The 262,734-nt window shown below is 43.8% G+C and overlaps 13 protein-coding genes and 1 long non-coding RNA gene across 25 annotated transcripts; 3 read left to right on the top strand and 11 right to left on the bottom strand.

Moving 5' to 3' along the window:
* The first annotated feature begins 19,308 nt into the window (after positions 1-19,308).
* Positions 19,309-20,674, top strand: LOC114769746 (uncharacterized). Its single transcript, XR_003743250.1, has 4 exons — positions 19,309-19,445; positions 19,628-19,903; positions 19,983-20,065; positions 20,396-20,674. It is a non-coding gene; the product is annotated as an uncharacterized LOC114769746 (long non-coding RNA).
* Positions 20,675-30,690: 10,016 nt separating this feature from the next.
* Positions 30,691-37,874, bottom strand: ppp5c (protein phosphatase 5, catalytic subunit). The gene is made up of 13 exons (XM_028961938.1): positions 37,765-37,874; positions 35,860-36,101; positions 35,016-35,163; positions 34,748-34,869; positions 34,515-34,580; positions 34,328-34,426; positions 34,067-34,172; positions 33,838-33,980; positions 33,639-33,726; positions 33,385-33,425; positions 33,075-33,253; positions 31,930-32,011; positions 30,691-31,778 (listed from the first exon to the last, which is right to left on the bottom strand). The coding sequence occupies exons 1-13, from the start codon at positions 37,829-37,831 to the stop codon at positions 31,716-31,718; spliced, it is 1,446 nt and encodes a 481-aa protein (XP_028817771.1). The 5' UTR covers positions 37,832-37,874; the 3' UTR covers positions 30,691-31,715.
* An 18,671-nt stretch (positions 37,875-56,545) lies between these two features.
* Positions 56,546-68,804, bottom strand: tgfb1a (transforming growth factor, beta 1a). The gene is made up of 7 exons (XM_028962639.1): positions 67,265-68,804; positions 60,360-60,620; positions 60,036-60,113; positions 59,417-59,573; positions 59,039-59,189; positions 58,070-58,180; positions 56,546-57,892 (listed from the first exon to the last, which is right to left on the bottom strand). Exons 1-7 carry the CDS (start codon positions 67,590-67,592, stop codon positions 57,845-57,847), a joined length of 1,134 nt encoding a protein of 377 aa, XP_028818472.1. The 5' UTR covers positions 67,593-68,804; the 3' UTR covers positions 56,546-57,844.
* Positions 68,805-70,808: 2,004 nt separating this feature from the next.
* On the top strand, positions 70,809-77,132 carry LOC114769717 (cyclin-dependent kinase-like 1). Of its 2 annotated transcripts, none has more exons than XM_028962984.1 (9): positions 70,809-70,976; positions 71,069-71,190; positions 73,915-73,987; positions 74,631-74,721; positions 75,046-75,246; positions 75,395-75,477; positions 75,572-75,628; positions 75,726-75,878; positions 76,395-77,132. In XM_028962984.1, exons 1-9 carry the CDS (start codon positions 70,809-70,811, stop codon positions 76,494-76,496), a joined length of 1,050 nt encoding a protein of 349 aa, XP_028818817.1. In that variant the 3' UTR covers positions 76,497-77,132. The 2 variants fall into 2 exon arrangements, with proteins under 2 accessions (XP_028818817.1, XP_028818819.1); XM_028962986.1 differs by having other exon boundaries at positions 70,848-70,976; positions 71,072-71,190.
* Positions 77,118-89,276, bottom strand: LOC114769613 (uncharacterized). The gene is made up of 19 exons (XM_028962801.1): positions 88,989-89,276; positions 88,445-88,607; positions 88,198-88,347; positions 87,950-88,110; positions 87,247-87,423; positions 86,996-87,137; positions 86,702-86,889; positions 86,400-86,541; positions 84,268-84,434; positions 83,700-83,704; positions 83,296-83,500; positions 81,908-82,070; positions 81,658-81,807; positions 81,162-81,322; positions 79,715-79,891; positions 79,261-79,402; positions 78,865-79,052; positions 77,954-78,095; positions 77,118-77,788 (listed from the first exon to the last, which is right to left on the bottom strand). Exons 1-19 carry the CDS (start codon positions 89,160-89,162, stop codon positions 77,607-77,609), a joined length of 2,979 nt encoding a protein of 992 aa, XP_028818634.1. The 5' UTR covers positions 89,163-89,276; the 3' UTR covers positions 77,118-77,606.
* An 843-nt stretch (positions 89,277-90,119) lies between these two features.
* On the bottom strand, positions 90,120-97,086 carry LOC114769711 (cytochrome P450 2B4-like). 3 transcript variants are annotated; one of them, XM_028962977.1, is made up of 9 exons: positions 96,827-97,086; positions 94,826-94,988; positions 94,562-94,711; positions 94,325-94,485; positions 93,849-94,025; positions 93,624-93,765; positions 93,331-93,518; positions 92,894-93,035; positions 90,120-90,723 (listed from the first exon to the last, which is right to left on the bottom strand). In XM_028962977.1, the coding sequence occupies exons 1-9, from the start codon at positions 96,998-97,000 to the stop codon at positions 90,542-90,544; spliced, it is 1,479 nt and encodes a 492-aa protein (XP_028818810.1). In that variant the 5' UTR covers positions 97,001-97,086; the 3' UTR covers positions 90,120-90,541. The 3 variants fall into 3 exon arrangements, with proteins under 3 accessions (XP_028818810.1, XP_028818812.1, XP_028818811.1); XM_028962979.1 differs by having other exon boundaries at positions 93,693-93,765; XM_028962978.1 differs by having other exon boundaries at positions 94,325-94,482.
* LOC114769713 (cytochrome P450 2G1-like) lies at positions 90,120-106,407 on the bottom strand. The gene is made up of 10 exons (XM_028962981.1): positions 106,236-106,407; positions 102,963-103,125; positions 102,702-102,851; positions 102,465-102,625; positions 101,989-102,165; positions 101,764-101,905; positions 101,456-101,643; positions 101,018-101,159; positions 98,778-99,053; positions 90,120-90,447 (listed from the first exon to the last, which is right to left on the bottom strand). Exons 1-9 carry the CDS (start codon positions 106,401-106,403, stop codon positions 98,872-98,874), a joined length of 1,473 nt encoding a protein of 490 aa, XP_028818814.1. The 5' UTR covers positions 106,404-106,407; the 3' UTR covers positions 90,120-90,447; positions 98,778-98,871.
* Positions 106,408-109,406: 2,999 nt separating this feature from the next.
* LOC114769715 (cytochrome P450 2F3-like) lies at positions 109,407-115,753 on the bottom strand. The gene is made up of 9 exons (XM_028962982.1): positions 115,586-115,753; positions 113,547-113,709; positions 113,308-113,457; positions 113,063-113,223; positions 112,758-112,934; positions 111,915-112,056; positions 111,642-111,829; positions 110,145-110,286; positions 109,407-109,588 (listed from the first exon to the last, which is right to left on the bottom strand). The coding sequence occupies exons 1-9, from the start codon at positions 115,751-115,753 to the stop codon at positions 109,407-109,409; spliced, it is 1,473 nt and encodes a 490-aa protein (XP_028818815.1).
* A 2,732-nt stretch (positions 115,754-118,485) lies between these two features.
* Positions 118,486-125,945, bottom strand: LOC114769716 (cytochrome P450 2G1-like). The gene is made up of 9 exons (XM_028962983.1): positions 125,778-125,945; positions 125,363-125,525; positions 124,834-124,983; positions 124,585-124,745; positions 123,970-124,146; positions 123,720-123,861; positions 123,448-123,635; positions 122,463-122,604; positions 118,486-118,667 (listed from the first exon to the last, which is right to left on the bottom strand). The coding sequence occupies exons 1-9, from the start codon at positions 125,943-125,945 to the stop codon at positions 118,486-118,488; spliced, it is 1,473 nt and encodes a 490-aa protein (XP_028818816.1).
* Positions 125,946-129,101: 3,156 nt separating this feature from the next.
* LOC114769712 (cytochrome P450 2G1-like) lies at positions 129,102-136,851 on the bottom strand. Its single transcript, XM_028962980.1, has 9 exons — positions 136,613-136,851; positions 136,183-136,345; positions 135,646-135,795; positions 135,399-135,559; positions 134,987-135,163; positions 130,966-131,107; positions 130,653-130,840; positions 130,293-130,434; positions 129,102-129,496 (listed from the first exon to the last, which is right to left on the bottom strand). Exons 1-9 carry the CDS (start codon positions 136,778-136,780, stop codon positions 129,315-129,317), a joined length of 1,473 nt encoding a protein of 490 aa, XP_028818813.1. The 5' UTR covers positions 136,781-136,851; the 3' UTR covers positions 129,102-129,314.
* Positions 136,852-138,525: 1,674 nt separating this feature from the next.
* LOC114769612 (cytochrome P450 2G1-like) lies at positions 138,526-142,931 on the bottom strand. The gene is made up of 9 exons (XM_028962799.1): positions 142,764-142,931; positions 142,359-142,521; positions 142,094-142,243; positions 141,862-142,022; positions 141,149-141,325; positions 140,890-141,028; positions 140,594-140,781; positions 140,014-140,155; positions 138,526-138,707 (listed from the first exon to the last, which is right to left on the bottom strand). The coding sequence occupies exons 1-9, from the start codon at positions 142,929-142,931 to the stop codon at positions 138,526-138,528; spliced, it is 1,470 nt and encodes a 489-aa protein (XP_028818632.1).
* Positions 142,932-144,158: 1,227 nt separating this feature from the next.
* Positions 144,159-154,106, bottom strand: LOC114769718 (uncharacterized). Of its 2 annotated transcripts, XM_028962988.1 has the most exons (6): positions 154,093-154,106; positions 150,172-150,273; positions 148,634-148,892; positions 148,030-148,063; positions 145,210-145,384; positions 144,159-145,139 (listed from the first exon to the last, which is right to left on the bottom strand). In XM_028962988.1, the coding sequence occupies exons 2-6, from the start codon at positions 150,212-150,214 to the stop codon at positions 144,784-144,786; spliced, it is 867 nt and encodes a 288-aa protein (XP_028818821.1). In that variant the 5' UTR covers positions 150,215-150,273; positions 154,093-154,106; the 3' UTR covers positions 144,159-144,783. The 2 variants fall into 2 exon arrangements, with proteins under 2 accessions (XP_028818821.1, XP_028818820.1); XM_028962987.1 differs by lacking the exon at positions 154,093-154,106 and having other exon boundaries at positions 150,172-150,305.
* A 674-nt stretch (positions 154,107-154,780) lies between these two features.
* On the top strand, positions 154,781-181,897 carry axl (AXL receptor tyrosine kinase). The gene is made up of 20 exons (XM_028962989.1): positions 154,781-155,268; positions 157,717-157,924; positions 159,190-159,290; positions 159,418-159,600; positions 163,610-163,690; positions 163,768-163,883; positions 166,270-166,465; positions 172,279-172,418; positions 172,645-172,789; positions 172,922-172,939; positions 173,724-173,853; positions 174,481-174,572; positions 176,195-176,290; positions 176,413-176,490; positions 176,708-176,800; positions 177,190-177,311; positions 178,292-178,401; positions 178,526-178,685; positions 178,860-178,996; positions 179,248-181,897. Exons 1-20 carry the CDS (start codon positions 155,184-155,186, stop codon positions 179,699-179,701), a joined length of 2,745 nt encoding a protein of 914 aa, XP_028818822.1. The 5' UTR covers positions 154,781-155,183; the 3' UTR covers positions 179,702-181,897.
* Positions 181,898-185,211: 3,314 nt separating this feature from the next.
* LOC114768960 (muscleblind-like protein 1) lies at positions 185,212-262,422 on the bottom strand. 8 transcript variants are annotated; one of them, XM_028961534.1, is made up of 11 exons: positions 262,070-262,422; positions 236,650-237,505; positions 199,684-199,854; positions 196,586-196,795; positions 193,708-193,947; positions 192,794-192,847; positions 191,706-191,856; positions 190,525-190,560; positions 189,895-189,986; positions 189,143-189,214; positions 185,212-188,917 (listed from the first exon to the last, which is right to left on the bottom strand). In XM_028961534.1, the coding sequence occupies exons 2-10, from the start codon at positions 236,821-236,823 to the stop codon at positions 189,158-189,160; spliced, it is 1,185 nt and encodes a 394-aa protein (XP_028817367.1). In that variant the 5' UTR covers positions 236,824-237,505; positions 262,070-262,422; the 3' UTR covers positions 185,212-188,917; positions 189,143-189,157. The 8 variants fall into 8 exon arrangements, with proteins under 8 accessions (XP_028817367.1, XP_028817365.1, XP_028817366.1 ...); XM_028961532.1 differs by lacking the exon at positions 262,070-262,422 and adding an exon at positions 248,474-248,807; XM_028961533.1 differs by lacking the exon at positions 262,070-262,422 and adding an exon at positions 247,736-247,834.
* Between the last annotated feature and the right edge of the window lie 312 nt (positions 262,423-262,734).

Here is a 262,734-nt window from a genome sequence, read left to right as displayed (position 1 = left end):
GAAAACGTCTGTTAGCGATTAGGGACCTCTGCTCTGTTCATGGAACCTACAGCCTAACAAAGGTAGAAACATTGCCAGAAACTTCTTCAGTGGCTTTGAGGAATGAGTCACCCTGAGCTTGTTTGATGTGCTCAGAACAACTGGAAAAAAAAAAAAAAAAAAAACTGGCAACAGAGAAACAGGGCGCTAGGACGGGTTCTATTCTGCAGAAATATGCAGCAGAATATATGCAGCTTAATACCTTCCTCTTAAGAGAATACCTAGACTAACTAGTAACTTTCTTATAGTCTGACTTATGCGAGTAAAAACTACCGCAGAGTGAATCAAATTATTGTAATCATGGTTTGAGTCCTAGTGAACCAGAATGGATCTCTTCATTGATGGTGACATAAAAGCATGTTGTAAGCCACTCAGGATAAGGGCGTCTGCCAAATGCCGTAAATGTAAATGTAAGGGACACACACACATGAATACAACATGAATAAAGAGATTTAAAAAACAGTTAGTTGAAACTAACAAATTTTTTTGTTGCCGAGTTAATAGTTCTGTCATTTTGTCTCGAGTAGGAGCACATAGGGATGGTTACCAGTTCTCACCACCCTACTTCCTCATTTTCAATGGTTTTTACCAGCTCCAATCTACACATTGCGCCCACAAAGCTGAAGCTGAGCGTTTTTTCTGGCCCAAAATCATCGACATACGGATATGTTTTTAGAAACACACAATACTTGCAGCAGTATCTGACGACACATTACTAAAAGATTTACACCGCTGGTCTTAGCGCATCTGACAACTGACCCCTTATTAATTTACGTCTGTGTTGCCAACGTAAAATGCCGTTTTCTCTCCTTCATGATCTGTTTTTTTCATGTAATGTTGGCCAATGTTGTTGACTTTGGTGGTGAGGAAACTGCTGCCTGCCAGAGATGTGAACGCTTCTGAGTAAAACCTCAACTCGCAGGAAATCGCACACCTTTTCTGTCCTCGCTCAAAGTGTTATGTCCCCCCCCCAAAAAAAAAAAAATCAGCACATCTGACAGTGAATACGCGCTCGTCATAATGGTGGCCGACATAATGGTGCGCCGCTGTTTGAATGGTGAGGGTCAAGGCCAAGTGCCACTTGGGAGGCCACGCCTCCAACGCCATCTAGTGTTCTGTTTCAATAACAGCAGCCGGGCTTGGATCATTTACGTTCACGGCATTTATCAGACGCCTTTATCCAGAGCGACTTACAATCAGTAGTTACAGGGACAGTCCCCCTGGAGACACTCAGTGTCCCTGAGCAAGTGTCTTGTGCCACCCTACCTCCCTAGTCACCCCAGACTACTACCTAGAATCATAGTCTTTCTGGAGACCCAGAGACATTTACATACCTACCAGGGAACATGCATATAAGCTGTCTATAAGTTCGTCCCAAAGCAGTCCTAACTAAATATTGTTCTCTTTTACAAAGAACATTCCAGTCTGGTGCTTCGATGATATGTTTCATACATTTTTAGCTTTCACAATCCTATTACACATGCTTTTAGAACCTCCCATCTATAGCTCATCTTATATAATGATCTGATATTTAGATTAATTAAAGTGTCTCTAATGTGATATATAACATAATAATGTATATATTATACAGTGCATTTGTTGTATATATTTTACAGAATAAACATACAGTATTTTATGTAATATATAAATATATATAAATAAATAATATATGAACCGATGGTTACAGGCTAAGCACAACAACAAAGGTCTTTTTCACTCCAAAAAAGCTCGACAATATGAAGTCACTAATTTGTAGAATGGTAGGTGTCAGATATGAAGTGAGAATAATAATTACGCATCATGGGTATTTACAATGGATGGACATTGATGAGATGGGACCTCACTGTCTCAGTGTATGAATGTCATGCATTCACTTAATTAAAATAAATAAATCAATAAAAGCCATGGACAAATGTAGTGAAAGCTTCAATTCCTGTGTATCTTTGACCAGCCAGAAGGTGGCACTGTCTCCCCAGCTCAGAGTGCAGATGTTTGTTTATGGAAGGAAACTATTAAAGTGGTCCTCAGACACAGGGGTTGGGGGTGAGGGGGGGGGGTGAGAAAGTGGAGGATGTCAAGAGTTTCCGTTCTTTTCCCATTCCCCCTCCCCCAGCTCTGTTCTCTGCGTCTCATTGTATGTTGCTCCACAGGGAGTGATACAGTTCTGTATTATATCCAATCAAGGTCAATAGAAAAACTACAATAAGCATAAATATTTATGCAGTGAAAAACATTTTTGTGTGTCATTGTATGTTGGTTTTGTTGAACGTGACAACCTTTCGGTAAAATGGGCTCCGGTGGTTGTTACACAAGCTCTCATCTGAGTCTGAAAGGGGACAAATTATGGTTATAAGCCTTAAGGTCAGTGGTAACTATGTAACTATCTAACTCCGTCCAGACACACATCATGGCCCCCTTGAGCAAGTTACTGTCCCCACACATTGCTCCCTGCTGACCTTTAATGACTCTGTGGACTCTCGGGATTTGAACCCGAGTACACTTCCATACCCGCTAGGCAGCCAGTGGCAGTGTCTTCATTCTCTATTAAAAACACGCTGGACTTCTGTCCCTGTATCTCTCCTTGCTGTGTTCATGCTGTAACCCCCACCTCTTCATGTAGAGGTATGTACTTTGTCATTCTCTCCTGGAGTTTTCCAACTGGGATTGGGATCGATCCCTAAATATGCCTGGAGGACGCTTCACGCAAGGACAGGATTTACAAGGATTAAAATGTTACAGTGGAAAGGACACGTGCTGACTTCTTGCTGTGAGCAAGTCTCTTCTATTCCTGCACGTGTCACTAATTAGGTGCGCGAGTCCGTCAACCAGGAAAACAAGCCAGTCAAAGTACAAGAAGAGTTCAACTATTTATCTCAACAGAAGAGCCCTTGAGTTTATTTAGTAGTTTGGAAAACCTGAAGCAGCTTAAAGTGTCATTCCAGGCATGGAGGTGTTGCCACCCTGTTGACGTATTGGCACGAACGTAAGACGTTTTGGTTTTTTCTTTTCTCAAAGTACTTCTGGTGTCTAACTACAACATTGCAACAAGTCTTTTAATTCGTCTTGAAATACAATGATGACAATAGGGTAAATTCCCATCCTCTATGCTCTCTAGGCATGGTGCTCCCTGACAGAGTTTTCATTTCAGGCACGGTTTCATTAGGCTCATGTGATTTGTTATCCAGTTCACTGTCTATATGGAAGGCTAAAAGCATAGAAGGTTGCAATGAAAACATCGTGTCAGGATGGGCTCCCTGTTCTAGACATACTAATAGAGGGGAGGCTGTAACCTTGCATCCCTGCGTAGGTTCGATCATTGAATGTTAAATTGAAACAAATTATGCAATATTCTCATTTGAAATATGCTGTCTCTACTAAAACGTTTGTAGCAAGCTCAGTTCAAATATGAAAGATGCATAATGAAATTTGGGAAGATTTGTAAATAATATTTTTTCCTCAGTTGAATGAAATGGGTCAGACTAAAAGAAACACTATAAGACAGTATCTTTGATGCCATTTGGCACACTTTGGAGATATTGGAGGTCCACTTTGGCTTTGCTCAGGATGGGATCCAAAATGACCACAGCATGGCCCAGTTGGGCACTGCTCAGCTTGGCACTGGCTGGCCTGCAGCAGCCAAAAATGCCAACATGTCAAAAAGAATATATTAACACAACTTTTTGCTGCAACAAACCAGAACTTGGTATACTGTTAAAGGCATTAGTTGCAGATACAACAGACCCTGCAGCGCTAAATCCACATGTGCTACGAGAATCTCCTTCCAGAGCCTCTCTACCGAGAGTTCAGGAATGAGGTTTGGAGACCCTCTATAGCCAGATAAACCAAACACAACACAGCAGAAAAGTAACACAATCACCAGAGAGCTGTCATAAAGCCTCAACTCAGACAGAAACCCGTCCCGAAAAGCCGAAGTTCAGGCAACGCTCACGCTCCTGCAGACACACAGCCCTGGAGGGATGACACGGCGGCTCTGAACGCTTTTCCTTATGGCTCCGCTTGCCTTCTTAACTTCCTTTCAATCTCGCTCTCCCCTGCGCACGGGTCTCCTTTTCGCTGCCATTCTTTCTGCAGAGTCAGATTAATCTCTGGCCAAAAGACTGACCATTCGCTGCCAGAACAGGTCTACGGGCCAGCACGCACCTCGCCATGTTCAATAAGACTTTATTTAAAGTCCGCGGGCCACCACAACGTGTTAACGTAGTCAGCTGAACTGTGCTAATGCTTGTGTTGCTGCTTTCCCCCTGCTGTGTAACAGGTGCCATATCGTTTTTGGAGACATTTTATGTAAAATATGCCGAATCGACGGATCAATCTTAAAATGTTTTACAGCTGGACAGAGCGATGATGATGATGTCATGGAAGAGGAATGGAAGGAGAGAAACAAAAAGAACCAAACACCACCGTTCAGTATCCAGGCTGTAAAATAGACCATGAACGTTAATAACACATTAATGCGTGTACTGGACGTTTTGGGCTTTCAGCAACTGAAATGTCTTCGCTTATACGAGCAGAATGTAGGATTATGGAGCAACTTTTTTTCCCTTCCCTGCTGTGTAGGATCAGACCATATGCCATCAAAAACTGAGGACAAATTATGATACAAACTAATGTAATTTAATTAATCCCACCACATGGCAAGCGCAGTGTCGTGATGGGCCCCTCATTATGTTCATTTGTCTTGATCATGCTTGTGGAAATCACACCGGCTAGGTTGAAAGTTGAGATTACTTTTGATTCAGAACCTACCCATGACAGTAGTCCAGTGCAGAGGTGACCTAGCGGGTAAGGAAGCAGACTCGTAATTGGAAGGTTGCTGGTTCAAATCCACTGAGATCCCACTGAGCAAAGCACGGTCCCCACACACTGCTTCCCGGGCAGCCTGTCATGGCTGCCCACTGCTCACATTTCATCGTGTGCAACCATGTGCTGTGCTGCAGTGTTTCACTAATCACTTCACTTTTACTTTCAAATTTCATCCGTATTGCATTTGTTCCTGAGTGTGTGCAGTCCTCAAGGTTTGCCTATAACACCTCACTCACTAGCCATATCCACCTATTCCAAAGCAGCTTCCTGGTATATATATAAGGGATTGTGCAGTGTCCCATAGAGATGGGTACATAGTACAGCATGCGTAATGACAGTAGCCATGCACAACCATGCTCGTGGACACCGATGATGCTACTAGCAGATGGTGTGTGTGTGTGTGTGTGTGTGTGTGTGTTTGGCAGTGCTTGTGCGCTGTGATGCACTTGTCCCGGTTAAATCCCCACAGCATCATTCCGGTACCCTGGTCCGGCTGGTGCTCCACATGGATGGCATTGACCCTGCTGGTATGTCTTTTAGTACATCTGTGACACGTAAAACAGTGTGAAAACAGTGTGCATTGTATAATTAGACAGTTGTAATGCAAAAATGGACAATAGCGAATTGAACAAATAAAAAAAAAACACAATGTTGCACACACACCTAGGATAATGTTTCATTGTTATTCCTCTGCTTCAACACACATATCATGTCATGTTTTATACAATGGCCATGTTCACTCGTACAGGGTGTTAGCCATCATCTCAAACCGACATCAGCATCACCACTGGCAGTGTCAGGAAAGCTGCTGGTACCTAACTGTGTCAATGGAATTTAATAGACAACATGTAATGGCAATATGTATTCAGAATACAAAAACTGAGTATTCAATATTCAGTCTGCATTATGCCATTATGGAGTATATATATATATATATAAAAAGAGAGAGTACTTTTAGAATGTGAATGATGATTTCTGGTTTTATTCATGCCAAATCTGTCAAATTTACCACCCCAAAGTATTCTCACTTGCTCACTTTCAATAACCACTTAATCCACAGTAGGGTGCCAGAGCTCCCTGGCACAGTGCGTGGATCGACCCTGGGTGGACTGCCAGTCCACCACACACCCAGAAAAACTGCAAAATATTCAATAAAAACTAATGATAGGACAGAATTGATTTGTAAATTATGTTTTTTTTTATCTAAAATAATTCTGAATTCAGTTACTCACTGGCTTGCACAACGAGGCAGGCCAAGTATTCTGAATACATTACAGTAACTTGCAATTCCTGAATATATTTTGACCACCACTGACCACATAACCCAGCCTCTGAACGCATGTGTCAGTGCATTGTGCCAGCGTGTCGTGTCCGAGCCTGTGACAGTGGCATACTCAGCCCTCCTACTGCGGAATGAAGGACTGAAGGAACTCAGTGAGGAAGAGGGACTCGCCGGGATATTAATACTCTCCCCTACCCCTACCCCCCCGCACACCCACTTCAGATTCCCCAACTCCACTAAAGCGCGGGCATTAGCGCAAAGTTCTGGGCCCGAAGTTGGGTGCCATTGGCACTGTGCATTTTAGTCTTTTGGGGGCCATATATAATAGAGGGAAGAGAAGAGGGACTTTTCTCTCATTTCTTCACTAAAAGCTTACAGTTGAGTCTTTCAAATGCGCAGCTGAATAGGACTTCATGCTTTGACCCACTAGCTCATGCTTTGTGTGTGTGTGTGTGTGTGTGTGTGTGTGTGTGTGTGTGTGTGTGTGTGTGTGTGTGTGTGTGTGTGTGTGAAAATAGTTTATCTGCCACTCTGCCCTTCACATGGTTTCCAGACTAAACGGCAGTCTAAACAGTCTAAGGAGCTCAACCCACACAAACACACGCATGCACGCTGACACAATAACACAAAGAGACACACACACGCTTCAGTTTTGCCGAAGGCTCGAAAGAGATCAGAGCGCATAGCTACGCGACAGTCGAGCGTCCACAAACAGTAAAGGACGCTCCGAGACAGAGAGGCTTGCAGCGCCTTACCGCTCGAACATTCTACTTAACTAGATATCACAGATGATCAAGTTCCTTTCAAGTGTGCAGCGAAGCACAGAGAAATGCCCTGGCGGGAAGGGCGAAGCGGGCGGGGAGCAGGGCGGGGCGCTGGACACAAACACAAACAAAGGGTTACTGTAACAAACAAAAGGCGCAAACATGATGAGGGCAGACATTCAGATTTCAAACACTAACACTGGGCTACACGCATGAACACACACACACACACACACCAAAAGCACTGACATCATGACCACGTGCAGCACCAGGCCCCTCTCTGAGATCACACAGCGTTCAAACACTGCACCGATTCAGCAGGGCACGGGCCCCGCGTATCCCCCATCCTCCGCTCGCGAGTCCCTTTTAGCGCTGTAACGTTTATTTTTTCAGACCTCCTACAATTTGTGTTCTTAACACCGCTGACACAGCGGCCCCTGGCCCCTGGAGGGAAAGAAACGCGGCTCGATGTTTATTGTAGGCTTTGTTAGAACGGGACGACACGGAGGGGCCCGCAATGGAGTCCATCCATTACCCAGTATGCACCAGGGTCATGTGCCACTTTGTAAAGTGAAGGTGACAGTGATTTTAAAGAGCTTGAGATTTATTGCCAGTTGCTGGATGAAGAGAAAGAAATAATGAGCTAGAGACAGGTAAAACCTGGTAAGGTAAAAGGTAAAACCAACCTTAACCAACCTGAACTCTTAAACAAAAGAAGATTAAAAATGATGGACGAGGCCACAAGACAGTCGTCACTGAGTTGCTGGTGACATGGTGCTGCAGAAGTAGAAGTTCAATTCTCAGTTTCCAGTCTCAGTTCCAAACTTCAGCTATGTTGCTTCAGCTATGACCTTGAAGGTTTTAGAAGATATGTGGTTCAGTGGACCTCCACCAGATGGTCCAATGGTAGGGCCGGGCGATGTGGCAAAAAAAAATTGATCCCGATATTTTGTGGATCACACCAGAGAAAATAAACAGTTTATTAACGTATAAAATCATTTTCAGCAGTTATCAGTTATCATAACTGTTAGTCCTTGAGAAGTTAAAAAAAGTAGGGAAAACTTTTGTTATGCGCTGGGTCACATTATCTGTGATGTTCCTGGGGTTGCATGTTTCAGCATCAGACACTCTCCCTCGGGTGACCCAGCAAAGGTTGATCAGGCTCTGCCAGACCTCATGAACCGTAGCCATCTGGAAGCTCTCCTAGCAGCTTCCATGGTTGCCTCGGTCACTTTTCTTTTGGCCAGACCAACAGTGCCTGGTATTTGACCCATTTACGCTCATTTGCCTCTTCTATGTGGTCCTCCCAGGAGACAGTTGGCTCAATGAGGAAGACCTGCATCACATGAGAGTCTCTGGCCTCAAGGTGGTTGCCACAATGTGGTCTGGGAACCTGAACTGCCTCGCCAAGTCAACATGTAGTACAGAAATAAGCAATACTCTGTCCTTGGAGAACAACTGTTTCTTGTTTTGTGCATGGTTGGAATTACTTGAACCTGTATCTGGGTCCTATTTAAGTTCAACACTGTGCCCAGTAACAACCCACTGCCACGCGGCATCACGGTGCTTCAGGAGCAGACTGTAAAAAGCAGCTTTAGCTGGAAAGAATTGGAAAAAACAGCAGCAGACACTGATAACAGTGACCAAAAGGTCATGAGGACAGAGACACAGAGGGCAGGCAGATGTCACAATGCAGCTGACATCTCTGTGCCTTACATCACCGGCACAATGCTTCTATAAAGATGAGCGGCCCTGTCCAATCAAAAATCTGTCTTTTTTCCAGGGATTTTAGCACAGTGCACCACTAAAATGAAACCAGCGGTCCCTTACAGTGAGGGGGGTACAAGTTAAAAAAAGGTCAGATTCCCACCATTTACAATGCAAAAGCAACTGGCTTGCAGGATCCAACACACGTTCCAGTTTCCCCAGTAACAGAACCAATCGGATTCCATTCTGTTATGTTCCAAAAAAGAGACAGTATTGTATCCAGAGCCTAGAATCTAGGCTAATCAGAAACAGACACTGCAGTGAACGTACCACCAAAAAAACTGCAGGCATGAATGCATTCATTCTAAACAGTCAGAAATTAACAGGAGTGAATGGCCCCGAAATGTCTCAGGAAATCTTAAAACTGCGATTTTTGCCAATGCAGGCCAGTATAGTAATCTTATACAGTACAGGCCAAAAGTTTGGACACACCTTCTCATTCAACGTGTTTTCTTTATTTTCATGACCATTTGCGTTGGTAGATTCTCACTGAAGGCATCAAAACTATGAATGAACACATGTGGAGTTAACAAAAAGTGGAGACCTGGTCTCCACAGTCACCGGACCTGAACCCAATCCAGATGGTAGAGTGAAGGCAAAGGGGCCAACAAGTGCTAAACACCTCTGGGAACTCCTTCAAGACTGTTGGAAAAGCATTTCAGGTGACGACCTCTTGAAGCTCATTGAGAGAATGCCAAGAGTGTGCAAAGCAGTAATCAGAGCAAAGAAACTAGAATATAAAACATGTTTTCAGTTATTTCACCTTTTTTTGTTAAGTACAAAACTCCACATGTGTTCATTCATAGTTTTGATGCCTTCAGTGAGAATCTACCAACGTAAATGGTCATGAAAATAAAGAAAACACATTGAATGAGAAGGTGTGTCCAAACTTTTGGCCCATACTGTACATTGGACAAGGTGTGTGTCGTCATTCATTTAGTGCACCAAAGCAATTTTTTTCATTATTATCATATATTTCATTATCAAAAATAACCTTGAAATAATCCTTTTGAGGCTATATCATGAGCCGTCACAGTCTGATGATCTGAAACATGATCTGGAAGGGGGAAAAAAAGGCAGATGGTTTTCTATGAATTTTCCACAAAGTACTTGCGTGCGGGTGAGTGGCTGTATCATTCATTACGGGGTTATATGGATTCCTCGAGAGCTCTGATGTCTTCACTAATGGTCCAGTTTTAGCCAAAGGTGCCAGTGAACCTGGCAAAGGTCTGAAGCTGAGTTAAGTGCAACTTGAACACCAGCAAGGAGGGAGGGGTTGTGGCAGGGGCGTGCGGGATTGTCCCCGCCGCTGGCTTTCTTGTCTGATGGCTTCAAATCCCCGTATGCTGGTCCTGTAATTACATAACACTGTTTGGGTTCCCTCCTGTCTTACATAAGAGGACATCTTTTCTACCAGATCCTCCGGGGACCTGTGGCTGCTGCCCCACTTCCAGCTGCCGTTATTCATCTTTCAGTCCGTGTGGTTTTCATGTCTGTTTGTGGGACGAGGCTAATTCTCATTTCTGGTGTGTCTGTGATAGTCATGGTGCTCCCAGTGTCTTTCTCCTGACTTGATATGCTGTTTCGTCATTTTCCCTTTCTTGCACTGAGCCCACTTTATGTACAGTACAGTTTTTTATGAAATGTGTTTCAGAATAAACACATCTGGACTTTATTTTATGACTCTGAACATATTGTGACATGACAATTGTGTGTTAAATTTATTTGCGCAGTGTGATTCCTGTGGTATAATGTGTGCGTCTGCAATGTGATTGATGTGAAAATACAATTCTAAAGCATGTGTGCATTTGCTGATTTTGAAAGTCACGCTTTCCAGTAAGATTCTGAATAAATACGTAACATGCAGCAACAAAACATAATGTGAGCTGCTCTGGAACTGCTATATTGTAATATGCCTGGTAGATTTGTTCATTGTTGTGGTTATGAGTTGCCTACATGATTAAATATCATTATTTAGTCTTGAGTTGACCACAGAAAACAACAACGGTGTAGCTATGGAATGCTGGACCCACTGTCTTCACACAATCATTCACAGTATCACATCTACACACCCTTCTTCATAGCTCTCACAAACACACAAACACAAACGTGAGGCTTGACACGATCTACCAGTGGCATCCTCTGGGCATCGGTGCTGGACTATGGCTCTTTAGAAAGGAGGGATGGGGGAGAACTGAGGAGAACCCATCTCATCTGCCAGTCTAGTATGAAGCATGGAGCGATGGAGGCAGACAGTCCTGACTTCATGTCTGACCCAGTTATGACTCCGTTCTCACAAACACACACGCAAACACACCCTAACTGGATGCATGTGATGACCAGCTCGGCCATTGTGACAGGCCTTGTCAGATAAACATCAGCAGGGCTTCCAGAAATGAGATGCCATCCTTCTTATCAGCCTACAAAGTACAACTTTCAACTCAACGAACCATTTAAAAAAAAAATCTGCTTTTTTAAAGCAGTATACTTTCATGTAAAATGACAAAAAAAAAAGGATGACAGGGAAACATCTGCACCGTGGATTGTTTAGAAGATGAACTTTGGTTCAATTGAGGGGGAAAATGGAAGGAATTAAAAGTATGTGAGTTGCCTCCCTTGCTAATGTTATGTTTATGGGACAAAACAATTATCAGAGACTTTCCTGTTTCCTTTATTCTGTTACCACGCAACATCTGACAAGCTGGGCAGGCAGAAGCGCCTCGGCGACTTTACCAAGGCCCATCACCGCCGGTCTCATGGGTTCTTCCCAGCATTACTACCAAACAAAAAAAAGTCTAAAGGTTCATTTGTAAAGTTCAGGGGTGAATTTTAAGCACCTCAACTGTAACCACGGCGTGTGCAAGAGGGCATGATGTCAGGGCATGAGGTAGTGAGGGCAGAAGGGTGCACAACAATGGGTCTACATGTGCCGCAGGGTGTGCCGAAAAACGGTCAGATAATTTTTTTTTTTTTTTTAATAAATAGAATAAAGAAAATCAAGTAAATATAATTAATATATTCAGCAATTGGAATGATATAATATTGGGGGAGTTTTAATTGCTGGTGGGGTGTTGAAATAAATCTCATAGTCGATGCATCATGATGCAGAATTGGATGCAGCACAGAACATAATATGTGGAGTTTTATTAGACTCTGTTCTGACTTTCTGGCAGCGGCATAAAAATTCTAGTTAAAAGCCGGCTGCCTGATCTGAGTACAGCGGCACCCTGGCAGAACTTCGTTCTCATCATCCTGTGAACACCATTTTTTTTCTGAACGTCTGATTTTTGCAGGGGGGGGGGTGTCATGACCCTGGTATCCCCTGTGCAAATTAGGCGCCTGAAAGTGCAGTTTCAAAAAACACAAGCTGCTGGGGGAGGTGTGATGCCATCTGCAATGTGCTACTTAAAAAAGCCTTGCAGCTTGGCAGTCATGTCGTTGTTCGGTTAACACATTATCCCAACGAGCACATGCACCCCGTATATATACACTTCTTACAACTGTCATTTGTACCATAATGACTATTAAACAAAAGCCTTCACCACTGATTTCAGTTCACATCATGGTTGACCACAGACAATATGATTATTATAATTTGGGCCACGACAACAACTGTTAAAAAAAATGTTAAATAATAATAATGAAATTTACGTGCCCACTGGACAGGGCACACTATACACTATAGGTTCACATGGATGCTACAAACTTGATTAGAAAACCAAGAAACAAGACATTAATGAATACAGACATTAATGACGTAACTTCTGAAATACTGTCGGAAATGCGTAGTTAAACCAACATTATTTTGGTACGTTATTTCCTGGACAAGTCTTCTACGGACACATGCACTGCCACATGTGCTCTGTGTATCACAGCAGCCAACCACTGTCAGAAGTATGGGAATGACTGGCTTCTCTGAAACTGAAAGCCTTTTTATGTGGCAGTTTTGCCGAGTGACTGCCGGCACAGATCAGACGTGAGAAAAGGGATGAGAGACGGGGGCTGTGAGCAGCCACTCGGGTTCCATTACCACTGGCCTACCTGAGTCAGAAGCTGCTTCCGACTGTGTCACGCAATCTGGTCTGGCTGTTTCGAAAAACTGGGGCACAGACTGACAGGCAGTGGTGGTGTATCCACCCAGCAGTCATATCTCTCAGCACAGTTTTACTTCACGTACTGTAGATCGCACTACGGTGAGTCTCCTCAACGGGAGTGACAGTTGCCCTCCTTTCTGACCCTTATAAATCCTTCAGACTGATACGCGCGCACACACAGAGGACACTGGTGCTGTCATACCATCAAGGTCTCCAAAACTGCTCTGAGACAGGAACAGTTTACACACATGAATACGCAATTCATTATTATTATTAATAACATTAATAATAATAATAATAATAATAATAATAATAATACAGGGAGAGACGGCACATGGCGACTGTGTCAGTGGGCTGCCGGCATTTCATCATGCAAAAGGACAAGTGCAGTGAAGTGGACTGAATGGAGTGGAGCAGACATTAACCTACCAGCATAAACACCCCCACTGCCTCAACCGAGCGGCGAGTAAAAGCCACCAGCCGCGAGGCAAAAAAGGCTGATGCATTACATTGCTACCAAAAGCCTAGGCATTATCAGAACACAATTCATATCCACATATATATTATATTATATATTATGTGGTATTAAAATTAATAGTACATAGTTAAGACACTGCCTCGTTCCACATTATGACTACACAACCTATACTAAAGATAGCCTGATTAAAGCCTTCATAATGCATATCTGTTTATGTACATGCATACCATGCATGATCTGTCAATGGCCCGACGGCAAATGTACACACCAATATTTTAATAAAACGGGTTGCAATTTTTCCACAATTTTCACTTTTGCACACTGCAGCAGAATGAGATTTGCAGTGGCTCCTCTACTAAATAACAGGGTGGGATTTGTGTTCTTTGTCTCCCTCTGCCTCCCCTCACCCCCAAACAGCGGCCATAATTACACTATGGAAGTGCAGTGGGAATTCCCTGCGCTCAGCATTCCCGATCTGACTGGCTAACGACAATAACCTAAAGATCAGAGTTATGTGCTTTCCTCTCACTCTGGTCATGGACAATTTGTCATGTTGCCCAAGATGAACTGTAATGTTCCCTCATGTTTAACTACAGGGACTCAAAAGCTCCATCACTTAAAACATATTTTCTGAACTATTATTCACAAAAAAAAGCATCAGCACCGGTCGGCATGCCAATCTGATATTCTGATATTTGAACATAAAACAATATGCATCTCGGAACTACACTGATGTGTGAATTTGTATTTATAAGTTTCAGAAGAACTGGAATACCCCCGATCATACCACCAATAAGAGGAATGGAAGAAAGTGAAGGAAATAAACAAAGCGAGAGCTTTCATCAAGCCAGGCACATCCCCCCATTAACCCACAACAAAAATCTAAATATATCCCCCAAACAGTGACCTTTGACCTTCCCCCCTGCACACTGGGGGCCCCTGACAGATGTGCACAGAGGCCCACCGAATGCAGGCAAAACTGTTATATTTATATATATAAATATAAATCAAATAATAACGCATGAATAAAATATATGTGGATAAAAACCAGCCTTATGAATAGAATTTATATGGAAATATATATTGTTCGTGTGCTTAATGCACATTTTGATGTACTTTGAGCTCCAGCTCTTTGCAGGAGAATCTGACGGAACCCCAGTCTGACAACCTTTCAGGACAGGTCGGTCAGGGGGGCAGCGGGCATGCGACTGTGGGAGCCCACACTCCCACACTGGCAGCATTCGGCGCCCGAGCACAGTGGGCCCTCACACTGGCAGCCACGGCGGCATTCCTGCGAGTCCATGATACAGTGGGACCCTCTAATGCGCTGCTGCGCTGAAACCAGAATGGAACGGAGCGAAGAACATCGCGCTCTCCGGCGCCGAGGACTCCGCTAACGTTGAAAGAAGAGGAGGGGGGGCCGATGTCGCTGTGCTTCATTCATGAGAGAGAATGGTGAAGGGGCGGGGCGCGAGGCAGAATCACTACGCTGCTGTGCTGGTGCCCTTACTGAAGGCGCCGTCGCAGCATCACGGCCAGCATCACTTCCTCGCCTTAAGACAGACTCCTTCAGTCTCCGTTCAATCGGCGCATTCACACTCTCCGCTACGGTCGGCCTGTGTCGGTTCGCCACTGGACAATTTACAGATAAAAAAAACGCACCAATCATGGGTGGAACTGCTGGCCGGTCCTGGTGGCAGCTTAACGAACAAGTCGGCCACCTCCTTAGCTTATCTTCAACAAAGAAAACGCTTCATGCCTTGTTCCCATGAATAATAATCCAGGCCTCATTGAGAAAGAAACTCTCAGGGGAGTTCCATAAAGTTTCACGGAGACATAAAATGTGTCTGCCTGGAGAACATTTGGAATCTGTTAGCTTCCCCTTCTTCCAAAAGAGTGAAATTGGCCCAGAAAGAAACCCCAGAGCAACGTCTACGGGTCAGTCAAAGGTCCATGTGCATGAATCTGCCACACAAGCCTAGCAGGGCAGCAACTCAGCATTAAAATGAATCTGAAGTTCATCTAGAGGTTTCTATCTGGCAGTTGGCTTATCACCATTCTAGGTTCAGTATGGAAGGGTGTTTGGATACTTTGGCACACAGGACCTCATGTTCTGCTCAGTAACCTCATCTTATTGAAGGATTTTTGGGGCATGTCACAATACGAAAGTTGTTAGAAAATACCCACGTTTGTCAAAAGGGAAAACCCAAAGTAAATGAGTGGAGAGACTCAATTGCATGATTCTAAAGACTTGGGGGGACATACCTACCTGAAGTTCACATAACGGTCTTTTAAATAATGATCCATGACCTGAATGGATAAAATGTTATAATATAGTAATAAACTATGTCCTACAGAACATGGCTCCACTCCCTCTGGCATCAGGGACCAAGTTATAAAGCTATTTAATAACTATTTAATTTACAGCTTACTCCCCTTCCTTGTCTTGATGACTTTATCTTTAGAAAATTGACGTTAAAAGGACTTTAAATATTTGAAATTAAGTGTCTACCTGTCCTGTTGTATTTTCTGACTCAATCAAACATTCGTTATTCGTTTTGTGTGCCAAATTTCACTATACACTACTGAACAAAATCTTGAGGTGTTTGCGAAAAGCCTTCGCGCTGGTGGATCATAACTGGGTTGTAAGTAGAGTTAAAAAAAAAGCTCAGGGTAGGTGAATCCTCAAGATTCTTTTAAGAACTTTAAAACGGCTATCTTACTGCGTCCAGCTCTGTGCAAGCCCTTTCCTGTGCGGCTCAACAACCCTGAACCCAAAGTTCAAAGACAGACAGCCGTTTTGCTTTTGCCATCAGGAGGTCGTGAGAGCATGAATGCTTAACCGGAAATGACATGGAAGCCACATTTTTGAGCAGGTTCTGCGTGTTAAAGAATTGCACTTTGAACAGTCCACCAAAGATAAAATGCAAGTACTTAAGATTCTGATTTAGTTCCAGAGTACAGTACAGGCCAAAGGTTTGGACACACCTTCTCATTCAATGTGTTCTCTTTATTGTCATGACCATTTACATGGTAGATTCTCACTGAAGGCATCAAAACTATGAATGAACACATGTGGAGTTATGTGCTTAACAAAAAGTGGAGACCTGGTCTCCACAGTCACCGGACCTGAACCCAATCCAGATGGTTTGGGGTGAGCTGGACCAACAAGTGCTAAACACCTCTGGGAACTCCTTCAAGACTGTTGGAAAAGCATTTCAGGTGACGACCTCTTGAAGCTCATCGAGAGAATGCCAAGAGTGTGTAAAGCAGTAATCAGAGCAAAGAAACTAGAATATAAAACATGTTTTCAGTTATTTCACCTTTTTTTGTTAAGTACATAACTCCACATGTGTTCATTCATAGTTTTGATGCCTTCAGTGAGAATCTACCAACGTAAATGGTCATGAAAATAAAGAAAACACATTGAATGAGAAGGTGTGTCCAAACTTTTGGCCTGTACTGTAAATACGATGAACCCAACACTGATGAAACATTTTCCAGGATGATGCTGCTGCAATACAGCAGGGTCACTCAATGGATAATGACAATGATTTATGATCTGACCTTCAGTTACCAGGTCTGTGGGGCATCTCTAGGGGCATCTCACTTCCCAGCCCAACCAGGCTTCCCTGGCAGACTTGCTGCTGCACAAGCCACTTTCTACATGCCTGTACATACTTTCCACCAAAAACAGGGTTTGGAGGCATGATGCAGGAATTCTGCCTCCCACCACAAACAGGACGTGATTATCTGCAGCGGACAATCCAGCATAGAGCAACATTTGGCCTCTGAAGAAGACCTGAAATAAACACTCGTGCAGAATATCATACTCTGCAAGGAATTCACTCCAAAAAAAAAAAAAAAAACGTAGATATGGACAGCAAATGATGGACTGCGCAAAGAAACACAAGCATAATCCGATGCCCAGAGATGTCCAAAAGGTGCCATGTGACCATCAGCCTGCCTGGACAGCACCACCACGTCTCCAGGCCTGTACAGTACAGGCGGATCTCCAGCCCACCCCACCAGACCAGGACGGAGTGGGGTTACTAAAGCAGTGCAGACCGGGGAAAGAGGGAGAGGAGGAAGTGGGAACAGAACCAGACCATCGGCGGAGGGTCTGCGGGCCCATAGGAGGCGATTTCGGCACCTCTGGCTCGGATGAACCAATCAAACCATACCACCCATTACTAATCATGTTCAGAATGTGCGGGCTTCACTTTTAGGGGAATTTGCCTCGAATTTCTCTCTCTCATGCCATGTCTCACACACACACATCTGATTTGGCCCAGCAGGGACAGCGCTGCTTAACGTGACCTCCCTTGGGAGCAGAGGGCAGGTCTCTGTTCTGTCTGCCTCAGCGCTGGGTGCACTGGGGCGTCCTCATACTGAACCCAGAAATGACCACTAAGTAGCAGGGTGGCAGACTACGCATCTCCCTCAACGACTGTAGGTCACGTCGGCGGCAGGCTACGGTTACCGGGTGGGTGCCCTCAGGTCCCCGCCCCCGATTTAAAAAAAAAAAGGAAGCATGACAGTCAGAAGTGACGACCATTCTGCCGCCCCTTCACGGGGCGATAACCGTTCCCAGAATAGGCCTGCAAAGAGCCACCGCCGGACGTCGAGACAGGCAACGCACACAAATCCCATGCTGCCCGGGAGGGAACCACGCCCACCTCCCGAGGCGTGCATAAAAGGATTAACCGGATAACGACTGTATCGTTCACTAATTCATGTCATGTCAAGGAGGGAAGGTTTTTTCTTTAAATCCTCGCTTTAAGCCGATCCGAGGTGTTTGGTGGCGCCAACAGGGAACAAATGAAGGATTCTGTTGAACGCCGCAGACTTGCGCTTCCCTCGCGCTTGAACGTTTCGCTATGACTGTGGACCTTGCAGGGTCACTTTTTAACAAGAACCCTCTCCTGTTTCCCACTGCTCAGCCACGTTCTTCCTACTGGTTCAGAATCAGAATCGTGCAAGCACATACAAGGAACTTGGTTCCGGTGGATGGTGTCTCTCAAGTAGAGAGGAGAAGAAAAACAACAATGTGCAAGGATGCGTGTAAGTGTTATTTGTACAAGTTGTAGAATATGTTTGTACTGTTATAAATATATATATATACTGAATACAAATATATGTATGAATGTACATAGGTCTATAAGTGTGAATAGGTGAACAATGTGCAGTACAATAAATAGACAAAAACATCTAAATCTTATAAACAGAGTGTACATAAGAGTGAACATAAAGTGCAGAAGGTTGGTGATGAAGGAACCGAGACTTCGAAAAGGTGTCTTCGAACAGCTCAGGTTTCCCCGAACGGAACGATTGAAATGGTTTCATTCTGACTTGGGGAAATTTGTCTGCTCTGTCCTGCCTGAACTTCTTCAGCGTCCTGAGCTACGGTAGCTCTCCTGTCATGCTGGACAACACAGGCCAGGGGCAGTGGGGCAGTGGTGGCCTAGCGGTTAAGGAAGCAGCCCCGTAATCAGAAGGTTGCTGGTTCGAATCCCGATCCCCACACGCTGCTCCCCGGGCGCCTGTCATGACACTCAGGGTGATGGGTTAAATGCAGAGGACAGATTTAGCAGATCCTGACCACAGGGACGTTCAGGGAGAGATTGCAGCTTCTGTTCCACGGCCAGGCGCCACCCCACGTCCCGCCATTCACCTGCAACAATGTAGCGCCTCCCGCGCCACGCGCCTTCCACGCTGCGTCCGCGCCACGCGTGAACAGGGGGGGGTCTTCGCGTAATAAAGCGTATTGCGGTGGGCTGGACGACGAGGGTACAAATTGTGATAAACCCTCCCCAGACTGTCTGGTTTTATCATTAAAGGTTTTTTTTTTTTTTTTTTTTACTACAGGTTGCCTACGTCACACAGCACCCCCCCCCCCCCCTCCACAAATTAAATCTAAAATAACCCTTTATTTCCCAACCTTTGCGAGCCACGGCGCGAAGGAAATGGCCCTAGACACGTTCTCTCAGGCCAGATGTGGCAGCAACATCTGCACGTTGAAGCGGAATAAAAAGCGCACCGTTACCGCCGAGTGGCGCACCGCGCTGGACGCGCTCTGCCGGATCTCGGCCGCGCTCCCCGGCTTCAGCAGGTTCTTGGTGAATCTCCGGGTCGATTCCGCTGCCATGGCTTCGTCGGCGCCCTCGGACAGACGTCTGCGAACGCCCCCTTTCAAGGTGGGGGCGCATTAAAGAAGAAAAAAGAATAAAAAGAAATTAAATACGCGCTCTGCGCCTTCTGCTCGGTGCGCTCCGGTCCGCAGAGGAAGCGGAACTAATGTCTCTCTCTCTCTCTCTCTCTCTCTCTCTCTCTCTCTCTATCCCCCCCCCCTCTCTCTCTCTCTCATCCTGCTGTGCAGGACCGTCGCCACCGACCACCGGCGGCCAGAAGGGCAGAACGGCGCCTAGATAACCGGGGTGTGGGGCAGGAACGAAAGTAAAAACCCCAGAGAGACCAGCACCCACTCGCACCATTCGTTTGTCGACAGTAAAATAACGAGCCCAGCATCTCCGGGTTCGAGCTGCCGTGCTCTCGCCGACATGAAAGCAGATCGTCGGTCAGTACATCCACTGCCAAGGAGGTGAAGATCCCGCTATTTCATCGGGTGCTTCATACAATGAATAGTGAAGAACAGGTAAGATGAAAGCAAAACGTGTGCAAATGTGGCATCAGAAAAATGGGGATTGTCTTAATTACCCCTCATCAAAATTCAGATGGAGTAGATGCCGAAAAAAATCTGTCCGATGGCGCCCCCTGTCGTCCATAGGACTGTAGTCATGGGTCGTGAGTATTGCTGGTCAGTTATAGAACCTATTTACATCTACGCCTTAACCATTTACATTTACAGCATTATCTTATCCAGAGCAACATACAATTAGTAGTTACAGGAACAGTCCCCCCTGGAGACACTCAGGGTTAAGTGTCTTGCTCAGGGACACAATGGTTGTAAGTGGGGTTTGAACCCAGGTCTTCTGGTTCATAGGCGAGTGTGTTACCCACTACCAAACGTCACCATCCAGAGTGTCAGTTAGTACTATTATTACAGGGACAGTCCCCAGGGTTAAGTGTTTTCCTAGAGGGACACAATGGTAGTAAGTGGGGATGCCCGCTCTGGTTCTGTTTATAGTGATGGACTCTGTGCTGAAGGTGACCAGGACTCCGCTGGAACCCTTTGAAGGATCACTGGCCTGTTGGTGGTTCACAGCAGGCCTGGAATCTGAAGCTCTCCAATTGCTTCAGCCCTAATGAAGCTGGTGCTGAAGGGATCAGCACTTCTTGATGTCTTGGTGTTGTTGGATTGACCCTTTGCTGTTTTTTGCAGTTTTGTGTAAGTGTTACTTCTGAACATTTACATTTATAGCATTTATCAGACTCCCTTATCCAGAGCACCTTGCACTCAGTAGTTACAGGGACAGTCCCCCTGGAGACACTTAGGGTTAAGTGTCTTGCTCAGGGACACAATGGTAGTAAGTGAGATTTGAACCCGGGTCTTCTGGTTCATAGGCGAGTTTGTTTGTATTAGGCCAATTCATGAAAATGAGTGTATTTTCTCTGTATTTGGTCTTTTTTCAGGCTAGAATCCAGTGGTATTGTACATGTGTTGGATGACTGGATGATTGATCAGTTTCAGTCTTTGTCTTTATAATTATTGAGTTTATCCTAGAAGATGAGTGTATGTGGGATGAAGCTGTTACGGAACTTTGATCAGCTTAAGTGGACAGCTACCTCTGGTAAGAGAAACCACACACACAAAATGATTTTTCTATTAGTGAAGCAAGCTGACATCCTAGATCTGAATGAATGATATATTTTTATTAAATACTTTGTTCTTTACATATTTGAATGTATTTGAATGTACAGAGTATCAATGTGCAAATTACTGCTGTAATAGAAAAGTAATGAGTAAAGATATATTTTGAACATATGAAGTAGAGTATCTTTATCAGTCCGGAGTGGAAATTCATAGCAATAACACAATAATCATAATAATAAAATATGAGCAGTCAGTATCCATTACATGAACTTGCAAACGAGCACAGCGCTATACAGAGCCAGTGAATTTACAATCCTGAACACTCCCAAAATGGCACATGCTGCTCCATGGAGCCTCTCAGCGCACCCAACGCCACTGTAATGATCAGTAATGACAGTAGTGGCAACTCACTTCGACAGTGGTTTCAACTTGTATATGTACTACAGGTGGGAAGAAAAAAAATCGATAATAATATCGCAATATTTTACTTGGGGATTTTGTATCAATACAGGGAACACCAAATCAATAATCTCTTATTTTTTTAATCCACCGGATGGACTTGCAGGTGGTGGACATTTTCTTTCTTTAAGACCAGCGTGCATGATGGTAAACTTAAAAAAAAACAGGAGTCCACGTTTAAATAAGGGCTAATTACACAAGACAAGCCGGTTAGACTGTGAGGAGTTCCATCCTGTCACGATCCGGTCCGAAAAGGGGTTACTCCGGTCCAGAGTTTCATTGTTGTCATGTGAAATGTTCCCTAATCGTTCTCACCTGTGTTAATTGTATAAAGCTGCCCTGTTCGTTTCTGTTCGCTGTCAGGTCTTTAACGTTGGTGAACACGGAAGATAATTTCAACGTCTCGGATGTCTCCCCTGTCCTGTGATTCACCAGTAAACCCCTGTTTCGTGATGTCAGGTGAAAGCGTCCTTCATTCCTTGTCACTCTTTGTCCTCCTCTCCGTGCACCCGCCGCGTCATGCCCGCATGGACGTGACACATCCGTGCCATAGGGGCCTTTGGAAGAGCCGAGTGTTAGAATCCACAACCCGGAAGTGAGAGGATGCTTACTGTTGAGCGCACACTACAGGGAAGGCAGTGCTTGAGTTGAGGGGGGGAAATAAAACCAGTCAAAATCATGCCCCTTTTAAAACAAACACACCAACGTTGCATCACTTGTGCTATTTTATCAATGCATGCATAGGTCTATTGAGTAAGATACAGTGAGCAAGAGGGCATGCACAAGTAACTTTTAAACATTTACCTCAATAAGTGGCACAGCAGTTGACGGCTGGGCCTGCCCGTGGCATAGGCAGTATAGGCCAATGCTAAGGGGCCATCCATCCAGGTGGCGCCACAAAGGAAGAAAAAAAAAAGTATTTCTTAAAATCTTAATGTATCTTAATATAAAAAACACATGAATTTACCTGCATAACAAAGCCTATTAAGTAGTAGTAATAAAAATAATGATATGTAACTTTCCTATGAGGCTCTGAGTGAAGTACCATGCCCACACTCTACTTCCCGGGCGCATGTCATGGCTTCCCACTGGTGATGGTTAAAAGCAGAGGACACATCTCATGGCGTCACCGTGCTGCAGTTTTTCACAGTGATAACCATTTAGCTCATATTTGGATGTAAACTCAATTGGACTAAATCATCATTAAAGCATTTAAACAGATCACCTATACCACTGCCTTCTAATATTCCAATAGTACGGGAATTTTGTTTCCTTTAGTATTAATATGAAAGTGAAAGTGAAGTAATTGTCATTGTGATGGACAGCACACGGTGCACACCTCGAAATGTGTCCTTGGTGAGCGGTGGGCAGCCATGACAGGCGCCTGGGGAGCAGTGTGTGGGGACGGGGCTTTGCTCAGTGGCACCTCAGTGGCACCTTGGCGGCTTCGGATTACGTGTCCCTTTCCTTACCCACAAGGCCTCCACTGCCCCAAAGATTGCTCACATATCTTCATGGAATTTTCAAGTAATATATATGACAGAATTGAGAAGGTTCTAGATTTGTCATGTTCTGGAGATTTCTTGGCTCGACCAAGACTGGAGGATGACAGGGTCATTTATAAGGTCCTGCAAAATGAGACACACAAGGTTTGCAAATAAAAGAGCGGATGAAAACCATCAACACATTACTCAGGACAAGATAATGGTGCCACCTAGTGGGCCCTATGGCCATGTACACCTACAGCTAGAACTCGCTCTGCCAAACTGTGAGATCTACTTTTGGTAATTTGTCCTCTCTATACGTGGTTTAACACTAATCACTCAACTTCCTGGAGACTAATTGAGGAGAATCTTGCACAACTGCACAGACTTGGAAGACCTGCCGTATTTAAAATGTCACTTAAACAAGCTAAATCACATCTGGGTCCTATAATTTCAAATTTGATCAGAACCTGCCATAATGTAATGAAATGTAGATCTGAAATGGCATAAGCACTCACTGATAATTAATATTTTTTCTGTCTTGATTGGTACTCTACCTTGTTCTTTTGCTGGCTGTGGGCATTGGTTGGGGTGGATGAAGTTCCCTTTTTCATTCCGGTTTCTGTACTGTATCGTCAATTGTTGTCGTTGTCTCCTTTTCGCCTTCTCCCTTTCAGGGCTGCCACAGCAGATCAGCCAGTCTGGTTTGGCAAGAGCTTTATGCCGGAAACGTTTTTAACCGGGCCTGGGACTGGCACCATGAAATGCCCCTTCAGTGGGTGGGTTACTTCAGTTGTAAAAAGTTCCCTGGGTGCTGGGCAATAAGGTCACACAGCCCAGTGCCAAGCTTGTGGCATCATATTCAAAAATTGCAATTGCTGCTAGAAGTGCAGCGACAAAGTCTTGAGCAAAGGCTGTGAATACTTACATATACACGTGATTTCTCAGTTTTATAATTTGTAATAAATTTGCCAAAACCTCAAGCAAACTTATTTCACATTGTTATGTGTAGAATTCTGAATTTTGGAATAAGGATGTAACATAACAAAATGTGTAAAAAGTGATGCTCTGTGAACACTTTACATACATGTACTGTACATAATGCATATAATTGGTAAAATGAATGTAAAATGATATTCTAAAAGCCCAGAGAGGGGCAGGGAGGGAGGACGTCTAAGAACAGGACTGGGAACCCCTTGTCCAGGGTCACTGCTGGTTGTCTCCTGTTGTGAATGAGGGTCCAGTTCCATGAGACACCCGTGACTTTATAATCATTCTGATGTTGAGCATCTGCAGCATCTGCTTTTATGTGACAATTATTCTGCCAGCTATGGGCCGCTGTGTAACCATTATTCCTCATTAATCAATATCAATCAGTGTTTCACTAGATTTTATTCAGTGGAATTGTTCACCTTTCACATCCTTAGCCCTTTGATTCGATGAATTGAAACGCTGCTACATCTAACTGGCAACCTTCTACTACGGGTCTGTTTCCTTACTAGGCCACCACTGCCCCATAATTACTGTGCATGGGGTGAACGGGAGCAGAGGGGCTCATCAATAAAACATTTTGGGTGGTAGTAGCCTAGTGGGTAACACACTCGCCTATGAACCAGAAGACCCGGGTTCGAATCCCCCTTACTACCATTGTGTCCCTGAGCAAGACACTTAACCCTAAGTTGCTTCAGGGGGACTGTCCCTGTAACTACTGGTTGTAAGTCGCTCTGGATAAGGGCGTCTGATAAATGCTGTAAATGTAAATGTAAATGTACATTTTAAGATATAAATCCAAACACCATACAGGGGAATGTGTAAGTAACCCAGACACCACCCCAATAACTACAGCAGTCTCTGGTAATGAATTATCATAATGAGTTCAACATGTCACACATAAATCTCCAGTGACAGTGACGACACAAATCTGTGATCCCATCATGGCGTTCAGGCAGCAAAAAAAAAAAAAAAAAACGAATTAAGTATATCCCAAAACCCTTATTGTGTTATTGTGTCACACAATATGTTCATACCCCACTGTCTGGGAACCGTGATTTTCAAATCATACTGTGTGTCTGGGCTTCGCCTGGGCCACCGAAGGACACTGAGCTGGACATGAATCACTGAGCGTGATTGGTCTCGTCTCTCAACGTGCAATGGAACGCCATCGGCTCCAGGGGGTGACCATCCCACCAGTACATCGCAGCATTTTCCAGACACACACACACAAAGACAAACAATACAGATAGCTGTAGAACGCGGCCCCATTGTTGGGGTGATAGTGTTTCTCTTCCACACAGACTGGTTCATGCATGATTCAGACCGACTGGGACATCAGAGAGGAGTCCAGTTGCATTCCGCACCTACTGAGCTGTTTAAAACAAAGCTCCTCTTGGATTTACATGTCAACACCAGTTGCAAATATCAGGACCATGAGAGCAAAACATCTAAAACATCTCATGACTCGTGCAGGAATGTCCATTGGATGCTGTCAGTACGAATTTAACGCTGTCGTTGCTTGTGCATTTTGACTTCATTTTGCTTCCAACTACAATCACGAGACATAACACACACACACGTTATATAAAAATGCTCACAAAGTCTCAAGTCGGAATCACCATGTAAGTTCAGTGCTGGCTACTCATAGGTCAACGTCATTCCTGTCATCCGTAGTGACATTTCAGGGGCACGTTGGCACCAGTCTAGCCCTTTTAATGCACTGGAGGTATGGATCATACAAACCAGCCTGTCCAGTATCCTGTACCGGCTACTTTTACAGTAATGTTAACAGGTTTTCGTTTTTTTCTTCTTGTTCACATGGGTGACCAAGCTTTACATTTACATTACATTTACATTACATTTACGGCATTTATGAGACGCCCTTATCCAGAGCGACTTACAATCAGTAGTTACAGGGACAGTCTCCCTGGAGCAACTTAGGGTTAAGTGTCTTGCTCAGGGACACAATGATAGTAAGTGGGATTCGAACCCGGGTCTTCTGGTTCATAGGCGAGTGTTTTACCCTCTAGGCTACTGCCACCTTTAAGTGTGTGTAACATACCAGCAGCGATGATGATATTAATTGCATACATTAAAGGTCGATGTCCTGTTCATGGATTAAGCCACGTATAATTTGAACCCAAGTATAATAAAAATATAATATACTGACTTAACCGAATGTACTTTTAATGTATTCATTTAAAGTATTGTGTAAAATACGAACAGACGAAGGCTTCTATGTGAATAGTATAGTACTTTTTTAAAAGGGTTAATATAGTCCGTACTTTCTGCACGTTGCCAGCAGCTCCTTTTGAAACTCGAGATTTATTGCTGCTTTACGTTGACCGACGTGTTAAATATTTAATGCGCAGCGGCGGCTGCTCGATATGAACGATGCTTGTCGGCAATGAAACACGTTTTAATTTAATTTTGCTCTCGTTGTCGTTCATTCTAAAAAAAAACAAAAAAAAACAAAACAAGCAACGACGACGTGGACTGTTATTCGGACGTTGATTTGACGTTCTGTGGAGGTTCGCCCGGCCGTAAGGCAACACCGGCCGCCGTGGATGAATAAAACATCGATCACCCGAAACCCCTCAGCTGTATAAGTGGCGAAAGGCGACATAATCTCCCCAGGACAAGGTCCCGCGCCGAGATTTTCGCGAGACAACAACACAGCGGAGCACCGCGGCGGCCGGACGCGACGTGCGCGTTGTTTCGAACCCACGATGCCCGGCGGCGCCGGCGCGACCGAAGCGGAGGACCCGGGGAAGGCGTCGGGCCCGGGAGCGCAGGAGGTGCCGGAGGAGAGCGCGGCGCACGGCGGCTTGAGGCGCAACGCTTCTGCGCCCTCGCTGGACGCCAACTTTAAAGGTCACTTTTCTTGTTTTGCGAACAATACCAACCGATCGGTATTATTGACGTTGGCGCTTTACGGTGTTCTTTTACACGAAGTTTCACGCGAAGGAGCGATGTTAATTAAAGTAAAAAGAGAGAGTGAAACATTTTTATTCCCTTTCTTGCGTGTTTCGACGCTCGCGCGCTTGTTGACCGACGGGACCGTTCTGCGCATGCGCGCGCTTGTGCGCCAGAACAACGTGGCGTTCGTGTTGTACGGTGATGAAATATTTGACTGTCCTCGAACCGCAGTTCTAACCGCACCTCGGACCGTGTGTGTGTGTGTGTGTGTGTGTGTGTGTGTGTGTGTGTGTGTGTGTGTGTGTGTGTGCATGTGCACGATCTCGCCATGTTGGCATGTCCTGTACTTGGGTATGTTGGCGAGTCTTAATCCTCCGTAGGTCTGTGCCGTCGCATTGATAAAATGTTAATCGTTTGGTCACATATAGATTTTTTTTATTTATTTACAGGACGCCCTCATCCACAGCGCCTCACAATCAGTAGTTACAGGGACAGTCCCTCCCTGGAGACACTCAGGGTTAAGTGTCTTGCTCAGGGACACAGTGGTAGTAGGTGGGGTTTGAACCCGGGTCTTCTGGTTCATAGGCGAGTGTGTTACTGTGTGTATTGATTAGGAGGATGACAACTTTGAGGCTGTGAATAATAATGTCTCAGCAAATGTCAGCATTGCACACGCCTAACGGGAAATGAGGCAGAATGGCTCTTTATTTAATAGAACTGCTGGATGCTTTATTTGCGTGTTTTTTATGTTCTATTAACTTTGCAGAGAACATAATCATGACTGTACGAAGATATTCAGTCGCCTCGAACATGCTCAAGGTTGACCGCAAGGGTGACAGTGCACACAAGACACGGAAGCCCGAGGAGAAGTCCAGGGAGATCCAGAGCAAATGGGGCAAAGCGCACGAAGCCCTGTACGGGCGCTCAGCGACGCCGTCGGGCGGCCCCACGCGAGATGAGCACAGCAGCGCCGGCGGCAGGGAGAAGCTGACCAACAGGCGCTCTCTGCAAGACTATGTCCATAAAAACAGGTCAGATGTTCTCATAACGCAGCCAGTCAACATCCAGAAACACGGAGGCAGCCTGTGCAGTCTGTGCATGAACTGGGTTTGTTTATATCGTGTCTTGTTTCAAGGAGGTGCTGATTGATATAAAAAATTTAAGTAAGGTCACTGCACCCTATTGGTGTTGTGTATGTACAGTACAGGCCAAACGTTTGGACACACCTTCTCATTCAATGTGTTTTCTTTATTTTCATGACCATTTACGTTGGTAGATTCTCACTGAGGGCATCAAAACTATGAATGAACACGTGTGGAGTTATGTACTTAACAAAAAAAGGTGAAATAACTGAAAACATGTTTAATATTCTAGTTTCTTTGCTCTGATTAATGCTTTGCACACTCTTGGCATTCTCTCGATGAGCTTTAAGAGGTGGTCACCTGAAATGGTTCTCCAACAGTCTTGAAGGAGTTCCCAGAGGTGTTTAGCACTTGTTGGTCCAGCTCACCCCAAACCATCTGGATTGGGTTCAGGTCCGGTGACTGTGGAGGTCAGGTCTCCACTTTTTGTTAAGTACATAACTCCACATGTGTTCATTCATAGTTTTGATGCCTTCAGTGAGAATCTACCAATGGAAATGGTCCTAAAACTAAAGAAAACACATTGAAGGAGAAAGTGTGTCCAAACGTTTGGCCTGTACTGTACATAAATAGGGTCTTCTGTAATCACAATGACCATGTACTTGGGCACCCATGTCACTGTCATTTCTTGGAATTCTGAAACTAAAACATGGGTCTAGAACTGAAGAAAATGTTCATTGTACTAACAGGGCCAAGGTCAAAACCGTGACGTTCCTTCTCCCTGTGGATGACATTTATACCAGCCGACCAGTGCTGGCCAACACGAATCTGATCAGAACCGACTCGTCGGGCGAATGAAGTCCGGACACGCCAGATGAAGGAGGAAAGGGGTAGGAACGTGGACGAACGGAGGATCAGACTGATGGAGAGCTGACCCGACCCCACCAAAAAAAACATTGTCCATCTAGTTATAGTGAGTCTGCTGCAGCCCCAATGCTTTTCAGGTCAACTTCAGCGTGGACCCGTGTTATTCCAGCGCCTGACCTCGGTGCAGAGACTCAAGTTACAGATTCGGTTTCCGGCGTCCGTATCCGGGTGAAGGAACACAACGCGGTGCACCAACCCCGAACCACGAGGCGACATTTGGGCCTCCAGCGCGGATCGGGTGTCCCGTGGACTAACCCTTGTGTCAAATCATGACGAGTCCCCGAGGACCACGCGGGTGGCAGCGCAAATGCACTCTGGTTTCAGTGTCAGGTGATGCGCCATTGTCAGCTCCAAATCAGGGTTGTTAACCTACCTTTGTTCTTCAGAATGGTGACTTGGAGACACACTACGCATAAATTATGGATAGATTTGGACAGATCAAAACCACTCTTGTAATATTGAAAATAAATGTTGATACGCAAACATTTAACCATTTAAGATGATTTGTTGTGTAACATTATGCAGTCTTTAGTGTTAATGGCCCGTATCCTGACAGATATTGGATATTAGTGTAATGTTGTATGCTTAAATGCTGAGTTTCTAGACCTGAAAAGCACTGTTTTGGGGTTTTCATTTCAGTAGAACAGCATATCGGTATTAATTTAAATGTTAAATAATTTCATGTAATGTAAATCCTGTAAATTCTTTCAATTAAAAGAATCTGGATCCTTTTCAATTGATAGTTGAGACATTTTATTGCTTTTTGAACATTAAACCCTTTATAAAATGGATATATAATGGATGTAATTTGGATTAAAAATAAATAGATATTAAAGCAGAAAAAAAGAAAACTGCCATGTTTTATATTCAAATACCAGAGTATTTTTTTCGATTTTACAGTTTAAATGCATCTGTGATCAGTCAGTATACCATCTCACGCATCAGCCTGGGATGGGGAGGGATAATACTATATCATCTCCTATGCATGCCAAGGGCTACATGCAGAGGGCACCTTTCATTGTGTGCACCGTGTGCTGTGCTTTACGGTGAATCACATTCACTCAACTTTTATGTCCATGTCCATGAGAGTAAAGGTTGCATGAGGCAATAGCTGCACAAGTTGTCCAGCGTTTCCCGGATTCAAGATCTTTATGTGACTACGTGAATGCAGTTCCTGGATGACATTGATACGGTTGGCCGTCCTCCAGGATCCCCAGCCCTTAATCCAGTTGAGAAACTCTGATGGAAGTCTGGAAGGAGATCCCCCATCCGTCTCATCAATAAACGTTGCTCTAGGCACATTATTAGTTGCTGTGGTGAAATTCGCAGCCAGATTTAGTGTAACATTGAATCCAGTCACTCTGTGGGCTTTTTTGATTTCCATTAATCAGTTTTCACATAGAATATTTTGTTCCAGTGTGTGATTCAAGTCTTCAATTTAAATCAGCATACAATCACATCATCAGCAAATTGTAATTTTAACAAATGTTTCATATGAACTCATCCTTCTTCTGTATTCTTTTTAACAGTAATTCAGTAATTTTTGTTTCAAGTTGAGCTTGGGTAGTGTTTTCATTGGAAAAAAATTATACCGATACAATTTATAATTCTCTCATCCGGTCTCTTTCTCAAACATTTACATACACACATTTTTTCCACATTAAAAGCAAACGTTTAAATTTCTTTTACAATTATGCTTAATTTTATTTAGGTAATGTTAACAATCTATGAGATATGTACCGCCTTACAACATTTATAAAGGTTAAAAAAAAAAAAAAAAAAAAGCAATGAAACACAATTAAAAATCACTGAACTAGATTTTTTTATTCAATAAATTCCCACCCACCCAAACATGTACACATGATTTTCTTTTTAATGTTACAGTATATATACATACATGTTTGTGTATTTAACATGATCTAAAACAGGGGCATGGGGAATGGCTGCTGTGCGTGTTTCAGAGGAAGAAATAGGACGTCTGCTTCTGAATTCTGTCTTCAGATCCACATACAGGCGAGAACACTACTAGACGAAACGTATGGCAGCACTACTGCATTTTGGAGAAGAACGTCGAGTAGGTGATAAATGCGTGTGTGTGTGTGTGTGTGTGTGTGTGTGTGTGTGTGTGGGAGGAGATTCACAAATGGATAAGAAACATGAGTTATGGTAATACTGACCTTCCCACAACAGGCGCTTCAGAAAAACAACAGTGCAAAAAATTTGATACAAAACAAGGGCAATTACAGGGTTTCGTAAAACTGCAGTAAAAATGAACAGACCTCATCAGTAGCTAATTAAAAGTGTGCACTGAACTGAGGCCTCCATTCAAAACACTGGAGCATACTTTTTTTTTTTTTTTTTTTTTAATTCTGATTAAGACACAGAATCCTGGTAGTTATATTCCCAAAGCAGAATTCCCTGGAGATATGCTGAACTGGGGGGACTTCAAGTGCTTTATAACAAAAAGATTGGGCTTCTTGATATTACTGTTAATCTTTGGTACAATTCAACTCCAGAATGCTTTTCACAAACCAGTATATAAAAACCTAGACACTCCAATTGAATCCTATTACTTTACGTTCCTTACTCTGGACCGAGACATAAAATAAATTTGAATTTTCATAATTTGCTAATAAATCAATATGGAATCGGGTCAAATTGTGTACACTGCACACACCGCACACCCATACGTGTGAGAAAGAAACCAGGAATGCATTTGAGACTATTTGAGTGGTTTGGTTGGACTGATGTAGCCTAGAGTGATCACGGAGGAACATGTCCCCAGCTGCTGACAAGACACACAGAGACAGACAGACAGACAAATGGCTTCTACATCATCCCCAGCTGCAACAGAGAGTTGGCATATGCCATGGGCTTGACATTCGGATGAGGCTGTGGGATTAAAAAAAAAAAAAAAAAAAAGACGTGACTGAGAATTCGGCAAACATTTCTGAAATTCCCTAAGATATTGTAACATAGGACGGTGAATTAATCTGCGGGAGAAAAAACACAAAACAACGAGGTGTCCAAGTGAAGTACTGACCACAGCAGTGAACTGGTGAAACTCTGGTTTGAGGTCTGATCCCCTGAGGTGGATGTAGGCTCCTTTGTTACCCATCTGGTCACTAGAGGGCAGCATAAACACACAAATTAACAGGGAATTCAAAAACTCACTCCCACCCAAACCTGGACTGGCTCCAAAACCTCTGCTGCGAGGTCCTCTTTCTTACAGCAGAGATATTGCTCTCATACATCTGCATATAACACAGATCATTTCACAACTGTATTAACATATATAAAAACCACACAAACATGTTGTATAAAGGTTTTGAACTTCAGAAGCTTTTCAGCCAGTTAATTAAGAAAATTAAAATGTGTAAATAAAAGTATTCTCTGTACACATCTATAGGTAGCACAGCTCATTTGTTGCAACCAAAATCCTTAACTTAATTTCAATTAACTTAATCTTACACGTCTAGCTTTAACAGATCATAAATCAAGCTGAAGTGCAAAAAAGGTGAGGGTGTTCACATAGTAATCCACAGAGGCTACCAAAATACCATTTGCCCCCCCACTTAAAACAAGACACGATATTTCATGATCAGCAGAAAAACGCTTTATGGGAGTTACTATTTTATGGCCTATGTGAACCGGCTACGTTTGAAATTCCTTTTTATGAGACTGCTAGAGAAAGAACCCCCCCGGCTGCAAGCTCTGCAAATGCAAATTTCGTTTTTTTTTAATCGTTTGGGGTAAAATATACACACACAGGAGACTTCAAGCGCTGTAACGGGAGTAGTCCCATTGTTGGGCTATATCTCGTTATTGTTCTGCCATGATCATGTTTTGCGTGTGTCAGTGCAGGTTGCGGTTCATTGTCAAACCGGTTCATCGCTGCAACCCTAGTAGTCTGAATGCTTAATGATCTGGTGACAAGTCAGGAAGCTGTACATGAATTTAGTCTGAAAAGTTGTGTAATCTGAATTTACACTTTCTACTTTTCTGGTCACCGTATTATAGGTGGCATCATGACTTACTAATAAACTGCATGAAATAAATTCATTTAAAACACACATACCCTAGACCTAAAAATCGGTGGATCTGTACAGCTGAAAAGGAAGAACGTATTAAACGAATAATAAAGTAGCACCCTGAAACAGACAGAGACGGTAGGTGGAGCTGACGTACCAGTAGTTGGGTGCTGAGAACACGGTGATGCACTTCCCTGAGTGAGTGACCTCGTAGCCCTCGGCTTTGACCTCATGGCTGCGCACGATGTACTGCAGCTTGTTCTGCTTCAAGAAGTGCTCCGTGACGTCCGGTCCAAACTGGCAGCTCACGCCTCGCTTACTGATCGACCGGCCGTTCTGAACGGAGGAGAGAAAGCCGTGAGGCCACACTCCCATCGCTCTATACATACTTGCTCTAACTCAACGAGGTAATAAAGACTAATGATGTTAAATCTGGGTCACTGTTCTGGTAAAGAAAAGATGAGTACCTGAGGCTGGGGGTCTGACCACAGAAGGTCACACATTGGACCTAGAACACATACGAGAGACATGAGAAGCAACGTGGGCACCAGATGTACTTCTGAGACATCAGGTTGTGGACAGAAACTGGCTCAGCCATACAAACACACTCCTCACTGGCACTGTGCTTTATGCCACAACAGAAAACACAAACCTAGAGACAAGACAAGTTCCACTGGCAGCAAAAGATGGTTCTACGGTGTACCAAGAACCCAGCCCATACCAGAATCAGGTGGTTGTCGATTCCTGTCAATCTTTCGGAGGTCATCTAAGGTCACCCCATCCTCGCTGAAGAGCCCTCCATGCATCACCTGAGTGACAGAAGACCATTCTATTGGATTTACTATGGTATACACCTTCATCCTTCAGGCGTGTGGGTGGGTGGGTATGCATTCTCGCGTGTAAACCAGGCATCTCCTCACCAGCACTTTACTGTTGATGCACTGTGCCAGGGGCAGCCACTGGAAGACCTCACTGAACAGCTGGAACATCTGGGCCGTGTACTTGGCCTTCACCTCGCCCTCGAAGCCATACATTTGGTTCATGTTGTCGGTCTCATGGTTACCTGGTTGGCGGAGCAGGTCAACACCCATTTCTATGAAGAACACCTGAAGGGTCACCGCACCTTGGTGTGTGTCAGGCAGCACTCACCTCTCAGCAGATGGAAGTGGTCTGGAAAAAGCAGCTTGAAGCCAAAAAGTGTGAGGATGACTTCCACAGAGAATGAGCCGCGATCCACAAAATCGCCATTAAATAACTGCGGACTCATGTCAAGGGATACTTCTTACCACAGAATTTAAACGTTTTACCCAAAGATACATGATATGACAGGCCTGTGGCATCAGGCAGCTCCTTTTCACCTCTGATCCCATAGAATGACCCCGAAATGCAAAGATGCGAAGAAAAGGATACATAAGGATTGGTCTCCGATGGCAACCCATTCAGCTCAAAGATATTTAGGAGGTCGTAGTACTGCCCGTGTGTATCACCACATATAGTTATTTTCTCTGTCTGCGGCAGAAGACGCGAGAGATCCGCCATTATTAACATTACACTGCATTTCGCTTTATTAAAAAGGTAGATGTCGAGAATGGCTTACCTCTTTTAGGCAAATTTCAACAAGACTAGGGAGTTTAGACAAGATGTCTTTCACTTGGATCAGTATCTGGGGAAAAAAATAATAATAATAACCGATCTTCAACAAAGAACCGACCTTCTACAGCCAAAATAGCCTGGAGAGGCTTCAATATTTCAGAATGTTGAAAAGGCTGAAGCATTCAATCATGGGTTAAACTTACCAACCATCTTAAATAAATATGATTCCAGTCATACCTGGTAGGCACACTTCCTATGCAATTTCTTTTGATCCTTAAACCACTGCATCAAGTCTTTCATGAATTTTACTGTGACTTTCCCGTCTTCCAGTTTAGGGCCTGTGTACTCGTCCTCGATAGCTGGTTTAGGGGAGAGAAATCACATGCAGTATCAGACATCACAGGCCGCAAAGCCTGAAGAGTAGGTATGCGAGGGGATTGCCATCTTCCCAGCATGCACAGTCACTGCAATGTCATAATAACACCAACTTAAGACCAGAACTTACTCATATTTTCTATGTCTAAGGAGTCCACCACCGATCTCTTGAGCTCGTCGCTGGCAATTGCTCGCTCAAAGGCCTTCTGCTTCACAATCTTATTACATTCCTGGTACTTCATCTTGGCATCCTTGTCATTTGGTCGTACCCTCACCACCTGTGGGGTTTTAAGGGTCATCATGCAGAGCCCAGTCATTTAAACAAGCAATGAGCATGTACAATGCAACCCCATATATTTACCCAGCAGGTATCAGAACCCAGATCCTTTAACGTAATTAACAGATGTCGTGGAGAAAGAGGAGATACAAAGCTGCCAATGTTGTGATTAGTCGGACCCTGAAAATAACCTGGTGCAGATGACCAGCAGGACACTGTGGAGACACTAACATCAAAAATAATGAGCCGCCCTTTCACTTTCATCCCCGCTGAGTCCCTCAGCACGATCCTGTCCTTCAAGCTGCCGCTTGAGCGTGTGCGTGCGGCTGTTTATTCTGGGCCGCTACGGGAGAAAGTGACGCGGACAATGGAGACTAAATTGGCAGCGGAATGCTTAGCACTCGACACCCACAGAGTGGATCCCAGTGGCATTAGCACCAGCCACTGCTGCCCGCTCTCCGCTCCACCAGTGACGCTCAATACATACCTCACATTTACGGCATTTACCAGACGCCCTTATCCAGAGCGACTGACAGTCAGTAGTTACAGGGACAGTCCCCCCCTGGAGACACTTAGGGTTAAGTGTCTTGCTCAGGGACACAATGGTAGTAAGTGGGGTTTGAACCTGGGTGTGTTACCCACTAGGCCACTACCTCCCTACCTGATGCTGAAAAGGAGAAGAACAATGCACGCTCACCGTCTCGTAGTCCTTGAGCGCGGCTTTGAACTTGCCCAGGGCCATGTTGGACGTTGCTCGCCGGTAATAACCTTTGATGTAGTTCTTGTCGATTTCCAGGGCACGTGTGGCGTCCGCCAGTGCGTAGCCATAGCATTCGGTGCGCAGGTACGCCAGGCTGCGGTTGCTGTAGTAGATGGCATTGCTCGAGTTGAGCTCCAGCGCCTCTGTGTAATACTTGATCGCGTTCTCATAATCCTTTTCTGCAATGCAGACACACACACACACACACAGAATGGTTCAAGAAATTGTGCGCCCATTTGCATCTTTTAGTCACAACTGCACAAACATATATATATATATATATTTTTATATATAGTATTCAAAAGTTTAGGCTAATTTGAAAATTTTTTTTTTTTTTTTATTCTGAAAGGAAACATCACAGACTCCAGTGAAGTGCAAATGACTCTGTGTGGCTGGAAATATCTGTTATTGATGGAATATGTGCAAACATGTAGGGAGGAACTTCATCAGCAACAATCGTTGACCCAAGGCTGTCACTTTAAAAGCTCCACTGATTGTTTAAAAGCCTGTTTCAATCATTTTGGGAGCGCTGAAAAAAAAAAAAAGGAATCCACACTAGTATCTAGTTGCATTAGATGTGGGTTCAATTACACAAGGTTCTTACACATTTTTGCAAAAATGTGCATTTCGTTCTGAACATTCTGACGTTTCTTCTATTTTAAAAAGAATAAAAATTAACAGAAAATTGTTAAACTACATTTCCAACAAGCCCAAAAAGCTTAATTTCCTCCGAGTTTGTGTAAGCCCAGGTTCCAAGTTAGAGTAAAGTGAGCCCCGTCAGGTTCCATCATAGACCATCAGCTGGAATTTGGCAAAGATACTACACTCCTGCACTAGTTTCTTACAGGAACCGTGTTCTTCATGTTATACATTCAAGTGTGTCAAATTCTACAACTTTTCCAGGTAACCTCAAACATTTCTAAAAAATAATTCTAAAAGACCCTAAACTAAATGGGCAGTGGTGGCATTGTGGTTAAGGTTGCCGGTTCGAATCCCGACCCGCCAAGGTGCCACTGAGCAAAGCACCGTCCCCACACTGCTCCCCGGGGCCAAGGGTGATGGTTAAAAGCAGGGGACACGAGTCGTTGTGTCACCGTGTGCTGTGCATCATAAATGACAAATCACTTCACTTCCACTTCTCTTTTTTTCACTTTTGAGAACGTAGTGTATCTGAAAAATTAAAACCTGCTCCGGGTTTAAACAGGTGTTTTGACGCGAGGTCCCACGTGACACCCCGGAACCGCAGGACCATCATCATCATCATCACCTTCACAGATTAAACTGTACAGATAATCCCCGGCGGCCGCGGGAAGGCCGAGCCCGGCCGGCAGCTGCTGGACTTCGGCGTCTCATTCAGCGCGACATCAATAATAGACGAAACGTTCGCGTGTTTGGAGGCGAAACCCTGCAGCGTGCGGACAGCTGCGCACAAGCTAGTACTAAAAAAAGAGAGAATTCCGTCACAAATACAAGTACAGGAGGCTAATAAAGATGCACGAAGTAACGATTCCCGTGTTAGGCCACGAACAGGCTCAGTCGCCACGAGGCAGGACGTCTGTCGCCGGGACGCCGCCGTGACCGAGCACGCACGGAACGTCCTCTCACGCCTCGATCGCCGGCTTCTCGGAGACCCGGCGGCCAGCTTCGTGGCTCGGCCGGATGGTGGGGTGTCGGGACAGCGGGGTGCGCGAAACACGCGCTCTCTCCACTGCGGCTTCAGCACCCGGTCCGTTCGTGCCCGAACACTTCCGGGCCGGGCAGCTGAAGTCGCCCTCGCCTGCTTTAACCGCGCGGTGGGCTACGACCCCACTCGACGACGCGACTCGTGTACGCCGATGTCACCTTTGAAGTGAGTATTGGCCTTCTCCTTGAGTTTCTCGGCATTGGCAATCCGTTCCTCTTCCGCCATCTTGGCGCTGCCGTATTCCACCTGCTGCGCGCAGTCGCAAAACCAGCCGTCGCAAAAAAAAAAAAAAAGAAAAACGCGTCGTCGCTTTCTGGGGAGGCGCGAATCGAAATCATATGGCTGCTGTACGGCGAATTCATGCGATTGGTGGTATAAAACTCCGACAATTTGTCGTTTAATCGGGATGGTAGTAACATAGTGGGTAAGACACTCGCCTATGAACCAGATGACCCAGGTTCAAACCCCACTTACTACCATTGTGTCCCTGAGCAAGACACTTAACCCTAAATTGCTCCAGGGGGGGACTGTCCCTGTAACTACTGATTATAAGTCGCGTCTGATATATGCTGTAAATGTAAATCCTACTCACTAAAGGCCGCAGATGCACTACACGGGCTGACATTAGTTATGAAGGATTTGTAAAGCCACAGACACAAATGCGACTTAACGCTCGACTTAAAACTATGAGCCAAAGCGTGACATTAACAAGCCTGTTGGACGTTTCATTTATTACCGATGAAGCGTTTGTTTCGTAAAATCAACTGCTGGGGGCGCTCCAGTTCCACCTCACACTGTCCAGTCTGGAGCCCAGGCCAAGAAGACGCTGTAGAAGTAGGCTAGTAAAATACAATGTGCCTTCTGGTCCGCCACTTATATCATTATCAGTTATATGCAACGATTTGCATTTTTTTATGCAAGGTAGAAAATAAAGAAGAAGAAAAGTAAAGCTCCCATCCGCCACCCCACACGACTTTTTCTCGCAATCTCATCCAAACACCCAGTTGATTGCTCAGGCCCAGCTTCCTTCCTGCCCGCCTGGCGCGTGTTTCCTGTTGGCGTGCTCGGCGCGCGGACTCGTGAGACCAACGCGGACCCAGGTGTCTCCATAACCCCTCACCAAGCACGCCATCTGACACACACGTTTCAACACAAAGCGTAAAGAATCCTTTCGCGAGACCCGGCCGTCGTGGGGGGTGCATAAAAGGGGTGTTCGGAAGGATCTGTTCCAGTGAAATACGGCCTGCCGCTAAGAACCCGTGGACTTGTCCTGCTAAAGGAATGCGTTTGTAGTTTCTTCCATTTGACCAAGTCCTCTGACACGTCTCTTACTCCTTTAATATTCGTGCCATAACCATGTTTACGCCCGACGCGCCTGACAGCATGAGGAAGCGGCCGGTTTCAGACAGAGGACATTTCTCCCCCCTGTCTGGACCCCTGACTCACGGGAGACGTCCCACCGCTGCTGGGGGTGAGTCACTACCAGCTCCTGGTAGCGCCACAGGAAGTGATGCGTGTGATGTGGGAACTTTCACTCGCTTGTCCCTTGCGACATCTGAACATTAATCAATTACTCTGGGGAGCCATCGGCGTCGGGAGGTCAATGCAGGTAACCTCATGGTGGGAAAAGGCCCAGGGGAGGGAGAGTCGACGTGACCCGAGGTCTACGAGACAGTGGGGGGGGGGGGGTGGAAGAGCGGGACGAAGCACATACTGGATTTTTTTTTTTTTTTTGTCCCTCCTGGGTGTTAAAGGCCTGAATCCGGGACTCGGGGGGTCCTGAGAAAGTTTAAACAAACCCACGGAGAGGATTATAGATATAAGCAACCGGAGAACTGGATGGACGAAGGTCAAGGGAAAGTGAGTGGCATTCCACATCCGTGAGCCAGCGAGTGATTATAATGACTCTTCGCAGAGGGCAGTTCCCCCGTCCCCCCTGTGCGTGCGTGTGTGAGAATGAAAGCGTATGTGCACAACAGTGTGGGGGGTGTGCTGTCAGGGGGGGTCCGCAGTGGATCACCCTCCCTCCAAACTTTTCCTTTCTGGACCCTCTGCACCCCGCTGGACCCCACGAGCAACACGCACCGAGTAGCGTCCGAGGCGGCCTGGCTTTTTCCAAAACACGCTGACTGTGTCCCTTTAATAAGGCGCTGGCTGCAGGGCCTCTGCTGGAGGTCCAGCAGGGGAAGCGGGACATTTATTACAACCACATGCTTTCGGAGAGAGGAAGGGGACGGGGGACGGGGGGTTGGAATGGCACTTCAAAGGAATGTAAAGATAAGTCACCGTTTAAGTAAACACACCTCAGTCTGCCCAAGGCCACGCCCTCCTAATGCTTTCGTGCCCCACATTTTTCTCACATGGATTTTTTTTCTGCATTATTTGCGTGAGCGTGTGTGTGTGTGTGTGTGTGTGCGTGTGTGTTTGCGCCCTCGTACAGTGATCGCTCGTATGACTCATATGCATGAATGGCCATGTCTGTGCGTGCGCCATTGGGGCGGCTCTCCCGAAAAAAAGGAAAAATCCTATATGTTGCCAGAGCGGAATGTCATGCAGATCAGAGCCCCGTGGGTGTAAGCGGGCCACTTTTTCACCAGGGTTCACCGGGGTTGTTTGTGGGCTCCGGGGAAGCGGTTGGGTGGGGTGGAAATTTCATGTAGTGGAAAAAAGAAACTGAACGCATACCTGGTGCGAAAACATTACTCCTACCTTTCCACATTATACCCCCTCCCATGACACAACGTGACGTCCCTCTCCTCCTCCGCCAAGGCAGCGCGAGCGTTTATATTGCGCAGGCCTTCTGTTTACATTTCTCGTAGGTCTGTTTGAAACCGAGCACGAGCTATTTACCGCCGGTGGCAGTCCTGAAATCCCCCAGAACACACAGAGTCTCCACACAGAGGTCCCAGTGATGGTGGCTCGTGCCACTCGAGATGACTGTGGTGTCATTTGTTCTCCTCCAGGCGACAAATTCTATTAATTCACTTTTAAAATGTTTCATGTAATAAAAAGTGTTAAGATAAAGCTCTCCCAGTTCTCCATTTTCTGGTACTTCCGCACTGTCCTCTAAAGCCGGGCACTTGGCATTGTGGGAAATGGCATTGTGAGTATTGCGTGTCTGCTGTGTATAGTATGGCGTGATATGGAACAAATCAGCAGTGGACTGAAGAGGGACTTGTTTAATAAGGTTTAATAACACAGGAAAAGTGCAGTTTCAGGAGTATTGGTACTCTGTGCAATGGAAACTTGCCTCGAGGTAAAGCTGGAGTAAAGCTGGAGTAAAGCTGGAGTAAAGCTGGAGTAAAGCTCCACCAGCAGGTGTCTTCACATATGACTCACAGGGTGAGGGTGATATGGTGCAGTGCTCAGCTTTTTCTGGATTTTACGTTCCCACGCGAGGCATTATAGAACCCACTAGGCCGAGTAAATGTCATTAGGCCTTTACACCGAGAGTCCCTGATGATCAGTTTGATGGTATTTATTCACTTGAGGCACCTAAAAAAACAGGCTCTACTGGTGATGTGCTATAATTAAAAATCTGATTGAGGGTCTCCTTAAGTTCTAGTCATCTGGAGATAAGTTGTAGGTTTGAAACTCACGCCAACCGTCCTCTCTATGCATGTGTACTGCATTTTATTTACATTTACAGCATTTATGTGACGCCTTTATCCAGAGCGACTTACAATGAGTAGTTACAGGGACAGTCCCCCTGGAGCAACTTAGGGTTAAGTGTCTTGCTCAGGGACACAATGGTAGTACTGGCTGTGCTACATGATTTTCCAGGAAGTTCCTGGTACTGGACGGAGTAATTATAGCAGTTAGGTGCCTTTTGAGAATGGGCTGACCCTACAAACCCCACAGCCTCATTTGAACAGACTAAAGTTGTGTAATTGGCATAAATAAAGGCAAAGATTTTCCAAGCATTTTTGTAAGCAGAATGCACATTTATTTCCTAGCATTCGTTCAGACTGGGCACCATGGAGGTTATCATCCCATCATCCTATCATCCTTGTGGCTGTTGTTCGTGTGACACATCTTGTGTTCCCCTTCTAGCTTGAACCTCTTTCATTCTGAACCGGTAACTAGTCCCCCTTCACTTCTCTCATTCTCTCACTCTCTCTTTTTTTTTTGTTCATGAACTCTCCACTCAGTCCTCCCCTGTCTGCCCGCTCTGTTCTTTTGAACAGATGACTGTTTGATGTGTGTTGGGCAGAAGAACAAGGAATCGGACACACACCCCAAACAGGAAATGAGAAATTCAAGGAAATAGACCCAAGTCTGAGTGTCTGAGTGCATGTGCAAAATATGAGGATGTACACAGGGACAAGACATTAGTTTTACAGAAAAAGGGTCATGGCATAACGTCATAAAAAATAAACCCAGTGAGTGACCTCCCTGAACGCTGACATCAGCCACTGACTTGGGGCTATTACCGCCGAGTGACCACATCCACGGAGCAGGGCCCACCCATTCGCCGCGCACCTTCTGTCAGACGGAGTGTCACGCCGTCTCCAAATATATCCCCATCTGCCCCGAGCTGCGGCCGCGCTGGAGGCCCTCGGCCCCCCAAGCATGACCTCTCGGCCTTTCATTCCGTGCCACTGGGCAGTTCCCGTTCCCTGTGCCCGCTCCGACGTCCGCGCCGGGCCCGGCGCTCCAGATACGCGTCACCCTGACGGCGGCGGCCGGCGGTTTCTGTCACGTTGCCTGTAAACAAATGGCGGTTACCAGCGAGGCAGGAAGGCGCATCTGTCAGCCATTTCATCTGCGTGTGTGGCTGTTGTTTTTATGCTACTTTGCAGTGGCCCTGGCACGTGTGGTGGCTAATTTGTTTTTACACAGTGAGCCTTTTTTTCCCTCATGCGTTTATGAGCGGTGGTGGTGGTGGTGGTGGTGCTTAGCTCCTCACATGGTCTACCTAGGCCACAGCAAAGGCCCACATCATAAGTGAATCAGGGTGTGTGTGTAGGGTGACGTTTTAATGACCGCGTTTGCTGGAAAGGTACAGTACAGGTCAAAAGTTTGGACACACCTTCTCATTTTTCTCTTTTCTTTATATCATGACCATTTACATTGGTAGATTTTCACTGAATGTATCAAAACTATGAATGAACACACGTGGAGTTATGTACTTAACAAAAAGTGGAGACCTGGTCTCCACAGTCACCGGACCTGAACCCAATCCAGATGGTTTGAGGTGAGCTGGACCGCAGAGTGAAGGCAAAGGAGACAACAAGTGCTAAACACCTCTGGGAACTCCTTCAAGACTGTTGGAGAACCATTTCAGGTGACGACCTCTTGAAGCTCATCGAGAGAATGCCAAGAGTGTGCAAAGCAGTAATCAGAGCAAAGAAACTAGAATATAAAACATGTTTTTAGTTATTTCACCTTTTTTTGTTAAGTACATAACTCCACATGTGTTCATTCATAGTTTTGATGCCTTCAGTGAGAATCTACCAACGTAAATGGTCAAAGACAACACGTTGAATGAGAAGGTGTGTCCAAACTTTTGGCCTGTACTGTATATGTGGTTCACTGAGGCGTTGCACACTGAAGAAGAGCCCCGGTGTAAACCATCATGTTATTCTGGGACCTGAAGGGACAGCAACAAGCAGACAGAAAGTCAGGAGGTCACAGTGCAGACAGGGTGATCACAATGACCTTATTTAGTAAAGTTAAGTGATTGTCACATGTGATACACAGCAGCACAGCACACGATGCACACAGTGAAATTTGTCCTCTGCATTTAACCCATCACCCTGAGTGAGCAGTGGGCAGCCATGACAGGCGCCCGGGGAGCAGTGTGTGGGGACGGTGCTTTGCTCAGTGGCACCTCAGTGGCACCTTGGCAGATCTGGATTCGAACCGGCAACCTTCTGATTGCGGAGCCGCTTCTTTAACCGCTAGGCCACCACTGCCCCACTGCAGCACTGAACGCCTCCGATTTTCATTCTTCAAATATGCAGCAAATAAAAAAATACACAGAGATTATAGAAACAGTAATGCTTGGTGGAAATTATACAGACACAAATATACACCGACCTGCTCCATTCTGCAAATAAACAGTTTCTCATGCAGACAGCCAGGCAGGATGTTGTGTTGGAATTTAGTTTCCTCATCCTGAACCTCACGGCTCTTCCCGTTCAGAAAGCAGTAATCCAGCCATAGGTTACTGGCCTACATTTAGATCAGTTTCCTGAGGCAGTGTGACATCACTTCCTGTCCATCCGGTGGCCAGGGGAGAGAGCGACTTTCCGTAAATCTAGCTTGAATCGTGCTCTCAGGTACCCCTGCACAAATATTAGCATTAGCAGATGACATGTAGAAGTGTCTGGATAATTGATGAAGCGTTTGTTCTGCATTAGCGGCCCTTTGGCTGGAGAATGGCCAGCCAAGTCAAAAACCTGCCATGTTTCTGCTTAATGTCTTCCACTTCAACCTGAACCTTCTCTTAGTTTTGCCATGTGCATCTGGGCTATGAACGGATGCTTGATCCCAATATTAAAAATAGAAGAAAAAAAAAAAAGTTTGTCAAGCAGCTGTCATGTATTGCAGGCTATTACTTCTTCTTTTAATAGCTCTTAATATTATAACAACCTCTCCAAGAGGCCAATCCTGTATTCCTGCTGTCCAAGTTCGCTAATGTGTCTAATAACTCTAGCTTGCCTGTGAAATACAAATGAAATAGAAAGGGCTATTTTTCCTTAACATTTCCAATATATTTCCAATATATTTTTTACACAACAAAGTGTGTAGAATATGTATGGCTACAGATACATAACAGGGAAAAAAGAAAGTAGTCTGTAAAATATGTTGTTTTTAGTAGAAACTAATCACATTCAAATGTTTTTCTGGTAAAAATAACAGAAAAAAACATCCAAAAATGTTACAATAATGCTAAATAGCTCAACAACTGTATGTGCATCTTTAAATAATGTAATAATAATAAAACAAACACAACAGTCAACAGGATGAAAAATGAAGGCCCAGTTCAGAACAGGATTTGTCATCTTGTTCTCATTCTCAGACCTTTCCTCATGAGATTTGGTTGAGCTGATCATTTTATCAGCTTGTATCTTAATATAACATATATATATATATTTTTTTTTTTTTCACAGTTTTGTAGCTTTAGCTTTAGATTTGTAGCTTTAGATTTTTATAACATCCATTTTGGCTAAACGTCCAAACTGATTGTATCCAGAAGGACTGTTGTAAAACTCACCAAGATGGTTCCATGCTGAAACTATGAAGGTTGTTAAAGGCCACAAAACGTAACTGGATTAAACTGCAGACGTCTAAACCAATTTGCCCGGAAAGATTGTTGGGATGCCAGGGAATGAGGTTATTGTTATGCTGTGCTGGATGGACGGATCAGCCTGTTCTGATGCCATTCCAGAGTGGTGAATTCTGGGTAACAAAGGGACTCCAGGGCTAAACTGTGCTGTTGGAGCTAAAAAAGAACTCTGAGATCTGGGTTCATTTAAGATCTTGCCTTTTAACGGGTGTGGACGTATTTGGAGTTTTGGGGCATAAATGGGATGCTTAGCAGTGTTTCATAAACACATAACTTCACCCGCCTGTGTCTTCATTACAGGAAGTCGGCTTCCAGATGACTCAGCCTTAAGTGACCTCTCCATCCCTTTCTTCCTTCCTTCTCACTCCCTCCCTCCGTTCCATGCCACTTTTAATTAGAGCCGCCACTTACTTGTTTTTTCTCCTTCTCAACAGTCTTGTCTCTGTCACTCTCTCCCTCTCACTGTTTTAAAACACACGCACCTCTCATTTGGTGATTACTCATACTTTTCTCCTCCATCCAGCCCTCCCCCAAACTCTCTCTCTCTCTCTCTCGTTCTCGTTCTCGCCTATAATTCTGTAACTCCAGATGACAGCTCTCCCCCAAGCCTGCTCTGTGTATGAAACAGCTGCGACACAGATGTGCAACCAGGGCATCTCATACCTGCTCAGGTGTGTGCGCAACATTTCCGTATCCATGGAAACCCCAGAGTTCCAATAGCAGCACGTCGTAAACAGAAGGACTGGGAACGAGCTGGAATGCGCTTCTCCCTGGGGAATTCTGGGTGTGCTGATGCTTGATGTGGAGAGGGGATAGAAAAGGGAGAGAAAGAGAGACTGGCTGGTAAGGGACCATTCCGACCTCAGATCCCTCCTATGTTAGCAATGGGAGCCGTGAGCCATTGTAGTAAACCAGCTTCTGCACGTCCACTCTATTGACATTTTTTTTTGGATGTTGGCACAGACAATGAGACCCATGAACAGATATAACGTCCTGACATCAGACTGACCCAAAAGTTATTTAGCACAGGTTGGCTTAGATGAAAAATATCAATCAAACCTGCCAGTCACTGCCCCTTTTTGTAGCAGTGGAATCCTGTCATTTGAACACTCCCATGCCCTGATTTGATTAAACATTTTCCTGTTAGATCCCTGCTGGGGACACATCACAACCACTCAGTTCAACTGAAGTTGCTGCTGCCAGAGCCCATCCCAGGATACTGGGCATAGGGCGGGGCCCAAACAGGGCACGCACACACACACACACACACACACACACACTCATACCTACACTGAATTCAGAGTTGCCAACTCTCCATTGTGTGTGTGATGGGAAAGCCGAGAACTGGGTGAAAACTCGCCCAACACCGGGAAAGCATGTAAACTCTACACACAAAATGATTCGATCTCACAACATTGGAGGTGTGAGGCCATGATGCTAACCGCTGCATGACTACAAAATATGTTGGACAATAAAATATAAAGTGGGGCAAGAAAGTTTTTGGCAGCCAAGAATTGTACAAGTTGTACCACTTAAAAAGATGTCTGTATTTCATCATTGGTACTCTTCAACTGTGATAAATAAGTAGTGATTAGATTTTTCTTAAAATCATTCAGGTTGACTGATATCAGAATTCTCTGGTAGGACTTAGAGCCAGCCTGGCACCTAAACACCACCCACAGGGATGCCACTACGTTACAGAGTGGGATTTGAAACTTTTCACAGAAACTTTTTCTGACCTGAAAACCTGAACTGTATTTGACCTTGAATTGCATTGGGCTTGAACTTTAACATTTACTCAGCCATCTACCTGATATTCTAAGAATTGCACCACACATTGGACATTGAATGCTGAATTTGGAATACTATAATATGACCTTGTATCATGTATGCATGTATAAAATGCAATGGTGATGCACTGAATGGTTATGAATTGGTGAATATGTATATGATTGCATTATTTCATGTGTATTACACAGTGTTGGTAGTGTTGTGTAGGTCTGAAAAAACAAGCGAGAGGTCCTCACTGATATATATTGTGTATTGTTGTATACCAATTTAAGTATACACACACACACACACACACACACAGAGCGCCTTCTACTGTACATGTGTTTCACACTAATCCTTTCATACATCAAGCCCTTCCACGATTGCAGATGTTCCCTTCATTCACTGTGACACATCCTGTTACAACAGCAACTCCATAAACCCAGGGATTATAGTCTTCTGTGTCAGACCTGTCAATGGGAACTCCCGTTTCAGGAACCTACTCTTATCCAAAACTTGACTTACCCAGTGGTCTTCCTACTTCTGGCAAGGCATTAAGACAAATCGCTGAATGTGCTCAAGGAGGATGGGAACAACTTTCTGAATTACTGCAAGCAGGATAAAGACTTTGCCAAAGATTATGAAACGTCATAGATTCCATCTGGAATCCAAGCTCGAAGGCTCAACACTCAAGAGCAACTTGCCCATCTCAGGACGGCCATGTCTGAGAATAAAGAGAAGGTGGAAACAGACCTGAACTCCATGATGAAAGCTTTGAGGACCATGTTCACAGAAGAGATGGAACAAAATAGAATCAAGGAGTTTTATTTTAGAGCAGCCACAGGTTGAACTACTACATGACCTTGCACAGTCACTGCCTGTTGCTGACATAAAGAAAACCAGTAACCTCTAGGATTAAAATGGGTATGGTGGAGATGCAGAGGACCATTGATCAATTATGCCAGACTCCTCTTAAAAAGGTTGCCTCATCTAAAGGGGGTAACCTCTAGTTTACGGGTTAAAGTTAACCTTTGCTACGTACAGATCCAAATTTTTATTTATCTAAATGCCGAATTTTTATTGCCCTTCATCCTTTGTTTAGGAATGGACGGTCCTGAATGGCACAGTTCGGAACTGGTGGGAAATTACCAGTACAAATGGATCCACCTTTGAAGAATTGAAAACATCCTTCCAGTCTGTTTCTGATGATTATCTGGACGAACTAGCAGAGCAAGTCAGACCTATAAGACAACAATAGAATTAATCAATGAGAGATTTTGCATATTTTTAAAGAGTGTTGTACAAAAGCTTTTGTAACTTTGATTTTGAAGAACATTAAACCGTACCTTGCCAGCCACCTTCACCTTCACCTTCGGGTGAATGGAACGGATGAACTTGGCTGACTGAGGCATTAATTGGAAAGGGGCCATGAACAACAACGTATGTGCACAGACTTTTTAAAAAGTCCTCCTGTAGCAAAGATTCCACAGGAATGGCCTTCTCTTCTTTGCTGGCATTGTAAAGGGTCTCATAACCCAACAACACCGTATGTATGTTACCACCCCTACATTCATCATACAGAAGCCATATACAATGTCCCCTGTAAACAAGACCATTGTGGATGATCAGATTCAGGAGATGCTGTCTGCTGGAATCATTGAGCCATTACATATCAACTGGTCCTCTCCTGTGGTTCTGGTTCCAAAGAATGATTGTGATCATAGATTCTGTATCTACTACCGGAAGCTGAATGCTGTTTTCATAACCCCATCAGGCCTTTATCAGAAGATCATTGCACCAGCAACTTTCCGTTGTGTGCACCATGTCCTGTGCTGTGTTTCACAATGACTTCACTTTCACCTACAGAAGACCACAAGGAGAACAACACAATTATACACTGTAATTTTAGCATGGTGTTTAACAATTTATGCCCAAAATATTTATGCCCAAAAGTTCAATAAATGTTTAACATTTTATTTCCTGATTCACAATGGATAATATAGAGCACCAAAGGGTACATGGTACAGCTGTGGTAGAGAGAGAAGAATCACAGGCAATTCCATATCCTTCACAGAGAAAGTAGACTTTCCCCTCTTCGTGTAAGCATACGCCACATTATAAGCATTACAAGCAAAGCTCGGAATCTTCCACTGCCAGTTTGTGATGCCCAGGGCCTGCTGGGCTGGACCAACAGGCACTACTGAGTGATCAGTACCCGTTTAAAGAGCGCATGCAGCAGCCAGGAGCTGCAATACCAGACGACTTCCCCTCTTTATCCTCTCTCTACCCCCCGACAGACGTCCCTCACTCTAAAAGAGGTACCCCTGACAGTTTTGTGTTTCCGAATTTGTTATTGAGCTGTTTTGTTTATTTTATTTGAACTACTTTATTTCCTGTATGTTTTTGTTCTGTTACAGTTGTGTTAATTCATTATTATTTTTGACACTGAAGAGGAGTCACAGGCTGATCCCCCCCCCCCCCTTCATTATATTGAGCTGATGGATGTCAGACTTCTCTGGTAGGACTTAGAGCCTACCTGGCACCCGAACACTACCCGCAGGGAAGCCAACCTCGCCTATGAACCAAAACAACTGAACAGTTCAAACCACACTTACAGCCATTGTGTCCCGAGCATGACCTATAACCCTGAGTAGCTTCAGGAACTTGCTAAGGAATAGACCATCAGCTGAATACGAGATAATGTAATACATAAGCAATGCTACATTTTTTTAACTCATTTTCATTTTTATGCCCTAGATATGAACAAAGAACTGCTGTTTTCTCAAGCACTGAACTGCACCCAGTTTATTTATAACCATGAGTGACCATCTGGAGTGCTGATTTATTCTTTCCCTCTGTCATAGGCTGTCAAATCAAGCCCTTCCATGTGAAATGAGCGCACTGTGTGCGTTGGCAAGGGAAGGTCCCCACACATCTTCTCAGAAATACTTCCTCCTTGTGCAAATTTGGATCGACTGGTTTGGTTCCACTGGCCCGATGGGTGAGGCCACATCTCTGTTGACTGGGCCTGGTGTCCGCATGTGCACCAGGTGAATCCGGTGGAAAGACTCGGAGCAACAGACTGAGGCCAAGCCCTGGCAGTCATGGGTTCCAGGGGCAGAAAGAGAGAAGGAAGATGAGAGTTGGGGGGTGGGGTTAGAGTGTCTGCCGAGGGGAATTTCCTGAACCCTGTGACTCCCCCGCAGTGCAATGTCCCTCGGAACTGTGGGGGTGGGCTATTTGTGAACGCTGGATGCATTTAACATAGTCATTTGTTTTCATGTACATGTGGCTGTTTGATGATCATGTCATGTGTGGAGTGAGGGATACTAGAATGATAGATAATAGAAGACGGGAGAAAAAAACTGAAATAAGAGGAAGGGAGGGAAGCAGGATAAGAGAGAGAACAAGAATGCTATTACACAGATATAATTGCCCATCATCTTTTTTTTTTAGAAAGTCTATCTCACTGAGTTCCTGTGCGTGAGTCAGGATATAGTGTGTTTTGGAACACACACACACACACACATACACACACACACACACCATAGGCCAGACACATGCTGTGACTCACAAAAGAACTGTAAATTGCCCCGAACACGCAGCAAACACCGCGCAAGAATAACAGCACTCCGACTTACACACCCCACACACAGGCCCTGGACTTTCTCACAGACCGCACTGACTGAATCTCCAGGAATCCGCACGCTGATCATACAAAGAGGGACAGATTTCACATCCCACAACATACAGCAAAGGCAGGACGTGTCGAGAGGACATTTGTCTTGCAGCACATAGCACTGCTGATCTCTTTGATGTGAGTGGGATGGTTTATGTTGTCATTACTTTGCTCTTTGACATCTGTGATAACAATTACTGAAAGAGAAGTGTGATTGGGAATATGAATTTTTATTTTTATTTTTTTGGAGAAATCTTGAGTCATTTGTAAATACTTTCGTGATATAAAATATCAACTGAAGAGAAAACCTGTGTGTGGTCTGTGATGCCTTTTCTTTTCATTCGCTCATTCCGCCACTATCATCCCGTATAATGGATCTTTGTGTGAAGGTGTTGAATAATGAGGTGCTTTCTTCAAAGGGAAGTTCTGCGGGAAGACAAGAGAAATGAGAGACACCGAGACATGGCTGAATTCCGTGATAGGCATCAGGTGCAGGCATGAAGACAGAGAGAGAGAGAGAGAACGAGAGAGAGAGAGAAACAGACAACGAGAGAAAGGCCTTTAGAACATCAGCTAACAAAAAAAAGACTTCAGCGCCGTGGCTAAGTTGGCTCAAGTCTAGTAAACAGGAGGTCCTGGGTTTGAATCGCGACAGTGCCTGCCTTCTTGTGACTTTTCCTTCAAAAATGCTGAGCTTTCGTTGAATATGAAATAAAGGACCCAAAAAGGGACAATGGCCAAAACAAATTTGAATCTGCATCATTGGTTAAGTATGTGAGTTAATCAGCATAGTAATGTGAATAAAAATGTGATATGAAAGTGCAGTGTATAATCTTTTTTTTTTACTTACACAGCACACACATTATAAAGTCAACACAAAAACACATAAAGTGCAACAATATCCGTGTGCCATTTTTGGAAAGGTGTGCCACACCTGAAACCAAACGTCAGCATCAGGATTTCAGTATGACAGTTCAAAGGCTTTAAACTTAAATGTCCAACAGGGTCTAAAACAAGGTGAGTCAGAGTGATTTGATGACAGGTCATTCCAACATTACTATTAATATGTCTTGTTTCGCATAGCATAACAAGATTGGATATTTAACCACAGGGTGAAAAAAAGGAATACAAAATACAATAAATATCTCCCTATGTTGGTTGACCTGTCTTGCAGTCTGTCTCCTGAAAGTGTTGTCAGAGGTTCCGCATATCCAGAACCGCCCCGGCAAACGTTCAGTACTTGTGGTCAGGTGGGCGTAATATTCCTCACACATTCAGACCATGCAGTGGCTCATTTGCACCCCTCCCTGCCTGCAGCAGGATTACATTATCATTTATTTAAGAGTGAAACATCGGCTGAATCCATCATCAACACACTCGCCTGTGAAGCAGAAGAGCATAAAGTCACAGGTTTAAATCCCACTTACTACCATCGTGTCCCTGAGTAAGACACTTAACCCCGAGTGTCTCCAGGGGGACTGTCCCTGTAACTACTGATTGTAAGTCCCTCTGGATAAGGGCGTCTGATAAATACCATAAATTCCAAATGTTGCACATTTGCAGAAACTTTTACCTCCGAAACATGAGTGTGCATCGATTCATGTTGTGAAAAGTGAGGACATACTGTGAGTCAATCCAGTATCCAAAAATAGCCATTTTGGGGTAAATTGCCTATTGGGGTTGTTTGTGCGGCGGAGAAGGATTATGAAATTGTAATTATCTTCTGGTGTAACACACATGCTAAAAGTCCCTGGAGGAACGTTGTCCCATTTCACTGTGTACGCCATACAGGACAATATAATCCTGCTTGATTTACTGGTCTGCATTTTTGGGGGGGAAAAGTAATTATTGTACCCCTTGATGACATCCATTTTGGGAATGATGCGGGGACTTTTGTGAGGTGTGATTTAAATAGGTTCAGATGTCCTGGACAGCAGTTAGCATGTGTATCTTTTAAAGCTGTATATGACAGTCACAACAGGTGTGTATCCTCGTGCGTGTGTGTGTGAGATGTGTGCATGTGTGTGATCAGCAGGGCAGGCCATGTTATTAAGGTCACTGCACTGTCTAATTGACATGAGTTATACGAGCTCCACTTAAAAGCTGCACTTTTAATGAGTAGCTGCTGCAGCAGATGTAATTGTGGATGTTGTACTCGTCCAGATCAGAGGGATTACAAACGCTTTTCCACGGAAAGAGGCGCGCTGACCCACCGCACGCTAGCTTTTGGGTTTCCTTTTATGAGAACATCTGATTGACCTTGCAGAGAAGTGTCAGTCCAGTAGGAAAGTGAAATCATGTTGGTTGCTCAAGCACTCTGTGTACTTGCTTATTCAAGCAAATTCTGATTGGTTCTTGATTCTTCTGTTAAATTACCACACATAAAATGTCAGGGTAAATCCAGTTGCTTTTCTCTTTCTAATGGTGGCGTGACTTTGTCACACAGGGCCATGAAGGTCTTGATTTTTTTCCTCCCTAAATAATAACATCATTCACTTAAAAACACATGTGGTGTCCATTTGCAATATTTATAATTTTATGATGATCTGAAACATTTAAATGAGAGATGGGGCAAACACTTTTTCACACCACAATATCTGCTGATTGGGTTTGGTAGCATATGTGTGACCATGTTTGTGATGTCCACTGACAGCTTGTTCAATGGCGGATTATGGGGGGAAAGAGGATGGAAATGGAGGTGAAAAAGCTGAGTTTGGACCTTGTGCAACACATGTACGTGTGAAGTATTGACTGAAAACATCCAGAATGTTGTTCTGGTCGGGTATGTGAGAGCTGCTAGTCTACACTATGGGGGTCCTCCAAATTTAGTGAAAGTGATTGTCATTGTGATATACAGCACAGCACACGGTGACAACGAAATGTGTCCTCTGCTTTGAACCATCACCCTGAGTGAGCAGTGGGCAGCCATGACAGGCGCCCGGGGAGCAGTGTGTGGGTACGGTGTTTTGCTCAGTTGCACCTCGGTGGCACCTTGGTGGATCGGGATTTGAACCTTCTGATTAGGGGGTCACTTCCTTAATCGCTAGGCCACTGCTGCCCCATTTAAACATTATTTAAATTTGTCTTTTGGATTTCAGAAAAAAAAGTTTTTGATGGTACATTTCTCCATTACAGGATAGTGAATAGTAGCAAGCAGTCTGGTTCATATCTGTCAATTTCTGTAAATCCTGATGAAATACTTAATCTTACATGAGCTAACATTTCCTAAACATGTCCCTTATAGTGCCATGAAATTGTGGTTCATTATCTGATAAGCTTTTGAAGCTGGTGGAAGTAGCCTAGTGGGTAACATACTCACATATGAACCAGAAGGCCACAAAGTACCAGGTTCAAACCCGACTTACAACCATTGCATCCCTGAGCAAGATGTCGGTGTCTGCCCTTATCCAAAATTGTATTCACCTGCTGTTAGTAAGTCATCCCTCGGCAGGTCCTTATATGTTTGTAGATGTGCTTACTTGTTGTCCTGTATAATGTAACCTTGTTAAAAGGAAAATCCCACGTCTCCGTCAAGTCGTGCCTATGCGCCCTGCTTCCTTTCCTTGCTATGCTGACCATTCCTACAACTGATTGTAAGTTCCTTTGTATAAGGGCGTCTCTTAAATGCCATTAATGTGAATGTAAATTTGTAGCTAAATGTAAATCACAAGCTAACTGGGATAGATTTGTAAGTTTTCCAATTGGTGCAAGATGAACAAAGATTGTCCTAACCTTTTCCCAAAAGGCCGAACTAATGTACGTCAGTCTGACAGTAATAACATGCATAAGGTTAACATGTAACAATTGATCGTAAATACGGTAAGCATAAACTCTCTGTCAAATATCTCTACAAATAAAAATAGATGTTTTCCTGTTGTCAGTGAGGCACTACAGTATAAAAGTACTGTAGTTTACATGGGGAAATTCACTGAATAGTAATATTACATATATTACACAGTTCTTGTAAGTTTTTTGTGCTCCGTGTGCCAAGTTACATCGTGAACAGGGTGGTAGTAGCCTAGTGGGTAACACACTCGCCTAAAACCAGAAGACCCAGGTTCAAATCCCACTTACTACCATTGTGTCCCTGAGCAAGACACTTAAACCCTAAAATTGCTCTAAAACCCTAAAACTGTCCCTGTAACTACTGATTGCAAGTCCCTCTGGATAAGGGTGTCTGATAAATGCCAGAAATGTAAATGTACGAAATAGACAGTAGTCTACAGGATATAGTACAATCTGCAGCTTGTTTTGAAATAGTTTCTTGATCGGTTGAGAATGTTGTCAAAGAAAGATAATATAAAAAGATTTTTTCCCCATTTCATACCCTGTCACATCTCAATGATGATACACTGGAAGAGATGAATCACCAAGGTTTATGATTTCACAATAATCACTTGCCATTATCTTGTGTGAGAGGCAGCAATATAGCACCTGCTGAGGCCATGGGTAACATTGTTGGCTTGATGCTAACGCTTGACTGTTAATAGCCTACAGAGATTGGACTAAACGAACATTAACATATATGTGAGCATGTACTGGTTGAGATGGAGATATCTCTTAACAATTATCTGTATCTTTTTTTATTAGTTGAACTCCTACAACCAATTCAACTTTTCATAATTCACATTATAACAAAACACAGGTGGTTAGAAAACACACAAAGGGCCTTATTTTCTACAGGGCATTAAGCACAAGGCCAGGTGCTAAGTGTGGGGCTTTTTCACTAGTGTGAGGTCAAAGGTCAATAGACAATCATTGGACTCCGCCCATTTTAACCATAATTAAAGACTGTGTTCTAGGTGAAATTACACACCAACAGAAAGGGTCGTCAGAACAGTCCAGAATGGAAATGCCGCCGCGGTTGAGTGCGAGAGTGTTTTTATATGTGTGCGTGTGTGTTTTGCCGGTACAGTATCTTTGTGTGGTGTGCATAAGTGCGTGTTTACATTTGCCTTGAGGCTGTGAAGAGAGCTGCCTGCTGAGTGAACTGGTGTAAGACATACGACTGCTTTATCTTCCCTCTGGGACTCTTATATTAACATTGGCTGAGATTTATGTGACAGTTAACAACTGCAGGGCTTCGTGTTATCTTCGTGAGCATGAGAACAAAACAGGTGGAAAGACCAAGATGTTCCTAATATTGCAAAGTCTATATTGCTTTTGCTCGAAATGCTGCTTTTTCAAGATAAGCAAACTAGATGCATTAAACCTAGATAGAAAGGTTTTTTGTTCATTCTTTTGTGCCCTCAGCGATGGGAGAAATACCCGGAGAAACCAGGAACATGATAGCAGAGATCATTTGCTTCTTTTTTTCCCCCTGCCCTTGTCCACGTGTGGCTTATGTAAATCCTGGCGTTGGGTGTATTTGTGTGTGTAAACTGCCTCTGTGCGTGTTTAACTTTCCGTGTAGTCAAGGCCATAAACAGAGGACTTAAAGCGATATTCCGAAGGGATATTTTTTAACAAACCTGTACAAGCCACACTGATCATTATCAATTGAATAAATTCTTTTACACTTAAAATTGGATGTAGGTTTGTCCTTTGATGAGTCTGAAACAGTTCATTATATGAATTAATATAATCAAACGTCTGTATAAATAACACCGTATGCTGCGAAATAATCTGGAATTTACTTTTACTGCTGGTCTTTTCCTCTCATTCCCAAAGGTCTGTTTTTAATCCCTGTGTTCCAGAGAGAAAGCGAGAGATGGGCTGGGGTGGGGACGGTAGTAGAAATGAAGAATGAAGAGGCACATGAAGAAAAAGGAACAAAAGGAAGGGAATGAGGGGAAAAAAAAAAAAAGATAAAGAGGCCAAACCGAGACACAGCAACTGTTTGGTGAAGGTGGGAATTACAGCCACTCAGTGTCTCTTCTGGCCCAGCTCATTATTTTTCACTTTTTGCTTTAGTGGTACTGCTGTAAACCTGTCACTTGAACAGAATTGAGGGTGGGGGGCGGGAAGGGTGGAGAGAGTTCTCTGGGTGGTTGCGGTGTGTCCGGGAACACCGAGCGCTCCCACCCACCTGTGAAGGCCGACGCTGCCAGCTTTCAGCCCCTCTCCAAGATAAACAGGTGTGTGGCGTTCGCCTGGGCATCTCGCACCCACGGTGCTTTTCCACAGTCAGGTGAGTGAGCGACGTGGGCGTGTAAACTGCAGTACCCGTTCCAACTTCACAAGGCAACTTTCTGTGTCTGGTGCTGGTACATGGAAGCTCAGACGCAATCTTTATTTCCTTTTGTACAAAAGGGTTATTTACACCGGGAGTGTACTGAATACTGAAAACACATTCCCAATACAAACTAGCTATTTGGAGAAAAGAAAAAAAAAAAAAAAGTGTATAAATAGCGTGGAATTAATGAAATGATGTGACCCTTTGAATAAACATATAAGAACAGATGTCATTTCCAACATGTTTCAACATCTCTGGAAGCTACTGTGTGCAATACACTCAAAGGCAACTGCATACCTAACACGTCTACAGCAAAACCTTACTTCTCCGGGCCTGTAAAAACCAGGAGGAGAGAACAGCATGGAGTCTTCCATTATAAACTCTTTTAAACCCCATCAACTGCTGAGACCAGAAATGAAGGGAGAAGCTCAGAACAGTCCACATGCTGGAAATTGAAGGTGCTTTACCATGTGTAAAGTAAACAGTAAAAGTCTTTTTTTATTTTGATAAATGGGTCCCCAGATGAGGACCCTTGGCATCTCAATGGGAAGTGGAAAGTTCCTCACACATGCCCAGCTCCGAGATTAGCTGCAGGACAATTTTTCTAGGATGAAGTCTGTTCCTGGACAACACCTGGTCCTCCGGTGTGAAAAAAGGAGTGTGAAATGTAACACACAACGTAGGACGTCTTCTGAGGAGCCTTCTTGCCCACATTACTGTGCTTTTGATATTACACACACATACACACACACACATGTCGTCATTCAGGCTTGCTCTTCTCTCCTTTAATGCTTGAATTACACCCAGCTCTCTGGGTATCGCCCAGACTCAGCTCTCAAAGGCTTTAGCTGAGCTCTGTGCTCTTCTGGGTGGGCGGGAACGGCTTCAACAGGAACGTCTCCTGTCTTCCACATCCCATTTCACTGCACTGTCCCCAGCCAGTGAGGAGTCCTTAGTCTTTTCAGTGTTTTTAGTGCAAATGTCCTGACCTTCTCCAGTGAAATCACTGCCTTTGGTAGGGAGTGGACCTTTACAATGTGTCCCAGTCCTGAATTCACTCTCTCATGTGCATGAGCACCATTCCAAATCTTCATTGGACATGTAGCTACAAGGCGGCGTGGCTACTAACACCCTCTAAAGTACACTGCTACTTGGAATTATATGTTCAAAATAAATTAATTTAAATGTGAATATATTTATATGTATATGTTTAAACAAGTTGGGTTGTTCATCGCAGTGTTGTTCTTCTGAAGACCACAACCCATCACTTCCTACTTGTGTTTGTAGGACGGTCAGTGGAGTTGATGCATGAATCTGTCCTTAGCTGCACTTGCAGCTCTTCACCATCATGTTGGACAGCATATCCACCTGCAACGGAGAAAGGAATTCAAAACGTGGATCCGAGTACCTTTGTGCTGTTTCCATCTAGACCCTCCCTGCTTGGCTCTTGACAGTCATTTACAGACTCATAGTCTACATAACACTAAATTAGGAAAATCTTCTTCAAATGTTCACTTCAAGTCCATGGGTATGTTTAACTTTTACCTTGTGCTGCCTCCCAACGTAGTAGAGAATTGACAGGGGCTCCAGGACCTGAGGAACACAGCAGGGCTGTGCGGATGCGCCGGGGTTGTGGTGTTTATACAGCGCCAAGATCTATGCGAGAGACACAAACACAAAACAACCCCGTTCAGAGGTGCACCATGGGAGAGAGAGAGAGGAGGGGCATAAAAATGAAAGGAACATCTCCCTCCCTCCAGGGCATATAAATTGAGCAGGGTCAAGAAGTCAAGGGAGGAGAGGGAATGAAAGGGGGCTGGCGGGCTGGTGTTGATAAGACGGAGATGGTGACGCTTAGATATGCAAACTGTTTGCTTCCAGCCCTCTGTTGCACTGATGGAACACAGAGAGCTACAGAATGTCAGAGAGCACCCATAGCTTTTCCCTGAACCCTTCCCATGAGTTGAAGAGAGGGAAGGCCCCAAGAAAAAACTCTCCCATTACTCTTTTCATGGCATCATGTGACCCAAAGTGCCTTCAGATGCTCACAGAGGGCCTAGGTTTTCAACAGTTCACTTTGACAACAGTGCGCCAGTCAAGTGTTTTAATAGCTTAAGGTATTATAGCTACAGGTATGCATATACCTCTCTGTGTGTGGGTTTTCATAATGATACCCTCCACTGCTCTTGAAAATGTATCGGATTTCAAAAATGTATTTCACCTAATTCTTTTCTTTCTGCAATGCTGCCAAAAATCTGCAATTTATCTGCCGGCAGATTGGGTTTCCTGTGCATAATGCACTTGTGCAACATAAACCTTCAATTGGTGTTTCTTGTATAAAGAACATGTAGACTGGTGCTTAGAGAATCCTCGGCCAGGCCGGCCCTGCATTGTCACACCAAGCCGAAGAGACAGTATCGGCTTAAAGTGTCACAATAACCTTGGTTTCACAAGGTGTTTTCGAAACCAGCAGGCCCGCGAAAAATGTGGGTGGATGGGGCAGACAGACGGTACCTGGGAATATTTGTTCTCGGTATTCCAGATGTAGGTGCAGGCGCCCATGCAGTAGTTGGCGAAGTAGCCTTTGGGTTTATGAATCCATTTCCAACCTAGGTCATTTCTGAAGTCTATGTAGAGCTTCTGCACACAGCAGCTGTTCGATCGCCTGTGCAAAGTGGGTAAAATTACATTTCAGTCTGGTACATGTTGAAATTGGATGGTGCAGGTGTCCGATCTACTAAAACAATCTCTATCCCTAACTATTACGACAAAAACTCCAAAAGAAAAATCCATTTAAATTGGTCAGAGTCAAACAATTCTCAGCTTGAAATGATAGTAATATGCAGAATGATCTGAAAGATCTTTCTAGACCAGGAGAGAAGGAAGACCTACTCGGAGCAGTATTCACTGGTAGCTGTTGCAGTTGATGTGTCCCGTTTGGTCCGTGTGGCCTGGCTGGAGCCGTTCGCAGACATCGACATGGTGAGGATGTGCGGTTTCTGCATCATGGCGGAGAGGACCTTTTGGTCTCCCCTCTCCATGTCAATTCCTGTATGAACAAATTAGAGGAGGAAACCGCATGGAGTTTCTGTCTTCCACCAGGCCATCAGACTATTCAACTGTACCTATTTGCCACCCAATTTTTTTTACAGCATGTATGCATAGTTACTAGATAAAGAAAGGTTGTTCATGGTGCTGATTCCTGAAATGTACGTTTATGCTTCGCATGTCAAGGCCTGGCTTCCAAAGAGTGCTTTGCATTTATTTGATTTACATTACAGGAATAGTCATTGCCTGAATATTCCTCCATTTAACTAATACCAACTCAGATGCATGCTCTAATCTTCATTAATAAGCATGGTATGTCACACCAGGCCACCATTTAACACCACCTTATAATTTCTATTATAAGCTACACATTCTTAATAGAAGGTTAACGTAGGGACCTATGAATCAGCACATGATTTGTTGTCATTTAATGTTGTGGAATGGCGTAACCAGCATGTATTACCTGAGATTTTGAACTGAAATTCCTCAGTGGGTTTCCCACATCCACAATAGAGTTTAAGCTGGAGGCCCTGCTCTTCCTCTGGTTGACAAAACAAAGCAGCCGGTTTTTATTTACCAGAACTTTTCCGGTCGGATTAAGCTTATTTCTTTTCTTACATTTGAAATACATTTCAGTAGCATTGCATTGTATGTCTCATGAAGGTTATGGTCAGTCCCAGTTCTAATGGGATTTTTCAAATGAGTTTTTATTACATTTTCTGATCGAATCTTGACACCATTGTATTTTACGTGAGTACAAATGTCACAAATTAATGAGGTCACGTACCATTGCCCTTCAGCCAGTCCTTCATCGTTTCAGTAATGTCAAAGGACAGCCAGTGGTCTTTCAAGGCGTTGGTGATGAACTGGGTGCCCAGGTAGCGGGCCTGCTCGCCCAGGCCATGGTACAGCTCCAGACGCTGCTCCTTTGGGATGGTGGTCTTCTTGATGAGCAGGCGGAGTGCAGCATTGGACAGCAGCGAGCTGCTGACGATTCTACGCCGCATCTCGCTCACGTTGAACATCATCCGGCTCTTCATGATGTTGTCTTTTGCAGGCACAGAGACAGGGCCATGATTACTCATCTAGTCACGACAGTGCGCAAGGATACACGCCCTGAGAATGAAGCCCGTTCCAATTACCCCACTGTCAGCATTTTCTACTCTTTATTTACACAACACTAGTAAACTTTGGTTAGTGACTTTATTAAAACACAGCATCAAAAGTATCAAATCTACAAGATAATTAAATTAAATTTGGATTATGGAACATATGGTATATGGAAATTGAATCAGTTTTCAGCTAAGATCATTGAAAAAGGTTTTGTAATAATGAAAGTGACAGATTTGGGTTGGGTTCCGTTTCACCGGAAGAATTATTGTTGCTGATGAAAGATCCTTGCTACACGTATGCAGTTATTAACAGACATTTCCGACCATCAGAATCATTTACAGCATGAACAACACCTCGACTGACGTGTTGACCCATTTTGCAGCCAACATTTGTTTCCTTTCAAAAATGAGAACATAAATGACTAAATGACCCTAAACTTTTGAAGAGTAGTGTACTGAAAGTCTATGATTATTGTGCAGAAAATGTATACCGAGTTGACATTTTCAGCAGGAAATGTTACTGCACGTGTGTCGTGAGCATAAATTCTCTGAATGAAACTGCTGTGGTAGAGAGCTGAGGGATGTGAAAAGGCTCTGTTGCTGGACGACCCCCCCTCCCATTTCGTACCGTTGCGCCGACAGTCTGATGCCCACCTGTTGAGCAGACCGCCACTTACATAGCAGATGCCTCGTGAAATAAGCACCACCACGCAGCACCTGCCACTCGCGAACCAGGCCACAATTAGCCTCTCGGGCCCGGCGCATTGCACAGTACACGGCCCCTAGCTGGACACTGCTGCGCTAGGGACGATGGACGCATGAAGGAAGCACATAAAAGCCCTGGTGTCGCGTTACACGACTACCTGGCCTTAAATTACATTGCGATGGGCGGGGAGGCTGATAGGGGAGCAGCGAATTAAAGAAATAGCAGGATGAGGATAAAAGGCAGAACGTTTGCCAATCGACAACGGGTATCGGGGGGGGGTTATTGACTAAACTGATGGTAAGACGTGGATAAGCGTCAGGGTATAAAAGAGAGCATTATGTTGAGAGGAGAGCTTTGGTCTGGCCCAAACTCAAACACACAGCTCTGTCCCAGCCTGTCTGGGCTGAAATTACCCGCCGATATACAGTACCCACCCAGCTCATCCTCTTTCTCTGACACACACACACACATATATACATATTGAAGAATGCACACAAAGGCACGCTCATGAACATGTGAGCATGCATGATGAATGCTGGGAGAGTGAGGCTGTACAAAGTCGTATCAGAGAGGGGAGGAAGAAGAAAAAAAACTATAATTTTTTATTCCGCAGTTTGGTCTGCCTTGATCAGCTCTGTTAGTCCCTTTGAAAGCAAACAGAGACTTTTCCCTCCCAGCTGGAGGACAAGTCTTTACTGGACACCAACGACCAGGGCCCCAGGTATCACCGCCTCAGCGCTTTTCTATCTATCTAGTGAAAGAGTATCAGTCTAAAACACTCCATCCACTCAGATCCATTCAAAATATATTTCTAAAATGTAGTCATTCATATCTGTGTAAATGATTCTCTGGAGGATTATTGGAACACAATGATTACTTAATATATACAGAAACTATAACACAAATGAGTTATTTTCTTGGAATGTGGACAGAGGATGAGTTACGATTTGCAAGAACTGAGCCCACGCATGGTTTAATGGCTCCGGCCCGGTGGCTTTTGTAAATTAACATGCTAAGCCAGAAGGGATTCAATTTCTTTATTCTTGTCACTGAAAGATACTTATGTTCTTAACTGGAATGCCTGCACAGTTCAATAGGACTTTTAATTAGCCTGCGGTGTGTCAGCTCCTTGACAGGGATTGTAGGACCTGAGAGGTCTTGTATGGAAACACTAAACAGCACGATCACACACCCACACAGACACTTGCTCTCCATCCGCAGCAACAGTGTGCGTGCGTGACTGCATGTATGTACGTGTGTGCATGCGAGGCCTTCTCCTCAGGTAAGCTCAGGACAGCTGTCCTGACAGGCAGAGAAGCAGCACTGTTATTACCAACGGGAGGAACCAGATTCCAGCCGGCTTAAATATACCTGCCTGGAGAAGCTACACCCACCACTTGCCTCCTTCTCCTCTCCTCCTGTACCCTGCTAAGCCGGGAAAATGAAATGAAATATCACTGACTAAACTCAGTCCCTGCACTATGCATACTGTTCTTTTTGTAGATTGTCTGTATATATATATATATATATATATATATATATCGTGCATTGTCTGGGAATGGAATCTCACTTCTTCATTTGTAACATTTGTTGCATTGTTCTTTCCATGATATACTGCACTGTACGGCACGAGAGACACCAACAACTCGAACCAAACTCCTTGTATGTGTAAACACACTTGCCAATTTTTACACTACTGAAAATACTACTAATATGTAATTATGTATAAAGTAACACTTAAAGCGCTATTTTTCATATCTCATCCAATACAGGCTGTGGTGCTTCGATGTTGACAAGCAGCAGACTACGCTCTGCATGCAACACCATAAAAGGAAGTTAGTTGATTGACACATTTTTTTCATGAAGAGAATGTGGCTATTTTAGAAACCAAGTACACTCTTCATGAACTACTAGGATTATTTAACTCTGGATCCTTCTGTGTTTTTGTGCATATTTGCAATAGTCCAGCCGCAAAACCATTCAGACATAAACAACAATCTGTGAAATGTGTCTTTTATACATTTTTATTTGAATTGTGTTAGTGTTGTAGATAAACGATATTCAGGGAATAAGGAAATTGTACATCATAAGGCCGCTGCAGATGATATGGAATAATAACTCTTTTCAGGTGTGCAGTTATGCACCTTAATGTCATGTGTGAACATTGGCAAGTTGTGGCCACTTGGCCTGATTTATTGTCTCGTTGTAAAAACACATACAAACTGAAGGCCAATATTGTGCTTGATGTTGAGAACAATGTACTTTTCAAGTGAATTTGTTGAATACAGAAGATTAGTCTCTTCAGCACCATTGTAAAATTTTGTAGATTGGATGTACATTTATGTAGGTTGGATGTACATTTTTGTGACTTATTTCTGACTTAATATTTCTGTCACTGTTAGAACATTACACATAACTGAGCAGTTATTACTATGACTGTATTCAAATAATTATTATTGTTCAGGAGGTCAAAATTCAGGTGATTTTAAACTGAGATAAATGTAATGTTGAACCTACTAACTACATGAACCATGCAATTTTATTAGCAAAAAAGATGAATGCATTTCCAAATCAGATATATACCCAGGTCCAGCTAGTAAATTGGGATTAAAATATGCTAACTGTGCAACTGTTCTTTGTCCTTCCTTTTGCTGTGCTTTTATCATGAAACATTGTTTTAGCATTTTCAGGTTCGTCTGTTATGTAGTTAAGTGAAAGTGTCAGTTTTACAATCACACATTAGAAACAATTGCCAATTATTGTGTGATGGCAGAACTGCTCTGACACTTTGAGGCACGGACGCTTCAAGAGACATCTGAAGGTCAATTGTTGCATTAGGACAAAAGGCAGATCTCTTAAATCTTCTGAGATGTGGAGCTTGGCCTCGAAAAACCAGATGTGTCTTTTCAACACATCCCACAGATGCTGATCCGGATTGAGATCTGGGGAATTTAAGGACATCTTGAACTTTTTGTAGTGTTTTGCAGAGTAGCAGGGTACATTGTTCTGCTGCATTATGGTATAATGCTTCCATGACACAATTGTATCATGACCAATCCTCTACTAGAGAAAAGGGGCTAACCATTCACCACACACTCATACATTATTTTTCATGACCATTTACATTGGTAGATTGGTAGATTCTCACTGAAGTCATCAAAACTATGAATGTGGAGTTATGTACTTAACAAAAAGTGGAGACCTGGACTCCACAGTCACCGGACCTGAACCCAATCCAGATGGTTTGGGGTGAGCTGGACCTCAGAGTGAAGACAAAGGGGCCAACAAGTGCTAAACACCTCTGGGAACTCCTTCAAGACTGTTGGAAAACCATTTCAGGTGACGACCTCTTGAAGCTCATCGAGAGAATGCCAAGAGTGTGTAAAGCAGTAATCAGAGCAAAGAAACTAGAATATAAAACATGTTTTCAGTTATTTCACCTTTTTTTTGTTAACTACATAACTCCACACGTGTTCATTCATAGTTTTGATGCCTTCAGTGAGAATCTACCAACGTAAATGTTCATGAAAAGAATCACATTGAATGAGAAGTTGTCTCCAAACTTTTGGCCTGTAGTGTACATCCATGAGCCCTGACTGCCCCACAAGCTTTCTGATCATTGTTGAAGTCTCCTTTCAGAATAAGCTTTTCACATCGTGACTAATCAATCCCACACCTTGACAGGCGCCACTGAAGACAATCGGTGTTATTCACTTCACTTATTGCGAAGAAAAATATATAGCCTTGAGCAGTCATAATATTCTGCACATTTCATGCATTCCTCACAAGGGAATATCTAGAGAAAAAAAAACAGTGTGCCATGTTCAGAGCCTTTGGGATGACGTCTTGCACTAAAAAATGCTTTCCCTAGGCATCAGCCAACTATCACGGCTGAAAAAGCCACAAATTGCAGTGATCGCACGTAATGATAATGACCACAAATGCTTTAAATAATGCCAATGTTAATTAGTCCATATAAGCCCGTTGCCCAGAAATGTGGAATTCCAGTAACTGTGGGACTCGCTACTTTTTATGACTTTCTGCTTACCTGGTCATAAAGTTGAACGGCCCACAGTGGACTGTAGTCCCACTCTCTCTCACACACATCTATTGTTAGGTTCCAGTGAGAGTTTACCCATAATGGACTCTAACAGTATAGAGAGACAACTCAGAGCTCAAATAACCAAAAAAAAAAAAAAAAAGATCCCTAAACCGAGATGAAAGGAACCTATCTACTTCACGTCAGCCTTCTGTCCTCACCTCCTCCAGCCCACCACTCTTGTTCTTTTTGTTCTTTGCTCTTAGATCTCACACATGCAGTAAGCTGCCCATGTTCAGGGCCTTTTTATTCTCGGTGAGCACCTCACAACACGGGCCAGATGTTTATGCATCCTGCTTTTGAAGTGGCTGAGGAAAGGCAGGAAGGTGGAAAATGATGATGGGTGTTTGGCAAAGTGAAGGTTAGGTGGTGGGCCTCAAATGGAGATTTGGCCATTGCAGGATCAAAGATATGTGGTAAACATCTAACAGCATGCTCAGAACTTGGAGCAAATAAAGCACATGAGCAGCACATAACGAAACGTGAGTCAGAATGTTGCTGCGGCAGATGAACAGCCAAGTGTTTCGTGGAGAAACGGAGATCAAACGTGGACAACATGTTTCAAACCTGGCTGAGCCAAATCAACACAACCAACGCGGCAGTAAAAATGCCTCGGATACCTAGGCAGCAACGCAGTGAATCACAGCAGATGCAGCAGAAGGGCAAACAACACCTCATCCAAGAGAAATTAATGGTTCTTCTAATGGGACAAGTCTAATGGACAAATGTTCTAAATAACAGTTTGGCTTTTTACACAAATTGACCACATATATTAGAAAATACTACTGATTGGATAAGGGTGTCTGATAAACGGCATAAAAATATTTGAAGAATCATCTGAAGAATCATCTGACTCATCCGAATGACCTCCATATAACCTCTGTAAGTTATATATGGCATCAAGACATTAGCAACAGATCCTTTAAATCCTGCCACGGATCAAATTTGTTTTTTCAGCGTGTCCTACAGATGCTCAAGCAGACTGGGATCTGGAGACCAGGTCTGTTATGTTCCTCAAACCATTCCTGGACAACTGTGTCCTACATCTGTCATCCCACATTCAGCCAGGCGCCACTGTAAATGGGCAATTCGTGTAATTCTGTTTACCATCCCCGCGGTTCTCATGTGGTTGCTAATTAGTGTAAAATCTGAATGGACGAGCCACGTTCACAACTGTGGTGAAATACTTGTACTAACGCTGAAATGCGCCTGGAGAGGTTTATTTGGTTGTTGCCGATATGCTCCAATGCAGCCACAAACGTTGGTGAAGTATTCCCAGTCCCGTTATATTGAGAACGGGGCCATTAGTCCCGTGTCCTGACTGAATGTTTGATGTTGACTGGCTAGTATTTATTTTTTTTTTTTACTTTATTAACAGTTACGTTTACTGCATTTACCAGACGCCCTTATCCAGACTTACAGTCAGTAGTTACAGGGACAGTCCCCCCCTGGAGACACTCAGGGTTAAGTGTCTTGCTCAGGGACACAATGGTAGTAAGTGGGAATTGAACCTGGGTCTTCTGGTGCATAGGCGAATGATAGTGGTAGCCTATGGTGGCCTAGCGGTTATGGAAGAGTCCACGTAATCAGAAGGTTGCCGGTTCGAATCCCGATTGGTGCTTTACTCTCTGGCACCTCAGTGGTATTTTGCCGGATCAGGATTCGAACCGGCAACCTTCTGATTACGGGGCCGCTTCCATAACGGCTAGGCCACCACTGACCCCCGGTGTATGTGAGTTAATGTGGTACAGAAGCTCGTGCCGATCTGCACTCACCTTTGACGTCAAACCTGTGCACCTCCTTGGCGAAGTACTCCTCCTCCTCCTGCTGGGGGGTGGCCGGCTGAGCTCTGGCCTGCTGCTCGGCTCCCAGCTCCACCGTGCTGTTGTAGATGGAGATCAGCGCTTCGGGGATCTGCACCTCCTCGTCCCCCTCTTCCGGCTTGGGCTCCTCGGCCATGCGCAGCTTGCTGAGGATCTGGCCCCGGATGGCCTCGATGCGTTTCTTCTTCACCATCTCCAGGTCCAGAGTCTTGCACGTGGAGAAGGCGCTGGCGCTGGCCAGCAGGCAGAGCGCCGCCGACGTTAGCCACAGCGCCCGCATGGCGGCGGCCGCTCGGTTCCGTCGCCGCTGACTACCGCTGGAAGGACTCTCGCGCCGTTTGCCGTGCCCTTAGGGGGCTGTGATTCCCCCGCTGCGTGCGCGGTGCCGGCGCTGCTGGAAAGCACCTGGCTAATGGCTGTCACCCGTGCCGGGGGGGTGGAGCAGGGGTGGGGAATCCCGGCTAACAGCGCTGCTCTGTCCTGCCCAGACTCCAGCCGGGCCTGACCCAGACACAAACACGCCCCCGAGCCAGGAGGACACACGCGCCCACGCCGGCTCCCCCGATCCCCCCCACCGGCTCCGGGGAATAAACGGTCAAGAGCGCGGAACCGTGCTTAAGGCCACGATTACCAGGTTCTGGCTGTCCGTCTTCAGTAAGACCCTCCCGAGCTGATCCGATGGTCCCCGGCTTCCTCTGATAATTCTCCCTGGAGCCTTGCGCCGGCCCGGCGGCAAATCAAGATAGCGTTTGGCGGCAATCAAGTTTAGAACATGAACCTAATTTAGCATTCCAGCGGCCCTTCTTTACTTCTTACTCAAACAGAAACTGGAGTGACTGACATGGACGGTTTCACTTCCTAAAAAACCTGTCCACTAGAGAAGACCTCGACAAGCCACCAGAACTTTCTATCTCTTCCGAAAAACCCTCCTACCACACACACACACACACACACACACACACAGTTTACCCGCTGTGTAGCAGGAACTCCTAATGGAACCTTTTAGCCGTCAGGGACGTGACGGGCAGCGGTCACGCAGTCTAGACACACACACACACACACACAGATTAACACCAAAAAAAAAAAAGCCGAAGGAAGGAAGAGCACAGACCCGGCTGAGTCGGTGAACGGACGCCGGCGTGAAGCGGAATTACGAGCGTGCAGAGCCCACGGATCGAATTGCGCTCTCCCTCCCGGGCCGCGGTCGTCCTCCCTCTCCTCAGCGGGAGCTTCTGGCTGCTTTCGTGCCCTTTGACTTCTCGCGCGGACCCTGCCGCACGGCCCCCTTCTCCGTCTGCCAGACCTTGTCCTTGCTTGTCAGAGCTTGCTGGTGCCAAAATGATTTTGCGTCGATCTGCTGACTTCTTCCCCCTCTCTCTCTCTCTCTCTCTCTCTCTCTCCCTCACTTTGTCTTCTTTTTTTCTGGTTCCAGTTAGTTCTCTAATAGAGCAGAAAGCTCCCCGCCCAGGAAATGAGGGTAACGGTCTTACATCTGTGACTTTCAGAAAGAGAGAGAGAGAGAGAGAGAGAGAGAGAGAGAGAGAAAGGGAGGGGGGGATTGGGCAATGATAATAAATCCATCGACCTCCACAGTGAGGTGTTCACCTGACAGTTACAATGTGCGCAGAGGCACGTTCGCAATGCGGACCAACCCGGGCCCTCCCCATTAAGCCCTAAACGTTAACGTTAAGTTGAAACGGAGCCTTCCCGTTTCTTAAACATCTCCTGCTGCCCGACATTGTGTGAAATGAGGTCTTCTGCATGCGGCACTGACACTGAATCCGATTTGAGTGTTGAAATGTCATGATGTGCCATTTAAATGCCTCCTGCACACCCACGAGTAACATGTACAAAATTATAAATGTAGCATTTGACTCAGAACGGAAAAAAAAGGCTTCAAATGCAAACTCGTTCCACAAAAACAAATTACAGCCTAATAACCAAATACCCCAAAAATGCCGACAGGGTTGATTTTAAAGGCTGTTGAACCCTTAAACGCATAGATTAATAGATACATTCATTCAGTGTTGTGGATGTTCTGACCCTAGAGAGGAAGTTTGGAGGATGCAGCATTTTTGGCCTTTTTTCGCCCCCTGGTGGTCAGCATGAGAACTGCGCCCACTGGCATACATGACAGTTCTTTTTTTTTTTTTTTTTTTTTTTTACAATGACCTTCCACAATTTGAGCTTCAGCTAAGTTTCACCAGCGTAATTATTCACGTGCAAGACTCAACTTAAACCTGTAAATCTTTTGTAAATCCGCTTATATTACATAATACTCATATTCTGCTTACACTTATAATACTCATCCACTTTTTTATATGAAATAATATGATGTTATTATAATCACAAACAAGTTTGCTCATACAAATAGGGTCTAAAACTGTTCAGCCAGAGAGTATATCTTCCATCGCAATAGTCATCTCTCCCGCCTTCCTTTTCCACGGCTTCCCTTTCATCCACCCTGTTTATGCCACCCTGGTGCCTTCTCACCTGTCGTCGGGCGGCGGCAGCTGGCACGGCCGTGACACGTGAGCAACCAGCTGCAGATCACACACACACACGCACACACACACACACACACACACACACACACACACACACACACACACACACACACACGACTACGGGGTTCGAATTTTCCCACTCATCGTGGATCTACTTTCCTGGGACTGGTAGCACAAAACTGGCAAAACCGGGGTTCGCGTTCCCGCTCTAAAAATAACAATAAAAAGACGACAAACACACGCACACACACTCACACTCACACTCACACACGGCAGAACGGCTGCGCGACGGGCTCCATCTGCGCATGTGTCAACCTCGTGTTACTTTTACAGCGCGGCGTCAGCAACGTGTTTACTCGCGTGTTACTAAAACCTTAACTCTCTCAACGCGAAGTTTCTGTTGTGGTTACACACGCGGTTATTTGTCTGTCGTGTGCATTTTTTTAATAAAAAAAATTTCCCCTCCTCACATTTAACAGTGATGGGGAAATATATGATGTACAATTCATTCGTGTAAATGTACATACTTAAAAATTAATGAAAACTTGTACTTAATAAAAATGCATTTAATTGCTATAAAAGCTATAATTGTAGCGCGATAATTAATAACCGGTCAGTCGCTGCCAACAGGATGAGGCGAAAAAAAAAAGAAGATATTTTTTTGTCTTAAAGTGTCGTTTGAAATGGTTTAAACCCGATTAAACTGCAGGTGCCAGCGCGTAAGTGCGACTTGGACCGAGTTGGCGCGGACGCCTGCGACGCGAACCGGCGCGGGTTCGGTTACCAAGGAAGCGGCACCGGAGACGCGCGGAATTAATCCCGCGACAAAAAGAAAAAGGGCCGGAGTCGCGCCGCCCCGCCCCGCCCCGCCGCCAACCTCTGCACCGTCCCGCGGACATGCGGGCGAGGCGGGGACCGTCCGTCCTTCTCCGTGCAGTAACGTGAGCTGCGCGGCTCCTCACTTTTTTTTTTTTTTTTTTGCGTCCTCGATGGAAAAGTATGAAAAGTTGGCCAAGATCGGGGAGGGCTCCTACGGCGTGGTTTTCAAATGCCGCAGTCGAGAAACTGGCCAGATAGTGGCGATCAAGAAGTTCGTGGAGTCCGAGGACGACCCCGTCATCAAGAAGATCGCACTGCGCGAGATTCGAATGCTCAAGGTAAGGAATTCCGTCCAAGTTTTCCCGCGCATGCGCGCGACCACGAGCGGGGATACGAGTGGGGATGAGAGCGTGTGCTTGGGATTCTGCAGCAGCTGAAGCACGTCAACCTGGTCAACCTGCTGGAGGTGTTCCGCAGGAAGAGGCGCCTGCACCTCGTCTTTGAGTTCTGCGAGCAGACTGTCCTCAACGAGCTGGACAAGCACCCCAGTGGGTCAGTTGCCCATCCCTCTCCACGCTGTCCCACCTGCACAACTCCCCAGCATGTAGTGTCCCGGTCAGGTAATCGGCGTGGGTCTCGGTGTGCGCCATGAAATATGCTGTCATTTACAGTAGTTGCAGGGACAACTCATGGTTAAGTGTCTTGCTCAGGGACACAATGGTAGTAAGTGGGATTTGAACCTGGGTCTTCTGGTTCCTATGCGAGTGTGTTACCCACTAGGCTAACTACCCCATATTGGTTGAAAAAGCTTTTTTTATTTCCAGGATGATGAAATTGACACATTCAATATTTTTACTATGTTCTTATTTATTTATTTCCCATGTGATGCACTTTGCATCTCCTTTCCCAACTCCTGCCAGATGAGGGTCTCCATCGTCACACAGGGAATGTAGTGCATGTGTGATTACCCCCCCCCCCACACACACACACACACACACACACCTGCACTGGTGCCAACGCATAGTAGGAAACCTTTAGGGATGGTAGGGAGCTTATTTTCCTCCCTAAGCACCCCCCCCATTAAATTTAAAACCTATTTTATACAGGGAGTGCAGAATTATTAGGCAAATGAGTATTTTGTCCACATCATCCTCTTCATGCATGTTGCCTTACTTCAAGCTGTATAGGCTCGAAAGTCTACTACCAATTAAGCATATTAGGTGATGTGTATCTCTGTAATGAGAAGGGGTGTGGTCTAATGACATCAACACCCTATATCAGGTGTGCATAATTATTAGGCAACTTCCATTCCTTTGGCAAAATGGGTCAAAAGAAGGACTTGACAGGCTCAGAAAAGTCAAAAATAGTGAGAGGGATGCAACACTCTTAAAATTGCAAAGCTTCTGAAGCGTGATCATCGAACAATCAAGCGTTTCATTCAAAATAGTCAACAGGGTCGCAAGAAGCGTGTGGAAAAACCAAGGCACAAAATAACTGCCCATGAACTGAGAAAAGTCAAGCGTGCAGCTGCCAAGATGCCACTTGCCACCAGTTTGGCCATATTTCAGAGCTGCAACATCTCTGGAGTGCCCAAAAGCACAAGGTGTGCAATACTCAGAGACATGGCCAAGGTTAGAAAGGCTGAAAGACGACCACCACTGAACAAGACACACAAGCTGAAACATCAAGACTGGGCCAAGAAATATCTCAAGACTGATTTTTCTAAGGTTTTATGGACCGATTAAATGAGAGTGAGTCTTGATGGGCCAGATGGATGGGCCCGTGGCTGGATTGGTAAAGGGCAGAGAGCTCCAGTCCGACTCAGATGCCAACAAGGTGGATGTGGAGTACTGGTTTGGGCTGGTATCATCAAAGATGAGCTTGTGGGGCCTTTTCGGGTTGAGGATGGAGTCAAGCTCAACTCCCAGTCCTACTGCCAGTTTCTGGAAGACACCTTCTTCAAGCAGTGGTACAGGAAGAAGTCTGCATCCTTCAAGAAAAACATGATTCTCATGCAGGACAATGCTCCATCACATGCGTCCAAGTACTCCACAGCGTGGCTGGCAAGAAAGGGTATAAAAGAAGAAAAACTAATGACATGGCCTCATTGTTCACCTGATCTGAACCTCATTGAGAACCTGTGGTCCATCATCAAATGTGAGATTTACAAGGAGGGAAAACAGTACACCTCTCTGAACAGTGTCTGGGAGGCTGTGGTTGCTGCTGCACGCAATGTTGATGGTGAACAGATCAGAACACTGACAGAATCCATGGATGGCAGGCTTTTGAGTGTCCTTGCAAAGAAAGGTGGCTATATTGGTCGCTGATTTCTTTTTGTTTTGTTTTTGAATGTCAGAAATGTATATTTGTGAATGTGGAGATGTTATATTGGTTTCACTGGTAAAAATAAATAATTGAAATGGGTATATATTTGTTTTTTGTTAAGTTGCCTAATAATTATGCACAGTAATAGTCACCTGCACACACAGATATCCCCCTAAAATAGCTAAAAATAAAAACAAACTAAAAACTACTTTGATATTAATGAGTTTTTTGGGTTCATTGAGAACATGGTTGTTGTTCAATAATAAAATTATTCCTCAAAAACACAACTTGCCTAATAGTTCTGCACTCCCTGTATTTCAAGTAATTATATTCAGGGTTTGACATGCATACACACTGCACACAAAGACAATTTGTAGCATTTATTCCGATTGTGCGGCATGCTTTGGAATCTGGTGTTAGAACGCGACCCCATAGCAGTGCCCACCCTCGCTGTACTGGGGGGGGGCAGCGCATAAGGGTGAATTCCCTGGATACGGGAAGGCTGTTGCCATGAGACCAGGGTAAGCAAAGGGGATGTCTGCTACACCGACACCTTGGGAACGAGGGACTCTTCGTATTCATTTAGTTTCCTTGTTTGCCTCAAGGCCACGCCCCTCGCAGTCTGTGGTCACCGGTCATGTCGCAGTGCGCCACTGTTATCGGGAAGCAGCACATTGCCAGTCACCACACATGTGTTTCTTCCTGCTTTCCCATAAGCCTTCGCTGCAGTAACCCTAGCTGGCTGTGAAAACAAAGGCGCCGGTTGCCGAGGGAGACAGACACAGTTACCGTGGTGACGAGGGAGTTGTTTTAAAGCCACACTACCTTGTGGAAAATGAAGGAAATAGAAAGTGAAAACGTGCATATCTGTTACGCCCCTGATGCGCACTCTTGCCCCTGAAAAACGAACCTCCTCCTCCTCCTTCTTCTTCTGTCTCGTGTTTCACGCAGGGTCCCAGAAGCTCAGCTGAAGAGTATAGTGTGGCAGACCCTGCAGGCCGTCAACTTCTGCCACAAGCACAACGTCAGTCTGAACTCCCGTCTCCTACTGTATCGTACCATCTCTGTTCTTGTGATTGTTCTGAGAACAAAAATTTTTTTTCGACTTGCAGCTGGTTTGATATACAGGGTGGGCCATTTATATGGATACACATTAATAAAATGGGAATGGTTGGTGACATTGAACAAATTTTATAAGTGGTAAGAAACTTGGAAATAACTCATGAATGCATAAAGTTACGTTAAAACCAAGCACACCATTGTTTTTCTTGTGAAATTACCAATAAATTTGATGTCACATGATCCTCTTCCTATTGAAAAAGCAAAAGTTGAAGCCAAGATGACCGACTTTAAAATGGCTACTATGGTCACCACCCATCTTGAAAAGTTTGCCCCCTCACATATACTAACGTGCCACAAACAGGACATTAATATCACCAACCATTCCCATTTTATTAAGGTGTATCCATATATAGATAGATTACATTATAGATTACGAAGCAGGGGGTGCCGTTGTGGCATTTTTTTTATAGGCTTTTACTTGTATCAATGTTAAAGGGCAAGATGTGATGTCATGGCAACATTCTGTGCGAATTCTGTTTTCCTGCGCAATGCAGGCCACTACTGATCCTGTGTGTGTGTGTGTGTGTGTGTTTTTTTTTCACCAGTGCATCCATCGAGATGTGAAGCCCGAGAACATTCTCCTGACCAAGACGGGCGTCATCAAGCTCTGCGACTTCGGCTTCGCACGCATCCTCAGTGGGTCGCCTAACACGAACGTTTTCACGTCCGTTTAGCGTCAACGCTCGACTAATGATTTATTCATCGGGCCTCCTATATCTGCTGGCTGTTTCTTTTTCTCTTTTTTTTTTTGTTCTGGCACCCACTCACTTTCATTGGTGTGTGAACGGGATCCTCTGTGCGTTTAACTCCGCCGGCGGCTCTGCTTACGTGCCGTGTGGGCTTCTGGTTTCAGAGTATTGTTACCATAGGTTAACATGTGCTCAGTCAGTCAGTGGCTGTTGTAATCCCCTCTCTGGTATGCACATGCTGTTCAGGGACTTTTGTGTATATGCATAACAGCGGGGCCTGGTGACGACTACACGGACTACGTGGCGACCCGCTGGTACCGCTCACCGGAGCTGCTGGTGGGGGACACGCAGTACGGCCCACCGGTGGACGTGTGGGCGCTGGGTTGTGTTTTTGCTGAGCTCCTTCATGGGAACCCGCTTTGGCCAGGAAGGTCTGATGTGGACCAGCTGTACCTCATACGCAGGACACTAGGTACAGCTAAAAAATGTTCATGTTTAAACATGGTTAGTGTTGATAAAACTGAAAGAGTGGCAACGTATCTGGCTAAGAAATGACCAGAGTCAATGTTGATCTGTTGGTCCGCTCACATTGTTGGAATTCTGACCCTTGTGCCCTGAAGGTGACCTGATTCCACGTCACCAGCAAGTGTTTCGCTCCAACGTCTTCTTCAGCGGAGTCAGCATCCCTGAGCCTGATACTATGGTAACACTGACTGCATTGTGCGCCTTTGTTTGATGTAAAATACGATCGGTCGGTTTGTTAACAGTTGAAACCGGATCGATTGCATGTTCTGTAGGAGCCACTGGAGAAGAGATTCCATTCGGCCTCACCTCAGGCCCTTGCAGTAATGAAAGTGAGATCTTTTTGTTTCTTTTCTCATCGCTTTGGTGAACAGCGAATGGACTCGTGTGTAACCGTTACGAACCTGTATATGTATATGTGGTGTGCAGTCGTGCCTTGTAATGGACCCGGCTCTCAGGCTGTCCTGTGAGGAACTCCTGCAGTTATCTTACTTCCAAGAAGAGGGAGGGCCCGGCTGGGTCCGGGAAGGTGAGAGGACAGGCAGACGTCACGAGAAGGGACTCCGACGCAGGGCACCTGGGGTAAGGCCAACAACTGTATATACATTTAATATGTGAGGTAAAAATTAGGCACATGACCTAGAGGCCTGGATGAAAGCACAATTTGTGGTCCTTTCGTCATTTCCACGCATCATTTAATCTGTGAAGTCCATTATTTTTCCGATAGAGTTTATTGATAGATGCAAATTTCTACTCAATAATCCATGACTAAGATTGCTGAACCTACAAAGCTTATTTGAAAGTTCAGAACTTCAGCACCCAAATTTTAATTATTGGACAACAATTAATCACGTTAACCAAACTAGATGACACTGTTGTCATCTTTGTCATTTAGGCAAAGCCTATTCATACTTTGGCCACCCTTGAATAAAACGGTTTGTGAAGAATAATATGTTATAGGATTAGAAAATTTGAAGCCTGCCTTATATAAATATTATCTCACAGAAAAGCATACAGTTGTGATACCAAGTTTTTTTGCACATTATGCACCTTGTACTGCCAGTTGCCCTTTTAATCAGCTGTATTTCTGTCTCATAGCACCAGTACCTGCCTCAGCTTCCCAGCAACAACATCTCACCTGCACCTGAGTTCAAGAAACAAGTCAAACACAAATATGACCACCATCTCCCCAACATCTAAACTGAACCCAAGAGACTGGGAGAGAACTCAATCGCACACTTGTCAGATATGTCGAGGTGCAGATAAAAAAAAAAAAAGGGTTACGGATGGGGAAAACCTAAGTATAATTATTTGCACTTGTATGCGTGCTGTGAGTGTTTCCGTATTTGTTCATGTACCTTTTTTTTTTTTTTGCAGATGACAGGAGTGTGCTGTTACTTGCTTTACTAATGCCATATGTGTGGTAATTGGTCTGGTTTGAGGGAGGTTAAGAGGTCATGCCATGAGAAGCATGGCTTTAAGAAGCAGTGCAAGTCCCTGATGTACATTATACATTGTACAATCAGTATTGAGTGTAACGTTACACCGGCTAGTAGTAGTTGGCACATTGTTAGCTGAAACATCAGGAGTGTGCCATCACAATTAAAAGTAATGAACTTGTCTTATCCTGCACAAGATGTGCTTGTCAGGTTAGACAGCCAAGATATATTACATAAGTTTTTTGCTTTTGTCAGTTTCTATTGTAATTTTTAGAACACAATGGTCGCAAAAACCTCAAAATGTAATCCTGTATTTTAATGACAAACTTTTAACAGGACATTTGAAAATGAATACACTGACAAATTTGATAAAAATACCCACTGTTTATTTACAGAACTAAACAGATTTATTTTTTATTTCTGCCATGCTGTAATGAGACCTGTCTCTGTGATATGCAGTGTCACTTAATGCCACCGATATTCTGACGGATACCCAGATACGCAGGCCTCCTGACGTTTGACTGATCCAGCGCTCATCGGATTACAGAGCTGGGCCACCTGCATACATTACTGTACACAGGACGGCTCTCGCCGACCACTGAGAAGTTCAGGGGCGTCCCGCACTCAGCAGAGAGCCTGGAATGTATTTGGCATATTTGAAACACAATACATTTAAGGCGGACTTCTGTTCTTAAGGTCACAGTATGAAAGCCACTGCATTAAATATGAATACTTCCTACATAAATACTGCATGGCAGCCCCATGAATGGTTTATTAATAAAAAATAGAGCAGGACAGTTACTGGAATTAAAAGGGTAATTTATAGGCAATTTTCACTAGTGTGCAGTTTAGCTGCAGTGCCAAAATTTGTTCAGCGGGGGGTGACAATGAGTTCATATTTACGGGGGATGTTGCCAAAACTGCTGCATTCAGGGCTAATGTCCACACTGTCAGGTCCCCCAGGGCTGGAGAAGGTGAAGTGCCGCAGCAGAGTCACCAAAAACAGGAAGAGCTCCATCCGTGCCAGAGACTCCCCAGCACACACCCGCTTACCTGGACAAGCACCGGACAGAGAGTTTCATGATTATTGGGCATACCTGTGTTTATTCTGCACATTTACAGAATAAATGTCAGTCAGTTGACTTGGCCAGGCAAAAATAATCAGTATTTTATCATTGGTTTCTGGAGACCATTTGATATCATATGTAATCAATCTACCTGCAGAAAAGGGTAGGAATGCTGGGTTTGGTTTAAAACTGCCATTCTGGTCTAAGAAGTGCTGAGGGTTAAAAGATGAGGGGGTTTCCCAGTGGTCTTCATCCATTAACACAGAGTGGAGCATGGGTATGATCACCGTCCCCTGGATAGGAATGGTTTTGGAAAATGCATGCTACATTAACTGTGCTTTTGAAGGGAGACTGCCAGTTTTTGTCTTTTTTTTTGTTTGTTAAGGTGATTAAACATTCGCCACATCACAGTCAGAGGTAGGCAGCAACGAGTTACATTTACTTATTTATTGGAGTAGCTTTTTGAAAAAAAGTTAAATGGTGTCATAAGCTAAGTAGCCCACTATACATTTTCTGAGGGAAGGAATTACCTTTATGGTTTAGCTGTTTTATTTAATATATAAATTCTAACACATATAATTAGCACATATACAAGTTTGCATGCTCGATTGCACGATTTAGTCTATTAATTACTACAATCCGTACTTTAATTAGGACATACCAGAATTAGCATATTTATATTTTTTCTTTCTGAATAATTTTAAAAAATGAAATGCGATATTAAAATCATACAGTTACTCAGTACTTGAGTAGTCCTATCACTAAATTATTTTGTACTCTTGAGTAATTGTTTTTGGATGACTACTTTTTACTTGTACTGTAGTATTGTTATGTTGGAGTAACGCTACTCTACCTACCTCTGGTCACAAGATGTCTACACGCCCGGTCACGTTATTATTTCCACCAATAATTGCTTTCTAATCTTTGCCGTACATTCAACCCATCACCCAAAACACACACGGTAGCACCCCCAAAATCATACTTTGGACACCCCTGCCCTAAACCAATAGATGCAGATACTTTTTTAAAACCTGAATAAGCCTCACACTGTTAACTGCTTACCTTTGGAATAACGTAGCCTTTGAAGGAAATGTCGTGCAAGGCAGCATGAGGAACACTGAAGGGCATGAAGTCCAGGAAACGCTGCACTTCATGGATCACTGCGTTGGTGAAGTGAAGGGCCTTCCTGTCCTCCATTACTGGCCAGCGGTTGTTTCCTATCACAGTGTCGATCTCACTCTGCATTTGCTCTACAGGACAATTCAGGAAAGAATTCATTTCTTTTAATGTTATTGTATATAAATATATATATATATATAACTATATTGTATTGTATATATAAATATGCATCGTTCAAATAAGCTAAGAAAGTACGTAAAAATCTTTCTGCACATAGGGGAAATTATATTACTAAGTAAAATTTATATTGCAATAATTTATTACCCACACGAAATGTACCTTGTATTTGTGGGTACTTGATTAGCAGCATAAGTGCATATCTGAGAGTGGTGCTTGTTGTCTCGGTCCCAGCAAAGAAGAGGTTCAACGAAGTTGCCACTAAATTCTCATAAATAAACTCAGTGGATGGGACATCCTTTTCCTGGACACAGCACAAAAAAAAAAAAAAAAAATACGTATTACATATTACTTTATCAAACTGGAAAAAAGGATTAGTGTCTGAAACCTAAGAGACAGATTTGAAAAGCTGGGCAGTGGACAACTCTATCCTATCAAGACATGAACAAAATCCCACTTAAATATCAGTGTCTCTTCTGTGACGTGAGGGTTCTCTCATTTACATAATAGGTGATCAGCAAGGTATTAACTGTTAAATGGATGCGCTTCAGTAATACAGAAGTGGGCAGTGAGTATGTATTGTTGAAGCTTAGAAGTGAGATAAACTGTGAAATACCTGACTCATTCTAATGAGAAAACAGTCAATGAAGTCCCTAGGTTCGCCTGGATTCAGTGTCTTTTCATGCTTTTTAATATACTCCATGATAAAGTCCTGCATTTCATCCATCTGCTTAAATACTTCTTTGTGGGGTCCCGGTAAATGGTCCATCAGCCGAGGGAAGATATTGTACAGCTGTAGAATAGAACAGAGAACTGTGTAAAGTAGCAACATTATCAACACTGACTTTGTATATTATACACATCTGTCAAAGAGGTGAATAGTGTCTTCGGGTCCCCAATACTGTATCTGAAGTCTCGTTCTAAAATTCAGCCATGGTGCAGAATTACGGACCCTTTCGGCCAGTCCCACAATGAGATTTCCCCAGGATGCACTGTTTCTGTGTTTGTAGCTTTAAATGGAGGACAGGGACGGGGCAAAATTACATAATCAACACCATTGACCAACCATAATGTTTGGAGCAAACAGGAAGCCAGTGTTTTCCTGTCACGGAACTAAAAAATTAATTTGCGCTCATTTTATCACCCAATCACAGAGCAACTACAATGCTTTGCACGTTTGGAAGCTATGACGGTCAGTGGAGATAATGTTTTAGGGGAGGGGTGGGAAATTCTCTGAGCGGACAAAGCATGAAAAAGGGGAGGTAACCTTTCCCCTTATGATGACATAAAGGGCTAAATTCCTGATCCGACTGTCTGAGCTGCCGGTCCCTGAAGCAGAATGGCCAAAGCACTCTTTACACCTATCGGCATTTTTAGGGTGGTAGTAGCCTAGTGGGTAACACACTCGCCTATGAACCAGAAGACCCAGGTTCAAATCCCACCTACTTCCATTGTGTCCCTGAGCAAGACACTTAACCCTGAGTGTCTTGCTCAGGGACTGTCCCTGTAACTACTGATTATAAGGGTGTCTGATGAATGCTGTGAATCTAATAGAAAATCAAGTGAAAATAATGTGATTATTAGAAAGTGAGGCTCAGGACAGCAGAGTCACTGCCAGTAAAATGTTTCATGTCGTTATAAAAGTTCAACCAACTACTTGGGAACGAACACCTTAATCACGGCCTGCGGAACAGAACAAGGACGGCTGGTGGTTTAATTCACGGAGGAGGGTGAAGCAGCCTCCTGCCGAGAGGTTCCTTTTATAGTGAACTAACAACTAAAAAAAAAATAAATTCACCCCGAAAATTCCCGTTTGTTAATTAAAAGCGGCCTGATTTAATTCGCACAGCCGCGGTTCATTACTTCGACTTTTAAAGTTCAGCAGCACTGCATGACGCAGTTTAGGCTGTAGGCCCAAATGTTCTGGGAGTTTATGCCATAAATGTAAATGTAGCCACTGCAGGACCATAGACAGGCTAGGGGAACTAGCATTAATATTAAACATGAAATTTTCATGCCAGGGGTCTCTTCACCCTTCCCACTTGCATACATTCTATTCATACCTGCCCAGACGGCCTGCTACCGAAGCGTGGCATGTCAGAAAGGAACTCCAGCAGGCGCAGCAGGCGTTTGTCATCATAGGTAAAGCGCTGGCCAAACACCAGGGCGCAGATAACATTGGACACGGCCCGACCCAGGAAACAGGTGGGCTCGATAGGAGCGCCTGAGGAAGGAGGGGTTACGGTCTTCAGAACAGGCCTATTCAGCAGAGGGGTGAGTAACATTACCAGAGGATTAAACATGCTGTTATTTTGCTGGCAAATGAAATTAATAAAGAAAATCAACAACCTATTAATGTAAGATAATTAATATATTCATTATATATTATCATAATTAAAATATTTATCATGAGACCCCCCTAACCAGGCATGTGCGTCAATATCCACCACCAATGGGTGGCCCAGAAATTCATATCTTTTTCTATTCGTGTCCCTTTTTGAAAAAAGTTTGGACACGCCTGACCTATTGTATATATAAACACACACACAACTGATTCACTTTTGGTTTCTTTCAGACTCTCCACCAGGTGTCTGCTTTCCTCTTGAATCCAGGTCTCCATCATCCTGCGGCCCATGCCAAAGTCTCTGAGCGTGGTCAGTGTGAACCTCCTCAGCTGACGCCAGCGCTCTCCATTACTGGTTACCAGTCCTGCAAGACAGAGAAAGGGGGCGTGGTGCTGGGAATGAGCGCTGCATGAATGCGTGATTCTGCTCCATGCAGGGGTTTAAGTTGGTTCTATTGATCTCACCATAGCCCCTGAGTGTTTTGTCCATGAAGGGAACCGACGCTCTTCCACCAAAATCATCTGCCTGGTCCGTCAGGGCCTCCTTCACCGTCTCATACCCGGCCAGAACAACAAGCCGCACTGGCCCCAGGTACACAGTAATGACATTTCCAAACTGTTTAGCCCACTGAAAGGAACACAAAGAGGTGCTTAGTCCACTTGCACATGAGTAAACCTGATCTCAAGACAGATGAGCACAGTGGGACATCTGTGTGGTTCCCTCAAGCCGTCCGGTTTCTTGCTTTCAGATAGTCTGTTCAAAAGCAAAATTGCTATAGTATAGTACTACAGTGTATACACTACATTTATACACTATATATACGCTACCTGTGAATTTATTAATACCAGACTCAACTTTAAAGGTTATACAATAACCAGCATTTGACAGGCGTATGTGGTTGATTTTGAAGTCCTGAAAGAGATCCTGTTTTCAGAACTAGGTTTTCACTAATCAGAAAAAGGCAACTCTGAAGACACTGATGAATTAAACATGTTTTTTACTGTTTTTTACTGAATTAGATTCTTCAAAGTTTCCACAATGTACAATGTGCTTTCCAGAAATACTGTCACTTTAAGGTATTGTGACTTGAAATTCACTTCAAAATACAAAAACAACTTAAGCAATAAAAACAAACACATAAATAAAAGAATAAACAAATAAATATTTAAATAATACCATAATACTATAATAAAGACATGGCATTTAGAACAAACACAAATACACATGAAAAAGCACTAGAACCCAACGGAACCAAGACCATTCTTTATGAATTCTTTTTTTTTAATGTAACCACCTCAGAACCATTTCTCTCACATCTGGAGATAAGTGATCTATAAAGGGTTACCATACCTTCTGAAAGCTGTTTATATTACCCCTAAGCACATGAGGCAGAACTGCAAAAATCTCTCTATTCCGATGTGTGACAGAGGGGGAGTGTTTTTTTATCCATCAAATAAGAATGCACTTTCTTGCCACGAGTAGCAGTTTGTCTAACAATCTATTACTTTTTGCATCACGTTTCAGGGACATTGCTGGTCTTTTAGACGGGAGCCCCAAAAGAAAAAGACCAGGATCCACTTTTAATTTTATCTTAAAAATCTTGAAATGAGCTTACACCTCCAGAAACAGTGAAAGTATGTCCCCAACTCTGTCCCCACATTTAACACAGAAAGCTGGCACAGAGGGATCAACCTTATTCATTAATTCTGGCGTTATATGTAACCTGTGTAAAACCTTATATTGAGTCTCTCTAAACCGGCTACAAATGAAAGTGTATCTGACACTTTTCATAGCCTCCTGCCAGTCCTCGAAGCATAGACAATCTTGATCAAATTTTGAACGTTTTCCTCACTTCAGTGAAGCTTCTGGCAGGAGTCTGTTTGTTGATCTGATGCAGATTCCCCAGCAGCGGCAGAGCAGTAGGTCCCGGCGGCAGACGAAGCTCACATGCCGCCTTCCTCTTCCCAAGGACCAGCAGCAGGATGAGCACCGTGCTGCCCAACAGCAGCGCGCTGAAGACTTCCATAGCAGCCTTCCACAGAGAGCCGTCGACAGTCCTTCACACTTTAAATCTTCCAGAGCGTAGCTGCTTGCATAAGAGTGAAACACGTGACTCCGGACATAGTGCAGCTGGGACTGTGCTCTGACACACCCCGCCTGCATGTGGTTTCATAAGACAACGATGTCCCAGGAAAACACTAGAAACAGAAGCGAGTATAAAAAGAAGAAAGGACTGGCTGAGGTCCAGTTGCTCACTCATGCTTTTGTGACAACACAAAACCGTTAATTGCCCACTGAAAATTGTAAAATGTAAAATGCTGTAAACTGCCGCCTTGAATTTATGCAGACTGACACAGGAGATCATTTTTTTTTTCAAAAGTTGTACATTATTATCACAATTATATTTGTTTGAAGAAACAAAATGTACATATTCAATAAAAAAGCACTGTCTGCATGATTCCAGATACACAAAGGCCACAAACGTAATCACATTTACATTTACATTTACAGCATTTATCAGACACCCTTATCCAGAGCGACTTACAATCAGTAATTACAGGGACAGTCCCCCCCTGGAGCAACTTAGGGTTAAGTGTCTTGCTCTTTACCCACTAGGCTACTACACACCCTAATCACAAATGGTTAATTATTTGCTTAGTGCTTAATGATTGAAAAATAAGACTGACAAACAATATTTGATGATCTATATTACAATTACTGTACACAGCTTATTCACAACATATACATATATGAATTGAAATTAAATTGAAGCTTGAACCTTTTTGCTGATCTGCTATGCTGTGGTTGCTCAGCGGGGGGTGGCAATGAGCTCATATCTACGTGGTATGTTTCCAAAGGAGCTGAACTCAGGACTAATGTCCACACTGTCAGGTCCGCCTGGGCTGGAGAAGGTGAAGTGCTGCAGCAGAGTCACCAGAAACAGGAAGAGCTCCATCCGTGCCAGAGACTCCCCCACACACGCCCGCTTACCTGGACATAATATAGTTTTCTGTGGTATGGGTAATGTAATGTGGTGCCATAAAATAAACATATCATTATTACAATAATGTTCATGAACATTATTCTTCAATAATGTTCATGAAGAATTATTAAATAAGCCATAATGCCTATAATGTGTTTAATGATTACTGTGTATTCAGAGGCAAAGCCCTTTGTGTCTGAAAGTCAAAGGGAGACACGCAGTAACTCTAAATTCAATTTGGAAGGCTATGCACCACAGAATTGTCCTTGATTGTCCTTGTCCTTAAAAAATATTTTTAAATACATATTTTAATTTGACAAAATGTAATCCATTAACTGGAAATGGTTTTGTGATGATACAAAAAAGAGATTTTATATATATATATATTACCATTTTTGATTACTGATAATATTAAAACCCATTCCTGCCTTAGCGGCCTTGTGCATTTGTCATGGTTGTGCTTCTACATTTACATTTAACATTTAAGACATTTGGCAGACGCCCTTATCCAGAGCGACTTACAACGTGCTTTCATGTTACCATCAGTTCTGGTTCACTAGGACCCCCAACTATGAATACAATCTTTTTATTCACTCTGTTGTAGTTTCTATACATAAGTAAGACAAAAGGAAGGTTACAAGTTAATCTAAATATTCTCTAAGAAGATTTATTGATTCTGTTTTTTTTACTTTCTGCTTTTCTTTGTTCTTTTTACCAATGCAATACTTACACATGCTCTTTAGGAATGTGAACTTTGCTACCAGAGGTGGAAACTGTCTGGACAATGTTTACAGTAACATCTGTGAAGCCTACAAAGTGTGTACTTTGCTTTGAGCACCACAGGGATGTGTGTTTAGTCCCCTGCTCTTCACCCTGCTGACTCACGACTGCACAGCCCCACACACCAGCAACCACATCATCAAATTTGCAGATGATATGTCCGTGCTGGGACTGATAAGGAGGGATGATGAGTTGGCGTACAGAGAAGTGGTGGAATGGGTGTCTGCATGGTGCCACAACATTCTGTCTCTGAATGTCGATAAGAGAAAGGACTTCAGAAAATCACATCCTGCCCACCCCTTCATCGTAGATGGTGGATCTCCATCTAGGTGTGCACATCACTGAGGAACTTACGTGGACAGTCAACACCACATCATTGATCAAAAATGCTCGACAGAGACTACATTTCCTGAGGAGGTTGAAATGGGCAAACCTCCCCTATCCATCCTCATGACATTCTACAGAAGCACCATTGAAAGCATCCTGACCAGCTGCATCACTGACTGGTACGGCAACTGCAACACTTCTGACCGCAGGGGCATACAGAGGATAGTGAAGACCGCTGAGAACATCATTGGGAGCCCTCACATCCCTCACATGGACTCCTGCTATATCATAGCATATCATATGCAATCCATAAACTGATATACTATCATATTGCTGTGTGCCTGGTTTGTCTAGTTTGTCTCGACCTGCGCTATATTATGGGTCGGTGCACAATGTTTTTGTCATATTTTGTGCTGTGTTATTCCATTTGTAGTATATGTTTTTTGCTCACCATGAATCCCCAAAGCTTCGCAATCCCCGAAGCTTCATCTCTGTGTATTTGTATATGGTGAGATGGAAAACTTTGACTTCCCTAACCCGTTTTATCCATCCATTTTGTTGTCTAGCATCTGCTGTATTGTTGTAATACAGTGGTTTATACTCTGTATTCCTTGTGTTTAATTTCTATATTACGTAAAATCCTATCATTTGCATCCAAAGTGTGGTCATGCTTGGTAAAAGCAAGAGTTACAAAAGACATGGGTCATCCTGCTAGAAGGAAGCAGCTGCCATTAAAGCAACACTGCTGTTATAAACTATTAAGTTCTTTGCTCAAGTTGCATACTGATTCAGAGCATACATTCAGCAGGGATGTTCAGAACTTTGTCTGAAATACTTGGCTGTGTGCTTGAGATGTACTGTTTTACCTGCAGAAAATGGTACAAAAGCAGGGTTAGGTTTGAAGTTGCCTTTTTTGTCCAAGAAGTGATCAGGGTTAAAAGCCCAGGGGCTGTCCCAATGGTCTTCACATTTCAGGACAGAGTGCAGTAAGGGAATGATGACTGTACCCTGCAGGATTGCAAAATATTATAAAGCTTCTCTTTAATTGATAAATTCCCATCCACTACAGTTAAAAGACTATGATGCGTCTACGAACACCAATACACTGGTTTGGAGGGAATCGCACAAAACATTAGCAAGGTATGGACATTATGATAAAGATTTTTACCTGAGGGATAATGTAGCCCTTGAAAGATATGTCATGCGTTGCGTAGTGTGGAAGGCTGAGCGGCACAAGGTCTAGGAAGCGTTGAACCTCATGAACAACTGCATTGGTGAAGGGGAGGGACTTCCTGTCATCCATCAACGGACAACGATTTTGGCCAATGACAGTGTCAATTTCAGTTTGCATTTTCTCTGAAATGGTTGCCAAAAAAATGCATGTAAGGCGCGTGATCATTTTAACTGCATATCAAAATACAGTATCTTATGATGAGGCACAAAAAAAAAATCCAACCCTGACCCTGTATGGACGGATACTTGATAAGCAACATGAGAGCATATCGCATAGTAGTGCTGGTGGTCTCCGTCCCTGCTAAGAACAGGTTAAGGAGAGTAGACACCAAGTTGTCATAGTGAAATTCCGTGGCCGGGAGGTCTTTCTCCTGAGCAAGAACAGTTATAGCAAATGAGGTCCATATGCAAAATATAAGAACAACTACACAAAGTGTACACACAAACACACAAATGATTGCACTTCCCTTCACCAGTTACCTGATTTAGTCTTATAAGGAAACAGTCAATAAAGTCCCTGGGGTCATCTGGATTTAATGTCTGCTGATGCTTTCTAGCGTTTTCCATGGAGAAGTTCATTATTTCATCAACCTCTTTGAAAAGGGTTTGGTGACGACCAGGCATGTGGTTCATCAACCAAGGGAAGATATTGAATAGCTGTGAAAGAGTGAATTGCTTAAAAAAATACAAGCATGTAATTAAAAACTCTTCTCAAAGCCCCCAACACTATGGAGTGCTATGAGTGACAACATTAAATAGATAAATACATGAACAATTTAATTTTAAAAATGTATTATGGAAAATTAAAACATCATTAATTAATTCAATATGACATGAATAAAAAATTTTAAAAAATCATTATTAGTTAATTAAAATTGTAAATTAAGTGCTTTAAAAATCCATAATTGAAATCCCTCATTTGGTTCACTAAGACCTCATCTGCAAATACCATTCAGTTAGCAACTTTCTATTGATGTATTTGCCTATTTAATTTTGGCACTTGTAGCACTGCATATTACTCATTAATATACAGCGATGTATCGGGCAAGAATTTTTGGACCCAAGTGCAAAATGTAAATGCATGTGTGAGTGATCAGTAGACTGGAGAGTTGACGTGAGGGAGTGAGGCCGGAGGTGTGACACAATGAATGATATTCATCCCCTTAGTGTAAATATGAAATACCTGTCCCCAGGGACTGCTGCCGAAACGCAGAACTCTGTTGATGATCTGAAGCAGACGCAGCAGTTGAGCATCTTGGTAACTGAAGCGCTGCCCAAACACCAGGGCACAGATGACGTTCGACACGGCACGGCTCAGGAAAAAGCTGGGGTCAAATGGTGCCACTGAGCAACAAGGTAAAAGCACATACAAAAATTTCACGTCTGTTTAACTGTAGCTGCAAAGGGGACTTTTCCCCACGTTTAACTCACATTTGGTTTCTCTCAGGGATTCCACCAGGTGTCTGCTTTCATCTTGAATCCAGCTCTCCATCTTTTTGCGGCCCATGCCAAAGTCTCTGAGCGTGGTCAAAGTGAACCGCCTCAGCTGACGCCAGCGCTCTCCATTACTGATCACCAGACCTGCAACAGACAGACAGCAAAGTGGAGGGCGAGCTTCCCCCCCCTAAAATACAGCATTTTACATCACAGAGCTCCAGGCATGAGTTTGTGGCCTCACCGTAGCCTCTGACCACTTTGTACATGAGCGGTATGGGTGCTCTTCCGCTGAAGTCATCTGCCTGATCCACCAGAGCCTCCTTCAGCGTTTGGTGCCCAGCCAGCACCGTAACCCGCTGCGGCCCCAGGTACACAGTAGTGACCGGCCCGTACTGCTTGCTCCACTGTCGGAGAACCAACATCACAATCAAATTATGGAGCAATCGTTTTTATTGTGATTGTAAAAAAATGTTTAGCTGGAAATTCAGCTACACTGAACACCAACTTTGATTTCTCTATTTTATTCTAAGTCTTTATACATTTAAAAACTTTTGTAATATTTTTTATAGGAGTTCAGTTTGGTTTAATGGGCTCCCGCAGGTCATTCTTTTGCTTTTGTAACCCTGTAAAAATTCTGAATTGTTATTTACACCTCATTGTTTTTCACAACTCTTATAATCTTAGCCTGCTATCTTTAAGCTAGTAGATATGGAAGTTTAAATAAGTTGTTTATATCACCACATTTGCATTATTGCCTTGTTACATGAGGTTGGGAAACTTCTTACCTCCAAGAAGCTCTTGAAAGGGGCGTGTTTGTTCAGCTGGGGCAGATTCCCCAGCAGTGGCAGGCCGGTGGGTCCGGGGGGCAGACGGAGCCCCTGTTTGCCCTTCCTCATTCCAAAAACCAGCAGCAGCAAGAGCACCAGGCTGGCCAGCACCAGTGTGCTGGAGACATCCATACCGCAATGTTGTTTTTTTCTGTCCTTGTAGAACACTTCCTGCAAACTTTAAGAACAAACGCAGCTCTGTAAAGAGTTAAGGGCTGTTTAAAAAGAAGTCATGTGACTGCTGACGTGTTGAGTCATGTGACTGCTCCCCCTCCTTCCTGCTCCTGGGGCCAGTTACGCACCCAGAAATGCTTGTGGCTGAAAGTTAAAATTGAAAGTATGGAGCAAGCACCAGCCGATTTTTTTTGAAGGTGTTGGCCTATGTGTCAAATTCATGTAATTCACATTCAATGCTGGATAAGCCAGCAAGAAACAACAATTGTTTGATGATCATGTTCAGCAGACTGTCCCTCCGTGAATCGTCGATGAGCATACCCTGATACCTACACATATGCATCATTAACAGCAGGTATATTGCAGGCATCTAGAACCCACCCTTGAGCTCATTTAAAATTCAATTATTGTTCTCCTTAACATTCTGACACATGACAATGAAATTTTGGACTCCAGCAGCATATGTTATCTTCATTTTTCAAAAAGTCTTTGCTTCTTCCGGTGCTTTCTCTATTAAGGGACAAAAGGTTGAAATCAGTGTTGCCAGATTGTAAATCGATAACACATATCATCATAGACTGTGCATATTATAGTGTATAAAGCAAATTTTAAAAACCACTTCTGGGCAGAATAGAGCCTTTTTGTGCTAGCTAAGGCTTTAACCCTGCAGTAAAACTGGAGTCTTTTTCTAATTCATTTCTATGGATCTGATGCCAATGGCTGTAAAAAGCACATAAACAAGCCAAGTATGTCTGCACAGCCAGATGAAAACAGAGATCTGTACCCTGTCATGCTAATGAAATATATTAATGAAAGTAATAAAGTTATCATACATTATGGGCAAATAATCATACATCTGGCAAAATTGGTTCAAGTACCTCTTTGAGTGTTAGAAGTTGCCGACCTCTGTACTAATTTAACTTTAATATAATATGTTTAATTTATTATTTTACAAATTTCCACAGGAAATATCATTTTAAACAATTTTTCCAATCAACAAGCAATCAAGGAACAAGTATGTTAAACCATAAACCAAATAGTAAGGCTCAAAACCGAAAGCATTGGGTATTAATGCAGGTTAGTGAACAGGTACAGACAGCCTATATACACATATGGAAAAGACAGTACAGTGCAGGCGTAACAACAGAGATAAACCACAAAGCTGACAGGATGTCATGATACAGTTTCACACAAAAATTAATTATTGTAATGATCTTATAATCCTATACTGTGTTTATAGAATGTAAGTTAAACCATTTTGTGTCAAAGTCACTGTTTGGCCTATAGTTCCAGCTTGTGATGAATGATACAATCTTTAATCAAGGTGTTCTGTTCGGTCAACGGGGGGTGACGATCATCTCATATCTACGCGGTACATTTCCAAATCCGCTGTTCTCGGGGCTAATATCCACACTGTCAGGTCCTTCTGGGCTGGAGAAGGTGAAGTGCTGCAGCAGAGTCACCAGAAACAGGAAGAGCTCCATCCGTGCCAGAGACTCCCCCACACACGCCCGCTTACCTGGACACAAATGTGGAGGACATGTCAAGCATACTAGATTTTTGATGGATTTAAAATGTTGTAAATGGAGATTGCTGATTGCTTTTATGGTTGCTTCTAGAGCAGGTATGTTCGTTGTCTCATTGTGGAACAACATTACTCAACCACAGGACTACAAACCGAGTGCAACGTTGCATACACAAGTTTAATGTTTAATTCAGAAATTTCCTCGCTCTCAGTTTGGGAAAGAGGGTAAGGCCAGAATGTGAAACATGAGCCTAGACAACATCTAAAAAGTTTACAGTAATTCTTACTTTTACTTATTTCACCTGATCTGCGAGAACTCTAATATACCACCTCAATTTTACATAAAAATGTGAAGTGATTGTCATTGTAATACACTGCAGCACAGCACATGGTGCCACAAGGAAATGTGTCCTCTGCTTATAACCATCACCCTTAGTGAGCAGTGGGCAGTCATGACAGGTGCCCGCGGGGGCGGTGTGGGGACGGTGGTTTGCTCAGTTGCACCTCAGTGGCACCTTGGTGGTTAACCTTCTATTTACAAGTCTGTTTCCTTACCCGCTAGGCCAGTTATATGATATATAACCGGACTGTAAGTTTTCTTTCCTTTTTAAGGATAATTTTCATTACCACTGTTGCCCTTGGCTTGCTCACTAGGGGCTTTGTACATAGTACACAACGTTGTACAAATAAAAGTTAATTGATTGATTGTCTATTTGAACTGTATGTCCTGTCACGCTACAATTATTGCAAAGGCTGACTGTATCAAGCTGTCCCTGGTGTTTATAAAGACTCTTCCACTACAGCTCTAATCCTTCTGATAATAACCCTTCAGTCTCTAGTGTTGTGTCCCTGTAACTACTGATTGTAAGTAACTCTGGATAAGGGCGTCTGATAAATGCTGTAAATGTAAATTTAAATGGTTATGTAAAGATAACTATAATGAAATATATCATGTACTATCGATGAATAAAAACAAAACTAAATGTATCTTTGTTGATGCATACAAGACAAGGCGTTATTTCCTCTCATTTAATTGTGTTATTATTTTTATTCAGTATTTCTTATTTATGTGTCACATATGATGTCACTTTACGGCATAGATCATGACTAATTTATGCATTCATGGCATTAATTAGATTTCAGGATACGTTTTGCTTCAATACTATCATAGACTGTGCATAATATAGTGTTTAATGCAACTTTTGCAACTTTTTCCTTAAAGGAAAGGATTGCGTTCGGCAAAGCAATGGAAGCACTGCTATATGGAATCTGTAGTTTGTGTGATTTCAGTGTTTCTATTTGCGTGGGCTTTATAATAGATGTATATTAAATGGTTGCGAGATTGACACCTATGTGTTACATCGTGCATTGATTGGCTATAAAGTTAGGTGAGATGACTGCACATAAACAAGCCAAATATGTCTGCATAGCCAGATAAAAACAGAGATCTGTACCCTGTCGTGCTAATGGAATAACTTGAATGAAAATTATCATACAGTATGGGATTTTTCAAATGTTTAATCGTACATAAAGAATAATTATTGTACGTCAGGAAAGAGGGATGAGCAGGTTAGGGTGGGCAAGTCAGTGAGAGCAATGTCCCTGGCTGGGTCTATTGCCACCCATCTTGTGCTGAGGCAGACACCAATAAAGGTGGTCTCGGTTATATGGAGTATGTACTTCTTGTTTCACAAATAGACGGTTCTCCCATCAGTGCACCTGATAAATGGGTCCTGATCCTTCCCAGCAACTGAGCAGGAGGGATCAGGACCTGTTAAAAGCAGAGGTACATTAATGTGGAAGGCTGAACACTACCAGTGTGTTTTTGTTTCTGTTCTTGACAACCAACATATGCCTTCAGGTCAGTTTGTATTCTTTCATTTTCCCTTTTTGCCCTTGTGTCTTTTTCTGTTTATTATAATGAAAATCCTTTCCCTTTCACAAAGTCCCGATTCTGTGCTTCATTTACCCCTCAACCCTGAGATGTGACAACATTAGACAGGCCTCTCTGTCTGGTTTTAAATCATCCCTAGAAAAAAGTTATTTTATTTATTCTTGTGTACAGCACTTTAGTCCATTGTGGTTGTATCAAGTGCTCTAAAAATAATGCTGGATTGGATTGGAAAATATTGACTATGGCAATTACAATTGTCACCACATTTACCTGAGGCAAATGGTATAAATGCTGGGTTGGGTTTGAAGTTGCCATTGTTGTCTAGGAAGTGATCCGGGTTGAAAGTCCAGGGGTTGTCCCAGTGGTCTTCACCCTTCAGCACAGAGTGCAGTAATGGGAGAATCACAGTGTCCTGTGGGAGGTCGTGGGTCAGTAATCAATATTCAGCAATTACTGAGCAACCTGAATAATCGCAAAGCTTTCTGTATATCCAAACCTCCCAAAATAATTTTTCTGGAATGTTGTTAAGAAACCAGTTGGGTCATGGAGAACCACAATCTGACTTCTGCTGTCAAATCACAGAATTTAAGAACTTTTTGCTTTAATTATTGGAACTTGTTCTGGTTAAGGCTGAGATTGTAGAAGAAAAAGGACAGCTTGCACAAAAATAAGCAATAGTCTTTAAAATCAGTATAATACAGAGATACCTTGGGAATAATGAAGCCTTTGAATGAGATGTCTTTTGTTGCATAGTGTGGGAGCCCCATAGGAACTAAATCCAGGAAGCGCTGTGCCTCATGGATCACTGCGTTGGTGAAGGGGAGGGACTTCCTATCTTCCATGGTGGGGCTCCGTGTTTGGCCAATCACATCATCAATTTCCTTTTGCATTTTCTCTGGATTGATATGACAAGACAGGCATGGCACACACTATTATAATAGGCACATTCCACCAAAACAAGAGACATCATTCTACTTGACATTTGTACTCTTATTCTTACCCTGTATATGAGGGTACTTAATTAGTAACATCATTGTGTATCTCATGGTACTACTGGTGGTCTCTGTACCCGCCAAGAAGAGGTTCAGCACTGTAGATATCAAGTTGTCATTGTGAAATTCAGTGGATGGAAGGTTCTTCTCCTGAGGGGACATAACAGCCATAATTGACAACCCATATGCACATGTACTGCACAGTACACCATAACATAAATAAACTTGCCTACCTCATTTAATCTCATGAGAAAACAGTCAATGTAGTCCCTGGGGTCATCTGGGTTCAAGGTCTCCTGATGTTGTGTAATTTTCTCTGTGCAAAAGTTTCTTATCTCATCCACCTCACGGAAAATTGTTTGGTGACGACCAGGCAAGTAATTCATCAATCGTGGGAAGATGTTATACAGCTGTAGAAGAGTTGATGAATTTATTCAGCTCATGGAAACTGAAAAAGTCACCAGAATTTAGGAACAGGCACAGCAGCACTAAATAGTTACTGTTCTTCTAACAGAATTTGTATCACAATTAAAGAACATCAGCTACATTTACATTTACATTTAAGGCATTTGGCTGACGCCCTTATCCAGAGCGACTTATAATGTATTCAAGCTAGTATCCAAGCTTTCAGAAGAGTTCATTTTGTTCTCTTTTTGCTCACTATTCTGCTATTAAGATTTTTCCCCAAAGGATGCATCGCATTTCATACCTGTCCTGAGGGGCTGCTGAGAAATTTCAGTATACCGCTGATAGTCTGTAGCAGACGCAGCAACTGGGCATCTTTGTAACTGAAGCGCTGCCCGAACACCAAGGCACAGATGACATTAGACACGGCACGACTGAGGAAAAAACTGGGGTCGAATGATGCTGCTGAGAGAACCAAAAAAAAACACATTGTAATAAAAATACTGTTCTTATACTTTAATGCAGGTGCAAGTTGACTCACATTTGTTTTCTCTCAGGAGATCCACCAGGTATTTGCTCTCCTCCTGGATCCAGATCTCCATTTTTTTGCGTCCCATGCCAAAATCTCTGAGCGTGGTCAGAGTGAACCGCCTCAACTGATGCCAGCGCTCTCCATTACTGATCAGTAGGCCTTAAAAGATGTGAACAAAATATTGAGATAGGTCAAGATAAATACAATGATAGTGAAATGCCAAAGCAAATGCATAATGAACATTTTTGTAGGTCATATGACGCCTAGTATTACCGTAGCCTCTGGTTGCTTTATACAAAAACGGTACTGGTGCTCTGCCACTGAAATCTTCAGCCTGGTCCACCAGAGCTTCCTTCACTGTTTCATATCCTATCAGGACCACGACCCTCTGAAGTCCCAGGTATACAGTAATGACAGGTCCGTACTGCTTACTCCACTGGGGGAACACATACAACAGGAAAGGGCATCATTATATCTTCTAACAAGACCTGCAAGAAAACACAGTCTTAATGTAACTGCAATAGAATGGAAAAAACAAAGGACCACTTAATCCACATTAAGTCTTAAATTGTACGTCTTAAGAACATTCCAAGGGTACACAGTCAGTGCAGATGGGTGTTTTAACCAACCATCGCTGACTGCAATGGCACCACAAGGTGCATATCATCCGTCTCTGTGCAATTGTATAGAACTCTTGCTTGGTGACATAAATAAAACAATGACATTAAATAATTATTTTGCTTTGGTTACTTAATTAATTTAAAATAAATACAGTGTATATTTTCCACGTTTAATGTTTTCTACAAAATGTAAAATTTAATTGGAATTGAGTCAACACCCTTAAACTTTGTTGAAGCATTTTTTTTTATATATAATTAAGCATTCAGTCTAACTGAATGCTTTTTACACCTGCCATCAAGTAAAGAAACTTTGAGTAACCCCAAATAAAGTTAAACTGTTCTAGTGGGATTTCCACTAGACAGTCACTGCCCCACATGACACTTAAAGTCATGTGTTGAGCCTCTGGCCACCTGATGATAGCTTTGGTTTGGGAAGGGGATGCTCCAGTTTGTTAAAAAAGAGAAGGGACTTTGTGGAGTATAGATTTATTTTGTTTGAAATATGTTTTTTTTGTTTGAAATGTTTTTTTGTTTGAAATGTTTTTTATTAAAGTTCTTTCGTAAAGTTTGTTTCTGCCATGTGGAAAATTCAGAAGGTAGATTCCCAGATGGACTTTGTGCTTTATGCAAACACATCCTTAAAATGTCTTATTTTCTGTCTTTTATAGAAAAGCTCAATCCTTCAAATTACCAAGGGCTCCTCCCAATTTAAACTTATTTTCCAAAAAAACTTTAGTTGCTAGAAAATATTCGTATTTTACCTCCCTGAAGGTCTGGAATGGGGCATGTTTCTTCACTTGATGCAGATTCCCTATCAATGGCAGACCTGTGGGTCCAGGAGCCTGGCGACATTTCTCCTGCCTTATCCCCACAACCACCAAGAGTAAGAATACCAGGACGGCAAGTACAGTATAATATTATCTAATAACCCACACCATACATGCATAGCGAACAGACTTTATATCCAAATGCAGACAGACCAGAACTGATGCCAGTGACTCCGACTTCCTGAACTATCTGTTGTGGTTGTGTTGTTTTGACAAATACCTTTGTAAAAACTAAACTTCTTTATAAATGATGATGTTTTAAGTGTCCTGTCCTATAGTATGCTATTTAAGTGGTCCATTACAAAGACTGTATAATTCACACCAAACACAACTACTACTCTGGTTTAATCTGCTCTAATGAATGTAATAAAAAGTCACTATTATAATTATCCAACCACCAGATTCTCTACCATCTCTTCTGATGTCCACCGCATCACAGCTGTCAAATTTTTTTCCCCATGCGTAACCATTCATACACTTTCGAACACTTGCAGTATGGTTCGGCTTGCCTCAGTGGGATCTAATTCCCAAAAGTAATTCCCAAAATGGTTTTCATTATATTTATGGCATTTAGCAGACGCCCTTATCCAGAGCAACTTACAATCAGTAGTGACAGGGACAGTCCCCCTGGAGCAACTTAGAGGTCTTTTGGTTCATAGGCGAGTGTCTTACCCACTGGGCTACTACCTCCCCTGGCAAGACAGTAAGGTGTTGTTTTTCACAACTGTTTAAATCTTTAAGCTAGTATATATGGAAGTTTAAATAAGTTGTTTATATCACCACATTTGCATTATTGCCTTGTTACATGAGGTTGGGAACTTTCTTACCTCCAAGAAGCTCTTGAAAGGGGCGTGTTTGTTCAGCTGGGGCAGATTTCCCAGCAGTGGCAGGCCAGTGGGTCCGGGGGGCAGACGGAGCCCCTGTTTGCCCTTCCTCATTCCAAAAACCAGCAGCAGCAAGAGCACCAGGCTGGCCAGCACCAGTGTGCTGGAGACATCCATACCGCAATGTTGTTTTTTTCTGTCCTTGTAGAACACTTCCTGCAAACTTTAAGAACAAACGCAGCTCAGTGAAGAGTTAAGAGTCATGTGACTGCTGACGTGTTGAGTCATGTGACTGCACCCCCTCCTTCCTGCTCCTGGGGCCAGTCACGCACCCAGAATTGCTTGTGGCTGAAAGTTAAAATTGAAAGTATGGAGCAAGCACCAGCCTATTTTTTTAAGGTGTTGGCCTATGAGTCAAATTCATGTAATTCACATTCAATGCTGGATAAGCCAGCAAGAAACAACAATTGTTTGATGATCATGTGCAGCAGACTGTCTCTCCGTGAATCGTCGATGAGCATGCCCTGATACCTACATATATGCATCATTAACAGCAGGTATATTGCAGGCATCTAAAACCCACCCGGGGGCAGTGGTGGCCTAGTGGTTAAGGACGCGGCCCAGTAATAAGAAGGTTCCCGATTCAAATCCTGATCCACTGAGGTGCCACTGAGGTGCCACACACTGCTCCCCGGGCACCTGTCATAGCTGTCCACTGCTCACTAAGACTGATGGGTTAAATGCAGAAGACACATTTCACTGTGTGCAACATGTGCTGTGCTGCTGTGTATCACAATGACAATCACTTAACTTTAAGAGCCCATTTCAAATTCATTTATTGTTATTCTTAACATTCTGACACATGACAATGACATTTTGGACTCCAGCAGTATTATTAGTTAAAAAGATAACATTCATATAGTCACTTTAATAAAGTAATAAGAGCACAATTCCTTCCCATTTATATACATAGCATAAAAGTAAAAATAATATATGCAGGATTATTTTCATTTTACATGTCAGAAAGTCTTTGCTGCTTCCGGTGCTTTCTCTTTTAAGGACAAAAGGTTGAAATCAGTGTTGCCAGATTGTGAATGTTGAAGTATTGTAGCAGCAGAAATATTATAGCAGCAGAAATATTACAGTGCAGGATGAGTCCCTTGACTGAACATCCCAGAATATCATTTGCTTGTAGAAACAGCGACAAAAACTTTAGGTTTAGTACTAGCTACAGGCTTTAACCATGCAGTAAAACTGGAGTATTTCTCTAATTAATTTCTGTAGGTCTGATGGCGATGTTGTGTATGCTAACTCTTTTTGCGTGTTCCGTAACTGCAACTTCACCATGCAAAACCACTTATCATTGTTTAGTTTGTGTCACCACGTGTTACATTGCGCATTAAATGGCTGTAACAAGCCAAGTATGTCTGCGCAGCCAGATGAAAAAAGAGATCTGTACCCTGTCATGCTAATGAAATAACTTGAAATGAAAGGGGTAAAATGATCATACATTATGGGATTTTTGGAATTATTTATCATACATTGTACAGAATGCAAGATTATGGTACAAAGACGATAACTATCGTACGCCTGACAACACTGGTCCAATTAAGTGTGTTAAAGGTTGCCGACCTCTGTACTTGTCTAATTTACCTTTAATGTAATATGTTTCATTTATTATTTACAAATTTCCACAGGAAATATAATTTTAAACCATTTTTCCAATCAACAAGCAATCAAGGAACATTTGAGTTAAACCAGAAACCAAATAGTAAGGCTCAAAACCAAAAGCATTGGGTATTAATGCAGGTTAGTGAACAGGTACTAGACAGACAGACTATATACACGTATGAAAAAGACAGTACAGTGCAGGCTGTACAAAGCTGACAGGATGTCATGATACCGTTTCACACAAAAATTAATTATTGTAATGATCAAACTGTGTTTATAGAATGTAAGTTAAACCATTTTGTGTCAAAGTCACTGTTTGGCCTATAGTTCCAGCTTGTGATGAATGATACAATCTTTAATCAAGGTGTTCTGTTCGGTCAACGGGGGGTGACGATCATCTCATATCTACGCGGTACATTCAAAAAGCTGCTGTACTCAGGGCTAATGTCCACACTGTCAGGTCCTTCTGGGCTGGAGAAGATGAAGTGCTGCAGCAGAGTCACCAGAAACAGGAAGAGCTCCATCCGTGCCAGAGACTCCCCCACACACGCCCGCTTACCTGGACACAAATGTGGAGGACATGTCAAGCATATTAGATTTTTGATGGATTTAAAATGTTGTAAATGGAGATTGCTGATTGCTTTTATGGTTGCTTCTAGAGCAGGTATTTTCATTGTCTCATTGTGGAACAACATTACTCAACCACAGGACTACCAACCGAGTGCAACGTTGCATACACAAGTTTAATGTTTAATTCAGAAATTTCCTCGCTCTCAGTTTGGGAAAGACGCTAAGGCCAGAGTGTGAAACATTTCATTGCCACTCTTGCCTTTGTACATTGTAAACAACGTTGTACAAATAAAAGTTAATTGATTGATTGGCTATTTTTACTGTATTGTCCTGTCACACCACAATTATTGCAAATGCTGATTGTATCAAGCTCTCCGCTGGTGTTTATGAAGACTTTATGGGTCTCTTCCACTACAGCTCTAAGCCTTCTGTTAATAACCGTTCAGTCTATAGCGTTGTTTTCTTTATCGAAATTTATGACGAGACCTTTTTACAAGATGAAGATGTGATGAGTGTGGTAGTAGCCTAGGGTGGTAGTAGCCTAGTGGGTAAGACACTCGACTATGAACCAAAAGACCCAGGCTCAAATCCCACTTACTACCAAGTTGCTCTGGGGGGGATTGTTCCTGTGACTAGTGCTTGTAAGTCGCTATGGATAAGGGTGTCTGATAAATGTTGTAAAGGTAAATGTTAAATGATGAAAATGCTGGTTATGTAAAGATAACTATAACTAAATATATCATGTACTGTTGATGATTAAAAAAAAAGACTAAACATAGGTTACAAATTAAAAACTAAACTAAATGTCTCTTAATGCATATGAGACAAGACATTATTTCCTCTCATGTAATCGTGTTATTATTTTTATTCAGTATTTCTTATTCATGTTACACATATGATGTCACTTTATGGCATAGATAATGACTAATGTATGCTCTCATGGCATTAATTAGATTTCTTGATATGTTTTGCTTCAATACTATCATAGACTGTGCATAATATAGTGTTTAATGCAACTTTTAGCTAAAGGAACCAATAGAATCACTGCTTTATGGGATCTGTAGTTTGTGTGTTATCAGTGTTTCTTATTGCTGGGGCTTTATAATAGATCTATATTAAATGGCCACGAGATTGACACCTATGTGTTACATCGTGCATTGATTGGCTAGAAAGGTACGTGAGATGGCTGCACATAAACAAGCCAAGTATGTCTGCATAGAGGGATGCGCAGACTCCACCATATTCTGAGTTCATGTGTTTAGTATGGCCATGCAGTCCAGGGCCTAATGAACCAGGGTCCATTTTGCATCTGTTCACTTGTGGTTGCGGTAGGCAAGTCAGTGTCAATGACCCTGGCTGGGTCTTTCGCCACCCATCTTGTGCTGAGGCAGACACCAAGGAAGCTGGTCACGGTTATATGGAGTATGTGAAATACATACTCCATATTACCGTGACTGCCTTCCTTGGTCACCTCTTTCTTGTTTCACAAATAGACGGTTCTCCCGTCAGTGCACCTGATAAACGGGTCCTGATCCTTCCCAGCAACTGAGCAGGAGGGATCAGGACCTGTTAAAAGCAGAGGTACATTAATGTGGAAGGCTGAACACTACCAGTGTGTTTTTGTTTCTGTTCTTGACAACCAACATATGCCTTCAGGTCAGTTTGTATTCTTTCATTTTCCCTTTTTGCCCTTGTGTCTTTTTATGTTTATTATAATGAAAACCCTTACCCTTCATGAAGTCTCGATTATGTGCCTCATTTACCCCTGAACCGTGAGATGTGAAAACATTAGACATGCCTCTCTGTCTGGTTTAAAATTCCTAAATTTGTTCTTTCATTTATTTTTCTGTACAGCACTTTAGTCCATTGTGGTTGTATCAAGTGCTTTAAAAATAATGCTGGATTGGATTGGAAAATATTGACTATGGCAATTACAATTGTCACTACATTTACCTGAGGCAAATGGTATAAATGCTGGGTTGGGTTTGAAGTTGCCATTGTTGTCTAGGAAGTGATCCGGGTTGAAGGTCCAGGGGTTGTCCCAGTGGTCTTCACCCTTCAGCACAGATTGCAGTAATGGGAGAATCACAGTGTCCTGTGGGAGGTCATGGGTCAGTAATCAATATTCAGCAATTACTGAGCACCCTGAATAATCACAAAGCTTTCTGTATATCCAAACCTCCCAAAATCCCTTTTTCTGGAATGTTATTTAAGAAACCAGTTAGGTCATGGAGAACCACAATCTGACTTCTGCTGTCAAATCACAGAATTTAAGAACATTTTGCTTTAATTAATGGAACTTTACTGGTTAAGGCTGACATTGTAGAAGAAAAAGGACAGCTTGCACAAAAATAAGCAATAGTCTTTAAAATCAGAATAATACAGAGATACCTTGGGAATAATGAAGCCTTTGAATGAGATGTCTTTTGTTGCATAGTGTGGGAGCCCCATAGGAACTAAATCCAGGAAGCGCTGTGCCTCATGGATCACTGCGTTGGTGAAGGGGAGGGACTTCCTATCTTCCATGGTGGGGCTCCGTGTTTGGCCAATCACATCATCAATTTCCTTTTGCATTTTCTCTGGATTGATAAGACATTTTACCGTAAGACAAGACAGGCATGGAACACACTATTATAACAGGCACATTCCACCAAAACAAGAGACATCATTCTAATTCACATTTGTACTCTTATTCTTACCCTGTATATGAGGGTACTTAATTAGTAACATCATTGTGTATCTCATGGTACTACTCGTGGTCTCTGTACCTGCCAAGAAGAGGTTCAGCACTGTAGATATCAAGTTGTCATTGTGAAATTCAGTGGATGGAAGGTTCTTCTCCTGAGGGGACATAACAGCCATAATTGACAACCCATATGCACATGTACTGCACAGTACACCATAACATAAATAAACTTGCCTACCTCATTTAATCTCATGAGAAAACAGTCAATGTAGTCCCTGGGGTCATCTGGGTTCAAGGTCTCCTGATGTTGTGTAATTTTCCCTGTGCAAAAGTTTCTTAGCTCATCCACCTCACAGAAAATTGTTTGGTGACGACCAGGCAAGTAATTCATCAGTCGAGGGAAGATGTTATACAGCTGTAGAAGAGTTGATGAATTTATTCAGCTCATAGAAACTGAAAAAGTCACCAGAATTTAGGAACAGGCACAGCAGCACTAAATAGTTACTGTTCTTCTAACAGAATTTGTATCACAATTAAAGAACATCAGCTACATTTACATTTACATTTAAGGCATTTGGCTGACGCCCTTATCCAGAGCGACTTACAACGTATTCAAGCTAGTATCCAAGCTTTCAGAAGAGTTCATTTTGTTCTCTTTTTGCTCACTATTCTGCTATTAAGATTTTACCCCAAAGGATGCATCGCATTTCATACCTGTCCTGAGGGGCTGCTGAGAAATTTCAGTATACCGCTGATAGTCTGTAGCAGACGCAGCAACTGGGCATCTTTGTAACTGAAGCGCTGCCCGAACACCAAGGCACAGATGACATTAGACGCGGCACGACTGAGGAAAAAACTGGGGTCGAATGATGCTGCTGAGAAAACCAAAAAAAAACACATTGTAATAAAAATACTGTTCTTATACTTTAATGCAGGTGCAAGTTGACTCACATTTGTTTTCTCTCAGGAGATCCACCAGGTGTTTGCTCTCCTCCTGGATCCAGCTCTCCATTTTTTTGCGTCCCATGCCAAAATCTCTGAGCGTGGTCAGAGTGAACCGCCTCAACAGACGCCAGCGCTCTCCATTACTGATCACTAGGCCTGAGAAGATGTGAACAAAATATTGAGATAGGTCAAGTCAAGATAAATACAATGATAATGAAATGCCAAAGCAAATGCATAATGAACATTGCATATGACGCCTAGTATTACCGTAGCCTCTGGTTGCTTTATACAAAAACGGTACTGGTGCTCTGCCACTGAAATCTTCAGCCTGGTCCACCAGAGCTTCCTTCACTGTTTCATATCCTATCAGGACCACGACCCTCTGAAGTCCCAGGTATACAGTAATGACAGGTCCGTACTGCTTACTCCACTGGGGGAACACATACAACAGGAAAGGGCATCATTATATCTTCTAACAAGACCTGCAAGAAAACACAGTCTTAATGTAACTGCAATAGAATGGAAAAAAGGACCACTTAACCCACAATAAAGACTCAAATTTTTAGGTTTCTTAAGGTCTTGTCAAATCATGTCAAAAGGTCTTAAATTGTACGTCTTAAGAACATTCCAAGGGTACACAGTCAGTGCAGATGGGTGTTTTAACCAACCATCGCTGACTGCAATGGCACCACAAGGAGCATATCTTCCATCTCTTTGCAATTGTATAGAACTCTTGCATGGTGACATAAATAAAACAATGACATTAAATAATTATTTTGCTTTGGTTATTTAATTTTTTAAAGAAAATACAGTGTACATGTTCCACCTTTAATGTCCTCGTCTTCCTCCGCTTATCCAGGTCCGGGTCGTGGGGGCAGCATCCCAAGTAGGGAGTCCCACACAGCACTCTTCCCAGCCACCTCCACCAGCTCCTCCGGCAGGACCCCAAGGCTTTCCCAGACCAGACTGGAGATATAATTTCTCCAGTGTGTCCTGGGTCGACCCAGGGGCCTCCTGCCGGCAGGACATGCCCGAAGCACCTCCCCAGGGTGGCGTCTAGGAGGCATCCTGACCAGATGCCCGAACCACCTCAACTGGCTGCTCTCGATGTGGAGGACCAGCCGTTCGACTCTGAGTCCCTCCCGAATGTCTGAGCTCCTCACCCTATCTCTAAGGCTGCTCATGACCATAGGTTAGGATTGGGACGTAGATCAACCGGTAAATCGAGAGCCTTGCTTTCTGGCTCAGCTCTCTCTTCATCATGACAAATCGGTTCAGCGTCCGCATCACCCCCCAATCCGCCTGTCGATCTCCTGTGCCCTTCTTCCCTCACTTGTGAACAAGACCCCAAGATACTTAAACTCCTCCACTTGAGGCAGGACCTCTCTCCCAACCCAGAGATGGCAAGCCACCTTTTTCCAGTCAAGAACCATGGTCTCAGATTGGGAGGTTCTGATCCTTATCAGGAAATTGAAGACCACCTTGAAAGGTTCTTCTGCCAGGCGTTCCCAGCAGACCCTCACTATACGTTTGGGTCTACGTGTCATTTTCCGCTGCCATCTGATCCAACTCACCACCAGGTGGTGATCGGCTCCGCTCACCTCTTCACCTGAGTGTCCAAAACATATGGATGATATGACTACAAAGTCAATCATTGACCTGCAACCTAGGCTGCCCTGGTACCAAGTGTACTGATGGGCATCCTTATGTTCGAACATGGTGTTCCTTATGGCCAAACTGCGGCTTGCACAGAAGTCCAATAACGAAACACTACTCGAGTTCAGATCTGGTGGGCCGTTTCTCCCAATCACTCCCCTCCAGGTCATGCTTTCATTGCCCACGTGAGCGATGAAGTCCCCCAGCAGGACAATGGAGTCCCCAGTCAGAGCACTATCTAGCACTCATCCCAGGGACTCCAAAAAGAGTGGGTACTCTGAGCTGTTATTTGGCGCATAAGTGCAAACAACAGTCAGGACCCATTCCCCGACCCGAAGGCGCAGGGAAGCTACCCTCTTGTCCCCTGGGGTAAACCCCAACAAACAGGCTGAGAGACTTGGGGCTAACAAAAAGCCAACCCCAGCCCTCCGCCTCTCAACCGGAGCACCTCCAGCAAAGGAGGGTGTCCTACCTTTCTCAAGGACTTGAGTTCCAGAGCCAATGCTATGTGTCAAGGTGAGTCCGACGATATCTAGCCAGTACTGCTCAGCCTCTTCCACAAGCTCCAGCTTCTTCCCCGCCAGAGAGTTCCATGTCCCAATAGCCAGTTTCCTTGTGCAGGGATTGGACTGCCAAAGCTCCTGCCTTGGTCTGCCACCCGATCCACATTGCACCGGACCCTTCATGTTCCTCCTGCTGGTGAAGGGTCCACAGTTGGATGAACCCATGTATCAGGTTTGGGATGGGCCCCATGGGCAAAAGCCTAGCCATCAGGCGCTCACCCCCAACCCCTCAACCCCAGGCTGGCTCCAGGGTGGGACCCCAATAACCCTCCGGGCTGGGTACACTGGCTCTTTGTTGTTTTTTTTCCATGAAAGGTCTTCTGAACCATTCTTTGTCTCACCCTTTACCTAAGACCAATTTGTCATGGGTGACCCTACCAGGGGACCCAAGTGCCCCAGACAACAAGGTTCAAGGAGAAGACGTTTAATGTTATCTACAAAATTTTTAATTAAATTGTAGTTTAGTCAACACCCTTAAACTTTGTTGAAGCATCTTTTTATATATTTAAGCATTCAGCCTAACACTTTTTACACCTGCTATCGAGTAAAGAAACTTTGAGTAACCCCAAATAAAGTTAATCTGTTCTAGTGGGATTTTTCTGACATTTAATCACCTGCTACAGCAAAAGCCAGGCTTCACAGAGAGCGTGTAATGTAGACCACAGACCAGTCAGCCCAATAAGGTTGTCCTGTCTTGTTCGAACCGAACCTCGGCTATAGGAATGTAGTGTTGGGGGGGTGGTCATTGACACTTCAAGCCATGTGTTGAGCCTCTGGCCACCTGATGATAGCTTTGGTTTGGGAAGGGGAGGCTCCGTTTTTGTTAAAAAAGAGAAGGGACTGTGGATTATAGATTTATTTCGATTGAAATATGATGTTTATGATTAAAGTTCTTTAAAATGTTGGTGTTTCTGCCAAGTGGAAAATTCAGAAGTAGATTCCCAAATGGACTTTGTGCTTTATGCAAACACATCCTTCAAAATGTTTTATGCTCTGTTTTTATAGAAAAGCTCAATCCTTCCAATTACCGTATGCTCCTCCCAATTCAACCTTATTTTCCCAAAATTTTTTATAAAATTTGTGTGACAGTGATAATGACACTCAAAGTTAATTCCTCATTTCCAAGTTACTGCAGGCAGTCCATTCTTGTTTGTATCTGTTTATTTCTATAAATGCTAAAGATGTACTTGAGCAAAACATGAGCAAACATGAGTTTTGAAAATAGGGCTCTTTTATATGGCTTTCTTACCAGTCATAGTGTTGCTCAAAAGTCAAAGTCAACTATTTTTACTTTAGTTGCTAGAAAATATTCGTATTTTACCTCCCTGAAGGTCTGGAATGGGGCATGTTTCTTCACTTGATGCAGGTTCCCTATCAATGGCAGAGCTGTGGGTCCAGGAGCCTGGCGACGTTTCTCCTGCCTTATCCCCACAACCACCAAGAGTAAGAATACCAGGCTGGCAAGTACCAGAGTCAAGTAGGCATCCATATGTATTTCCTCTTGTTCTCCTAATACCCCTGTTTTCTCTGAGTTTTCGCCCCCACAGACTCAGAGGATTTATGTAATGGTCTGAAGAGATAAGAAAGGAGGGCAGAGTGTCAATGATGAAATGGTGAAACAGTGACTACTGGACTATTGACACATTTTAACCCCACGTGTGCCATTGCTCCTGTTTGCTCCTTCTTTTTTCCTTAAAACTTGCACAACAATATAATATTATATATCCAATAACCCACACCATACCCACATAGCCAACACACATTATAGCTGAATGCAGACAGACCAGAACTGATGGCAGTTCTTTTACATGTACTGAATCTTTACTAAAAAGATTTGTTAAAAAGATTTGTTCACCAAATCACAGAGTGTATGGTGGGAGGAGCCTGTGACTCCGACTTCCTGAACTAACTGTTGTGGTTGTGTTCTTTTGACAAATACCTTTGTTAAAAACTAAACTTCTTTATAAATGATGATGTTTTAAGTGTCCTGTCCTATAGTATGCTATTTAAGTGGTCCATTACAACAACGGTATAATTCACACCAAACACAACTACTACTCTGGTTTCATCTGCTCTACTGAATGTAATAGAAAGTCACTATTCTAATTGTATAAAAACATTATCCAACCACCGGATTCTCTACTGTCTCTTCTGATGTCCACCGCATTACAGATGTCACAATTTTTTTCCCCATACGGAACCATTCATACACTTCCGAACACTTTCAGTATGGCTTGGCTTGCCTCAGTGGGATCTAATTACCAAAAGTAATTCCCCAAAAAAGTTTTCCTTACATTTATGCCATTTAGCAGATGTTTCCCCTGTCCTCTGTATTATGTATTAAACCCCTGTCTCGTGACGTTGTGCGTATGCATCCTTCTTCCTCGCCATGTCCAGCCATCGTGACACATGCTTATATACTGCAAATTGACAACCAGTGAGGAAAGGGGGGTTCCCTCAATCTTTTATTGCACTACTACAATCACAAACAAACACACAAAATGAACAGCACAATATCAGAGTGCACGCAACTCCAGCAGCCTCTGCTCTAATTCAGCTGCTGTGTTGCAAATACAGAAAATACATATACAGCTTTGCCTCAACTCAGTGTCCATATAGGACAGACATAAAAAAAATACCCAGAAAATATAATGGGGGTGTGGCAAGAATGACAATAAACAAAACACACCAGGACATTCCACCACACCTCACACCCCGACCATCTGAATGTTCACTGTTGTTGCTCATTTAATCTCTACCCTGCAATCTGTTACTGCTATGCTGATCATTGCACAATCGATGCACAATGCACTTTAGCAGAATCCATAGCCACAACCCAATGATGTCTTATGTTCTCCTTGAATTTTCCCCTTTATTCAATTTGATTTATTTTCCTAAATATTAGTTTAACTATGCACAGTCAAAACAGAGTGGTTCAGGATACATTTCACTGCCTGTTGTACTGCTATAACTATGAACGTGACAAATAAAAATCTTGAATTTTGAACCGACCACACGCTCTGTCCCTCCTTCCCTGACGGCTCAACTGAACTGAGAAACGAACGAATCACTTGAGGAAGGGCTTCGGTTCAGTACTTTGCCTTAAATTATTTATTCATTTGAGCGAACCATTTGCGAACGAAACAACGCTACTCTGTACATTATATGTTCTTTGAAAATGCTGGACTGCCCCTGTAACTCGGTTGTATTGTGGTTCATTCTTTTTTTAACCTGAGTAAAGTTAGCAGTGAGTTGTGTATTGGACAGTCAGAAGATAGAAATCTGCTGGATTTTCTCTTACTCATTAAACAAAAACGTACAAATCTCCACTTTCACAAAGTTATGCATGTCTGTAAGACTTACACATACGTTGATTTTTTCAATTGGTGCAGCCGATAAAATTGTAAAAATGCTGAATAATACAGCCGCTTTTCATGTTGCTGTGCTTTTGACGTTTGCGACGGTTCAAAACAAAAGTTCCAAATTGATAGACGAAATGTTTTAACAAACATTAATATAGTGCCTTTCAGCTTGGGGGTCAAAGTACATGTGTAAATCCATCATGTGAAAGCCATAGATGTTGGTTTTAGGGTCAGAATCGGGGTTAGGGTTTTATTTTGAAACGTCGCAGAGTGGTAGTAGCCTAGTGGGTAACACACTCGCATGTGAACCAGAAGACGCAGGTTTAAATGCCATTTACCACTATTGTGTCCCTGAGCAAGACACTTAACTCTGAGTTGCTCCAGGGGGGGACTCTCCCTGTATATACTGATTGAAAGTCGCTCTGGATAAGGGCGTCTGATAAATGCTGTAAATATAAATGTAAATGTCACACTGCTGTAACTACTGATTGTAAGTCCATTCCATGGAGGGTCCATTCCATGTTTTTTCATCCATGTAGTTGCTGCATGAATTCATGTAATAAGTTCACAATAAGGAGGATTCTGCATCTGGTGCAGAATCCTGAGGTAAAAATGGTTGCTATGAAATTACATGCAAACAACGTTTCCCTCAGAACATTTTTCATTTGGGGAAAACATTTATTACTCACAAATTCACATTAAAACATTTTTAACCACATTGAACATGTATACATTTAATATAAACCAGAACACAAACAATATAGCATTGAGGCCAAAAAAAGCAAACAATAGTGTTATAAATGCAACATAAAACAAGTAGCAGACAAAAAGAAAGGCCTATAAACATATAGTGGAATACTAGGTAATCAGGGAAAGACATGGAAGTTGGCATGATGGAGGTCACATGACATTCACGTGAAAATACTTACATTTGTTTGTTACAGTGAAATATAGAGTAAAAAAAAATCTATACATGGATTGTGTACAAATCTGGAAATATCAAGAGTGATGTTGATCTAGATGAAACAAATTTGTGCATAATTTCAGTAATTGGTCTTCACTTCCAGTTTTCATGAAATTTTAATTAACACAATGATGTTTCACCAAGTGAAAAGTAGTGCCCAGTTCGGTCAGCGGGGAGCGGCAATAAGTTGATATCTACGCGGTATGTTCCCAAGTGAGCTGAACTCAGGGCTGATGTCCACACTCTCAGGTCCTCCTGGGCTGGAGAAAGTGAAGTGCTGCAGCAGAGTCACCAGAAACAGGAAGAGCTCCATCCGTGCCAGAGACTCCCCCACACACGCCCGCTTACCTGGACACAAACATATAGGCCATGGCATTTGACTAAATAAGGCAATACCACTATTGTTGTATGACGTTGTTCTGACGAGTTACTTCCTCAAATATGGGCTTGCACTGCATTGACGAAAGATGATTAACTGACAAAAATCCTCACTCTCAGTTTGGGTAAAAGGAAATAGGGCAGTATGAGAAACGAGTTTATTGTAATTAAAACTGTTACTGTCATAAACAGTGGGGTCTGTATTCAGTTAAACCATGGTCGTCTTTACGTTGAAAGTGTAATCTGTGATGAGAAATACAAATACTTGCTTTGTTTTGAGTGGATTTCTTTTGTACAGTCTTTATAAATCCTTTTTGCTTTAAAAAATGGCCTGTCATTGCCACAGAGTCTATTTCAGATCAGGGCTGGGATATAATGGACTTTATGAAATAGACAATAAAAAATAAAAAACATTTAATCTGATAATATTCATGTTCATAAAACATTTAATCTATAATATTTCAGAATTAGATGTGGTGCCTGGCTAAAATAAGACTATTGCTATTAACATAGTCTTGGCCTTTACCTGAAGAAAATGGAATAAAAGCTGGGTTGAGTTTGAAGTTGCCATTGTGGTCCAGGAAGTGATTGGGATTGAAGGTCCAGGGGTTGTCCCACTGGTCTACACTCTTCAGCACAGAGTGCAGTAATGGAATAACCACAGTGTCCTGCAGGAAGTCATGGGTCAATAATCAATAACCAGCAATAACTGAAGTATAATAATAATTTCAATGCATTCCAAAACCCCAAATGCCTTCCTCTTGAGAGTTTGGTTGGTATGATGCATGACGTTTTTGAGGTCTTTGTCCATAGGAAAATAATTATCCATACAGACTTTGCACATTAATAATGATGTTTTGACCTCCATAAATTATGCACAATATTCCAGAAATGTGTAAGGAAGACAGTAATGATCCCAGACATACACCACAGACTATAGGAGCCTGATATTGACCTCAGGACGAATATCGTTTACTGTAGAAACGTAATAGTAATCTATAAAGTTGTAATATACACAGAGATATGTTTAGGCTGTTTTCAGCATTGGTGGATGAAGGACAATCCACATACACTACCAGTCAAAAGTTTGGAGGCACCTACTCATTTATGGGTCGTGCATTTTTTAGGTTATGGCAAGGAACTTCAGACATTATACTATGAAATAACACTTGTGAGTATGTGAGTATAAAATAAGGCAAAAAGTTTGAGTCTCTCCAAATCAGGGAGGTTTTTCTGTGATTTCACAGCATTTCACACTCCTGGCTTCTGTCCACAACAGGGACGGTTTCCAACAGTCCTGAAGGTTTATGCTGAGCACTTTCTTATCATTCACTGTTTAATGAGCATCTCATGAAGTGACTTTTGAGGACAATAGTGAACAGAGCAGCCATGAAGGTAAAAAGAGGCAACTCTTGAAGATTTATCAAACATACCGCACATTCTCCTGATACAAAAATGTATCAGGAGAATGTTTCTTCCATTGGATTCTTCAAAATGGCTTTGTCTTAGTGTCCATAAATGCCACAAAAATTTGAATGGTAGAGTACTTGTGTAGAGATACCCAGGTAAAATATTACTCTAGTAGAAGTATTCCCTTTAAAATTCCGCTTAAGCAAAATTGCTAAATATTTGACCTTCAAGTGTACTTGAGCAAAAGGTAACCGCTGTAAACTATTATAACTGTACTGTCCTAATACACCTATTATTTAAGCATTGGCGTAATCTAAATAAACAGGATACAGCAGATTTATGTCAATGCTAAAATATTTTTTACATTGGATGGATGTGCTGAAAAAAAGTCACTCACACCTATGGACAATTCAGAGTTGGCGATCCACCTCCATGCTTTGTTTACATGCTTTTGGATGGCAGAACCCAGAGTAAACCTGCATCAGCATGCGGAAAGCTTGCAAACTTTGTATAATGTGTATATGGCAATGGAGTTAATGGAAATACTTAAGTAGAGGTGCCTGAAAGAGCTTCTGAAATTAATTTTCCTTTTACTACCGGTTGTCACTGTTACCTTGGGAATAATGTAGCCTTTAAAAGAGATATCTTTCGTGGCGTAGTGTGGGACGTTCAGGGGAACTAAATCCAGGAAGCGCTGTGCCTCATGGATCACTGCGTTGGTGAAGGGGAGGGACTTCCTATCTTCCATCGTTGGACTCCGTGTTTGGCCAATCACATTGTCAATTTCCTTTTGCATTTTCTCTGGATTGATAAGACAAGACAGGCATGTAACACGATAGCACATGTCACCATTCTACTTGACTGTTGTACTTTGAAATATTCTTACCCTGTATGTCGGGGTACTTAATTAGCAACATCATTGTGTATCTCATGGTACTACTGGTGGTCTCTGTACCCGCCAAGAAGAGGTTCAGCACCGTAGCAGTCAAGTTTTCATGGTGAAATTCAGTGGACACCAGGTTCTTCTCCTGAGGAGATGCAATAACAGTCAGTGTACAGTAGCTGTACACCAGGGGTGTCCAAACTATGCCTGTGAATCATTTTTAATGAATGAATTGCAGCTAATTCTAAAAATATAATCTAAAAATATAAAGACATAAAATTGTACTTCTCAGTTTCAATACAAGGCAGAGCTATTGCCCTGATCAAGGCAACATCTTCACAAAACAAGATTTTGGCAAGAGTGGGCAAAAATGGCAGAACCAAAGACATGCAAAATAATGAATGTGACATGCTGTCAAAATAATCTAGCATGGTCGGCCACAGTTCACCGCTTACGAAGCACGTTTTCTAAAACAGTGGTGTAAAGCACAGTATTATTTTTTCAATAACATTGCGCAAGTGCCAGAGTGCAGTATTTGTGTAAGCCATCAGGTGTGTAGGAAGTCCATGACATAACAAATATTTAATCACCTCAAAAAACCAATTATTTTGCTGGCAATTGAAATGAATTAATGCAATATAATGTATATATTAATATATTAACACACACCCCCCTCCATGGATTATGCCTATGGATGAAACTACCAAATCAAACATGTGAGCCAATGTCCCTCACCTCTAGCAGGTGGCCCAACCATTCTTATATTTTTCTATATGTGGCCTTCATTGAAAAGAGTTTGGACACCCCTGCCTTACACCATAAATAGCCCGCAAATCCTTTAACTACCTCATTTAATCTCATGAGAAAGCAGTCAATGTAGTCCCTCGGGTCATCTGGGTTCAGTGTCTCTTGGTGTTCTCTAATTTTCTCCGTGGAAAACTTCCTTAGTTCATTCACCTCACGGAAGATTGCGTGGTGTTGACCAGGCAAGTAATCCATCAACCGAGGGAAGATGTTGTATAGCTGTGAAAGAGTAGAAAAAAAAAACCTTTATCAGCTCATGAAAGGCTGATAATATATTTTCATCACTTTTACAAGAGTGCTAATTCAGTTTCGTGTTTACCACGCTTTTTTCTCTAAACACTACATACCTGTCCCCGAGGGGTGCTGTTAAATTTCAGTATACCACTGATAATCTGCAGCAACTTCAGCAGTTGGGCATCTTTGTAACTGAAGCGCTGGCCGAACACCAAGGCGCAGATGACATTCGACACGGCACGACTGAGGAAAAAGGTGGGGTCGAATGGTGCTGCTGCGAGGACCAAATAAATAAATAAAAATCAATTTACTGCATACGTTGTTTTGAATCTTTGCATGCAGACGTAAATTGACTCACGTTGGTTTTCTCTCAGGAGATCCACCAGGTGTTTGCTCTCCTCCTGGATCCAGCTCTCCATCTTCTTGCGGCCCATGCCAAAGTCTCTGAGTGTGGTCAGAGTGAACCGCCTCAGCTGACGCCAGCGCTCTCCATTACTGATCAGCAGGCCTAAAAGCATTTGGATATAAGACATGCTTTGTGGATAGATGATATTTTCTATGAGTGGCTGAAGGGGTACAACTGAGTCTCAGTCTCACCAAAACCTTTAGTTGCTTTGTAGGCAAACGGAGCTGGTGCTCTGCCACTGAAATCTTCAGCTTGGTCCACCAGAGCCTCCTTCACGGTTTCATATCCTACCAGGACCACGACCCTCTGAAGCCCCAAGTAAACAGTAATGACAGGTCCGTACTGCTTACTCCACTGGGGGAACACAAGCAACATCATCACATCTTCAAACAAGATCTGGGTGGTTGTAGCCTAGTGGGAATGACACTCACCCAAAGACCCAAGTTCAAACCCCACTTACTACCATTTTCTTCCTGAGCAAGACACTTAACCCTGAGTGTCTCCAGGGGGGGGGGCTGTCCCTGTAACTACTGATTGTATGTCGCTCTGGATAAGGGCGTCTGATCAGTGCCATAAATAAATGCCATAAGTGAATGATATGCAAGAAAACATGAATACTCCTACTTGGCCTCAAAGCTTCCAGAAAAATCATATCTTGAAACTATGTATGACTGTTTTTCATTTGCATGAAAAGGATTTAATCAAATTGAATTGATTTTACTATGGCTGAATTGGCAAGAGTATAGCACTACTCACAATAAGTTAGGGATATTGTGAAAGACTTGGTGGATGTCATACATACGTTGTTTGTTTCAATTCAGACATTGTTGGGATAGGGAGGCAATTGTATTAGATACACCTCATTTAGTGTTTTCCATGTAATGGTGTCATTGTGTACAGGTGTGCTTTATACCAAGAGACAACCTTTCTCAATGTGGCATCAATTTCAACATTCTGTATGTATAAAAAGCTGGTTTTGTCCGTAAGTCGTTACAATTTCATCATTCAAACAGCCATGAACACATGACATCACTTTATGGAAGAGCAGCGTCACCTGGACATGTCGCGTCTTCGACAGATGTTGCTCGTGAACTTGGTGAGTCTGAAAGTGTCATCAGCAGATTTGCATCAAGACACAGAATTTCTGGCATAGGTCATGATAGACCCAGGAGTGGAGCCCCACAAGTGACAGACCGCAATGATGATCAGGACCTAAGGACCTCAGATATCATTATGCAACTGGCACACGGCTGCAGGCCCGTTTACGAGATGCGAGGGTACTGGGGTTTCCAGACAAACCATTCGCAAGCGACCTTACCACTTTGGATTGAATGCCAGACGATGCCAGTGACTACACTGACACCAAGACCTTCCGTGAATGTTTGCAGTGCCCACAAGACCATGTGACCTGGACAATGCAGCAGTGATCTACCGTCGGGTGTTGGGTCACCTTGCACAGGAATGATGGTCTTCAGCATAGCTGTTATTGTATAATCTTTTGGGGTAATACATTTTTATTTTATTATTATTTTTTTTATAAAATTCTGGAAAAGCATTCATGTAATTAACAATATCCCTAATTTATTTTGAGTAGTGTATATTGAATTTATTTAAAGAGCATATGTACTTTAGTTTTATGTATCAATACAAAAATGTATTGATACATGTTCAAGAAAATTCCATTACAACAATCTCTTAACGTACAAAGATCAGAAAGGCCTATGATTTTGTCCTTCTGTCTAAATACTGCCATACATGAGAGCTACGCTCACAACACTTGTTTACTGGTACCAAGAGATAAAAGAGACTCAGCATGTGGAAGTGCTTACTTCTCCTTTGCTCTGGAACAGATTCCCTGCTATTTTCTTAGAAACGGTGTTAGAATTTAAGTTCAGGTTAACAGCACATATATTCAGTAAATTATTCTGCTAAGGTTCCTTTCCTTCTTATAAATACATAGATGGTGTGATTACCATCTCACCTAGTTAGATGTCATTGTCAGGCCACTGTTGAACTAGATATATCTGCCCTAAGATAGAGAGATTTTCAGGCTCAAATAAAGATTTAATCGGTCACCAGTCCACAACTCGGAGGACTCGTTTGTACAACAATGGACCACAGTGTTCACAAATGAACAAATATTTGTTTCTATGGACCATGATAATGCACATTTGATGCTACCCATGACAATATGAGACATTATTCTGTGATGTAAGATCCGGTTCCTTACCTCCATGAATGTCTTGAATGGAGCATGCTTGTTCACCTGATGCATGTTCCCTATCACTGGAAGAGCGAAGGGTCCAGGAGCCTGACGGCGTTCCCCCTTCGTCATCCTAACAACCAGGAACAGGACCAGCACCAGGCCAGCAAGTACCAGTGTAGCATATGTGTCCATAGCTATTTTTTACTTAGTTTTTCCTCTTCTATTTTGCTCCCCCCTTTCCTCTGAGCTCTCCTCTGCTAACTCAGAGGATTTATGTAGAGATGTAGAGAGATAAGAAAGGAGGGTAGACTTTGAGTGGTGCAAAGTTGAAACATGTCACTGTGACTATTGACACATTTTTAAGTCCAGGTGTGCCACCCCTGCCTGTAGGCGTGTTTCACTAACCGAAAGCTATAGGACAGTACATGTGAGCTCCAGTGCATAACATGGAGTTTATTTTGCGGAGGTTGGAGATGCCTTTAACACACTGAGCCAACAGCCAATGATCTGTCAGAGGTTGGTTAATCCTCCTGGCCTATCTCCAGCCCCCCCCTGACAGAGCCAGAACGGATCTTTGTATTCTTACAGAGTGACTTACAATCAGTAGTTACCGGGACAGTCCCCCTGGAGCAACTTAGGGTTAAGTGTCTTGCTCAGGGACACAATGGTAGTAAGTGGTATTCGAACCTGGGTCTTCTGGTTCACAGGCAAGTGTGTTACCCACTAGGCTACTAAATTCCTAAACTTATTATTGTTGATGTCTTCCCTTTAAAAAAAAAAAATTAAAACACAAGAAAAAAGGCAGACAAAAATCACAACAGTCTTTTAGGTGATTTCATGAACAGTTTTAGTTTTACGGCTTCTAACACTTGACCTGTTTTATACATAAGTAACAATACCATCATCACCCTAAACTTTATTTTACAAAGCCTGAGCCTAAAAATACAAATTCTTGTATACATGTGTACTATTTAGCAACATTTGAGCGTAAAGGTCACTCAGGTAATTCTTCCATTATCAGTCTGGCACAGTGGCGGAGCTTACCCTTGTACAGAGATGAATAAAGAGGCATCAGATTAGGCAGTGTGTGAAAGGGAGCAGTAAACAGATGGAGACTGTACTCATTTCAAACAAGCAGACATTTCGAAATGTAACCTTCTCCAGATTTGTGCATCAGGACAATCCTGTCTTGGAGGTCTACAGGTCCTTTGTCTTCCGGCTTGTGTGTGTGTCTTTCCAAATCATGTCCAATCAAGACAAAGGCTGTGAATACATGTGCCTCTCATCTTTATTTTTAATAAATTTGCTGAATCCTCAAGTAATCCCTTTTTCACATTGTTATTATGGGGTGTTGTGTGTATAATTCTGAGGAAAAAATGACAAAATACAAAAATTGTATGTCTTTGATGACTGGCCATTAAAAGGTACATATAAGGTTTTATGTTCAGGTGTCCTTAGAAAGCAGGTCACTTAAAAGGTTTTTATGGTTTATTCCACTAGGAGGACTTCAATCATAATAAGTAAGTTAGGCCTGCTTACTGTGATACTGAAACACTCTCTAATAGTTTATAGTTCATTTTGAACATTCAGTATTTTGTGCATTTATTTAGGAAAAATCTTTTTAAATCTTTACAATTCCAATTTACTTTTCTGTGTTTTTCTGTTCAGCATTATTCTGTTCAAGTTCTGTGCGGTAAAGGTAATAGTTTCTAATAGTTTTGCATGACAAATGCCATGTCCAATGCGTGCGTCTAATGCTCAATGCGTGAGACTTGAGAGCCTTGTAAAACAACAAAATAAGTCGAAGCAATTTGTTTAGAATTATAGGGTTTAAAGGGTTAAAGAGAGAGCCCTGTACTGAATGTTAACGGGAGTCAACGGCAGCAGGGAGAGGTGTGAGATTTGACACACAGCTAGGCAGTGGTGGCCTAGCAGTTAAGGAAGTGGTGCTGCAATCATAAGGTTGCCGGTTTGAATCCCAAGCTGCCTAGGTGCCACTGAGGTGCCACTGAGCAAAGCACTGTCCCCACACACTGCTGTCACTGCTCACTAAGGGTGATGGGTTAAAAGCAGAGAGAAGGAGAAGGAGAATGCGTGGAGAAGGACACTACTGTAAAACTGCCTACGTGACTAACAAATACCTTTTTTTTTTTTTTTTTAAATACAGCTGGGAAGGGATGGCGAGGTTTAAATTTAAAACACACACACTCTCTGGGAAGCCTGACCCAGCCTGACACAGCCTGTTGCAAGTGCTTTTCTCACATGCCAAGGTATTTTTTTCATCTGATTCTTACTCTAGACAAATATAGCCATTTCAGAAGCATCTTGTTGGAAAGTACCAATAAATAATATTAAATGGCATAATTTTAATGTTTTATTTATGCATTAATTTAAAACAAAGGTAAGGTGATTTGCTGTTTTCACTTATTTCAGCTATTTCACAGCAACCTAACCCAACCCTAACACCGCAACCTTTCTTGCAACTTCAGCATTTTAGATTGCAACAGTCACAGGAGTTTATGTCAAATCCTGGAGGGAGCGTCAAGTGGATGTGAAAATGCACAGTGGAGTGATGCCTTGTGCAGGTGGAAATGATCTCCGTCAGTTCTGGTTCAGTCTCTGTCTTTACATGCAAATGGACGATCAGTATAAATGTTTGCTGGAACATTGAAATGGACTAACACACACACACACACACACACACACACAAAACGCTGTTTATTAAAGACAAACAGAAAGTAAACAGGCATAAACTAGAAACTATGTAGCATTGTCTAAACTTGAAGGAACAGCAGGAGATGTAGCAGATGAGTGACAGGAATGATGTATAGCAAGGTATATATGAAGGGAACACTAATTGCTTGTGAATGGGAAACACATAGAGGTAAACTAGACAGAGGCATGTGCAGCCTGGTTGTTCCAGGTTAACGGGGGGTGGCGACGAGTTCATATTTACGCGGTATATTTCCAAAGCTGCTGAACTCAGGACTGATGTCCACACTGTCAGGTCCTTCTGGGCTGGAGAAGGTGAAGTGCTGCAGAAGAGTCACCACAAACAGGAAGAGCTCCATCCGTGCCAGAGGCTCCCCCACACACGCCCGCTTACCTGGACACAAAGATGAGGACATGAGAAGGACATCATCATTACTAGTTCCCATTACTAGTTCACTCCAGGCATCAGTCGGGATGGAGGAGGACAGAAAGGAGATTGGTGGTGTTGTGGTTCTTGTGAAGCTAGAGAAACCTGTGTTAAGAATTAGGGTGGTCATTACAATGAGTAATGACCAAACAAGTAATTCTTTCCATTTTCCAAGTGTGTGTGTGTGTGTTTGTGTGTGTGTGTGTGTGTGTGTGAGTTTTGTGACACACTTGCAGAAATGCTAGGTGCTGGGAAACAAGCCGTAGCACCAGGAGAGGACACTATACGAGCTGGGGAGGAGGATCGGGGGCGTTTGGTCTGTGAGGGAGAGACTGGCAGGGAATGAGGACGTGGAGGAAGCAGTGGACACGCTGCAGCGCAGCGGGGAGTGAAGTCGGGATCTGTGGGGATTACCGGGGAAGAAGAGAATCGGAAGACGGCGGGTTTCAGGATTGTCCGGGAACGTGAACTGGACGGGAGGATGTCTTGGGCGGCAGGAAGGTAGGGGAACGTAGTCGAAAGGATTAGGCAGGCTCAGGGTCATTAACGGGCAGAGGTCGGGACCGTGGAGTTCAATTCAGTGTTTCCAGGGGATCAGGCAATTCTCGGGGTCGGGGGCAGGTGAAGGTCGTTGTTCATGGGTCAATATCTCTGGGTTATATTTAAGGGAGCGAGCGTCTCGAATGAGGAATCTCATACAAAGAGCAGCGTCTCCTCAGGGTCACCCAACTTTTATACTCAACACTGCACGCTTCCGTTTCCTCTTCCTGGTCGTGGTCTTCCCGGCTGGTCTGGCGCTCTCTGGCGGGCTGGATGCGTGTTGGCCATGACAATGTTGTTTGGTGGTTTGTTGTGTACAGCACTCCAGTATTTGGTGGATTGTTTCACCCCCTCCTAAGGCCCTCCTGGAGCATGTGTGATCCTGTCCAGGAACACATGAGCAGGCATCTTCAACCCCATTGTGGCCCGTGGTGAAGGCCGGGACCCTGCTAGCCCCCACAGGCATCCACACCTCCACCATCGCTGTGGAGTGTGCATGATCCCACCAGGGAATACAAAAACACAAAGAGGACTGGACGCTGGTGATGTCCTCTGAGGGAAAACATGCTGGCATGGGGGCAGCATGTTTTCGGCTGCATCCAAAAATTGTCTGATCTTTCCAGCAGGAATAGAGACATTTGCTCGATTTAATAAGAACAGGATGCACTGACATCTACAGTCAGTCTTCCTTGTTTGGGAACAACGCACGGAAACATAAATACTGGACGAACACTGATGGGAGTGCAGGGGTATTTAACCTGTGGGTGCTCAAGTGCTTGGTGGGACACAAAGATGGGGGATGTGAGTTGGGCAAATGAACACATGTTCAACCCGAACACATGTTCAACCTGAGCCTGAAGTTGGGGAGTTCCACAGCTCTGGAAAGCCAATCGACTTCAGTGTGTAAGAAAACTACACAGGGAATGGTTCTGGCACTGTTCCTCTTCACCATCTACACTGCAGACTTCACTCACAACTCCACCTACTGCTTCCTACAGAAGTTCTCTGATGATGCAATTGTCAGCCTCATCACAAATGGGAATGAAAAGGAGTACAGAGAACTGTCTTGGGATTTTGTGTACAGGTGCCAGCAGAACTAACTCCAGATCAACAATGGAAAGAGCTTGTGGTAGACTTCCGTAGGCACAAACATCCTTCACTGCAACTATTGAATATGACCAAGGTATGGACATTGAGGCTGTAGAACTCCAGGGACCATCTGAACAATAAACTGGACTGGACTCACATCTCCAATGCTATCTACAGAAAAGGGTAGAGCAGGTTGTATCTGCTGTGGAGACTTTTATGGTGAATGGCCAACTCTTGTGTGGTGGCCTCAGCCATCTTTTATTGTGTGGTCTGCTGGGGAGGTAGCATATGTGCTGTGGACAGAAAGAGACTGAACAGGAGGGCCAGCTCTGTTCTAGGATGCCCTCTGGACCAAGTGAAGGTGGTGAGTGATAGGAGAATGGTGGCTAAGCTATCATCCCTGCTGGAAAACATTTCCCTCCCCATGCAGGAGAACCTGACAGCAGGTCATAAGGTCTACCAACCACTGTCAGGCTCTTCAACAGCTGACAACTCGTACATAGACACACACATCCAATACACCAATACACTATCTACAGACATTCACAAATATATTTTTATGTATATACTGATATTTTTAAAGCTCACATCAACTTTTTGTCCCAGACTATTAATTTCTATATTGGATTTTTATATTATACATTTTATATTATGCATACTGTCTGTACTATTATTTATTGCTGCTCTTATTTTGTACTGTCAAGTTCAAGTTCAAGTGACCTTTATTGTCATCTCTTCTATATATTGTGCAGATATACAGAGAGACGAGAAGACGTGGCTCCAGTTTACAGTGCAACATAAAAGTAGACAAAAAAAAAAAAAGAAAACAGATGCGTCACATGAAATACAATATATAAATAAATAGGATACAGAATACACAATTTAGCTAAAAATGTAGTGTTAAAAAGTGACCAGTGATATATACATGTTTAGACTGTGCAAATAAACAACAGTAGTGATAGTACAGTTATTGGTTTCAGTGCAACAAGAAGAGGTAGTCCGTATAGCAGCGTGTGCATATTAGCAGCAATGAGGTATAAAGTGCATAGGTGCAACAGAGTTAGTCCACAGTGCGAGTGTGTGTGGGGGGGAGTATGAGTGCAGGTAGTGTGTTCAGGAGCCTGATGGCTTGTGGGAAGAAGCTATCACACATCCTGGATGATCGAGACCTGGATAATCGAGACCTGTCCACTATCTGGCATGACAATGTAAATTTTCCACTTGTGGGTCTAATAAAGTGTAAGATGGGACATTCTGCAAGAGAGAGGCCAATCACCTCTTTGTTCTCCATATCTTTGTCAAAAGCCATTACAGCATTTAGCATCCTTCCCCCGAGCAAAAGGTGCAAAGCGCCAGCCATTTGTTTCTGGATCGCCTGCTCTCTTTGTCTGCCCCAGACGGCAGACACCAGGGGCGTGACAGGACAGAAACAACAAATTCTGATTGGTCTGTGGCAACTTCCTGGGTGTCAATTGTATAAGAGGAATTTCTCTTGTGGTCTCTGGACTTCCATTTTCTTTTCCATTGGGAGCTGAGGGGAATCTTCCCATCAGTCCCTTCTATTTACCTATTTTTCTCCTAGCTTTTCACTCTCTCTATCTTTTCTCCTTCCTTTCATTTCCGGTTTTCTGAATTGGAATTTGCGCAGTTAAAAATCCTTCAATTCATGTTCAGTATGATCAACATGTTTAGGATCAGAATTTATATTTATGTGAAACTTTTTCCCCTCTGAACACCTCAACAATGCTATAATCTCTAATAGTAACTTTTAGTGATAAAGGTGTAATTCTCTAATCACATGGCAACAAGCGGGACAGGTATTGCATATTTTAATTAAAATATTTAGGAGCATCTACTTACCCAACCATGGGCTTAATAAGCACTGTGTTTCACACAGCAATGTTGGTGACACATTACATTAATGCTTCGTTTGCGTAATGTCCTCCTAGCTTAATGCCAATCACCTTCATTTTGGTTTTGTTTCTGTTTAGTTAATCCTTTTTTTTGTTATCCTGAAGGCACGCCTCTGTGCTTCTTTCCTACACCAATCCCCAGTTGTAACAACTTCCTTTGTATGGTCAAGCCATAAACTTTCCACCTGACAGGGTGATGTACTTTAGTAAAAACCTTTACCTGAAGAAAATGGTATAAATGCTGGGTTGGGATTGAAGTTGCCGTTTTTGTCCAGAAAGTGATTAGGGTTGAAGGTCCATGGACTGTCCCAATGGTCTTCACTCCTCAGTACAGAGTGTAGCAATGGAAGAATCACAGTGCCCTGTAGGAAGTCATGGACAATATCAACAACAATCACAATGCGTTCTGTGTAGTAAAATATGTAATTAAGTGCTGTGCCTATGAAGTGGACACTTCAAACAAATTTAGTTTCAATCACCAAGATTCGTGTGGAATTCCAGCTCAGGGAGAGACGCTTTCTCATCTGTTTGCCTGTGTGTGTGCATGTGTGTGTGTGCGTGCTTAGGCATATCAATTCATATTACATTTCTATAACTTCACTTTACAAATAAGTGTTCAAAATATAACATGCATATAGTGCTTAAAATGATATTTAAGTCTCAGACAAATATCTTATTTATCTGTGCTCCTTCACTCATACACACAGAGTTAGACCCATAGTAAAAACCTAAGTTTAAGCGTGCAAGTTCAGTGAATGTAATTGCACATCTATCATCATAACATAATTCCTGGCTGCTGAGGCCTGGCCAGTAAACACTTCTAATAATTAAGCATTGAGCACCCAGCTTGTGATAGTAATTTATTAGGCCTTGGCTGGACCTTCCCATACCTCCCAAGCCTTGGTTGGCCTTCGACCTCTAGGGAGTTTTCTGCAGGTGTGCATGTGAGTGTATGATATCATTGAAAGGGCATAAAAAGTTTAGACTGAACTTGGGTCATCCTCTGTTTGTGCTGCAAAGGCCCACAAACATTCAATGTGATTAAAAATATACCATACAACCAGGTTGATAATGAATCCAGTCAAATTACACCCCACAGCTTGATGATATCAATTTGCACTAGTTCAAAAAAGAAAAACACTTCACAAAAATCTATGGTAAAAATAGATTACATTCAGAGAAATCAGTTCTGTTACCACTGATACCTTGGGAATAATGTAGCCTTTGAAAATGATGTCTGATGTTGAATAATGTGGGACACTAATGGGGGTGATGTCCAGGAAGCGCTGTGCTTCATGGATCACTGCGTTGGTGAAGGGGAGGGACTTCCTATCTTCCATGGTGGGACTTCGTGTTTGGCCAATCACATCATCAATTTCCTTTTGCATTTTGTCTGGATACAGGATGGGCATCACAAGCATGTTTGCACAGATGTCATCTTAACATTTAAACATTTAAAATTTGAAATTATACTTACCCTGTATGTGGGGGTACTTTATAAGCATCATCAGTGTGTATCTCAGAGTACTACTTGTGGTCTCTGTACCCCCCAAGAAGAGGTCTAACACACTAGATGCTAAATTATCATGGTGGAATTCAGTGGACGGAAGGTTCTTCTCCTGAGGAGCCACAACAATAGTAAGGAATTAATAAACAGGTCCGTATGCACATTTTATACCACTGCATAGGTAGACTGTAAGCGCTGATGGCTAAAGTTCTTCAGGTACCTCATTTAACCTCATGAGGAAACAGTCAATGTAGTCCCTGGGGTCGTCTGGGTTCAGGGTCTCCTGGTGTTCCATAATTTTCTTCATGCAGAAGTCATGCAGTTTCTCCAACTCATTAAAAATCCTTTTATGATAACCAGGCAAGTGGTTCATCAAACGGGGGAAAAGGTTGTACAGCTGAGGAAGAGTGGAGGACAAACATTTAAAATTCTTTGTTCAACACAAACAACCTGACGAGTTACTAGAATGTTATTTCAAGTGGAGACATTGACATAGTAGTAGTAACAAGGTACTTTTCTTTTTTATATAGTGTATAGTCTTCATCATTATGTTAGAACTTTTCTTCTTTTTGGGGGCAGGGGTGGCCACTGAGATGAGCAAAGCACCCTCCCCACACACTGCTCCCCGGGTGCCTTTCTTGGCTGCCCACTGCTCACCAAGGGTGATGGTTAAAAGCGAAGGACACATTTCATATTGTCCACCATGTGCTGTGCTGCTGTGTATCACACTGACAATCACTTCACTTTCACTTTTTTCAAGTGCTCATTCTGAATTTTGCATACTATACTGTTCTGCTATTAATATTATTCCCAACAGATGTGTTACAGTTCTTACCTGTCCGGAGGGGCTGCTGAGAAATGTCACTGATCCATTGATAGTCTGTAGCAGACTTAGTAGTTGGGCATCTTTGTAACTGAAGCGCTGCCCGAACACCAAGGCACAGATGACATTAGACACGGCACGACTGAGGAAAAAACTGGGGTCGAATGGTGCTGCTGAGAGAACCATAAAAATTCATTTATATGAACAAAAAGTCATACATTTTGGTTGTGTATCTTTGCATGGAGGAGTAATTTGACTCACATTTGTTTTCTCTCAGGAGATCCACTAGGTGTTTGCTCTCCTCCTGGATCCAGCTCTCCATCTTCTTGCGGCCCATGCCAAAATCTCTGAGCGTGGTCAGAGTGAACCGCCTCATCTGACGCCAGCGCTCTCCATTACTGATCACTATGCCTTAACAAGCAACAGTCTTATGGTCAACTGAGGAAGTTAACCCTGAGTGTCTACAGGGGGACTGTCCCTGTAACTACTGATTGTAAATACCTCTGGATAAGGGCATCTGATAAATACTGTACGTGTATGTCCCTGTTTTTCCAAGGTGAATATGGTGCTATAATAAACAATTTCAAAACATTTTTCACTTTTCATTTGACCTGTATCCGTAAAATTCAATTGAATTGAAGGAGTCTGATGTCAGCGCTCTCCATTACTGATCACTAGGCCTTAGCATGCAAAACAACTGTCTAAATGTCAACTGAGGAAGTAATTTGCATCATTAGTCTGGATAGATGAAATCTTAGATCACATGGATACATCTAAGCCTCAGTCTCACCGTAGCCTCTGGTTGCTTTGTACACAAACGGTACTGGTGCTCTGCCACTGAAATCTTCGGCCTGGTCCACCAGAGCTTCCTTCACTGTTTCAAATCCTACCAGGACCACGACTCTCTGAAGTCCCATATACACAGTAATGACAGGTCCGTACTGCTTACTCCACTGGGGGAACACAGATAACAAGTTGCAAGCTCTAACAAGACCTGCATTAGAACACAGAGTATCATAGAAACACAAGCAACAACCCATAGATCTCATATTAAGTCTGTTAATGTCAATAAACTGGCTTAATAATGAACCTTCATAGGTTCATAGGTCATCCTATGACCCATCAACCTATGAAGAATAGTATAGCACTTTTACTTCATTTATCTGTAATGAATGGTCAAAACAATATTAGATTAGGTTCTTTACCTCCATGAAGGTCTTGAATGGAGCATGCTTGTTCACCTGATGCAGGTTCCCTATCACTGGAAGAGCGAAGGGTCCAGGAGCCTGACGGCGTTCCCCCTTCGTCATCCTAACAAACAGGAACAGGACCAGCACCAGGCCAGCAAGTACTAGTGTAAAGTAGGCATCCATATCTGTTTCTTATTTAGTTTTTCCTAATAAAGCTTCTCTTCTGCTCCTGTCATTCTTCTGAGCTTTCCTCTGCAGTATCACAGTATTTATGTAGTGATGTGGATAGATAAGAAAGGAGGGCAGAGTTTGAGTGGTGCAAAGTTGAAACATGTAACTTTGTCTATTGAAACATCTTTAAATGCAGGTGTGCCGGCTCTCTTGCCTTCAAGCATGTTTCATTAACAGAAAGCTATAGGACAGCACATGAAAGTTTCAGCGTATAACAAGGCCACTATGACAAGACATGTGGGCAAAGTCCACTTGGGGTCTGTCTGACAGACCTGCTAGCCCACTGACCACACATGCCATACTGTCATGATCTGGACCGGCAGGGGTTACTCCGGATCCAGAGTTCGGACCAGAGTTTCATGTTCGTCTCGTGAAATGTTCCCTGATCGTGTTCACCTGGTGTATATTTATATATTTGTATAAAGCTATCCTGTTCGTGTCTGTTCGCCATCGGGTCATTGCGTATTTATGTTCCCTTGTCTCGTGTAGTTTGTATTAAACCCCTGTCCTGTTTTCGTGTGAATGTGTCCTCCTTCATCGCCATGTCCAGCCCAACTGTGACACAAACAGACACCAAACACCACCACATACTGATACTCACTCTCATACCACACACAGTGATGGACAGAACAAAAAGACTGGACACTGGTGCAGGTACTCTTTTAAAGGAGGGAAAACACGTGTGGGTAATTGTGAAGGGGGCGAGGTGGGGCAGAGCGTGCACTTAGATCATGCTGGACGCATGGGAGGATGGTTAAGAGTTACCCATTGTCACATGATTCCATCCATGTGACCGGGAGCAACACGGAGATGAGATAACGTGACTCCCATAAATTGTTCATCTCCTCACCTCTCAACTCTTCCCTCTCATCCTGTCCCTTCCCCGATTCAACCTAGAATGCAAACGACAACATCCGTGTGGTGTTGTGGCTCACGCCGGCTATTGTTCGCAGATTAAACCAGAGGAAACTTCCTGCCTCCTTGCGTTCAATCACACCAGGGTTTCATGTTTCTCCCAACGCACGCTTACGTTCTGGTCCAGCGATGGTACCGTGACACCCATGTTTATTGCCTGAAGGAGCCATTTTTTGGGTGCACACTTTGTCTTATCTGCGTTTAGCAGAATCTCAGTGCTCTGGCAAATGGAATACGTAAATTATGTCAATGAAAATTACTGAGAAAACAACCTACGAATATTGTGATATTATGTGTCGATTTTCCCCCTTCTCCACTACACATGGAGTGTGTACGTTCATTGAAATTCCTTTTCCAGCACAAAGCAATGGCCTGTCTCAATTTTAGACTAATAAAAAGCTTTTGCTGCCCAACAATGGTCTGCAGCCCAGTGTTTGAGAAGCCTGGATGTATGTATGTATGTATGTATGTAGGAGCATGGAGGTATGGCGGAGATCAGGCTCTATAACCTCAGGAACCTCATTCTTCTCAGCCAGACTGTCTCGCTCAGGTAAAATGATGCGCTTCCCTTCTCAATGTACCAAAACAAGGCACTTAATGTGACCTTCTTCCTAACTGCATATCAAGCAGAGTGATTGGAGGAGCTGGGATAGCAGCTGGATTCTGGCAACATCAATTTGTGCTATCTGTGAAGATATCTTAATTTGCGCAATTCGCAAGGTGCCATGAAGTATCACGATCACAGGCACATAAAATGTGAACCTTTTGATGTCTCACATTTAAAGTACACGTGGTGGCATTGAGTGTGCATGTACGGAAGTGGCAGGGGAGTGGGCATTCACTGAGCATCTGGCTGCAGCCACTGTGAGGCCATAACCCTAACCATGGATAAAGTTCGCTTATGGTGGAGGTCACGTGTTTCCGCCTACTGTGGAGCTCACTGCCGGCATGCACGCAGATTCCCTCCACCACACATTCATGGAACAAGTGCTTTGATTAGTTTTTTGAACACGCTTTATTTTTGTATGGTAAACATTTATAATTTCTAAACGTGAAAAATGCCACGTGTGGCGTGTGTCCGGGTTGAAATGTGTGTGTCTCACGCTCAGTGCTGTTTGAGTCTTATTTCTCCTTCTCGTAGCTTCCCACTTGCTGGGACACCCATGACCCATGATTTTTTTGATTTTTACGAGAGACTTCTAAAGGAGCGACCACATGTTTGTTTTCTGGGGTCCTCTATATAGAGGCAAACATAGAATTTCTGTCTTTGTGTGTTTCCATTTCTGCTCGGGTCTTTCATTGTGTTGCTGTTGCATACCCATCATTTTACATTTACGCCATTTATCAGACGCCCTTATTCAGAGTGACTTACAATCAGTAGTTACCAGGACGCTAGGAACTTCACTCTAGTGGTAGCATGAGAGTCTACAGCCCACACAAGTGGCTCAGGTAGTGCAGCTCATCCAGGATGGCACATCAATGTGAGCTGTGGCAAGAAGGTTTGCTGTGTCCGTCAGTGTAGAGGTGCTACCAGAAGACAGGTCAGTACATCAGTACACCGCTACCTCAGCCTTTGTGCAAGCAGGAACAGTAGGATTACTACCAGAGCCCTGCAAAATGTGCATGTGTCTGCTCAAACGATCAGAAACAGACTTCTTGGACCTCTTACTTGGGGGAGGTCGCCGTTTGTTAAAGATACAAGAGGGTGTTCTTCACAAAAGCACAAAATGCCATGGTCCTGGAATTTCCCATCTTACACCATGTTGGCTCCTATTCCTCCACAGATGTTTGCAGAAGCAGTCTGCATGTCTAAGTGCTTGATTTCATAAAATAAAAAAAAACATTTTGAGTGTAGCTGATTTAGTTTCATGTTATTTGAGCAATATGAGGAAATAACTTTTCTCTTCAAGCAGCATTTATTAGAAAATGTATTCTTCACAAATCAACCACATTTTTACATTATTTAGATGCCCTTATCAAGAGCAACTTGCGACCAGTAGTTAAAGTTAAAGTGGTTAAGTGTCTTGCTCAATTACACAATGGTAGTAAGTGGGACTAGGTTACTACCATTGCATTTTTACATAATGTGGTGACAAGACACTAGTGTGCGGCTACATATGTACATCTACTCCAAACCAAAACCTTAATAATAAAGTATCCTAAAAGCAAACAATATTGGTGAGAGATGGTTAGTGAGATAAGAAATTAATACACACAAATTGTTACAAAAAAGATAAAATAGTGCAAAATTCCAGCAGTTGGCTTGTTTTACAATACCTGGATTGTATACATTCAATGATCATGTGATTTCTGTAGGTTAAATATATGCAAGTAGATTTTGGAGAAAGTAGTTGGGTTGAAAAAAATAAGAGATGAATAGTATGTTGCACTGATTGTCCTGTTTGGTTAGCGGGGGGTGACTATGAGCTCATATCTACGCGGTATGTTTCCAAAGCTGCTGAACTCAGGACTGATGTCCACACCGTCAGGTCCTCCTGGGCTGGAGAAGGTGAAGTGCTGCAGCAGAGTTACCACAAACAGGAAGAGCTCCATTCGTGCCAGAGACTCCCCCACACACGCCCGCTTACCTGGACACAAGCATGAGGACATGACCATTACTAGCAGAGTAATTACCATCATATTTTACCTTTTAGTATAATCATTTTAAAAAGATAGAAATGTCTTTCAAAAAGAAAGATAATCACACCAGACCAAGCAACAACCTTTCTAAGCATTAAAGAACCTCAAAAGATCAAAACAAAGTCAAACAGAGAGGGCCATAAAACTATGAGAAACCTGCACACCGATCTCATCACGAATCAACCCGAGAGACCAGCAGCACAGCTGATGAATAAGAGCAAACCTTATCAACCATCGATAAAGTGGGAACCTTTCATGCCTTATACTGCGCAATTATCCGTCAGACAAAGATTGTGCACGGTATTTGCATTGACTGTTCGCTGCATAAGTCTGCCTCTGTACTACACTTTACACTACAGCACAGATCTTTATATGTTTAATGACTAACTCTTATCCTATGACAAAAAAGTCACTCTCAATTAAAGTAAGAGGCAACGGGCAGTCTGTGTTATGTGAGAATAACAAAAAGACTATTATGATACTTACCAAAATTGTGGGGCATACATTCAGTCAAAATATTATTATAGAATTCTGTAACCCAGCCATTGGAGATACATGTGACAGTATATTTCTTGATGCTGGTCCCAGGCGCATCGGGAAGGGCCCATCAGGTCCTCCTGCTGTGGCGACCCCTAACAGCGACACCTAACCCTTGTTTTGTAGGTTTCTATTGTATGGTCTAGCCATAAACTCTTCACACCTGACAGTGTGGGCACTGACTGTCTGCTATAGTAACTGCTTTACCTGAAGAAAATGGTATAAATGCTGGGTTGGGATTGAAGTTGCCGTTTTTGTCCAGAAAGTGATTAGGGTTGAAGGTCCATGGACTGTCCCAATGGTCTTCACTCCTCAGCACAGAGTGCAGTAATGGAAGAATCACAGTGCCCTGTAGGAAGATATTGACAATATCAATAACAATCACAATGCATTCTGTGTAGCAAAATATGTCATTGAGTGCTGTGCCTATGAAGTGGACAGATTTAGTTTCAATCAACCAGCTTGGTAATGAATCCAGTCATCCAGAAGGGCCTCTAGTGACTGGCCACAACTCGCTGACACTGATTTGCACTAGTTATGAAAAATTTGTTCTGTTATCACTGATACCTTGGGAATAATGTAGCCCTTGAAAGAAATGTCTGCTGTTGCATAATGTGGGACACTCAAGGGAGCAATGTCCAGGAAGCGCTGCGCCTCATGGATCACTGCATTGGTGAAGGGGAGGGACTTCCTATCTTCCATGGTGGGGCTTTGTGTTTGGCCAATCACATCATCAATTTCCTTTTGCATTTTGTCTGGATACAAGATGGGCGCCACAAGCATGTTAGCACAGATGTAAGCATAACAGGTTGTAGGGTTTTATGAAAAATATCTGCATTGTCATCTTGAAGTTTATCTTGCGATTTGGGATTATTCTTACCCTGTATGTGAGGGTACTTTATAAGCAACATCAGTGTGTATCTCAGGGTACTACTGGTGGTCTCTGTACCCGCCAAGAAGAGGTTCAATACAGTAGATATCAAGTTATCATAGTGGAATTCAGTAGAAGGAAGGTTCTTCTCCTGAGGAGGCACAACGAGAGTGAGGAATTAATAAACAGGTCCGTATGTATGTTGACTTCACTGTAAACCACTGCATAGGTAGACTGTAAACACTGATGGCTAAAGTTCTTCAGGTACCTGTCAGGATTGCCTGCAGCTGGGCTCCACACCTGACTTTAATCCTGACGCCCCATAAATGCCGGAAGTTTCCGCCCGTTCGGGGTCGCTGGCATTTTCGTGGACTCTGCACGAACTTGACCTGGTTTTGTTTTGAGTGTTTTGAGTTCTGGCAATCGCCACACGCCTACGGGTTAGTTTATGTTCGTAATTTAAGTTAAATTGTTTTCGGCCACCGCGCCATTGTTTATTTGTATTTCTTTGGTTATTGTATAATAAAACCCCCTTCCCAGCATGTCAGACCTCTGCGCTTCCTTCCCTCGTAAGTCCGTAGTCGTGACAGAATGCCAGCGACCCACCCAAAAGCGCAGAGGTGGAAAGCAGAGGAGAAGAAACGCCGCGAAGGACGCAGCCCGGCGCGGCGAACGCGGACACCAGGGGAGAGACGCGCCGCCCGTTCTGGTGGAGCGTTTTCTCCCCGAGAAGCCGTGGTACGCGGCGCCACGTGATGACGTCACCCCCGGGAAACTCCGCGAAACCCGGAAGCGACAACGTCGGCGGGTGAGGGGGCGGAGCGAGGACGTTGGCGTCGGTAGCAGCGAGGAAGTGACGTGGGCAGCGAGCGCAGAAGATGCGACCCCCACGATCTTCGCCATGTCGAGCCAAGAACTCTGCGCTCTGCTGGCAAGGCTCCCCGTGGACTGGGACGACACGGACGACGGCGAGAGCACGGGAGACGAGAGTTGGGCTCCGCCCATCGCACCAGTCTGCGATCGTCGCAAGGTCCGTGGGGACCCACGTCACTTCCAGGGGGGTGAGAAGCGGCAACAACAACGGCGGCGTTCCTCCAGCGAGGAGGTGGGCAGCCTCCAGCCCGAATGGCCAGAGTACTGCCCATGGGAGCTTATCGCGCCATGGGTCCAGGATGTCCGCAGGGTGGACGACCCTTGGAGTCACCGGTGGGAGGACACGGATGACGAAAGCGATGATGACGTGGATTTTCGGTGGGCGGTCGGTGCCGGGATGGCTCCGCCCAGCATGCGCGTCCGAGATCATCGCGGCGTCCGTGATGACCCATGTGACTTCCGGGGGTACGAGGTTGATACGGACGACGACCAGGATGACGCCGTTTGGGCAGGCGGTGCCGGGATGGCTCCGCCCATTGCGCCCATCCAGGAGCGTCACGAGGTCCGTGGAGACCCACGTCCCTCCCAGCAGTGTGAGGAAAGCTGGTGGAAGAGGGCGACGGGAGGTCGCCAGCCAGCAACTGCGCTGCCGGGACTGCCTCGCAGGGAATCCTCCATTCCTGCTCCAGTCGCCGACCCGCCTTCCCTCTGCCCGGACGTTCCCCAGCGAAATGGCAGCGCAGCACCAGCGTCCACACCTGCTGGAGAAGACGTCCACCCCCCTCCACACCACACACCTACCACCATCTCCAGCGACGTGCCCAGCCCCGTGTGGGACAGCCCAATTGTCCCGGGACCCTTCAGTGGGGCAGCAGACACAGACGAGATCACTACCATCCTCACGTGTCTGACTGGATCAGCATGGGGCTGGAGCACAACCCTCTGGCAGCAGGGAGAGACAGACAGGAGTTTTCGGGACTTCCAACAGAGACTGAGGGCGGAGTTTGATCGGCCTGAGCCAGGGATCGAACTCTGCCCCTCCACCACATCCAGTGCCAGTCAGGATCCGGGGCAAGAAGACCCAGCACTGGTGGGCGACGAGAAGGTCGCTCCTCCCGAGATCCTGGCTGTGCCCCCTGAGGAGGTCCCGGAGAGCCCAGAGAGGGAGCCAGACGACCCTCTCTTCTGTCTGTCTCTGTCTGTGTGTGTCTGTGTGGCATGTGTCCGTATGTCGCCCCCACTTCCCCTCTTTGTGTCCACCAGATGGCGACCCAGCCGCGGAGCCGAACCCCAGGGAGGAGGTTCCTGACCCGAATGTGCTGGTCCAAGGCGAGGTGGACAAGCCCCAAGGTACCCCTAAGTCCAGCCGGGGGGGGTGCTCCCCCAAAGAATTTTTTGGGGGGGGTGCAGTTCGGGTTGGGGACTCCTCCTGAGGGGAGGGGAGGTGGGGAAGCGATGGAGCTGGGTCCTCCGGTAGCCAGTGAGGAGGGCGGGGCAGGCATGGGCCTGCGTCTGCCTCCAGAGGGGTGGAGCGCCATAGAGCCCCCGGGTAGGCATGAGGACCCAGCTGGGACAGGCACGAAGAGGGCCTGCTTGTCCCAACGGACGCAGAAGGGGCTAGCCGGATGGTCTGGCAATGCCCCCCCCTTGGCACCAGGGCCGGGCAGCGAGAGGGGCTGCATAGTCCCAGAAGGCACCAGCCTGGGGTGCCTGGAACAGTCGCCGGAGGCTTTGGGACAATCTCCCTGCGCGGTGCAGGGGGTGACACAAGATGTGTCAGAGGGGACATGTGGAGACAGGGCCCACACGTACCCAGATGGATCGGCCCTGATTATTGTGTGCAGGTACGGGAGTCCGGGGCCGCCAAGCGGGACCACGCCGGGGAGCCAGGCCGAGGGTCCGGGGCCGCCAAGCGGGACCACGCCGGGGAGCCAGGCCGAGGGTCCGGGGCCGCCAAGCGGGACCACGCCGGGGAGCCAGGCCGAGGGTCCGGGGCCGCCAAGCGGGACCACGCCGGAGAGAGCCAGGCCGAGGTCCGGGGCCGCCAAGCGGGACCACGCCGGGGAGCCAGGCCGAGGGTCCGGGGCCGCCAAGCGGGACCACGCCGGGGAGCCAGGCCGAGGGTCCGGGGCCGCCAAGCGGGACCACGCCGGGGGAGCCAGGCCGAGGGTCCGGGGCCGCCAAGCGGGACCACGCCGGGGAGCCAGGCCGAGGGTCCGGGGCCGCCAAGCGGGACCACGCCGGGGAGCCAGGCGAGGGTCCGGGGCCGCCACGCCTGACCACGCCGGGGAGCCAGGCCGAGGGTCCGGGGCCGCAAGCGGGACCACGCCGGGGAGCCAGGCCGAGGGTCCGGGGCCGCCAAGCGGGACCACGCCGGGGAGCCAGGCCGAGGGTCCGGGGCCGCCAAGCGGGACCAAGCCGGGGAGCCAGGCCGAGGGACCGGGCGGCCGCCACGCCTGACCACGCCGGGGAGCCAGGCCGAGGGACCGGGGCCGCCACGCCTGACCACGCCGGGGAGACAGGCCGAGGGACCGGGGCCGCCACGCCTGACCACGCCGGGGAGCCAGGCCGAGGGACCGGGGCCGCCACGCCTGACCACGCCGGGGAGCCAGCCCGAGGGACCGGGGCCGCCACGCCTGACCACGCCGGGGAGCCAGCCCGAGGGACCGGGGCCGCCACGCCTGACCACGCCGGGGAGCCAGCCCGAGGGACCGGGTCCTCCAAGGGGAGGATACAGCAGGGCAGGAGCCCTGTGGTTGCCGCCGTCCACCCCGCCGCCTCCACTGATGGTACTGTTGGGGCTCCGAGGACGTAGCCCTTGGAGGGGGGGCTCTGTCAGGATTGCCTGCAGCTGGGCTCCACACCTGACTTTAATCCTGACGCCCCATAAATGCCGGAAGTTTCCGCCCGTTCGGGGTCGCTGGCATTTTCGTGGACTCTGCACGAACTTGACCTGGTTTTGTTTTGAGTGTTTTGAGTTCTGGCAATCGCCACACGCCTACGGGTTAGTTTATGTTCGTAATTTAAGTTAAATTGTTTTCGGCCACCGCGCCATTGTTTATTTGTATTTCTTTGTTTATTGTATAATAAAACCCCCTTCCCAGCATGTCAGACCTCTGCGCTTCCTTCCCTCGTAAGTCCGTAGTCGTGACAGTACCTCATTTAACCTCATGAGGAAACAGTCAATGTAGTCCCTGGGGTCGTCTGGGTTCAGGGTCTCCTGGTGTTTTATAATTTTCTTCATGGAAAAGTTCCTCAGTTCATCCAATTCATTAAGAATCCTTTTATGATCACCAGGCAAGTAGTGCATCAAACGGGGGAAAATGTTATACAGCTGAGGAAGAGTGTGAAAGTTACTAGAATGTTCTAGCAAGTGGAGATATTGGCACAGTGGTAGTAACAAGTTATTTTTTTAATTCTATACTTTACTTTTGTTTTGTGATGAGTAGTCTTACTATAGAATCCTCACTATGTAGGAATATTTCTTCCAGAACTTCCATACATTATATGTATTCTGTGTGCTATTCTACTGTTAACATTATTTCCAAAGGAGGTGTCACAGTTCCTACCTGTCCGGAGGGGCTGCTGAGAAATGTCACTGATCCATTGATAGTCTGTAGCAGACTTAGTAGTTGGGCATCTTTGTAACTGAAGCGCTGCCCGAACACCAAGGCACAGATGACATTAGACACGGCACGACTGAGGAAAAAACTGGGGTCGAATGGCGCTGCTGAGAGAGCCATAGAAATATTTTAATGAATAAAAAATCATACATTTTGGTTGTGTATCTTTGCATGGAGGAGTAAGTTGACTCACATTTGTTTTCTCTAAAGAGATCCACCAGGTGTTTGCTCTCCTCCTGGATCCAGCTCTCCATTTTCTTGCGGCCCATGCCAAAATCTCTGAGGGTGGTCAGAGTGAACCGCCTCATCTGACGCCAGCGCTCTCCATTACTGATCACTAGGCCTTAACAAGCAAAATAGCTTTGTAAGATATGTGCAAGATATGTGTTGATTATATGATACTCATGATACTATATGCCTCCATGATACTCATGGTTTCATTTAGTGATTGTGATCATTTTTGATGTGATACACAGCAAGCACAGTACATGGTGCACATTCAACTCCTCTGCGTTCAACCCTCCATCACCCTTAGTGAGCAGTGGGCAGCCATGACAGGAGCAGCATGTGGGGACTGTTCATTGCACAAGGGGACCTCAGTGGCACCCTAATGGTTCGAGATTTGAACTCTGAACACGAGTCCACTTCCTTGCATGTTAGGCCACAATTGCACCGTATCATTAGTATTGGGTGAAATCTCAGATCACATGCTTCTGAGCCTCAGTCTCACCGTAGCCTCTGGTTGCTTTGTACACAAACGGTACTGGTGCTCTGCCACTGAAATCTTCAGCCTGGTCCACCAGAGCCTCCTTCACTGTTTCATATCCTACTAGGACCACGACCCTCTGAAGTCCCATATACACAGTAATGACAGGTCCGTACTGCTTACTCCACTGGGGGAACACATACAACAGGTTGCGTTATTACATGTTCTAACATGTTCTAACAAGGCCTGCATTCAAACACACAGTAGCATAGAAACACAAGCAACAACCCATGGATCTCATATTAAGTCTGTAAAGGTCAATAAACTTCCTTAATAATGAACCTTCATAGGTCACACATAGGTCATCAGCTCATGAAGAATAATATAAGTATAGTAGTTTTACTTCATTTATATGTAATGAAGGGGCAAAACGATATGCGATCTGGTTCCTTACCTCCAAGAAGGTCTTGAATGGAGCATGCTTGTTCACCTGATGCATGTTCCCTATCACTGGCAGAGCGAAGGGTCCAGGAGCCTGACGGCGTTCCCCCTTCGTCATCCTAACAACCAGGAACAGGACCAGCACCAGGCCAGCAAGTACTAGTGTAAAGTAGGTATCCATGTATGTTTTTGTTTTTCCTAATAAAGCTTCTCTTCTGCTCCTCTCGTTCCTCTGAGCTCTCGGTGGATTTATGTAGAGATGTGGAGAGATAAGAAAGGAGGGCAGAGTTTGAGTGGTGCAAAGGTGAAACATGTCCCTTTGACTGTTGACACATTTTAACTCCAGGTGCGCCGCCCCTTCTGCCATCAGGTGTGTTTCATTATTAGAAAGCTAAAGGACAGTACTGTACATGAAAGTTACAGTACTGAAAAGGTGGCCTTTCCACACAGAGCCAGTGCAGCTCTCCATATGCTTAAATCCAGAGATAATCTGATATATCAGGTGTGTGTGGGGGGAGACCTCTATCTTCCTCTGTCTTTAAGGTTCCCAGGTGATTTAATGAACAGTGTAGGGGAACAGAAATGGTACCGCATTCCACAGTCATTTAACATCCCTCCAAAGATAACCCCCACAGACCAGGGCAAGATAACCACTCTAAGGATAACGGAGCGCTCTCTGTTGATCTAAAGATAACAACAAATGGGCCATAAAATCCAGGACACCTCTCTCTCCAGCAGACTGGGGCAAAGGCTGTCCAGAGTTCCCGCCAGAACGTCTGGAGAACAAAGAATAAACCTTTCTTTAATTCTCCTGGAGTATTCGAGACTCATGGACTCATGGGACAATAGACCTTCATCTCCCATGTACCTAGTTAACCTAGTTAACTTCAGGTTTTCTAGTTATTGACAAGAATGTGGAATTAGTGAATAGCGAGAGTGTATTGCATAAAACCTATATCACTTTCTTATAATGAGCATCAAAATGAACTCATCTTCGGTCAGACTGTCAAATGGGGGAGATGCCAGCCTTCCCTGCAGCATCACACCCTACTACAGCCATTGAGGCTAAGGCCTCAACCTGGGGTGATTAAAGCTGGCATCCCATTTCCTACTTAAAGGAGAAGCAGCAAAAATAAAAAAGGAGAAGGAGAGAAACGGGAAGAAGGGAAGCAGAAACAACTGATCCCAACTGAACAGAACAGCAAGAGGAACAACAGAACAACAGAACTTCAGCCACAATGACACCCTGTCAAGGAGTCAAGATGAGAGACCAGCAGCACAAGAGCCACACACACCGTAGACCATACATTTACATTTATGGCATTAATCAGACGCCCTTATCCAGAGTGACTTACAATCAGTAGTTACAGGGACAGTCCCCCCCTGGAGCAACTTAATGGTTAAGTGTCTTGCTCAGGGACACAATGGTAGTAAGTGGGATTTGAACCCGGGTCTTCTGGTTCATAAGAGAGTGTGTTACCCACTAGGCCACTACCACCCATACCATCTATGACTGTATATATATTTTTTCTTGTAAGTCGCTTTGGATAAAGGTAAAGTAAAGTAAAGTAAAGAATTTGAACATAGTTTGTACATTATACCAAAAAGTTGAATAAAACTACTAAGTAACTTTCACTCAAAATAAATATTTTTTTACTTTTACTCAAGTAGATTCTTAGAAGAGTACATTTATTGAATTGAAGCAAAGTGAAGATGGTTTTACTTAGTTGCTTTTTCCAGTATTTTTCCACCTCTGCTATTTACAATACCTATATGAATCATATCAAAATTGAAACATGTGAATTTGTGTTGGTTAAACATGTGCATGTATAATATGAAGAATGCCAATAGATGATTACAGTTAGTGATTATTTACACACAAGTCTAACCAATGACTAAAAATACTGCACTGATTGTCCTGTTTTGTTAATGGGGGGTGACAATGAGCTCATATCTACGCTGTATGTTTCTGAAATTGCTGTACTCAGGGCTAATGTCCACAATATCCGGTCCACCTGGGCTGGAGAAGGTGAAGTGCTGCAGCAGAGTCACCAAAAACAGAAAGAGCTCCATCCGTGCCAGAGACTCCCCCACACACGCCCGCTTACCTGGACACAAACATGAGGACATGTAAAAAGTATAGTGAATGTCACTTGTGATACACAGCAGCACAGCACATGGTGCACACACTGAAATTTGTCATCTGCATTTAACCCATCGCCCTGAGTGAGCAGTTGACAGCCATGACAGGCGCCCGGGGAGCAGTGTGTGGGGAAGGTGCTTTGCTCAGTGGCACCTTGGCAGATCAGGATTTGAACCAGCAACCTTCTGATTACGGGGCCGCTTCCTTAACCACTAGGCCACCACTGCCATATGAAATGGACACCAACCACATGAGAAGGACACCAACATTACACATCACTCATCACTCATTAGAAATAAAACTTGAAAGTTCTAAGTACAAATTTGGCATTTGAGAAAACACACAAAGGAATTTAATATATAATGCTGTCAATACAATGTTAATAAAGATCATATTTTAGAGCATGTATCACAGTGTCTTATTGTGAAGTGAGTAATGAGGCATAGTACATTTCTGATGCCTTTACTGGTTACTTACCAAACCATTCTTTTATAATCACTGTTTCATACAAAGATGAGGGTGACACTTTACATTAAAGAACATATATTCATATGATTTTTTTTTTGTCCTATGACAAAAAAAAGCAAGAGTCTGTTATTTGAGAATGAGATTTGTGATTTCATACAGGTTTTGTGATGCCCCGGGTTCGTTGGGCAGTCACATTTGGTGCCGAGGAGCCCTGAGTGAGGAGCCCTCAGCCCATGAAGCATGATTACTTAAAGACTCCTTAAAAACAGTTCACCAGCACCCAGTGGGGGCTGCCACATTAATGTGGGCCATTCGACTTACCTGTGTTGGTTCGTAGCACCTGGTGATCACCACACACCTTAGGGCTTGTATTTGTTCTTCCCCTTTTTCCCTGGTTTTGGGCCTTGTGCCGTTTTTGTTGTGCTTATTAATAAATCCCATTCCTTATTAATGTCTGGATTCTGCGCCTTGTTACCCTTCCAGCCCTCGGGCGTGACCGGTTTTGCAAAGATCTATTAGGATTGTATTGTTTGTCATATGTTCTGTCAACGTAATGCAGAATTATTTACAGATTATTCTCTCCTTAACTTGTACTTGGATACACATTCTTGCGTCGTAGACTTTGTATGGACTCTACAGGATGGGCACTGGCTGTATGGCAGTCATAAAGATTATCCACAACTGAACAAAACACGTTAGTGTATTGTATCTGCTGACCCTGTTAGACTAAATGTAAGTAGATGTTGAATTGCACCACTTGGATACTGCTTCAAAAATGACTATGCCAGAGTAACAGCCATTACCTAAAGAAAATGGTATAAATGCTGGGTTGGTATTGAAGTTGCCATTTTTGTCCAGGAAGTGATTAGGGTTGAAGCTCCAGGGGCTGTCCCAGTGGTCTTCACTCCTCAATGCAGAGTGCAGTAATGGAAGAATCACAGTGCCCTGTAGGATTTCAAGAATATTATAATTTACCATTCAATTCTCCACCCATAGGTGGGCATTTCAGCCAGACTTATTGTCAATCAGACAGTTTGATAATGAATCCAGACATGTAAATCACACAAACTGGCTTTTGATCTGACACCATAGACCTTTTTCTTTCGTGCCCTGAGCTTGGAGGGCATTCCAGCCACAATTGGTGGCATAAAATTGTTGGTCTGGAGCTCTTGCCCCATGACCCTGATTGTGTTTAACTGTGCCCTGTCTTGTCACAGATAATCCTACACCTGTGTTTACTTGAATAAAAGTTTACTTTGTGTGTTTTTTGTCTCCGTAAAATGAAGGTAGACAATGACACTGCTAATTCGCAATAGTTACAGCAAATATTGTTTAAAGAAGAAAACAAATATTTAGAGAAAAATGCTCTGTTATCATTGATACCTTGGGTATAATGTAGCCCTTGAAAGAGATGTCTGCTGTGGCACAGTGTGGAACACCAATGGGTGCAATATCCAGGAAGCGCTGTGCCTCATGGATCACTGCATTGGTGTAGGGCAGTGACTTCCTATCTTCCATTGTCGGGCTCCGTGTTTGGCCAATGACGTCGTCAATTTCCTTTTGCATTTTCTCTGAATAGATACAGATGTCTGGTAAGCATTTTAGCACAGATGCTAGTATATGTATAAAATATCTGCAGCCTGCTTGACATTTCTAATGTGATTTGGGATTATTCTTACCCTGTATGTGAGGGTACTTTGTAAGCAACATCAGTGTGTATCTCAGGGTACTACTGGTGGTCTCTGTACCCGCCAAGAAGAGGTTCAATACAGTAGATATCAAGTTATCATAGTGGAATTCAGTACAAGGAAGGTTCTTCTCCTGAGGAGGCACAACAACAGTGAGGAATTAATTAACAGGTCCGTATGCATGTTGACTTTACTGTAAACCACTGCATAGGTAGACTGTAAACACTGATGGCTAAAGTTCTTCAGGTACCTCATTTAACCTCATGAGGAAACAGTCAATGTAGTCCCTGGGGTCATCTGGGTTCAGGGTCTCCTCGTGTTTAATAATTTTGTCCATGGAAAAGTTCCTCAGTTCCTCCACCTCTTTAAAGATCCTTTTGTGGTCACCAGGCAAGTAGTTCCTCAAACGGGGGAAAATGTTATACAGCTGTGGAAGAGTGCAGGACAAAAATATTTGGTCATCACACAAAGGCTGGTCACTAGAATGTTCTTTCAAGTGGAGACACTGGCACAGTGGTAATAACAAGTAATAACAACTGGTCTCATGTGCTGTACTTTTCATCTATTTTTGAGTGAGCAACCTTCTAATCACCATGTGATAACACTTAAGTGACAATGTCATGGGGACATTTATTACAATGGGAAAGGATTTAAGCTGTAATCTTTCTTCACCATCGCTTTAGGAAGTGTGTTTGAAGGTACAAAAGCCAGATTGGATCCCAGTATGAAGTGTTAAACTTCGACACAAGGCAAGTTTGAGTTCCCTGCATCACATGTCTGCTGGGTTGTCGGGTGAGTTGTGACCTTCCCTCAGCACAGTCCACCACTGTTTTGAGTGATTTGTTGAGTGAATTGTTACGTCGCTTTGTGAGAACATCAAGTAAAACTAAACTTCCTTTTCCAGAAGTACTAATTCGGTATGCTGTGTTGTTTTGCTTGCTGTTCTGCTAACACGGTTCATACCCGTGAAAAGGGGCTGCTGCTACTTTTCAGCAAATTATTGACGATCTGTAATAAACGCAGAAACTGGGCATCTTTGTAACTGAAGCGCTGTCCGAACACCAAGGTACAGATGACATTGGCCACAGCACGACTGATGAAAAAGCTGGGGTCAAATGGTCCTGCTGAGAGAGTAAGGAATCAAATTTTAATTCATAAAAAGGCATGCATTTTGTTTAGCTATAAGCTGACTCACATTTGTTTTCTCTAAAGAGATCCACCAGGTGTTTGCTCTCCTCCTGGATCCAGCTCTCCATCTTCTTGCGGCCCATGCCAAAATCTCTGAGCGTGGTCAGAGTGAACCGCCTCAGCTGACGCCAGCGCTCTCCATTACTGATCAGTAGGCCTGAAAAGGCAGTCATAATATCAACTGTATAAGAAGCTTTGTTACAGACACTGTATTTTTTTGGTTTCATTATCATTAGTATTGGGTGAAATCTGCTTCTGAGCCCCAGTCTCACCGTAGCCTCTGGTTGCTTTGTACACAAACGGTACTGGTGCTCTGCCACTGAAATCTTCAGCCTGGTCCACCAGAGCCTCCTTCACTGTTTCATATCCTACCAGGAGCACGACTCTCTGAAGTCCCATATACACAGTAATGACAGGTCCGTACTGCTTACTCCACTGGGGGAATACATACAGGTGAAGGCATCATTACATATTCTAACATGACCTGCATTAAAGCGCAAAGCTTTATACAACTGCAGCACAATAGAAAGGAACACAATACCCATCAAATGAACTCATATTAAGAGTGTAAATGTCAATAAATTGTCTTCATAATAAATCTCCCCAGGTCACACAGGCAGAACATCAGCTACACGACTCATCATTTTATAAGAACTATATGGGACCGGGTTCCTTACCTTCATGAAGGTCTTGAATCGGGTATGCCTTTTCATCTGATGCAGGTTCCCTATCAGTGGAAAAGCGAAGGGTCCAGGGGCCTGACGACACTTGTCCTTCCTCATTCCAACAACTAACAGCAGGAGGAGCACCAGGCCAGCAAGTCCCAGGGTGAAATAGGCATCCATAACTATTTCTTATTTAGTTTTTCCCGTACAACTCGTCTATTCTACTCTTCTGAACTTTCCACTGCAGGATGTATGCAGTGATGTGACGAGATAAGAAAGGAGGGCAGAGTTTGAGTGACTGTCAATATTGATCAATTTTAACTCCAGTTGTGCCGTTTTTGACAACTTTTTGGGCAGTAAGACACTTTTTACAAATACTTCAGTATGTATAATCCCCACACCTACATGATCAACTGATTGGCAGAGTAAATACATATCCTGCAGACAAACTATGTTGGCCAAGAAAATCTATACCAAACCTTCACGTGGGTCTGGGAGGGCTTAGCACCTTATTATAGTACAGGACTGCGAGTGGACAGTCAACAGAGCTGTCACAGTTAATGTAATTCAATATCTCACTGGCATAGAAAGTATAAATTGATTGTTAACTCTGAACTTTATTCCATTGTTAGGATTCAGTGAAGTTTGGGTTAATGTGGAATCTCTTCTGTGTTGCTCATTTTCCACAATCCCCCCAAACCCTCACATGAAAGACTGATTTTTTTGTTAATACATTTTATACAGAAAAAAATAAGTAGTTTAGCAGAGAACAACACAGCTGGACATTTCTAAATATGTTGTATGATTTTAACAATATTAGTAGCAAAGATAATTGTCACATCTGAGTTTGCTGCTTTCCACATACAGACAGGTAGCAGCTGTGTGCGGGACATTGGAAGTGCTCACCCCTGTACACAGAGAGAAATAAAGAGCCATGGGGAATGGGCAGTGTGTGAAAGGCAGCAGTAATCTCCTGATAGGAACATCTGGATTTAACAGCTCTGCCATGTGATCCTGGCACAACGTCCCTGTCTCTGCCTCTGGCTGAATTGGCGGCAGCAGCTAAAATCGACCACAGATGCAAAGGCAAATGGATTGCTTCTCTCCTCACAATGTCATGAGGAAGTCCATAACATTTATGGTCTGTAACTCATAGACTGTTTCTACAAAAAATGTCTCCAATAACAAGTATAATCCATATTTCTATGCTATTGCACTCTGTACACAGATCAAGTCATGGTCACCTGATTCAATTTAGCAGCTCACCTTTCTGCTCACTGTAACACATAAACACACACACACTCACACAAACAGACCATAAAGCAATGATAAGAAGAGAGATAAAGCCACACTGCACAATACCTTTATACTTGTGATTTGACATAACACCCATACATTTTTGTACCAGCAATTACTGCAAACCATCTTATAGCTCAGATGCAGAGGACTACTTCTAAGAACAAGAACAGCAATCAGGACTGTGTATGCTTGCATGTAAGGGGGAAAAATGACACACCGTGCAATGAAGAGAACCGATTAACACAATTAAATAAAAGTCAACAAACCCGCACACTAAAATACACAGAATGTATCACTTTGGCTGTTTCTGGAAGTCTTCTTTAAAGACTTCATGGTGTGACTGTACACATTCTGTACACTATTCCACAAATGGTATTACCACAACACACTACAATTTATTACAACTCACACTCAGATTATTATATTTGCATTATAGATACCCCATGCAGATACAGGATTGTTTATAATATAATATACATTTGCTGAAGTGTGTTTTTATTGCATACATTAAAACATTACTCCACTGTAGGTGTAAAAATGCATTGTATTTTTTCACATTATGGCAATGAATACATTAAACATAAAAAATACATCATAAATATAAATGTGTACACATGAATTCTATGATAAGTATGCCTATTAAGAAATGTCCTATTCTCAGTACATATCTTTTCTTTTTTTATAGAACTGGACACAAGTGTGATAGACAAATACTACAAAAATCAACTACAGCCTAGAACGCGAATCCCCCGCAGTCGAAAGCATCAAAGTCAGAATCGGCTTCAAAGTCAAAGCTGTTGAAATGTGGCGAGTCGACGGCCTGGCTGCAGGCATGGTAGGAGGAGCCCCCACTGAGGTCCGAGAAACCAGGGGAGTGGCTGAGCTCGGACGGGAGGGCGTTGCCAACATGGCCGGAAGGTGAGCAGGAGTTCAGGTATCCCAGCGCCGAGGAGGCGGCGGCTCCGCCCATCAGGAGGCACACGGCCCTCACTGCCCGTGCATCGCTGCTGTTGCCATGACGGAGGCAGTCCTCTGAACGATGAGGCGGCGCCACTGAGCCACTTCTGACTGATCGCTGCCGACATGGCCCTGAGAATGTAAAATAACAGTTGAAATGTCTACTTTTCTCTCTTTTCCATTCCTTCACTCACATACTGACCTCTGTCCCTGAAGGAATTCTCTCTGCCTTTGATTTGTGGCGAGGATGGTGGCTTGTCGATCAGCCGAGGGGATGGGGGATCTTTTTCTCTGGGGCTGTCAGGTAGGGGATCTCTGTCGGTGATGCAGGGTGTTATGCTCTGTTGTCTCTGCAGGGTCACTGGTGATGTCACACCCTGAAATAAACCACATAAAAAAAATATGATTTTTTCAATGTCCTCCCTAAAACACCATCTTAACACAGATCCATATTGAAGTGGTCACACTCATGTCATATTCGCAAAGATCTCAGTTCTATTCTTAAATTAAAGTGCTGATGATGTATCTGCATGCTTGGTAGGTGATTTGGTCCGATAATCTCTAGATTGCATTTGTGATGTGTGCTGATAGCTCTGTGACCAGTGAATGAAGTTCATTTTCTGGGTTTCACAAATAGACAGATATCTAACAAGCAATCATGCCTTGTTTGCAATTATGTATTTACTTTTCTGTAAAAGTGAACACTTGCCATGCAATATGTCAATTATATAGTGGCATGAAAACCAGACCCCATGGGCCTTATTTATCAAAACGAGCGTATACAATGACAAAGTTTCACGAGTGGTTCACGAAAACAGGCATAGCACTGTTTTCGAAGTCTGTGATAAATTGCACGAATAGAAGGAGATCACCACGGCTGTGAACGGAACTCAGCGGGAGAGAGCACCCTGCCTCTCTCCCCTTTAGACGTTCATCATAAATTTATGCGCACATGAGCAAAGTTCCCAGGTAAATTCTACAGTGAAAAATGTTTCGGGCCAGACAGGTAATAGTGGCCCAGAGGTTTTAAATCAGGCTTTTTCATAAGAGAGTGGCATTCAGCAATCCAGTGCACACTCCCATGTAAAATTTTCAATGAAAACGGTGTTTTCGGGTAACACTTGATACCATTTCTAATAGTTCAGAAGTTTGAGTGGAGAAGCTTCATTTCTCAGAATGAATCATTTGCAAGAGACACAACACTGTTTTGAGCATCGTACGCTCATGTGATCGTACACCCGTTTTTCTGCCGTACGCAGGTTTGATAAATGAGATCTATTTCAATCTGCCATGTGTTTATAGAACATTATAAATAAAGACATATGCTGTGTCAAAAATAGATGTATTAGGTGTAATAGATGTATTATATTTATATAGTAGCTATAATAGGTATATTCACTTGCTAACATGCAAAACAGCTAGTATACAGGGAGTGCAGAATTATTAGGCAAGTTGTATTTTTGAGGAATAATTTCATTATTGAACAACAACCATGTTCTCAATGAACCCAAAAAACTCATTAATATCAAAGCTGAATGTTTTTGGAAGTAGTTTTTAGTTTGTTTTTTATTTTTAGCTATTTTAGGGGAATATCTGTGTGTGCAGGTGACTATTACTGTGCATAATTATTAGGCAACTTAACAAAAAACAAATATATACCCATTTCAATTATTTATTTTTACCAGTGAAACCAATATAACATCTCCACATTCACAAATATACATTTCTGACATTCAAAAACAAAACAAAAACAAATCAGCGACCAATATGGCCACCTTTCTTTGCAAGGACACTCAAAAGCCTGCCATCCATGGATTCTGTCAGTGTTTTGATCTGTTCACCATCAACATTGCGTGCAGCAGCAACCACAGCCTCCCAGACACTGTTCAGAGAGGTGTACTGTTTTCCCTCCTTGTAAATCTCACATTTGATGATGACCACAGGTTCTCAATGGGGTTCAGATCAGGTGAACAAGGAGGCCATGTCATTAGTTTTTCTTCTTTTATATCCTTTCTTGCCAGCCACGCTGTGGAGTACTTGGACGCGTGTGATGGAGCATTGTCCTGCATGAAAATCATGTTTTTCTTGAAGGATGCAGACCACTGCTTGAAGGTGTCTTCCTGAAACTGGCAGTAGGACTGGGAGTTGAGCTTGACTCCATCCTCAACCCGAAAAGGGCCCACAAGCTCATCTTTGATGATACCAGCCCAAACCAGTACTCCACCTCCACCTTGCTGGCGTCTGAGTCGGACTGGAGCTCTCTGCCCTTTACCAATCCAGCCACGGGCCCACCCATCTGGCCCATCAAGACTCACTCTCATTTCATCAGTCCATAAAACCTTAGAAAAATCAGTCTTGAGATATTTCTTGGCCCAGTCTTGACGTTTCAGCTTGTGTGTCTTGTTCAGTGGTGGTCGTCTTTCAGCATTTCTTACCTTGGCCATGTCTCTGAGTATTGCATACCTTGTGCTTTTGGGCACTCCAGTGATGTTGCAGCTCTGAAATATGGCCAAACTTGTGGCAAGTGGCATCTTGGCAGCTGCACGCTTGACTTTTCTCAGTTCATGGGCAGTTATTTTGCGCCTTGGTTTTTCCACACGCTTCTTGCGACCCTGTTGACTATTTTGAATGAAACGCTTGATTGTTCGATGATCATGCTTCAGAAGCTTTGCAGTTTTAAGAGTGTTGCATCCCTCTGCAAGATATCTCACTATTTTTGACTTTTCTGAGCCTGTCAAGTCCTTTTTTTGACCCATTTTGCCAAAGGAAATGAAGTTGCCTAATAATTATGCACACCTGATATAGGGTGTTGATGTCATTAGACCACACCCCTTCTCATTACAGAGATGTATATCACCTAATATGCTTAATTGGTAGTAGGCTTTCGAGCCTATACAGCTTGAAGAGGATGATGTGGACAAAATACTCATTTGCCTAATAATTCTGCACTCCCTGAATGCTGCTATAACAATAAACTTGTACACATTGCACATTTAAACGCAGTACAGTTGTGTTTTCTTACCTCCCTTACTTTTCTTAGCACTTTGAGCCACTGGCTGCAGAAAAGAGCAGAGTCACCATCAGTACACAGCAATACACATCATCTCAATACATGTCCTCAGCCCTGAGGTCACATTCTGCCTGCTCACATCATGGCCCGTTTAGGACTGATGACAGAAGCCATTATACAGGAATATGGTCATAAACATAATTATTCTCACCCCGTAAAAAAACTATTGGATTTTGTTGGAAATGACTAATTGTTTTTAACTGTACAATGGAAAATAAACCAATACAATTCATACAGTGTCTACATAATATTATAGAAATATTAGAATATTTAAGAAATTCAAACTTTGCAGGCTTCGTTTATAGAACAGTCTACAGCGCCTCATGGTGGCTTGGTGGTGTCACACAGTCACATTGTCATTTATGAGAGAAGGTAAACATGTAATTTAAGTATACATGCTTTTATGTTACCTTTATCCTCATTACAATACTGATAAATGTGATTAAATGAATAGCAGTTGGGAATGATTTGGTTTTGGTTATATCTAGGCTAATGTCTGGTTAATGTCTTTTTGAGCATATGTGTGATGTCTGTGTCTGAGTAGAACGAAATACACCTGCAGTCATCAGGGCTGTCGGAAAGCAGCAGCAGGAACTTCTCCTGGCGAAGGATGATGGCAAAACAGCAGTCCCTCCGCCCCCCCGGGGGCAGTCGAGGCAGGTCCAGAATCTCCCGACCCTCCACTATGGCTTCGCAGTTGCTTTGCAGCGGCACCACCTGGTCGGCTGGGGAGTCGGCTTCTCGACACACCATTAGACTGCCCTCCACCGTCAGCACCAGATACCGCTCCTTCCACTGCTTAAACATGAAGCCTCCTGATATCAAAGGGTGGATGGGGGAAGAGAAACGATATAGGATGGGTGGAAACAAGGAAGAAAATGATTTTAATCTCATTAAATAGTAATTTCATATAAGTTTAATATGCTTTATGCTACACCAACTTGGATAAAATCATCTACTAACTGATTAAAAATAAATGTAGAAAGTGTGGCCATTTTCCCCCCTGCAAATAATCTGGAAAATCAATAAAATAGGCCTGACGTCAGATGACCCACTTTCAAAACCCGGGCAGGACTCAACCGATGATGGGAAATTATGCGAGGTGATGTCCTCATCAAAGAGTCACCGATACTAGGAGACAGACAGACTGACAGAAGAAATAGGCCGTTTGGGTATTTGTCCTCCAATTGACATAATTTCTGCAGCACTAAGCATGCATGGAGAGCGCACGAGGTGGGATTAAAAGATGTCAGGTAGATTACTAGAGGAGTCAGGGACCCTGCACAGGATTCACACTGACAAAGCACTCAGAAAAACAGTTTCTAGCCCCTGTGTGGTTTCAACAGCATTGCAACATCAAACAATGTTAGAAAAACTTTGTTAAAACATTCATAATATAGATAAATTACAGACCAAAAAAATTAATGGAAAAAATATATGTGCTTTGTTATCACCTTTTTATAGCATTTCAGCTACCCCAGATAAATAGGTACTTTTCCTATATTAAAAGAATATAATTATACAGCCAAAAGCAGCAAAATATTAACAGATGATGTTGGGAATTGAAGTAGTGGTCAACATTTCATTCTTATGTAACAGCAGTGGTGTATTTGACGAGCAACCGTTTGATGTACAGGATAAAGATGCGTCGCTAATCTGCTCAGAGCTGCCATTACCGCCATGCTCCAGATGTAAAATGTGGACACTTCCACACTTTGCATTAATAAAAAAGCTCAAATTTCTCACACAAATTTTTTTTCTTTATAATTCTGCCATGTCACAAGTGAAAAATGCTTTTTTTTTGCCTAATAGATATATTGCTTCAAATGCACACCACAACCACTGATCCTATTCAGATTTTTTTGTAAAATAAACTTTTTCAACCATTTATAATCCTTCGCAAAAGGCAATAGTCTTCTGATGGAATGAATAATAAAGTTTGCAGCATGGGTACATTTGTATGGATCATCTGCTCCTTCACACCACACCAGTGCTCTGTGTTTTTTTGCAATGATCCTCCCTCCCTCCTCCCTTCAGGGGAACACGAGGACACCCTCACCTCTACACAGCATCCCATCCCGTCCCAGTCCTTACCATACTTCTTGAGGAAGCCTCGATGGATCCCTCCCAGGCTCATCCCTGCAGTCGGCCCCGAACAGTCCTGAAGCCGCGCCCGACAGCTGCCAGGCAGGGGGGCTTTAACCGGCCCGCGTTTATGAGCGAGGGAAACAGGGGAAAAAGGGGGCGGATAAACAGAGAAGGAGGAGAGAATATAATCCTCTGTCATTTAGGATGTGCTACAGGGGCCAATCCCCGAGCGCTGAGCTGGGGAGGATGGGATTGCGGCCGCCAAATTCCTGATCCCATAAGCAGCGCACGAGCGAAGATTCTTCACCCGTAATCATTATAATAACGGTGACAAGCAAATCCCAGCGAACCCTGAGTCAACCGCGGTTGCCATGACCAGATGTCGCTGTGTGTTCTCCTTTACGTTTCTCATCTAATGGCCTCTCACAATCCCATCAGCAGAGTTCCTCCTCCTCCTCCTCTCCCCGTCCTTTAAAAGCAGGGATGTGTTCATTCGTTGGAAACAGTTGCGCGATGTTGCATGGTACGCTGTTTGTTCAAAAGAGGTGAGGATCCAGACATGTTATGACTGCTTAATTTACACTATCAAAGCTCTTTTTCGCCAACGACATTTGGGTATGACTCTAATTATGTGTGGACTGGATAGTAACTTGTGACCTGATGGCGTTGCATCTACATGTTTGCACTCTAGCTGATATAGTTGCCTCTTATGTAACTGTGGGAGGTTGAACCTTTTAATAAAGTAATTTGTTCCACCCAGGCCATGGATAGGAAGCATTTTTAGCTTTAACGACACATTTAGCTTTAACGACTCCTTGACCAAGGCCTTCGATGGATGAAATTCTGGTGTAAAAAAATGACTAACAAAACACAAACAAAACCATTTGTATATAGCGCAGTTACTTCACTTTGTAATTCCTAACCCTCATTGAATTGTCATTTTGTAAATTTTTACTTTCTTGCTCTATTTACTACATTTATGTCAGCACTGAAGCCCCTGAAAAATTCCTAAACTCTGGCCGGATGTAATATTTCAAATTTCCTGTTTAAGGTGTCGATTCGGATTTCAGGATATGACGTAATCACATGATTAGGGCGACATGCGGAGCACCACACGCGCACACCGATCGACGCTGAAGGTCACGCATATGCATCAGCGTTCACATTCACACGTGGCATGGCCTGTGTGGCCCTTGCTCTCTGGCATCTCACCGCAAAGCAGACGATTATGGGTATGGATTGTCAGGGCCCCACAGCTGGCTGGGGCACTGTGAGAAGTGGAGTGGTGGTGGGAGCTGGTAATCCCTGCTAGCTGAGGCATACGGTGCCCGCTCATCACCCCCACCACAATATTGATTGTTTTCGACATTATCTGTGAGACAAGGCCAGAGCGAGGGATTAATGGAGAGCCAGTGTGGCCATATGCATACTCAAAACACCATTACATAACACCTCAGATGTTCCAGAAAATGTTTTGCTCTTCTCAGCTGTAGCCGGTTGAATCAGTCAAAACTCTATACTGATGGACAGTGAAAAATAAAGAATAGTGATTGGGTGGTATGAACCAGAAGGGCAAAAAAATCACAGGTTCAAACCCCACTTACTATCATAGTGACCCTGCGCTGCTACTGATAAGGGTGTCTGCTAAATTATATAAATGTAAATGTTAAATAAAAAAAAAACTTTTTAATCAACACAGCTCTTTAAATTTAAGTTGAAATGTTGAAATAATGACAGCGACAGTATCATGGGTGCCCAAGGTTGATGAAGGTAAACCATCATCATCATTTCATTCAAAATCCCCTAAGCAATGTTAGAATGAATGTGGACTAATGGTCATTGAACAATGTTATTATTGTAGTAGTTAATATCTGCCAGAAGGGGGCTCCACCAGCTCTCAGGATTCTCTTTCTTATTGGTATGTCTTTCTCGCTATCCCTTCTAAAAGACTGTCGCACCCATGTTTGACTCTGTAACCACACCCAGGGGTGTGAGCGGGACAAAAGAGCTGCAGAACCAGTGCAGTCTCAGTGAACCCTGTGCAACTGAGGTCTTTCCCACACCAGGTGAGAGTCAAACCCTCACGGATAAAGTGAGCATCGGACCCTGCTCTAGAATTCCACAAAAGAAAAAGAAAAAAAAAACGTGACTACAGAACCTGTCTCACAATGCTCTACCACTGCTGCTACTCTCATGCGGCCTTGACTGAAGCTTTCTCCTGGTCTCTGGTGAGATACGCTGCTCCGTTACTGTCACCCTCCCAGGCATCCGTCCTTCTTCACAGCGATGTCCATCACAGAGCATTCCACAGAATCTCGCAGAACATGTCTCAACCAGCTTAGGCATCGTGGCTCGATCTCCATGACAACTAGCCCTAATGCAGCCTTTCCTACTGCTGAGAACCATGTTGGATATCAGAGAATTCTGAAGCGTTTTCACAGCAAGCAAAGTGCAAAAAATTCATTTGAATTTAAAACATGTCGGGATTGGAGAACACTTTTTCTGTGGAAAATAAATTCCCTGCAGGTGGGTTGTTGTCTGCGTACGCCAGGTAAGACCTGTTTGTCTGGATTAAAGGCTGGCTGGGATTTAAATCAAGTCCCGACGCTGATGATCTTACCCTGCAACCCTGCCAATCTTGCCTTTCCTTCTCTGACGAGCAACTTCATTCTCTGAATTTAGTTTTTTTTTCTCCCTTCCTCCTTTCTTTTACATTCCCTCCCCCATTTTTTTCTTTGTAGACCCCCTCTGTGCCCCCCATCTCTCTTTCTCTCATTCCCCATATCTCTGTGTTGTGTGAGCTCGATTCCCCAGGCCCTATTGAAAAGAAAGGATACACAAAGGGGTCTTTCTCACTTTTACTCTGTCTCCATGAAAGACCATGGGAACTCTGTGCCGTCCTCAGCACAGCTCTTAAAGGGCCAGCGCACATCACCGACAAAAAAACCACAAACCTCCTGCAACATCATTCCTGTTATCTCCATGGGGGCAAAAAAAAAAACGCCAATCATTCGCGAACGCTCCCTCACTTCCAGGAGTCCCAGGAGACGGTAGCCAACCTGTGGACCTCACCTCTTCAACCCCTTCCCAAGTCCCCTGCTCTGACATGCAGGGATTCTCCCGTCATAGCAATCCAATTACCACAACAAAACCTGAGTGGGGTCAACTGGCTGCCAGTAAGCAGGGGACGTGGGAATCGCTTGTTTTTTTACGACCGATTTGTTTAAATTTCAGTGTTTGTGTCTATCTGTCAGACTGCTTCCTCACGTATGTTTATTTGCTCTGGACCCAATATGCATCTGGAGCAGGCGTACAAAAGAAAAGACTGTAAATTAGGAATCTCTTAGATTTTTCCATATACATGTAATACACACACACACACACACACACACACATATATATATAGTACAGGCCAAAAGTTTGGACACCTTCTAATTCAGTAAATGAAGTGTTTTCTTTATTTTCATGACCATTTACACGGTAGATTCTCACTGAAGGCACCAAAACTATGAATGAACACATGTGGAGTTATGTACTTAACAAAAAGTGGAGACCTGGCCTCCACAGTCACCAAACCTGAACCCAATCCAGATGGTTTTAGGGTGAGCTGGACCAACAAGTGCTAAACACCTCTGGGAACTCCTTCAAGACTGTTGGAGAACCATTTCAGGTGACGATCGAGAGAACGCCAAGAGTGTGTAAAGCAGTAATCAGAGCAAAGAAACTAGAATATAAAACATGTTTCCAGTTATTTCACATTTTTTTGTTAAGTACATAACTCCACATGTGTTCATTCATAGTTTTGATGCCTTCAGTGAGAATCTACCAACGTAAATGGTCATGAAAATGGTCAAGTAAACATATCGAAAGCGTGTCCAAACTTTTGGCCTGTACTGTATAACAGTCGAGTGTAAACCGTATACTCACCGAGCTTTTAGTAGATTTTCATTCGTGTGTGTGTGTGTGTGTGTTCCCCAAGGCCCCACCTAATCTTGAACCAGCGCCTACGTTTTCCTGTGTCCTTGGAGACAAAAGAGCTACTTATTCGTTTTTATCCTGATTGTCCAAGTGTCCTGCCAAGCACGTTCGCACCTTCGAACGGCCTTTTTACAGTTGCAGCTTTTGCACTCTCTGCTGCACACGCGTCGTCATTTCTATTCTCATTTATCTGGTTTTGCTTCGCTTCTCTGAATGACTTCTGCCAGTTTTGGGATTTACGATGCTCATCAATCGAACAGCGAGAGGGAGGAACAGGGAATATTCGGGTTTCTGAACAGGTTCTCAACCCATCAAGACTTTATTTAAAAAAAAAACACACACACACACACATTAAAACAGGTGACTGTAAGCGAGAAAAGCCACGACAAGAAATGGAAATAATGCGTAAACTGTGAGGCGGTAGATGGAGTGTCGTAAACGGCGTCGCCCCGCGTCTGACCCCGGAGAAGAAGACGGGGTGAAGTCACATTTTTAATATTTCATTTTGTCGTTTGAAACGCGGAGCTCCGGACGGAGGGAGGGAGGGAGGGAGGGAGGGAGCGCCGAGTCCAGGAATTCCAGCCCGTTTGAAGTAGGGAGGGAGGGAGGGACGGAGAGAGGGAAGGAAGGAGGGACAACCGATGGGACAGAAGGTCCGGAGGAGAAGGACGCCGCAGGAAACTACCGCGTTTTAAAAATACGCGCCGAGCGATAAAAATAACTTTTTTTTTTTTTCTTTTTTACGGAGGGTTCTCAGTCGAAGACAGAAGATGTAACTACTTCTTCCCCCCGAAACATCTATCGCTGAGAAGAGTTTTTTTTTTCCCCTCTCATGTCCATCTCGACCAGAACTTCTTTCTAGAAACCAACTTTTTGGAGAACTGGGACATCTCTACTAAAAGTTTTTTTTTTTTTAAGCTGGTTTAAAACTCCTCTTACTTTTTTACTTAAAGAGAACCTGGTTTGGTCCTTCCTTTTTTGAGGAGTTCTTCTGAGAACCTCCCACGCGTCTGTTTCTGCTGGTGTTCGGGAGGAGAAGGATGAAGAGGAGCGGGCCGGGTTGTCCCCTGCTGCCGGCCACCTTGCTGCTGGCCTTGAGCTCTGCGAGGGTGGAGAGCTGGGCAGGTAAGCCTGCTTTCTTCCCCACCCCACGCTAGCCATGGCCGCAAGGTGGATATGGAGCCCCGGCCTCTGGTGACGGTGGACGTAGGCGCCCGGGGGACAGGGACAGTTGTGGCACTGCTTCTTCCAGAAGACGGAAGATGGCAGCGGAGGTAGACCCTGTCCGTAGATCTGGATCTGGTTCTCCTCCTCTCCGGGATGACATGGTGACAGGTGGCAGTTTCGTTGTTGTGTCCACCCTCTGGTGTGTCTCTGGAGGTACGGTGCTCCTGGTCACTCACACGTCCACTGTCCCGTGCTTTGACCAGGCCCTGTCATCCGGGGAGAGCTCTGCCGTCACCGGACCCCTGTCTGTGGCGGGGTGGGACGGAGCGGGGCTGGAGGTGCGGGGGTGGAATGGGGGTATGAGGGAGGGGGGGGGTGATGGATGGGGACGGGGTCTGCGTTTGACAGTGGAGGCCAGCGCCCGAATGGCATGAAAAGGCGGCGGACAGAGAGAGCGACAGTGAAAAAGACGGGTGGGAGAAAGATGACGGGGGGATTCGGGAGTGGTCGGGGGGTCTGAAAGGTTTAATGCTGTCATGTCAGACGTGGGAGGCTCATGCTGGAAAAGGATGTAGGAATGTGAAGAAATGAAATCACGTTCTTCTGCCGTGGTCGTCCTTCCTCTCTTTATTTAACCGAAAATTGACGTCTTGAGCCAGTTCCCGTTTCCATTCGTCCCGTATATTCTACATCACAACAGGGGTCTTGCTTTCGCGCGCTTTTTATAAGTGCGTGGTGCAGGGGTTCGACATGTCTGGGTGGTAGTGGCCTAGTGGGTAAGACACTCGCCTGTGAACCAGAAGACCCGGGTTCAAATGGCTTACTACCATTGTGTCCCTGAGCAAGACACTTAACCCTAAATTGCTCCAGGGGGGGACTGTCCCTGTAAAATACTGACTGTAAGTCGCTCTGGATAAGGGCGTCTGATAAATGCTGTAAATGTAAATGTAAATGTTCAAATCCCACTTACTACCATTGTGTCCCTGAGCAAGACACTTAACCCTAAATTGCTCCAGGGGGGGACTGTCCCTGTAAAATACTGACTGTAAGTCGCTCTGGATAAGGGCGTCTGATAAATGCTGTAAATGTAAATGTAAATGTTCAAATCCCACTTACTACCATCGTGTCCCTGAGTAAGAGACTTAACCCTGAGTGTCTCCAGGGGGGGACTGTCCCTGTAACTACTGACAGTAAATCGCTCTGGATAAGGGCGTCTGATAAATGCTGTAAAATGTAAAAAATGTCTTGAGTGCACAGAGGGGTTTCTTGGAGCTCCTTACTTTAGCGTCTTCCAAGAATGACGTTCGCGTGTTAATACCGTCTGTTACGCTATGATGGATGTCCACATGTGTTTGACCTCTGCACTGTATTTTTAGAAATATTTAGAAATGGGCCTTTTTTTGCTCAGGTTTTAGAACTGCCATGTTATTACAAATGGCAATCTGGATTTTGAAGGATTAAGGACAGTAGACCATCTTTGCTAATTTTGTATCTTTAAGAGCTATTAAATGAACTCTCTGCAGTAAATGTTGCCGTTTTGTCCGTGTCTCGCACTGAAAGTCCTGGTTAAGCTGACGGCATAGTTAAACAGAGCCTACTGACTCAGTCAGGGGTCGGATGTGAAAGGTTAGAGGGCAAAACGTAAAAAAAAAAAAAACGGCTTGAGGAAGAGAACCTGGGAGAAGCCAGTGCTTCACCGCCAAAACGCGTCCAGTGGCCCAGACGTTAATGCTCCGTTTATCTCTCTCCTTCGGACGGGCGGCTTGTTATCTGGCCATGCCGGCGGTGGAATGTGCGGTATTCTGGAATGGTGTGATATATAAATTGTGGGGTTTGCTGTGCTACGTCAGTCTGGTTTTTGAGGGTGTGAGTGACCATAAAGTTATTATTCGTCTTTGGTTGCTTTTTTTTGTATGATGCCCTGCTCGTAAGGCGTGGCATTCGCCCACGTTATCAATCATCCTCACAATCTTGTTTACCTAACTATGCAAGTCTGAATCAAGAGCAGATATTTATGTCTACAACAAATAAGTTATTTATCTACCGTAATATTACAATATCAACATCACAGAATATTTTCATTTGTTCCTGTTGAGGCTGAGACATAACACTTCTATCTGTGGTTCAGGCTTAGACTTAAATCTAATCTCTACTCAGGGTACGGGTAGCCGCCATACCTCATTTGTGATCTGGACCTTTTTTTTTTCTCCAGTCAATCTGCAGAAATCTTATCTACAGGGGCCGAGTGCAACAAGATCCGATAAATCAGCAATTGAATCAGTACTGACTGTCTCGTGTCTGATTAAACAGGGCTGTTGATATAAAGTGCCGAGCCGTTTGTTTCAGAGTCGTGTCTGCATTTTGTGATATTGCTAACTTCCTTCCCTCATTTCCAAAACCCGAAAGGCCTCCACTTCATCCAGAGCCCTGACAACATCACCTCTTCCCTGGGTAAGCTTGTAACGCTGCAGTGCCTCCTGCGGTGGGATGGGAGCCAGGAAGATGTTCCAGATGTCCAGTGGCTTAGAGGTGATGAGCTGCTGGAGAGTGCAGAAATGTTGCAGATGCAGGTGCCCATCGATGAAACTCACTGGATGATCACCAGCAAGCTCAGGTTGGTTTCAGACATAAATTTATGTCTGAGTGGTAACTGATTACAGTCTTCAGGCAAGGCTTAAGTGGATTCAGTGTCCTGATTTCCATGTTTTTCTGTCTGTCTGCCTGAATGCCTGCCAGTGTATTTGTCTAAGTTTTGTCTTCTGCCTAAATTCATACTTTAAATTTACTAATATTTTCATTTCATATTTTCATATTTTATTTCATATTTAATTTTTTTTGCATGACATGAAAATTTACTTAGTGAGAGTATTTAACATTAATACGAGTTCCCCTAGCCTGTTTATGGTCCTGCAGTGGCTAGAAATGGCGATAGGTGTAGAGAGTGCTTTGGCCATTCTGCTTCGCTGTTCAGAGTTGCAGCTCAGATGGTCAGATCTGTAATTTGTCCCCTTATGTCATCATAAGGGGAAAGGTTACCTCCCCTTTCTCATACTTTGTCCGCCCAGAGAATTTCCCTCCCCTAAAACATTATCTCCACTAACTGACATGGCTTCCAAACGTGTGAAGCATTGCAGCAGCTAGTGCTTGGATGTAAAAATGAGCACAAATGTATTTTTTTAGTTCATGTGAGTCTCTGAAGAACCAGTGCGTTAATTACATTTTTTATGGAAATTCGCTGACACGACTTCCTAAAATATGTGTAATATAATAAGACTGTTTCCTTTTCTACTGTGTATCTATGAGCCAGTGTTATACACTGTAAAATGCATGGTACCATGGCCCCACCCCTACCCTTCACCTCGTTCCGCCTCTCTCCTCCCTGCACAACCTCCCACCTCCTCATTATCATTTAAAACTACAGACACAGAAATCTCTGGGGAAATCTTATTGTGGCTGTAATTCTACACTCAGAACTCAGTACTCAGACCCCCTTAAATTGTTCACTCTCTTTTATATATTATATATCACTTTTTTATATGTATTTTTTCCTCATTAATGTACACACAACACCCTATATTGACAAACACAGAATTGTTAACATTTTTGCAAAAACAAATTATTCATCTCATGGGACCTTTAACTTTACCAGATATGGAACATATTCTTGCTCAATTGTTCTTGCTCAGCTTCTTTACCTTCCACCATGATGATATGAAGCATGTAATTTTGGAATATTTCAATTAGCTGTAGTTGAAATTTGAATGCTGTGCTTGAATTGGAGTGGTATGATTTGTGCAACCACCACTACATGTGTATTTCAGTAAAGATGCTCTGTGTTAATCATTGCTAATCACTGTGTGTAACTCTGGCTCTGAGCAGGATTGAGAAGGTGCAGCTGTCAGACATGGGTCCGTACCGCTGTGCCGTGTTGGGAGGAGATGAGCGTTTGGAGTCGGTGGTCGGACACATTCAGCTGGAGGGTGAGCCTCTTGTTAACTGTCCTCTTCACAACATTTATGTTCAGTCTAGTTACCTTCTGCCCTCATAAGGCATTTGTTGATCTAGTTTTGACCTTGGCATGGCCAATCTGCTGTCTCGTTGTTTCAGGTCTGCCCCACTTCTCTGTAGAGCCCCATCACCATTCAGTGGTGGCCAATGTGAGCCTGAGTCTGCTGTGTGTGGCCCACGGCCCACCAGAGCCTGTCAGGGTAATCTGGCTACAGGATGGTGCACCATTGAACACGCTGGAAGACCAAGTGTCCCTGTCCCCATCATGGCTTAACCTCACAGGTATGCAAAATCACTCCAAAACACTCAAACATTTAAACATTTTCCAACTAATTCTAGGCCTGGCAGCAAGTGCCTGTAAGACAGTACAGACTCCTACTTTAAGTAGGTTATATAATGTGTAGTAAAGTATCTTTTTAGTAACAGAATTTAACAAAAACAACATAAAACGTGTTAGGCATTACATTACATTGAATGTCAGTTTTATAATGTGTGTATACTGTACCATGTATTATAGTCTTGGTTCTCAAACTGTGGTACACTGGTAGTACTAGGGCCCTAATTAATATAATGACTTGCTTTGTTTGAGTGTAATGTTGACAGTGCATTACTTCCAATAATTATAATGTTCATATTAGATGTTGTGTAGTTATATAGGTCTGTTAGGCAACTGTTTTTAATGCCAATTGTAGGAAGCCTAACATGAAAAGTTACAGTATCTCTGTAGTGTAGTATTACTGAATGTTCATAATTGAATTATTGTGCAATATATTTAGATTAATGCAAAGTACAAGTACAAGTATGAAATGTTGGCTCAAAAATAATAATGGATGAAAGGAAATACCAAGAACATAAATGATCTCAAAGGCCTTAAATGGTCAGAACTTCATATGTATTAGATGTGCTGTTTCTGATTCAGCTCTACATGAATGTGCTTTTGGGGAAGGTTCAGCAGCAGAAGTGCTACAGCGCTACAGACCACCTTCAGAGACAGTTATGGTCAAAGAGACAGACACAGACTCTGTGCCACACACACACACACACACACACACACACACACGCACACAGCAACTGCACTGGCCGGGTGCCAAGAAAGTACTCACCCATTGAGCATCAGCCCTGTGGTTGGTGTTCATTGAGGGACAGCAAAAGAAGGGAGACAGGGAGTGCAGAGCAGAAAGTCTTGGGGGGGGGGGGTACGGATGAAGGAGAAAAAAGAAAGCGATTGAGTCAGAGGGGTGGTTGAGGTGGTTTGAACCCCAGCCACGCCAGGCTGACTGATATTTCCTCTGTTGTTCGTCCAGCGGCACAGACCTTCAGCTTAGAGGGGTGAGTAAGAAATGGCAGTGTGTAACAGAAGGAGGGAGAGGAGTACAATAATGAAAACAAGCTAAACATGTGTGTGTCAGAAAGAATGGGGGGGGGGGGGGGGGGGTGTGGGGGGGTTGTGTTTTATTAAGAGAGCAGGTTCATAACTGAAGCCTGAGCAACAGAGGAACCGTCTGCCGGTGACTCACGATGGCTAAAATCCCATCGCGACCGCTGCGCCGTTAAAACGCTCACTCACATACTCGGAATGGAGCAGCTGCCCCAAGCGCGGTGCCGGCCGACCGACACAAACATCCATTCAGCCTGCGTAATTCACCCGACTCGCCCACCCCTGCACCTAACACTGTATATGGACCTGGAGCAAACCCAGTCCAACTTGCAAACACCCTTTCACTTGCACCGCACAGACCGCCCTCCCCATCCGACTCCTGAAAACACTCCCCATTTCTGCGGAGAGATGCCAGTAATGCTGTGTGTGTGTGAGGACCACGCCCTCAGCCCGGAAAACTGAGAGTCGAGCCATGTTGTCGAATTTTAACACGCAGCCTGTGAAGGCAGAATTACAATTTGACAAAGAGGATTTCTGATCGGCCTGGTTTCTTAATCACTAAAAAAAATCACTAACAAGTGGCGAATCTCGTTACACAACGCACAGTGAGGTAGTGTATTTGCGGACAGCTCTTTGGCTACGTGTTTTAATTCAGGAACTCAGAAGTTGACAAAAAAAAAAAAAGAAGATGCTGAGGCAAGAGGAAGGTGCTTTGTGAACCAAACCTGGTTCTGTACACTGCGTTGCGGTAGCGGTGTTATTGTTGACCTACAGTGATACTGAAGGAGAGGGAAGAATGAAGGGATTTAGGGAAGGAAGAAGAGAACATAGAGTGGTGACACTGCAGTCATTTCGGACTCTGCGGTCATTGACACTGCAGACCTCTTGGTTCTAACTTGTGACCCGTGTTCCCCTTTGCACTTCTTCTGCACAATAGGAGCGTGGAATCCCCTAATGACATGGTTGACCTTGAGTATTGGGGGGGGTACATGAAGAAATGTGTGGATGAATGGTGTCATTGTCACAAGCTTGTCTGTAAATTTATGTCTGTTTATGTATTTGTAGCAGTTTCTTAGGATCTTTATTCATGAAGGAATTCATTTCATGAATGTTACTGCGGTTCTTGATGTCGCTGTGTGCGTGTGCAGTAAGTGGGGTTTGAACCCCACTTCATAGGCGAGTGTCTTACCTACTAAGCTACTAACACCCGTTAGAATGATTGAGTGGCTGATGAATAGGATTTAAGTATACTATGATTTTCATATATAGTGCATTCAGAAAGTATTCACAGCTTTTGCATGTACAAGTATTCACAGCTTTTGCCATGAAGCTCAAAATTGAGCTCAGGTGCCTCCTGTTTCCCCTGATCATCCTTGAGATGTTTCTACAGCTTAATTGAAATCCACCTGTGGAAAAAACGGTTGCTTGGATCTGATTTGGAACAGCACACACTTGTATATATAATGTCCCACAGTTCATGTCAGAGCACAAACCAAGCATGAATCAAAGGAATTTTCTGTCAACCTCCAAGACAAGATTGTCTTTACAGAAAAAATTCTCCTGCTTTGAAGGTTCCAATGAGCACAGTGGCCTCCATCATTCGTAAGTGGAAGAAGTTCAAAACCACCAAGACTCCTCCTAGAGCTGGTCGGCCACCTAAACTAAACAATCAGGGGAGATCGGCCTTAGTCAGGGAGGTGACCAAGAACCCAAAGGTCAGAGCTCCAGAGGTCTTCTGTGGACAGAGGAGAACATTCTAGAAGAACAACCATCTCTGCAGCAATCAGACCTGTATGGTAGAGTGACCAGATGGAAACCCATCCTTAGTAAAAGGAACATGGCAGCCCGCCTAAAGGAACCTGAAGGACTCACCCCATGAGAACCAACATTTTCTGGTCTGATTGAACTCTTTGGTGTGAATGCCGGGGATCACATTTGAAGGAAAACAGGCACCACTCATCACCAGGTCAATACCATCCCTACAGTAAAGCATAGTGGTGGCAGCATCATGCTGTGGGGATATTTTTCAGCTGTAGGACCTGATAAAAACCTGCTCCAGAGCACTCTTGAACAACAACCCTAAACACACAGCCAGTGAATGTGAATTCTGTGAATGTCCTTGAGTGTCCCAGCCAGAGCCTTGAAACTGATTGACCAACTCTGGAGAGATGGCTGTGCACCAACGCTTCCCATCAAACCTGATGGAGCTTGAGAGGTGCTGCATAGAGGAATGGGTGGAAAGGGGAGGTGTGCCAAGCTTGTGGCATCATATTGAGTCTTGAGTCTGTAATTGCTGCCAAAGGTGCATTGACAAAGTATTGAGCAAAGGCTGTGAATACTAGAATACTTTTATAAATTTGCCAAAACCTCAAGTAAAGTTTGTCATTATGGGGTGTTGTGTGTGTGGAATTCTAAAGAAAACCCAACTAAGCTCCTATGGGAGATTTTGGATTTACAGACACCATCAGTATTGCACCAAGGGAGGGAATGGAATTGTGTCAATCCAACTAATTGAGTTACAGAGACATTTGTGACAAGGATGAATGAAGCTGTTCTAATGCTGGTCAACACTTGTTTGTGATGCTTCATTTTGGGGTTTTCCTTTAATACATGTTTTTGTGTGTGTCCTCTTTCTGAGCGGATGTCTTCTGAAAGCAGAAGTAGAATCATGCTGCTCAGCAATTTTTTTAACCCCAGACTCTTCAGCATCCAAAGTGAAGACCACTTCCTTTTCTACTAAAACAGATTATTTTGTTGGTTTTTCTGCAGTAGTCGTCAGAAGACCACTGAGAAACTTGTAATCCTGTTTACCAAAACCTTGTACACCTCATTTCTTAAAAAAAGAGACTTTGGGCACAATGATGCTAATGGTTTCTGTTGTCCAAACCTGTGTCTTGTTCTGTCTTCGTCCAGGTCTGAACAGAACCAGCACTTTCTCATGTGAAGCTCACAACCATAAAGGTGTGGCCACTTCGGGCTCTGGCACTGTGACAGGTAGGCGTCTCCCACTAAGTGAAATGTTGCATATCTGGCACGGTGTGCAGAGATTTACACTTGTTTTCCTGTTAAAGTGCTCCCATCCCAGCCTCATGATGTCCGGGCCGTAGACACCACCAACTCCAGCATCCACCTGTCCTGGGAGCCGGGATTCGGAGGGATATATCCCGTAACCTCCTGCTCAGTCCAGGTGAGTGGGAAAGGCAGCGGAAGATGTAATGGAGTTCTCACAGGGATGGCAACTCCGGGAAATAGCCCTTCTTTATAACCACAGGCCCTTTGACCTTTGACATGCGTGTGACAAGTTAGCTTTTGGCGTATGGATGTGAGTGGGGGAGTATCCGGTTTCCTTAATAAATGCATACACACCCACGTTCAGCCAAACGCAGTGCCTTGCCCACGTTGGGTATGCAGCAGCGGGTCGGATTCCGTGCACTGCAGAGAAATAACATGGACTGAAGCGGGAAAGGAGAGGTACAGAGAGAGCTTAGAGAAGGGAGCGAGGAAAGGAACGGGCCGAGAAGCAGAGAAAGGTGAGAGACGGAGAGAAAGCGGCATGGCCGAGGGTGAATGGAAAAACAGAGTGGAGCGAAAGAATGAGTCGGAACGAAGGGGGGGAGGCAAGAGCTACAGAACGACTCGTCATGCTGAACAGAGACCCCCCCCCAACCCACCCTTAAAAAATCCTGCACCACCCCTCAGCGTCTGCTTCCAATAAAGGGTCCCATGCTGCACCCCGTTACCCCGCCCCACCCTGAACCATGTCTCCCCCTTCCACCGCCGCCAAGGGGCCCACCGGCACGGAACAGGGGGATTTGAGTTTTAAAGGTTCGACATGTGGGGAGCTAAAGAGGGAATATTCAGAAGAAACAAAGAACACCACAAACGCACAAAAGAAAAGGAAATTAAAAAGGAAAGGAAACGTAAACCAGTAGGACTTTTTTTTTTTTTTATGGAGATTTGTCGGAGGGGTGACTCAGCCCGGAGGGGCATTATCTGGCCGTCTTGTTTTGTACAATTGTGAATCGCTGACTCACTCATGACTCCTCACACGGAGACTCTCCGGAACATTCCCCAGCGCTGCCCTCCACAGGGTCGCATCCTGATTGATTAACGCCGCTTCTGACTCACCGTCACGAACGCGCATTCACGCGCGGCCCACACACGCACCACGCACACTCCTGACCACAGAGCCCTGTCTCGCCTGCAGCCCTCTGCAGCCCAGTGTCATTCCAAGTGGCCTCTTCCAGGCACACAGATTAGTGACACGTCCCCTCCGGAGGAGCGCAGCCACAAATTCTTCTTCTGTTTATTCAATTTCATTTAATTCCAGTGTTGACACCGTTCCTAATTGAAAAAATGTCTGGGTGTAACAAGAACACATATTTTCCAGGAACTTGGCCTTCTCGCGTGTCTGACAAATTTGAATAATGGACAGTAATCTTGTTTTACAGAGTGTCAGGGGATGGTCACACACACGAATAAATAGTACATTTAGCAATAAACTTAACTTGGGGAGGACAACAACTTGATTCTTATCATTTTATGTCAGGTGGGGCCATGTAAGACTCGTGGGTCAGTGGGTGGCCTAGCGGTTAAGGAAACAGACCCGTAATCGGAAGGTTGCCGGTTCGAATCCCGAACCCTCCCACTGCTCCTGCAGGGGATGGGTTAAATGCAGAGGCCACATTTCACACTGCGCACTTGGTGCTGTGCTGTGGCGTGTCACATGCGACCACTTATCACCCCAGCGCAAGTACCCAGAACCCCACTCTCACGTAGCATTTTAACAATGGCTTTTGACACATATGCAAGCAGCGAAATAATTTTTTTTTTTTTTTTTTGAAGGCAGGTCCTTTTGCGGACACGGTCCCTCTCTCCGGCTCCGTCTCCCCCTCTCTGTCTCTCTGCTCAGCAGTAGTCAGCTGTACTCTAGTACAACAGCAGAGAACAATTTCAAAGCCTGCGCCCTTTCATGTGGTTTTTTTTTTTATTTTAGAGCTTAGCGACGGGGCTTCTCCTGCTTGGATCAGGCCGCTAGCGCTGTTTATGCCGCAACTTTGCCGAGGCAGCATTTTTTCTTTTTTTTGTGTGTGTGTTTTATTGTTTTTTTCGTGTGTGTGATCTTAGTGTTAATGAGAGCTGTTTGCGCTGATCCCTGCTGGGCCATTTTTAATGGGTTTATTGAATAATAACACGCAGCGTGCTGCGGATGGAAACAGAAGAGAGGAGGTCGGGTGGTTCAACAGGCGAAAATAGACAGACAAAAAGCAGAGGGGAGTAATGGGGTCACAAATACACACACAGTGCAAACATACCCTGACGGAATAACACACTTACACACATCTGTCAACTCAATGGGGAAGATGGTTGAGGCTGAAGTTTTGGAGAAAGCAGAACTGGGAGAGTTTGCTTCCCTTTTATACAGAAGTGAAAATCCCAGCCTCAGTTGATGAAAAATGACATAAAATTTTATGCAGGAGTTCATAAATGAAACAGAGTTGCATCCAATGCTCACAGCCTCTTTCTCATTGTGACACATTAAGGCTCTCTTTTCCCTGTTCTCTGAACCTCAGGCCCGCGCCACAGATCTGGACCCCAGTTTGAGCCCCAGTCACCTGATCCACAACCAAAATGTGAACATCCCACCGGCCTCACACCTGATCTCCGGCCTGGAGCCTTTCACCGAGTACGAATTCAGGGTGGCCTGCCGCAGCAGTCAGGGCGTCTCGGACTGGGCGCCGTGGGTAGTGCTCGCGACCAAGGAAGGAGGTGAGGAGCCTGTTTTTGCTGTTTTAATTTGTCTGCTGAATTAAATTGGCCTGGACCACTACATGTCCGATTTAGCAATCATCTCCATGTAAAAAATGTAACCTCCCTCCCTGCACAAGAACATGGTCATCAGAAACATCATGCAACATTAGAGGAAACAGATTAGTAACCACACTTTTAAACAAACATTTCTCTACTTTTCCGATATGTTTTGCAATATATTGCTCTTTTACCCCCGTTCCTTGAAAACACAAGCCAGTGTCAAGTTTCTACTTCTGAAAAATTCAGAAGTAAGGACCGTGCCATGGTTGAGTAATGCGTGAGTTTTTTTCTACAGATTAATATTTAGAGTTTAGTCCTTATTAGGGCTGCACGATTTGGGAAAAAATTTGATATTGCGCTTGCTGAGATCAATATTGTTATATGATAAATGGCACTTGCTTTCCATAATATTCATATTATATAATATTCAAATCACTTATTACTAAATCTTAGTTTTTTTGGTGTTATTTTCTGCAGCATCATAAAAGTAAATAATAAATAAATCAGAAATGTATAAAATACATTTCTCAAAGACAGGTACATTTTAAGAAAGAAGTACATAGGAGTACATGCTGGATATAAATGGGCCATTTAGATGCTGATACAAATTTGTATTTGTTGTATTTTTAACTACAAATTTAACTAATGGGCTATCATTGTGATGTCAAACATATGACTTGTAAAATGTGTGGAGTGCTCTAAGAGAGCAGCGCTGTTGTACGGGGTGGGTAGTGGCTTTTAACGTTGAAGGAAAATGGAGTAAAAACTGTAAAAACTGTTATGTGGAATATGCTGTGTTCCGGACTGCAGTGTTTGGCCCTGGAGCAGCAGCAGCAAATCTCTTCAGCGTTAGATCTGTAATCAGGCCTAAAAATCCCACCGGACCCTACAAGTTCAGCTTTTTAAAAGCTTAAAATGTACTGCTTTTTTCATTAGGTCTAGACTAAGAGGGAAAGGAAATGAGTGGGTTTTAAAATCTAATCGCCATAGGCTAGCCTCCATTTCTCCTCCTCAGCATCCATTTTTGCATCTGTATTTGGTATCAACTATAGTGGTTTAAGGGCATTATATTCCAGTAGAATGTAATGTTGGCCTTTTACCTCTGTGTTTCTTCTTCAACAAACCCCTCAAACTTTTCGAACATTCTGTTAGTTAGGCTGAGTTGCGTAAGGTGCAGCTAACAGACCAGAAAAGTGCCTTTTATTGGTCTAATATCAGCAGAAATTCAGTGTGAAACACAGTGGGGAATTTACTCTCTTGAGTAAATGTACACTTAAGCAGCCAACACGGTTTCAACACCCGGCACCATTGCTGAGAGCGTTGATGAGTGTCAACAGGACCTACAGAAAAGTTCACGCCTGGTCATTGTCACTGATAAGCACTGAACTACACATTCACTCTCCCAGCAGGTCAGAGGTCACACTCTGTTTGGGCTACAGATTGTGGTTATGGATTAGTTAAACACACATTTTGAAGCCCTGCCCAGGCAAAGTGATTTAATGTGATGCCCTGGTTTAATGAGGTGTGTGAACAACTGCAGCATTCCTGAAGCATGCAGGCAAAAGAAAAGACACGTGGACAATATTTCAGTTTCAGAGGGCCTGGGTAGATATTATGTATCATTAGATAAGGTTTCAGTACGATGATGCTCAACCTATGGAAGATATTTAACCAGCTAAAACTGGGGTTTTTATAAAAAAATGCTCCCAAAGAGTATGTATCATATATATATATATATATACACAGACACACACGATTTGTGTAGTAAAATCTTTTTTTTTTTTTTTACTTTTTAACCAGAATTCGAAGAGAAAAGCCTTATGACCAGCTCTCTGTATCGCAGTGTTTAATTAAACACTGATACAGATATTTAGTTGAATAAGTTTACTTCCTGCTATTGATAAATTGTTGTCCCGGTCCCCTTAATTCATGCCCATGCTGTTATCTGAAGACCTCTGTGAATAAATGTTGCCGTTTCTTTAGCCGGCAGCAAATCTCCACTGCTCTGGGGATGGGGATGGGGGGGTTAAGCCACGTTGTGGTCCTTGTGTGGTGGAGAGGAAGCTCAGGCACTGTGTACCGCACACTGCCATTCCTGTCCCCTGTCTAAACCAAGCCTGTTTATACTATACTGTAGGTACAGGAGGTCCGTTAGTTTTCTAATATAAACTACCGGAGGGCATGTTGGGAAGGAAAAAAGCGCGAGAGAGAGAGAGAGAGAGAGAGAGAGAGACGGATGGGAGGCAGTTTGCTCCTTTAACGTTCCGGGACTATTTGGCACTGTACGGGGTTGGCGGTGGCGGCCCCGCTGCTCAGTGTTTGCGTGTCTGCGCAGACGGCTGGTTTTTCCATGCCAGCTCATGCACTGTCTGGACCGGTGCAGAGAAACATTAGTGGAAACAGAGGTGCATTAATCCCTGACATGTTCAAAAAAGAGAAAAGAGGGCTGTGTGGACGGAGACGAGGAGAAACTGGTCCAGATGGTGTGTTTCCTTGGTCAGATTGTAACAGAAATGCGGCATTACAAATCTTTCACATTAAAAAAGCCCAACATGATAAACGAAAATCAGGACAAGCAGAGAGCGGAGGTAAAAATGAGAAGAATAGATGCTAAGAGTGTGTTAAGAGAGGTTGATGTAGTGTTCGGGACAGGCCATGGGATTTGTTCTTGTGACGCAGGCAAAAGAAATACGTGGATTTTATTTAATATAATGGCCCCTGTCTTCTTCAGTTGCATCACGTAGGAGCAGGAGGAGGATGGCGTTGGCTTCTCTTGACATTCGTGTGGAATGAGGCAATGGGATGATGGAATAAGTAGAGATGGAGAAAATAAAGGTGGTGGGAGAAATGGGGTGGGGGCAGGATTAACTATAATTTCCTTCTAGAGTGTGTGTGTGTGTGTGTGTGTGTGTGTGTGTGTGTCTGATTTTCCCACTCCTACAATCTGGAGTTTAATGTAATGCACAGCATGTTTTGTTGTTCTCTGTGCAGAGTCACCATGTGTTTGCATGTGTATGTGAGAGAGAGTGAGAGAGAGAGCACTTTTCTTTGTGTGTGTGTGTGTGTGTGTGTGTGTGTGTGTGTGTGCGCATATGAAAGTGAGAGTTTGTGTCCCGCTGCAGTTTGGTAGTTCATTTCCTGGCCATTTCCATACCGCCCTCCCCTCTCCCTGCAGCATCCCTGTTTCTCTTCTTCCCCCAGTCTCTGCCGTCAGCCTTCCCTCCCGTTTCACCAAACAGCCCCCAAATCCCCCTAGTCCCATTTCGGAATGCATTTCCTGCTTTTCCGTACAAACCGGGACTCCCGTCTTTCCTCCTGTTCCCTTCTTTCATGCAGCTGCCTCCTCTGCCCTCATTGATCCCTCCCACTTTTGACCTCAGATGACCTGAGATTTAATTTTTTTCCCCCTCAAAATAATCTGAGGGATGAAATATTAACGGTCACTGTGGGAAAGTGCGGGAAGGAAAGAGGGCTAAAATGATGGGAGCAAAAAAAAAAAAAAAAAAAAAGATGGAGAGAGCAGGGTAAAGAGGAGGAAGGGGGGCTATAGAAAAACAGAGACTTTGGTAGTTTCCCAGAGCCCTTTTACCCCTGGGATGCGAGAGAAAAACATGAAAAAAGGGGGAAAATGCAGAAAGGAGTAGTGATGAGAAAAAAGAAAGAAAAAAGAAGCGATTCTGTTTGGCCTTACATTTAAAAAAAAAAAAAAAAAAAAGGACAGAAAAAATGTCCCCAATAAGGATCGTCTTTTAATATGATTTCCGAGTCGCCATTTGCAGCCCTTATGCAACATAATCTCTGTTCTTATGCCGGCATTAAGCTCTGGCGCCTCCGTTGTTCTCCTGCGGCGCTGATACAGATGTGCGGCGCCCGCGTCACGGTCGGCGCCGTTTACTGCGCCTTCAGCCACAAGTGGGGAGCGGCATGAATCGCTGCTAATTGCGTGAGGCTCGGCGGCGTGAACCCCCCCACGCCTTTAAAAACTGAAGGGCGACAGATGTGCAGCGGCACGTGCCCGTCTCCTGTCCCCGTCTGATTCTTATTTCTGGACCGAAATGCCACGCCTTTTTTGGCAAGTGCCGTTTTAGTCCCTACAAATGTAGTGGACCCCATAACCTAGTGCCATAATTTACATAATGGTTCCACTAGTTTAGTAAAAACAACCTAATTAATTAATTAATAAGCCACAATTGTCCACTGGATATCAAATGTACTTCCTCCATTGTCTTATTACATTAATGTTCGGATTCATTACAAAGATTTATGTCCTCCTGTCATTGTGATCTAAAGATAAATAACGTCGAGTTTTTTAATGCAGTGATCAGAGGAAATAAACGGCTAGAAGAGGTCAGTCGTTCGGTGAGGAGGAGTGGGCCGGCCTCCCTGTGGGGGCGGCCCTTTTTTTACCCAAGTGGACCCGCTCAACTCTGTGTGCTCACTGGCCCTTGCTGCCCTCTGTGGGCCGGGGGTAAATGGCACACTGGGATGCCCACATTCCAGGCCGCTTTCCACCGCCATAAAAGTCGGGAAAAAAAAACACGGCGCGCCATCCATTCTTTCTTTCTTTCTTTCTTGTTCTCGTTTGCATTTTGTCTCTCTGCCCAGCTGCCCGACGCTCCTCTGCCACCCACACGACGGGCTTAAATATTAGTCTCCGAGTGAAAGCGGCGGGGAAGGACTGGTGAACGGCGGAGGGAGCGAGTGGACGAGCGCTTTGGTGCTTTGCTGGCTGAGCTCAGCTCCGGCCACATGTGGAAACAATCATCCTGGAGTACTTCCTGATAACATCATCAGCGAGCTACGCCATGCTCCATCTCCCACAGTCGCAGAGGGCGTGTGCCCATTGACGTGCGTGTGTAAGGAAACAAGAAAAAAAAAAAAAAAAAAAGGTCTCAGTGCTCTTCTACTGAAAGCCTGAATCTCACTCTCCGGCCTGCTGTTCAGCCGAAATTTCTCCCCTCTGCTGGGTCTCTCCGCTTTTTATTGCTCTGTGGAGCTGAGGATAGAAGAAAAAGAAAGAGGTGCCGAAGTAGAAGGGGCTCAGTGTGTGTCCTGCTGCTCTAAAAACGAAATAATATAACACCGCATTCTCCGCATTCCCCGCCGCCGCATCCAAACAGCTGTGCTGCGCATCCACACCATGCAGCCTGAACGCGGTCAAAACAGCTACAGCGTTCTGACCTGCTGCCTGATTTTTTTTCACATCTGGAAACTATTGACGACAGTCCTATATATCACATGACTCCTATCATGAGATCATATCCATAAAAAAAGTACGTTGTATATACTTTTTTCATGCACTTCATATATCACTGTATGCATCATAATTCCGAGTGAGTCCAAGAGTCTAAATGGACTCATATGTCTCCTTCTACTGTACTGTGCCAGACAGGGCACTTCCCAAATGTAGGATATTATGGTCTGTTATGGGCTTCTTGCTCCGCCAATTGCTAGGGCAATGGCCAATTGCATCAAAAAAAGGGCGATGAAGAATTGTCATAATTCATGCATGGAATATGCTGTTCTACCAGAGTGATCTAATTGGCAGGTGGTTCGTGTTACTGTGGGCCATATTCCACATCAATGTGTGTGAGGGGGAAAAGGTACAAAGTATAATTTACAATACAGATGTTGTATTGGTATTGTATTGATGTTGTATTGGTGTTTTGGTGGGTTTTGCGTGTATAAGTGTAGATTGGTTATCGTATAGACAACCACCTGAGTGTATGAGTGTGTCCATGTATTGATGTGTTTGGTGTTGTACGTTACAGTACCAGACAACTTCCCTGTGAACATAACCGTGATGCTGAATGGCACAGAGGTCCTTCTCAGCTGGGCGGAGCCTGAAGGCCGAATAAACGGAGACCTGCTGGGGTACATGATCGAGTACAGCACCCCTAACATGGAGCAGGTAACACTATCCGCACACACACATGAACACGCACACACACACACACACACACACCTTTCTTTGCCTACATCTCTCTCTCACACACATGGGTGTAGGTAGTGTTTGGATCTCAGGCGTAGTTCTGACTCACTCTCTCCTCTCCTGGTTCTGACTCATTTCCTGTAGTGTCCACAGTCTCTGGGCCACAGTTTGACCCACCATTTACCAATTTAATGCCTCTTCCCAGGTTGTGGTGGACAAGGGTCTGGACACGGAGCTGTCCATCAATCTATCCATGCCCCTCTCCAACGTGTCCTTCAGGCTGTGCGCCTACACTGGGGCAGGACAGGGACCTTGGACTGCCATGCAAACGTTAATCCTCACAAAACCAGGCAAGTGGAGAGAAACTGAAAGCCTCTGTTTGTGGAGACTGTTTCATGAATAAGTGTTTGAACCAAAAGTACAGAATTGGCAAATGGAATTTTGTTTCCTGACTTTTAATAATTGTCTCATTTTTTCTACAGAAATGGAAGGGCTGAAAAGTAAGTGGTGGTACATTTACACACATACACACACACACATACACACACTCAGAGGTCTACCCACACAATTATGAATGTACAAGATGGGCAAAGATGGGAGGAAAAAAGAAAATGATTGTGTTCCACACAAACACACACACACAGTGCATGATCTCATGCTCTGTCAGTGCCCGCAGACGTTCTCCTCTGAGCGAGTGATGTTTCTCCATTACTGTCTCAGAAAAAAGGAAGTGATGGACAGAGAAAACAGAAGAGCACCATGAAGGGAAAGGGGGGAGGGTGTCATAAATATTTATACCCAGCAACAGTGTCTCATCTCTGTTTGCTTAGTCTAATGCAGCTCTGAAGGAGCCTGGCAGACACTGGAGAGAAAGGGAAAGAAAGAGAAATAGGCAAGGAAGGATGAACAGAAGTGGCGAGGCATGAAGCGTACCCAGGACAGTGGTCAATGATGGGTGCCGTGAGCATGTGTATATGTATGTCCTCTGATGACAAAGAGACATGTATGCAGAAATGCTCAAACACTGCCAGTCTGTCTAACAGTGGTGACCTAGCAGGTAAGGAAGCGGCCTGCTAGGTCGCTAAGGTCAGAAGGTCGCTAAGGTGCCACTGAGCAAAGCACCGTCCACACACACTGCTCCCCGGGTGCTTTTCATGGCTGCCCACTGCTCACTAAGGATGATGGTTAAAATCAGAGGAAACATTTCACTGTGTCACCGTGTGCTGTGCTGTGTTTCATAATGACAATCACTTCACTTTCGCTTTTTATTCGACTTTCTCCCAGAAGACAGCTCCCCTCTGGCTTTCTCCTGGCACTGGTGGTACGTGGTTATGGCAATCGCAGTTGCCGTGGCACTGGCAGTTCTGATGGCTATTTATGTAGCCAGACTTCGACGGAAGGAGACTCGCTTTGGGTGCGTACCACACTATGCACAAAGGATATCAGTAGCAGAGCAGCAATCTCCAAGATTAATATACATACACAAAGATGCCATGGTGTGCCTTATAGACATAGTTTACTTTACTGAGCATTGTCTATGATTCAGGAAGACATGTTGACTCAAGGAAAGCAGGACTGTGAAACTTGGAAACAACGATCATAACTATAATGAGAGCAGTAAAGAATAGTTGTGGAAAATATACAAAATATACTATAATAAGGGGCAGTGGTGGCCTGGCGGTTAAGGAAGCGGCCCCGTAATCAGAAGGTCGCTGGTTCAAATCCCGATCCGCCAAGGTGCCACTGAGGTGCCACTGAGCAAAGCACCATCCCCACACACTGCTCCCCGGGCGCCTGTCATGGCTGCCCACTGCCCACTCAGGGTGATGGGTTAAATGCAGAGGACAAATTTCACTGTGTGCACGCTGTGCTGTGTGTCACATGTGACAATCACTACACTTTAAATGTTACAGTCATTATTAATAACTATATGATTAAGGTCAGCATAAATAAATGCAGCTCTTTGGAACTTTGGAACTGCGATAAACTCCATAATTCTGAGAAGGCAGCTCTTAGGCACTCATATTTTTGGTACTTACAGTGAGGCCTTTGAGCCCATGATGGAGAGCGGGGAACTAGTGGTCCGGTATCGAGCTCGCCGGACATACAGCCGCCGGACCAATGAAGCCACATGTGAGTTTCCAGACAACCAAACACACTTTAACTGAATCGGGATCTATGAGACCCAGAGGCAGAGCATGCTATAACATGTCATATCCAACCAGGGTTTTTTTTAAGCCTTACTTTAAAGGTAACTTAACTCTTATAATACACAAACATAAACATATAGTTACTGAATTTGAAAATTACAAGGAATCTGTTTAAGCATCTTTCTTACTTTTAATGAATCAAACAGATTCTGATTAAGTCGAGTCGTTGCATAATTATTCAAAACCTGATCCTTGAAGGACAGCTGTAATTGCAACTAGCTTGATTAAAATAACTGAGCTGTGGTGTTTACATGAGTATCTTGGGGCTATTTGTCTAATTATTAATAGAAAACCACTTTCCATGTAACTGGGCCCACTGCGTCTGCTCTATTTCAGGAGATGCAGATACTTCCATACACACATACACTCAGCCCATCCACAACAGCAATTTCCCCAAGAAACACTTTAGAGAAGTGTGTAAGTGGAGGCAAATACATCAGCAGCAGCAGCAGGCATCAATAACAGTCCTGACAAATGAAAAGAATTCTTAAATCAAATGTGGGATGATATACTGAAAACAGCTGCTAATGAACTTTCATGTAGAGTTTAGAGGATTTATGATCAGTGTTATATACAGTATAGTTGCTGCACATTATTTTGACTGCTGAGACCAGATGAAGACACCCTGAAGCCTTTGATCCCCAGACAGCAAACACCCCCTTCCCGTGTGAACCTGCACTTTCAGTCTGCTACCATTACAAGGATCGATGAGGGGTGCTGATGGGAGTTTCTGAATGACGATAATCAAGAGTACAGCCCCTGGTAGAGCACTAGAAACGTTGTCACAGTGGTGTGGTATTACAGCTGACAGCCCAATGGTCAGATGATCAATTAGCACCTTTTAAATTCCAAATATCAAAATCACACTAGCATTTTAATCTTTTTAGTTGATCAAACAACCAGTATCTTTTTAAAAGTTGAAACCCCTACTATTCTGAAGTAGGGGTTTCAACTTTTAAATACAAATCTGTGAATTAATGATTGATTGCAAATTACATTTACCTTTTTAAAGACATTTATGTGTTTCCCTGCAGTGTTGTTAAATGTTATCCATGAGCAGGGCTGACATCATGGAGATAAAAGGGCGCAGCTCGACCCCATGAACTCCTAAATTGTTCTTAGTCCAAAAACTCCTAGAGCCAAAATATGATGTCACTTGTTATTGGACCTAGATTCAGGGTGGGTGGATGGAAGGAGAGAGAGTGTGAAAAATAATACATTAGGAGTGAAATAAAAGTGGGGTCTTTGAAATGCTCTTCAGTGGTGAGCGACTCCTCCGAGGATTCAATCTAAGGTCAGACTGAGGTCTCAACTGCACATGCAAACATAATAATATGAAGACAGTATCATGATATAAAAATGGAAATGGTTTATAAGTATAGTCTGAGTCTCTACAGATAAAGACATTGTAGGGGTGTTGATTATTGATCAGCTATTTTACGTTTACGTAAATTTAAGTGTAATGACTTTGTGTGTTTTATTTTTTATATTGTATATTGACATGAGAAAAGAGTTTGCCTGACTTGCTTTCATTGGTTTCTGCAGTGAACAGCCTGGGCATCAGTGACGAACTGAAACAGAAGCTCCAAGATGTCATGGTGGACAGGCATAAACTAACCCTGGGAAAGACCTTGGGAGAGGGTGAGTGTGTGTTGTGAGGTTTTTAAAGATGTGGCCTTTCATATCCTCTTGCATGTGAGTGCTTATAGATACAGAAATATATCAGTGTGTGTGTGCGTGTGTGTGTGCTTTCATATGCACAGGTGAGTTTGGCTCAGTGATGGAAGGTCTGTTGTCTCAGGAAGATTCAGTGCTGAAGGTGGCTGTTAAAACGATGAAAAGTGAGTACCGGATCAATTCTGTTACTATGTCTCAGTATTCATTATACCGTAAACATCTTTGAGTTAAAGTACCCATGCACTTTAGTATAGAGCCCTGGGTATGGCAACATTTGACCAATTAAGCTTAAAATAAATCAAACTGACTTGCTCTCTCACTCATGAATGCATGTCTCGCATCACCACTGATCTTTCTGTCCATTTTCCCTGTTGTCTACAGTTGCTATTTGCACCCGGACTGAGATGGAAGATTTCTTGCGGGAAGCTGCTTGCATGAAGGACTTTGACCACCAGAACGTCATGCGACTCTTAGGTGAGAATTTCTTTCCAGGCAAGCCGGCGCTTGGAGATTTCTTCCTGAGAACAGAAAAGCTATACTTCAAAAAAATGATCTCAGTGCCTTTGTGTGGGATTATCATTGGTGTTCCCACCAAACATCTTGTTTTCAAGTGAAATGTTGATTAATATCAATGAGGTCATGTTGCCTTTATACAGAAACATCAGTTGCAAAAGCCCACTGCCAAAAACCATAGACGCAGCAGATGTCTTCCTCGATTTGATGCAGCTGCTGACACATGTTGGTTGTGCAGCCAGTAACATGCGAGGAGGCCGTCCAGTTTGGCCCTCTATGCTCTGCTCTCGTCGTCACTCGTTCACCCTGGGTGAACTGATTTGAATGTATGTGTACCTGTGTGCCACCAGGTGTGTGTTTGCAGACCGTGGAGAGTGAGGGCTATCCTTCCCCTGTGGTTATTCTGCCCTACATGAAACATGGAGACCTGCACAGCTATCTACTCTACTCTCGACTTGGCGACAGCCCTGTGGTCAGTGTTGAGCTTCATATATGCACATGCCCATAGGAAATTAGAAGATTTGTTAAGTCTGTATGGTGTACACATGTATCATCAATAATTAATTCTTATGAACCTAAACCTAACCTTACCATTAAGTATCTACTTTTTTCTTAAACTCAGTATGTATCACTCATAGCGCAGTATTGGATTATTATTATCATTATTTAATAATATACAATGCTTAACCTGACTACACAAGCTCAGTAACCAAAGGTCACAATGCAGCAAACTGTACCATGTTTAACATCACTACACAAGCTCAGTAACCAAATGTCACAATGCAGCAAACTGTACCATGCTTAACCTCATTACTTAACCTCAGAAACCAACGGTCACAATGCACCGAACTGTAACACACACACGCACACACACACACACACGCACACGCACACACACTCTCACACAAATCACTTTTCTCCACCCATTATTACCAATCCAGTGCCAATTCTCATTCCAACAGTCCAAACTACATCATCATCATCTATCGCCTCTGTCCTGGTTTATTTAAATAAACTGTTCAATAGGGGGTGAGACACACAAATTAGCTTCTCTCTGTTGTAATTTAATCCTTGTATGGTGTTCAGGTCTGTTGTACCCATTTAAAAATGTCAAAGTACCCAAAGAATATTGAAGCCAATTATTACAATGCAGTAAATCTGAGATTCCTTGACATTGTCTCATTTTCTTTGAAGGACATATAACAGCACATTTTCAATAACTACATCCTCATGCCACCCACGGAACTTACAAAAACATGTACACCACTCAAGCATTAAACTTGCTTAATGTATGGAATTTTTTGTTAACGTCATTCAGGAAGTGGAGAAATCTGTATTTTTTTCCCTTCATTAGCCTAATTTTAGCTTCCTTTGCACTTTTGTACTTGGGTGTCCCCTGGTGGACAATCACAGAACAGCCCAATGAATAATGCCACTTTTTTTCTCTTCCAGTACCTTCCATCCCAAATGCTAGTGAAGTTTATGACGGACATCGCCCGGGGCATGGAGTACCTGAGCAGCAAAAATTTCATTCACAGAGACCTGGCGGCTCGTAACTGCATGTATGCACAGACCGACCTGTCATTTTATGTTCATTTTAGTTTTAAATATAAATGAAATGTGTTCTTTAAATTAATTGTATAATACCATTAAAACATGAATCTCATTTTCCCCTCCTGCCTGCAGGCTCAATGAAAACATGAATGTATGTGTGGCTGATTTCGGCTTGTCCAAGAAGATCTATAATGGTGATTACTACAGGCAGGGCCGGATCTCCAAGATGCCTGTCAAATGGATTGCCATTGAGAGCCTGGCCGACAGAGTCTACACCACCAAGAGTGATGTGGTATGCCTTAATAAGATTCTCTTTCTTTCTAGCTGTTTAAATATTCACCAAATGATCATTCATTTTGATGCATATGTGATGTTATTTTTGCTCTCTATATTCAACAATTCACTCTTATTCACACATATGCAAATATGTTCTGTGTCCTAGTAATTAGCTTTTTTCTTTTCTCAGTGGTCATTTGGGGTGACCATGTGGGAGATCGCAACCCGTGGTCAGACACCATACCCAGGAGTGGAAAACAGTGAGATTTATGACTACCTGAGACAGGGCAACCGCCTCAAACAGCCCCCAGATTGCCTGGACAGCATGTGAGTGACTATGGAAATGCCTACAAATATCTAACAGCATCTGGCAGAAATCACAGTATCTTAGATTCAATTAGATTAGGGCCAGGTGGTGTAGTTGTGAATTTAGTGTGTAGTATTTCATACAACTGTTATTTAAGCTGTAACAGCACAAGATGACTGATCTTACTGTCCTCCATCACATGTTCGGGGGCATTTGTGAACCTGCAATTAGTAAAAACCGAAAAGTAAATGTGTATTTCTTTTACTATTAGATACTTTCTCATGTTCTCCTGCTGGCTTCTGAGCCCGAAGGACCGTCCAAGCTTTGAGACACTGCGCTGTGAGCTGGAGAAAGCTCTCGATGAGCTGCCGGATCCCCAGGAGCCAGACGAGATCCTGTATGTCAACATGGAGGAGTCCACATCAGAGCTTGGGGCGGTGGGCGGACGGGATTTGCTCGGGGTCATGGGGGCGACCCCTGCGCTGGCTGGCTTGAAGGACTCCGTGACCACGGTGGAGGTGCACCAACCAAACCGCTATGTGCTCTGTCCACAGCACGAGAGCCAGAGGCTTCTGGGTGCAGATTCGCTGGAGTCGCTCCACCTTCCCATCTCCTCCTCCACATCCACGCTGGTTCTGCAGCCATCTGCCCGCTCCACCCCTGTGCCCATACAGGACCTTGAGGACAGGGACGCGACTTTATCACGGAGGGTTCCTTGGCAGTGAAATTCATGCTAAGACTGGCTGCCTCAGCCGGTACATTGACATTACGGCACTGTCTGCCCTCTAATGGAAAGTGGGTGCTATTGACCATGAGCACATTTCTACCTACAAAACACCTTTGCACATTTGAAAATGCTTCCGACACTTTTCCACATGAATTTCGATTCTGTCAGGGGCCTTCAGAATGTGTTCTTCAAAAGGAAAATTAACTTGTCCTCCATTTAGATTATTATTGTCAAGTTCATTGCTGGCTTCAGACGTCCCTATGACCTGGAAAAGCCTTCCCTCCAGGCGTTTGGTATGACCCAGCAGAAAATGGTGCACCGGAAACCCCTCATATAAGCACAAACCGGCCAGTTATCCGTTTGCACAAACAACAGCTGGCCAGTCCAAACCCTTCTCCATCACATGAAGCATTTTCTCGGGGCGCCTACCAATGACTAGAACTGTAGTTCATATCTCCATTCATATCTCTCTGGTTGAATTGGGTTGACTGGAGCCACATTTTCAGCTGAATGTGACAAAATGTCGCTTGGACAGTTAACTTTGTTGCAATAATGGCAGATGATCAGGTAAATATGTGAAGCGCTGTTGCCTGTGAATGTTTGGTTGAAGCCTGCCCAGCGGTCACCAGCTTACCACAGGAACAACAAGAAGCACTTGTTTGATCTATGGAACTAGGTTCACCCGATCAAAGCCCTCCAGGAGCACAGAAAGCCAATTCCCGATGGATAAGGAAGGCCCCAAAAGGGAATACGAATCAACTGAGGTGGGCGAGGGGGACTTTTTTTTTTCCAGAATGGCCTTGCTGAAAAGCTCAGATGACCTGCAGTGTTCAGCCTTTTTCAAGGACCGAGCCCAAGTGTTCGTTCAGACCTTAATTCTGCTCAGTCACAGAACCCTGAGTGCTGATCACAGCAGAGGTGGCGGGCAGAACCAGGGTGTATGAAGAAGTCGTCCAGGGCGGGTCAAGGTCCTTGTTTCGCTAACACAGCCCTGTTTCAAAGCACAGTGTTACATTTGTGTGTAGATTTGTTTGTGTGTATAAACTCCTTGCACTAATATTCATTTATGTTTTCTTAATAGTTTTATTTTTTCAAGTACCATGAAATATAGTTTTCATTTCATGTACCATGAAATTATAGTTTTCTTTACAACCGCCAATGACTCCTGATGGAAATTTGCACAAAAAAGCAAATGATTTAAAAAAATATTATGAACTTGGAATGAACAACTATCTTAAAATAATGAAATTCATCACGATATCTTCAGTAAATTAATCAGCGGAATTACTAGTAAATCAAACACATACAGTAAATAAAATAAATGCAGATGGTGCTTTAATCCAATTAAGGCATTTGTGTGAAATTACGGTTTTGAACTTCTTCTTTAGACCATTTATTTGCTACATTGTGTGCTCTGGAGAGTTCCAATTGTACCCAATGCTACACAATCAGAAAAACTTTTACAAGCCTTGAATTTCTTCTGCTCAGGCACATAGGGTGTGACTATTTTTATATATTTTTTTGTAACACCAGGTACGTTTAGTTGAATGAATTTTATGATACTCATTCACATTCACTGCAGATTCAACAGTCAAAAAGGTCATTACAACATTTAAAATCCTGTGCTTCGCAATGATAGCATAATGTTATGCCTCAGGACATGCATGTAGACCTACTGTTCATTTTTTTATTCTAACCATAAGCATTCCTATCTGACCATCTAATAGTTAGGCTTTCATTGCTGTAAAATGTGTAAAAACAATGAATAGATGCCCTGAAAAATCAAACCAAAAAATTTACTTAACCTGTCACACCTAATGTTTTAGCATTGACATAATGTAAATAAACAGGTTACAGCACATTTGAGATAGAGAGAGATGATACTTTATTAGTCCCACAAGTGGGAAATTTACATTCGCATTATGTCATTATGTTAATTCACGTTATGTCAATGCTAAAATATTAGGTGTGACAGATTAATTCAGTTTTTAGGTTTTAAGTTTAACCAGTGTTTTTTCTTTTCAGTGTGGCCTGCAGGAACAGAAAGATTTTCATCAAAAATATTCTCAGACTGTGATTCATGACAGCAGGTTTTCTTTTCTAATAAGTTTATGACGTGTAGAATCGTACAAGTGCCTTTAAAAAAACAGTATTTTTCCATTGACGTTGTGTCTTAAAATTAATTGAAATAAGTAATGACATTAGACATTTTTTAAAAAAGGAAAGTAATTTTTATACTCTTTTGTATGAAATAAATACATACTATCTACACAGTTGCCTTGTTCTTATGTATTGTCAATAATTTAGTATCATTGGCTTTGCATGATTCAAAACACATTCATGAAGAAACTGGACACTTTTAGTCCTGGGATCCGCAATTCTTTCTCTGTTGTGGTTTAACTTTGCATCACTAAACAATTATTTTAATTATTATTTAATTATTTTATGCTAATTCATGGTACTTTTAAGGCTTTTTCTAATTTGTAATACTAATTCATAATTGCAGTGGTTGTGAGACAACAGAGATTCACTTCAGTCCACTTGAATTCGCAAATTACCCTCTCTAATAGGAATTTTTTTAAATCAGTGGGATTAGAATCTTACATTTACATTTACATTTACAGCATTTATCAGACGCCCTTATCCAGAGCGACTTACAATCAGTATTACAGGGACAGTCTCCCTGGAGCAATTTAGGGTTAAGTGTCTTGCTCAGGGACACAATGGTAGTAAGTGGGATTCGAACCCAGGTCTTCTGGTTCATAGGCGAGTGTGTTACCCACTAGGCTACTACCACCCCTGAATCTTAAATTCACTTTCCACTGGGCTGCTACTAGTCTTGATGATCATGTAGGACTAGTTTCTACTGGGGAGAGGGTAATAAGTAAAACAATATTCAGATCTGTATAATATGAATTGTGCAATATGTAGTTATATAAACAGGCCATTGTTTATATAACTAGATATGAAAAATGATTCCACAGTGTTGAAAAAAAAGTCTTTTGTGTGTCTCTTCTTTGTCCTTCATAAGAGCTTTAGAGGTTTGGCATACAGTGGGTATGGGTATTCAGACCCTGTTAAATTTTTCACGCTTTGTTATAATGCAGTCATTTTCTAAAATCCTTTTCCTCATTAATGTACACACAGCACCCCATATTGACAGAAAAACACAGAATTGTTGACATTTTTGCAGATTTATTTAACTAAGTATTCAGACCCTTTGCCATGACACTCATATATTTAATTCAGGTGCTGTCCGTTTCTTCTGATCGTCCTTGAGATGTTCTGCACCTTCATTTGAGTCCAGCTGTGTTTGATTATACTGAATTGATTATGAAAACCACACCCGTCTATATAAGACCTTACAGCTCACAATGCAGGTCAGAGCAAATGGGAATCATGAGGTCAAAGGAACTGCCTGAATATCTCAGAGACAGAATTGTGGCAAGGCACAGATCTGGCCATGGTTTAAAAAAAATCTTCTGCACTTAAGGTTCCTTAGGGCACAGTGGCCTCCATAATCCTTAAATGGAAGATGTTTGGGATGACAAGAGCTGACCATGTGGTCAAACTGAGCTATTGGGGGAGAAGAGCCTTCTTGAGAGAGATGTGTCCTTGAGATAAGAACCCAAAGATCACTGTGGTTGAGCTCCAGAGATGCAGTTGTAGAAAGTCCCTAGTCAGGGCTTTTTAGCAGAGTGGCCTCACAGAAGCCTCTCCTCAGTGCAAGGCACATGAAAGCCTGTATGCAAAAACATACATATGGTGAGGAAAACCTTCTCCAGAGTGCTCAGGACCTCAGACTGGGTCGAAAGTTTGCCTTCCAACAAGAAATTTCTGTTTTTCTTTGTTAATAAATCTGCAAAGAAATCCACAATTCTATAAATACAATATCGATAATTTCAACAATTATAAAAAATGCAACATATTTCTACCAATATGGGGTGCTGTGTGTCCATTAATGAGGAAACAAAAATTACCTAAATAATTTTAGCAAATGGCTTTTATGGATTTTAGCAATATAACAAAGAGTGAAAAATTTAAGAGGGTCTGAATACTTTCTGTAGCCACTGTACGTACAGTCCCTGATAAAAGTCTTGTTGCTTGAGTACGAGCATTGACCTCAAGTGCCGCAGAAATATATTTCTAATCAAGATTTTTTTTACAACAAATGGCTCATTTTATTCCCAACAGCTTTTGTAATAATGTTTCAGTGAAAAGCAAAACAGTCAAAAAGTATTCTAATATTCAAAGCTTAGTAAAGCCCATTAAGTCAATTTTTGCCTTGTCATATGAGCTTCACCTGTGACTAATAATGGATCAATTAGGTCTCAGGTGTATAAAAAGAAGCCCAGTACACTAGACCTTCACATCAACTGCAACTAGACCTCTGCAAACATGCCTAAGAAGAGACTGGAGATGTTTTTGACAAGCCCAGGTCAGGCAGACCCCGCAAGACAACTGCTCGAGAGGACCGATCAAAAATCCATTTTTCAGATTAATCTTCTGTTGAATTACACCACAGTCGCTGCAAATATTGCATTAGACCTACTGGAGCCCGCATGGATCCGAGATTCACCCAGAAAACAGTGAAAGTTTGGTGCTGGAAAAATCATGGTCTGGAGTTACATCCAGTATGGGGGGTGCGAGAGATCTGCAGGAAACATCAATAGTCTGAAATACCAAGAAATCTTTGCTACCTTTTATATTCCCAACCATAAAAGAGGCCAAATTCGGCAGGAGGATGGTGCTCCATGACATACTTCCATCTCCACATCAAAGTTCCACAAGGCGAAGAAGATCAAGATCAATCTCCAGGATTGGCCAGTCCAGTCACCAGACATGAACATCATTGAGCATGTGTGGGGCAGGATGAAAGAGGAAGCATGGAAGACGAAACCAAAGAACTCTGGGAGGCATGCAAGACTGCTTTCTTTGCTATTCTTGATGACTTCATCAACAAATTGTATGAAGTCTTGCCAAACCGCAAGGATGCAGTCCTTCAAGCTCATGGAATTAATTCAAGATATTAAATTTGGATCTGACAGCACCACTACTTAATTTGCTGACATATTTTTGTATTTGCAGAGAATTTGTTCAATTTCTGTATAGGCGACAAAACTTTTGTCTTGCCAAACTTTGACCTTTCTGTCTTGATTAAATGATACATTTTTTTCAGTGATACTAATTTATTTCAATGCATTAAACATCATTTGGTGAGGTTTTAGCTTTTCATATGAGCTATTTCTAACACCAATAGATTAATTAAAAGTCAGGATAATAGCAGGTGTTTCTACAAAATAGATAAGCGACAAGACTTTTGTCATGGACTGTAGAATGTTTGCTAAAATAATCTGCATTACCTGTAATAATCCGTTTTGCTAACTTCACATCAACTTTGTTTTCTTGGTTTTCAGAGAAGTTTTATGTATCTACCAATGATCTAGTAGGCATGTATTGAGTCATAAGTAAGGAAAGTAATACCATAGTCACAATTAAAACAATACATTTTAAAGCAAATCCATTTTTATTTAAGTTCATTTATATATTTTTATTAGATTTTTTTTTTTAATTCATAACAGCAAGAATGAAATTTAGCCTTAAAAGCAAGTTGAAAAGGTTTCCATTAGGTGACATGTGTCCTTGGGATAATTTCCTGCAATTAGACACCCTATATATCATACGACTGTAACCAATCCTGCCTTCTTGTCCAGGAGGGGTTTCAATAAATGAAAACATCTGAAGAGAAGGATGATGGATTTGATGTTCTCTCTGCTTCAACACTGTAGGATCTGGTGAAGACGTGAGCTATGGCTTTGGAATGTGTTTTAATTGCAGGCCGTTATCGGTGGCCACCTTATGAAAACCCTTTCTGAAAGCCCTAAATATAAAAGTCAGCTTAAATAAATGGCAGCAGAAGACATAATACATTGTTTAGCACTACAAGCAGAAAGGAAAAGAAAGAAGTCTCTGATTACACAGTTTTACAAAGTCGGATGTACCCAATCCCATAGATGAACAGATCGCTTTGCTGACCTCATGTGGCCCATCAGTCGTTAAGGCCCAGTTTCTCGTGGGCCCACCTACAGTGATGCTAGTGGCAAGTTTACCACATTCCCATATCTGTAAGGTTCCAAAGAGCACACTTCATCTACTTGTAGTACACCTCATGAGCAAAATAACATACTTATAGCTATGCTGTTTGTGTGTTTGTGTAGATGTTACTACTCTTAATGAGGCATAACCTCTGTGAGATTTTTTTTCTGTTTTAATAAAACCACTCATTGTACTCATTTACGCTTTCTTTTAGTCCATTACACTGATATTATACTGAATACTGTAATTAAGTTCTGTTGTATTATATGTTTATGTACTCAAGGTTTCAGGTATCTTTTTTAAAGGTATCTGTTCTTTCCTTTAACATGCAGACCTCTGTGGCTTGAAGAAACAGTACTTTGTTTTGTGTGTTTGGACCTGTGTAGACGCGGTCCCGTAACACCCTGTACAGGAAAGTGTGCCGGGAGGTCCCTACAAGGCCTCTGTCTCTGGAGGGCAAGGCTCACCTCCACATGAAGGTTTCCTGGCAAACTACAAGCCGCCGACAAAAAAGCAAAGCAACATTTTGGCCTCTTTTTTTGTAAGGGGTTAGAGTGAGAACTCTGCCACTTTTTGCAAGCAGTTTTTGTTCAGCCTGTCTTTCCTTTTTTTTTTTCTAATTATCCTTAACAAAATTCCTCATATTTATAGACATTTTTATTCAAAATAAGATCTGAATATTATACATGATTCTCTCTTTTTTGACTATTTACAGAAGTGCAAAAAAGTCAACCTTCATCCCTAGGTTCCAGCTCGTGTATATGTGACAACAGAAGATGAGGGTCACCCCCCTCCTCCTCTCCTCTGCCCTTGAGACCCAGTCTCCATTCATATCGCCCAACAGAGTGATCAAATATGCAGCTTTTTTTCAAGGCCAGGCCTCCAGGGAGATTGAAATATTTAAACAATATTTACTATTTGAAATGAATACAGTAGAAAATAAGTCTAAGATCTAAGAACTATTTTTTTTTTACATTTTTTTTCTCTAATTAGAATGAGTAGTTACAAACCAAATGATCATTAAAATATTCTACCGTTATCAGCGGTCATTGTTGCCACAGCAACAACTAATTTTCTCTCTTATTAACTATTTCCTTGATGTAAGATATCCATATAAAAGATCTTTGTTTGAATAATTCAAACATTTAAAAGAAAAAAAATAATAAAACAAAAATTCTTACATTTCACTAAAAATAAAAATAATTTTGTTTACATTTAGTAATACTATTAATACTTAAATCAACACTACACAGAAATTCATAAGCTGAGTTATGTCATGAGGAACACAAAAACACACACTAGTTCTAGTATTTCATAATCTACAAAAAGTTCAGTAAAATCTAATACAACAACAACAAAAAAAGGCAAAAATAGTAAAATGGTATCCAAGTCTTAGTAACATGAAATGAAATGCTACTACTCTCGGACACACAAGTGAATAACGAACAATTCTTTTATGAGTGCATGCAATCAAAATGATGAGATGCAGTCAATGCATGTATGAAGGAAAGAAGTTGCAATGTAAGTGTATTGACCTCATTTGAATGGTGTGGTGGCCCTAAGGCTGACATTGTTGGTTTATCATGGCCATCATGTGCAACCATGCTCCTCATCACCACACTCCCACAAGGCTTTTGAGAGGCAGGGGGAGAGTTGCTTCTGCAACAAAAATGCTCAACCCTCTCATGGCTTTGGCTGCTCTTCAGACTCCCACGCTCGGGGTGAAAAGAATTGAACTGAACCACCCACAAGCCTCATGACAAATTTAAACAAAATAATTATAAAATTAAAAAAACTTTGGCTGAATCTGTCCTTTAAAACCCACAGTAACACATGTAATACTACATCTTCCAATTTTTAAATATGAATCAGACCATATGCACTTATTCTAGAGAAAAAAAGAACAACAATAATAGTAATCAACATAAAAACAACAACAACAACAATAATACTCTACATTTTCAGGAAACACACTACCCACTCCATAATTGTGAAACATTCTCTGGTATGGTTGTTGAATTAAACCTTCAGTTGCATCTTATTTCTCCTTTTTTTTTTGTGAGTCTCCGTCTGCTGCAAGACCTTGGAGACTTCAATGCACCTAGTCTAGACTTTGTGCCTGAAACTCACAGACCAGGTGTGCCCACCACATAAAAATGGTATTTCAGGACAAAAAGGACAAAAAAAAAGTACCAAAATGTGGAGGGCAGTTTGCACAATGTGAAGACACTATTCATGGGTAAATGCACAAAAAGTAAAAAAAAAAAATTGACACCAAAAATTAAAAGTGCATCTGTCATTTTATATGGCAGGAACACAAGACAATCAAAAGAATGTACATTTGAGACTTAAAGGCATCATTGATGTTAACACTGATGTTATAACACTCATGTATCTTTATTTTTTTTAGTCATTATATATCTTTTTGGATGAAAGTATTCTCTATGGCACTTGATGTGGAGCCTGCAACATGAAGGCTAAAGCGTCAATGTGCTTTAGAAAGGTACACTGTTGTGTGTGTTTTTTTTTTTTTTTTTTTAGACCCAGAACATTCAGCCGTCATTTTGTACCAAAATCCCCTCCCGAGCCCCTTCCTACATACAATCAAGTTCTTTAGGAACAGACCCAGTGACTTATAGAATACTGTGCATGCAAAATCATGTTAGTCTTGCATGGCATTACATTTCTCATGTTTTATGATGTTTCTTTTCCACAATTTAAATGCAAGGTGCACCTTTGATGCGTAAACCATGAAAACTCAAACACAAAACAAATTTAATTAACATAATCTTTCTTGGTCTACAGACGTACCCAAATATAATAAAGAGAGGCATGTCCTTGATGTATTTTATTTTTTTTTTTGTTCGTTTTTTTTTTCCTCATCGAATGGTCGGTGCATTTCACCTACTGCGGGGAGGCAGACAGTGATGCTATCTTCCCCCTGGACACATGATGAATTGTAGAGCGAGATGTGATCACGACCTCTGTTCAGCTGGTCTAGAGATGGTAGCATGCACGTTGATGTCATTCCAGGTTAACGGCGTTCTCCTCTCTCTCTCCTTTTGTTCCGCTTGTTGTCTCTAATCTCGGACAGCACACAAGCACACTTCAATGTGATCTAAAGCAGAAACGCCGAGGATTAAACACGGTGCAACCAACAGTCTTCTTGTCATAATGATCCATAATGTCCCTAGCCAAACATTTCACTGCAAATGAGACATATCAAATACAAATAATGTAAACAACAACAGAATGATAAAAAGTCTTTAAGAAATCAAGATTAAGGCAATGCCTAGGAAAACAAACAGACCTGGGAAATATGTGAAAAGGAACGTGAACTCACTGTTTTCGGTGGACTCTACATCTGAGTCACATATTTGTGACTAGTCAGATGGTCTGCAGATATTATTGGAATCTGAGGGTGAGAACAAGAAGAAAAATGTTTGAAACTTCTACATTCTACAGCTAAAAAGAAGCAAGTTCTAACATTTCTCAGGCTTTCAGAAACAAAATTGCCAAAAATATAGAAAGAGCAGAGACAATTGCAACCTTTTGCTCGATGTCACGCTGCCAAAAATTCTACAATATTTCGATGACTTGGGCCATAGCTGGGGCTCATTTGCTATTCCTTTTACATCAAGCTGTCATGCACGGAGTGTTCTGATACCCCCCCCATAGAATGCAACAGTCTCGTCATGGTAAAAGGCTGACATTACCAACATTTTATTGTAAAATACTACGTTTTACGCCACTGTTTTAGAAAATGCGCTGTTCAACTCCTCACCCCCCATCCCTCAATATTAGACCCAAGGTTACACCCTTGAACCCATTTTTCAACAATGCAAAAATAAAAAAATTATTATTAGTTGTCAACATTATCAGGCTTGTCGACTGAACTGGGCATAAAGCCGGCAAGAAAACTGAGAGTCCGCTGAGAGACGGTACTAATCCAAGGCTGTGAAAGTGTGTCAGTGTCTGGGTCAGCAAGCCCGAGGCCTCGTTCTAAATCTTGTTGTCCATGAAGAAAGCAAAAGGAGCTCTACTGAAGGCCGCTGGATTTCTAAAGAAAAAAAAAAGAGCAGAAAAGGGCCAAACCTGATTGGCTGTGGCTGTTGCAAAGGGAACACTTGTGGCAGATGTTGTGGCTGCAGACACAGTGGCTGGCGTAGCACCGTGCATCATGGGAACTTTTCAGGAGACAGAATTGAACAGGCAAATGAAAAGTGGAGACATGAACGAACGTCAAGAAAAAGAGTTGAGCAGGTCTGGGGTGCGGTGTAATTAAAAGAGATTTACATCGGGACTGTGTCATGCTGTCACTGCATAGCAAGGCTGCCACAAAGGGTACAGCAGGAGGGCACATTTCATTCACTATGTCCATTTGCTATTAACTGTTTATGGTTAAAAAATGTACCTTGCAACTGACATAAATGGTCCACCAAAATGTATTTAATTACACCAGCAATCGTAATGCATAATATTAAAATATTTAAAAAAATAAAAATTCAACCATTTTAAAAACAACCAGTGAGCACTCTGTCTGACACTCACAGGATGCCTCAATCCGATTTTCAAAAATTGCTGTTAAAACAGTACTATACAGAAATAAATACATTTGTAATCATTATCGTAATTAAGACCAGTTTTGCATAAGTCATGAACTAAGGTGTGCTGTGAGTGTCCGAAAGGGCTCCATGTTGATCAAGAAAGAAAGCTGGCACCTACCAACACTTGTTGCAGGTGTCATGCACAATATTGAGCCTGCCCATGCATTTGCAACAGGAAGTGGATTGGAAAAGGGGTGAGGGAGAAGAATCAACACAACCCATCACACGTGTCATTAGGATGAGAACAAAACAGATAAAGGGAGAGAACGTTGTTACGGGAACAGGATAAACATTTCACAAAAAGCCCACAATTGATCCAATAGGAACAGATAAGTCAAGGAGGAGGAGTGAATAATTAATATGGCCGTCTGAACACAGCTCTGCTACGCCATACTGCGGTAATTTATTCTAGCAGCAATAAGACTAACATGCTTTAAAAAAAAAATCTTTAAACTCAACGGCGGATTTCGTCGCTCTGCAGCAAGCACAAATATTCTGCACACATAAAAAAATGCCTACACATACTGTACAATGCTTAGGAAGTGCAATGTACAAGGCGGGGATGGTGCATCAAACTGGGCACGTGCTCATGAACTGGACACATAGGCCGTTAAGGCAGACGCGGCGTGAAGCGAACGGGATCCGGAGGACGGCAGGCCCGGTGGGCGAAGGGCAGGGTCGGTGTTCGCCCTCTGCAGGGGGCTCCGGGGGGGCCAAATTGGATTTGATTTGGAGTGTGGAGTGGCGTGTAGAAAGGGGAGAATCGGAACCGCATACGGCGAGGGGGGTTAGGGGATCGATGCAGGGCTATTTTTAGGGCTGACTGTGGACCGGCGTAAGATGACTTTGCTGTGGCGTGACTGGGCTGGCGCCACACACTCTGTGTGTGTGTGTGTGTGTGTGTGTGTGTGTGTGTGTGTGTGTGTGTGTGTGTGTGTGTGCGTGTTCAGAACGAGGGTGGGGAAGTGGTTCACCTTGACTGGCTGCTTCAAGGGAGACTGCAGTCAGTGCTGCAGCATGGAGCAGGTACTTTGTTGTGTGCGCTTTTGTTCATCTCCAGCCAGTAAACATTGACAATTTCTTTGATTTGACCACATCTGAGTGAATTTAAACGATTCTTTACACAAGCCGTTAATGAGTCAGCGTGAAGGTTTCAGGGGGATACGGCTGCATGGGGTGACAGCCCTCCGAGGGCTTGAGAAGAGGGGGACAGGTGAGATAGCAACATGCTCTCAGAGATCAAAAACGAGAGGTTAAAGGTCATGTCTGCAGGGCTCAGGCACAGCAGACGGGCCCTACCTGACGGTATGAAGGCTGCCTGCTGCTGAAACTGCATGTTGGCGAGGGCCTGTTGGTACTGGAACATGCCAGCATTAAACATGGCAGTGGCACCGTTGGTTTTTTCAAGTGCGGGTCTCTTTGGTAATGGAGGCAAGACAGGCGGGATTCCCTGCCAACCGGATGGAGGGAAATAAACAAGGGATGGAAGCAAACAAACAAACAAACAAACAAAAAAGAATAATAGTAAAAGAAAATGGAGAGATTGAAAATTTGGTTAGAAGCCTGAAAGCACCACTTTTGTATACATCACCAACGTTTAGCAATCAGCAAGCAAGCGGTGGTCTACACTATTCCTCAAAAAGCAAGACAGTGGTGCAGACTGTACACTACTGTGCACAAATGTGAATATTTACACTTATTACATAAAGATTTGTGAATAAAATTTGCACGGTCGACACAAATAACATCACTACTCGAACAATGGAAAAAGCAGGCACACTTTTGTGTTACTGTAAAAAAATTATTTCTTGCCACGACTGTCTGTCTAATAATAACAATAATAACAATAATAACGATTAAAATACAAGGATCAACAGAAATGGTGTTAAAGAAAGCTGCACTGCTAGCTCCATGATTTAAAATATAAGCCATGTTAAAACTGTCCACTTCTACGAGCCCACCCCGCCTCCCAAATTATTAAGCATGCAAAACTAGAAACAATAGACGCATGCACGATTAATTAAGTACTCTGATGCTAGTTTAAAGTCTTGCCACCACACAGATAAGGTACCAATTTGAAACTATGCCCAACCTCATCATATTTACACCAGATAGAGGTGATTAACTGAGAGTGGTCAAGATTGAAGCATCTTGATAGCTTAATTTCTCCCATTATTCGGAGAGATTTAATTAATTGTTCTTTATGAAATTGTCAAATTTCAACAGGCCGTTTTTTTTTTTTTTGTTCTATATGCACCACAATCAATTGATCACCCCAATTAATGAAATCTTAGCAACAAAATCATTTTACAATGTTTTAGTTTAAATATTATATCATATCTATAATATAGCTACATGCCAAGCTAAAAGGTGAAAGGTCATAGTACCAGATCAAAGGTTGCCTCGAGGGGTCGCTTCAGTGATTTGACAGCCGACTGAGTCTTAATTAGCAGGCAGCGAGCACATGATGGCAATGGGCCAATGGGGTTCAAGCGCATTAACATAAACAGCAAGCAGAGGTGCATCATGGGGCAGCAGTGCAGTTTGGATAGGTGAGAAAAAAAACAAATAAAAAAAAAAACAAATATCATCGGAATGCAATATACAACATATAACAACACTAAGGCATGCACAGTAATGGCAGTTTGGTTACTTTCAGGACTACAAGCCTTGGCGTCAAATACAGACGGCTGCTTTTCTGAGACAGGAAATCTTGCTAGATCAGTACACCAACACTTTTCAGAATGACTACGATCACTGTGAACCTGACAACCTTCCAGTGTTCTCTAGAGCATTAGTAAAGACACATTTTTAGCAGTTTTAAGAATTCAATTATCCCTCGTGCTACACCCTTTGGCATTTATCAAGAGTGTGGTTACATCTAGGCAAAGCTCCATTTATCTTCAGTAAAAAATGTCATTAACGTGACGGGGGATGCAGATCTCATTACAACACTGGCACTCAAGAGAAATTGCCACTGAGGTAGTACCAGGCATAATTAGCAACTCTGGCATTATAAATCATGAGCACATTCAAGTCAATTGTTATAACATAGGTTATAACATCAGGAATAAGAGGCAATACAGGGTTATTCAAACAAATTATGGTGCATTTATGACTTTTAGTTGACTTTGCTATCAAGTAGTAATTATGCTGCACTGATAACAGTTGCTAGGGGGTGGGGGGTATGGGAAGAGCTGGGCAGCAGCGCTTGGAATGTGAGTTTGGGGGGGGAAAAGGGGTGGCGTGTCTTGTATTTGGTGGCTCAAAGAGGGCCACGTGTGGGTGTCGGTTGACCTACCATGGCGGCGGCAGCGGCGGCCTGATTGACCTGGTGCTGGGCGGCTTTGATTTTGGCCTGAAGGTGGGCTGGGGGGTGGAAGTACTTGCACTTGTCACGGGAGCAGCGCCCCTTGATGTAGTCCATGCAGACTGTCACCGTGTTGTCGTTGGTGTCAATCATGGTGCTGTCGGCCGGGTGGGCGAAACGACAGTCGTTTTCCCCCCTTGTACAGTTGCCTCGCTGGTACTCTCTACACACCTGCAGTAAAGAGAAGAAAAAGGGATTGTCATTTCCGCCCTGGGTGAGAACGTCATATATTTTTTGTTAAGTAAATACAGTAAGCTCTTCCTCCAGCAGAGGTCAGTACTAGTACAGACAGAACTGAGTCAGCTCTCCGCACTCGGCGGCGGCTTCTCAGCTCTGCAGGCATAACGGGACCACGCTGTGGAGATATGGGTGCTGTATGACAGAGGAGCCTGTCGTGACGTTGCCTGCAGAAGCAGAGCGCAAACGGGCCTAGATCACCTCTGGAAATAACACCTTGGCCGATGCTAATCCTCTCGACTTTTCAGGAGGGGCGCCGGGCCAAGACGGCCAGGTAGAAAGGCTGACATTATTAAGCCATAACCCGTCTGAGCCTGCTAGTGATGTGGCCACCGCCGTCGCCTCCTCCCCAGCCCCCCCTCCCCACCTCCTGCAGCCCTCTGCTGATTCGTGTGAGTGATGGGACCGGCAGAGCTAATGAAATCCACCGGGCCGCTCTCCCACTCCACTCACTCACAGCCTGCTTTTTAAAGAGAGGGAGGCAGCCTTGTTGTCAGGCAGATGCTGGGCGATGGGGAGGAGAGGGAGGGGTTGAGGTTGAGAGAGACAGAGAGATAGCGTGTACACACAGGGAGTGTAAGAAGAGAGAGAGAGAGAGAGAGAGAGAGAGAGAGAGAGAGAACAAGAAAGATAAAGAGGCCTGAATGATGGATAGAGTGAGGGAGACAGTGATGGAGGGAGAGATAAAGATCGAGAGAAAGATGGAAGTAGGGAGAGGGATAAAAAATGGGAGATGCTGATTTAACTGCAGGGCCGAGCTGATGCTGCGCACCCACAGCCACATGGGAGGGTCATGCAGGATGGAGACGGCTAAACTTCCCGTTCCTCTGTTGACTTTTTGTTTTTTATTAATTGGCAGATGGGATTGATAATAATGTTTATGAGTGCTGCAGTGGAGACACCAGTCCCCTTTTCCCAGAGGAGAGGACTGGTTGAGTGGCAACCATATGTTTTCAGTTTACCCATATCTCCATCTACACCCAAGACAGTGTCAAATAGTATCTGTGTCCATACGTATATTTAGTAAAACTTTATACATCAAGTGATTCATGCATCAAGGATTCATTAACATAAAAGACAAGACAAAATCTTCCTGAACAATGTTCGTTATTTATCACAAAGGTTGCATTATGTATATCTGACTGATATGTGAATACCTTCTTGGTACTAAAACTTCAACAGTTTTGTGAGCATAACGCCGTTTAGTTAAAAAAATGCCTTTGATGCCGTCTTGGCCACAACCACAACCACAAATATTAAAAAGTAACAAACCAAGAGAAACATGAACAAATAACCGACTTCTAAAGGAAAGGAGTCAAGCTAGGTAACAGCACGAGTGTCGGAGCCCCATAAATGTGCGCCATTTATTTTGAATGGCACACATGCAAGCAGCATAAAATATGTCTGTCCTTCTTTTTCTCTCTCCTGGGGAGTATTTTTAGCGAGCCCATTTCCAGGCAAATTATGCTAGAGTGAATTTTAATTTAAGAAGGCCCTGCTAGCTTCACGCAACAGACCGCACAGTCCAAAATGTGTCACGAGAGACTGCTTTGGTATAAGTGGCGTCCATAAGCCAAGCCTTGACAACAAAGAGGACGTTCAAAGTCGCCTCAGACAATCTTTTCATTTCCGCCGTCGTCGCCTGATGAGGTCTGCGGCACCTGAACGTTTACGGCAAGATTCTTCTTAGTCACAAGATGCTGTGCGCAAAAAGGCCCTTCCAGGAAGTTCTGCCTGCTCTGCGGAATCTGATCAGAGCCCGGTCTCGTCCCCAAGGCACCCATAACGAGCTGGCGCGCCATCGATTTCACATTTTGGCCTCCATCGTTGCTGCCAGTGACCCGGCCTCTCACTCAGCCTGTGTCATCCTCCCCAGCCCGTTGGCCGGCCAGGACCGCCGAAGTCCGGCCCGGATCAATTACCGGCAGTTACCGCGTCTTTCTGACGTCCGCTTACCAACGATTAGCCTATAACTCCACTGCCGGCGACGCCCAGCCACTGCATTATGCATGAGATCGACTCGCTGTCCAATTAATAACCGTCCTCAAACAGCGGGAGGCTCTGAGACGTTTCTGTCTGAGAGTTCGTCTCCATGCTCACGTTGGAAATTAACAAAATATGAAGAAAATAATGAGTTGGCGGCTTTTGTCAAAAGTTGCGAGCTTCGTGCGCTCGCAAGACTCACATGGCATGAACTGAGAGGCGGTCCGTGTGATGACTGAACAGAGCGATGGGCTCATTAGCATTTAGCTCTTTGCCTTAGTCTTTTTAATGAGAAAATTATGTTAATGGAGTGTACTTACAGTAACAGGCGGCTGTGTATTTAATACATAATTAAACTGAACAAACAGCTAGCGTTTGGGCAAAACGTTACCGGGGACGGTCGTTGGTGGGGGGGGGGTCTCTGTATGATTGAATGAATGGCTTGAAATTGAAATTAGTGAGGAAAGCAGGACAGATCCGAATGAAATAGATCAGTGTGTCTTTAGTTGGTTAATGAAGAGATGTGAGGAGTCCAGTTCGTCAGGTTAATGAGTCAACAACATGTTGATCACAGAAGGGGCTGTCTCACCTCAAGCCGATCCGTCCTCATGAGCTTCTGGGCGGCAGCTGCGGCGGCCGCCGGCACGGGTACGTTGGGACTGCTGGTCACCAGTACGGGAGCGCTGGGCAGGATTTCGGTTGGCATGATGCCGGGCGACACGGGGCCCAGGTAGGGGTTGAAAGCAGCAGCGGCAGCAGTGGCGTTGGTGGTCAGACTAGGTGTGACTGAGAACATGGGCTGTGGGTAGAATGCAAAGGTGAGCGTGTCAGTCGTAAGAACGCTATCAGAGCTCTCAGCATTCGTTCCGCGGTTTGGGCAGTTTTCTCTTCAGCGTTGCGGGCAGTGGTGATTATTGATGGGGGGGCTGGGGATGTGCTTTCGCAATGAATGATAGGAGAGGGCTATGAACTGAGAGCCTGGAGAGAGTGGATGGAACTGGGTTTGCAGTTCACAGGAAACTTCTGGAAAACTTACGTCTATTGAATACAAAGCATTATTTAAGTGATAAAGTGAAGTGATTGTCATTGTGATACAGAGCAGCACAGCACACCTCTGCATTTAACCATCACCTTTGGTGAGCAGTGGGCAGCCATGACAGGCGCCCGGGGAGCAGTGTGTGGGGACGGTGCTTTGCTCAGTGGCACCTCAGTGGCACCTTGGCGGATCGGGATTCGAACCGGCAACCTTCTGATTACGGGGCCACTTCCTTAACCGCTAGGCCACCACTGGCCCTTTTCAGAGCTGGTTGAAAGGCTGCTAACTATAACACATGCTGTAATATGACTGGGCATGTTGTTTCGCTGGTGTCATCAGGCCCAGCCCTGCTTCTGATGTCATCACAATGTGCCACGCAACTGCCGTTTTTCACAGCCTTCCCCAGCGCCATTCAACACTGCCTGCTACTGATGTCATAGCAGCCCAGTCAACCCTCTGTGTCACCATCCTTTCAAGGGTGATAACATCCACCAGTATGTTGCGAGGTCTTAGTACTGTGAGACTCTGGGTCTGTGATCTGAGGGTGGCATAGACGGGCCCTTCAAGGGTGAACCATGCATGAGATTAAAACCAGCTCCTGCACAAATGGAGGGAGACATGGAGGAGATAGGGATATCTCTCTATCAGTCTCATTGTTTCTCCTTCGTCTGTCCTTTTCCATCTGTCTTGCGAACAGAGCACTTTTATTTTTTCCTCTGTCACTCGTTTAATTTCTTTTTCTTTTCTCTACCTGTCTGGGTCTTAGATGTAAGGGCTGCTCTCTTGGCTGGCTGATCTTTATCTAACTCTTTTCACGGCACCTCCTCATCTCCACAATCAGGCCTCCCCATTCATACCTGAGATCTCCCCAGTGACAATTTTGCTTCTAGCACTTCCATCGGTTCTTCTATTCTCTTTCTGTCTGCCTTTCTGCTGCTCTCTGTTTGACACAGAGACACGGAGGACAAAAGAGGAGACCGTAAAACAAACGCTCAGTGTTTGGGTTGACTGACTACAACCATTGACCCAGCTCTGTTTAAAGCGTTGTTGTGCTTTCTGCTGCAGAACCTGATGACACCTCTGAACATTCCCCATTACTCAGTTCCAGCACAACAAAGGTGTGGCAACTTTTCCATTCCTGCATCGCAGGCCTGGTTAGCAGTTTTCACGGTTTGATCTCGGCTGGTGATGTAAACCGCCAGTTATTATGTCATTACGAATTATTCTCGGGTTCATCCTGAATATCTCATTGCAACCCATTGCCTGTTTTAAGCATGGCTAAAAGTGTCAAATAATACCAGTTTTGTGCCAACACACACTCCACACAATGACTTAACCTTTGCAAAAAAAAAAAAAAAAGAAGCAAAAACCTTTATATAATAATAATAATGAAAATACCCCCACCATTTACATAACTCAATTCACCAGATGCATTAACAGCTTACTGTCTCGCCTTTTAAACTCTCATTTTTAATTTCTCTGTGGTGCTCAGTTTCTTGGAAGATCCTATTATAATGGCAAATTCATAGGAACCAGAAATTACTTTGAGGCAGTCTGGAAGTTTGGAGTGTGAACCGATTCCTAAGATTAACTTAGCTAATATATCACTTTCGCTCCCTTACTCCCTTTCTCTGAGTTCAGTAAGCTCAGTGGCAGAGCTGCAGGGCCGGAGGGAGACCCTGAGTCTCTCTTTGAGGGTGAATACTAATTAGTCACTGGAGAAGGGTGCTAACGCGATAATTCAGCTACAAGTAGAGGAATTGAAACAGAGGTGGGTGTCTACTTTGGGAATCTCATGGGACGTGCATGAAGTGCATCGTTCAAATTCTGAGTTACATGCAGAGTAGCCAGGCTATTATCCGCATTCACAGCGATGAACAAAATGTGTTTTTCCAGCAAGACATTCAAATGAATGGTACTGCAACAGCCACTCGGTTCCAGAACACCTCAAAAACAATGCATGCTCCTTTAACATATTGTGGGTGCCTAAGTGGGTAAGGAAGCAAATCCCCAACTGCCAAAGGTGCCACCGAGGTTCCCTTAAGCAAGGTACTGTCCCCACACACTGCTCCTCGGGCACCTGTCATGGCTGGGGTTAAATGCAGAGGACATTTAACCTTTTCTGCGCACCACGTACGGTGCTTGCTTTGCATCAAAGTGACCGTGTTTAAATGTGTACCAGTATTCCAGTTATGAGAGTTTTTAGCATTTTTGGGTCATGACGTATACATGGAATCACGTATTATTCTTATCCTGTAGTAACCCACAGTTTTTTTTATACTTTTCCACTTTGACAGAAGACTGGAAAGCAGTGTTCTGCAGTCTGTTTACTACAGACTTCAATAGCCCCATTCTGATGGTTTTAGGCCTACGTAGAGAGTGAGGAAACCAGAAGACCCGGAGGAAATACGTGCCGACGTGAGGAGAGCATACAAACTCCGAGCCGAGATTCGAACTCACAACCTGGAAGGTGTGAGGCATTTTTAAATGGGGATTTGATATGTTTACACCAGCAAACACAAATATATGGGATATCATAACTGGGATTATGTGAGACCACGTAAATACAGTCAGTAAATTCTGAAAGTAGATGTCTGATATTTATAGCTGTAAACAAGAATCATTTTGAAGATGGAAGAACCCGCACTCACCACAGGTTGAAGTTGCGTTCCAGGCATCATGGCGTTGGCCAGCTGCATTTGCTGGGCCAGCATCACCATATTCTTCTGCTGGATCAAGTTATTCCTACCATTGATCTCCAGCTGAGTCTTCAAGTGCGGAGGGGGGTGCAGGTACTTACAGTTTTCCCTGGAGCATCGGCCCTGGTAAAGAGAAAGGGAGCGATAGACAGTGGAACAAGGTGGGAGGAGGAGAAAGGACATTTTTAATCTCATTTATTAGCTCAGACAGAATCATTGCACAACTGCAACATGTATGTTTTTCTCCTTCTGCACCCTTCATGCCTCAGATGTTCTCTTCTCAGCCTCCATCTGTGTCGCATATTACTTTCACACATGCACGCATCCGTGACTTGTTTCACAGGTTCCCCTTTTTCCTTTTTTTCCAAAGGCCTTTCATTTCAAACTAACTTCGCAAGCATGAATAGGTCTGATTAACATTGCACATTTATGTCCTTTTGCTATTACTTTATTCAAACAGAGCTGAGACTTGAAATTGTGGGAGGTAAGGCGGGATAGTGGCACAGGGAGGATGACAGAAGGAGAGGGAGAGAGAGATAGAGAGAGAGAGCGGGCAGAACATATGCTCTTCTGCGCATTCATCTCAGGTTCTCTGCAGACTCTGGAAGATGAGGGTGATCACATTCATATACTGAGACCAGTGCAATGAAAGTCAGGGAGAAGGGCTGTAATTCAGGCTGCCATAATGCCTGCTTGGCTGGGTGCTCGCTTAGGCCATTCTGGGGGTTTCGATTTCGCTCCTTCTCATTCCCTCTCCTCTGCACCATCTATTCCAGCTCCCTCTGTGACTATGGAGTAGACATAACCTATGGAATTATGTGTGATTTTGCATTTGTGGGTTTTTTGTTTGTTTCGAGGTGACATTATAGGCTGACTTTCAGGACCCGGCTTGGATAGTGATACCCATAATCGTCTGTTTTCCTCCCACATGCGGCCTTTCAGTCACCTCTCCCCACCCCTTACCATAATTCCTGTTTAAACTTCCATTTAACTACTTTCTATACTCTCATTCCAGCCTGTTCTAGTTTCTTCCATCTCATTCACATGCCATTGGCCAGCACTCCCTGGCAACTGGCAAGCGGACAATCCAATTGGCTGGTGGCATTGCGGTCTGACTGGTTCCTAGCAATTTGCCAGTAACTGTATGTACCCTGGTTTAACGCTTCCCTCTCAGTTGTTGCCTTATCGATCGTGACTAATTGGTAAATGCTTTTCCATTTCCAGGACTGAAGCCCCTCCAGGCCATGGCTGCATGTCCAAGTACCTGGTGCTAATGTAGGCCTGCCCTCGTGTCCGCTCCTGTGCCTGGCAAGGTTAACGCCCGGTCTGGGCTCTGAGACCATGAACCAGACTGTCTCCTCTGGGCCAGACAGGAGGAGATGTATTGCATTTGGATGCCCGGGCGCTCTCTCGGCAGGAAAGCGGTCGAAGCGCTTGGCTGAAAAATTCTGTTCCGCACTCAGGCTCACATTCGCTTCTAACCAGTAAGCAATGCATCTAAGATCTGCATTCTGGTTGGGTCGGGCAGAATATCCCAAGCACTTCAAAAATGTCCTGCTGTCTGGGCAAAGTTGTACAAACATATCTGCATGTGTTCCCATGAACATCTCCAGTAGCAGTGTGGCTTTCTCCGCTTTCCTTCTGACCTGTTCACCAGGGTAATGTCAAATTCTTTTATCTTTTTGCAGCAAATAAAGGAGCTGCCCGCCGGCGCAGGGGTTAAGCAGCCAGCACTGCAGCCGCCCCGCGCGATGCGTCCCGGGATCACGGGCTCAACTCCCAGCTGCGTCCGCCTCGGCCGCCTCTGGCCCGCTGCCTCTAAGGTGTAATCTGCTCGTTCCTCCGGAGGGACGAGGAGGATCAGGTGAACTCCCTGACGCTGCCACCGCGACTCCGTCGGTCAATGGTGTGCCTAGAGCATCTCAAGTAAGGCTGCGGGGAGCAGGCACATCTTCCGACATGGAGCACGAGTAGATTCGGGATTAGCAGTGACCTGAAAAGTAAAACTGTCTTAATTGGCCACTTGGCAGAGAAGGGAGATTCAGAAAGAGCAAGATTCATTTAAATAAGGAGAGTCTGTGCCATGCTTGGTGAATTTAAGCAGCTGCTGGCACCCTCCTTTGTAGGCGATTACCAGGACAAGGTCTCTTGCCCCGTGCCCTGCCTTCTGCTATGATCAGAGCCAGGAAACTGGGCCCAACTCACCATCCAACACTGTTTATTAATAAAAGAAAACTGTCACGGCGGCACAGGCAGGAAGGATGCAAGTGCGCGACTCCAGGGAAATAAACAGGGACATAATGCAACGAGACATAATGCATACAGGGCGCGGAATCAGGTGACGCACACATGGACCAGAAGCACGTAGGAACATCCATAACCAACGACAGGTGGGCCTGGCGGGTAAGGAGGCGGACCCACAATCGAGAGGTGGCCGGTTCGAATCCCGGCGACCGATCCCGTGCCACTGAGCAAAGTACTGTCCCCACACACTGCCCCCGCCTTTCAGGAAAATCATTCGGATCATGATAAAAAGTGATCCAGACTTAGATCCAGTTCAAGAGTCATGCATTTCCCGTTCTCCCGCAAAACATTACGTGGTACACATGGTGGTGGTAGCCTAGTGGGTAACACACTCGCCTATGAACCAGAAGACCCAGGTTTAATCCCCACTTACTACCATTGTGTCCCTGAGCAAGACACTTAACCCTGAGTGTCTCCAGGGGGGGACTGTCCCTGTAACTACTGATTGTAAGATGCTCTGGATAAGGGTGTCTGGTAAATGCTGTAAATGTAAAATGTAAAAGAAAACAGCTGCTTACTTCTCAGCTGCTCATGTCTGCTTACAGAAGGGTTTGTGGAGGAATGACATGAAGGCAATAAATCCATGGTTCATGAAAGGGGACACCTTAAATCTCCCCCCATAACACGGCCCCCTTCCCATGTGTTCTATGGTTGGAGGGTCTGTGTGTCATGGAACAAGTTCTGGTCCGCCTCCCGATCGTCTGTGTACAGAACATCAGGTGCGGCTCCCTATATACGCCCGCCTGATCCGGAAGTCCCCCGAGTTTTGTGTGATGTTGATACCTTCCCCCTGAATGTCATGCGAACGGGGTGTTTGTGTTCTCCCTCACAAAACCTCCACAGTAACACAGGTCTTCATGTTGAGCAGCCTCGCAGCAACACGTTTTAAACGTCAGAGGGTTGCGGCCCGGATCGTGTCTGCTCCACTGCAGGGACGGGAGATACAGACACAAGCCGCCCGTGTCTGCTCTTACCGCTCCCTCGCATCCGGTCTTGTTGGAACATTCAGACTCGTCTCATGCTGCTCGCCCTCAGCAAATATAACATATTCATGTCGTTATAAAAGCATCCATGTTATTATTTCATAGCCTGGTACCATTGAGCGGCAGGGCGCCTGTGTGTTGTGTGTGCGTATGTCCTTCTGACTTCAGGAAGCTGCAGCGAACAGAACTCACTGACTCTTCCAGGAGATTAATCCAATTGGCTGAATTGAGATCCTTATTATTTTAATATATTTAAATTTGATAGACCGGGAGCTGCCACTTTCATATTTCCTGCGCGTTAGGGGAAGTGTGTGGGTCTTTTTGTCAACATCAGTAACTTAAGTCACTTCTTTCCTATTCCAGCTCTGACTGAGGTTCTTACATCTTTAGAGCCATTCAGAAGTGCATGTGTGTGTGTGTGTGTGTGTGTGTGTGTCTGTTTAGTGCTCCATGTCTCAATTTCCACTCAATTGTCCTGCAGTCACCCCACTGTTATTACGGATGAGTGCAGGAGTGGAGTTATCCATTCTGGATTATTAAACTGTCGCACACGTCACTCAGACAAGGGGCCATGAGCCTGGCGATAAAGCCTCCCAGAGTCTGTGTGTGTGTGTGTGTGTGTCTGAATGGAATGAAAATGAGAGAGGAGGGAATCTACCAGTCTAGAAATAGTGCATGTAGAATGTAGAACGCTCTTACTGAGGTACGCAAGACAGCGTGTGATGCATTCTGAGATGACAATGTTTAATTTTGTGTGCAAATGTTTTCTTAAAGCATATACAAAAATGATGGCATGAGTGTGTGCCATGAAGTTGCTCCAGGGGAGACTGTCCCTGTAACTACTGACTGTAAGTCGCTCTGGATAAGGGCGTCTGATAAATACTGTAAATGTAAATGAAGTTTGTGTAAATGTTTTTACCCTTTTTGTGTGTGTGTGTGTGTGTGTGTGTGTGTGTGTGTGTGTGTGTGTGTGTGCGTACACAGGCACACGTGCAGGACATCGTGTGTCCGGGCAGTGTATGTGGAGCACGCTGCTGATATAAATCACCTTGGCCTCATTACATACGGCGTCGCTGTGCCACATTTCAGCAGGGGTGTCGCCTGAGAGTGAGAGAGAGAGAGAGAGAGAGAGAGAGCGCATTGCAGCAGCCCTGCCTCTCCCGGCTCTTCCTGCCTCTCACACGTTCCCCTCATGCCTCTGTGGTTCTATAGTCCCGGCCTTCTGAGGCCAAACTGACCCAGTGGGGCAGATGATCTGTCCCTCCAACACAGCCTCCAGACCACTAATCTCAGTCCAGCAGTGGCTGTAACCAAATTCAAATCCATGCAGAATAAACATTAGTGTTAACTGCACGGGTTCCTCTTGTGTGAGTCTACACTCAATGTAGAGATGAATAAAGGCTCTGTATCTGTTTTATATTTGGAAGTGCAAAACGGTTCTATAAGGGAATGGCTTTTTACCTTTGTCTTTCAGTTTTTAAACTTTGCCTAAGGTTCTTATTAGAACGACTGGGAACCCCTTTTTAGGCTAGAGCCAGTCTGTGGGTGTGTGTATTGTGCATGAGTCTGAGAGGGAGGCTATTCATTGCCAGCCGACTGGGCTCACTTCATGGTCGCTGAAATAAAAATTTGACTCTCAATTTCCTATGGTTTAAAACTCAGAGAGATTCCTCCAAATACTGCGGCACAACACAAAAACACAATGCACTCAGTGTGTTACAATACATGCCATAAAGAGTAATGTCTGTATTTGTTACGACACAACTGGCATGCCTAGTGTTGTATAAACCAAAATATTGTATCTGGCATCACAAAATGAATTGCATAACTGTTGAAGTCGTAAACAGACAAGACTTGTCAGATTTATCTACAGTACAGACCAAACGTTTGGACACACCTTCTCATTCAATGTGTTTTCTTTATTTTCATGACCATTTACGTTGGTAGATTCTCACTGAAGGCATCAAAACTATGAATGAACACATGTGTAGTTATGTACTTAACAAAAAAGGTGATATAATTGAAAACATGTTTTATATTCTAGTTTCTTTGCTCTGATTACTGCTTTGTACACTCTTGGTATTCTCTCGATGAGCTTCAAGAGGTCGTCACCTGAAATGCTTTTCCAACAGTCTTGAAGGAGTTCCCAGAGGTGTTTAGCACTTGTTGGTCCAGCTCACCCCAAAACCATCTCGATTGGGTTCAGGTCCAGTGACTGTGGAGGCCAGGTCTCCACTTTTTGTTAAGTACATAACTCCACATGTGTTCATTAATAGTTTTGATGCCTTCAGTGAGAATCTACCAACGTAAATGGTCATGAAAATAAAGAAAACACATTAAATGAGAAGGTGTGTCCAAACTTTTGGCCTGTACTGTATCATATTTTAATAAGCAATGAGCAAATTGTTCTCTCAACTAAACAAAATAAAAACGAATGCTACATGTTACTTTTATATATACATTTTTACTTGATTAATGAAATGATTTGCTTAACCCATTTAAGGATGTTCAGCTTGGAATTATAAATATTTAAAATGACAATATATCTCACAGCTTTCAATCTGACATCCCTGTGTTGCTGATCATCTTGAGAATCCAACTGGCCCCTGTGCCAAGGCCAAGTGTGAAGTTATATTCCAGGATGAACAGAAACAGCAAATCATTCAGTGGCTGGACAGTGGACTGCTTTTTTTGCTGTAGAATGTACAGGTCCTATAAAATATGAGGCTGGAATCGAATGAATGTGTGTGTTTTTGAGTAAAGTCCTCTTGTCTAGGAGGATCAGTGGGGGGTCCAGGACTGTTGACAGGGACACTGCACCCGTCTGGCACCCCCTAGAGCAGATCCTGTCTAGCATACCCATCATTTAGTTACCGCTTGGCCCATTTATGTATCAAGCTTCCATTTCCCAGTTTTACAGCATTTGGTTGAGGGAAAGGAGCTGTGGTGCGTTTCTCAGCCTTAAACCACAGTGTGTGAATGCAGACGCTACACCAGATGAGGTGTGGGCTCTGTGTGGCGGGAGTCCTGCTGCACGGCAGAAGTGATCCTATCAGGCCTTTACAACACAAACACTGTGCAGCAGCGGCAAATCTGAAGGCTCCAGCAGCAAACACTGAAGTCCCTGTATAGATTTTTTTTCTGTGCTTTCAGTCTAATCTCAGTCTCAGATCATGTGCCGTCGTGCTCCATCTAGTCAAGGATTACAATATAAAAAAAAAATCTATGACCGAGCTGAGGAGTGGTGAGATGACTGCTGTTTACATTCCGTGGTGAAGTGCGAAGGCCTCTGGGGGACACACACCAAATAGAATGCCTCTCTGAAGACGGCTTCACTGCACATTTTCTCATGATACGTGACAACAGAACAGCCTAAAACCCTGAGTGTGACACATCGCTTGCGGTTTTGGTCCACTTGTCCCCTGAAAGTGTAGGGTCGCAACAGAACAGGCTCTGTTTTAATAGGAGCATCCTATTCCAGATTGAGTGAAATGTACAAAAGTTATGTAAGTCCTCAACACCAACCGGAGATTAATGATCTGAAATCTTCTGCAGCTTCTTCACATCCATCGTCAAAACACCAAATCTTTAGGAAGAACAGGGTCCATCCATACAGTAGCACAACAGGGACAGGGGTGACGTTAAAACTGACATCATTCTGTTCTTTCCGTTTCTATCACGACCCGAAAACAGCCTCACTGCTGAGGAAAGTGTGTCCGGGCTGGGGTACCAGGCCAGGAGATTTAGCGGACCACCTGATACGAAACAAGTGACAGTCAAGATCACATAACGTTCACCCTGGCTGACCTCCCGGCTAGGCTGTGTATTTGCCACGGCTGCAGTGGAATGAGGGTGTCAAGTGACAAAAGGGAGGGGGGGGTGGTATCCGGTGATAACCTCGTATATTCACGCCGCGACGGCTGATGCTGTTGCCCCCCCCCTCTCCCCACCTCAACACCAGAAAATTGCGTCAAGTCATTTTCACGTCCAGGTTTAAATGGAAGGGGGCGGCGGCATAAACAAGTCTCTGCAGTAACTCATTAATAACCGTTTTATAGGCCGCGCACACGCCTTCGCTCAAACACGCAGGCACAGGCTGCGCTGAGAATGCGACGCCTGCGCACGTGAGCCCATTAATGAGGGTCACGTTAACGAGCAGGAATGTGCAGCCGGCAGGGGAAGAGTGGAAGGGGCGTCGTCACATGATGTTTTGCAGATGCAGCCGTATCGGCCTCCCACAAGCCTACAAGGGGGCTTTCTCACAGATCCCTCTCTCACTCTCTGCGGTGTCATCCTCTCCTTCCCTCTCATTCCGCCTCTCCGGAGCCCGCCTCGCTTTGTCTTTTTTTAATTCCGTTTTCAGAGCGAGAGATGATTAGTGACAATTCGCTTTAAACATTGAGCACATCACCTGCCATTTTTAGCCCATCCCCACCTCTACTGTTACTAGTAAGGTTATAACGGCGCCTTATTTATTACGGGGGAATTCTCATTCCCTCTAATTGGCGCTGCAGGTCCGTAAGACAGATTTCAATAACGCGGCGTGATGGCCTCAGCCAATAAAGGTCCATTTGTTTAGGGCTATTTGTAAGCTGTTATTTTCTCTCTATTTCATTTTGTACTCAACGCCTCCAAGGGCAAAAGGCTGTTATAGTGAGTCTCTGAAAAAAGGAAGAGCCAGGCAATGGATGAAGTGGAGGGAGGGTGTTGGATAAAAAAAAAAAAAAAAAAAACTAAAAATGACAAGAGACAGAATGCTGCAGATGTGTGTATGGGAGAGAAAGAAAGAAAATGAGGAAGACACTCTACCTCTATATGGACGCGGCCCAGTAGGACTGACCCGTCGCGACTCTAATACAGCCCTGATTTCCCCAGATGCCAGGTCTGAGAAAACAGGCACAGAAAAAAAAAAAAAAAACACCCCGCAGGCTGCTCTGTGCCATTCACACTTATCACGGAGACAGTGACATTTACATTTTGCTGTAAACCGTCACACCCTGACATTTCTCCGGAGTCTTCTTCTGTTTTCATCATCACGTTCTAGTTAGCCTGTTTAAAAATAGATTAAACGCCATTTACCTGGATGTGACAAGCTCTGTACATGCTGATCAGTGAAACTGCACCGGGATATTTTAAAACTAAGGGCCCGGTTTTCATGACGCTGTATAAATTGTCCGGTTTTACAGAAATGAAAAGGAACGGTAGGAGAAACAAAGTACCCACCCAGCTCAAACCTGACAAACCTTACTGACTGTAAGTCACTCTGGATAAGGGCAACTGACAAGTGCCGTAAATGTAAATGTTCTTAAAATGGGAGGAGCCCATAGTCCACACCCCCAAGAATTTGACAATAATGTTGCATTGTTTTCTGTAACTCTGAAACTTGAAACCCTACTTCATATCAATCACCTTTATAGTGATCTTAGAACCTGACATTTCCCCCCTAACAGAGCGTCCACATGTCTTTTCTGGGATAGCTGGGTTTGTACTGGGCTCTGTCATGGAGAGGTAAGGTGAATTCTCAGTGATGTACACGTGTACATGTTCGATCTGTGATGAACTGGAACAACACCAATTATTTTGCCTGAAGACTGGAATTAATGGTAGCCAGTGTCCAGATTCAGGGTCATAATGCACCAAGCTGACAGTCAGCTGTCAGAAGCCATCACGTCCATCTGGGTTGAGGGTGAGAAAAGTACCGTTGGAAATTGTTTTCACTTGTCAGTATTCTTCAGTTGATCTGGTGCATCGATTGGCTAGCGAGAACGGAAAAGAGAGTGAGCAAAGCAACACAATGTGTAGCCTACTCACTGTCAGTAGTGCCAATTATCTCCTACAGAAGTAGCTGAACTGCACCCAGAAAGTCGCTGGATGATGTCACACGCTAATTTGCATACAACCGACAAATCCCCAATATGCAGCTCAAATTGGCTTTTTGGAGGAAACAATTGCGCTCTTCCAGTTGTTGATTTGGAACTCAGCTTCAAATATGTTTTGAAAAAAAGCCCATGTAACCAGCAAAATTTGCTGGGGAGGCATTTTTTCTCAGTAGCTTTCAGGTTGAGGTTTTCAGTAATTGACTGGCTAATCTGACCAAATTATGGAAGGTTTGTTGCATGATTCTAGACCAGCTAAGATTAGCTACCAGATACCTGTTTTTATCTTTTTTTTTTTTTTTAAAGCGGTACTGTCATCTCTCAAAGACCCTTTTTTCACACAAGTGTAGCATGAACAAAATGTGTGATGTGTCCTTCGATCAATGGATGATGCACTCAGCACATGGTAGCTTCAATACAGCACATTTTCTAAATGCTATCACTATCGGAGGTGTGTTTGACCCTGTAAACCCAAACAAATCACAAATCTGTTGACTGACACACTCACATGCTGCAAAAAAAAGAAAGAATTGCATCTCCTCTAGCGTGCCGTTGCTTAATTCTCTCCCGAGACGTATTTAATTGAAAGCCAAACTCAGCCGAACGAGCAGGATGAAGATGTACCACTCGGTGCTGCTGACAGCTGGAGGAGGGGACCGGCAATTCCACGTTTACTGTCAACAAATCGCATCCAGCGGCCAAACACAGCACGACGGTCCAGATACGGCGGGCGAATTAACGGCAAGGCTGACGAACAGAGAGGAAAAAAAACAAACCTGCAGAATACAAATCGACAAATGAATCAATTACGTGAGCAAATGACGCGCTGATGAATCCGGCAGTGTCACGTCGACATAAATTGCATGGCGAGAAATTGAGAGAGAATAAGTGCTCGTGCGCCGCGGTTGGGGGGTGCTAACAAAGAGATAAAAATAAATAAATAATTCTAATAACATCGTACCTGAGCCACCCACATACCACATACCACACGTACGGGCAGTGGTGGCCTAGCGGTTAAGGAAGCGGCCCCATAATCAGAAGGTTGCCGGTTCGAATCCCGATCCGCCAAGGTGCCACTGAGGTGCCACTGAGCAAAGCACCGTCCCCACACACTGCTCCCCGGGCGCCGGTCATGGCTGCCCACTGCTCACCAAGGGTGATGGGTTAAATGCAGAGGACAGCTGTGCTGCTGTGTATCACATGTGACAATCACTTCACTTTACCGGCGGACTTCACGCCGCCCCGGTGCCTGGGCCTCCAGTGTTCGGGCCCCCGCAGACGCCGCGCGATTACCGAACACGGTAATCGCGTGTTCGGTTCGGCGATTCCAGCGATTCCACGCTGGAATCGCTTGTTGTGACGCTGAAGGATTAATGTCTGCCGATTGCTGCGGCAAACACGGTAATCTTCCTTTCAGCCCATGGGACACAGACAGCAGGAAGTCATGCAAGGAGATTTTAACAGACACAGACGTGTTTTGTGTGCGATTACGCGAGAGAACCAGAAGAATGAACGCATGCAAATCCGCAGCGGCGAGTACTAAGCCAATCAGGTGGTTATTCCATTCATGGCAATTAATCAATAACAGCTGAACTTTTGATTTATTTTTATGTCGCAGTACATGTGTTCTCAAGGTATTCTTACTCTTATTTTTATACTAAGTCAAACTCACATACCTTTAGGTGGCACGAAGAAACTGGAGAACCCGGAGGAAACCTGAACCGACGTGGGGAGACCAGGCAAACTCCGCACCCACAAAGCCAGACCTGGGATTGTAACTCAAGACCTTGGAGGTGCGAGGCCATGAAGCTACCAGTCATTCCGTCGCTTAAAATTTCAAATACGTACTCCTTCACGTCCCTACCCTGTATTTTACCAAAAAGGACTAGTCTGCAGCAGCAATAAAGGAACACACGCTCACACACACACTGCTGGCATTAGTTTAGTTCTTGTGCTACTGCTCGAGAACACAAGCATCACAAGGCCAGGCCAGCTTCCATTATTAATGACTTTACTCCCCCTCACACAACAAACAACCATCTAAATCCAGCATGATGCACTGTGGCGAGCGAGAGACAGAGAGAGAGAGAGAGAGAGAGAGAGAGAGCTCGGACAATGTTTGTATTTTAGAGATTTCAGATGAGTTGCCACTCGGGTCTAGCTGTGGGTCGTCCTCTGCCGGCTGGCGGGAACTTGGCTCGCTTCGCGTCTCGAGTGCCGGCGTCTACGTTTCCCCTCCACAAGAGCAGCTTTCATGCAGCTTCGCACCACAGTGAAGAGGGGGAGATAAAGGGGATGAGGGAAGAGAGGAGAGTCGGGGCGACTGTGTTTTGGGGGGGTAAATGTAAATCTCTTTTTGCTCAGCCGCCTGCTCGCCATGGGGAACGGGAATTGAGCCCTTTTACCGGTGACGTCACTTGCACAAACATACACACCCAGAGTAGGAATACAATGTTTGATCTTTGATACTGTCTCAAGGCTGATCCATCACAGAGCAAACCAGCGAGACAGTGGACACACACACACACACACACACACACACACACACACACACACTCTACTGACACCCCCTCCTCCCGTCTCTTCCTTTCCACCTTCTCTCACTTACTCACATCCACGTCTACTGCGAGGAAGGTGACAGGCAATTACAATCCAACGGAGGGTGGAACGAGTGTCTCCAAGGTTAACCCCACAACTCTGGCTGTTTTCTTTTGCTCCCGCAGCCCCGCCTCCGTCTCACCGTCCGTCAGGAGGAAACCCGCGACCACGCCTGACGAGGGGGATTAACTTGTCACTTGCGCTCATGCTGCACCGCTGTTCACATGCAGCCGGTGACGTGGACATGGCCAGGTGACATGGCCAGACAAGCACCATGCTGTGGTGGCGAGAGCAGCATCATGTGCCAGGACGATGTAGCTCAGTCTTGATCCTTGGGCAACACGATCCTGTACAGCTTACATTTGCACCCCCAGTCGGTCAGAATGCAGTCGTCTTAGACTAAATGCAATAGGAAGCAAAAGACTGAAACTGTTTAAAGAAGCTCAACTGCAGGAAAGATGCAGTCTAGAGATTAAATCTTGCACAAATACTGCCACCGCGGTGCAATAGAGCTACGGTAAAATGTTAAGTACTTCCAGATACATCTATCTAGGTAGTGGCTCACACACTGGATACTAGAATAGCAACTGGAGTGAAGACCCCCCACGTAGGACAACTACTATGCAAATATGTTTGGATATCATTTAAATTTATTGAAATACTTCCAACTCACTTGCACAGAACCCGGAGGACGGATGAAACAAGGGACAAAAAAAAAAAAACATTTAACTTTTTTGGGGTGGATCCATGTCACGGGGCAGATCCAATTTATTTAGGTTCACTCCTTTCAGGACAAACAGCGCTGGTTCTTCTCAGCGAACCACTACCCGTGTATATGGAGTGTGACAGGGAGTCATTATATCTGAAAGATTGTCTTACTTCTTTTTTCACAACTGAACTCTGCTGTCAGGTTCGTGAGGTCAAGGGCAGTAAGAGTTCTGCTATCGTTCTGAAACTAAATGAACAGATCTGCTCCATGACGTGGATCCACAGGAAAAAAAAAAAAACCCTCGCTACATCAGTCCACAAAGTTCAATCAAAACTTCATGAACTAGGTGTTCAGGTCAAAGCTAAACTTCTAAATACCATCCAGTATACAGACAGATGAAACAACAAGGCTCCAGTTACAGTAAAACAGGAAACAGATAGGAGACAGGGTAGGCGTATTTACATGGCAAATTTACACGGTGTAGGCACATGTACACAGAGTAGGCAAATTTAAAAAGTATAAATACCAATATCTATATATTCTCTTTTCAAGGCAAAACTGAAACATACGTGCCATTTTCTTTGTCCGTCATTGGTGTGTGTGTGTGTGTGTGTGTGTGTGTGTGTGTGTGTGTATATATATATATATATATAACATGCGTTGTACAACACAGTCCTGCTGAATGCAGTGTCTGTGTTTTCAAAAAAGGTACAAAAATGGAGAACGCAGAGTCTCGTGGCATTAACACGTGTCGTGGGTTGCATTGAGTGGGGAAAGCTTTTATGGTGCTGCTCAATTAGAGCTTTTTGCCGGGAAGGGCAGAAATCTTTAGCGTCTGTGCCTAATGACTGTGCACGTTCACGCAGCACACTGGGGTTTCGGCGTAAAAAACACGCTCCGTTTCTGAGAATGCCCAAGCATACGCAACAACACCACACCTCACAGCGCTCTGCTTTATTTATTTATTGCGAGAGATAATGATCACATTTTACACGTTCGGAATTATCGAAGGCATTGATGCACATGCACACAATGGGATTGGTCTTTCATCAATTTGAAATATTGATTTATGCCTCGATGCCTTTTAGGGACAGAGCTATTTCTGGATCTTGAAATAAGGGTGTTATCTATGGAAAAAGGACACTTGACGTCATGGTGAAACGTCCGAAAAGTGAGAGTGTTTGCACTGACAGCCACCTAAACATTGCACCCTGTCCCCCTTATGAAGTCCCATACTGACAGCTTCTGTCACACACACTTAACAAGGTAAAGTGCCCTGCACCCTTTGACTAAAGTAATGTATACACACACATGCTTGTATGCGCACAGGCAGGATAGCTGGGATTCCCAACCAGAGCGTGACAGGAAGGGGTTGACAGGTCTGTCAGTCCAGAGACCCCAGACCCTTGACAGAGATACCGTGGGTCACATGACCTCTCTGCTCTTTTCAAAATTGTGCTGAGTGAAAGTGCCCCTCGCTGCTGAGGTCAATGCGGTGATGGTTAATTTTGTCACACGTGCAATACATGCAAATCCTGCCACTGCCATTGTGTCCCACGTTGATCCAGCGGCAGTGAAAATAATAAGAGAACGAGAGCTGAATTAATGGTTATTTTTTGGTTTTTATTTTCATTTGAACCTTTTTGTAGGGCAAGTACATCATCAGAGTTTTAGAAGAACCGTCACTTGTGCTCCATGTCCCCTGATCTCCTGAGGGGTCACGCATCACTCTTTGGTGTGAAGCTTTCAACACATACCTTACAAGTGGGACACAGATATATAACTGTCTCTCCCCTGCAGGCTTGGACTCAGCTGCCTGCCTCTCACCCTCGCACACACACGCCTACCATTCTTCACAGGCTGCGTCACTGCAGCTCCACCACACAGTGCAGGTTTTTAAACCGGTCAGAGAGTAAAGAGCCCCCACAGAGACGTCTCTGTCTGTCCCATAGGGTCCACCTCTGAGGCTAATAATCATCATCAAAGTATCATGATCACGGAAACAAGTATCTAAAAAAAAACACACATTAGACAGATCAAATTGCTTAACAAACACCTTGGAAAATTACAATTATTGAAAAACTGTTAATTCATTGAATTGTCAAAAAATTTAATTAAATTTGGACTTGGTCAGTCGAGCCTTAAGAGTTACAGTGATATATTTATGTCACAGTCACAGTTACAGTCACTATATTTATGTTTTAACATTTTTAATTGCATTTTTTTGTGTAATATTTCTTGGTGATCTGATAAATTTGTAAATGCAACCGTTCCATGCTTCGTTTATTTGTTCATACGCCATTTGTGGATGCATGCATGATAACCAGGGAATCACCGCAAAAAATGACCTCTCAGCTGCATTGCCATGCAGCAAACTCAGAAAGGTGTCTCATGTCTGAAAGAAAATAGGCAAGGTCGTGGCAATGTCAGCCGTGCCCTTGAAGAGTGAAATGCAGAGTTTCCTTTTACCTCCCTCTCTCTCTCTCTATCTCTCTCTCTCTCTCGCTCTCTTACTCGCTCTCTCTCTGTCTGTCAGCAGGTGGATCGGACGAGAAATATGATGGCTATCCTGAGGGAATGTCATGCTGTTAGAGACAAGCTTCTAATTGACCCAGTCTGATTAAAGTGACATCTGAGTGTCCCTCAAAGACAAACAGAATTGTTCAAGAAAGGAGCAATGGGGCAAAAAAATAAATAAATTGAAATGATGACTTATCACAGTCATAAAGGACAGCGGTGCACCACTCTCGATGCTGGTCTCTCAGTAGTGCATCTCGGCATGAACCCCTTCCCCTGTCCTCCTTTAAGACAATCTCAACAATAAGTAATTAGTCAGATGTAGTCAGCCTCCATTAATCAGGGAAACAAAGGGGACTCAGCAGAGGTGACACGCCCCATCTGTTAGCAGGCCTTTGTAGGACACGCTAGTGAGCCATCTCCCTAACGGGCAGTGGATTCCACGGTGGAGCTCCATGGTGAGGCTCCACTAGGAAATTTCAGCAGCCATATATTACCATTCCTCTGGCAGCTACTTTGGACTATTATGACCGTCAGCATAAAAAAATCGACATGTAGAGAATCACCAGTCAAATGAGAAAATATTAAATAAACAAGGTAAGCCAACATTTGGTGTGAAGTGTTCAGGTTACCGATCTACCACAACAGCACAATATATAAGCTTGCCACCATCACTTTTGGCATTAACTAGAATGTAGGATTATTTAAGTAGCACATTGGGTGGCTGATTCAACATTGAATTTTGGTTGATAATTGAAGCTATGTAGAGAACCACCGAATCGTATTGTCTAAGGATCATTGTAAAACTAAGATTTAATCAATGTTGTTTCAAAGGTGCCACATGTCCAATTGATTTGATGCAAGACACGACGAGCACTTTCACTTTCAACATCAACGTCATTTCAGACGGAATTAGACAGGTGCAGGCGTGTGCATGGTGAAGACTTCAGTGCCAGTCTGGAGAGACGGGCCAGCAGCTAATGCACATCCCTGCTCTGCAAATGGGCAGGCATAACAAAAAATCATAAATAATCCTTCCCTCTCTCTCTCACACACACACACACACACACACTGCAGACGCAGCTCTCTTTTTTACACCTCTCAGCTGCAGAGGGAGTGACGCCATATTCTTGAAAGGACAACAATATGGATGTGCTGACATTTCGTCAGCGGACGTCCCCTCCTCATTGTCACCTCAGCCAGGATTAGCCCCTGGGAGGAGGCTGAAAGTAACTACAGCCTCATTAAAAGCACTAATGGAAAAGCGAGGAACCTCTCCTACTCATAATTATGTCCCTCCCTTCTCTAACATTCATTTTGGCTAAAATGAAAAAAAAAAAAAAAAAGAATGGTGATGGGAAATTAAAATCTTTCCTTTGCCAAAACATAGTGTGTGGGAGAGAGACAGAAATAAAACCCCCTTTTTTCTCTTTATGGCTTAATAGCTGCCCTACGTAATTGTGGCATTTGGAGTCATTTCTTTTCATCGCTCTTTTGTGCCTCGAGAGCTTTTGTGAAATCCGCCATTTCACATTTTTTCCTTTCCCCATAATTTTTTTCGAGCAATGGATCAGAACCGAAGAATCTGGCATCTGTGTAGAGGAGAATAAGAAGTTGGGGGAGAAAACAGATGAAAGAAGAAGAAATAAAGGACCTTGTGAATGAACAAAAGGCAGCTGTAATGAAAGAAACCCCCCCCCATCCGATTGTCTTAGCCACTGCTTAGACATCTGCAAATGGGATGCACGTGGCACCAGGGGCATTGCGCTTGTCAGCGTTTATAAGCAGAGCACGGGTTGGTACACCCGCCTATGAACCAGAAGACCACAAAGTCATTGGTTCAATCCCCACTTACAACCATTGTGTCCCTGAGCAAGACACTTAACCCTGAGTTGCTCCAGGGTGACTGTCCCTGTCACTAATGACTGTAAGTCGCTCTGGATAAGGGCATCTGATAAATGCCACGGATGTAAATGTAAATGTAAATGTAAGCACGGGAGGTCCAAGGGACCTGAGTCACCCTGGAGCAAGACGGATAATACAGAATCCTAATCAAACTGAAGATAATGAATCATTCAGAGGGACCTTGACAAACAAGTCGCCTGCTTGTCATATGATGCTGTTAACTTATTATTTAAAGATCAGAAGGTGAAGTTAGGGTGTGCATTTAGAGCTAGGTTATTAATATGTTATTAGATTATTACCTGGAAAGATAAGACTTGATCCAGACTTGAGAAAGAGTGAAACGTTGTGAAGGAACCAAAACAAGTCCAGTTAACATTGGACTAACCTTCTGAGATTATCTGGAAAGAGGTTCCAATAATGATGCATTTATGGCCCTATATGGATTTAATATTAATAATGAAACAAGTGACCGAGAAATTGATCAGTTATATCCATAATTGGGTATTTGTTGGATTTATGTTGGAAACTAAGTGTTTTGATGTGCAAGAATATTTCGATTTTTTTTGGAGAATGTGTGCTCTTTCCTCTATTTTCTCTCTGTGATCACACACTCATCACGGTTGGGAGTGACAGTGTCTCTGTTGTGTCCTCTCAGCCAAACAAGGCTATTTAAGTCCCCCAGCAGGTGTCTAAGGCCACTGGCACCAACACACACACACACACACACACACACACATTTGATATGCAAAATCTCCAATCGTATCACACCCAACTCCAGTGGCAATACATCTTTATAAAAGCCAGATACACACACACACACACACACTTACACAAACCTAACGATGCGCCACAACATGGCCCAATTCACCCAGCCCCTCACACTCTGCGTCTACGTTGCCAGGCGACTGTGACAGTTTCTGTCCCACTAATCCTCTGTCTGCCGTTTTCTAACATTCTTTGGTCTGCAAAATTCAGATGGCCTCCGTCCGCGCCACAGCTTATGTAACTGAGTGAAAGGGGTGTCATAAATAAAGAGGCCTGTGTGTTCTCTGTCCCAGTCAGCCCCTGGCTTGGCCTCATCTGTTCTCTAAATGCTGAGGTATTCCAGGCCACTTCCACTTCATGTGTGAAATTCAGTCCAAAATGCGACGCCTCATCAAAAAGCTTTCTCCGCTCTGCTTCCCTGTTCTCCATCACTTTCCCGATTTCTCTTTCTCTGCTGGAGAAGTGTCCAGGATTCCATTCCCTTGAGTCAGAGGAACAAAGGCGGATATCCAGTTGTTAGCGCTACTGACCGCCTTACACCTGCCCCCTTGCCCCGAGAGTCGGGAGAGAGAAAGATCCAGATTAGCAAAGGAGGGACAGGAAAGAGGCAGAGAGAAAACAGACTGTAGAACTGAACTGGAGAGAGGGTTAGAATTAAGGAAGCAGGGCAGTGAAAGTCACTGGTCAGACATCTTTTCATGATGGTACAACCCAAAACCTCCTTCAAGCCTCTTTTCAAAACCACCCAGACCATAACACCAAGTACATACTCAGAAGTATACTTGCTGTTAACTACATATATATATATACACACACACACACACACACACACACACACGTACAGCCATGGTTTATATCCTGGGTTCTATGCATCAGTTTTTGTGCACTTACTCAAAAATTAACGGAATACATACAGATGAAATACCTGCGTAATTTACCTGTGTAGTGAGATCTGCACTTGACATATTACTATTTAAAGATACAGGTATTCATTCATTTATTTGGTTTGTGGCCTCGACACTGACTCCTTGTGGTAAGGAGTACTCACTACACATTGCGACGCACAGTACGAACGCAAGGATATCAGCACAGACAACGCAACCGTATACGGATACGCATAGGTATCTCACAGCAAGTCTATTTCTGGCCTTAGTATACAAGCACAGGAGGTGATTTATTATCTGATGGGCAGAATGCCCCATTTCAGCTGCTTTATATTTTACTTTTCCCAGTTTGACCTATTACATCGCAAAGCTATAACAACAAGTGCTTTGTTCTCGCTGTGCTGAGGCGAGTACTTTCAGTCGGACAAACACAGTAACTTGATGTTTCTAATTAATGTACACAAACTGAAATATTCAAATCAAAATGTGTTTCAGGCCTAGTGAATCCGTGACACAAGGGGCCACCATCTGCTACTGGACTTTTGGATTAATTATTAGTTAATATATTATTTTCCATACCTGTGTGCTTATGTAGTACCCACTGTTGGGCATTATATAGGGTCTCTTAACCTTATTCCTTTGTTTTTAAATTAAACTCCTACTTGCAGAAAGGCACTGGACACTGCATGACGTAGCTGCTTTTGTCCAACCAGCATCTTGAACTACTGCTAATTGCCAGCGATGACCATTCCTGATTCTATCAAAACAGAAGGGCTGAATTTGCAGTTTCACCTCATGTGCTTTAAACTGTGAACAAGCCTGTGTTGCCTGGTCCTTTTTACCCAGTGCTTTGTGATAGTGTCCTCTGAAAGGCTGAATTACGCAAACTCCTTAAAAGACAGAAGAAGAAGCAAGTGGCCGATATTTTGCTACACCTCAAGCCCTCCGAGAAGAGCAGCGTGTCAGAGGATGATGAAAGCGATACGGTGGAGAGGATCAGGTTCTGCTGCTGGGCTCCGGGATCTCCTGCATGTTTGAGTGGGTCGAGTGCCAATGTCCATACCTGTGTCTGGATGAGTCATGTGTGTCTACATCTTGATAACACACACAAAAAAAAAAGACAAGAAGAATTGTGGCGGGAAGAGAAGGGGGTGGGAATTAGCTCAGCCTGCTTCCATTATTTATTTTACTCAGTGGCCTGCACAGCTCACATCTGAAAAATTTCATTCCAGGACAACAACAGATTTCCTATGTGGGGAATTTGGTGTGAGAGACAGACACCACAGTATTTCCTGTTAACATGTCTGCGCACACTATTCTCGCCTGGCCTTGTCTCGATCTGCGAGGTGCTTGTATCTGGGTCAGGGTCATCATCTATCCTGCTACCACCAGGACTCCCACCAGGCCAGAACTGCCCTGGCCACACAGCATGCAGGATGGAACGGTGGCATCTGGCTGCATCTCTTTGGTCCTTGGAATTGTGCAGGGATGGTTGTGGCTCTTCAAACAAATACCAAGGGCACGCAAAAAAAACGAGACACCAAGGATCATCTGTGTCTGAGATTGGATCAGATATTGAAGTCATAATCTGTAAAGAATACAGGGAACGGCAAAAAAGGAAAGAAAGGACAACGGGCTGTTTAACATCCAGCCTTATCAGACTGGTCATCTGTGGACTAATTCCCGTCCCAGACGCTAGGCTGCGGAGGGCTAATATGCGATGGCAGATGAGATGGCCGGGTCGGAGACTGCGGAGGGAGCGGAGGACGCTGATGCCGGCGCATCCGTCGCTCGAGCCGCACCAGAAGGGATATCCCGAGATCCGTATCGCTGTGCTGCTGGGTTTCAGCCCTGGCGCCTTTCTTCAGCCACGCAGCCTTTTGGCAGCGCCGGCTCCGTGCCTGCGGCTTTCGGCCAGATAAGAGGACGGTTTAGGATTCATTACAGAGACGAGTGATGACGATGCCCGCAGGTCCAGTCTGCGCCTGCCCCTCCCTCCGCCCAAAACCAGCGGCATTGTGGGGAATAACAATGTGGGCCCCACTGGGGGGATGAGATGATGAAAGAAAAATGTGTAATCCTCTAAGTGCTCAGTGCAAGCAAGAAAAGATGGAGGGGGGGGGGGGGGGGGGGGGGGTGTATGCGAGCTCTTCTAGTGAAGACAGCCATGTCTGGATTGAGGCGAATAGAAGTACGGAATGGATTAAAGATGGAATGAGACGCATGGCTGAAATATCTAGATCTAGATCTGAATCTGCAGATCCCTACGGTTCAAGGCTGCGCACAGTCTAGACAATTCACATCTTTGTACGTCGGGGTCAACCAGGCGGGTTGACTTAAGACGGATGTCTGCCGCCAAGACCTCTGTCCCTCTAACAAGACGGCAACACGCAGCACATTGTGATTGGCTGTGTGTGCGTTTTGCAGCTTGTTCGCCTGTGACCCTCATTACAGCAGGCAGCGGGGACGTGTGAGGCGGGATCTGAGATGTTTAGGAAAGAAGCGATTAATTTCTGCCACCCGGACATGCACATTTGAAAAAGCTTCGGCTGGGTTGACCTGTCGCCAAAGAATTGAAATGAGCACAAGCAAGTCTTTCCTTATGATGGTTCAGCAAGCCCTGCAGGGTTTTGCAGGACACGATTATCCCACGTGTTAACTGAATCATTTCGGTAACAATTTACGTGCGTACCTGTTTCTTGCAAGGGCAGCTTGATGACATTTTAAGTCACGGTCAAGCCCAAGGCCATGCCAGATTTCCACATTAGTAAATCAGTTGCAAAAGTGCATCATTAAATCTATGATCACCTATGGTATTTTTATATTGTGGAGGTGTAGCACAGATTAAACACAAAATCCTAAGGCAATGGGTGCAGATGTGCAGTTTTCCCAACTGCGTATCGGTGGCATATGGCAGTAATATAGGTAACACAACCAATGCTGGGTTACACTGTAGTATGGAGTCATTCTCACAGAGGTGTTAACTTTGTCGTGGTGTGTGAAGCAAGCATTGGGGATTAAAGCATACAATATATGTATTTCATTTGATGCTGATAGAAAATGAAACATCCCATTTCGTCTCATCTCTATGCTTCTGAATGGAGTGAAAGGGAAAAGAATCTGCATTATTTTTTTTTTATAGGGACACCGACATGGCACATAGTGTCCAAGTAGTGGACCAAAATTGAGACTGATCTGGCCCAGCTACTGTAAATAAATACAGCAGAGGATTAAAGATGGAAACATGAAGGCGGAAAGAATGAATGCATGATGGGGAACAGAATGAGGGAGGAAGGGACAGAAGTCCACCCATTGCAGGCTTTGAAAAACAGATGCATGGTTCCTCCTTAGAGGCGACTTCCTGACTTCTCCCACACAGTTTTCAGACCAAAGTACACAAGACCTAACAAACCAAGTGACTGATGAGTGATGTGTGTGTGTTTTGGTTTGCATATGTGCTGTTTGAGAAACCACTATCCTTGCACCATCAATCTCATTAAAAGGCGACATGTATGCCGACATTTAGAATGTACATGATTTTATAAGCGTTTCAGGTACTGGATACCCTCTACCTCCTATTACACAGCTCTTTATTTGGATTAAATCCAATGCAAAGTGCACTCTGTATTAAATGCCAGCGCAGAGTGCCCACTGCACTCCATTAAACCCAGCCGAGCAGCTGCAGCTCTATTATGAGCAGGATGAAATGATGAAGCAAAATCTGACGCCTTATTTCTTCTAGCATACCTGCAGTTTACAGGTGGCACAGACCCATGGGCTCCAGCAGCTTGCCCTTTGCGACACATTCACAGATACTCGGAGCAGTTCAGTGTTAATACTGATAACCAGAGGTCCTGTGAGCGCAAGAGAGAAAGATAACCTGTCAAAAGGTCCCAAGAGGGAGCGAGGGAGAACGCAAGGGGGGGGGGCTTCATGTATTTATATCTTTCTTCTCCATGCCATGCCACCCCCCGAAACCCACCCCCATGTAGCGCCTTCCGGCTGCACACTCATCCACATCGATCCACATTACTCAGCACGAGGATAATACCACTTGAGGAAAGGGGGCAGGAGGGGTTCACATTACCAGACAACATACTTGATGGATTCTCCACTGCTTTATAGTGGAATTAGATTAAACCAAATACATGAAGCGTTTCAGTCCACTTGAATTTTAGTCATGTGAACTTCAATGAAGCTCTGCATCATATAACTGGAATAGCAGGTTCATTATTCAGTGAATCTATGTTCTTCAATGGATGGCTCTCCTGTAAGTCAATTAGGTAACTTCTTACTTTCATTGGCTGTCCTAAAAACCAAGCCAAGATTCGAGGTCTGGATTTGAAAAAATCATGGTGGAGATCACTGTAAACATCAAAGAGATCAGAAGTATTGGATACCATCTATCTACTACAAGGTAGTTGTGACTTGGCAAAATAAATCATTATTCAATCATGATGCTCTTTTACCCTAAAATATAACATGCCAGTCTCATGGACTTTATTTATTCATGGTTTATGAATTTACGATTGAGAATAGCAGTGGTTTGCTCAGCTGCTCCACATGTTTGTTCTTTTCCAGCTCCCTGCCCTCTTGTGCTGCCTGTACACATTCCAGTTGTATTTGGAAATGAGAATTTCCACCCACAGAGTCGGAAATTTCTTTTGTAATGCTACTTATGTCAGAATTCCAACTCTGGAAGTGGGACAAGCCTCGCTTTTCTTCTCATTAAGTCACTCATACATATAGTAGAGTGGAAGTGTATCTGTTGACTATTGTGCCTGTTCAAAACACAGTATAATGAATAGGTACGAACTCGTATTGCTAATAGAAGTTATTTTAGGTTTCCAGATTTATTGTAACACTCCTATGTGACAAATGGAATTCATGGAATCCAGGACTGTGCAGTGCTCATGTTTTGGTAGACCCAAGGGTGCAGTTTTCTCAGTTTTCCCAGTTACTGATACTAAAAACTGAATTATGGTCAGACAGGCTGCTACATGCAATCACAATATGTTGAAAGAGATTCATAAAAATCTATTAATAATGTCTGAGGATCAGTGAAAAACATTTCATTCGCATGCCAATGTGCAACCTGCCAACATTTCCTGTTGAGTCAACATAAAACATAATGATTGCTTTCTAATTGGCATCGACGTCAGCCATCAGCATAGAGTCAGTGCATGTGACGACTTTTCAATGTTGTTTCAATCTGACTTAGCTATCTAGGATCTTAATAAAATATTGCACAAGGCATCCCGCCATGTTCAGACACATCTATTGCTCCACAAACCTTAAATAACTAATATAATATATAACACAGAAGGAATCTATCTGGATTACAACTCACATAGTCAAACAACGACCATTTATGAATCTCTCCCAGGGTGCCACATTGCCATTTAAAACTAAGTTATCGTATGGCTTCAGAGGATTATGCACCAGAATGAGAATAAGTTCTCTGTAGCTGTTCTACCTTGTATAACATCAGTACTATTGGGAATTAGGAAGAGAATGTTCCAGGGTGGCCACAAACACATCGGATCGTGTAATACAACACTGAGCAAAAATTTTCCCCATGACACCTATACATCGTCAATACACCCAGTGAGCAAACAGCAAAAGGGTTGACTCTAACCGAGGCTACAATACGAGTTTAATCATGTTAGGCCCCACTGAAAAACGACAATGGCCACAATCGCTGTAGCAACAGCTGCCATAACAATAAAAGCTTATTAGAGCAATCCCTCAGTCTCTGCTTTCTACAGAACGATCTGGCCCATCTTAATCCCTCCCTTAGGTGACACTACGCTGCTTCTGTCCTCTAATTCCATCCTTCCTGTGTGTCCTGTCTTTCTAACAGCATCTGTCCAGCATCATGTGGGTCCAAGCACTGGAGTTTACACACTTCTGTGTGTGTGTGTGTGTTAGTAAGTGAGTCTGGGTTCAGCATTATTTCTGTGCTAATGGATCAATGGCAAATGGAGCCTGCCTGTCTCCTCTACAGCCAGTGCAGATCCAATGCATCACACACAAAAGACAATACCCCAACCTCGCATATGAGCATCAAACTTCCAAATCCTCAGTAGTTTTAATGCCCTGGTGCAGCTTCAGGCCACACCATGAGTAAGCAGCGACTCTGAACCGCCCCAGGATAAATCCAGCACATGCCACAGAGGAGAGTCAGAGCAGAAACACCCACAGTCCCCAGCTGGAGGGTGCGCAGACGGCAGCGGGGCGTCTGATGGCCAGGAACAGTGGCCAGGCATTAGTCTGATTCCGCCAGTGCTGTTATAAGCCTGGGAGATAAGAGGAGAATCCCTGCAGCCTGCTGCTCATGAAAGGTGCAGATTAATGCGTCTGTGGCGTCAGACTGGGGTCGGCAGATCAATCACGGCTGCCTCTTCAATGAGCCCACCTGCATGTATTTGTATAGTCTAAAAACAAAGTGGGAATACTTTCAGGGCTATTAATTTCCAGAATATAGCATGTTTGCTTATACATATATATACTAGAGCCATCGGTCTAAAAAATAAATAAATAAAAATGTTCACACAATACGCATTTTATGGTACTTCAGATCATTCAGACCATCTAACCCAAAAAGTCGTGAGCCATATTACATGTTACAGTATGAGTTTAATGTATTGTTATATGTAAAATGCACATGCAAAGTTAAAATCGGCACAGGTAGTAAACAGAAGACAATTGTTTAATTGACAATTAGTTTTAATGCTTTAAATATTTATAAATTAATAGCAGTGAGTAACATGTTAATTCTGACAGGTATAATAACTATATATAGACAGATATTGGCATTATTGCTTAGTTACCATTCAGTGCTTATTTATTAGTATTTGTGATGCAAACAGATTTCAGCAGATGCTTCCTGAGTGTTTAGGTAGAAATTCGGGCATCGTGTATTAGTGCCAGGGTCAGCTGAGATGAAGGCCCCATTAGATTTTGGTTAAAAGCCATGGATGGGAGGGGCATCTGCCAGACACTGCAAGAGCTTCTTCCCCCAAGCAGTCAGAGCTCTCAATGCACTGCCATCACCAGAACACTGTTAAACTCAACATCAATACACTTCCAGACTTATGCACAGGATTTTGGCACATTTCAACTCATTTTGCACATCTCTTCTCTTTTTGCCTGTTTGTCTCGTCTTGTGTGACCTGTTTGAAATATCTGACTTATCCACTTACAAGCACTACTACATGATGTTGTCCAGTTATGTCCTGTTCAACCTGTTCATTGTACAGGAAAGTTAGACTTTTCTCCTATAGAGATAACCTGTACAGTATTTAAGTTTTAGTTATAGTTAGTATAGTTTAGTTTAGTGTGTATATACATATATATTTACTTTTATGATTGCACTATGGGGGGTCTGTGTGAAACATTATTTCAATACACGGTATACTGTGTATACTGTTGTACTGACAAAAAAACAATCTTGAATCTCTTGAATCATTTTGTTCACTGTGTGTGTGTGTGTGTGTGTGTGTGTGCGCGCGCAGACAATCTGGGCAGAATTCCTGCCTTAATTGTTGCATGGATCATTTGGACAGGCTGATCTGGTGATAGATGTAGTGGTTAGCACTCCAGAAGAATGACTCCATGGGCAGTTTGTTGTTATTTTGGGCGAATGCCGTGATCCGCAGAAATGACTAGGATCTAAAGAAAAAAAAAAGGATGGAGAAGGAGGAGGAGAGAGAATGCATGAGACAGGGGGAAGTGGACTACATGACTGTGGTTGTTCAGTGGGAGAAGCAGATCTCTTTTTATTGGCAAACGTGAACATGTGTGTGTGTGTGTGTGTGTGTGTGTGAGTGCGCGCACATTGTTCAGCAAATGTGTGGTTTAGAAAATTACAGAAAATGTTGGACTGTGTATTTTTTGCCATGAAGATTGAGGTCAAAGCTGGCAGGTAACAGAAGTCTTTCGTGCATCTCTCTCTCTCTCTGTCTGTAAACCTGCCCTGCCTCTATCTATCTTTTCATCTGTCCCCACACTCAGTGTGCCTGTCTGTTGCTACGTGTGCAATCATATGTCTGACAGTGAAATGTCCTCACAATGATACCAACACATGCCACATTTCAGTGACGGTGAGTCTAGGGTTACTTAAGTCATGCATTTCGTTTTTTACCGCAGGACAACATGTTACAATGTGGTGGCCAGGATTTGACATATAGACAGAGGACTTGCTTCTTTGCTGCTGTGCTAAGCACCCGAATAACTGGGATTCTTCCTTCAGATCAGCATATGAAGAATTAAAACTCCTGACCTCGAGCAAGTGCTTTTTTTTGGGTCAACACTAGAACTATAATTTGATAATCTGTCAGTGATCAAGGGTATACCTTTGTTGCCTTCATTAATATTTACAGGCCGCAGAAAGGGCTGAAGATCCGGACATGAACGTAAATTCAGCAGTGGCAATGCTAATGCGACATAAATCCAACTAGCCTGTTCGTGCACACTATTAGATTATGTGTCCGATGAAATCGTTACACTTTACCCAAAAATAATGCATACTTATGCAGCACATTGTCTTAGAAATCACGTTGATTCCAATTATTTCTTACCCAGCAGGCAATGCTTCAGTTCTAATTTGATTACTACTTTCAGGTATCATAACATGCTGCTTACAATGATGGGTGAAGAAAAAGTAAAGGACGTGTCCAATGACCTAGATTTGGTCATGATGTGACCTTGCAATGGAAAAGATGCCTTCATGAGGTGCAACTTTGTGCCGGCTTTACATGATTACATTTACGGAATTTATCAGACGTCCTTATTCAGAGCGACTTACAATCAGTAGTTACAGGGACAGTCCCCCACTGGAGCAACTTAGGGTTAAGTGTCTTGCTTAGGGACACAATGGTGGTAAGTGGGATTTAAACCTGGGTCTTCTGGTTCATAGGCGAGTGTGTTACCCACTAGGCCCCAAAGGGTGGAAAGGGATGCATTTTCATTTAAGGGACCCAGCCAGTGGGGATTCATGTCACAAAACGTTGTTCTTTGTGTGCACAATCAGAACGTTTGATCCACAGTGGTTACCCCGAATGGGAGGAGCCAAAAGGAGATGAACAGTTACTGGTGTAAAATACTATTGCCCCTATGGACAACAGGCAACGTGTGCTTATTAACACGGACAGCTATCCTTCTTCCCATTTTATGTAAATAAAAATTAAAAATCCAGCTAAAGCACATGGCAGAATTGTGAGACATCTCCTTTTTTTAGAGGTGTTTTAGATGGGTCAGGCAATAAATGTTGGAACAGCAGAAAGGGCGCGCCATATTATGAGATTCAACAAACAAGAAAAGTTACTTGACAGTTCAGCTGCAGTTTTACAGAACAGAGGGTCAAATTTTGACATAATTATGTTTTTGGTTTGTTAGCATTTTGAACGCTCTGTTCCCTTGGGGCTCAAATCATGAAATGTGCTGAAAATCGGCTTTTCTGCTGAGAGAACTGGATGTTCAAATGCTAACAAACACTCTGCAAAAAAATGGCAGAACTTAGGCTGCAACAATGCAAACTGCTGAAATGGCTAACCTAACTAGATAACAAACGCTAAAAACAACTATGAAATATCAAATATTCTGCCTCGTATGTGTCCGTATTCCTTAAACAAATATGCACAGAAAAGAAAGAATGAACGAAAGCCTAAATTGGGGTGTGAAATACAACATTAAATTTGTCAGTTTTATTCACTTATTTATTTACTTTTCTCATATATATTAAATAAAGTCATAATGTACGTAACACATTTTCATGTCAAGAACATTAGTTATGTTCTGAAACGTAACATATAAACTCACATGTTTTACTCTAAATTAAATTGCACATGAAATTTAAAAGTCTCTGCATCCATCTTGTTAACCTTGACTTTCATTCCATTTGTAATGTAAAATAACTTTAGAACTTGTAAAATAAATTTAATATTTCAACAATATTTTGTGATTTTGAGCTAAATATCAATTTATTGCAGCTTTGGCCAATTCTGATTCCCATCTTATTTCACAACAGCATTTAAAATGCAACGACGCTTCTGTTCACAGAAGAAAGCAAGAACGTCTGGAACACGGGACACAGAAAGCCAAACTGAACAGAGAGCAGCGCGCTTCAAACCTGCAGTCACCACAACAGCGAAACGTCTTTTTAACAAGACGCAGTGAGACCGAGCTCAAACAGAGACGACACAAAAACCTGTCTGAGCAAAAAAGCAAAAAAAAAAAAAGGCAGGAATGATGGCCAGAGGGCAAAGAGAAAGAGGGAGATTGTGGGTGGAGGTACATTTGGAATCAACATCAGAGGAAAGACAAGATATGCCACTTAACCCCACCATGATCCCACCTGGCAACTCAGCTAAACACACACACACACACACACACACACACACACTGTGGATTGATCATCGTTAATCAATGCTGTCTTAATAACAAACAAAAAAAACAAAAAAAAAGTGTGCAAGATTGCAGCGTTACGCTCGCTAATTAGCACTTTCCTAATGACTCTGCTCCCTCCATCTCCCTGTTAATCCAGTAATGTTTTATTGGCAAGGACGTCACGAGTCGCTCTATTGCAACAGCACCCGGAGCAAATTAGCATTAATAACATGAGCTGACGAAATAATACGGAGTCATACGTGTGACAAGCGCTGTGGCTTTTCCACCCCCCCCTCTCTCTTTGGTCAGAAATAGCCGGCCTGTGCAGTCAGTGTTGACTCGTCTCCAGCGCCCGGCAGCCCAGTCCTACAGTACAGGCCGGGGCGAGCGTGAATAGGCCTTTGTCTGCCCCGAGTTCAGCTGTGGTAACACGCTTACACGGACACGCCCTCGCACACACACACACACACACACACACACACACTGAACGGTTCACGTAAACCCACACACGGCCTTCCCCAACGGACAGAACACAGCAGTCACATCCACAGACACCCGTTGTGATTTCATCGCCATTAGCGCCGACACGGCTCCCCGAACGAGCCGGTACATTTCCACTCGCTCCTGCGGCGGCCCGAAACGCCCGCTTTTCCGCCTGTATATATATATATATATTTTTATGGCCTCTCTCACTGAGACACGCTCGGCTCCGAGCTGCCAGTGGGCTGCTGCTATAGATAGCAGAGCAGAAGGAAGGCCATCGCGCGGAGGTGGGGAGGAGCGGGCGATAAGGAAACGAATACGCCGCCGTGACCCTGCCTGAGGATACGGGCTAATGATGCTCACGCTCCGTTTGGCTTGTTTTTAATTAAAGGCTTCGGTAATTAGGCACACTTAAGTGACAATGATGATCTTAAAACCTGATTTACTTATTAATTTGTGTATTTTTCTACCAGGATGGAGGAGCAGGTTTAATGCAGTTTTCTCCACAGTCTTCAACCTTCACTTTAATGGTGCATCTGTCACGAAACGAAGAAACTGATACCTGAATCTTCTCTACGCAGAAGCAGTAGCGGCCTGCAGTTCATACATTTATACTACATTATCTCCAGAGCTATCATCTCCTCCGTGCTCATGTGGCTTATTGTCCAATGACCGCATGGAACAAAACCGCGTCAGCGTTGAAGAGTCCAATGAGGCGTCCGGAGCTGGTCTTCCTTCAGATCCTGAGCTGGTGTGCTAATGTCTCAGCAAATATTACGTCACTTCCGTTAGTCACGAGCCAGCATTACAGCTGACTTGAGCCATTACTGGCTAATTAAATGAACTGAGTCAGTTTCATTACTGGTGAGCTGATTGAGGATACCAAATTTTTTTCGGTTATTAATTATTCTGAAAAGAGTGCATTTATGACACACTGTACAGGCCAAAAGTTTGGCCACACCACACCTTCTCATTCAATGTGTTTCCTTTATTTTCATGACCATTTGCATTGGTAGATTCTCACTGAAGGCATCAAAACTATGAATGAACACATGTGGAGACTAAGTAAAAATGATAATTCTGCGCTCCTTCACAGCACCCTCTTAGAAAGTGAAGTGATTGTCATTGTGAAACACTGCAGCACAGCACACGATGACACCATGAAATCTGTCCTCTGCATTTAACCCATCACCCTGAGGGAGCAGTGGGCAGCCATGACAGGCGCCCGGGGGGCAGTGTGTGGGGACGGTGCTTTGCTCAGTGGCACCTCAGTGGCACCTTGGCGGCTCGGGATTCGAACCGGCAACCTTCTGTTTTACGGGGCCGCTTCCTACACTGCTAGGCCACCACTTTCTGCCTACTAGAAATCTACAACTGCAGTGTTGTTTCATTGCGGCATTGTCACAACTGAGAGCTTGGGTTGCGGAGGTGGGCACCTGGCCATTAAAACACACACTGTGACACACTGGAATAATGTGTGTGTGTGTGTGTGTGTGTGAACGAGGGGACTGAGAGCGAGAGCTGGCAAACAAGCCGGGCCAGACAGAAATAATGCACCTCTCTCGCTCGTCCTCCCTCTCTCCTCCATTCCTCACTCGGCTGCATTCTAATTCAAATATGTTTGTTTTTCTGCAGCGCTTCAAATGCTTACAAATGACCTGCTTAAAATCACAAGAGGACGGGTTTGCACAACCCCGTGGAGCTACCTCTCCAAAGAGCGAAAAGGAGCTGATTTTTTTATTTTTTATATTCCCCCGCTCTGTTTTTCACAACTTCTTTCATTTGGGATTCTGAGCATATTTCCCAGGACTATCAGACATCACGATGCATGCTGCATTTCTGCTGCAGACATTACCTTGAAAGAAGCCTTCCTCCTTTCTTTTTACTCTACCGCTCTCCCCCTCTCCTTCCCTCCCCTGTTTATTTCGCATTACGCCAGGGAGTGTTGTAAATCCCAGTCGTCTAGGGCTACTTGACTCGTCTTTACCTGTGAGTCGGGAGGCAAAGATCAGGGGGCAACTGAAGTGGGGCGAGGGGCTTCAACTGAAGTCTGTGTGTTTGCTTCAGATGTTGAATTTGGTGGTGAAAAGTGCTCCTCTCTCTCTCTCTCTCTCTCTCTCTCACTCACCCGTTCACTCACACACTCGCTTGCTGACAGAGAGCCGAAGCTCGCGCTCAGCTGCCGGCTGTAATCAAGTGTCCCTGAAACGAGAGGAGGGGAAGCGAAGCCCCCGCAATTCTGTATAGGAAAGGTCAGGGCCGGAGCTATGTGCATTTATTAAAAAGAAAAAAAAAAAACATTTCCCCTCACTTATCTCTTCCCCTCCCTCTCCCTCCATCGCTCTTTTTCTGCTGCTGCTGCCTTGTACAGGCCCCGGCTGTTTACAGCTCAATGCCCACGTTTGTGTTGGCACCGGTGTTATTTAGTCACACCTCCATGCTGAAGCATCATATTCTATAAGTGGAACGTAACACACACACAGATGTGTAGTGCAATAGCATGTCTCTCACACACACAAACACGTACACACATACCGTTTTCTATTACGCTGGTGAGGAACATACATCAGACACATGACGAAGCATCCTAATCGTAATTCTAATTTAACCATAGCAGTTACCTTATTAATCAAAAATCAATTCATTGTTGGAATCTGACTCCATATATGAATAACCACAGATAATATTGATGTCCCTTGTGGTAATCTGTGATGAAAACTCAGTATTACTTAAAAACAATAACCTAAACAAGGTATGGTATTGGGGTCCTGGTCTCAGAAACAGCTTTATGGCAATCGGACTAGACCATTTACAACCTAAGAGAGTTAGGGGATGCCATAGTGGCTTTATGTGAATTTAGTCTGCACTTCTGAAGATGGGTAACGACACTCTCAGAAAGTAGAGCATTGTCTGTGAAATGGAATGTGTGTCTCTGTGTCTGTGTGGGAACGCACATGTGCTTGAAGGTCGGATTTAGTGCGGTGATGGTACTGCTTTCTCCTGTTTAAATGGCTCTAACACACTATAGTGTGTGTGTGTGTGTGTGTGTGTGTGTTTGTGTGAACTTACTTTATACTTTAAAGCAGGTAAAGTGGATTGACTATATTCCTGGCTAATTATACTTTGTCCATGGTTACTGGAGACAGAACATTTTGATTAAATGTCCCCTGGCAACACATGTACAGTTTACCATGTTCCTCTGTTGGTCCTCTACAAATATTGTGACTCTGTTGATATGTCAGCTTCCCCGATTGTAGCTCCTCGCTTGCCTAGCCCACCTTCCAATTCACCCTCCTTCTCTCTCTGTCATGTGGACGGTGGCACCTGCAGTAACCGCCCCATCACCATTAATCATCCCGATCGCTGTTGCTCTTGTTCCCGTGGAGATGAGTGTCTGATGTCTGTGAGTGGGACGTGCCATGAAGCAAGGGCACTCAGACACAAGCACCACTGCCATACTGCAGTAGAGGCGTGTCTGTGGGTATATTACATCTTTTCCTTGTCTTTTCTTAATGAGGATATTGTGTTGAAATGGCGTCAATGTTCAATAAATGCTTAAGTGTGGGTGAGTGTTCATCTGTGAAGAATTGTGGGAAGGGTTTTTAGCAGCCTAGTCATACACATGTGCTTCCTATAACCCAGTATTTCAACATTTATTGTGTTCTATAAATGTAAATGCCACAAGATTTACTTTTCATCCATCCTATATTAACTCAACAGCTCCTCGGTAGGCCTCCAATATTGGAGGAAGGCTCACATGACCATCCAATTCACTTCAGCCATTTCACTGGATCCCCTCATATGTGAAATTGGACAACATCAGCAGTCCTCCATTCCATAAATAAGATGATTTTATTAGTTTATATTTTTAAAAAGGCTTTTATTTTTGTGTCTTCAGAGTTGATGACTATTTTTAACTACTAAAGCCACTGGCCCTAGTCAGCTGAAACCGCCTTTTCTTGCATCTCACCGACTATTTGTGTGGGTTATGTCTGTACATTTATATATTAAATGGCTGGAAATAAACTCCATAAATTCACACCTGCATCATTCATTCACTTCTCATTTAACATGAGATGCTGGGGTATGGTTTGGGGACATTTGGGGATGTTTGCGAATGTCAGATTCACTAGTGTACCAATCAGAATTCTTGAATAGAATCCCTAAGCGTCTATGTCTATTGGTTTGGTAGCGGAAACGGTCCCAACAAGTTTTGTAATGAGCAAAAAACAGACGAGGATGCAGGAGACAGAGTCAGTGTTGCCTGATTGGACAGTTCAAATTAGATTTTTTTAAGATAATTTGCTTGACAAGATTAGGTACCGGAGGAACCTAATTCTCATTTAAATACGTTTAGTGGTTGCAGCAAATCTGAACAATGAAAGAGTGAGGTATCTGGCATCTGCCTGAGATGTACTGATAGACCGGGGTGTTAAAAATAATTACGCTCACACATAAGGTGTGGAAAGCTTACTGTATTTTGGAAAGGGGAAACTATCAGGCAGTCCACTTCTTAATCTTAACTTGAACTTCTCCAGGCAAAATGTGTGTTGGGAGAGAGGGGTTCACCATTCTGACTGGTGGGCGTGTCTGACATCCTGCTGTGAGCGACTTTCTTCATATGCTCATATGCACATGAGGGAACATTCTCACGATAGAAAAGAGACATGAAGCTTTTTGATTGCAGTGCTCTACCATCATTTTTGTCCATTTCTCTCCATTTTGTCCACCCCCCCTCCCTTCTTCATACTGGCAAGCTGTTGTTTTTCTGCAGGAAGGATGGGCAGGAGGCAAATCTGAGACAATGTGGTCATCTGTTGCTACTCCTCTCTTCCCCTCTCTCTTCCAGAATGTTCTAGAATGTTCAGTTGCTCACAGATGGAAAGAGATCTATCATTTTGTCAGTTTGGAAAGAGGAAGGGAGGGAAGGAGGGGACGAGTCTGTAGAGGTGCCCTGTAAGGGGCCAGCATGTCTGGAAGTCCAGACTAGAGGAGCCACCCAGAGGCCGATCCTGCACCAGGTACGTCTCCGTCCCGTTGGAGCTGAGCGGACTGTGAGCTGATCTCAGACCTGCCGTGGAGAGGACTGTGGGGGCGCGCCCTGGCTCTCCCGTCCAGGCTCTGTTTGCTTTATGTTGAACCTCGGCTGCCGTCTGCCTGACCTGTCTGCATAACACTGTGCCTTTCTTCCCCAAAGCACAACCCAGGTCTTTTAGCAGAGCAGCCCACACTGTACTGCTAAGGGGAGCAAGATGGCACACACACACACACACACACACTGCCTACACAGCTCTCTTGAGTGACTTTCTGTTTGGATGCTCTGTTATGTGTGATTGAAAAAAACTAAATAATAACTGGTCCTGAAGAAATGCAGGTCATCTTATATTCAGGGTAATCTACTGCAAAAAAAAAATAAGTTCCAGGTGGTTAAAGGGTGGTGTTGCCTTTAGGGATAAAAATGTGCATTGCGCTGTCATCACATGGCTGTGAATGAAAGCTTCATGCGTTCGAGTATTACGAATGTTTAGGCCTGTCAGGTCAGGGCATGAGCACTGTTGTGTGCTTGTGTATAACTGTGCTGTGGGAGCTCCTGCGCGTCTGCCAGCACTGAAATAGGCGGAAAATTACAGAGCTCAACGGGCTGTATAGAGACACCCTGCCTGTGTGCCAGGAACACTGTCAGAAACACCAGCACATCCTCAGCAGTCTGCCAGACACTGTCTCCCGATCCGTCTCTTCCCCAAAAATCCAGCTCACCTCACCCCAGCAGGGATTAATTCACCAACTCACATCCATTTTGTAGGCTTAGATCGGTGTCTTATGCCCCAGGCCCATTGAACTGACTCAAGAAGAGCTGATTACCGGGGAGGAGGCTCAGATTCATTAATGGTGGTTATGTATTATGGCACTGAAACCAGTGGTTTGTTTCTCTCTTTGGTGTCAGTCTGAGCAAGAGTAGAAGAAGTGTGCTGCGGCACAATGTGTTCTGATGGAAAGACTGTGACTCATGGGGCCTGCTAAACTCATCAGAGACTTCCAGCCACCTTCCTCCATCCACAAACACACACACAAGACTTTTGCTCTTGGCGGGGAAACATCGTCATCCTGTCACTAACGTCCCAAAATGCACCACTGACCTACAGTGAACCGTAGTTTGAATGAATGGAATAACACCATTAATGCCGCCTGAAGTAATAATTCATTCATTTTTCATTAGTAAGCAGTCTTACTAAATATATGTTCTGTAATTTCACCTTCTATGCTCAAACTCAATTTGTTTTTATGAAAACTACTGTCACGTCAGCTTCCCATGAGCCCCTTCTTCAGGCCTGAACTACATTTCCTATAATTCTCTGTACCCTCCTTTCATCCATAATTGCTGTGATCAAGCATTATGTTAAACCGGTAAATTGCAAGTTTACAATGTGGAAATTGCACGCCACTCCAGTACTTAATTACTGGCGTTTATTTGTAAGAAAACACCAGTTTATGAGGCGCAATGTTTCACTGAGAATGTAGCCCAGACTCCGGAAAAAAATCTGGAAAAAAACAAGCCGAATTTCGCTGGTCCTTCATTGTAGTAGTTGCAGTCATATCTGCGAATTAACACCACCCTCACTCTGCACACACAAACACACACACACACAAGCAGAACATGTGCTGACACTTGTATATAGTATGTTTTCATTCTCTCGTTCAGGCCCATGAAAGCACTCATGCTGAAATTACCGCCTGATATAATGATACGTACAAGTCTCCCACACTCTTTCATGACTGAATACAGCATAAAACCGGAATTGGACCTGCTTCCCATGTGCTTTCCACAGAAACAAACCACGTGTCCCATCATGCCCATCACTTTCAGAAGGAAAACAGCAGACTTTCGTCACAAAAAACACATATGCACCTTCCAAAAAGCAAAAATCTGTAGGTGCAGGTAAGCAAGCATCATGGTGCACAAATGCAGAATTATGTAAAAAAAAAAGGGGTACAGTTGGGGAAACACACCCGCGATTACCAGTCCATTCAATGGACTAATAAACCAATGAACTAACATTTTTATTTACATTTTACTGCTATATTCCTAGCAATGAGCTCCCTTAAACAACCATCCAGCCAATTTCATGGTCCTCCGTAATAAGCAGCCAATGAAGTTTTACCAAATGTCTGAGAAATTGGTATCATCATCACATACATCATCGACTGAACATCGTCTTTAAAAAGTGAAGCCATCACAAGTCTAGAGCACAAGTCTGGTTGGCTACAGAGCATTTTTACAGACCCAGAATAGGCAATTTTCCTTTATCTCAATTGTCTTTCCATCTCCAATATCAATTTCAGTATCTCCAAATATTTAGCTTTCAAGCATATTTAAAAACAAGTTATTCTATGATATGAAGGTGTGGCTACACATGAGAGGTTTTTTTAATCAATGGCAACATTAAGTATATTAAAGTGGTCTGGCATCAGTGGTTTCAGTCGGCCGGGACAAACACTGTACTCACTTTGAGGGAGTCGAAGCAGGCAATGACCCTTCCGTTCTCCACCTGACAGCTTTTGCCAGGGTGGGCGAATTTACATTCACTGTCCGGGCGGGAGCACGTGCCCCTCTGGAACTCGCGGCACACCTCCAGCGTCAGCCATTTCGTGTCACGGATGTGCGTCACATTCACCGCCATTTTGGATGAGGTGGGTTGGGTCGAATATCAGGAGCCAAAAAAATGAAATCCAGGCAATACGTGATGTCTGAGTGTGTGTCCTTGAGCGAGTGTGTGCTTTAATGGCACTAAAGTTTATATATAAAAAAATGAAAGCAAGTCTTGTGGCGTCTGCTCCTGCTTAAGGCCTCCTCAGCCTTTCACCGATCACTTGCCCATCCTTGGCTGCAGCTCTTTGGGTTGGCGGGTTTCTTCCAGAGGCGTTCCCCCGGGAAGGCGGGGGGGGGGGGGGTTGATCTCTTTATTTCTATCTCTCTCTCTCTGTCTTTCTATCCTCCCCTCTTCTCAGCTGAACTGGCCAAGCTGACTGCTGTTGAAAGTCATTATTGATCGGCCGGGCCACAGGGAGAGAGTGCAGAGTTCCCCTTTCACCCAGAGTCCCGGTACCTGCTGCTGGGTGTGTGGCAAGGGGTCACTTCTCCTCTGGAAGCTGCATGGAGGGTAGGGGTTCGGGCTCTAGGGCGGGGAGGGCGAGGTTTGGAGGGCGATGCCAGTGGAGACCGGGCGTGGCCCTGTGCGTGGTGAAGGGGGCCGTCCTCGCGCAGAGAGAAGCGGGCAAGGCAAGAAGCTGAGGCTGCTTTAGAAGCAGGGGTCCAAGCAGCAGCGGTGACGTCGGGGGGAAGGCACTTCTGTTAGTAGCGACCTGTAGAGGAGAGAGAGAGTTAGCGGTCACCGCAGCGTGGGTGGAAATATGGCCGCCATTACAGCACCAGACAAATAAAACCTCGCCTGTGGAATGGGGAAATCAGACGGAACAACGGATCGCTCTCAGTAAAGTGCCGTGCAGCCAGCCATGGCAAATTTGTTTAAAAGGAAGGAGAGAAAGAGAGAGAGCGAGAGAGAGAAAGAGAGAGGGCAGAACACCTCTCTCCCAGACAGAGCATGACCCGAAAGATCACCAATCACAGCCTTCAGTGTTGCTGCAACGTTCCGGGCGTGTGGCCAGGTGCTAGAGGGCTGAAGGTATCTGAGGTCATGGTGCCCAATAGAGAAGGGTGCTGAGAAATGACAATATATATATATGGGGGCGGGACTAGTGGGACTAGCAAGCGACTTGCTTCAGATGTATAAAAAAAAAACCTCCACTGTTTAAACAGCCAGTCCAAGTAAGAGGCATGTGGCCACCCCCTCCGGTGCTTGCTTTCCTCTTGGTGGTGACCCCTTTCCCTGACGCCTGGTCAGCCCGACTGAAGCCTCGCCAGAAGACGGCAGCCCAGAATACCGAGTGGCTGATCCATTACCAGAGCATTAAATATGAAGCAGGCAATTTGGCGGCTCATTTTCCCACACCGCCTCCTCCTTTTAGCCCCGCCCCCCCCAGCCACCTCAACCCCATCTTCGCCTGCTCTCACCGCCACCCCCCCCCCCGTCCTCATCTCTGGTTTAATACCAGCCGCCGCACATAAGAGAGTGTTCGAGCATTTTTCTCTGCGTGTCTGTGATTTTCTCTGCTTGAGCAATAGAGTTGAGCGACAGCTCTGATGATGCCACTGGGGAAAGTGTGTGTGTGTGTGTGTGTGTGTGTGTGTGTGTGTGTGTATAAGAATGTGTATGTGAATAGACTGTTTATTTCATTTCCTCTATTCCAATGCAGGGTAATTCTGAGGTGTATTCAGGCTTCAGGAATGAGATGTGTGGTGAGTGGTTCATCCACCCGTCTTTCTGTCTATCTTTCTATCTATTTATCTATCCATCTCAGAGGCTATACATCACATGGTTAAGCCTTCAGGTTCCCCACCCACATCTGCACAAATACACACACACACACACACAGTGATAAGTTCTCACAAGGCCATTAGCCCACGCTGAGCATTGCTGTGAGGCAGTGGTGCAGCCTCCCACGCACACACACACACACACACACACACGCACACACCTTTCTCTTTGACAACAAGCTGAAGCCTGTGTGAGAATCCTTTGCATTTACAGTAGCTGGGATACTTTGTGAAGTCAAGGGCAAGAGCTTAGGAACACATAGAGGGAAACAGAATGCAAACACACACACACACACACACACACACACATACTTGTGTATCACAAAGCAAATATACCACAGACAGTGAATAGAAAATGTGCTCTGGGTGAAAGGTACCTAATATAAACTTTAATGACCGAAAGAAACCATAAGCCTCAATACTGAAAGCAACAGAACAAAGCCCCGCCTCACTGGCTTCTCACAATTCACTCTGATTGGCTGACCAGTCCGCAAGGGAATAAGACCGTGGCTAAATTATGGATACATTTACATGTCCGGTGTAATCAGATGAGTCTGGAGATTTTCAGTATGCAGTTTTATTGTAAACTTTTATATAAAATAAATGTGTGTACGATGCAGTACATGACTTCCCGGTAATTAAAAAAGTGAAACTGTGAAGTCTTTGCAACATGTTAAAGCGAATCATCCTTTATAACCATGAACTGCGCTTGCAACAATGAAATGAATTTTATAACAATGGTCCCTTTACATGTAATAAAGACCAAAAAAAATCTGTCACTATCTTTTGTGGCACTTTAGACATAACAATTCCAATCACTTTCAGCAATATTTTGAAATCACCAGAATTTCAGACCATGTTAAATGTAGCCGATGTGGGTGTCATGGAATGTAAATAACAGATAAACACACAGTGGATGGTTATAATTTTGTTCAGCTCATGAAGCAGGCATTTCAGGTCCAGACTCTTTAATTTTTTATTGCCCCCCAGTCATTTTTTGCAACAAACATCCATGTTTTATTTAACAGTAAAACTTCGCTTCTTAGCTCACATGGTGATTTGTGGAATCGGCACCACAAAGAGAACAATACATTGGCTGATTGGAAGCAGTGGCAGCCGATTGTGGCCCATCATACAACTGCGGATGGTCTACATCTAGCATTTAAATGAAATAAAAACAGAAAAAGCTTTTTTAAAGGCAGCTTTAGTAATGCCAGCTTAACAGCTAGCGCTGCCTGCGCGTGACTTTGCACTTTCCTTGCACATGCACTGTAATTGTTTTGGTCACTTGTCACAGTGAATGTTTAGACTTTCAATATATGTTTTTGTCATGATCTGGTCTGGCAGGGGCCACTCCCGGTCCGGAGTTCGGACCGGAGTTTTATGTTCGTCCTGTGTAATGTTTCCTGATTGTGTTCACCTGTGTAAAATTGTATAAAGCTGCCCTGTTCGTGTCTCTTCGCCGTCAGGACATTGTTTGGTGATGTTTCCCCTGTCCTGTCCTCCATGTATTAAACCCCTGTTTCGTGATGTTGCGCGTATGCGCCCTTCTTCCTCGCCATGTCCAGCCATTGTGACAGTTTTGTTATACTTGATAATTAAAAAATGCCCATTACACACCAATAAATAAATAATTAGATAATCTTTGAGTATTTTACTGTTCCACTGTATAGATTTATGAACTCTGCCTGGGGGCATTCCTTATTTGGTATGAAACTTTTTAACTGTCAGTTGATTTGCTCCCTTATTGGGCTTAAAATCCTCCTGTGGACCTAAATAAAGCACTGAAAGCCAGGGGGACTGTCGCAGTGATGAAAAATTATACTGCCACTGATAAATACAGGCAAAAAAAAAAAAAAAAAAGGTCATCAATAAGCATCTGAGGCAAAATGAATAATAAATAAGATCATTTCACACAGCACACATGAGGACATTATTAAACCATCAGCCTACTCTGACTGGTAATGATGCCTGAGGTGCAAATGAGGATAGAACACATAATCGCTATAACATACTGTATTTTCATCCCTGCAAGTATACACACACACACACACACACACACACACACACACTCACACAACTGTATTTAAATATTGCTATGCGCATTCCCACAGTTATCCACATCATAGCGTTATTGGAAATGAATGCAGGCAACTGTTGTTAGCCTTTGCTTCCTTCCCTTCCAGTCAAATTTAACTAGAAAGCAGCCTTTCCTGTTGGAAACAAAATTCCACAAACCCAGATCACATGCTTAATGTGACATTTGTGAATAAGCTTGAAAGGGCACACACACACACAGACCTTCAAGAATAATGTGAGCATACATTATATACTATGTATGAATACAGTACAGATGAACAAATACTCTTACACATTAAGCTTAAAAATTTTCCTAAATAAAAATAAGAGCATGAAAAAATATCCAGGATCAACCCCCATAGTCTCTTGTAGTCAACCCCCATTATGTGCAAAACACTTTAAAGTTCCACTGGGTGAATGAACACTTACATGCACAACAGAGTGCACTGTCTCTCTCACACACACACACACTCACACACACATGCACATGGTAAGTAAAAATTTAGCCCCTCCCCTTCTTTGGAGCTGGCCATCTGATAATGTGCAAATCCTCCTGCTAAAACTAGCCAGGGCTCGTTGCTGATGCAGGGCTTTATTTTGCCAATGATAATTCCTGGGTGAAACATGACTTTGCCTCTCTTTTCAACCCACAGCCCCACATCATGCCAGTAACATGCGCAACGTCCCCACAATGCAGCTGTTATGTTGTTATGAATGAAAAATAAAACCCCTATGAATAAAAAAAAAAAAGGCAAAGCCCCGCCTCAGGGTTGCTGGCGCCCTTTGAAAAACATTGTTATTGCCCTGATAATATAACAGAGTTAATATTACATTCGCGTTGCCAGTGGCCAGCATGAGCGGTCCTGCCAGGCCACATGCGCTGCTCTGATGTAAGATGCTTCCCAGAATTCAGAGGGACTGCGTGTGAGTAAACATACTTCAGTCCGGTGGCGGTGGAAACGCGAGCCACAGCCTCTACCCCCTCCCTCGCCCCCCGCCACCCTGCGCCGCACATGTTTTCGTGGTTTTTCCAGCGCACCGCGGCCACATGGAAATGTATTTATACAGCAGCGAGCAGGGCTTCTGCCCAGCGCCGACCCGACCCAAACACACACCCACCGCATCGGAAAACAATACCAGCATGCAAGAGGGAGGAGGAGAGAGGGAGGAAAAGGGAAAAAGAGAGATAGACAGAAGAGAAGCTGATAGAAACAATGAGGGATACAGAGGACAGAAGAAAGAGAGCAACAGAGAGAGAGCGAGAGAGAAAGAAAAGACTTTAAAGGAGACAAAAGGGGTCTAAAGAGGACACAGGGAGTGAAACGAGGGAGAGGGACAATGAAGAAAAGAGAGAGGAACGGAGGAAGGGAGGGAAAAACACCAACACCACGTGCCATATGTTCACCTTGAATGACTTCTCGCATGGGGGGAGGGCACATATTTTGGGCTAAATGGCATAAAGCTGAACTTTGGAGAACAAACAGGCTGGCAATGAACTCAAGCACTGTTACGTTCCCTTTAACACGTTCCTCAGGACAAACCAAAAGCACAATCTCTATATGGAGAGCCCTTGAAATCTACAGCATGATTAAAAGAGAAGACAAGTGTAAATACGTTAGTACCATCGCTATAGCTCACATTTGTCATCAGTTTGATGATTATTAGTGGCACTGAATATAGCATGAAAGTCTTCATCCAACATTTCACTTAAAACTGGCTTAGCCTATACACTCCTGCAGGCTAGTTACAGCCACAGATCACAGGCACAAGACTTGGGAAACATGCTTGGCATGACTGGGCACCCTCCGATACACATAATGACCTTGGATCTTAAACTGTGGTACGCCTGGTACTTATCTGTGTGTTTGTAGCAATGTGGCTCAGGTAATTTCCTCACTTGCTGTGTTATTAATAAACAGTATTTTTTTAATGCAGCTCCTGATGGAGGTACAGTTTAGTTCCATTATAGGAAAATGGCTGTTGTCACGCCGAACGATGAGAAATTAATGAAAGCCTTACACAGCCAAATATTTAATTCCATAGACAAGAGGATATGAGGAGAGCAGCGGAGAGATGCCGCTGTCTGCATTCCAGATGAAGCTTCATTCATACCCCGCCCTTCCACCTTCCTTCTCTCCCTCCCACTGTCCTTTGCGCAGCCCGCCGCTGTAGGCACCAGCCCCAAACTCCCCCCTGCACTTTAATTATGCTTGGCGGTGCACGTACGGACCAGCACCGTAGACTTCCTGCTACAGTCACCACACTGCAATCACGCTGTAATTATATTAATATTTGCTCAAACATCAAAGAACAATTATCCCTACATTGCAACATGAATGGTTTCAATTTAAACGTGCAGCTACTTCTATGAGATGGACAAAATTTAATTTTACAAAGTATTCTTTATTAAATTATTAATTGCAGAATTGCAGAATGGGTGGAGTTACAGTGTCAGTACACAGTTTAATATTCTGGTTCTGCTTTTACTCAGTGGGACCTTCACTTCTGCTTCATTGCGCTGATGTTTTCTTTTGATCAGTTTCTCTCTTTTTTTCTTGCTTGATCCAATCCCACTTTCCCAGAATGCTTTGCAGACATGGTGCCTCATGCCGCAGTACCCACGTTAACACAGAATGCTGCAAGGTCATCATCACCCAGGAAACCAAAGAAAGCAAAAGAAAAAATAGCGACAGATGGGATCTATCCACACATCAGGTGTATTATGAATATTCATAAAAGCAAAAAAAAAAAGAACAAAACTTTTGAATAAGACGTCAGTTCTCTGGCAACATTGGCGCTGAAGGTATCAGGACGCAGCTGCCTGCCGACACAAACTCATTTATCTCCTTTCTTCAATCTGCAGACATATTTTGTCCCAAAAAAACACTGGTCCTCAGCTCTGGGACTGGGAGAGCCCTTAACTGGGGGGACATTTGCCGCAAACAGGAAGCAGAGTGGAGCACCGTGGTTGACAGGGTCATCAGAAAACGGTAAATGAGGGACTCCGATTTCACCGGGCTTCATGGCAGATTCCTCGGCCTGCAGTGTCATCTTTCAGAGGTCCCCGGAGGAGAGATGTAAGCACAAGTGAACACACACACACAAACACACACACACACACGCACACACTGCATAGGGCATCACAATTTGAAGGACAAGGAAAAGCATGATACAGCAAAAAAAATAAAAAATACACAGAGATTTAACCTACAGCAGAAACGCAAAGGTCACCTAGTGAGAACACACACATGATGTCCATCCTGTCCTGACCGTCCTGTCCCCCCACCCACATATATACCTATACAAAGCACACATCATATGTCCACCATTTCCAAACAAATGTTCCAGCAACTTCGATCCCTCATATCAGCTTTTCGCTGAGAATATGTGTGTGTGTGCTTGTGTGTGTTTAAAGAGAAGATGAGGAGTGTGTTTGCATTCTTCAGTGTGAGCATCTTTTTTACACATTCAGTGACCGTATATGGTCTAGTGGACAGTGAATGTCACTGTATATTTTGTTTCTTCTCTACATTTCAAATACAGTGTCTTCTGTTCCATGTAGCAACTGCATGAAATTACATGTATTTCCAGAAGAATAAGCATCGGCACTGTCTGCGGTAGTGACTTTTTAAGACATGTTTTTCTCAGTACTTTTCTGTCACGGTATTAACATAAAACCATTTTTTTGTCACATTTACATGATGCAGGTACTGAAACTGAAACAGCGTTTTCTTTATGTACTGTGTGTTACAATCTTCCCCCATGTTTGTCTGCCCTTTATCAGTCTGCCATCCAGAAAACAAATTGAGACTATTTTCTTGTTTTTTTTTAGTTTTAATACATTTACATTTTACATTTAAATCATTTATTGCTTTTCCGAAGCGACTTCCAATCAGTAGTGACAGGGACAGTCCCACTGGAGACACTCCGGGTTAAGTGTCTTGCTCAGGGACACAATGGTAGTTAGTGGGGTTTGAACCTGTGACTTTGTGGTCTTCTGGTTCCAAGAACACCCATAACTGAATGCAACTGAACTAAACTTAATTTGTTATATCTGACATCTTTTAAAAGGTTAGCAAGTGAAGTGTAGATCACAGAAACAGGTGCAGCAAACTGCCAATGACACCCAGGGAAGAATTAGAGAGAATTCTCACATGGAGAATTAGGGTGCATGGCGCTTGCTTGTGTTCTAGAGAAGGAGCCTGTTTTGTTCCTGCTCAGCACCAGGATGGAATCGTGCTGTTACCCAAATGATGAACTCGTCCAAAAAAATCCTCCTGCATTTTTTTTCTGTTTACATCACGGGTTCAAAAACAAGAAAGGTCATTAATCACATGAATATTCTTCTTAAAGCCTTGCTTGCTTTGGGGTGGTGACCCTCCTCAGAAAAGTGTCCGTACGTATATGCGCAAGTGTGACGGAAACATGATTTACGTGTGTGTGTCTGATTGCCATGTGAGAGTGTGTGATCGTGAGCTCATTTTGGCCCATGTGGGCTGCTCTCATGCTGAGAGGGCAGTCTGCGCTAATGATGTAGAAATTAGTGCAGTTGTTTAGAGGCTGCAGCATTATGGCTAATTGAGTGTGGGAGTGTGTCTGCGCAGTGTGGCCTCCTCATTAAAACCAGCCACTGACGGTTGCACCTTCAGGCTTTAAAGGCCCTCACGCCTGATCCGGGAACAGCTCTGATCATGCTGGCCCACCCCTCACCCATTATCAGGAATAAGCAAGCTGACCTTTCATCAGTCACAAGGCCAACAGTATAAGGATGCAGGCCTTTAAATAGCCTTAACCTGCTGCACTCTAATCAGCATGGTGCTAGAGGGTGTGACAGGGGGGACGCAGATCTGCAGATGCTTATTAAGATGTGACACAGTGAATACATATCACAGGTTTAGCTCAGCATCATCCCAAGGAACTTAACATGATAATGCAAGTGAAGGTTGTGCAAAGGGAGGATGCTAAAAAAAATTCATTCCAGTGTGACAATTTGGCAGTGGCTGAGGGGACTCCTGAGACTTGAGTTTTCAATATAGATTTACATGAAGCTAAAGCCATTAAAATTCTAATAAAACCAACTCCGAAATGACAACTTCTCCATTCTGTAATGAAAAATGACTTTTCTACTCTCAAAATCTTGGCAATGGATGGTCAGAAAGAAGAGTTATTTCTATGGCAGCAGCCAAATGGGATGCAATGCAAGCATGCTATGCTAGCCATTATGAAACTGGCAACTTTTGTACATGGTGGTGGCCATGTCTGACCTTTCATACTGTGGCATGTAACTTAGAATGTCATCTGATGTATGAAAGGTTTTCTTTGTAGCAGTGACCATAAAATTAAAATTTTAATTTGTGCAATTTGAAGGTTAGGTTAAAGCAAAGTAGTATATTATCATGAAAATGTCACATATTACCAATTAACAAAAATTCAAAATTCACTTTCATATGACTGCAACGTCACATGAAAGCATCTTGCTTGCTTGATGTTGCTTGGAAACAGCTGCATCAGAGAAAGAACTATTTCATTATGGAATGTATCTCTAAAGTTTTTGCAACATTAAATGTACATATATAATGAGTTGTGGTGTAATCACGGTAATACACTCAGTGATAATGTGTCAATCATTTATGTATATGAAGACTTTCTTTTGTGCAATTTTGCTTAATCACACCGACCTACAGTATGTTTTTTATTAAGTGACATCTGATTGGTTCCTCATCTCATACATAAGATATAAGCTTGTGTTTTTTGTGTTATTGTAAGAGCCCTGGTACTACTTATGCAACACTTGTTTAATAAATGTGTAACTAACTACATTTTAAAAAAGTTTAACCTTAGATACCAAAAACAAATATTCAAGGTGCTTTATTTAGCTTTCTTATAAATAGTAAATATATGGTTTCCAGACAATCAGTCTATATGACAAAGAAGTCACCAGGGAGGTGACACCCTGTTGCAGCAGGAGCGCTTCATCTTAATCTGTAATCATTAAGAATGTTCTGTTGTATGGCAGGAAGAGTGCAAGAGGAACAGGTTATGAGCCTGTAGAGGGCAGACAGCCCTGGGGTGAACAGATATGACACTAACGTCCATCATTTTCCTCGTTATAATGACCGGTGGACAGCCAACAATAATTATATGAAGGTGGCACACAGAGCACCGAACTGCTACGTAACCCGTCATAAGATGTCAGCAGTACTTTACAAAACGTTGAGCAATGAGTCCACCACCCTAGCAGTGAAAACACAAAATGGCTGCATAATCTGATCTAAGTGTGACATTATAGTGAAATGACCTTACATACAAAATTAAAACTAATTTAAAATATATCATTCCGTAAGCCCTCAGAAAAAAGATTTGGAAATGAGTTAACTGGCATGTGTTAGTGAACGGCACTGTGTGCGATTGTGTAGGCACGCATCAGAACCAAAACTGCGCATGAAAGCTTGGCTTATGTAAACACAGTCACCCATACGCTCATACTCAAACAGGTACAGACACGCTTGTCCACATGACACAACCGAGCTGAACACATAAACCTTACTCAACTTGACCCGTTACCCCTCTACACACAGCCACACACATGCACGCTGCACTCCTCCAGACCTTAACACATTCCAGGCAACCTCGCACCTACTGCATATTGACACGGAGCTTAAACACACACACACATACATACACACACACACACACACACGTTCTGCTGTCAGTCAGATGGGAGCAGGCTGCACGAGTAAGTCGGCAGTTTAATCATTTCCTGAGGGCAACTCCAGTGTAAACACCAGCAGCCGTGCGATTATGCAGGGCAGACGGGGCGCCCGTCCTCGTGCTCGTCCACCCCCCACCCACAGGAACGCTGAGCAGCATGACCCACAATGCCGTTCACCCCATGCAGCCTGACAGCCAGGGTCCTCTCCGATCGTGCTGTCCGAGGCAAACTTTCAAACTGCAGATTATCACTTTCCAGTGGAGCACCCTGTACATGAAAACAATAAAAGTTCTGGCCAGCTTGCACTGACACACCGAGGAACACTCCCTCACACACACACACACTCACGACAGCAACATTTACTCACTGTGTTTCAGCACGGACTCAGCCGTCTGCTTCCGAATGGAAAGTGAAAACCTGCACGCTCGTTTCACGGCTCCTCTCCCCCGCTCGCTCGCTCTCTCTCTCTTGGCAGGCCACTACACAACTGAGATACAGGACTTGCCATATAAGGCAGCGAGGCTAAACATGTCACGCATAATTTATAAACGGCTGTGAAGAGTTCACCTTTCAGAGCACAAACACACACACACACACGAAGCGTACGTCACTGATCTATAAGAAAGCAATGTGTGCGTTTCTGGATGACTGTGTGTTTCTGTGTGTGTGTGTGTGTGTGTGTGTGTGTATGAGAGAGAGAGAGAGAGAGATGAATCAGACCAGAAAAACCTTGCCAGTACCCTCAAGCAATTCACCTGTGTCCAAACCAGCTACCTTCCTCTATCTTTCTGTATTCCGAATTCTCCTTCAACCACACACACACACAGACACACACACAGACACACACACCACTCTGCAGGTTCTATGACCTTCTGTAAACTCTGCATCCAATGATGCATGTGTATCTGTGAATGGCCTGACGTCAGAATATACCTGGCACATCACATACAAATAGCCATCAGCACGGAAAGTTGTATGCAAGAAACACACTCAGACAGTTTTTAAGTCCTGTCTCGCTGTCTCTGTCAGCCGTGGTCCTGGATGTCTCCACCGCGAGCGGAAAAGACAGTAGCAGAGTGAGGAATGTTGAAAGGAAAAGCCTTACCTCTCACATCATTCAGCAGCGTGGCGAGCGAGAGTGTGTCAGTGTGTGTGTATGTGTGTGTGTGTGTGTGCGCGTGAGAGTGTGTGTTCAGGCGTAGGCAGATGGCTGCATCGTAGCCACCGGTGTCGGGCGGCTCATTCTTCAGGACGGGAAAGACTCTCACACGCTGTCACACACACCACGCATTCTCCCTGTCTGGAGTCTCCCAGCTGTACGGCGCAGCTCTCGCCGATTCTCTCGCCTGCCTCTCCCTCTCCACGTTCCTCTCCCGGTTCTCTCTCTCTCTCTCTCTCTCTCTCTCCCTCCCTCCTTCCTGTTGGCTGATTTCAGACACACACACACAGAAGCAGTGTCTGCCACTGGCTCTGTCCCGCCACTCAGGCAGCAGAGCCCCGCCCCAAACCCAGCCCCACCAGGAACAGCTCTGCCTCTCTCACTCTCGTTCTCGCTCTCCTTCTGTCCTTTCAGACTCACAATTCAGATACTGGAGTATCAGGAAAAAAAAATAATGCTTTGCATTTTAACAAACTGAGCAATGGCACACGGGCATGAGCTTAATCCAAGTCAAGGAAGACAGCAGGTTGTTGAGCACCTCAGAACAACAAGTTCACTGACTCTCCAGCCTCTGCTCTTATACTGGAGCTCATACACCATAATTTTCTAAATTGATTTATCATCTGTGCCTGAAACCTTGAAAAAGGCTTTGCAAATATATGGGGAAATTTCTCATAAATTGAAATATACAGTACAGCCCACTTTCTCATTTAATGTGTTTTCTTTATTTTTATACCATTTACATTGGTAGATTCTCACTGAAGGCATCAGAACTATGAATGAACACATGTGGAGTTATGTACTTAACAAAAAGTGGAGCCCTGGCCTCCACAGTCACCGGACCTGAACCCAATCCAGATGGTTTGGGGTGAGCTGGACCCCAACAAGTGCTAAACACCTCTGGGAAAAACCATTTCAGGTGACGACCTCTTGAAGCTCATCGAGAGAACGCCAAGAGTGTGTAAAGCAGTAATCAGAGCAAAGAAACTACAATATAAAACATGTTTTCAGTTATTTCACCGTTTTTTTGTTAAGTACATAACTCCACATGTGTTCATTCATAGTTTTGATGCCTTTAGTGAGAATCTACCAATGTAAATTGTCATGAAAATAAAGAAAACACATTCAACGAGAAGGTGTGTCCAAACGTTTGGCCTGTACTGTATTTACCAATGTATTGCAATTCAAATTCTAGTACATAGCAATATACTTTGTTTTGTAAGGGAACTCATTGCTTTACTGGACGTTGGTGAGCAAATCAGGTATGCAAAAAAAAATAAAAATAAATATGCAATACTGATTATTGGTTAAATTTTGGCATTCATTATTTTATTTTTTTTGATATTCAAATTTCCATAGTAGCAGCAGCAGGAATCTGACGTGGTTATGTTACCAGGGCAACAAATGGAGTTACGTCTGTACCAGTAACGCAATTCAGGGTTTTCTGAGAGGATATATGACACTGTCCAGGCAGCAGGACAAATCTGGGTTGAGATCAGGAAATTAAAATCATATCATATGATTTAAATCATTTTCATATTCATCATCCAGCCCTCTACTGGACTGCTGTCATAATCTAAATGTTTCATTATAGCAAAATATAGATTGTTTACAATTAAATTAATCTTGATGATTACCCAAAGATATGCACAACTACTGACCCCTTCAAATCTCTTTTGTCATGCCATGTGAACTCAGAGATGAAGTGCAGGCATTCAACTTCTGTGAAAAAATGGGACTTTTAATAAGTGAATGTGAAAACATGGCTTGATGGCCAGAGGACACACAAGCAAAACAAAAAGAACCCCGCATTACACTGATCAAGCCTGGTTCAAAATAACACAAGACAGAGTGTCTAATAGGTTCCTTCTGAAGGGTCCTAATCAATCGGCCCTAATAGTCTGCACCCGTGAGTGATAAGGACCCAATCAATCATGTGAAATGAGTGCCACCCGGGGATGCCCCATGGCACCTAGGCATCTCATCTACATGGCTCACCATGGACTACTGGCAACAAGCTGGTTTTCAAAGGCAGGGGAATTAAACAAGAAAGTAAAAGATGATGAGGTGAACTTAAATTATTTGGACATGGCCTAGAAAAAAATGCAAAAAATTCTGTCTCGTGACAGAAACTGACCTGTAGACTAACACTATGAACTCTTTCACATATGTATACTGGTATACTTGTGTGGTAGTTGCCTAGTGGTTCAGACACTCTCCTATAAGGAGGACAGTGGTGGCCTAGCGGTTAAGGAAGCTGCCCCGTAATCAGACACTTGCCTGTTTGAATCCCGAATTGCCAAGGATAGGTGAGATTGAGCAAAGACTGAGACTGAGGTGGCACTGAGCAAAGCACCGTCCCCACACACTGCTCCCCGGCCACCTGTCATGGCTGCCCACTGCTCACCAAGGGTGAAGGTTAAATACAGAGACCACATTTCACTGTGTGCAGTTGGTGCTGTGCTATGGTGTGTCAAATGTGACAACTAATCACTTTCATAAACCAAAAGGCAACAAAGCCACAGGATCAAATCCCACTTACTACCATTGTGTCCCTGAGCAAGACACTTAACCCTGAGTGTCTCCAGGAGGACTGTCCCTGTAACTACTGATTGTAAGTCACTATGGACAACGCCATCTGGTAAATGCCTTAAATATAGAAGTTGTAGAAATTTCATTATCTCTAGCATTCCTAGCAGCCAGAAGACTTTTTTACCTGTGACTTTATAAAAGAGTGCAGCTATTTCTGCATATTATCATTGCCATTTCTAGTTATTTAGCATTTGTATGCACAAACTTGAATTGCAATGGCCAATCTGACGTATTCCACGAAAGAGAATATCTGGGCAACCTGGCAGAAAATCTTTAGGTCAATATCTCTACAAATGTTGTGCTGAGGCACGGTGCTCCCGGGAGGGGACGCTCCCATCCGGTGGCAGTGAAGTGCATTTATTTCAAAATTAATGTACAGAAAAGGTCAATACTCATGCTGGCATTTTGCTTATTGTGCACATGCTCTAAGACTGCACAAGACATAAAAATGGTGAATAACTCCTGAATACATACTGCTGATGTGGAAGGAGGTATTACTGCTGAATGTAAGTGCCAGAGGCAGAGATACAGTATGTGTGTGGAGTATGAATTTTGCGACATATACACAAATCTGTTTGGACTTGCACTGTATATGTGTGTTTATTGGTGGCAGTGTGTGTGTGTGCGGTGTGTGCGTGTAGAGTATGAACTGTTACACATACACGAAACTGTTTGCACTCACACTGTGTATGAGTGTTTATAAGAGGTGGTGTGTGTGTGTGTGTGTGTGAGAGAGAGAGAGAGAGAGAGAGAGAGAGAAAGACACCGAGGTCCCTGGCCTCTGACAGGCGAGTGATGGATCTTTGTGAAGGCCGATGTGTGAATGTTAATCTCAGGCTGCATAAATATTTATAATCCAGCCTGAAGACCTTGGAGAATAATTTGGAATTGGGATTTGGGCCTGGCACCACACAGAGCTATGACCAAAAAAGGATGCATCGCCAGCTGGCATGTGTTTATGTGGATAGACTTTGCCTGTGCATGTGTGTGTTTAGTTGTTGATCAGTATGGGGTAGAATAGTAGAAGAATACTTAATTCCACATTGAATGCATATGCGTGAATGATTGTATATGAATTTGTATATGATTGTATATGAATGATTGTATATGAATCAGAGTTATCTCACTAGGAATTTAAAAATAAATTGTTTATAGTTTATGTACAAGAATAGAAATATGGATTTCATAAATTAAATGGGTGCTGAGGTTTCGGGGTAGTGCTGTTTCTCAGGCCAACCTTTTTCAAGGTTAGAATCAACTTCAATTCTGATTAAAATAATAGAACATTGTTATTTTAGAGCTCCATATCATATAAACACATTAATAATATTTAATATATTCAATTAAATATATAAAGTATAATAATAAGAGAGAACATGTCCTCTGTGTCCTTAGATTTCAATGTTTTATTGTTAGATGTTGCCTCAGCTTGAATAGCATCATCAATAGGTTTTTGCACACAACCCCTTGTGTGCAAAGGTTTTTCTACATAGATGTAGTTACACTTTTATTGCAGGTTAGTTATTTCATTCACCAGAAAACATTTTTTTGTGAGTGGGAGAGAGAGAAAGAGAAAGAAAGAGAAATGTGTTTGCATGTGGATGACTGCAGCAGATGAGCACAAGCTGTAGCCTAAACACCACATGGCTAAATTTGCATGTGGATGATTTACCTAATAAGCACAGGCTGTAGCCTAAAAACCACATGGCTAAATTAAAACCATCATGAAGAGTTACCCTTGTTATTACCCAGAATTCCCTGTCGCAGGTCACTTGCGCTGGAATATTGAGGTTTGTAAATGTTTCAATCTAACTTATTACAGTAACTTATTCTTAACATGAATCTAAAATGAATTTAAAGTTCAGATAAATTGTCACAGCAACAGAACTGTACTTTTGTTGAAATGCTGCCTCAGTTACTTCAGGAACAAGGGCTTTAAGGGGTACGGTGCTATCTGCACCCAAGGTGTAGGAAACTGGTGATGTTATTTTATTATGATTTCTGGGATATATAAATAACATCAAATTTTACAGAAATTACATGCAACAAATGGTTGTCTGGTCACCAAAGAAATAGAGTATTTGGTTGATAATTACTGCACATGATGTGCCAAAAAAACAAAACTTGTAAGCCCATTGGAAACCAGGTGCACATTTAGTTCAGGTTTAAGGTCTGCTTTCATGTTTATTGCAGTGTAGTGCGGAGTAATAGCTTTTGGAGACCACAAGGGGATGATATCAAATCTATTGGTTTTGAATGTTACCTTGCTTCTCTTTTTACTGATCAATGCCCCTTTTTTATATGACTGAATAAGAGTGGAAAAAAAAAACTCAGCCAGTGAAGCAATAACGTGATTCTGCAAGCTTATATCAAACTAAGTCTGCTTTGCTTTTGAAATATCTAAATGCATTTTTAATAAACCAGACATGCAAGCAGAAAGATATTTTGCATTGCAGAAAATATAATATATTCCAATGACCTGTTAATTTATGAGACATTAAATTTTCAAGAACTTATGGGGAACAATTTGGTCTTATAATGGTATATATTATCTTATATAATATATATTATAGTATATATTATAGCACAAGCATGACATATTACTTGATCACGGGTTCAAGATAATACAGACCAAAGATGTGTGTCTGATGTATTAATCGGTGAGAGCTGCCAGGGTTCCTATTAGGTGATATTGGTAACGTTATTGTTATATTGCTGATACTGTACAATAATCAGGGAACTGTTTTGAGTGGCCATTTGTAAGAGGCAGATATTGACAGTGAAAGTGCAAGCAGGCCTGAGGATGAAAAGATAAGATGCAACGAAAAAGGTATTTAATAAATTCTGGCAGTGAGCCATTCATTCTCTCTGCCTCTTTTAATGATTTTTGTCTACATAAGCAAGTAAATCATAAATGATTTACTCAACATGCTTTTAGACAAAATGGCTGAGAAAAAAAGTGAAACAGACAAGGAGAAGTAAAGTAAGTGAGAAAGACACAAAGAGAAAGACAAATGGGGAAGAGGACAGTTGAAGACGGGGGAAATGTGGACACCTGATGCTCCAATCCAGAGAGCCAAAGTGTGAAATAAAAGGGCTATTTTAAGCTACAAACCCCCAAAAGACCTCAGCATGCCCCACCTGATGTCACAATGAAAGCACTGACCAGCAGAAACATGAAACATATCTGCTTTAGCCAGGTTCTGAATGGAAAAAATGAGAGAGAGTGAAGAAAACCAGAAGCATAAACCTGGACACTGATATCAAAAGCCATAAATCAGAGATGCAGCTGGAGATGAGCAAAGTGAGTTTAGGCCAAGAGTATTTCTCCCTCTGAGCAAAATTTGGAGATGTTTGCAAAGTGCTTCTGTCCTGATGAATGATGTGATTATAGAAAAAAGTAATCTATTGAAGATAAAAACACCACTTACATGGAAATATATGGGCCAAAGCAAAATGGGGCAACTACCACAGTGCTGACAGTCATACATTGAGTTGTCTTTAGGTGGCCCTGAGAGGTGGTTTCGAATAGCTATAGAGAAATATACAGTAACAGTGACGTAACATGTCTCCTGAAGCCTGAATATAGCTGCACTGCAATCACCAATCCCCAAAAAACTGAGAAACTCAAATACAATACCCTTCTAGCCTTATGCACCTCCTAACATTCTGCCCATTTTGAATATGTTTGTCTTGTCTTGTGTGTCCTGTTCGAAATATCCAACATATCCACTTACAAGCGTCTTACATGATGTTGTCCTGTTTATCCTTGTTCAGTGTCCTTGTTTTACAATTCTCATTTATAGTCTGTACAATATTTAAGTTTTTGTTTAAAAAAAATTCTTCTGAAAACTCTTGTGTAATGTTACAATACAATACAATATTATACTATATGTGTGTGTGTGTGTGTGTGTATATATATATATATATATTCTTTACAGCATTTATCAGACGCCCTTATCCAGAGCGATTTACAATCACTAGTTACAGGGAAGGTCCCCCCCTGGAGCAACTTAGGGTTAAGTGTCTTGCTCAGGGACACAATGGTGGTAAGTGAGATTTGAACCTGGGTTTTCTGGTTCATAGGCGAGTGTGTTAACCACTAGGCCACTACCACCATTTCTGATTGCACCATGGGGGGGGTCTGTGTGAAACAATATTTCAAAACACGGTATTTTGTGTATACTGTTGTACTGACAATAAATATTGTCTTTTGAATCTTGAATATGGGGATGATGGGAAACCTGCTGCTTCAATCTGAAGAGTCTATCAATGTTTTGGAGTACATGGAGCATGTCAGATGATATATTTCAACAAGACAAAGTTCACAAAGCTCACACAGAGAAGACCACCAAGAAGTGGTTGCGGTTCATGTTTTGCCTTGGTCAAAGTCCATATTTAAATCCCATACTGAATCTTTAAATTGGGAAAGTTTCTCAAGTTATCAACACATAAACAGCTTAAACAGCTTTACCAGGGCAGTGGTGGCCTATCTGCCAAGGTGCCATTGAGCAAAGGAACGCTGCTCCCCGAGCGCCTGTCATGGCTGCTCACTAAGGGTGCTGGCTTAAAAGTATGACAATCACTTCACTTTCACTTACAACGTGAGTATTTAAGGAAATAAAGGAGTTATCTCTAGAGGCTGCTACTATTTGGACCTCATGAATGTTACTCAGATCCTTGCACTTGTCAGCTTTTCTTGCCCTGAACACCATACCAAACATTGTCAAGCAGGGAAGATGGCCAAGGCTGCGCTCATCCTTCAGCAGTATTTGAAAACACATTTATGTGTGTTTGCAGGAGTGCTTTTGGAGGGAATGTCACATATGGTACAATTTAGAAAGGATATATGCATGTATGAATGTCAGCCTCTTCTAACCACAGTATCCAACAACTATAGAAGACAGAAGCCCTTTAAACACCAGTAATGAGAGCACACACACAAGATTAGGCCAGGAGCCAATTACAATTAACCTGAGAGCCAATCTGCTACCCGTGCCGAGGAATGTAGGCAATCACTGACATATGGTGACCGACAATTGAAAATCATGTTACAACGTGTAAAACACTTTTACAAATCACCTAAACAAATTTGCAAAAATTGAAAAAAAATTCACAAACACACAAAACTTTCTTGGCCTGGGCCAGAAGGCCCATGAGCAGACATGGCAAGGCTTGGAGGGGATGCCGAAGAACTGTGAACAGCAGGGCGTAGTCGCTTGGGGTGACAGAGGCAAACAGCAAGGAGGGGGAGCAAGAACGTTCGGTGGATCTGTGGGGTTAAAGTTTTAAAGTGAGTCACATGTGATACACAGCAGCACAGCACACGGTGCACACAGTGAAATTTGTCCTCTGCATTTAACCCATCACCCTGAGTGAGCAGTGGGCAGCCATGACAGGCGCCCGGGGAGCAGTGTGTGGGGACGGTGCTTTGCTCAGTGGCACCTCAGTGGCACCTTGGCGGATCAGGATTCGAACCAGCAACCTTCTGATTACGGGGCGCTTCCTTAACTGCTAGGCCACCACTGCCCCACTGTGTTAGTACACAGTGTAATAACAGAGTCTGTGGTTACCATGGCGTACTCGTAGCAAAAGGAGGCAGGCGGAAGAATGGTTGGATGGCGTGGGTTGGCAATGGCCAGTGCTGAACAATCTAGTCATGGGGCAGGCAATGATTTGGCTAGATTGGGGTCTAAAATGAGAATCAGGCAAAGGGCAAAGCCAAAAGAATGGTCAGGCAAGGCAGTTGATATGAGGCAGGATCAAAAGGCTGGTAGCATTGAGGGAAAACCAATGATGAGTGGGCACCAAACAACATGGCTGCCGGATGTTAATATATGACGCCAACCCCAACCTTGTTTGCTTCCGGGTGGTGATGGTACTGTGGCTATCACAGTACTCCTCCATGGCCTGGAGCACCCAGTTTCCCACATCGTAAACTCTGCTCCATTGACGTCAGCTCCATTGGCAGCTGGGGATCAGGATGGGAGCTTTTGTGGTGAATTTTTTCTTTAGGGTGTCGAAGGCTTGTCGTATGTGACAAGCTAGTCATATGTGCTTTTGTTTCAGCAGGGAGGTCATGGGCTCCAACTCAAAACAAGAGTTTAATGACGATATGGCGAAACATTACAGGGACCACTCATCGGGTGACAGGACAAATGCAGGATACATTTATTTTTACTGCTGGCGTCCATCCATAAAGACGGCAGGGACCACAACATTTCCGAACCAGAAGAGGCTGGCCAGAGGACAACCACTAACATAAAATAACAATGCAAAGTTATAAATGACACACCCTAAGACTCCTGCCTCCTTTCTCTACCAATACACAGAGGTAGGAGCATTCTCTACCTCTGCTGCCCATCTGGTCGCTCAACCAAGTGAAGCCACAGTCCCCACCGAGCCCTACTAACAAAACACTCAAGGATAAAGAAATGGACACAAAAACATCAGGAAAACCTGGCACGGATTGCCAGGACTGGTTTGGTTCATGACAACAGGTTGTTACCCACAAGGCTACTACACCATAGTGCTGATTGGCTCACACAAAGGATGACGAAAGGGGCAGAAATGGGGGTAGGGATGAAGTTGGTCGCAGCAATTGTTTGGATGAACAGCTGCTTAACAGTGTAAAGAAAACTCCATGATGGCTGATAACTTGGCCGAGAGGATGGACGTAGAGGATAAAGAGAATAGGGCCAAAGACGGTCCTTTGAGGGATCCCACAGGTGACTGTGTGAATGTGATCTGGTGTGTTCAAGGGACATATATTCAGTATCCATGAGTCCAATGTATCAAATGCAGTTAAGGAAGCGGGCCCATAATTAGAATGTTGCCGGTTCGAATCCTGGTCTGCCAAGGTGCCATTGAGGTGCCACTGAGCAAAGCACCGTCCCCACACACTGCTCCCCGGGTGCCTGTCATGGCTGCCCACTGTTCACTCAGGGTGATGGGTTAAATACAGAGGGCAAATTTCACTGTGTGCACTGTGTGCTGTGCTGCTGTGTATCACAAGTGACAATCACTTCACTTTGAAACAAGAAGAAAAGTAGAACTTACATCCGCTGCTATAAGAATGTAATTTGCTACTCTTAACTTTTTCAGTTCTCCGAGGGCAGGGTGGAAACCTGGTGGCATTTTTTAATGTTGATTGTTTTGTGTAAGGTGGTCCTGAAGCAGAGGGACATTACCAGCTTGAAGGGAATGGTTTATAGGGAGAGGTAATGAGGGGTCCTAAAACAGATAGTTGTAATTTCATCAGAGACATTAAGAAAGGGTCTAGAAAACAGGTAGGTGGTTTCATCCTCTTGATAATATTCTGTACGTCTTCCAAATTGACTTCAGGAAAACAGGTTAGAAGAGCCAGAGAGAACAGCAAAATTATGCATTTATAGTAATCATGAATGGCTTCAGCAAGAATGGCGACTACACCATCAACTTGGAGGAGTACATGACAGCTACATCAGCAAATGCACTGATGACGTCACAGTCTCCAAGTCCATCATCACAAGATCTAATCAGCTGTGGATGACTGCAGAGGTATGTGAGCTGCTCAAAGCTCGAGAATCCGCCTTCAGAAAGGGTGACATAGTGGCCCTAAAATCAAACTGTCTCGAGCCATTAGAGCAGCAAAGCGTGCACATAGGCAAGAAATCCACAGCCACTTCCAGGACAGCGGTGACACGCGGCGCATGTGGCATCCAGGCTGTCTCAAACAACTGGACTAAAACCTCTACCTGTAAAAGTGAACCCTCCCTACCAGATGCGCTGAATGACTTCTACACATGATTCGACAAACTTATTGACATGACTGCAAGGAAATCCAACCCTCCTTCTACTGATCAGGTGCTGTGTCTAACCACGGCAGATGTGAGGAAAACTCACAAAGTTAACTCACGAAAGGCTGCTGGACCAGACAAAATCCCTGGAAGATGCTAAGAAAATGTGCAGACCAGCTGGCAGATGTTCTCACAGACATCTTCAACATCTGACTGAGCACTGCCATTGTTCCTGCATGTCTCAAGGCCAACACCATCGTGCCCGTGCCAAAGAAGTCTTCAGTGTCGTGTCTCAATGACTACTCTCCTGTTGCACTTACACATCATGAAGTGCTTCCAGAGGATGGTCATTAAACATATGAAGACCCTCAGGCCCTCCACCCTGGACCCACTGCAATTCGCCTATCATCCAAACCGCTCCACGGATGATGCCATCACCACCACCCTGCATCTGACCCTCACTCACCTGGACAATAAGTACACATACACACAAATGCTGTTCATAGACTTCAGTTCAGCTTTCAACACCATCATTCCTCAGCTCCTGGTCAAGAAGCTGAGCCTGCTGGGCCTGAACGCCTCCCTCTGCAACTGGATCTTGGACTTCCTGACTGAGAGACCTCAGTCTGTCCGGATCAGGAACAGCATCTCCAGCACCACTTCAATGAGCATTGGAGCTCCTCAGGGTTGTTTGCTCAGTCCAATGCTGTTCACCCTGCTGACCCAAGACTGTGCAGCGATGCACAGCTCCAACCACATAATCAATTCTGCTGATGACACAACCATGGTGGGTCTAATCAGCAAGAACGATGAGTCAGCGTACAGAGAGGAGGTGCAACAACTGACAGACTGGTGTAGGGTCAACAATGCATTTCTGAACGTGAACAAAATGAAGGAGATGATTGTTGACTGATGAAGACAACGGAAGGACCACTCTCCATGAATATTGATGGTTCTTGTGTGGAGATAGTCAAGAACACAAAGTTCCTTGGTGTTCATTTAGAGGAGAACCTCTCCTGGGATCTTAACACCAGCTCAGCAGCCAAGAAAGTCCAGCGGCATATGAACTTCCTGTTGAAACTGAGGAAAGCCCATCTCCCACCACCCATCCTCACCACCTTATATAGAGGAACCATTGAGAGCATTCTGACCAGCTGCATCACTGTCTGGTTTGGGAACTGCACCGTGTCGGACCACAAGACCCTATAGCGTATAGTGAGGACACCTGAGAAGATCATTGGAGTCTCTCTTCCCTCCCTAACGAACATTTACCACCGACGCTGCATCAGGAAAGCCACCAGCATTGTGAAGGACTCTACACACCCCTCACATCGTTCCTTTTTGCACAGCAGTATTTGCACTGTTTTACTTTGCACATTTATTATTAATTTCACTAGTTTATTTCACTCATTGTGGTCTACATGTTTTTTGTTAAATGTTATTCTTGCACTGCCTCTGTCCTCTGTTTGCACTTTATGCCCAGTTTGTCTGTGTCGAATACGTGCACTTTATGTCAGTATGTAACAGTATGTAACTGTCTAATCGTTCATATGTTTACATGTAGCTCCAGGTTGCAGAGAGACATTGTTGAATTTCACTATGTACTGTCTATCATGTATATAGCTGAAATGACAACGGAACTTCAACTTCAATTTCAAATAAAGAACAAATCTACCAGTCCAGCCGGTATTGTTCCTGAGTAACATTATGCTTGTACATGCTTTTACTGGGAAATGAACAACTTCTGTCATACCTCTGAGCCAGTCACAATGCATGTTTGATGTAACTGGTATAATTAACTAAATTTAGCTAATCAATGTTACAAATGTAGTTTACATAATTCATGTAGTTTCATTGGGGATGGTAATTACCGAACTGTCTCTTTTGGTTTGATTTTGAAATGGAGTAAATTGTAATGCACTTTTAATTAAAATGAAAAATGTCGAACTGGTTACCAACTGCAGAAGAGGGTGTTGAACACAAGGCAGAAGTCATTTTCAACCAGCATCCAAATATTTAAAATCTCCTCATGTACCACTACACACAAATCCACCCACTAATGTTCTTTTTCCCAGCACTTCTTCCACTCCTCTGACCCTCTTTAATTCGGAGGCACAGCCTGCCGTTAGGTATTAACTCTGGGCCCTCCGAGCTTTTTTTGGGGGGCAGTTATATACTTATCCCAGCAGGGAGGAGAAGGAGTGAGTTTTGAGTGCTGGGGACTTTCTGTAATCCTCTCAGGTGAGGACAAGGGGAATTTGCTCCAAACGAACCCTCTTTAATGCCACCCTCACCAGGACTTGTCCAGCTGCAGAACGCTAATGGCGCCCATCCATCATTAGCTGGTCAGATGGCTTTCTTGAGGGAGCAGCATCTGTCTGTCTGTGTCTCATTGTGCCATCATACTCAGATCCAAAACTGAGAGGCACTAAGACCAGCCCTGAGTGGCGAATAACTGTTGCCCGTCTCAGAATCATCAGCGGTGCAATACAACAAGAGCAAAGCTCAGCATTCTGCTAATTATCCAGGCCCACTCTGGCAAGCCTCACCGTGACAAGGGCTCTGATCAGGGAACCAGCCTACTTTATCACGAGGAGGAAAAGCCCATGGGGAATGACACGGACACTGTGCTGCCTCTGAGAATTATGATGGCTTTTAAGATTCCTTAAAACCACTTCAAGATAAAGTCTCTCTACAAGCAAGCAGGTGTCCCCCCCTCCTTCACCCCACGCTATTGCAACAACATTTCTCAAGATTTCAAAAGCACAACTTCCCTTCCTATACTGGCCCACAGGGACACGAGACATTCTGCTCGAGTCATAAGAGTAATTTGACTAAACAAAAGAGCAACTCTGGGGCCAATTCTCACATCAACACCTCCTAACAAGAAGAGAGAAGTGATGCCAGGTCTGCAAAAATGACTTCATCTTTTGGAACAAGCGACAGCCTTTCAGGGAATTTAAATGCAGTAGGAAAGGACATATTTCAGAATTAGTTTGGTCCCAAAACTACCCCAAGTGCACAGATGAGTCCCAACAAACAGAATAAAATTGTGAAATGATGACTTTTTGTGAATTTTTTCACCAACACAAAGAGAACACGCGAGCTGAGATAAAAAGATAAGAGACAGAGGGAGAGGATCACAGCCGCGGGAGAGAGCGAGAGCACCTACCTGCAAGACTTCTCAGACAACGTCCAGCCTCAGAGCAGCTGGAGCAATCAGAATATCACTGAGCCCAGGGTAACATGTGAAGCAAAGCATTATGGGATTGGTGGTGTTGGTTACACACACACACTTTCTCTCTCTTTCTCTCTCTCTCTCTTACAGAAAAAAAAGTGGCCACAGCACTGTTCAGAAATGAGTAACTGGCCACACCGCTCTCTCGCCACACGACTCCGCAGCTCTCGCAGAGCGCAGAATTAGCCTCTGCGTGACGACTGCCGCTGCTCAGGTTACTATAGCAACAGGCTCCCCCCTCCACCTTCTTCACATCTTTGCATGTACAGTTTTACTGCCGAAAGAGTAAAATCCTTTTTTCTGTCCCTCTGTCTCTGGCCCTCTGTTCACCTTCTTGCTACCTCCTGTGAGTTTAAATTCTCCCATCAAACAGAAAGGGGAAGCCACACACACACAACCTGACATGTGACCCTCAACCGAAGGAACGGTGTGAAACTGAGTGAGAAATTGGGGGTTGGGCACTATCAGGAGTAACATGTTAACAACGTGCACATTTGACTTAACTGCCTGACCCACAGCCATAATCAGCGCTCATCATCTGTTCAAAAGCACAGCCGGACCTCCCTGTGCTCTTCTCTAATGTGCACACACACACACAC

The sequence above is a fragment of the Denticeps clupeoides genome, chromosome 19 (genome assembly GCF_900700375.1).
Source record: "Denticeps clupeoides chromosome 19, fDenClu1.1, whole genome shotgun sequence".
Lineage (NCBI taxonomy): Eukaryota > Metazoa > Chordata > Actinopteri > Clupeiformes > Denticipitidae > Denticeps > Denticeps clupeoides.
Note: the sequence above shows the minus strand (reverse complement) of the source record. Positions and strands in the feature narration are given on the sequence as shown.

Bases quoted from the DNA above. Each gene is read 5' to 3' on its own strand.
- LOC114768960 (XM_028961534.1), bottom strand. From the start codon at position 236,823: ATGGCGGTGAATGTGACGCACATCCGTGACACGAAATGGCTGACGCTG. The intron at 193,948-196,585 runs GTGAGACAGCCC...TCTTTACTGCAG, and splicing joins TGAGGACGGATCGGCTTGAG to GTGTGTAGAGAGTACCAGCG. The intron at 190,561-191,705 runs GTAGGGCCCGTC...ATGCATGGGCAG, and splicing joins GGCAGCCTTCATACCGTCAG to GCTCAATATTGTGCATGACA.
- LOC114769716 (XM_028962983.1), bottom strand. From the start codon at position 125,945: ATGGATGCCTACTTTACACTAGTACTTGCTGGCCTGGTGCTGGTCCTG. The intron at 124,984-125,362 runs GTGAGACTGAGG...TTGCTTGTTAAG, and splicing joins CAAAGCAACCAGAGGCTACG to GCATAGTGATCAGTAATGGA. The intron at 123,862-123,969 runs GTACCTGAAGAA...GTGGCTCCTCAG, and splicing joins TCCTCATGAGGTTAAATGAG to GAGAAGAACCTTCCGTCCAC.
- tgfb1a (XM_028962639.1), bottom strand. From the start codon at position 67,592: ATGCGGGCGCTGTGGCTAACGTCGGCGGCGCTCTGCCTGCTGGCCAGC. The intron at 60,621-67,264 runs GTGAGTGCAGAT...TGCCTGCAAAAG, and splicing joins GCACAGGTTTGACGTCAAAG to ACAACATCATGAAGAGCCGG. The intron at 58,181-59,038 runs GTACCGTCTGTC...TCTCTCGCATAG, and splicing joins CCGAGAACAAATATTCCCAG to ATCTTGGCGCTGTATAAACA.
- LOC114769718 (XM_028962988.1), bottom strand. From the start codon at position 150,214: ATGAGCCTGGGAGGGATCCATCGAGGCTTCCTCAAGAAGTATG. The intron at 148,893-150,171 runs GTAAGGACTGGG...CTTTGATATCAG, and splicing joins AGGCTTCCTCAAGAAGTATG to GAGGCTTCATGTTTAAGCAG. The intron at 145,140-145,209 runs GTCAGTATGTGA...TTACATTCTCAG, and splicing joins GAATTCCTTCAGGGACAGAG to GGCCATGTCGGCAGCGATCA.
- ppp5c (XM_028961938.1), bottom strand. From the start codon at position 37,831: ATGGCGGAAGAGGAACGGATTGCCAATGCCGAGAAACTCAAGGAGAAG. The intron at 33,727-33,837 runs GTGAGGAGATGC...TCTGTCACTCAG, and splicing joins GCATCAACAGTAAAGTGCTG to GTGATGCATGGAGGGCTCTT. The intron at 33,426-33,638 runs GTATGGGCTGGG...TATGTGTTCTAG, and splicing joins TCGACAACCACCTGATTCTG to GTCCAATGTGTGACCTTCTG.
- LOC114769711 (XM_028962977.1), bottom strand. From the start codon at position 97,000: ATGGATGTCTCCAGCACACTGGTGCTGGCCAGCCTGGTGCTCTTGCTG. The intron at 94,712-94,825 runs GTAATACTAGGC...ACATCTTTTAAG, and splicing joins TAAAGCAACCAGAGGCTACG to GCCTACTGATCAGTAATGGA. The intron at 93,766-93,848 runs GTAGGCAAGTTT...ATGTCCCCTCAG, and splicing joins TTCTCATGAGATTAAATGAG to GAGAAGAACCTTCCATCCAC.
- LOC114769613 (XM_028962801.1), bottom strand. From the start codon at position 89,162: ATGGATGTCTCCAGCACACTGGTGCTGGCCAGCCTGGTGCTCTTGCTG. The intron at 84,435-86,399 runs GTAAAACAGTAC...TATTATGTCCAG, and splicing joins TTTTGTACCATTTTCTGCAG to GTAAGCGGGCGTGTGTGGGG. The intron at 81,323-81,657 runs GTGAATCAGTTG...CTCCTTCCTCAG, and splicing joins GAGTCTGAAAGAAACCAAAA to GCGCTCCTATCGAGCCCACC.
- LOC114769713 (XM_028962981.1), bottom strand. From the start codon at position 106,403: ATGGATGCCTACTTGACTCTGGTACTTGCCAGCCTGGTATTCTTACTC. The intron at 101,160-101,455 runs GTATCTCTGTAT...GACCTCCCACAG, and splicing joins AAGGCTTCATTATTCCCAAG to GACACTGTGATTCTCCCATT. The intron at 99,054-101,017 runs GTAAATGTAGTG...ATTTGTGTCCAG, and splicing joins ATTTATACCATTTGCCTCAG to GTAAGCGGGCGTGTGTGGGG.
- LOC114769612 (XM_028962799.1), bottom strand. From the start codon at position 142,931: ATGGATGCCTATTTCACCCTGGGACTTGCTGGCCTGGTGCTCCTCCTG. The intron at 141,029-141,148 runs GTACCTGAAGAA...CCTCCTCAGGAG, and splicing joins TCCTCATGAGGTTAAATGAG to AAGAACCTTCCTTGTACTGA. The intron at 140,782-140,889 runs GTAAGAATAATC...GTATCTATTCAG, and splicing joins AAAGTACCCTCACATACAGG to AGAAAATGCAAAAGGAAATT.
- LOC114769717 (XM_028962984.1), top strand. From the start codon at position 70,809: ATGGAAAAGTATGAAAAGTTGGCCAAGATCGGGGAGGGCTCCTACGGC. The intron at 70,977-71,068 runs GTAAGGAATTCC...GGGATTCTGCAG, and splicing joins GCGAGATTCGAATGCTCAAG to CAGCTGAAGCACGTCAACCT. The intron at 75,478-75,571 runs GTAACACTGACT...CATGTTCTGTAG, and splicing joins TCCCTGAGCCTGATACTATG to GAGCCACTGGAGAAGAGATT.
- LOC114769712 (XM_028962980.1), bottom strand. From the start codon at position 136,780: ATGGATACCTACTTTACACTAGTACTTGCTGGCCTGGTGCTGGTCCTG. The intron at 130,435-130,652 runs GTATCAGTGATA...ATCTTCCTACAG, and splicing joins AGGGCTACATTATTCCCAAG to GGCACTGTGATTCTTCCATT. The intron at 129,497-130,292 runs GTAAAGCAGTTA...GCTTGTGTCCAG, and splicing joins ATTTATACCATTTTCTTCAG to GTAAGCGGGCGTGTGTGGGG.
- LOC114769715 (XM_028962982.1), bottom strand. From the start codon at position 115,753: ATGGACACATATGCTACACTGGTACTTGCTGGCCTGGTGCTGGTCCTG. The intron at 112,057-112,757 runs GTAGTTAAAGGA...GCATCTCCTCAG, and splicing joins TTCTCATGAGATTAAATGAG to GAGAAGAACCTGGTGTCCAC. The intron at 110,287-111,641 runs GTAACAGTGACA...GACTTCCTGCAG, and splicing joins AAGGCTACATTATTCCCAAG to GACACTGTGGTTATTCCATT.
- axl (XM_028962989.1), top strand. From the start codon at position 155,184: ATGAAGAGGAGCGGGCCGGGTTGTCCCCTGCTGCCGGCCACCTTGCTG. The intron at 176,801-177,189 runs GTGAGAATTTCT...GTGTGCCACCAG, and splicing joins GAACGTCATGCGACTCTTAG to GTGTGTGTTTGCAGACCGTG. The intron at 178,997-179,247 runs GTGAGTGACTAT...TTTTACTATTAG, and splicing joins CCAGATTGCCTGGACAGCAT to ATACTTTCTCATGTTCTCCT.